Below are 256,778 nucleotides of genomic sequence, written 5' to 3'. Positions count from 1 at the left end.
GAAAGGAGGATTGAATAGGGGTTCCCCTGAATAATTGTAGACGATAAAGGAGTTTATAAATAAAGGGCTTAGAAAGTGGAAGTTATACATGATACATATATGTAGATATATAAATATACATGTGATACATATGTGTGATATATACAAATATGGGAGCCCTGGTGACTTAGCAGTAAAAAATCTGCCTGCAATGCAGGAAATATGGGCTCCATCCCTGGCTTGGAAAGATCCCCTGGAGGAGGGAATTGCAACCCACTCCAGTCTTCTTACCTGGAGAATCCCATGGACAGAGGATCCTGGCGGGTTACAGTCCATGGGATTGCAAAGAGTTGAACACAACTGAAATGACTGGGCACTCATGCACACACATATGCAAATATGATACACAAGAGTGTATATTTACATATGTGTAGATGATAGGTTCTTTTTTGACAAAAAGATAATAACCCATAAAATACAAAAAATTTAACCACCCGTATTCCCACTATCCAGAATTAATAAATGTTAATATTTTACCATATGTACTTTCACATTGATATATGTGGATATTTCTGTGTGCATAAACTACTAAAGGCATAAAGAGAGAAAGATGAAGGAAGGAAGGAAAGGGGAAAACAATCATTGACTGTATCAATCACGGTTTTTGGTTTGAGCAATTAAAAAAATCTATTGATTAAGTAGAAAGCAATTTTATTAAGGGCAACGGGAAGTCCACGGGCGCACTTACAAAGCGAGAGAACCCCGTTGGGACGCAGGTGAGAGTGAGGGAAATGCCAGTCGGACTAGAGCCGGAGTCACAAGCCGTGCCCTGCGCAGGGGGCCCTGATGCCACAGGACCGGAAGTGAAGGCTTGCACCGTCTGTCTCGGGTTCTGTGTCACCGCTGTCCCTGGAAACCAGCCCTCCCGCTGCTGCCAGAGTTGCTTCTCCTCCCTCCCTGCTTCTCTGTGTCACTGGCTCCCAAGACAAAGGTCAGGACAGATGCATCTGATGAAACTAGTGCTGGTCCACTCTCTGTATGAAGCCTGAGGAAGCAGGAATCTGGTGTTTTGAGCTTCTATGTGGAAGGTGGACTCTACCTCCTTCAAGGGGGAATATTTCACAGAATATAGTAACCTACTAGTTGCAAACTTTCAAAGATGTGAACATGCATCTGGTTCCTGCAAAGAACCAGAACCTATGGCATCAACATCAGGTGTGAGTGAAATCACAGCTTGCCCTCCGTCTTCTGTGGCTGATGATTCTTCAGCTCTACCATCGACCACCTCCGCTCCCCCTTCCAGCCAGTAACTCTTCTTGCCTGTTCACTTGATGCCAGACTCTGTATGCCAGCTGTCGCAGTGGACTCCTGTGCTTTTCAAGGTACTGTACTGAAAGATTCATAATGTTTTCTTTACTTCTGTGTTTATTTTTTTATGTATTATTCGTGTGAAAAGTATTATAAACCTATTACAGTACAGTACTATATAGCCAATTATGTTAGTTGGGTACTCAGGCTAACTTGTTGGATTTACAAACATGCCAGACTTACGAATGCACTTTCAGAACAGAACTCATTTGTATGTAGGGGGCTTTAGTGTATTAGAAAGCAGTTTAAATGCTGGGAAGCTCCCCCAAATCAAGCACATTGGCTCTTACAGAAAAAAAAAAAAAAAGAAGTTGACACACCCAAGTTTCTTTCGTAATTACACTTTGAAAAAATACATACATCTACATATCCTGTTCTAAAATGTATACTCAGAATTTGTTTTAATCAGGTATGGTAAGACAGGCAGACATGTGAATGATTTCATGGAGGAAGAAATTCATATGCACAGATCCCCAGAAGCAGGAATCATGGCATGTAAGGTAGGAACACTTGGGGAAGCACTTGGGCCAGACAGGGCCAAAAGGGCAGTGGGGAAAGCATGTCCCGGAGTGTGTACTGGAGCCCCTGTAGGGGACCCACGGCAGGACAGAGTAAGCAGCCTAGGATTGGAGGTTTGGGGTGTGACTGCATCTCCTCCCAGGTTTGTCCTTTGAACCTGCCTGCTGGGGCATGTGGGGACCCGACACCCTTGTTCAAGTCTAGAGGCAGTGAGAGGTGGTTAGGGGAGGGGAGGAAGTTAACTTACCTGGTCTGTGATAAATCTTTCAGATGGAGAGGGAAAGGGAGCTGGGGAAATGAGTGAAATAGGTAAAGGACACTAAGAGGTATAACTCCCAGTTACAAAATAAATGAGTCCGGGAAATGAAATGCACAGTGGGGACTAGAGTCAATAACACTGTGATAATCTGGTAGGGTGACAGAGGATTAACTAGACTATGGTGGTCCCTTTGTAGTGCATAGAAATATCGAATCACTGTGTTGTGCGGATGGAATTAACAGGGTATTGGAGGTCAATTATACTTCAATGAAAAATTTTAAGATTAAAGAATAAAAATCCTTAGGTGAGTCTGTTGCAAGAATTTTTTTTTCCATTTATTTTTATTAGTTGGAGGCTAATTACTTTACATCATTACAGTAGTTTTTGTCATACATTGAAATGAATTAGCCATGGATTTACATGTATTCCCCATCCCGGTCCCCCCTCCCACCTCCCTCTCCACCCCATCCCTCTGGGTCTTCCCAGTGCACCAGGCCCGAGCACTTGTCTCATGCACCCAACCTGGGCTGGTGATCTGTTTCACCCTAGATAATATACATGTTTCAATGCTGTTCTATTGAAACATTCCACCCTCGCCTTCTCCCAGAGTCCACAAGTCTGTTCTATACATCTGAGTCTCTTTTCTGTTTTGCATATAGGGTTATCGTTACCATCTTTCTAAAGTCCATATATATGTGTTAGTATACTGTAATGGTCTTTATCTTTCTGGCTTACTTCGCTCTGTATAATGGGCTCCAGTTTCATCCATCTCATTAGAACTGATTCAAATGAATTCTTTTTAATGGCTGAGTAATATTCCATGGTGTATATGTACCACAGCTTCCTCATCCATTCATCTGCTGATGGGCATCTGGGTTGCTTCCATGTCCTGGCTATGATAAACAGTGCTGCGATGAACATTGGGGTGCACGTGTCTCTTTCAGATCTGGTTTCCTTGGTGTGTATGCCCAGAAGTGGGATTGCTGGGTCATATGGCAGTTCTATTTCCAGCTTTTTAAGGAATCTCCACACTGTTTTCCATAGTGGCTGTACTAATTTGCATTCCCACCAACAGTGTAAGAGGGTTCCCTTTTCTCCACACCCTCTCCAGCATTTATTGCTTGTAGACTTTTGGATAGCAGCCATCCTGACTGGCGTATAATGGTACCTCATTGTGGTTTTGATTTGCATTTCTCTGATAATGAGTGATGTTGAGCATCTTTTCATGTGTTTGTTAGCCATCTGTATGTCTTCCTTGGAGAAATGTCTGTTGAGTTCTTTGGCCCATTTTTTGATTGGGTCATTTATTTTTCTGGAGTTGAGCTGGAGGAGTTGCTTGTATATTTTTGAGATTAATCCTTTGTCTGTTGCTTCGTTTGCTATTATTTTCTCCCAATCTGAGGGCTGTCTTTTCACCTTGCTTATAGTTTCCTTTGTTGTGCAAAAGCTTTTAAGTTTCATTAGGTCCCATTTGTTTATTTTTGCTTTTATTTCTAAAATTCTGGGATGTGGGTCATAGAGGATCCTGCTGTGATTTATGTCGGAGAGTGTTTTGCCTATGTTCTCCTCTAGGAGTTTGATAGTTTCTGGTCTTACATTTAGATCTTTAATCCATTTTGAGTTTATTTTTGTGTATGGTGTTAGAAAGTGTTCTAGTTTCATTCTTTTACAGGTGGTTGACCAGTTTTCCCAGCACCACTTGTTAAAGAGGTTATCTTTTTTCCATTGTATATCCTTGCCTCCTTTGTCGAAGATAAGGTGACCATAGGTTCGTGGATTTATCTCTGGGCTTTCTATTCTGTTCCATTGATCTATATTTCTGTCTTTGTGCCAGTACCATACTGTCTTGATGACTGTGGCTTTGTAGTAGAGTCTGAAGTCAGGCAGATTGATTCCTCCAGTTCCATTCTTCTTTCTCAGGATTACTTTGGCTATTCGAGGTGTTTTGTATTTCCATACAAATTGTGAAATTATTTGTTCTAGTTCTGTGAAAAATACCGTTGGTAGTTTGATAGGGATTGCATTGAATCTATAGATTGCTTTGGGTAGTATAGCCATTTTGACAATATTGATTCTTCCAATCCATGAACACGGTATATTTCTCCATCTGTTTGTGTCCTCTTTGATTTCTTTCATCAGTGTTTTATAGTTTTCTATGTATAGGTCTTTTGTTTCTTTAGGTAGATATACTCCTAAGTATTTTATTCTTTTTGTTGCAATGGTGAATGGTATTGTTTCCTTAATTTCTCTTTCTGTTTTCTCATTGTTAGTGTATAGGAATGCAAGAGATTTCTGTGTGTTAATTTTATATCCTGCAACTTTACTGTATTCATTGATTAGCTCTAGTAATTTTCTGGTAGAGTCTTTAGGGTTTTCTATGTAGAGGATCATGTCATCTGCAAACAGAGAGAGTTTCACTTCTTCTTTTCCTATCTGGATTCCTTTTATTTCTTTTTCTGCCCTGATTGCTGTGGCCAAAACTTCCAAAACTATGTTGAATAGTAGTGGTGAGAGTGGGCACCCTTGTCTTGTTCCTGATTTCAGGGGAAATGCTTTCAATTTTTCACCATTGAGGGTGATGCTTGCTGTGGGTTTGTCATATATAGCTTTTATTATGTTGAGGTATGTTCCTTCTATTCCTGCTTTCTGGAGAGTTTTAATCATAAATGGATGTTGAATTTTGTCAAAGGCTTTTTCTGCATCTATTGAGATAATCATATGGTTTTTATCTTTCAATTTGTTAATGTGGTGTATTACATTGATTGACTTGCTGGATATTAAAGAATCCTTGCATTCCTGGGATAAAGCCCACTTGGTCATGATGTATGATTTTTTTAATATGTTGTTGGATTCTGTTTGCTAGAATTTTGTTAAGGATTTTTGCATCTATGTTCATCAGTGATATTGGCCTGTAGTTTTCTTTTTTTGTGGCATCTTTGTCTGGTTTTGGAATTAGGGTGATGGTGGCCTCATAGAATGAGTTTGGAAGTTTACCTTCTTCTGCAATTTTCTGGAAGAGTTTGAGTAAGATAGGTGTTAGCTCTTCTCTAAATTTTTGGTAGAATTCAGCTGTGAAGCCATCTGGTCCTGGGCTTTTGTTTGCTGGAAGATTTCTGATTACAGTTTCGATTTCCTTGCTTGTGATCGTTTTGTTAAGATCTTCTATTTCTTCCTGGTTCAATTTTGGAAAGTTATACTTCTCTAAGAACTTGTCCATTTCTTCCAAGTTGTCCATTTTATTGGCATAGAGCTGCTGGTAGTAGTCTCTTATGATCCTTTGTATTTCAGTGTTGTCTGTTGTGATCTCTCCATTTTCGTTTCTAATTTTGTTAATTTGGTTCTTCTCCCTTTGTTTCTTAATGAGTCTTGCTAATGGTTTGTCAATTTTGTTTATTTTTTCAAAAAACCAGCTTTTAGCTTTGTTAATTTTTGCTATGATCTCTTTAGTTTCTTTTGCATTTATTTCTGCCCTAATTTTTAAGATTTCTTTCCTTCTACTAACCCTGGGGTTCTTCATTTCTTCCTCCTCTAGTTGCTTTAGGTGTAGAGTTAGGTTATTTATTTGACTTTTTTCTTGTTTCTTGAGGTAGGCCTGTAATGCTATGAATCTTCCCCTTAGCACTGCTTTTACAGCGTCCCATAGGTTTTGGGTTGTTGTGTTTTCATTTTCATTCATTTCTATGCATATTTTGATTTCTTTTTTGATTTCTTCTATGATTTGTTGGTTATTCAGAAGCGTGTTGTTTAGCCTCCATATGTTTGCATTTTTAATAATTTTTTTCCTGTAATTGAGATCTAATCTTACTGCACTGTGGTCAGAAAAGATGACTGGAATGATTTCAATCTTTTTGAATTTACCAAGACTAGATTTATGGCCCAGGATGTGATCTATTCTGGAGAAGGTTCCGTGTGCACTTGAGAAAAAGGTGAAGTTGATTGTTTTGGGGTGAAACGTCCTATAGATGTCAATTAGGTCTAACTGGTCCATTGTGTCCGTTAAAGTTTGTGTTTCCTTGTTCATTTTCTGTTTAGTTGATCTATCCATAGTTATGAGTGGGGTATTAAAGTCTCCTACTATTATTGTGTTAGTATTAATTTCCTCTTTCATACTCGTTAGTGTTTGCCTTACATATTGCGGTGCTCCTATGTTGGGTGCATATATATTTATAATTGTTATATCTTCTTCTTGGATTGATCCTTTGATCATTATGTAGTGTCCATCTTTGTCTCTTTTCACAGACTTAATTTGAAAGTCTATTTTATCTGATATGAGTATTGCGACTCCTGCTTTCTTTTGGTCTCTGTTTGCGTGGAATATTTTTTTCCAGCCCTTCACTTTTAGTCTGTATGTGTCCCTTGCTTTGAGGTGGGTCTCTTGTAGACAGCATATATAGGGGTCTTGCTTTTGTATCCATTCAGCCAGCCTTTGTCTTTTGGTTGGGGCATTCAACCCATTTACATTTAAGGTAATTATTGATAGGTATGGTCCCGTTGCCATTTATTTTGTTGTTTGGGGTTCACGTTTATACCACCTTTCTGTGTTTCCTGTCTAGAGAAGATCCTTTAGTACTTGTTGAAGAGCTGGTTTGGTGGTGCTGAATTCTCTCAGCTTTTGCTTGTCTGTAAAGCTTTTGAGTTCTCCTTCATATCTGAATGAGATCCTTGCTGGGTAGAGTAATCTAGGCTGTAGGTTATTCTCTTTCATTACTTTAAGTATGTCCTGCCATTCCCTTCTGTCCTGAAGGGTTTCTATTGATAGATCAGCTGTTATCCTTATGGGAATCCCTTTGTGTGTTATTTGTTGTTTCTCCCTTGCTGCTTTTAATATTTGTTCTTTGTATTTGATCTTTGTTAATTTGATTAATATATGTCTTGAGGTGTTTTGCCTTGGGTTTATCCTGTTTGGGACTCTCTGGGTTTCTTGGACTTGGGTGGCTATTTCCTTCCCCATTTTAGGGAAGTTTTCAGCTATTATCTCCTCGAGTATCTTCTCATGGCCTTTCTTTTTGTCTTCTTCTTCTGGGACTCCTATGATTCGAATGTTGGGGCGTTTCACATTGTCCCAGAGGTCCCTGAGGTTGTCCTCATTTCTTTTGATTCTTTTTACTTTTTTCCTCTCTGCTTCATTTATTTCCTCCATTTTATCTTCTAACTCACTTATCCTATCTTCTGTCTCTGTTATTCTACTCATGGTTCCCTCCAGAGTGTTTTTGATCTCATTTATTTCATTATTAATTTTTAATTGACTTTTTTTTATTTCTTCTAGGTCCTTGTTAAACATTTCTTGCATCTTGTCAATCTTTGTCTCCAGGCTATTTATTTGTAACTCCATTTTGTTTTCAAGATTTTGGATCATTTTTATTATCATTATTCTAAATTCTTTTTCAGGTAGATTCCCTATTTCCTCCTCTTTTGTTTGACTTGGTGGCTTTTTTCATGTTCCTTTAGCTGTTGGGTATTTCTCTGCCTTTTCATCCTATTTAGATTGCTGTGTCTGGAGTGGGCTTTCTGTATTCTTGTGGTCTGAGGTTCCTTTTTATTGTGGAGGTTTCACCCAGTGGGTGGGGTTGGACGATTGGTTTGTCAAGGTTTCCTGGTTAGGGAAGCTTGTGTCAGCGTTCTGGTGCATGGAATTGGATTTCTTCTCTCTGGAGTGCAATGGAGTGTCTAGTAATGAGTTTTGCGATGAGTCTCTGTGTTAGGTGTGACTTTGGAGAGCCTGTATGTTGACACTCAGGTCTATGTTCCTGCGTTGCTAAAGAATTTGCGTGGTATGTCTTGTACTGGAGCTTATTGGCTCTTGGGTGGTGGTTGGTTTTGGTGTAGGTATGGAAGCTTTTGGATGGTCTCTTATTCCTTAATGTTCCATGTAGTCAGGAGTTTTCTGGTTTTCTCAGGATTTGGGCTTAAGTCTCCTGCCTCTGGATTTCAGTTTTATTCTTCCAATAGTCTCAAGACTTCTCCAACTATACAGCACTAATAATAAAACTTCTAGGTTAACGGTGAAAAGATTCTCCACCGTGAGAGACAACCAGAGAGGTTCACAGAGTTACATGAAGAATAGGAGAGGGAGGAAGGAGATAGAGGTGAGCAGGGGGAGAAAAAGGGGACTCAAGAGGAGAGAGATAGATCTACGCAGTTATCTTTTCCCAAAGTGTTCTCCGTAGCCCAGACACCCACAAAGATTCCCAGAGTTGGACTGGGAAGAGAAGGGGAATGGAGGAAATAGAGGTGTTCTGAGGTAGAAAACAGAGAGTCAAAAGTGGGAGAGTATCACCACACTTCTGAATAGAAATGGGAACTGAATATTGGATTCTTAAATGACAAAAATTTATATCACATACTACTGAAAAACAAAGATTGAAAATCTAGTGTAGAGGTTAGACTCTTTGAAATACAATATTTAAAAACAAAAACACAAAAAATATTTAGAACTGTATATGAAGTTCGGTTTAAAAATAGGGTTTTTCTCTCTCTCTCTCTCTCTTTTTTTTTTTTTGGCAAGGTTATAGTGAAATGAAAGTGAAAATTAAGGAATAATAGAGGAGTATTAGAGGACTTTAAAAGGAAATAGGAGAGAAAAACAAGAAAAAGAAAAAAAAAAGAAAAAAAATTTTTTTTTCCCTAATAAAAAAATCGTAAAAATATATGAAAATGGAAGTTGAGGAGTAATGGGGGAGTAATAGGGAATTTTAAAAGAAAATAAAAGAGAAAAAATAAAAAATAAAAAAAAGGAAAGAAAAAAAATTTTTTTTTTAATTAAAAAAAATATATGTACATATATATCTAGGAATTTCTCTGGAGTTGTTGCGGTCAGCGTAGGTTCAGTTCAATTTCAGATAGCTCCTCTTTCCAGCTTACACTTCTCGATATCTGTAGGCCCCTTCCCGTGTAGTCGGTGTTACCTTCAGGGATTTTAATCTGTTGCACCGGTCCTTTCTGAAGCGGTTCCCTTTGTTTATTTGGCTTCTGTTTGCCGTCTCTTTGGTGTCTAATTTCCGCCCTGACACAGGCGGGCGGAGGTGATCTCTTATTTAGGTTCTCTAGTTCAGTTCAGTCCTGCCACAGGGAGGGCGGGGCGCTGCAAACAGACACCGCTCTGTGTGGATAGCACTCACCGTGCTCCGGTCACACTGGGTTTGCCCCACTCACGGGTGTCAGCGCCCTCGCCGTCCACACTGCTCAGGCTCCCGGCTGCTCCACATGGAGCGGGCCCTGCGCTGAGCGCGGCCCGAGCCCCCGGGTACTCCACAAAAGCGCAGATTCGGTTGCTCCTGCGCTTTGTGCCTTTCCCGGCCTGAGCGGTTCAGGCAGCCAGAGGCTTGGGCGCACTCTCCCGGGTGCAGCGCGCCCTTTCCCTCCGCGGCGAGCGGCCCAGGCAGCCAGAGGCTTGGGCGCAACCTGCCTGTACGGCGCGCCTTTTCCCTCCGCGGCCCCAGCACGCCTGTTGCAAGAATTTTTGCTAAGGCACAAACAAGCTCATCTGTTAGAGGAAGAAAAATACATCTCCCTGACAAGGGAGGCTCCCTGGCGTTTGTCCTGGGAACTTGCCCACTCCCCCGCTATAGATTCTATAAATTAAATTGGTGCAATAATTAGGCAAATCACAGGACCTAAATCTGAGTTTGGACTTTAGCCCTCTGATCAGTTATCTAGGTACGGCCTCTCATTTCTAAATGTAGCTCTGACACGTGTTTCTTCAAGCATTTCTCCTTTGAAGGGTGCACAATGCTAAGCGTTCTCAGGAGAGAATTCTGGGGAGACATTGCAGGTGGAAGAGAGACAGATTTCCTGCAATTCCCAGCACAGACAGGGCTGGGGTGCAGCTTGTAGTCTCAGCATGGCCATCACTTTTCTGCAGCTTTTTGAACATGAAAATCAGAGGCCTATGTGGCCTTCACACAGAGCTGTCTGTGGCCAGGCGGTCACATATGAGGAAGAGCGCAGAAGAGAAAGTTTAGGGAGGAGGAGATCAGTTGAGATAACCAACAGGATGAAAGTACATGAAGAAGAGAAGAGGCCCAGGGACTGACTTTTAATTTAGAAATCAGAAAAGCGATGGGAAGGGGGAAATTTTCTGGTTGTCCAGTGGTTAAGACTTTACCTCCAATGCAGAGTGTGTGGGTTGGATCCCTAGTTCAGGAGCTAAAATCCCACATGCCTCCTGGCCGAAAATATATATATATAAAACAGAATAACAAAGTCAATAAAGAGTTTAAAAATGGCCCACATCAAAAAACAAAAATATTAAAAATAGAAAGGAAAAAATGATAGGAAACCCGCAAAGAACACTGTAACTGATATTGCTTAAGGCGGAGGGCCATGGGACCTGCATCACCTCTGCCAGCTGTGGACCCCAGATGCTGCTGCTGCCCTGGCACTTCCAACCAAAACCCTTTTCCTCTTTCCCTGTTCTCCTCACCAGCCCCTGTTGTAAAGTCTGGGCAGGGTGCCTCTGATTTGCTGGGTTAAGCTCACCTTCACCCTAGCCTCAAGGCAGGGAGCTGGGGAAGTGAGCACTTGGCAATTTTAGATTCTATGGTCAAGGTGGCTCTTCTTCCAAGATTCATAAGGTGGCTACATCTGGAGTGTGTGCTAAGTAGCTTTAGCTGTGTCCGACTCTTTGAGACCTCATGGACTGTAGTCCGCCAGGCTCCTCTGTCCATGGGATTCTCCAGGCAAGAGTACTGGAGTGGGTTGCCATTCCCTCCTCCAGGGGATCTTCCCACCCAGGGATCAAACCCAGATCTTTTATGTCTCTTGCAATAGCACTAGCGTCACCTGGGAAGTCCTACCTACGACTTATGGGGTTCTTATTTGCTACCATAGACATTTCTCTTGGTCTTATAAGAAGAAAGGGGCTTCTTACAGGACACTGAGAGCTCCCAGACTCTCAGGGAGGATGAGAGAAGCAGGTGTGGGAACCACACAGCCAAGAACAATGGAGTGACAGCAAATCATGCCAGTACAGTGTTAACAAGGCCACCACTGTGCAGTAAGCACACCCAGGATTAGACTGGAGAAGCTCTGTCTCAGCTCCCCAGTGAATCTGAAGTGAGAGATAGATGGGCGCCTGGGCTGGACAGCTGGTGTTTATCGAGTGGAGAAAAATTTAAGCTTTGTATTCACCCAGACACTCCAAGGACAAAGCTAGTGGCAGAATCTGAGCTCTGCTGAAGTGAAGGGATAAGATGACCGCTCCTGACATCAGGAAAACTCCCCTGCCCACACATACACCGGAAGGCTCCTTGAGGGTAAAAACGGGAGGGGATGCCACCCCATAAAAAGTGTGGACATGCACCCATAGTCCTCTGTGGTGGGATCCATCTTAGCAAAAAGTGCATATAGATGTTGGGGAGGGTCCTAGGGAAAAAAACGAGATACTTGGCCAAAGGTAAACAAAAACCAGGAAGGACTGTCCTATAGAAAGAAAGTGAAAGTGAAGTCACTCAGTCATGTCCGACTCTTTGCCACCCCGTAAATTGCAGCCAGGCTCCTCTGTCCATGGCAGTAAAGCATCTGCCTGCAGTGCGGGAGACCCAGAATCGATCCCTGGGTCAGGAAGATCCCCTAGAGAAGGAAATGGCAACCCACTCCAGTACTCTTGCCTGGAAAATTCCATGGACCGAGGAGCCTGGTAGGCTACAGTCCATGGAGTCGCAAAGAGTCGGACACAACTGAGCGACTTCACTTTCACTTTCAGTTTCTGATAATAAACTTTGAACTGTTTGTAGAGTTTTTGCCTCCTTGAATTGTTCTTGCATTCCAACCAGGGAAAGAGCCAGGGCCACTTTGCTTCTAGTTTCTAGCCCCTGGTGGTCTAGTGGCTAAGGTTTCTGGTTTTCATCCAGGTTGAGTGAATGAGTTGGACACGACTGAGGGACTGAATTGAACTGAACTGAACTGAACTGAGTAAGTGAAGTAGCTCAGTCGTGTCCGACTCTTTGCAACCCCGTGGACTGTAGCCTACCAAGCTCCTCCGTCCATAGGATTCTCCAGGTCCAGGTTACCCAGGTTCAATCCTTGGGCAGGGAGTTAAAAATCTCTCTTCAGGACCGCTCACAGCCCTCTCTCCAAGATCAAAGCTCGATGCTTCTGCACTGCCAGGGCTGGAAGCGAGTTGCACCTCACACGGCCATCGCTTCAGCTCCCTGCTTCCCTGACCCGAAATCTCCGGGGAGCACAGTGACTGGCACCACCCATGTCACGTGATCAAGTAGGAGGCCCGCCTGACTAATGCGGTGTTTGTGTAAAATTCAAAATGTGAGAGATATCAAAATAGATGTTTGAAGAGCATTGTGCATCTCTGACTGCAGACGTCCACTTTGGGGCAGAATTTTTTTTCTAAAGGTAGCAAGAGTTTATAGGTGTTGGCAGACCAAATACTGACAAATAAGAAAAAATAACTTAAATTTTTAAAAAGTCTCGCAGCTTTCAAAATACAAGCTTTACACTTCTATTAAGCTTATTTTTATTATTTTATTCTTTTTGATGCTATTATAAATGGAATTGTTTTTTACATTTTGTTTTCAGATTTTTCACTGCTAGTGTATAAAAATACAGTTGACTATACTGACCCTATGTCCTGCAACTTGCTCAGCTTACTAGTTCTAGCAGTTTTTAGTGGATTCCTTAGGATTTTCTATTTTTAAGAACACGTCTTCTGAATATAAAGACAGTTATATTTCTTGCTTAAAAAAGCAAACAAAAAAACCAAGTAGCTACCATCACTATTCCCAGTCTCATTTTTCTCACTGCCCCACAAGCAACTGGCAACTCCTTAATTCATCATTACACTAAAACTGGAAACTTTTTGTTCCTATTTTTGGTCTGTTTTATTTCCCAGTGGATCCCAAGTGCTGAGAAAGTACCTGGCACACAACAGGTGCTTGATGCGTGTTTGTTGAATGAATAAAAGAAATTCACTTGCTGCAGTGAAGAAAGACCAACCTTCAGGTGAAATGAGGGCTTAGAAAACACTTGAGACAATTTTGCGCTTGATTCAAACACCTATAGCAGGAGAAACAGCACTGTGAGCCTCTCTCTAAACTAGTAGGAATTAAACGGAGTTTTAAAACAGGGTTGGAGGATTTCCCTAGTGGTCCAGTGGTTGAGAATCATCCTTCCAAGGCAGGGGCCATGAATTCGATCCCTGATCCCTGAAGATCCCACATGTCATTGAGCAACTAAGCCCATGCACCACAACTATCGAGCCTGTGCTCTAAAGCCCTCAAACCACAACTACTGAGCCTGCAGACCACAACTCTGAAGCCTGTGGGCCTAGAGCCTGTGCTCCACAACAAGAGAGGCCACTGTGATGAGAAACCTGCACACCACGATGATGCATGGCCCCTGATGACTGCAGTGAAGACCCACTGCAGCCAAAACTAAATAAAAATAAATAAGTCTTTAAAATAGGTTTGGAAAACCAATGTCTGACAGCAGGTGGGGGAGGGGTTGCAGGGGCAGGAAATCCAATAAGCTCATTACAAATTGAGTGATTGACAGCAGGTGTAATTTCTGAATTTTCACTACTACACTGGCCATGTTTTATGATTCCAGTGCTATCACCTCAAACATATTTATAACTATTAAGATTAGTAGACATAAGGGTTAGGATTTACATCTCAAAAAGGTATACCATTTCCATTATCCAGCTGAGTGAACTTGCATCTTCCTATATCTTGTGTGGCAGAAAACAGAGGGGGACAATGACCTATGAGAAAAAGTGGAACACAGAGAAATGCAATTGAGACCTCTCATCTTTCCCTAAGCAATTCATCCAGGGAGTCCTGTAACTCACAAATATTACAAAATAGTCCAGATCAAATCAGTCTCCTAGTTTACAGCCTTAGAATAAACAAAGGGTCACAATTTCGTCTTCAGCAAAGATGATTCCCATCTAAAGTGGGGTCTCATATTCTAAGTTTCTTTTTTTTTTCTCAAAGTGGCGATTTATAAAATCTAATTCTGTTGATGTGACCTTCCTCTTCACTTCGCTGCATTTCACAAACACATATATGTATTCCTAAACAGTACTGCATCAGTCAGGCAACAGAAATCACTCTAGTTAATTTAAATAGAGAGAGATTGAATACAGGAAATTAGGAACCTGTAGAATCTTTGTGAAAAAATGGCAGAATGAGCTCCAGATGGGGCCTTTAAGAAAGCAATAGCATATGATATTCTTCTTTCTCTGTATGAACTACTTCATTCAATATAACAATCTCTAGGCCCATCCATGTTGCTACAAATGGCATTATTTCATTCTTTCTACGGCTGAGTTATATTACACTGTAATGTGAAACAAAATATTTCCTGCTATATCGGTGGGTAAGAAATGTCACGGCTATCCATGATCCTGGACCTCCAACTGTGAGTTTCTGAGCCATGTTGACAAGTGGCACCACCCTCTACATGAGGAACATAATGACTTCATAATCATCAATGATTACAGCAATCCAGTGTGAGCTGCAAGGTCTTAAGGAAATTCAAGAAAGAGAAAAATATCTCTGTGCAGGATGCTGGCCCCAGATAGCTGAGATGCATATGAAAGGGATGACTTCAATAATCCCATTCTTTTGCAACTTTCCATGCGTAGAGGAACACTAAATTCCTTAACTTGATATCTGGTTTTCCTTACTTCACAATAATCTTTGATGTTCAGACTGCCTGCTCCCTATGTTGCAAACTTGTATGTAGTCTGATTCCCTCTCCTGCCTTTTCAGAGCAGTTTTCTCAGGGCTGCTGAGATGATATCTCAGGCTTGGAGTCCTTAACATCCCCACCAAATAAAATAACTCTACTTTCAGGTTGTGATTAATTTTTTAGTCAACGGTATATATGCACCTCATCTTCTTTATCCACTCCTCTGTCGACGGACATTTAGGTTCCTTCCATGTCTGGGCTATTATAAACAGTGCTGTAATTAACACTAGGGAGCATGTATACTTTCAGATCATGTTTTTCTGCAGATATATGCCCAGGAGTGAGCTTACAGGATCATATAAATGGGAAAAGAATTTGAACAAGGATACATGTATCAATTATACAGTATGTATAACTGAATCACTTCTCTGTACATCTGAAACTATCACAACATTGTTAATCAACTCTACTCCAAGATAAAATAAAAAGTTTTAAAAAATAAAAAGCCAATATTCTAGAGAGATAATTTGTATATGCTGTCACTCAAATGTTCATGGTCAATTAATTTATAAAAGGATGATTAATAAAAAGATTTTATTTCATTTAAAAAAAAGAAAGACTCCCAGAAAAACACCACCACTGAACTGGAAGCTGTCACCTCTACCCCAATCAGCCAGCCTCTACTGGGCCTAAGTTCAAAGACACGCTTGGCTGGGAACCAGGGATATATAAGCTGCTCCAAGTTCTTTAGATTGAGCAACTGACTGAATGGAAATACCCCTTAGTAAGACCAGGAGCAGACTTGGGAGGTATGAATGCAGCAAGAACTCTATCTCAATCATGAGAAATTCAAGATGCCTATGGGATATTCATGAGGAGGTGTTGAATAGGAAATTGCATGTGTGTATGTGGAGACCACAGAGAAGTCTAAATTGTAGATTTCAATTTAAGAGGTTTTAAACTATATAAGTCAGGCAGCTATTTTTTCTTTTTTCCAACTCAATTTTACTTTTGAGATTACCAACTTTTTAAAAAAATTTTCAGATGTGGATCACTTTTAAGTCTTTAAAAGTCACTTTTAAAGTCTTGTAGTGAATTTATGACAATATTGCTTCTATTTTACGTTTTGATTTTATGGCCCCAGGCTTCCTGACCAGGGATGCAACCTGCACCTCCTGCACTGGGAAGTGAAGTCTTAAGCATTGGACCATCAGGGAAGTCCCTAAAATCATCAACTTCTTGAGTGACTACTGTATTTATTCACTTTAACTCTGGCTCAGTCTTCAAACCTAGGGTCTTTGAGCATGCATGCTAAGTCGCTTCATTTGTGTCTAATGCTTTGCGACCCTCCCTGTGGACTGTAGGCCCCCAAGCTCCTCTGTCCATGGGATTCTCCAGGCAAGAATACTGGAGTGAGTTACCATGCCTGCCTCCAGGGGATCTTCCCAACCCAAAGATCGAACCTACATCTCAGCAAGTTGGAACATTAGGCCAGGAATATGCTCTAACTCACAGAACTTACTACAAAGGCACAGAGAATCCAACAACCCGTTAGTAAGCACAGCTCGGACACTCTTAAGGTTTAGATTTTCCAAAAACACAAATGAGCCAAGAGTGTAGTTTAAAATGAAGTTCAAATATTTTAAGGCAGCATTAGCATAAAAATAATGTACAAAGAAGTAATCATAGTTCAAATGTATGTCTTTTAAAGGAAATCAACCCTGAATACTTATTGGAAGGACTGATGCTGAAGCTGAAGTTCCAATACTTTGGCCACCTGATGCAAAGAACTGACTGGTTCGAAAAGACCCTGATGCTCAGAAAGACTGAAGGCAGGAGGAGAAGGGGGAGGCAGAGGATGAGATGGTTAGACAGTAGCACTGACTCAATGGACATGAATTTGAGCAAACTCCAGGAGATAGTGAAGGACCGGGAAGCCTTGCGTGCTGCAGTCCATGGGGTCACAAAGAGTTAGACACGACTGAGCAACTGAATAACAATGTCTTCTAAACCTCATTCCACAACTGGGGTGGATGTATTCTGGGTTGGCATACTATACCTGGGGCATTCTATTTTATTCTAGAATTACATTTTGCCTTGACAAACAAGTGTGACTAGAGGCACATGATCAGGATAGTGAGGAATCTGTAAATGTATGTATCGAATCTAGAAAATAAGGGACACAAATTTATTATTTTCCTAGATATTCCAACTGAGATGAATATAGAAGATCGAAATATTGAATGAAGAAAGATTTGGCAACACACACACACTCTCTCTCTCTCTCAAAGGTTCTGTGGCCTCTGACTTTCCCCCAGGTTCCCATCTTTGCCCAGCCTGGAAAGTCTGCCATGTACACGTAAAGCCTGTCAGCCCGTTCCCTGGCCTGGGTCCATCTCTTCAAGCAACCACTGCTCCGGCCTGAGGCTACTTGTTTAGTCACTCAGTGTTCGATTCTTTTGTAACCCCATGGATTGTAGCCCACCAGGCTCCTTTGTCCATGGGATTCTCCAGGCGAGAATACTGGAGTGGGTTGCCATTTCCTTCTCCAGGGGATCTTCTTAGTACTTTCGTTTTTGGGGACAGAAGATGATGCATTCAGAAGCGAGATTCCAGCCCCAGATCCAGGCGCCAGGAGGCAAGGAGATGGAATCCGGGCCTCGGACGGTGCGGGTACATGAAGGGAGGCCCCATGGGACCTCCTGGCGACCCAGGGCGATCAAGACTGGTACGGTGGGGCGTGGCGGAGGCGGGGCAGGGGACGTGAGGGAGGGGCAGGGGCGGGGCCGGGGTCAGGGGACGGGGCGGAGGTGGGGCGTGGGAGCGCAGGTCAAGGGGCGGAGCGGCGGCGGGTCGCAGTCGAATCTGGCACGGGGGGGCGTGGCAGAGCCCGCGGCAGGGGCGGCGCCGGGGTCAGGGCAAGGGGTGGGGCGGAGGTGTGTCCAGTCTGAAGCAGGGGGTGGGGCCGAGGCTCGGGCTGGGGCGGGGCCGAGCTCGACTTAGCTGTCCCTGTTGGCCAAATGCTCCAGTCTGGCCGCTCGGCTTTCGTGCATTTTTCTTCGCTGGTTTCTGGGTGAAAGACCTCCATGGCGCTGCGTGCGGCCGTGTTCGACCTGGCCGGGGTCCTGACTCTGCCCTCGGTCACCAGTTTCTGGGATCGCGCCGAAGAGGAGCTGGCGCTGCCCAAGTAAGGGACCCCGCGTGGGTTGGTCCGGGAGGCTGGGGCGCCACTTCTTGGAGAAGTTGCTTTTCGAGATTCGCAGAACTGGTTTCAGATTGTTGGAAGGCGAGAGCGCTGGGTGGAAAGTTAGAACAATTATTCGGCCCTCAAATACCAGTGTGTCTAAGTAGATCCACTGTCTTTCTAAATGTTGAGTATTTAAAGCTCTCTAAGGACTCCAAAATTGACTTTTATATTGAAATCTTTTCTTAAAGTCAGAGAAATTACTCCCTGAGGTGTCTGCTGCCCACTTACTTCTCTGTAATGGAATGGGCTGGGGCTTTCTTTGTCGCTCAGCTGGTAAAGAATCCGTCCGCAATGAGGGAGACCCGGATTCGATCCCTGGGTTGGGAAACTCACCCCGGAGAAGGGAACGGCTACCCTCTCAGCATTCTGGCCTAGAGAATTCCTTGGACTGTATAGTCCATGGGGTCGCAAAGACTCGGACACGACTGAGCGACCTTCACTTCACTTAAGAGGGCTGCGCTGAAGGTTTTTAGAGAAAAAAGTCCTGTGCCTTGCACAGTGTCAACAGCAAAGCAGAAACAGCCCCCAAACATAACTACTGGGAAATGGTCAACTAGGAAGCATAACCAGTAACCGAAATGCTCAGGATGAGATTTCAGTGACATCAGAAAATATCTGTTAAAAGTGCAGAAAAACAAACCCACCAGAATGTACAACTGTTTATACAGCAGGGAAACTATGGAAAAAGTATTTAAACTATGGAAAAACAGCTACATGCTGAAGATGCCTGAAAGAAATTTTCCGAAATATCCCTGTGGTTGCACCAGTTTACATTTCCAGTCAATAGTACAGGCAGGCTTCTCATTCTCCACATCCTTGCCAACACATGTTATTGCTTGTCTTTTGATAATAGTCATTCTAACAGATGTGAGGTGATATCTCACTGTAGTTTTGATTGCCTTTCCTTGCAGTCCTTTTAACCATGGTATTGTTTCACGTTTTTTAGCCTGTAAGTTGTATTATTTTTTTTTAAAGACATAAAAAGAGAGTAAGGTATGTCATATATTTACAAACCTGTGACCTCATCAGTGGGGGAGAGAACATGACTTGTCAGTGTACAAGTCACAAGAATACTTGTCAGTATACCAGTGCATATACTTGAGAGTGTTATCTGTGAGTATACAGGTCACAGGTAGTCAAGTTTACAAATGGACAAAATTTCAGAGTCCAGAGTGCTAACCATTACACGATGGAACCCACAAATGTACAGAATTTCAAACAGCACTGGACTTTGAGTCCGACCCAGGTTAAAATCTCAGTTCTAACACTTAGCATTGGGCCACCTTGCTTAACCTGACATTAACTCAACTGAGACCTCAGTCTTAAAATCAGAAAATACCGCCCCTCAATTTTCTGTATGGGTTAGATTAGATGACACTGATAGGTGGGCCACTGTGTTCCTGATCCATTTTTTATTATTCAGGTCTCATGCACAGAAAGACCAATGTACTGGGATATTCTGTTCATCCAGTGTGGCACTGACTCAGACACCGTCTCTGTGACCATGGCGAGGATTTTTTCCAGTAGTCACAAAACAGTACAGCAAAGCTAGCTGACCCCGGAAGTCAGAGTCCATGCTTTTGATCTTATTAGCCTGTGGACAGAAAACAGAAGTGCCTCTTCACTTTTTCTTGTTCCTCTTCGCATCCTGGACAACATCATAGCTGATACGTAAATCATTTAGACAAAACCCGGGGTTTTATTTTTATTTATTTTATAATCTTTTGGCAACAAAATCTGACCTGGCTTCATTTGGTGGCCAGTCTGATCTGAACAAACATGAGATTATTTATCACCATTATCTATCCTATTACTGTAAATAATCACATTTGCACATGCGTGTGTTCTCAGTCGTGTCTGACCCTTTTGTGACCCCGTGGACTGTAGCCCATCAGGCTCCTCTGTCCATGCGATTCTCCGGGCGAGAATACTGCAGTGAGTTGCCATATCCTCCTCCAGGGGATCTTCCCGATCCAGGGATTAAACCAGGTTATCCTGCTTCTTCTTCGTTGGCAGATGGATTCTTTACCACTTGAGCCACCTAGGAAACCTCAAATAGTCAAACCTTTCACTATAAATATATTCATGAGTTTAATTACACAGGCTTCCACAGGTCGTCCTGGAGATGTTACTTAATATATGGTATATCCCCCATTTTACCTTTACAGTCCGAAAAATGCAGACACGTTTATGAATAAATTGGTAGGTAGGTCGGTTGGTAGACAGGTAGGTTTAAAACAAACAGTAGAATTCTAATACATGTATTGTTCTATGTTTTAACTTTTTATTTATTTTAACCATTTTATTTCATTCAACAGTTGGATGTCTTTTTGTTTACATACACCTACTTTTCTCTTTTTAACCACTCCATAGTATTCCACAATATGGAAGTTCCATAATTTATTTAACCATTTTCCCCTGTTGGTGGACATTTCTTTGTTGTGGTCACTGTTATAAATAATGTCACTGTCATATTTCCATAGGGTAGTTTTCTAAAAGTGGAGTTGCCAAATAAAAGCAAGTAGTATTTACATTTAAAATATTGACTGATTCTGCCAAGCTATTCTCCAAAAAATGCTGTGCCTGCCCTGACTATGCTGGAGTAGGCCAGCCCAGATCCTCCCTATGGTGGAGATGACTCTCCTGAACTTTTGCCAGACATAGAGGGAAAAACATTATCTTGTGTCAGTCTGCATTTTTCTCTCTATTATTCATTTTTATTGGTCATCTGTATTTTTTTCCCTTGATATTTACCTTTTTATACCATTTGCCCATTTTTGTATTTGATTGTCACTTTCTTCTTGATTTCTAGGAACTTTTGATTTCTACCATGATGTTTTATGTTTTTTACTTACCATCTCTTCTGCTACTTCTTTTTTTAGAAATATTTATTTATCTGGTTGTGGGGTGGCATGTGGGATCTAGTTCCCTGACCAGGGATTGAACCCGGCCCCTGGCAGTGAAAGCGTAGAGTCCTAACCACTGGACCACCAGGGAGTTCCTGAAATTGATTTTTTTTTTAAACTTTTAAGGCTATCTTTTGTGTAATTTCAGTGGTATTTTAGACGGAGAGAGAAACGGATAAGTTCCCAGAGTGGTGTCTTGGTACAATCCCCTCTTTCAATAGCGTCAAGGTTGCAAAGAACAAAGCGCTTGATTTGAGAGTCTTAAGAACCGCAATTCAGGAGAAGCAAATTTGGGTAAAACCGAGAGTGTTTTGGGGAAGAGAAAGAGTCAAGGGCTTATTAAGGCAAAAGCCACGAGGCTGTGCTCTGATTCAAGAAAGGAAATAGTTGCCCTTTGGGGAGGGAGTCTAGTACGTATCCTGAGTTTCTGGCAGGTATTCTGACGTCTTCTAGGATTGTACGTAGGACAGTACATGGTCTCACCCAGATTGAGACGTATAAAGTCATGTGTCCTCGGCAGCCTCCTGGCTCCATTCTAGACCACTCACTTGTTCATTATTGTTACTGCTCAGTCACTCAGTCGTGTCTGACTCTTTGCGACCCCATGGACTGCAGCATGCCAGGCTTCCCTGTCCTTCACCATCTCCTGGAGTTTGCTCAAATTCATGCTCATTGATTTGGTGATGGTATCCAACCATCTCAATCTTGGTTGCCCCCTTCTCCTACTCTCAGTCTTTCCTAGCATCAGGGTCTCTTTTGGTTTTCCTTTCACACTATTTTAATCAGTGCATAACATCGCGTGCCTTGTAACTCTATTGCACAAAGGTTTGTGCCCTTTGTCAATATAAAAGTGTTCAGCAGGTATACAATTTTTCTAAAGCAGTTGTATCAAATCCTGCTCCTACCAGAAATATAAGAGAGTTTTAGTTTCTCCACATTGTCATTAGTACTTGATGTCATTCTGTTTAAATTTAGCAAATCTGGTGGGTTTATGGTGTTTTCTCATGGTTCGTTTGTGGGGGTTTTTTTTAAGCCCTTGGGGTTTTTTTGTTTTGTTTTGTTTCGTTTTTTAATTTTTACAATGCTGTGTCGGTTTCTGCCATACAACAACTCAACTCAAATCAGACATAATTATACTTGTATGCTCTCCCTCTTGAGCCTCCCTCCCTCCCCACCATCCCACAGAGTGAAATAAGTCAGAAAGATGAAAACAAATGCATATTTATGCCTAAATGTGGAATCTAGAAAAATGGTACTGATGAACCTATTTGCAGGGAAGGAATGGCAACACAGATGTAGCGAATGGACTTGTAGACCTGGAGGAAGGAGAGAGTGGGACAAACAGAAAATAGTATCAACGTCTATACACTATTGTATGTAAAGTGGATAGTTAGTGGGAAGTTGCTATATCACACAGGGAGCCCCGCCTGGCGCTCTGTCACCCTGGCTTTAATTCGTGTTTCTCTGATGAATAATGATGTTGAGCTTCTTACTAGGTGCTTACTGGCCATTTGATAATTCTCTTGAATGAGACAGTTGTTTGTTGCAATTTCTTTTAAAACATTTCTTTCCTCTTCTCAGGATTTTTATTTTGATCTATCTTTAAGTTGACTGGAAGCCTTTCTTATATTTTTTTTCTTCCAGGAAATGCATGATGGCAAACTACTATATTAGTTTCCCCTGCCTGAACCTGATTTGTGTGGGTCTCAGCTTACCAATAACCAATGTTCTGTTTGGGCCAGTCCTTGAGGTTCTTATTGTGATTACAAGACACCTTTCAGCAGTAGCCACTGGGGGACTTCGAAAAAAATAAAGATTTCTTACTTATGAGACCGGGAAATTGCACAGTACACCTGGGGCCACATAGTGAGGATATGAGGAGATTGAGAGCCTGGGCCTGGGTTCTGTTTTTATTGGGGTTCAGGATGTGGGCCATGGTTTCATGGGCTCACTCTTTATTGGTGAATTTAAAACAAGAGCAGAATTTAAAACATGGAAATAGAACAAATAGCCCATTCGATCAGTTATGAAAATCAACCAAGATCTCTAAAACAAAGGCGCCTCCTTGGACATAAAATAAGTTGTCTGGGGATAGACTTGGGGGGGCATTCTTTCTTGGCATCTTTTTAGCTCAATGTCTAGTGTGTATTACTCCACCGTTTTCTCACATTTAAAGCTGCAAGCATAGAAAGCTGATGTCAGTCTGAATTGTTCTAGTCTATTTTTTTTACCCAAAATGTTGTCTGTTAGACTTTCTTATCCCAAGAATTGAAACATTTCCCCACCCTCTATCTGCTGTGGTTATTTTTTCATTAATTTTGACTGGTGAACACTTTTTTTGGTTGAACACCTTTGATTTCAGAACTCAGATTTTTCTTTAGCCTGGAAACATCTTCTCCCATTTTTTCTTTGACTGTTGCTTTCTGATCTTTCCTTCTATGATTCTTCTTGTTTATTGAAGGAATTTGGCCTCCATAGGCCTTATCTTTTTGTCCATTAATTCTTTTTTTAATCTTTTTTTTAATTGAAGTATAATTACAATGTTGTATTAGCTTCTACTGTACAACATAGTGAATCAGCTCCGTGTATAAATATATCCCCTCTCTCCTGGACCTCCTTCCTCACCTCCCACCTCTCTAGATCATCACAGAGCACCAAGTTGACCTCCCTGTTTGCACATTAATTTTAATTGCTTCATCATTTTACTCTTTGTCCTTGGAAATTTTGTTGGGTCTTTTGATTCACTAGTTTCATTTCCGTGATAGCCGTTTCCCTGTTCCCTGCTTTTGTTAAGCAACCTTAAAATTTGAAAGTCATGCTTTCCAGTGCCAACAACTTATCTCCAATTGCTTCTCTGAGATGCCAATAAAAAAAATATTGCCTCCTTTTGTTTGATAGAGTCGTCAACCTCTCCTTCCTGTGCAGCTACATTCTTCCTTCAATTCCTCTTCTTTTACCTACCCCCAATTTCAGGCAGCAAAATCAATCTTCCCTGTGCTTTTCCATCTCACTCATCCAGTGTGTAATAGTTATTTGTTTATATGTTGCCTCACTTGTTCCCCTAGGAGCTCCCTAAGAATATATCCATATTTTTTCATTTTTCTATCACAGCACCAGACGCAATGCCTTGATGCCATAGGTCCTCAATAAAAGATTATTGAGTTGAACTCTGTGTTGCTTCTTAAAAATGGATGGCAGCTGAGAAGGGCATGAGCGATCTTTTCGAGGTGATGTGCCGTGTTGTGCTTAGTCAATCAGTCATGTCCGATCTTTGCAACCCCATGAACTGTAGCCCACCTCAGTCCATGGGGATTCTCCAGGCAAGAATACTGGAGTGGGTTGCCATGCCCTCCTCCAAGGGATCTTCCCAACCCAGGGATCGAACCCAGGTCTTCCCCATTGCAGGCGTATTCTTTACCATCTGTGCCACCAGGGAAGATAGAAATGTTCTAAAACTGCAACACAGTGAGGTTTGTGCACCACTACAAAAATTACTACATGTCATCGACTTGTACACTGAAAACTTGTGAGTTTGATGACATGTAAGTATAATTTCATAAGGTCATATCTGAAAAAAGACAACCAATGGCAAAGATGTGTCAAAGCCATTGTTGATGTTGGAAAATTGAGCAAGGCTATAAATAGTAGGGATTTTTTTCTTATGTTATATCTTAATGTCAATCATTGTTACCTGCAAGAGGATTCGTTGGGTTAAAGGTTGTTGACTTATCAGATGTGAAACTCCCAGATATCTGTCCTCTTAACACAGAATGTTAAATATTAATACTTTGAACTGGGTTGCCAATTCCATTCCATTCTGTTTTTGCCTAGAGCAGTATACTAAGAAGGACTATAAATCAATGTCCGAATGCAGTGGTATAGGATGTGATGGGTTAGAAAAATCGGCCAGGAATTTGAGGGAACAGAGTTGTATGTGCCATCTGCTACCTGTCTGATGTCACCCAGCCAGCCATGGGAGGTGAGAAATTATCAAGAAAGGGGAATGGAAACTTTTGTTTTGTAATGTAAGAAAGTAAGAAGGTAATGACCTGGTCTCTCTCTGTCTGCCTCTCCTCTGGGCCACATACATGAACCAATATAGTAATATATATAGTAATAATATAGCCAGAACATGAACCAATATAGTAATCAGCTAGGGTTACCGTAAAGAAGGACTGCAAACTGGGTGTTTTCAACAGCAGTTCCAGAAGCTAGAAGTCCACCATCGAGGTGTCTGTCCCCTACCTGCTATGTGATGAAGTCATTTAAACGTTCCCGATGTTTCTTTGTGTCTTGCAGAGGCTTTCTGAATAAAGCTTTCCTGAAAGGAGGCCCGGATGGTTCCAGCACCCGTGTGATGAGGGGAGAGATCACATTTTCCCAGGTGCAGTGACATCTCATAGACCCCCTTGAGGAGATGTTCTGTGCCTACCCACCCATCTTCCCCCACTGACCATAACTCCATGAGGGCAGGGCCACGTCGTCTGCCTCATTCATTTACCTCTTATAACACTTAACTCACAGGACTGGTGTGGAGACATTTCAGGCTGGTTTCCTGTCTCTTTGAGCCAAGCAGAGGGGCATGCACCAGTGACTAGGAAATTCCCCAAGCCCTTGAAAATGTGTGCCAGGGAATTACAGCGGCCAGAGTAGCTTTTTTTCCCTCTTAAGCTGTAGTTAAAGACACATCACATGAAATTTACCACCTTGATCATTTTTAAGTATACAATGCAGTAATGTTACATATATTCACCTTAGGTAACCAAATCCACCATCCATCTCCACAACTGTTTAAAAAATTTTTTTAAGTTGATAGGTTGTATTTTCTTTCTTTCTTCCTTTTTCAGTCACATGGAATGTGTGATCTTAGTTCCCCCACCAAGGATTGACCCTACACTCTGTGCTGTAGAAACTCAGAGTCTTATCCATTAGACCACCAAGAAAGTCCCAGAATTCTTTTTATCTTCAAAAACTGAAACTCTATACCCATTAAACAGCAACTTCCCACCCCTCCTTACCCCTAGCCCCTGACAACCACTATTGGATTTTCTATGTATTTGGCTACTCTAGGACACAGCTGAGCAACTTCACTTTCACTTTTCACTTTCACGCATTGGAGAAGAAAATGGCAACCCACTCCAGTGTTCTTGCCTGGAGAATCCCAGGGACCGGGGAGCCTGGTGGGCTGCCGTCTATGGGGTCGCACAGAGTCGGACACGACTGAAGTGACTTAGCAGCAGCAGCAGCAGATACTTTACATGGGCTTCCCTGCTGACTCAGACGGTAAAGGATCTGCCTGCCTATGCAGGAGACCCGGGTTCCATCCCTGGGTCGGGAAGATCCCCTGAAGGAGGAAATGGCAACCCACTCCAGTATTCTTACCTGGAGAATCCCACGCATAGAGAGAGGTGCCTTGTAGGCTACAGTCCCTGGGGTCACAAAGAATAGGGCACAACTGAAGTAACTAACACTCATGCAATATTTATCCTCTTGTGACTGGCTTATTTCACTTTGCATGAGTCTTCAAGTTTCATCCATACTGTAGCATGTGTCACCATTTCCTTCTTTCTAAGGGTGAATGATATTCCACTGTATGGATAGACCAGACTCTGTTTATCCATTCATTTTTCAAAGGATGTTTGGGTTGCTTTCTCCTTTTAGTTATCAGGAACAGTGCTGCTGTGAACATAAGTGTACAAATATCTGTTCGAAACCTTGCTTTCAGTTTTCCTGGGTGTATATCCAAAAGTGGGATGGTACAGCTGTTTCAGGACTTCTAATCTTCTATCCCACAGAAATAGGTGGGAGATCTTTGAAATTTTACACTATAGTAATTTGCATTCCCACATAAATTGAGTGTTATGAAAACATTCCATCAAAGCTACCTATGCTACAAAAAAAATATGCCAGAACCTCATAGACAAAGCCATTGCTAGAAACATCATTCCAATGTCAGATCTGGATAACAGGCTACCATAACCACTTTTCCTTCCTATAGACCCAGCTCATTTATATAATATTCTTGGCATCCTGAAACACCTATTTCTACTCAGGTACTCATTCCTATTAGTGACCCACTTTCCTCATTTTTTAAAACCAGTTTTCCTCCAAGAGGGGAACTTTAACTTTTGGTGTCTGAATACTTTTCAAAGTTTGAATTGTTTCCTCATTTGCTTTTACCTGCACTGTATTCTTTATCATCTCAAATGGCATCTAAATCCAGCTACTTTTCATTCCAGAAGTTTTCATTCCCTCCAATTCCACTTAATTTATCCTCCACTATCCTGGTTCCTGGCCCTTTCCTCTTTATGTCCTGTTTTACTTGTTTTGGGAGCTTAAAGGATTTTGTAAGACCTGGTTTTTGGTTCCTGCATTGGAGCCATAGTTGTCTTGCAAAGAGTAGAAAACGGGTTCAACTCCTGTTTCATCCCGCCAACACCTCCTTGAGCCTCATCGTCAGCTGGTAGATGACGCCTTACAGGCTGCATAGCACTGGAACTTCCTAGAGTAATGGCTCTATTGTCAGGGTTTTCTGGGCTCATTCTTCCACTGACTTATGATCTATGCCTAACAGAGCCCCAGTACAACTATTTTGCAGAATGGCTATTACCCTAGAGTTACTATAGCACACATTGAGACATAGTTGTACTCCCCAGTAGATAGGAACTGACTCTAACAATAAACTTTGATAATAAAGACAAAAAAAAAAAAAAACAAAAGTGGGATGGTAGATCATGGGGCAGTTTCAGTTTTTATTTTTTTGAGGAACCACCATATGATTTTCCATAGTGGCTGCACATTTCTCCGCAGCACACCCAAGGTTACCAGTATTTCCATATCCTTGCCAACTTATTATTTTCGTGTGTTTTTTTAATGGTAGTCATCCTTTTCAGTCCAAGCCACTGGGTCAGAGGCAGTTTTGCTAATTAATAACTATGTGATGGGCGGACTTTGGAGTCTAGGGACGGGATGTGGGTCACGGCTCCCACTTACAGACGTGTGAGCACACCAAGTCACAGAAGCTCTCAAAGTCGGTCTTGCCATCTATAAAATGAGATGAACAACACTGTCCATCTCCTAGGTTGTTATGAAGATTGGAAAGTGCTTAGCACAGTGCTTGTCATGTAATAAATGCTTAAGAAATAGTAGTTATTATTATCACTAATACCTTGACTTTTTAGTTTGTAGTATGTGCATGCTCAGCCGCTCTGGTCATGTCCAACTCTTTTGTGACCCCATGGGCTGTAGCCCACCAGGCTCCTCTGTCCATGAGATTTCCCAGGGAAGAATACTGGAGTGGGTTGCCATTTCCTCCTCCAGGGTAGTCTTCCCATCCCAGGGATCAAACTCGAGTCTCCTGTTTGTGCTGCCATTAAAAAAAATGCCACAGACTAGGTGACTTAAACAGCAAAAATTCATTTTCTCAGAGGTCTAGAGATAGAAGCCCAGGATCGAGGTGGCGGCAGGGCTGGTTTCTCCTGAGGCCTCTCTCATCTGCTTGCAGACGGCCCCCTTTTTCCTGTCCAGACACTTTGATCTCTCTGTGTGTATCTGAGTCCTGATCTCCTGTTCTTTAAAGGACACCCATCAGATTGGATTAGGGCCCTGGTGACCTCATTTTACCTTAGGGAATTGAGTGAGTGAAAGTCACTCAGTTGTGTCTGACTTTTGGTGACCCCATGCACTGTAGCCCACCAGACTCCTCTGTTCGTGGGATTCTCCAGGCAAGAATATTGGAGTGGGTTGCCATTCTCTTCTCCAGAGGGTCTTCCCAACCCTGGGATCAAACCCAGGTCTCCCGCATTGCAAGCCGATTCTTTACCATCTGAGCTACCTTAATGATTCTTTAAAGACTCTCTCTCCAACAACAGTCACATTTCAAGGTCCTGGGGTTTAGGACTTCAACATGAATTTGGAGGAAACAAAAGTAGGCTCATAATAGGGATGTTTGAGTAGTTTCCAATTGGGAGCTCTTGGGAATATCACTGTTAGAACACTTTGGCTCATGTCTTTTGACATGTGTAGACAATTTCCACTGGGCATATGTACAGGACCCTAATGCTGAGAGAAGACCATGATGCTGGGCAAGATTGAGGGCAGAAGGAGAAGGGGGCGGCAGAGGCTGAGATGGTTGGATGGCATCACCAACTCAACGGACATGAGTTTGAGCAAACTCCGGGAGATAGTGAAGGGCAGGGAAGCCCAGTGTGCCGCAGCCTGTGGGGCTGCAAAGAGTCGGACATGACTGAGTGACGAACAACAATGTATCCAGGAACAGATCTGGTGGATCACAGGCAATGTGGGTGTTCAGATTAAGTACGTGCTGCCCAAATCTTTCCCAAATGGTTGTACCGACTGACAGTCCCTCATCAATTCACTTTTGCAGTGGGTGCCACTCATGGAAGAAGACTGCAGGAAATGCTCCGAGGAGTCTGGAATCTGCCTCCCAGAGAATTTCTCTATAAAGCAAATCTTTGAGAAGGTGCTTTCAGCAAGAAAGATCAACTACCCCATGCTTCAGGCAGCTGTCACTCTCAAAAAGAAGGGTAAGGCTCCAATACTGGCCATTCTCCAACCTAATTGCAACAGAACCGTTGGGAAGGTCAGGTCATAGTACGTTGAAATGTGGTTTGAGATCAGGAATCTTCTGGGCCTAGATGGAGAGCTGTTCTTCAAACACAGCTTCAAAGTAAGTTTTAGAAAATGGCCAAAATCAGCACTATCAGAATAGCTGTAAGAAAGAATTTTGTTTAATTGGCAATTTATGCCTCATGAACAAAATTCTCCCCCTACCATGGTACCAGTAATGACCTGAATGACCCAACCTCTTGTCACAGTGATTAGAAAACAAAGCCTTTTTATTTTATTTTGTTTTGGTTATGCCATACAACACAGAGGATCTAAGTTCCCCAACCAGAAATCAAACCCACACTTCCTGCAGTGGAAGCACATGGTCTTAACCACTGGACCACCAAGGAAGTCCTGAAAACAGGACCTTTTAAGCAACCATGATTTTCTCAGCCTCTTCATGTCACAGCGGTTGAGCTATATGAGCTGGCTGACATGGGTTCAAGTGGTGTCAAACAGTCTAGAACATGAGGTCATGTCCATTGTATAGGCATTTACTTATTTATTTATCACAGAAATTTGTTAATTACAAAGATGATTTAAAATATGGCAGAATGCTTTACACAGGAGGTTAAATAATAAAAGCAGAATGGTAAAACTGTCAGAACACTAAGATTACACTTATGTAAAGATGCAGTTGGGTACAAAGAAGGAAAGGGCTTCCCAGGTGGCACTAGTGGTAAAGAACCCACCTGCCAATGCAGGAGACTTGGGTTTTATCACTGGGTCAGGATGATTCCCTGGAGGGAGAGCATGGCAACCCACTCCGGTATTCTTGCCTGGAGAATCCCATGGACAGAGGAGCCTGGAGGGCTACAGTCCATAGGGTGGGAAAGAGTCAGACATGACTGAACACACACACACACACACACACACACACACACACACTAACAAAGTTTGCAATAACATGGACTGGGAGGAGGGTGGAGGGTTGGAGTGGCAGTCAGAAGGTGGGATTCTAGGCCTCGCTTGGCTCTACCTGTGCTGTGTGGCTCTGGGCAGCTTAGAATTTTTCTGAGCTTTCATTTTCCTGTTGGTAAAGGTGGGATGCTAAGGCCTGCCCTGCCTGCCCCAAAGGTGTAAGGATCCAAGGGGCTGATGAAAGTCAAAACACCTTGATCAGATGAGCTGACAAATGTCACAACTTCTTGCTCTGCAATTGCAAGGAATGAAGGGTTGTATCATCTCCATCCAAAAGCCCTTGGTGCACACCATTAGCTGGCTCTCACACCTGCATCAGAGGTTGGGTCATCAGATGGTGCTTTTCCAACTTGTCAGTTGAGAAGCCAGGCATCAGGAGATTGATGTGAGTGAGCAGAACCCTGTTTGGCCCCATCTTTGGGCCCCCTCAGTGGGACACCGGAGCTTCTCAGAGCGAAGTTCTGTAGCTGGCCGATTCACTGGCGCCTTCTTGCTTAGGATTTACAACCTGCATCCTCACCAACAACTGGCTGGATGACAGCGCTGGGAGAGGCAGCCTGGCCCAGATGTTGTGTGAGCTCAAGCCACACTTTGATTTCCTGATTGAGTCATGCCAGATTGGAATGGTCAAGCCTGACCCTCAGATCTACAAGTTTGTGCTGGACACCTTGAAGACCAGCCCCAGTGAGGTACGTGGACACTGCCTTTCAATGGAAAAGAATGTTCTAGAGTGATTGCAATCAGGAAAAATTGAGGGACCTTCCCTGGGGGGGTCCAATGGTTAAGAATCTGCCTTCCAATGCAGGGGACACAGGCTCAGTCCCTGGCTGGGGAACTTATCTCCCACATGCTGTGGGGTAACTAGGCCCGAACACCCCAATGGAGAGATCCAGGGTGCCACAGCTAAGACTCGATGCAGCCAAATAAACAAATAAATTTTAAAAAAAACTTTAAAGAAGTGTGAACGGGTGGGGGACACCTGTGACTTGGCAGAGTGGTCCAATGTCTGATGGCAGGGGCGACTTCTCCCAGGCCAGGACTTCTAAAGGGTTTTCACCTGCCCTTCAGCCTGGGAGGTTCTACCAGAGATGGGCCTCTGGTTGACCTCTGTGCTTCTTGCAGGACCTTGGTTAAAACAGGCATTATTGTCCAGACCATTCAGATTGGCTTCCCAGGTGGCGCTGGTGGTGAAGAACCCACCTGCCAGTGCAGTGAGACTTCAGAGATGCGGGTTCAATCCCCGGGTCGGGAAGATAACCTGGAGAGCTTGGTTAAAACAGTCATTATTGTCCAAAGCTGCCAGACCAGCTGCCTGCATCTTCCTATAAAGAAACATAGACTTTCCCAAGACCACAGGCTAGTCAGTCACCCAACCAAAGGCTGTGCAGGAAGGGGATCCAATACTGCAGGAGTCTTCTTGTAGAACCCCCGCACCCCTGAATCCTGCCTTCGTGCCGCCTCTAGATTATCTGGTCTAAAATGTTGCTTTTGTTGTGTTTCACTACTTTATTCTCCACGAAGGTGGTTGGGCCGAGAGAAAATTCCTCTCTGACGCTGTCTCGTCGGCCCCTTTCACCCATAAGCGGGTCATTGTGACACGCAGACTCTCGCTGTGGCGTGTGAGCTCAGTAGTTGCAGAGTCAGGTTTAGTTGCTCTGCATCATGTAGGATCTTAGTTCCCTGACCAGGGATCTAACCAGTGTCCCCTGCATCACCAGGCAGATTCTTAACCACTGGACCACCAGGGAAGTGCCAAACGATCATTGGTTTTTTTTTTTTTGAAATTTAGACTTGATCTATTCAGAATTTATATAGGGAATAAGTGAAGGAAGGAATAACTTTTCTTCCCCCCAAACAGTTGAAATAATTAATCTTTTAAGTAATCCTTTTCCTTACCAACTTGGCATGACACTTTTATTAGAAACTAAATTCTCATTTGTGTGTAAGTCTATTCCTAGACTCTTCTATTTCGTTAATATGTTTATTTCTTTTCGAGAACAAAACCTTTTCTTCCACCTTTTGTAGCTTCATATTTTATGAAACCTTTTATTATCTGACCTAATTATAGGTCTATTCCAGACATTTTTTGGAGGGGGTCTATTCATACATGTTGATTTTCCTAGAGGAATTTTAAGTTTCATCTGGTAAGTTTATATGCTTCTTTCATCTTACAGTTTCAGATTCAGGGAACATGTGTATCTAACTATGTGTTTATATGTATGCTTACATAATTAAATTAATTACAAAATTAATTTTAAGAGTGAACAATTACATGGGGAGAAAAATAACTCAATATTTTATCAATCTGATCACAAGATTACTAATCCTTTTCTTCTTCTTTTAAGATTTTTTTATATGGACCATTTTTTAAGTCTTTATTGAATTTGTTACAACACTGATTTTGTTTTACATTTTGGTGTTTTGGCCGAGATGCTTGTGGGACCTTAGCTCCCTGACCAGAAATAGAACCCGCACCCCCTTCATTGGAAGACAGAGTCTTAACCACTGGACTGTCAGGGAAGTCCTGAGATTACTAATTCTTAACCTCAGCCACTGTCCACATTGTAGCATATTTCAGGCTAGTGGTCCTCATGGTTGAGTTTTGCTTTGATCAAACTGACACTACCATCCATGCTCTTTGCATTCAGGTGGTTTTCTTAGATAACTTCGAAACTAATCTGAAGCCAGCCCGTGAGATGGGGACGGTCACCATTCTCGTCCGCGACACTGACACGGCCCTGAAGGAGCTGGAGAAAGTAGCCGGGGTGCAGGTAACTTTCTGTCTATGCTGAGTCGGATTTCCTCACTTGCCTGTGTTTAGCCACGCTCAACAAAACACGCGGGGTTCCAGGTGAGGACCTGCTGGGTGGGAGACTGTTACCCTTCCTGTAACCAGCATGATGTCTGTGACGAACTTCCTATTTCCTTCTCTGCAGTCAGCGAACAGGGAAAGGATGCTCGGAGAGCAAGAATCTATACTGGTCAGAGGCAGGGGACCAAGACTAGAGCAAGGCCCTCAGAGTCACGCATTCAGAATAAATACGAGAATGTCACTGCTGGGTCCTCCCTGAAGTGGTCGGGGGCCCTGTTCTTCTCTGATCTGCCTGGTGATACTGCTGGCACTCAGGCATAGTGGTTTAGTTCCACCTGGGTCACACCCTCTTGGCAGTCAGAGGAAAGGCTCCAAAGTAAACCTGTTCCTCTCTCAGGAGGCAGGGAGGCCCACCAAGATGCTGCTGGGGACTGCTAGGGGTTAGCCTGCTCTGCCAGAGAGGAGCCATCTTTTGTTCTTTTAAAAATATATTTATTTATTTGGCTGCATCAAGTCTTAGTTGCCGCACACTTTCTTTCCGACACTTGTTACCACCAAATGTGTGGTTTTCCCCCACACCAAGCAATTCTCTGCCACAGGAGCTGGGTGGCCTACAATGTAACTTAGTTCTGACACCATCTAGCTGGAGAGGGTATCAGAGCTCCCAGGTTAAGGCTCAGTCTGACGAGACTGACCCCTCGACTTCATTCGCCGACCCCACATTCAGGTTGTCACCTGTGCTCCCGACCGATTGGCTGTAAATTGGAGGGTCTCAGGACCCCACCCCCCGAACCTATTTACTTGTTACAGTGGCTCACAGAACTCAGGGAAGCACTTGTGTTTACCAGTTTATAAAGCGTTATTCGGGCTTTCCTGGTGGCTCAGTTGGAGAAGAATCTGCCTGCAATGCAGGAGGCCCAGGTTTGATCCCTGGGTGGGGAAGGTCCCCTGGAGAACCCTAACCCTAACCAGTTTATAAGAGAATTTAATAAAGGACACAGATGAACAGCCAGATGAAGGGAGTCACAGGGCAAGCTCTGGGAGGGTCCCGCGCACAGGAGCCTCTGTCTCCCTGGAGTTGTGGCGTGTTACCCTTTCGGTGTGGCTCTCACCAGCCTAGAAGCTCTCTGAGCTCCATGCTTCTGGAGTTGGGTGGATGTTCATGGAGACTTCCTCATGTAGGCGCGATCAATTATTAACTCCACTTCCAGCCCTTCCTCCCTCCCTCCCCTTCCAGACGTTGTGGGGGAGGGGGAGGTGGCTGAAAATCCCAAGCTTCTAATCCTGGCTTTGTCTTTCTGGTGACCAGCCCCCACCCAGGAACCCACCCAGAGTCACCTCATTAGAACAAAAGATGTTCTGAGCACGCTTCAGTTCAGTTCAGTTCAGTTCAGTTCAGTTCAGTAGCTCAGTTGTGTCCGACTCTTTACAACCCCATGGACCACAGTATGCCAGCCCTCCCTGTCCATCACCAACTCCTGGAGCCTACCCAAACTCCTCTCCATTGAGTCGGTGATACCATCCAAACATCTTATCCTCTGTCGTCCCCTTCTTCTCCTGCCTTCAATCTTTCCCAGCATCCAGGTCTTTTCCAGTGAGTCAGTTCTTTGCATCAGGTTGCCAAGGTATTGGCGTTTCAGCTTCAAGATCAGTCCTTCCAATGAACATTCAGGACTCATCTCCTTTAGGATGGATTGGTTGGATCTCCTTGCTGTCCAAGGGACTCTCAAGAGTCCTGCAACACCACAGTTCAAAAGCATCAATTCTTCAGTGCTCAGCTTTCTTTATAGTCCGACTCTCACATCCATACATGACCACTGGAAAAACCATAGCCTTGACTAGAGGGACCTTTGTTGGCAAAGTAATGTCTCTGCCTTTTAATATGCTGTCTAGGTTGGTCATAACTTTCCTTCCAAGGAGTAAGCGTCTTTTAATTTCATGGCTGCAATTACCATCTGCAGTGATTTTGGAGCCCAAGAAAATAAAGTCTGCCACTATTTCCACTGTTTTCTCATCTATTTGCCAGGAAGTGATGGGACTGGATGCCATGATCTTAGTTTTCTGAATGTGGAGCTTTAAGCCAACTTTTTCACTCTCCTCTTTCACTTTCATCAAGAGGTTCTTTAGTTCTTCTTCATTTTCTGCAGTTAGGGTGGTGTCATCTGCCTATCTGAGGTTATTGATATCTCCCAGCAATCTTGATTCCAGCTTGTGCTTCCTCTAGCCCAGTGTTTCTCATGATGTACTCAGCATATAAGTTAAATAAGCAGGGTGACAATATACACCCTTGATGTACTCCTTTTCCTATTTGGAACCAGTCTGTTATTCCATGTCCAGTTCTAGCTGTTGCTTCCTGACCTGCATACAGATCTCTCAAGAGGCAGGTCAGGTGGTCTGGTATTCCCATCTCTTTCAGAATTTTCCAGTTTATTGTGATCCACACAGTCAAAGGCTTTGGCGTAGTCAATAAAGCAGAAATAGATGTTTTTCTGGAACTCTCTTGCTTTTTCAATGAGCACTCTTACTACTTGAGAATTTACCAGGGCTTCAGGAGCTCTGTGCCAGGCACCAGGGGCAGAGACCGAGATATATTAATACATTCTCTAATCTCTTACACCATCAGTGTAGATCTTCAATAATAGCGGTGCCTCCTTCGCACAAAGCATGTGGTGAAAACAAAGCCAGACCACAGTGGTGCTGTGAGGGGTCTTTGGAGGGGAGTTAAGAGTGGCTCAGTAGTAAAGAACCCGCCTGCCAATGCAGGAGACTCAGGTTCCATCCCTGGGTCAGGAAGATCCCCTGGAGGAGGAAATGGCAACCCCCTCCAGTTTTCTTGCCTGGAGAATCCCATGGACTCAGAGGAGCCTGGTGGGCTACAGTCCATAGGATTGCAGAGCCGGAAGCAACTTAGCATAGCACACGCAGCACAACGACTTCACATCAGAGCATCTCTCCCAAGCTTGATTTGTCCTCACGCAAGCCCAGAAGCCTTGTGCAGCAGAGAAGGAAGCACCAAACCTGGAATTAGAGTGGCCACTTGCTGGTCCCACTTACGAGATTTATCCCCTCATCACATCTGAGCCACACACACCGGCCTTGTATAATAGGAAAAGTAAGCTGTGTCCCACTTGTCCTCCAAAGGGGCATGGGGAAGGTGTAAGGAAAAATGCTAATCACTCCTTTTTAAACAGGGAAGTGCCTCTTATCTGTCAGGAAGGCTATGAGAATCAGTCATGAATGGGCTTTATAAGCTGGACAAAACCACGGGAGAACCATGTGTTTGTAGGAACCTATCCCACCCATGGAATCAGGGAGACACCCCCTAGTGTGTGACCTGGGAAGTTGGGGACACATTAGAAAAAGAACTGCAGGGTACACTGGCCCTGGGGGCTGTCTTGACTCCCTCATCACTGTCAGAGGCACCCAGCTGACCGTCCCTGCCACCACACCCTGGGTCCTTTCTGAACACTGCATAGGTGGAGACCCACCAGTCTCACCCTCTACAGATTCCCAGGCAGACTCTTCCATGTTTAAAAGGAGGTGAATTTCACAGTCTACTCCCTCCATTATTCGCATGTGGATTTTCACAGGTCTGGTGGTCAGACCACGCTCTTCTTCTTTTATTTTCTTGCATTTTTAAAATCTTTTCCATGAGCTTCCTTGGTGGCTCAGCGGTAAAGAATCCTCTTGCAATCCCGGTGATGCAGGTTCGATTCTTGGTCTGGGGAGATCCCCTGGAAAAGGAAATGGCAACCCACTCCAGTATCCTTGCCTGGGAAATCCCATGGACAGAGCAGCCTAGTGGGTTACAGTCCATGGGATCGCAAAAGAGTCAGACACGACTTAGCGACTACACAACAGCACTGAATATAGTTCCCTGTGCTATATAGTAGGGCCTTGTTGTTTAATCTGTTATATATAATAGTTTGCATCTACTAATCCCGAACTCCCAATCCATCCCTCTCTTCCCCCCACCCCCCACCACTGGCAACCACAAGTCTATTCTTTTTGTCTGAGTCTGCTTCTCTTTCACAGACAGGTTCATTTGTGCGCATTTTAGAGTCTGCCTGTGAGTGACAGGATGGTATTTGTCTTTGTCTGAGTTGCTTCTCTCAGTATGATCACCTCTAGTTGCACGGGCCATACTCTTTTGTCTGCTACCCATTGGCCAGAACTCAGTTACCAGACTCTGCTGACCTGAGGGGAAATGGAGGGAGTGAAGCCTGGCTGTGACCCCAGGGGAGAGGAGGCCAGTAGGTTAGTCACCTGGTCGGCTCAGGAGACCATGGCACAACCTGGGGCTGTCTTGCAATACTTTGTGAACTCAGAGGTCTTCTTGTGGACAGAAGCAGAGCCGTCTCCCTTACTGTGCATCTCTAACTTTCAGCTTCTCCAGACTGCAGCCCCCCTGCCCATCTCATGTGATCCAAGCACCATGACCCATGGATACGTGCCCATAAAGGTGAGTCCGCGTGCTCTCGCCGTCAGCCGAGTCCGCTCCAGCCGGCCCATGTAAGACGACTCATGAGACATTTGTGAAATCTCCCAGGGAGCTGCACACCCACCATTTATAGGGTAAAGGCCTTTCCCACAAGCATCCAGCTTCCCTGGCAGCTCAGTGACGAAGACTCCACCTGCCAATACAGGAGATGTGGATTGGATCCCTGGATCAGGAAGATCCCCTGAAGGAGGAAATGGCAATGCACTCCAGCATTCTTGCCTGGGAAATCCCAAGGACAGAGGAGCCTGGTGGGCTATATAGTCCATCAGGTCAAAAAAGACTGGACATGACTTAGCAACTAAACAACAACACAACAAAAGCATCATTCCTTAAAACTCGACAACAGATGTGGGCCAGTGTGCTCAGATTCCCACCAAACAACAGGCCACGTGGGGGCCTTGCTCGGCCTGCACAGTCTGTGTGTCTGGCACTTAGTTTCATTATTTCATCTGGCCGGTGTGATTGGGGCCTTCCTTTGTGTCAGGCATGAGCCAGATATGAAGGGTGCAGGGAGGCACCAGACTGGTCCTGGGGAACCTGCAGGGGAAAGACAAAGAGGGAGACAGCCAGTTTTAAGCCCAGGGATCAGGGCTACAGCAAGACCAAGGCCATGTGCAGAGGGGCCCTGACTTCCGACCCAGTCAGAATACAGGGCAGGGCTTTGAGACATCTACTCAGGTTCATTTTGGGATCTTTCTTCATTTGGCACTGTGACCATTTAACTAAGAAAGCACGTGTAGCTATGGATTAGCTGACACACACAACATTTTTGGAGCCAGAAAGAACCAGTTAGAATCCTGCTTTGGCACTTACTAAGTCTGCAAATGTGGGTACATTTCTTAATGTCCTGAACCTCAGTATACACAGCTATGTGATGTGATGGTGATAACACCTGGTCTCGGGGTTCTTATAAGGATTAACTGAAATATCCTGTGTTGATCATGGGGTGTAGTGCCTCACGCTCCACAAACAAGACAGCTGAGGACAAAGAGAGCAGGTGTCCTAAGCTGTGCAGATCTGGGACCTGGGGGTGGGGGTTGGTGGCTGATGCCCTGGAGGAGAGCCACAGGGATATTCAGGGGACATTCTCTGTTTGCTCGACACCCCAAGAAATAACCTAGATGAATGGAGGTCTTCCATGACCTTGGGGCTTGTGCGGTCTGCAGTCTGCCAGGAAAATATTTCCCATGGTGACATCACGGGATGTGGCCCTACTGACAGTGACTCGGGTACTCAGAATGGGCTCTATGGGGGTGGAGAAAGTGACTATAATGTAATTGCTGGGGATGAGGCTCTGTGGCGAAGCGGGCATCAGAGGATGAGTGGGATTTGAACAGTGAGAAAGGGCGTTTCTGGTGAGCATCAGTGAGTACTGTCCTGGGTACTCCTGGAGTGGTGAAGGTTTCATAAGCTTCCTCCAGACCTCATCTCTAACACTGAAGCAGCATGAGGGGCTCCTTGCCTGGGGCTGGGATCTGGGCTGTGACCCTGCATCTCCAACCCTATGGATAGGGCTTGTTCTCTTAATCCTCCTGATGTTTGCATATCCAGCCAGTTTCAATAGATTCCTATTTGACCTTGAAGGAGTATGATTCAGAGCTGCCTAACCACCTCCTCTGGCCTCACCCCAAACTTAAGGACTGGGGTAGTGGCCTCTGGGGAACCCAGGCTCTGAGGGTACTGTTGCCTTGATGTCAATGAAACTCAAAATGCGCTAATAATAGATCTCCGAATTCTGGCTTAATGACAGTTTGTGTTAACAAGTTGTTCAAAGGATGGGAAAGTGCATGTGTTTGCTGAGCTACTCAGCTGAAAGAACAAACCTTTTAGTTAAGATCCATTAAGAAAGAGGGCGGTTAGGATCATTTGACTGGGCAACAGCACTGTAACATTTTTCAATATAAAGGAGTATAGAATTTAAAGTTCAATTCCCGGAGAAGGAAATGGCAACCCACTCCAGGATTCTTGCTCGGGAAAATCGCGTAGACAGAGGAGCCTGGTGCACTACAGTCCATGGGGTCGCCAAAGAGTCAGACATGACTTAGTGACTAAATAACAACAATTTTACATATAAAATTCAAGTTTTACAAATTAAAGCATATTAACTGTTACCTAAACAAAAAAGTTCAATTCCCTTTCTTTGCCAAATACTAAAGGAAAGACTATAGACCATATTCTGATTAAAAGAAAAAAAAGACTATTGTCCATGAAATAGTTTCTGAAACATCAGCCTGATGTTTTCTTGAGCAAAATAGTTCATTGGGAATTATGAGTGAAACTTCCAGCTTGGAATGCTCACCTTGGAGTTATATGAGATGCAATGAAATAGAGTCGTTCCAAGTAGATTTCCATAAGATGGAGCTTTTTTTTTTTATTATTTGTTTCCATTAGGAATTTAAAGATATGTATTTTGAGGGGAAAATAGGGTGCTTTGACTATATATTGCTTTATCTCTTTTGCCTGGCCCCTGGACCTGCTGTAATGGTCAGAGTAGGCTCGGTGCTGTAATAAACAACCCCACACTTTGAATGGCTTGACTCCAAGTTTGTTTCTGTCTGGCAGCACAATCGGTGTGGTTTGGGGAGTGGGCTGTCTCCTCACAGTCATTCAAGCACCCAGGCTTCTTCTTTTTGCAGGTTCTTCCTTCCTCACGGTCCAGTCCATTCGGGTACAGCTAGGAAAGGCCAGGGGGAAGCAGGTGCGGGAGAGGTTTATGGCCCAGAGGGAGCACAGGGCTCTTGTACTCAGGCGGCGCAGGCCAGCCACACGGCCACGCCCACTGCAAGGAGGTTGGGAGAGGCCTGGAAAATGTCAACGAGAGCCAAGGAGAAGAGAAGAAGGTGGATTTTCAGCCCGAGCAGGCTTGGGCACACCTGTGTAGTTCACAAAAGACCAGAAGCATAGCAAAGCTGGGGGAAAAATTCACATTCAGGAGACAAACAGCTTTTAACAGAACAATCACGGTGTTCTGCACCTTCATGTGAATATTATGCCCTGCACAAGATCAGCCCCAGTTTACTTTATTTTCAGTTAATTAATTGATTTTATTTTTGTCTATGCTGGGTCTTTGTTGCTGTTCGAGGGCTTTCTTTAGTTGCGGCAAGCGGGGGCTACTGTGTAGTTGTGATGCTCAGGCTTCTTGTTGCCATGGCTTCTCTTGTTGCAGAGCATGGGCTCTAGGGTGCAGGCTCATTAGCTGTGGTCCATGGGTTTAGTTGCCCCGTGGCATATGGGATCCTCCCGGACCTCGGATGGAACTGGTGTCCCTTGCATTGCAAGGAGGATTGTTAACCACTAGACCACCTAGTGGTGGTCCACCTAGTGGCTGGAAAGCCCCAGCCCCCAGTTTAAAATATGCAATACATATGGTACCAGAAACCCTGACAGGATGAGGGCCTTTTAGAGAGGAAGGCAAAGTCAGTTTGTTTCCTACATTCAGTTCAGTTCAGTTCAGTTCAGTCGCTCAGTCGTGTCCGACTCTTTGCGACCCCATGAACCATAGCATGCCAGGCCTCCCTGTCCATCACCAACTCCTGGAGCTTACCCAAACTCATGTCCATTGAATCATTGATGCCATCCAACCATCTCATCCTCTGTCGTCCCCTTCTCCTCCTGTCCTCAATCTTTCCCAGCATCAGGGTCTTTTCAAATGAGTCAGCTTTTTGCATCAGGTGGACAAAGTATTGGAGTTTCAGCTTCAGCATCAGTCCTTCCAATGAACACCCAGGACTGACCTCCTTTAGGATGGACTGGTTGGATTTCCTTGCAGTCCAAGGGACTCTCAAGAGTCTTCTCCAACACCACAGTTCAAAAGCATCAATTTCTCGGTGCTCAGCTTTCTTTATAGTCCAACTCTCAAATCCATACATGACTACTGGAAAAACCATAGCCTTGACTAGAAGGACCTTTCTTGGCAAAGTAATGTCTCTGCCTTTTAATATGCTGTCTAGGTTAGTCATAACTTTCCTTCCAAGGAGTAAGTATCTTTTTATTTCATGGCTGCAATCACCATCTGCAGTGATTTTGGATCCCAGAAAAATAAAATCAGCCACTGTTTCCACTGTTTTCCCATCTATTTGCCATGAAGTGATTGGACTAGATGCCATGATCTTAGTTTTCTGAATGTTGAGCTTTAAGCCAACTTTTTCACTCTCCTCTTTCACTTTCATCAAGAGGCTCTTTAGTTCTTCACTTTCTGCCATAAAGGTGGTATTATCTGCATATCTGAGGTTATTGATATTTCTCCTAGCAATCTTGATTCCAGCTTGTGCTTATTCCAGCCCAGCATTTCTCATGATGTACTCTGCATATAAGTTAAATAAGCAGGGTGACAATAAACAACCTTGACGTACTCCTTTTCCTATTTGGAACCAGTCTGTTGTTCCATGTCCAGTTCTAACTGTTGCTTCCTGACCTGCATACAGGTTTCTCAAGAGGCAGATCAGGTGGTCTGGTATTCCCATCTCTTTCAGAATTTTCCAGTTTATTGTGATCCACACAGTCAAAGGCTTTGGCGTAGTCAATAAAGCAGAAATAGATGTTTTTCTTGAACTCTCTTGCTTTTTTGATGATCCAGCGGATGTTGGCAATTTGATCTGTGGTTCCTCTGCCTTTTCTAAAACCAGCTTGAACATCTGGAAATTCAGGTTCACGTATTGCTGAAGCCTTGCTCAGAGAGGTTTGAGCATTACTTTACTAGCGTGTGCGTGAGTGTAATTGTGTGGTATTTGAGCATTCTCTGGCAATTCCTTTCTTTGGGATTGACATTATGATCTTCTTTTCATGCTTTTCTTGTTCTGGTGAAGCTGCCTATTTCTGTTGCACAGTTTGGCCATTTGTCTCTTCTCAGACATTTTCTTCTAACATTGGGAGTTTTCACTGAGAAAGCCAGGCCAGGCACGAGTGGTCTGGCAGCACACCGAAATGGCCGTGAGGTCTGGGGAAGAGGCGTTGGTTCCCTCTGGCCTGCAGGCTGTGATCACTCCCTGCTGCCCTCTCTCTTCAACAGCCTGGGGTGCGTTTGCATTTTGTGGAGCTGGGCTCCGGCCCTGTCGTGTGCCTCTGCCATGGATTTCCTGAGAGTTGGTTCTCTTGGAGGTACCAGGTAAGGGAAACTGGGAGAAGGTATACCCCGGTCAAGTGAGGGGAGAGAAGATGGTGTGACCTAGCTTTGGACATCATTAAGAAGCTGACACCTTGCTGTGGAGCATCATCTCCCAAGGATGACCACGATATCTCTGAAATATTGGGGTCGGAGGTGGCTTCAGAGCTCAGAGCTATGCTGGTTCCTATATTCCCTTTGCAGATTTCATAAAGTTAGATTTCCTCAAGATGCTTTATGCCACCTGCTGAGAAGTCTCTGTAGTGAGTATAAAAATCTGCAAGGTCTTTGCTAGGAAAGCTGCTCTCTCTGGTAGGTGCAGAGGCACATTAGGTGCAGTGTACAAACCCTACCACCATCCGTGGCAGCCCCATCACAGTGAGATTCCAATCCCATGGCAAGGATTCCAGGTAGTGTCATGTGGCATTTAGAACCGAGCCATTTATAAGAAGCAAAGAGGGAGTGTCCAAAAAATACTGATGAGGCCACACCGGAGGGGGTCTGAAATGTTTGTGTTCTAGATCCCTGTTCTGGCCCAGGCGGGCTTCCGGGTCCTCGCTGTGGACATGAAAGGCTACGGAGAGTCCTCTGCTCCTCCTGGTGAGTTAGCTGTCTTACAGCTGTTCCTGCGTTGGTCATGCCCTCTGACTGTCTGAGCTCTCCCACTGCACTGTCTTCACCTGTTCCCATGTCAGAGCAGGCAGCCCTTCCAGGAGGTCTGACTCCCCTCTTCCCCTCCCAGCTCCTGCAGTGTCCATGTCTGCGCACTTTGGGCCCCGGATGACTCTGGTCCTCATACTCTGAATGAATGTAAGAAACCCAGCGATCTGTGCCCCCAAGGGAGTCTCCTGTGAGTCATTGAGGATATAGGGTGTAATTGGTACCATCCAGCTTCTTTTTCCATCTTGCAGAACTGAATCTCTGTACCATTAACCAGTGACTCCCCATTCTCCCTCCCTTGAGTTCCCACACAAGCTCCCTTCTGCTCTCTGATTCTATAAACTTGACCAGGTACCTCATCTAAGTGGATCATACAGTATCCATCCTTTTGTAATTGACTTATTTCACTTAGCATAATGTCATCAGGGTTCATCCATGTTATATCCTGTATCACAATTTCCTTCCTTTTTAGGGGTGAGTAATATTCCATTGTGGGAGGCTCAGTAGATCAGTGATAAAAGAATATGCCTGCCAATGCAGGAGCCTCAGGAGATGCAGGTTCAACCCTTGGGTCAGGGAGATCTCCTAGAGGATCTAGGAGCCCACTCTAGTATTCTTTCCAGAATAATCCCATGGGCAGAGGAGCCTGGCGGGCTACAGTTCATAGGGTTGCAGAGTCGTACACCACTGAGGGACTGAACACACACACACACAATATTTCATTGTGTAAATAGACCACAGTTTGTTTATACATGCATCGATTGATGGACACTGGGATGGCTTCACCTTTTGGCTATTGTAAATAATGCTGCAATTAACACGGGTATTAACACAGGTGTACAAATATCTCTTTGCATCCCTCCTGTCAGTTCTTTGGCATATATACCCAAAAGTGGAATTGCTGAATCATACAGTAATTTGTAGGCCAGATTCTTACTTAACCCAGCATCTATGTGTCCTAGTGGGAGCCCATCTGATGATGTCAGGGCCTGTGAACCCTTGAGACCACGTGTGGGTTTATGAGCACTTTCCCTGGGAAGAGAGGAATCCATTATATTTTTAAGATTTTTTTTTTTTATTAAGACAATTTTTGAATTTCTTGAATTTGTTACAACGTTGCTTCTGTTTTATGTTTTTGGTGTTTTGGCCACAAGGCATGTGGGATCTCGGCTCCCTGACCAGATATCGAACCTGCACCCCCTGCCTTGAAAGACAAAGTCTTAACCACAGGATTGCCTAAGAGTGCATTGTCTTTATCAGTGTCAGAGGGATCCTCAGCCCCCAACCTTTAAGAATGCCGTGTGGAGGAGGGAATGGGAAGCAGTCAGGTGTGGAGCAGAGTCGCTGGTCCCTCTGTCGTCAAGGATGCTCTTAGCAGCCTAGTGAGCCCAGGCAGTGGCTCACCACCCCTTTTCTGAGCTGCTGCAGCCACACTCACATTGCCCTGCTATGCTGAGTTGGAAGCCCGCTGACATGGGCTGGGGCTCTCAGGCACTCAGGGGCCACCTCCAGGCCACTCAGCCTATCATGGCAAGAGTGGGCCTCTGTGATTGTTCCCTAAATGTCATCATGTCAACTCAGCCTCAGCTTACTACCTCTTGAACGACACAGAAGCATTTTAGATAAAAGGAAGGACTCAGTCCAAATATTCAGGAAAGATGTCTAAGGGTTTTTTCTTTAATTATTTAAGTGTTTATTTTTATTCGTCTCTATTGTAATCTTCCCTGAATCCCTTGTACAGACTATATCACTCTAATCATGTAATAAGATGCATTTTTTTTTTTTACAAAGAGGCCTTTTTAGTTTGTTGATAATTTTTAATTACACAAATTAAATTAAATGTTTCTTTTATTTATAATTGCAGAAATAGAAGAATATTCCATGGAAGTGTTAAGCAAGGTAAGAAGTGTCTTTGGGTAACATCTGTAACTTCTTTTCCATTCTGTGTTTTCATTGATAAAAAACAGAAGTGTGATTTAAGTTCTAAGAATGCAGCATTTCACAGCATTTGGGTATAAGTTCTTTCTGAAAGTTGAAATATTTTGAAATAATAGCCAACATTTGTTGTATGTCAAGTAGGTTTTCCCAGGTGGTTCTAGTGGTAAAGAACCTGCCTGCCAAAGCTGGAGATGTAAGAGATGCTGGTTGGACCCCTGGGTTGGGGAGATTCCCTGGAGGAGGGCATAGCAACCCACTCTAGTATTCTTGCCTGGAGAATCCCATGGACAGAGGAGCCTGGCAGGCTACAGTCCATACAGGTGCAAAGAGTCATGACTGAAGCAACTCAGCATGCACGCACACCCTGTATATCAAGTATTTTTCTCAGTGTTTGATGGAAGAGGAAATTGAGTATGAGGGGTCATGTAATTTGCCTGAGGTCAACAGTTTTAGAGCCAGGTTTGAATTCTGTAGTAGCTCCCCTGTTCCTGCTCCTAACTACACCACCATATCACCTTTCCATCCTGAGAGTTTTTAAAAAATCACTTTATTTTGGTAAAGACGTTTTTGGTTGGACCCTGGGAGTGAGTGTGTGGACTGGAGACTGCAGTGGTCTTCCTGTTCTAAGGCATCAGCACCATTAGGAGGGGACCCTCATCTCAGAGCTTGCACCCAAACCTCCATCAGCCCTAGAGCAAAAGCAAAGGCTGGAGGGACCAGGAGGAAGAAACAGCCTTCTCTGTGGCCTGAAAACTGCTGATTCCCCTGGTTATGCTAAAATTACAGATGCTTCTTACTGGCAGGATGAGGGGACCGTGACCTGCCCAGGTATAAGCCAACCTGTCATACAGAAAAAGTACACTTAGTGAGTTTTCCAGTGGAGAGTTACCTGGGTCAACCCCTGAGAATATGTATGGATCCAGGACCTTCCTTCTGGAAACGATTTCCCCAGGACCAGAGATCCTTCAGGGAACTGTGAGAATGATGCTGTTTCTTGTTAGAAATGAAACAGTCCCAGGAACAGCACAGGATTCTGGCTGCCCTGGAATTGGTGACCTTGACTTCTCCTGGCCTGTGAACAGCCTCTGTAAGTTGCCAAAAAAGCAAAACCCATGCTCTGAGTTGCTTCCAGAGCAGAGTTGTGGACTCAGGAAACAGCAGTCCATGCTCAGGCAAGTCTGAGGAACCAGGCTGAGAACCCGGAAATCAAGGGAGTAATAAAGAAAGAAGGAAGTGGAGAGACGCTATGAATAAAACTTTAGTGCCCAGGGAGTGGTATGGACAGTATCAGCTAGGAGGAGAAGGTAAAGGGGTTCCTGCATTTATTTGATTTCCCACATTCCTCCTTAATCATTTTTCTCGCTGATGGAGGACTCAGGTCACCCCAGTCACTGTAGCTGGACCACAGTTCTGCACCCTTCACCCCTTAGAGATGCTCTTACATCAGACAGTCTGTTGGTTCCTCATCAGGAACCTCATGGGTCCTGCCACTTTGCATGTCCTGGAGTTTCTGGGAATCCCTCAGCTAAATTCCCCATTAATGTGTACATTAGTCAGCTCGAGCTTACATGACAAGACACCACAGACCAGAGGGCTTAAACCACAGAAGTGTATTTCTTCCCTTTCTGGAGGCTCAAAGTCTGGGATCTTGTGCCAGTAGGCCCAGGTTGTCGCGAGGGGCCCCCTGGCCTGTGGGTGACTGCCTTCTTGCTGTGTCTTCACACGGCAGGGAGAGAGAACCAGCTGTCCGGGGCTATTCTTATAAGAACACTAATCTTATTGGCTCAGGGCCCCACCCGTATGGGCTCCATATATGCAGCTCTGCAGACTCATTGTACTGAGCAGAGGCCCTTCGCGTTGGCTCAGACAGCAGAGATGGTGTGACAAGGGAGTCTTTTCAGAGAAGCAGGGCTGAGAAACAGGAAGCCATAGTTGTTTTCCCTTTTATATTGGATTAGTCTCACCCTAATGACCCCATTTAACTTCATCACTTTTTAAATGACTCTACCTTCAGATATTTAATACAGCCATATTCTGAACTACCAGGGGTTAGGGCTTCAGCATATGAATTTGGGGGTGGGGAGGACACAATTCAGACTATAACAAAGGCAAACACAGTAATTCTAACCTTGAAGCTGCTGAGTTGGATGGCCACAGTTCTGATTTTGCTGTGTGTTTTCTTTCTTAGGACATGATCACCTTCCTGGATAAGTTGGTAAGTTAATTATCTTGAACTGATCTCTTTGGAGAATTCTGTTTGGGGCTGGGCAGTTAAAGAAAAGATATAACCCTAGAAGCTGTCATCTGTCAGAGCTCTGAAGGGAGTGGCACAAGCCGGGGAAGTGGGGGTGGTGGGTGGGAAGGGACCACAAAGACAGGTTTGGAGAATACACAGATGAATTTGTTTTGGTTCTTGTTTTATGAGAAGCATCTTCCGAGGGATAGGATATCTTTGTTGGCTTTAAGCCAGGTGGAGAGCCTAAGTGCCAGGTTAAGAAGTTTGGAAAATATCCTAATATTCCCACAGTGCTTCCTAGGTGGCTTGGTGGTAAGGAATCCACCTGCCAATGCAGGGAACGTGGGTTTGACCCCTGGGTCAGCAAGATCCCCTGGAGAAGGAAAATGGTAGACCACTCCAGTGTTCTTGCCTGGGAAATCCCATGGACAGAGGAGTCTGGCGGGCTACAGCCCATGGGGTCACAAAAGAGTTGGACATGACTTAGCAACTGAACAACAATATTACACAACTTTTAAAAAGTTACACCCCTTTTGAAATATTTAAAATCTTATGCCTCCACTTAACATGGTTTGGAATGTTTGAGCATATAATGAGGCTCAAGGTCTACTGAAGGTCGAACCTTTTGCCATCTTGGGCCTAGCACGTTCTAACAGATTTTTGTGATATCCTGTTCTCAATGGTTGTATCATTCTTTTAATGATTGTGCCTTGCCCACTTCCTTCTAGTGGGACTGGGAAGGATCTGAAGGCCCTAAATGTGATGAGTAGGTAGGATAGAGGAAGGAGCCCAATCTTAGGTTGGGGGCTGTGTGCATGCTAAGTCACTTCAGTAGTGTCCAACTCTGCAGCACCATGGACTATCCCACCAGGCTCCTCTGTCCATTGGATTTTCCAGGGAAGAATACTGGAGTGGGTTGCCATGCCCTCCTTCAGGGATCTTCCTGACTCAGGGATTGAACCCACATCTCTTATGTCTCCTGCATTGGCCAGGTGGGTTCTTTACCACTAGCACCACCTGGGAAGTCCTTAGGTTGGGGGACCTGGGTCTGACCTCCACCTGGGACCTCCACCACTTATCATCCATGCAGTGTGGGCAAGTCTCTTGACCACTGTGAGCCGTCTTCTCATTTGCAAAATGTGTGTTAGAAGAGCCTGTGACACAGTAGGTCTTCCATGGAAGGGAATGTGGTCATTTCGTGGTTACAGCAGCAGAGAAGAGGAAGATGCAGGGAGAAATCAGGAGATAAAAGATGCTTTGGAGGCTCTCCTGGCTACTTAGAGGGAGAGAAGATCCCAAAAGAATGGGGAACAGAATAATAACCACTCAATGGGAGAAGAGCATGGGAGGGGAGGGGAGTCATTCTAACTTTAAGACAAATAGGAGGAAAAAAGGTGAAAAAAATTTTGATTGGAGAGAAGGTAGATAGGGAATTCATGGCCAGTGGCCTCAGTCTCCCAAGAATATTTAAAAGGCCAGTCATTTGTGTGGCAGGTCTGTGGGGCCCACATTTGGGGACAGAGGTTTCAAGACAGTGGACATTGGAAGTAGTTGCTGTGGTTGGACCTCAGGGGAGAACCAGGCCTCCAGCTCTCAGCACCTATCCCCCACCCCAGGAACCTGCTCACACTCTTCCCCTTCCTTTGTCCTCCTAGGGCATCTCTCAGGCTGTGTTCATTGGCCATGACTGGGGCGGCATGCTGGTGTGGTCCATCTCTCTCTTCCACCCCGAGAGAGTGAGGTAATTAGGCAATGGGCATCAATAGTTTGGGTCAGACTGGACTTGAATTCCCTAAGATGCTTCCTCGGGTCTTGAGTTCCAGAAAACATCTTGAAAATGGTAGGTTGTTATCTGAGAAGGTAAAACTTTATTCCCTTAGCCCACTGGTGTGTGAGTGGCACTGAAAAAATTTTTCACAACTCAAGTGTTGCAAGTTTTATTTGCAGCGAAGTGAGGACTGCAGCCTGGAGACAGTGTTTCAGATAGCTCTGAGAAACTGCTCTGAGGAGGTGAGGGGGAGCCAGGTCGTACAGCAGTTTTGCAACAGATGGCAGATGTATAGCAGAAACCAGCAAAATGTTGTCAAGCAGTTATCTTCCAATAATTTTTTAAGTTGATTGTTAATTAAAGAAAATGAGATATCTCAAGTTAGGGAATTGAGCACTTGTTCCATGTATGGGAAGATGCAAGAGTCTGGGCTCACTGAAATCATTCCTTTGACACGTACTTCAGCTGTCTAAGGCCAGCATGCTGTTTTTACATCCTGAGTTTTCTCAGGGCTCAGCATAGGGAGTGGCTGCAGTCTGGTGGCTCCTAGATGGTAGGTATTCTTTCTTTCCTGAGTTCCCTCAGGCCTCACCTGCTCACTTTGGAGGGTTGCAGTTGCTGATGACTGACATCCTTTGTTTACTGATACGGCAGAAAATATTCCATTTCTTAATAGGGACAGTTTAATGAGCTAATGTCTTAGGCACAAGGCCTGTCTCAGTCACCAGTAATGCAGTGAATAATGCAGCGCCCAAGCAGCCAGAATGCAGGACCATGAGGGTGGACTTTGAGGGGAGTGGGTGAGGTAGCAGGGATGTCAGCTTCATAGAATTGAGGACCAGGAGAGACTTTAGCCCTGGTCGGAGTCAGAAAACACAGCTTTCGATTTTGCCCTGCACTGGCTATGTGACAACTCACTTCACCCATTAGGCCCTGGTTTCTTCGACCACAAAGTGGTGATTGCCACTCCTACCCGACTATTCCAGGGCTTCCCAGGTGGCTCTGTGGTAGAGAATCTGCCTGATAATACAGGAGCCGCAGGAGACACAGGTTCAGTCCCTGGGCTGGGAAGATCCCCTGGAGGAGGAAATGGCAACCCACTCCAGTAGTCTTGTCTGGAGAATCCCATGGACAGAGGCTGGAGGGCTACAATCCAGGGGGTTGCAAAGAGCTGGCATGACTGAACGACTGAACAGACACACACACACACACCCACACATGGCTACTCCACCTGCAGAATGCAGGTTGGAGTGATATTTCATGATCCTGATCACATCACTCATAATCATTGCAGAATGGCATTTCAGGGCACCCATGGGAGCTTTCAGATGATCTGCTTTGAACCTGGAGGGTCAGGCGGTCTTTGTGGCCACACACCACTTGAGTTGGTAACTGCAGTTAAAGCCTGTCTGACCTCCCATTTCAGCCTTCGATCTTAGCAAATTAACTAAAACATCATCCTTAGCGGTCATCTCTGTTTCCCTAACTCACCCAATCACTTTTTATTTGGCAGAGTTTATACAAATGGAAACACTCGAGAAACTTTCAAGATATTTATGCTCAGTTCAACCCCAGTTCAAACAGTTGGGTGCTCTGAAAGACCAGAAAAAAATCAAACATTTCCTAAAATAGTTTTAAAGTTTTTGTGCTCTGTTCTGATCTCTTCAGCTTCTCTCTGTTCTCTCTCTCTCATTCAAAAGCAAGGTAAGAAATCAGCTCTTAAGAATCAGTTTCACCAAAAAGTTACTCTGGAGACTGTGTTAGGTGCTTCTTCTTCTTCCTTTTTTATTTATTTGACTGCATCAGGCCTTAGTTGTGACTTAGTTGCCGTTCAGCACCTGGGGTCCTAGTTCCCCGACCAGAGATTGAACCCGCAGACCCTGCATTGGAAGGCAGACTCTTAACCACTGGGTCACCAGGGAAGTCCCTAGATGCTTCTTGAAGGGAACAAAAAGAAATAGAACAACAACAGATGGTCTCCACATTGTTGTTGTTCTACTAAACTTAGTCTCTCTCTTTGTCTCTTTCTCTCCTGTGAGAATTTTAAGTTAAACATGAGCCAGGTGAAATTTTGTGCATAGTAACATCAGATCTGAGACACGCAGGCATGCTCTGGTTTCCTGTTTCTTTTTCCTTGTGCTGTTTCCACCATGTCTGCTGTTGGCTCTGGAGCAGTAGCTTCTCCTCCATCTGCGCTCATCAAATCAGCCCTGTTACCTTATTCCTGGGAGGTTGTAAGGGAGCTGAGACCCTCTCAGGGTCTCACATCTCTGGGTCTCTTTTATTAAAAAATATTGTTGACAGCACTGATCACTGCCTTTCTATTCAGACAAAGAGTGAAGGAAAAAGAAAAAGCAACATTTTATGTGGAATATTTCTTTGAATCGTGGTTTTGCCTTTCTACTGAAATAAGCTTTGGGGACCTATTTAAAATAAGGATGTACTCACTTATTTGTTTTCTATCCTCTCTTTAACAATCACCTAAAGATGCTGCTGCCAGGAGCTATGGTTCAGCTTTTTCTAATCTTAATGCAGTTTATATGTACTAATTAGTCTTTAAGTATTTACATGCTGTCATCTCATTTAGTGATGTTTTTTAATATGGAATAAATAATGTGTCAAAGTGATTAAAAAGAAAACCCCATTCTATCCAGAATATTTAGTAAAAGTTACAGTTTCTTGACTTGTGACTTAAATAACACTTAAAATGGGTTCACTATGGTATCATTAGAAGCCTATAGGCATAAATATAACTTATTTATACCATAACCTGCACTAATCATGGCTATTGAACCTTTGAAATGTGGCCAGTTTTGAACTGAGATTACTGTAAGTAGAAAATGCCTTCCAGATTCCAAAGACTTAGTATGAAAAAAAGAATGTAAAATAGCTTCTTAATAATTCTTAATATTGATTACATATCAAAATTATTAATATTTTTGATACATTGGGTTAAATATTAAGTTAATGTTTCAGTTAACATTAAATTAAAATTAATATCAAATTAATTAATATTAAATATTGTTTAAAATTAACCTCACATATTCCTTTTTGCTGGTTTTAATTTGGCTACTGTGCTATGCTTAGTTACTCAGTCATGTCCAATTCTTTGCGACCCTGTGGACTGTAGCCTGCCAGGCTCTTATATCCATGGGGATCCTCTAGGCAAGAATATTGGAGTGGGTTGCCATGCCCTCCTCCAGGGGAATCTTCCCAACCCAGGAATTGAACCCAGGTCTCCTGCACTGCAGGAGAAAATTTTTAATCATATATGGTTTGAATTATATTTCTATTGGCTGGTATGGAGTAAAAGTTACCAGTCCTTTCTCTGATTATTTCTTTTGCCCTGATTATCCCATTGCTCCTATTTTATATATAAAATGGGTATATTTTTTATATATCTTATATTTTATATATCTTTTTAAAATATATTTCATATATCTGTTTTTTTTTATTTCATATATCTGGTTTTTTTTTTAATTTAATGGGATTTTTTTAACTGTTTATTTGTTGGAGGGGGCTGTGCCTAGTGGCATGTGGGTTGTTAGTTCCCTGACCAGGGGTCACACCCACACCCCTTGCATTGGAAGCACAGAGCTTTAACCAGTGGACCACCAAGAAAGTACCCTATATATCGGTTTCTTTCGTAGGAAAAAGTTTCCCCAAGGTAAGAGTGGGATATGGAATTCTTGCCAACCAGCCAAGCTAACTGTGTTCCTGGCCAACTTCTGTTAGTTCTACATTCATGGGATCTTTCAAATTCAGCCTCTCTTTTATTCCTATGGGAAGCCTAGTAACTCAGATGGTAAAGAATCTGCCTGAAATGCAGGAGACCCAGCTTTGATCCCTGGGTCAGGAAGATTCCCTGGAGGAGAAAATGGCAACCCGCTCCACTATTCCTCCCTGGGAAATCCCATGGACAGAGGAGCCTGGCTGGCTACAGTCCATGGGGTTGCAAAGAGTCAGACAGGACTGAGCACAGATGCATGTATTTGTCTATGCTTCCTGTTAGACCACAGGAAGCTCCTGGAGTATTGGTTTTATGTTTTCTCTCCCCTGGTATGTGGCATGGAATTACACTCCACACAGAGGAAACAGTGAGTGAAGGAAGGAAGGAAAAATGACTGGTTTTAAAATCTAGAGAAAGATTACGCTATGCTCTAATCGAGATAGATATACTGCATGTAACATACATGAGGGCATGCTTGTGTGGCAAGTAGGTGAGAAATACTGCAGTTATGGTTGCCGGGGAGAAGGGATATTAGGAACTTTGGGAAGGTCGTGTACACACTGCTATGTTTAAAATGTATAACCAGCAAGAACCTGCTGTCCAGCACAGGGAACTCTGCTGAATGTTACATGGCAGCCTGGATGGGAGGGGAATTTGGGGGAGAACAGATGCATGTATATGTAAGGCTGAGTCCCTTTGCTGTCCGCTTGACACTACCACAACATTGTTAATTGGTCATACCCCAGTAAAAAATGTCTTTGGTTTTATATTGGGGTATATAAAATAAATAAAAATTAAATTAAAAAAACAAACATAGGACTGGAGAGTCAAGAAGGGTGGTTTTAGTTTTAGGTCCAGTTCTCCATGCACTGCTGGAGTGAGATCATGTATGTGGCACTCCACCACTCCAAGCTCACGTTTTGACACATAAGATGCTTTCTGGTCCTTGCAGACTGTCTTCTTATGGGGTCTGTGTCTTGACACCTCTTCTTCCCACAGGGCAGTGGCCAGTTTGAATACTCCCTTCATGCCGTCAAATCCCAAAGTGTCCTCCATGGAGATCATCAAGGCCAACCCTGCCTTCAATTACCAGCTCTACTTTCAGGAACCGGTAAGTTCGGGGCCCTGCCAGCCCACCAAGGGTTTTGTTCTTTCTCCTTCCTCCCTCCTCCCTGCCCTGATGGTCTGATCTGTCTCTGCCCTCTTGAGTTTTCTGTGGCTTCAGTGAGAAAGGTGTTCACAAGTAGGCTCAGGTGAAGCTGAGCTCAGCTGGTCCTTCCTGGGTGATGACACATTTCTGCATGTGTGTGTGTGTATTTGGGGTGTTGATGGAACAGCAGTGTGGTGGACAGGGTTCTTCTGCTCCTCTGAAATGGGGAAGTGGGAGCTGAGCGTTCATCTGGAGCCACTTCTTAGTTCTCTGGCTGAGCGGCTGGTGAAACCCACCTCTGGTTGTGAGCACCACCTCCTGGCTTCCTGCCTGGGACCTGATATTTCTGTGTACTGAGGAGGGATGTTTCTAGTTACAGACAGCACCGGAGCCTAAAAGCCCCTCACCAGACCCCTTGCAGATGTCCTTTGAGAGATGTGAGAGGCTTCTAGGTATCACCTGTGTGCCTCAAAGCCGAGGATGCCTTCCAGAGTTGCCTCTGAGGGTTTGGGTGCTGTGTGATGCATGTGGCTACTTTCCACCTGTCCCTGGATTCCCTGAGAGCAACGTCGTGCAGCCTGGCTGCCCCCCTGCAGCTGCCCTCATCTGATCCTCCTCCATTTGTGGGCTCTGCACTCTGATGCCCAGCTGTGTCTGGGTAATTCCAGAAAGGATAAAAGATGCTCCCTAACACCCCAAAGAGAGGAGGATGGATCGAGTTTATTGATAAAGATCATGACAGCATCTCACCACATCTATCATCCAGCCTTTGCCTCTCTGCTGCTCGTGTGTGTGTGTGTGTGTGTGTGTGTGTGTGTGTGTGCGCTCAGTCGCTAAGTTGTATCTGACTGTTTGCTACCCTATGGACTGTAGCCTGTCAGGCTCCTCTGTCCATCAGATTTCCCAGGCAAGGATACTGGAGCAGGTTGCCATTCCCTTCTCCAGGGGATCTTCCTGACCCAGGGATCGAGCCCACGTCTACTGGATCGGGAGGATCCCCTGGAGTTAGAAATGGCAACCCACTCCAGTATCCTTGCCTGGGAACTTCCATGGACAGAGGAGCCTGGCAGACTGCAGTCCATGGGGTTCCAGAGTGGGACACAGCTGAACATGCACACATGCCCGCAGTATCCCATTCTTCCCTTGATGGATGCTTGGGTTGCAACTCCTGCTGTTTGGGTGCCTGTTCAGCCAGGTGGTTCTGCATCATCACGTGGCCTTCTGTCCCATCTTTTCAGCTGAGCTGACTCGGGGAGTCTTACTCAGTGGCCTGAGACCAGATACTCAACTGGATCAGGATGCTGACCTTGCCTTGTCTGTCTTCAAAGCCCTCACACCTCCTCTTCAGCCGCACTCAGAGGGAGTTTGGGCTTTATCTGTGCATCCCGTGCATCCCGTGCATCCGAGCAGGGAGGGGAGGGGCAACCCAGGATAAACTCAAGGTCAGAGTGACCTCAGGGGAGGGGGAACGATGCTTACTAATTGTAGAGCAATGATTTTTGTTTCAAAGGTTGTTACAGTCACTGTGGAAAAAATCAGCACCTTTATTGTTCTGTGGTCACTGTTTGGGGCTGGCTTTGTTCTTAAGGACAAAGCTTCTCGGCAGGGAAGTGTTCTATATTCAAATTAGTGATCTGGCTACTAGAAGACCAGATTGAGTGAATCCAGTATCTGGGGCTGGTAGGATGGGCCCCAAGCTGGGTCTTAAGGAGGAACCATAGTGGCTGATGAGTCCCTCCAGCGTGTACACTCCCTGCTCAGTCAGGAGATGGACAAGCCATGTCCCCTTCTGTCTCCACACTCAGTTCCTCATTTGAAAAAGGGGAGTCTGGTTGGATAGTTTTCATCCAGGTAATAGCTTTAAAGATAAGCTGAATTCAGGCCAATAAATACAACATAAAGCAACTCTTTGATTCAGGGGTGGGCACTGGGAGCCCTGGACTTCCCATGTGGCGCTAGTGGTAAAGAACCCACCTGCCAGTGCAGGAGATGTAAGAGACTCAGGTTCGATCCCTGGGCCGGGAAGATCCCCTGGAGGAGAGCAAGGCAACACACTGCAGTGTTCTTGCCTGGAGGATCCATGGACAGAGGAGCCTGGCGGGCTACGGTCCATAGGGTTGCAAAGAGTCGGACAGGACTGAGCGACTCAGCACGCGGGCAGACACTGGGAGCCCCCCTTTCTCACCCTTCACCTACCCTGCACCACCACTGCCCTCCCATCTCCCCGCCCCAGCCGCCACCCCTCTCCAGCCTGCAGGTGGCGTCCGTGAGCTCTCGGGTCCACACCCCTGTCCGCAGCCTTCTCACCGCAAGTTCTCTGGAGCACCGCGGGGTGTAGCTTAGACAAACGCCACGCTGAGATCCAGCTCTTTGAACTGTTCACCGACGTGTACTGTCCTGTCCTGGCAACTCGCCAAGTCTGGCGGAAACTCAGATCAAAAGCTGTGTTTTTCCTCTCAGGGAAGGGATTATGACCTCCACCGTTTTGTAGGAAGAAAAGGAGGAAGAGGAGGAGGAGAAGTCGGTGGCAGCTCAAGGCAGCAAAGACAGATAGAATCAGCTGTGTGACTTCAGTCTGACCTGTTCCGTTTTTTTTAAATCTTAAGATTCTGACCCTGGGGACATTTCAACACATCCAGTGTGTCCTCTTAACCCTGTCCTCTCCCACCCCCAACACTGCTTCCTCTTTATTTCTCCTTAGCAATCTATTTGTATTCTTATTTCTTTGGAGAAGATTTTATGGTGCCCGTGGGTGTGCACGTGTGTGTGTGTGTGTGTGTGTGTGTGTGAAACCATAGCTATGGGCAGATTTCAAGCAGCAGACACACTTTCAGATGTTTAACCAGCTGAGAAACTAGAGGATAGAGAGAAAATGGGGAGGGGGGGAAATTACAAGTAATTAAGAGAGATGGTTTTGAGATAGAAGGAAGGAACCTCGACATCCACATCCACATTACCATCCACATCCACATTACTCTTGATGTTTTGAATCTTTCTTTTTTTTTTTTTTCCATTTATTTTTATTAGTTGGAGGCTAATTACTTTACAACATTGCAGTGGTTTTTGTCATACATTGAAATGAATTAGCCATGGATTTACATGTATAACCCATCCCGGTCCCCCCTCCCACCTCCCTCTCCACCCCATCCCTCTGGGTCTTCCCAGTGCACCAGGCCCGAGCACTTGTCTCGTGCATCCAACCTGGGCTGGTGATCTGTTTCACCCTAAATATACATGTTTCGATGCTGTTCTCTTGAAACATCCCACCCTCGCCTTCTCCCACAGAGTCCACAAGTCTGTTCTATACATCTGAGTCTCTTTTTCTGTTTTGCATATAGGGTTATCGTTACCATCTTTCTAAATTCCATATATATGTGTTAGTATACTGTAATGGCCTTTATCTTTCTGGCTTACTTCGCTCTGTATAATGAATCTTTCTTAATCCCTAGAACACAGTAACTCCAGCTACAGAGACGGCTGGTGGTTTGTTACATCATTTATTCTTTAGGTATTTCATGCTTGCTATCTAAGAAAAAGTACTGAGTTGTCTAAAATAAAAAGTCAGATCCCCCCTTCACTTCTGTAGAACTAGCTACTCTGAACAGCTTGATGAGTATTTCCCAGATGTTTTAAAACTATACTTTTAAGTGTGCCTGTACTTAAGCATATTGCTGTTCACTCTCTGTCGTGTCCGATTCTTTGTGACCCCACGGACCGCAGCACTCCAGGCTCCCCTGTCCTTTACTATCTCCCCAAGTTTGCTCAAACTCATGTCCATTGAGTCGGTGATGCCATCCAACCATCTTGTTCTCTGTTGCTCCCTTCTCCTCCTGTCCTCAATCTTTCCCAGCATCAGGGTCTTTTCCAGTGAGTCATCTCTTCGCATCAGGTGACCAAAGTATTGGAGCTTCAGCGTCAGCCCTTCCAGTGAATATTCTGGGTTGATTTCCTTTAAGATTGACTGGTTTGATCTTCTGGCTATCTAAGGGATTCTCAAGCGTCTTCTCCATCCCCACAGTTCGAAAACATCAATTCTTTGGCGTTCAGCCTACTTTATGGTCCAACTCTCACATCTGTACTTGACTACTGGAAAAACTATACAGACCTTTGTTGGCAAAGTAATGCCCCTGGTTTTGAGTACACTGTCTAGGTTTGTCCACCAGGGAAGTCCCAGAAATGCAAAATTTTATTCAAGTCGAATTGAGGACTGTAATCCAGGAACAGTCTCTCAGAAAATTCTGAGAACTGTCCTACCGATTAGAGATCTAGACACAGTTACAGTTTTTGAGACAGAGGGCTGTATATTAAATGATGTCTTATGAACAGTTTACACAATCTAGTGAATCATCATGGCCCCTTACAAGGTCAAGGCTGTCTTTTAAGGAGTTGTCTTGTTGATGTGAGAAGAATGTTGTTCTTTATGGTTGAGCAGATATTTCTGCTGATGGGGGTTTGTTCCATGTCTAATGCAGATACACAGTGCACAGTGTGGGGGGACAAGAGGCCAAAAGGCACAGAAAAAAAATTTTATGTCTAAATTTTTCTTGTCCTGCTGTAAAATCTGCATTTTCTTTCACACTTTCTTTGGTGAATAGGAGCTTACAGTAGAGGGCAAAAAATAAAATAAAATAAAAGCCACGCAACACTGTTTATAATAGCCAGGACATGGAAGCAACCTAGATGCCCATCAGCAGACGAATGGATAAGAAAGCTGTGGTACATTTACACCATGGAATATTACTCAGCCATTAAAAAGAATACATTTGAATCAGTTCTAATGAGATGGATGAAACTGGAACCCCTTATACAGAGTGAAATAAGCCAGAAAGATAAACACCAATATAGTATACTAATGCATATATATGGAATTTAAGATGGTAATGATAACCCTATATGCAAGACAGAAAAAGAGACACAGATGTATAGAACAGACTTTTGGACTCTATGGGAGAAGATGAGGATGGGATGATCTGAGAGAACAGCCTCGAAACATGTATATTATCAAGTGTGAAACAGATTGCCAATCCAGGTTGGATGCATGAGACAAGTGCTCGGGGCTGGTGCACTGGGATGACCCAGAGGGATGGTATGGGGAGGGTGGTGGGAGGGGGGATCGGGATGGGGAACACATGTAAATCCATGGCTGATTCATGTCAATGTATGGCAAAAACCACTACAATATTGTAAAGTAATTAGCCTCCAACTAATAAAAATAAATGAAAAAAATAAAATAAGATGAAAAAATTTAAAAAATAAATAAACTAGAAAGCATATGTTAAGAGATGGGGGGAAGTAAAAAAAAAAGAAAAGAAATCTAACAGTTTACAATGCAAATAAAAGATTTTATTCATTTAAAAATAAATAAATAAATAAATAAAAGCCACAATCCATGTGGTCATTTACAAGACAACCCCACCAAAGTCTTTATCTCACATTCTTTCCTTTTTTCTCCTCTCTCCTTCTCATCCATCTGGCCTTTGTTGGGATGTATTTATTACCCAGGCTATCACAGTGGGAATAAAAATATAAATAAGATACAGTATGTGTCCCTAAGAAATCCCCAGGCTTGTGAGGGGAACAGATCCCAAACTATACAATTCTCATGCAATCAAATAACTTTTAACTGCTAGGTAGTTAGAATAGGAAAAAGGAGTCCAAAATGGTGATGGCTAAAAGACAAAGGGAAAAGCCCTTGAAAATGGAGCAAAAGAAAATCCGAGTCACTTTTAACTATGGAGGTAATAATAACAACAATAATCACCATTTATTGTCATCTCTCCTATGTATACTGTACCAGGCATGATCAGAAATGGGCATTATCTCCTGTTATCCTTATAAAACTCCCATTTTGCAGATGAGGAAACTGAGGCTCTGGAAGATTAAGTTGCCCAGTTAATAAGGAGGAGTAGTGGGGCTGCTCTGGTGGCTCAGTTAAGAATCTGCCTGCAATGCAGGAGACCCAAATTCGATCCCTGGATTGGGAAGATCCACTGGAAAAGGGAATGGCAACCCACTCCAGTATTCTTGCCTGGAGAACTCCACAGACAGAGGAGCCTGGCGGGCTATAGTCCATGGGGTTGCAAAGAGTTGGACCCAACTGAGTGATTAACCTTTCAGTGGGGCTTGAAACCTTGTTTGTTGGATTCCAAAGTTCATCCTTTAATTCCTCTGATCAGGAGCACAAAGGGAGGAGCCCCATCCAGTGGACTGACAGGAGGCTTGTCATTGGTCTGTGGGACTTAAAAATAGAGTATCTATCACCTTTTATATATTACAGAGAGCCCGAGAATATCAACAGGGCACACCACCAGCATACAGATGCTCTGATCTCCCCCCTCTGGCCCTCACCTTTGTCCTCATCACCCCTGTTGATCTGATATGCTTTCACGTGGGTGGACAGACTTATTTACCTTTGTGTTCTCTTTGATTTTCTGGTTGACCCTTTTGATATTCATTTGCTCTTTTACGGACTGTTTGAGCTCTGCAGCCTGTCCAGACCTCTGACCCCGTGGCGATTCCTGCACATGCTGAGACTATCCGAAGCTCATGAACACCAATCTGTTTCCCAGATTGGGGCTGCTCACAATAAATAAGAATGATGGGGCTTCCCTGGTGGCTCAGGGGTAAAGAATCCACTTGCCAATGCAGGAGACACAGGTTCGATCCCTGATCCAGGAAGATCCCACATGCTGCAGGGCAGCTAAGCCAGTGGGCCACAACTACTGACCCAGTACTTTAGAGGCTGGGAGCAGCAACTCCTGCACCCACATGCTACAAATACGGACGCTCGGGAGCCCTAGAGCCTGTCCTCCACAAGGAGAAGCCTACGCACTGCTGTGGAGGGTAGCTTCTGGGGGCTTGTCGCAGCTAGAGAAAAGCCTGAGCAGCAGTGAAGACCCAGCACAGTCAAAAATAAAATAAATAAGAAAGCAAAGAAACCAATAAAAAGGAAAAGAAGAAGAAGAAGAAGAGTGATGACCTGTGGTAACATGCAGGGCCTTTATTGAGCACATAAAATGCACTGCCTTCCATGGCTAATTCTGGCCTCGACATTCATCACGTCACTGAAGGCCACGATTGATTCTCCATCGTGATGGAATCTCATGCTTGTCAAGGGAATGTGATTAACATGCCAACATTGCTTTCATCAGAAAACCTCAAACTGCCGATGCAGTGCTGCTGGATGATAAATGTTTCGTTGCCTGCAGTGCCGCTCTCATAAATCCAGAGCTCTCGTGATGTGCAACCTACACAATGAACAAGCACAGGGTAGCAGGGCCTCTTAGAGTGTGCAGGGTCCGAGGGCCACCGGCACACTTTGCCAGCCTGGCTTACAGGACCCTCCTCTTAAATCAGAGCAGGACCCTACTAGGGTCCTTGCCCCAACCCCACCCATATCGTCTGCCAGGCTTTTGTCTGTGGAAAACTGTAGTCAGAGAATAAGTTTAATCAGACAAGTGAGAAACAGTTAAAGCAAAGGAAAAGAATCAAAGGAAACCAAATAACAGTAATGTGATCATTAAACACAGTTGAGGACCTTTAGTTCTTTCTCAAGGGCTGCAGATAATATTCTGAGTCATCTCCGTTGTCTTATAGATACTGAAATCCCAGGTAGAAGATGTTAACTACATGATAACCAAACTATAGCCATGACATAAGTTGCCACAATTCCAAGACCTGAGCTCAGAGAAATGGAAACAAATGGACCCTTGAACTGAAGACTGACTGTACCTAAAATAATCAAGATGATGCTGGTTGGACCACCTGTAACCAATTTGAAAGTTGACTGTCAGAGATGACTGTGCTTTTCTGCATGTAGTTCCCCCGCCTTCTGTCTATAAAAGCTCTTGCCCACTGGTTGCCAGTAGGGGTGGGGGAGTCAGCCTTTGGACAGACATCTGCCACCCTCCCCCTCTAGTTGTCAACATCTGAAAAGAGGCAAACTTTCCTTTCCACCAACCTGGCCTGTTTAATTGGCTTTCGAGCAGCAAGCAGCCAGACCCCACACCCACCTTTCGGTAACACTGTCTGGGAATGTTACTTGCAGGAGAGGAATAAAGCTTTCACTACATCCAGCTTCTGGCCCTTCTAGGACCAGTCACAGATGCCCCCGGAGTGGATGTTTTCCTGCTTTCTCAGGGTGGACCACGGAGAGCACACAAAAGACCCTGTAGGGTCCAGGAAGAGCAGAGCTATTTTATTGTGATGAGGGAGGTGGGGCTTCAAGGAGAAGGCAGGGTTTGGTACAGGGTTTGGTTTGGCCTGGAAATGACCAAAGAACCAGATATCGATGAAAGAGTCCAATGTACCAACTTGAGCTCGCGTGTGGCGGGAAGAACTGGGAGTACAAATAATATGCATCCCAGCTCCTTAACCAAAGACACCTTACTGTCCTGTTCTTGGGAAGACAATCTGGGTCCAAGTCAAAGGAGTTGGTTTTGTGGTTACCATGGCAATTTAAGACCCGTGGATGGCCGCCTTTGGCTTCTAGGCCTCCTCGGAACCCTCCTCTTCCCCTCACCACCCTTCAGCCCCCAACACTTCATTCCTGCCCCAGCCTATAATAATAAAGTGATTACATTATAAGTATTACATTCTCATTGTAAAAATTTAGAAAAAGAGAAAAGAAAGTGATAGGCATAAACCTACCTCCCAGGTGCAGGGTGGGGTGGAGGGGACCACTGTCAGCATCTCGTATTTTATTTGAAGCTTTAAAAAAAAAAAGTGTTTTTCAATATGAAAATTCAAAATCATGCCCTTCTGATGAATTTTGGGCTGGATGGGACAGAGGTCACAGGCTTCTTGCTTTGGGTCAGATAGGTTTCCGAGATCTCTGCCGCATCTTTCATTTTGCTTTCTTGGTTGTTTTAGGGAGTGGCTGAAGCTGAACTGGAAAAGAACCTGAATCGGACTTTCAAAATTTTCTTCAGATCAAACGATGAGGTAAGGAGTGTGGGGTAGGTTTTCAGCAGAAAGTGGGAGCTGCAGGGGTGCAGGTGCCCAGATGCCTCCCGTGGGAGGACGCAGGGATGGGAGGATGGGGGTGTCAGGGTCTGGCAGTTAGCAGCTGGCCTTCTTTTCTTTGACTTCTGTGGTCAGGGTGATTGGGGTCCTCAGTCCCACTGGTCCCTTCATTATAATGGGGAAAGGTCTTGTCCTGACTGAAACACACCAGGAAGGCTTTGAAACATATATAGAGAGAAGAGATGGTTGGATGGCATCACTGACTCCATGGACAGGAGTTTGAGCAAGCTCCAGGAGTTGGTCAGACAGGGAAGCCTAGCGTGCTGCAGTCCACAGCGTTGCAAAGAGTCGGACACGACTGAGTAACTGAACTGAGCTGAACCGATCATAATGGTGACAGTTAAGAAATTATTACCATTATCATTTTCATCTGCATAATTGCTTATGAAGGTACAGAATGAGCTGATGCTTCTAACTCTTTTCTGGAACAACGCAAGAGCCTAGACTGCTTTACCGAGGTAATCCCGCTGTCCTGTCTTATGTGTTAGCAGTCACTGTTGCTTTGTCTGTTCAGTGCCTGCTCAGATGCCCCGATTTCTGCCACTTTCTTTGCTGAGTACTTCTTGCACCTCACTGTTTTATATTCAGTTCAATTTCTTTCTTCCTGAAGTACCTTCTTTTGTAGTTTTTTCAATAAGAGTTTGTTAGGAATAAACTCATCATTTTTTGGCCTAGAAAATATCTTTATTTTGCTTTTAGGCCTGAGGAACAGTTTATCAGAGCATACTAGGTTGACAATTATTTTCTTCTAGAAACTTCTATCACTGTTTGTAAGAAATCAGTCTCAAGTCTACGTTCTGGCGTATTATTTGTCTTTCAGTCATGTCTGATCCACAGTTTAACCCATCTTTGAGGTTTTAATTTTAATTTCAATGAACAGTTTTTTGTTTTTTCTTAATTTTGAAAGTTGTATTTAATTATTTTTCAAAGCATTCAGATCTCTGTCTGTAGAGTCTTGGCTCTAGTCTTGTTGTTCAGTTCTTTCTTCTATCTTAGTCTGACTCCATGTGACCCCATCGTCTGTCCATGGAATTCTCCAGGCAAGAATACTAGAGTGCGTTGCCATTCCCTTCTCCAAGGGATCTTCCCCACCCAGGGATTGAACTTGGGTCTTCTGCACTGCAGGCAAATTCTTTACCATCTGAGCCACCAGGGAAGCCACAGTAATCATTTTAAGCATACTTATTTTTTATTCTCTCTCTGTTCAGGTTCTGTTATTTAGTATTCTTGAAGAGTCTTGTTTGCTGTTTGCTTGGCTTGCTGTCTCTCACAGTGGGGCCTTGGTGTGTATGTCGGGGTAGGGGAGAGAGTTCTGTAATTTTGGTTTGCGAGATCATCTTCAGTAGTACTTAATCTGCTCCAGCTTGCTTCAGATGGAATGGAGGGAGTGCCCTTCCTGGGTGGTTCAGCATTTACTGCTCCTGCCAGGCCTCCTGGTAGAATTTACCATCCCAAGCTCCCTTTCGCTACTGTTGTGTTTTACTTCACTTACTGGGGCTTTCCAGATCTCACAGTGTGGATTCAAACTCAAATACATGCAAAAGCAGACTTGTAGCTGTGAATTCCTAAGGAAGTGTTTTTAGCGTCTTCTTAGTATCAAACTGAATAGGCAGCTCCCTTGATTTCTCTCTATCATGGTGGGTGGGTTTTTCCTGCTGCTGCTGCTAAGTCGCTTCAGTTGTGTCCGACTCTGTGCGACCCCATAGACGGCAGCCCACCAGGCTCCTCTGACCACGGGATTCTCTAGGCAAGAAGACTGGAGTGGGTTGCCATTTCCTTCTCCAGGGTTTTTCCTAGTCCACCCTTTAACTCATGACCTCAGATTGACTCAATTCACTGTGGATGGTGGGGACAATCTCATTTTTAACTTCCCATCTGCCATAGACCTAAGGCCTAATCTCTTGTTCCTATTGGTTGATACACCCAGGTTTTTATGTTGCCAAGACCTGCAAGCACCCAGGAGCAGCTATAACCTGGAGCTTGGTGGGAGCTGTCTCTATTCTGACCACTCAGGACCCGCCTAGTTCTTCTGGGCATTTAGAATATTTGTATGGTCTGCTGGCACTTACAGGGCTTTTAGATGCCCTGTTCATACGCATTTCCTTTGCTTGACCCATGACATCATTTCTAACTTTTCTCCCTCCAGAATGTTGTCACCGTAAGCAGAGTCTGTGAAATGGGTAAGAGACATTCTTAGGAGGGAAGGGAGACAGGAGGGGCCATGGCAGGAACCAGCTGAACGTTAAATGTTTGTTTCTCCATCTGCTGGCTGTGGGCAGAAGCAATCATTTGCCAGTCTGAACTCTTAACATGCTTAACATAGAGCCTCTGCTGGTGAATCAAATTTACCCTGACCCGGGGTGACCATGAGGCCCTGGCTTCCTTTCACCCAGAGTTTTAGAGCCAAGAGCTTAGAGAACTCTCAGAGCTCATCAAGGCATCCTCTACTGATTAGGACAGAGACCCAGGATAGAACCTGACCTCTGCACAGTCACCTGATGCAGCTAGGGAGGAAATCAGGCCAGACCCCAGCCACGTCACTTCTGTCACAATTCCCTGGCCTCCCCTCCATCAGGCTCTGGTCCAACAGCCCCTGTTCTCCCTCCCAGTTTGGAAACAAGCGAGGAGCCAGAGCCGGAAGCAGACCACATGCCCATCCCCTCAGCTCCTGGATCCAGCACTGTGTCCAGAGAACCTTGCTTGGCCCCAAGCCTGTGACTTTGCCATGATTCCCTTGTATTTTGTATTAATAACGATGATCACTACCACTTGTTTGAGCACCTACTCTGTGCATCAGACACTGGGCTAGCCCTTTTTAGATATATTGTTTATAATTCTCATGACATCCCTGAAAACTCTCACTATTATCTCTGTTCTACAGATGAGAAAAATGAGTCTTACAAGAGTGCCAGAGTTTGTCCAAAGTGGCCAGGCTGGGGTTAAACTCTCGTCACTGGTCAGGAACACCTCTCCCTTCCCTCCCTTCACCGCTCTACTCATTCACAGGGTCACTGATTCATTCCTTCATTCCTCAAACGTTTAAAGTGCTCACATGGTGTAAGGCAGGAGCAGCAGGTATCCAAACCCATGGGACCGCGTCATTGCCCTCAGGGAGTCCCAGTCTGTTTTTTTTTTTAATTTATTTATTTTTAATTGGAGGATGATTGCTTTACAATATTGTGTTGACTTCTGCCATATAGTCTCTTGAGGAGGCAAAGAGCAGCCTAATAGGACAAGGAGAAGTGGTGGAGGGTCTCAAGAGACACCAAGGTGTTGTAACTCAGACATTTGACCCTGAGGAGGGGATGGTGGTGAAGAACAATGGGAAGGGGATGGTGGAGAAGAAACAAGTGGCTCTTTGCAGGAGGCATCCTTGTGAACACCCCAGAGGAGCCCACCCTCAGCAGGATGGTCACTGAGGAGGACATCCAGTTCTACGTGCAGGAGTTCAAGAAGTCTGGTTTCAGGTAAAGAGGACACTGCCCCGAACGCAGGAGAGAGAAGGCGGGCAGACAGGGTCTTCTGCTCACACGGTGCAGGCCGAAGCCCAGTGATCCTCCAGCTCAGCCCCCGTGAATGTCTGGCTAGCCTCTGCTTGATTGCTTCCAGTGTCAGGAGGCTCTTTACTGACGATGCTCAGCCTGGTCTAGTTTGGAGAGTTCAGTTTGTTCTCCTTATGCTTAGGAGTCCCTTCAGAGCACATGTTTTCAGCTTTGCTTCAGTCGTGATCTCAGTGAGGATCAGAAGACAGTTCTGAGTTCTTACTTCAGAAGAACACAAAAACCCACGTAAACTCACAACTGCATACATATTCCTGAAGTGGGTAGCAATTTAGGAGCCTCAGACTAGGGCACAGATGTGCTCTAGAAAGGAGCGGAGGAGGCAGTCTGCCCCAGCCCCTCCTCTCACAGGAGGGAAACTTAGAAGCCCCCGAAGTATTAGAAGCCCACTCCAGGACTCTTGCCCGGGAAATCCTATGGACAGAGGAGCCTGGCAGACTATGGTCCATGGGGTCCTAAAGAGCTGGATGCAGCTGAGCCCACCACGCACACACACTTGGGGCTTCCCTAGTGGCCCGGTGGTAAGGACTCTGCCTGCAATGCAGGAGACTCAGGGGACATGGGTTGATCCCTGGGTCAGGAAAATACCCTGGAGGAGGGCATGGCAACCGACTCCAGTCTTCTTGCTGGGAGAATCCCATGGACAGAGGAGCCTGGCTACCGTCCATGGAGACAACTGAAGCATGCATGCTGAAAGGACACATGGCTTGTGCAGGGTCTTTCCAGGCCCTCGTTTACACTGGAGAAGTCTCGAGGGCCCAACAGCACCAACCCCTACTGTGCCTGAGGACTGGGAGGGTGTTCCAGGCACAGCCCTGGGGCCACCCTGCTAGTCCGGTGGAGATGCCTCGGCATCACTCGCTGGTGTCCCGTTAGGAGGAAGCATCTCCTTGTATCCCTTTTCTGTGGGTTTCCTGGGGCCAGGGGAGTGGCTCTGGCTGGCAGGGGTACTAAACCAAGTTCCCCATCCTCTTCTGAGACAGCCCTGGGAGGAAGTGGAGAGACCTGTGGGGCTGGCTTCTCTGCGTCCCCTCGTGCTGGTTTCAGAGAGTGTCAGCTCTCAGTCCGGGGCCATGCCTGCACCAGGCTGTGCTCCATAAAGTCTGGCAGGCGTATAGGGCACCAGGGCGTGACTCCCGGGCTGTGTTCTCGACCCCATGCCAGAATCTTGGCTCTTCCTGGGAAGACTGGCTCTACGCTGAGCTGGTTGCTGGTGGGGTCTGTAGCACAAACATCTCCTAACAGCTTTCCTCTTTTTATTTCCCAACCTGCCCCTCCCAGGGGGCCTCTGAACTGGTACCGAAACATGGACAGGAACTGGGAGTGGGGCTGCAAAGGCTTGGGAAGGAAGGTGAGTCCCATGCGGTCCTCGCCCAAGTCACCCCCCAGGCATCTGTGGACCCCACTTGGCTGGTCAGAGCTAGGGGTGGACAGGCTGTCTGCTGCTCTGGGAAGACCTCCATTGCAGGGTTTCCTCTGAGGACCTCCATGCGCTGCTTCTCTTGGAATGGCAGAGGGTGGGGCGGGGGGACAGGGGTCTGCCAGGCGACTGCACCCAGGTCTCCCGGTGGAGTCCCAGCTCAGGGTGCAGGTGATCCAGGGCAACCCCCAGAGGTCACTAGGTTGAAGCCCCCAGCTCACAGAAGGAGCATCACGTGCTCTCAGAAAGACAGGAGAGATAGGACTTTAACCCCTGGGTGTGTCACCTTGACTAAGTCAGTCTGAGTCTCACTTTCCTCATTTGTCAAGCTGAAGACAGGTTTCCAGTCTCCAGGTCACCAAACGGAGTAATGGGGTCCCAGGTTTACATTCAGAGCATTAAAAATCTAAGGGGAATTGCATTTTCACATTCCCTAGCTCATTCAGTAACCCCAGCCCATCTCCTTGATTCGGTTGAAAATGAACATCCTCTATGTGCCAGGAACTGTACTGGACTTTGGGGCACCAGACAAATAAAACAAGGGAGGTCCCAACCTCTTGGGATCAGGTATTCAGGCAGGAGAATGTGAAACACAGTCGTTAGGAGCAGGTGGGGCAGGGATTTGCCTGGTGTTCCAGTGGCTGAGACTCCATGCTCCCAGTGCAGGCACCCAGCTTTGATCCCTAGTCCGGGATCTAGATCCCACATGCCGCAGCTATGAGTTCGCATGTCACAACTAAATATCTGGGCTTCCGTGGTGGCTCAGATGGTAAAGAATCTGCCTGCAGTGCAGGAGACCTGGGTTCGATCCCTGGGTCTGGAAGATCCCCTGGAGGAGCATGGCAACCCGCCATTCTTGCCTGGAGAATCCCATGAACAGAGGAGCTTAGCAGTTTGCCGTTCATGGGGCTGCAGAAAGACAGACTCGACTGAGCACACATAACTACAGATCCCATGTACTGCAACTAAGACCTGGCAGCCAAATAAATAAACTTCAAAAAAAGAAAAAAGAACAGGACGGGCAGAAACTGCCTTGTAATCCTTGAGTGACCTTGGGCAAGGCACTTAACCACTCTGTTCTCTGTGGCTGCTTAAGATGGAAATGAGAAGAGTGGTGCCTTCCTCAGGAGCTGTGTAAGTATACGGTGGGTTGATGCATATGAAATGCTGAGCTAGAACAATGCTTGATACGTGAAAGTGAAGTCGTGTCCAACTCTGCCTACCAGGCTCCTAAGTCCATGGGATTCTCCAGGCAAGAATACTGGAGTGGGTTGCCATTTCCTTCTCCAGGGGATCTTCCCAACCCAGGGATCAAACCTGGGTCTCCCACATTGCAGGCAGACGCTTTAACCTCTGAGCCACCAGGGAAGCCAGTGGCTTAATTAATGCTCTTGAGCCAATCATCACTGTGCTCTGCGATGGACAAAACCGCAGTGTGATTGGTAGATTCTCTCATAGTGTGAGGGATGAGGATGAAGTCTTTAGGGAGGGGAAACCCAGGGATCTAAGGTTGGGGACCCCTTCTTCTGAGGTTTGCTTCCAGCTCTTCTCTCCCACCTCCTTCTACACCTCTACTACACCTTCACATTTTCACTTGGAACACTGTGGGGGTGTCCCTCCACACACCCCCACAGCAGCCTCAGGATTCATTTTAGCCACAAAACCACCCCTGGGTCTTCAACCCTCAGAGGAGGGGGAGCAGTGAGACGCACACAGCTCTGCATTGTAGGTTAAAAAAAAAAAAAAGTAGTGCAAATTCCTTAACCAGAGACAATAAACACTGTCTGGAAGTTGTAATGGTGGCATGAGAACAAGAATAAAGAGGGGTTCTCGATCTGGCAGTGCCCCGTTTTTCAATGGATAAAAATGAAGTCATTTGCTCCCTCGAATGTCACACAGTCACACTCTGGCTGCCCTTCTGAAGCACCTGTTCAACTCAGAGAAAAGGAATGTCAATCTCCATCCATCCAAGGGCGTCTTCCTCCTTCCTGGTGCCATTTGATTTTATCAGTCCCCGGAGCAGACCACACGCATGTACTAACACACACGTGCACGGAAACTTGAGTGGTCACTACATGTCCGAATCCATCCATGTTGAGAAAAACACAGTCTTTTCCTTCTCTTGGTCTCTTTTACTTTCACACAAAACACTCTTCTTTTTAAAAAAAAAACTTATCATTTGTTTATTTATTTGACTGCACCAGGTCTTAGCTGCGACACGTGGGGTCTAGTTCCCCAACCAGGGGTCAAATCTGAGCCCTCTGTATTGGAAGCAGAGAGTCTTATCCACTGGACTCACCGGGAAGTCCCCAAAACACTTTCTTTCTGACACTTATTACCACCAAATGTGTGGTTTTCCCCCACACCAAGCAGTTCTCTGCCACAGGAGCTGGGTGGCCTACAATGTAACTTAGTTCTGACACCATCTAGCTGGAGAGGGTATCAGAGCTCCCAGGTTAAGGCTCAGTCTGACGAGACTGACCCCTCGACTTCATTTGCCGACCCCACGTTCAGGTTGTCACCTGTGCTCCCGACCGATTGGCTATAAATTGGAGGGTCTCAGGACCCCACCCCCCGAACCTATTAACTTGTTACAGTGGCTCACAGAACTCAGGGAAGCACTTGTGTTTACCAGTTTATAAAGTGTTATTCAGGCTTTCCTGGTGGCTCAGTCGGAGAAGAATCTGCCTGCAATGCAGGAGGCCCAGGTTCGATCCCTGGGTGGGGAAGGTCCCCTGGAGAACCCTAACCCTAACCAGTTTATAAGAGAATTTAATAAAGGACACAGATGAACAGCCAGATGAAGGGAATCACAGGGCAAGCTCTGGGAGGATCCCGCGCACAGGAGCCTCTGTCTCCCTGGAGTCGTGGCGTGTTACCCTTTCGGTGTGGATCTCACCAGCCTAGAAGCTCTCTGAGCTCCATGCTTCTGGAGTTGGGTGGATGTTCATGGAGACTTCCTCATGTAGGCGCGATCAATTATTAACTCCACTTCCAGCCCTTCCTCCCTCCCTCCCCTTCCAGACGTTGTGGGGGAGGGGGAGGTGGCTGAAAATCCCAAGCTTCTAATCCTGGCTTTGTCTTTCTGGTGACCAGCCCCCACCCAGGAACCCACCCAGAGACACCTCATTAGAACAAAAGATGTTCTGAGCACTCTTACTACTTAGGAATTTACCAGGGCTTCAGGAGCTCTGTGCCAGGCACCAGGGGCAGAGACCGAGATATATTAATACATTTTCTAATCTCTTACACCGTCAGTGTAGATCTTCAATAATAGCGGTGCCTCCTTTGCACAAAGCATGTGAAAACAAAGCCAGACCACACTGGTGCTGTGAGGGGTCTTTGGAGGGGAGTTAAGAGTGGCTCAGTAGTAAAGAACCCACCTGCCAATGCAGGAGACTCAGGTTCCATCCCTGGCTCTGGAAGATCCCCTGGAGAAGGAAATGGCAACCTCCTCCAATTTTCTTGTCTGGAGAATCCCATGGACAGAGGAGCCTGTCTGGCTACAGTCCATGGGGTCACAAAATAATCGTACATGACTTAGTGACTAAACAATAGTGGAGGAAGCCACAGGGCATGAAAATAACATTTCCTTTCCCTGATGATGGGGGACCCCAAGCATGGAGATCGCTTCTGCTTCCTGTTAATCTCCCCCCAGATCCTGATTCCGGCCCTGATGGTCACCGCGGAGAAGGACTTTGTGCTCACTCCTGATATGTCCAAGCATATGGAGGACTGGGTAAGGGAACAGTCCTGCTCGGGGTCATCGGGGCTTCCTGGCAGAGGGCTCAGGTGTCCCAGAGGATGCAGACTGGGATGTTCAGGGAAACCACGTGCTTGATAAGGCCTTCCTCCACAGTGAGATAGTCACCTTTTGGGAGTAGTGATTAAGACTTCCTTTCCACCACCCTGCTACAGTCTCTCATCACTCACTTCACTGTTTCATCTCATGGGCTTTTACAGTGCACTGAGATGCATTGGGATAGTGCTAGGTACCAGGCAGTTAAAGATGAAGAAGGTACAGAGTCTCCCCTGCAGGAGCTCATGGTCAGCAGTTAATGTGGTACCCAGGAGGCTTGGGAGGATGGGGACACACCTGGGAGCAGGGGCCTCACAGAAATGCTGACCACCACTTCTGGGCTTGAGGAACTCTTAAGGCTTGCTGGCAGAGAGAGAATGGGAGAGGAGATGGGGTGTTGAGAGGTGAGGGTAGGTAAAAGAGCTCAGAGGATTGCAGGAACCCAGTGGGCATCAGGGTTTCCCTGAGGCCACTGGGAGCTGCTGAGCTGCATGGACCTAAGGGCACGGGGACCAGTGAAGTGGAATGATTGTTGTTGCTGTTCAGTTGCTAAGTGGCGTCCGACTCTTTGTGACCTCATGGACTGCTGTGTCAGTCCATGTCAGGCTTCCCTATCACCAACTCCCAGAGTTTGCTCAAACTCATGTCCATTGAGTCAGTGATGCCATCCAACCATCTCATCCTCTGTCGTCCCCTTCTCCTGCCTTCAATCTTTCCCAGCATCAGGGTCTTTTCCAATCTTCCCCAGCATCTAGTTTTTCACATCAGATGGCCAAGGTATTGGAACTTCAGCTTAAGCACCAGTCCTTTCAATGAATATTCAGGGTTGATTTCCGGGGATTGACTGGTTTGATCTTTTTGCTGTCCTAGAGACTCTCAAGAGTCAAACCTATGATTTGGAAGTGTTCTCTGCCAAAAGCTTGGAGGTTGGTGGGAACTGGGAGGTCTGTGAGTGCGGTCACCATAACTGCTCAGGTATCGGGGCTGGATACTGAGAGCATTCACCTTCACTTGGCCATGGCTTTGTTAGCATCATCTCGTGCAACAGAGAGTGTGTTTCAAGGGCTGCTGCAAGGGATGCCCTTTGTGGACTGCGGAACCAGTCAAGAAAGGGCTGTGACCTACTCTGGGGGTTCAGGTGCCAAAGAGAGGAGGAACAGCCCTGCACCCAGACCACCAGGGGGGAGGGAGAAAGCCTGGGGAGGGAACAAGATCATGGATGCTGGGCAAGAGTCAACCAAGCTTGACTTGGCCTTTTCCAGGCAGCGAAAGGACTAAGTCCTAATGGTTCTGAGGGGAGGCAATCTGTTGTGATGAGTGTGGGTCAGCCTGAATTTGAGTCTTAGCTCAGCCACTTTCTGTATGGCTTTGGGCCAGTCACCTAGCTTCTTTTCTGAGCCTTCAAGTTACCCAGAGGATCATGGTCAAGGTTAAATGATGCAGTGTGTTTACAGCACCTAACACATAGTAGGAGCTTGAGCAGTGGTCATTTCCTTTGTAAATAATGTGGGGTTTTCAGCGGGGTGGCCTGTGGGGAGCAGAAAACTTGCCTTCTGCCATTTACTTTTCTGGGTGGGGTTTTCTTCCAGATTCCCCACCTGAAAAGGGGACACATAAAGGATTGTGGACACTGGACACAGATGGAGAAGTAAGGAGATGGAGGTCCCTGGGTGGGGGACATCAGGGCTCTTTGTTCCCCTCCAATAAGCCGCTCACTTTGTTACCCCTGCCTTCCCGTGAGCCAGCTGAGTGGGTGGAGACAAATGGGAATCGCCTTCTGTTCCCTTTCCAGGCCCGCCGAGTTGAATCAGATCCTCATTGAGTGGCTGGAGACTGACGCCCGGGACCCGCTGGTGGTCTCAAAGCTTTAGAGTGTGATGCGTCAGCTGCCAGCAGGTGTTCTGACCTCTTCATCTGCTGGGGCACTGCTCTGGTACCCACATGAAGCTTAAAATGTGTTTCTTACAACCAGCAGCATCATTCAGAAGGGGTTTGCAGCCAAGAGTGATTTTCTTTCAATGAAATGAGTCAAGTTTGACCTAATTTTAGATATGGGAAAAATCACATGTGATTAATTCTCTGGGTACAAAGGCATCAATTTGTCTCTGAGGATGGCTAGCGTTCTGTGGGGGACACAATGAGATGATCAGAGGGTGATTTCTCTTTAACGGATCAATTCATTGTTTTGTTTTGTTTTGTTTTGTTTTGTTTTTTTCAATTCATTGTTTTGATGATGCAGAATCAGCAATTGAGAAGCTTTTCAGCAGAGATGAGAGCTCCTTTATTCAATAAAGCAAAGGCAATGATGGTACTGCTGTTTTCATTCTTGGGAGGAAGGCAGGGTAACTGTTCTAAGAAAGTATCCTGTTCGGGTGAACCCAGTTCCCTCTGCTCTTGTGTCTGCAAGGCTCTGCATGATCTAGAACAATGCTGTCAGGTAGAACTTTCTGATGTTATAAAAATGATCTGTTCTGTGCTGTCAAATAGAGGGGCCACCAGCCAGCCGCACTTAGCCCTTCACCCTGTCTCCCTGCTCCCCTGGCATGATGTCCTCAGTAACTTATGCTCACCTCCCTCACTGCTCTTCCTGCAGGGAAGTCTTGTGGACAAGGTGGTGTCACCAGGCTGAATTCTGATGAATATAAATTAACTAGGATAAAAAAGGGTATGTGTATCTAGGTATATGCAGAAAGCAAGGGGTAGGTTAGAAATATTAGCAGCTATCATTCATTTTTTAAAAAATATAAATTTTTACTTATTTGGCTATGCCTGATCTTAGTTGTGGCACACAGGATCTTTAGTTGCAACATATGAACTCTTCGTTGAGGCATATGGGATCTAGCTTCCTGACCAGGGATTGAACCCAGGCCCTCTGCATTGGGAGCATGGAGTCTTAGCCACTAGACCACCAGGGAAGTCCCAGAAGCTCATTTTTAAGTACTTCTGTGTGCCTGGAGCCCCATACAGACCATCTCTTATTCTTCCCATTTAACAGATTAGGAAAACTGAGGGTCAGATAACTTGCCCAAGGTCACTTGGCTAGTGTGGGACAGAGCCTAGATTCAGACGCATGGTATCTGGTTCTTCAAGCAAAGCTCCCAGCAAAAGCTCATCTCTTTTCTAAATCTGGAGTCAAACTACCCAGATCAAACTCTGCTGGGCCACCGATCACAGTATGACCTCAAGAAAGGGTTTCCTCTGCCTCAGCTTCCTCTGTTAAAAAAAGGACATTAATAGCACTAAACTCTTCGTGGTTGTGTTTTGGAATCTGGAGTCACAAGACACATCTCGAAGGACACACAGGCCAGCGGAGCGCAGTTTATTACTCCAGTGGGTCCAAGGGGAATCAGTTCCCAACAAGGACCCTGATGTTTCTGAGAGACTTAGTTTTATACCTCTAGCTAAATGACTGGTTACATATTAGCAACCTCTTTGATGTGTATGATTGAGCAGGTGCTAGGAGAACAAACAAGGTTTAAGGGTGAGAACAATGATCATACATCAAGGGGGAGGGGAGGTCTCCATGGTTAATCTAACAGGAGCAACCAGACTTCAACTACAATCTCCATTTGCCATCTATAGGGAGGGAAGGAGACCTTTTCTTTGTTAGCAATGGTTTCCTCATTCTTGGGCAGAGTTCAGGCCCAGTTCACATCCTTTCTCTAAGATGTATGACAGGCTTCGAGATGGAGTCTCTCCTGCTTTCTTCATAGTGACCCCAACAGTTGTATTAAATGAGTGAATACATGCAGGACCCCTAGAGCAGTGCCTGGCACAGAGAAAGTGTTCCAAAGCATTAACTGTAAGATGTCTGGTTTTAATTCTTAAAGAGATGGCAATACCTTACCACCTTACCTATCTCCTGAGAAATCTGTATGCAGGTCAAGAAGCAACAGTTAGAGCCAGACATGGAACAATGGACTGGTTCAAAATTGGGAAAGGAGTACATCAAGGCTGTATATTGTCACCTTGCTTGTTTAGCTTATGTGCAGAGTACATCATACTAAATGCTGGGCTGGATGAAGCACAAGCTGGAATCAAGATTGCCGGGAGAAATATCAATAACCTCAGATATGCAGATGACACCACCCTTATGGCAGAAAGTGAATAGGAACTAAAGAGCCTCTTGATGAAAGTTAAAAAGGAGAGTGGAGAAGCTGGCTTAAAACTCAACATTCAAAAAACTAAGATCATGTGCTCACTTCGGCAGCACATGTACAAAAAACTAAGATCATGGCATCAGGTCCCATCACTTTATGGCAAACAGATGGGAAACAATGGAAACAGTGACAGACTTTATTTTCTTGGGCTCCAAAATCACTACAGATGGTGACTGCAGCCATGAAATCAAAAGACACTTGCTCCTTGGAAGAAAAGCTATGACAAACCTAGACAGCATATTAAAAAAAACAGAGGCAATACTTTGCTGACAAAAGTCCATACAGTCAAAGCTATGGTTTTTCCAGTAGTTATGTATGGATATGAGAACTGGACTGTAAAGAAAGCTGAGCACTCAAGAATTGATGCTTTTGAACTGTGGTGTTGGAGAACACTCTTAAGAGTCCCTTAGACTACAAGGAGATCAAACCAGTCCATCCTAAAGGAAAGCAGTCCTTAATATTCATTGGAAGGACTGATGCTGTAGCTGAAGCTCCAGTACTTTGGCCACCTGATACGAAGAGCTGACTCATTAGAAAAGACCCTGATGCTGAAAAAGATTAAAGGCAGAAGGAGAAGGGGATGACAGAGGATGAAATGGTTGGATGGCATCACCGACTCAACAGACATGAATTTGAGCAAGCTCTGGGAGTTGGTGAAGGACAGGGAAGCCTGGGGTGCTGCAGTCCATGGGGTTGCAGAGTCTGACATGAACAAGCCACTGAACCGAACTTTCCAGTTTATCCCAGGACAAGGTTTCTGAGGACTTTAAACTCCCAACCACTCCACCACCACCTCCTCTCTTTTGGATCTGAGAATTAAAGGACTCATTTCAAATGCAAGCAGGAGGATGACTATAGAATCCAGATAACACCATTTCACTAACTGTGTCCAGGTTTATTTGTCAGGGAGCAGTTGCTGGAAGAAAGTGAAACTGAAGTCACCCAGTCGTGTCCAACGCATTGCACCCCCATGGACTGTAGCCTACCAGGCTCCTCCATCCATGAAATTTTCTAGGCAGGAGTACTGGAGTGGGTTGCCATTTCCTTCCCCAGGGGATCTTCCTGACACAGGGATTGAACCTGGGTCTCCCACATTGCAGGCAGACGCTTTACCGTCTGAGCTACCAGGGAAGCCCAGTTGCTGGAAAAAAGAATCTTAAAACATCTTTCATCAGAAAAAACACAAGTAGGCAAACCTCTTTGACCTGTTTCCGTTTCCAGAATTCTACCCAGAAATCTCCGTAAACTATTCAAAATGTTCAGAAATTCTCGTTTGGCAAATAAGGGCCAGATGAATCAAGCTCATAGCACTGCAACACAAATATCACCAGTCATACAAGACTGCAGGTCATTTAAAAAAAATTTCTTCATCGGGCAAAAGCGTCTAGGTCATTCCCAAAAATACTTTTCAGAGGCCATGTTGAGTGCAATTTGTTTGACGTATGTTCAAACTGCTTTGATTTTAAAATGTCATTTTTATTTCAGGCTAGGAAGGCATAAATAACAAAGTGTCTACCTCGCGGAGGGAGGAGGGAGCGAGTGCTCAGTCGTGTCCAACTCTTTTGCGACCCCATGGACTGTGGCCCGCCAAGCTCCCCTGTCCATGGGATTTCCCAGGCAAGATTACTATAGTATGTTGCCATTTCCTTCTCCAGGGGACTTTCCCGATCAAGGGATCAAACTTGCATTTCCTACATTGGCAGGTGGGTTCTTTACCACTGAGCCAGCTAGTGAGCTTTTTAAAAGAAGCATGGCAGACCCCACGTTCTCTGACACCCACGTCCCAGTGGGGGCAGGAATGCCAAGCTCACAGGCACTGTCCTCACACCCAGGACTGTCAACTAGCAGTGTCCAAGGTTTCCAGGAGAAATGTCTTCTAAAAGTAGATCTATTTAGAACACGCAACAAAAAGCTATTTTTGTCTCTCTTGGAGCCTAACGAAGCCTTGGTTCTAGGCCTGGCAGTAACTCTAAGGCCCACTGTTCACACTGACGCTAACATGAACACAAATTAAAACCAAATGATGGTTAAAATATGTAGGTCAGAGAAGAAAATATGTAGATCAGAAGCTCAAAGATTTTAGAAACAAGAATTGGGGACCTCCCTGGTGATCGAGTGGTTGAGACTTCATCTTCCAACACAGGGGCTGGTGGTTTGATTCCTGATCCAGGAGCTAAGATCCCACATGCCTTGGGCCCAAAAACCAAAACATAAAATGGAAGCAATATTGCAACAAATTCAATAAAGACTTTAAAGATGGTCCACACCAAAAAAAAAGGAAGAAAGAAAAGAAATAAAAATTTCATGGAAAATATCATACCTCGCATTCAAAGGAACCCAGCTGGCCACAAATGATAAAATACTTTCTTAGCAATTGGCTAAATACATTTTGTCTAATTTCCATCCATATTTCCATGTTTCAGATGTTGGGTGAGTAGGTGTTGGCCCTGCTGTCAGAAAAGTAAAAAATCCAACTGCAATGCAGGAGACTCAGGTTCAATCCCTGGGTTGGGAAGGTCCCCTAGAGAAGAAAATGGCTACCCACACCAGTATTCTTCCCCAGAGAATCCCACGGACAGAGGAGCCTGGTGGGCTACAGTCCATGGGATCGCAAAGAGTCAGATACGACTGAGCGACCAACAGTTTCTCTTTTCAGTTTCAGTGCTGTGTAGATGGTGCCATTCAGATAAAATTTATTTTCGGTAATAACTCTTTTCTACAAAAATCCCCAATTTGAATTCTAGGTAGTTGAGGAAGGAGCAATAGTTTCTCTTGAACCCAGAGGGTCTCTACCACCTTTAGCTCGTCAGGCAAAAGGAGCACATTTTGGCTCGTTCTGCGCCCCTGTCATCCTCAGGCTCATCCATATTATAGCACTCGTCAGAAGGTCCTTCCTTCAGGAGGGGTTTCCCTGGTGGCTCAGATGGTGAAGAATCTGCCTGCAATGCAGGAGACCCATGTTTGATCCCTGGGTCAGGAAGATCCCCCAGAAAAGGGAATGGCTACCCACTCCAGTATTCCTGCCTGGAGAATTCCATGGACAGAGGAGTCTGGTGGGTTACAGTTCACGGGGTCTCCGAGAGTTGGACATGCCTGAGCGACTTTCTATTCTATAATATTCAGGAGATGGATTATTTCGTCACTGTCTCCATCAGTTATCCTGGATTGAGGTGGGAAAGGAACCCTAAGAGGCAGAACCCTAAGAGGGAAATTTTAGACCATGCCATCCTGCTTTGTCAGGTGTTGAATGAACTGTATGCCTCCCATCAGCCTTTTTAAAAGCGAATGAGCTGGCTGAGCAGGTCACGGAAGGAATATCTGCCAATCAGAAAGCACTAAACACTCTTCCAGATGTTCACGTGTTTCAAAGAAATGTGTTAAGTTGTGCAGTCACTGAGTCATGTCCAACCCTTTGCAACCCCATGGACTGCAGCACACCAGGCTTCCCTGTCCTTCACTGTCTCTCGGAGTTTGTTCAAACTAGTGTCCATTGAGTCGGTGATGCCATCCAACCATCATCTTCTGTTGCCCCCTTCTCCTCCTGCCCTTAATTTATTGTATATTAAGGACTCATTTTCACTTGTTAATAAGCACAGGAAGGGAAAAGATAAAAAAACGAGCTTCAGTGGCCATCAAGACAGCAACATTAATTTCCCTTGCCAGCAAAAAGTTAAGACTCAGCAAGTATAGAACAGGCTGAGTCCTTCAGACAAGGAGTAAGCGATAAACCATCGACCTCAACCACGAGACGGCAGCGACGCAGATTGAATTAACTGATAGACACCATTTTTGCTGATCTTTTTATTTCTTTTCATGTCATTTTATTTTCTTCAATAAGGGCAATTTATAGGAGTGATGCTCCTGGTTTGAGGGCGGTGAGGGAGGACAAGTTCCATGCAAGGGCAGCAGCAAAGAGTGAACAAAGCAAGCCTGATGGGTGACTCCAGGCTCCAGGGCATCTCAGCGGAGAACAGGAAGCGGCCCCCGACAGCTGGGGGGCACAGTCCAGGTGCACCCACACCCATGGCGCCCAGCTTCTGGAATGTTCTGGAATGCATATGCCCAAAGGAGAAAACCTGGCTTCAGCTGTAGTTTTAAGAGGCATTTGTGGGTGGGGGCGAGACACATTTTGCCTGAAGTGTGGGAAACAAGCTTTTCCATCTCCTGCATTGGCAAGCGGGTTCTTTACCACTAGCAACACCGGGAAGCCTGTGTGTGTGTGTCCTAATCTCCTCGGATCCAGAGTTGTATTGGATCAAGGCCCATTCTAATGACCTCATTTTAACCTCATTATTTCTAAAAAACCTTATCTAAACACAGTCACCTTTTGAGGCCCTGGGGGTTAAGCCTTCAACTTAGAAACTTAAGGGTGGGGGAGGGGACACGATTCAGCCCATAACACAGGCTCCATCTCTTGTCCCCAGTCGGCTCTGTTCTGTGGCCCTGCACTCTGCAGATTCGGCACCCATCCCATTCTTTCCTCTCTGCTGTTGAGCGGCCTCTAAGCAATCATAAAGAGCAGCATCTCCACTAGCTGGGATCTCCCTGTGGGGCGCATGTAGCTGCCACCCCACCCCCGCCCCCAGCACATACATTTGCAGTTGGCGGGTGTGATCATGTTCACACACACGCGAACATGAATACACACCTGTACCTGGTAAGCTGTGTGAGACCCTGGTTTTGAGAACACAGGTGTGACTCGGACCACCCCATCCCAGAACTTCTCCTGTGTGTGTCTGGCCCCATGCTCTGCTCCTCCAGCCCAGCCTCATCTCCCAAACCCCAGCGTTGTCACCCTCACTTCCCACTAGACCCCAGCTCTTGGCCTGGACAGATCTGATGCCAAGGTGCTCAGTGCTGGTTAATCTGTTCTGTTGCACAAACGTGCCTCAGAGGCCAGGGCGGTGCCAGGCGTGGAGCCAAGGGGCAGTGACGTGGACAAGAATGTCCCAAGGAATCTGCCACTGGAAGCTCAGAGCCGGGAGCTTGATACCATTTCAGGCTCTGATCGTGTCCCAGGGCTTCTCAGACGTCTGCTCTAACCTTGATGTCTGCCCAGAGAAGTAGGCAAAAGTGCCCCCACTTTAGGGCTTCCCAGGGGCCACTAGTGGTAAAGAACCAGCCTGCCAATGCAGGAGACCTAAGAAATGTGGATTTGATCCCTGGGTCGGGAAAATCCCCTGGAAGAGGGCATGGCAACCCACTCCCGTATTCTTGCCCGGAGAATCCCAGAGACAGAGGAGCCTGGCGGGCTACAGTCCACGGGGCCACACAGAGTTGGACACGACTGAAGCAACTCGGCACAGATGCATATGCCCCCGCTTTACTGAAGGGAAAACTGAGGTTCACGGAGGTTAACCAGCAACGCACGAAAGAGGAACGCGGGCCTGTCTACCCTACGGCCTGGAGAAGGAAGACTTCAGCTAGGAGACTCTGCCTGGGCTGCGTCACTTGTCCCTCTCCTCCCCCCGCCCCAGCCCCGCTACAGCCGCCAGCATCCTGTCCTGTCTCCCTGTAGCAGTGGGCGGCCTGGGGAAATCCTCCCCCAACTCTGACAAATGAACTAACACACGGGCCCAGGTCACGACCTCCCCTGATTTGTGGCATTAAGGACTCAGTTTCAAGGCCAGGGGTCCTTTAGCTCCAGAAAGCCCCCAAAGACCCTCCTGGGGTCAGAGCTCACCAGCTTTTGAGGGAAAACCGGCCACCCTGTGCAGGCTGCCTCCCCACCTGCTGCCTGAGAGGGGCTGACGGGCAGAGGGCCGGCCCAGCGGCTGTTTGTCTGGGTGGAGCCTGTCGTCACACGGCCTATCTGCCTCCGGTGGGCCCCTCTGTGCCTCGCTGAACCTCTGTGTTCACTGTCACCTCACCGCTGCTTCCAGCACCTCTGCTTTGCCCCAGGGCCCTGCTGCCCTGCACTCTGCTCCCAGAGGAAGCCGGAGTCAGCCGAGGCCACCGACCCACCACTGGAGCCATGGTAGGGCCAAATGGCACCGCTGGTCGGGTCAGTTCGGCCGGTCAGCCCCACCGGCTACATCCAGACTGAGCCCGTGAACCTGGCTTGGGGCAGAGGGGCAAAATTGGGCAAGTGTGGGGCTGAGGGGTGGCCACAGGGAAGCCTTCAAATTGGACTCGAGGCTCTGAGGAGCCGCTGGGGTGCTGGGGAAGGGATAGAAGAGGAAGGCCTGGGCTGTGCTCCTGTATCTTTCCTGGGTGGCTGTGTGAGCTTGGGGAAGTTACTGCACCTCTCTGGGCCTCAGTTTCTGCTCCTGAAAATGAGCGTTGATATCATCCATCCGGTGGTATCGCTGTAAGGCCTAAAAAGGTATGCCATGTGGAGGAACCCAGGCACACAGCAGGGGTCCCTCAAATGGAAATCCATTTCCCAGGGCTCCCTGCTTGGCCTCCAGGCCAGGAAAGGCTGCCATGGAGCCTCCCAGACGCGCCCCTTCCTGCAGGAGAAGACTGGCAGGGAAGCTGAAGGCCAGTTTCCTTCCTTCTTGGGCCACCGGGCCGGCTCTTGCAGCCCCTCCCCCACTGCCCTACTCAGCCCAGTGCGCCTTGTACCACTGGGCCCTTCAGAGGGGTCACCACACCAGAGCAGGAACCAAATACTGCTTTCTCCAGCCGCACCCCTGATCTCACCTCCCTGCTTCTCCTAAGAGTGCTGAGTTTTCTGCATGATCTGCCCAGCCCCAGAACCGCCTCCCTCCACCATGAGCTGATGGAAGAAAATGGTAGCAAGAAGCCCCCACATGGCCACTTGGCTTCAGAACTTCTGACATGTGTTTAGGCTTCCCAGGGGCGCAGAGGGGTGACGAGGGCAAATCTGGAGGCTGGCTCAGCGCCATGGCCTCAGCCTCCCGTCTCTACAATGTCAGGGCAGTGGAAGGATGGGGGTCAGGCAGTCTGAGACCACTCACTGGAGGTGACTCAGCTTTTGTCCTATCACATAGGTCCACGGGTACAAGGGGGTCAAATTCCAAAACTGGGCAAGGACCTATGGCTGTTGCCCGGAGATGTACTTTCAGCCCACATCCGTGGAGGAGATCAGAGAGGTGAGTATCTTAGAACAGTGCCCGATGGCCCAGCCACCAGACCTCCAGTTCCATCCGGATCAGGAATGTGGCTCAGAAATGCCCCCAGAGAGGAGGCTGAGAGGACGACTTCCTGGCTAAGACCCCCATCCCCACCCCAGAATTGCTAGTTGGGCAACAGCACCATGAGGTTTGCCTCCAGCTGAACTCTACTTTCACGTGACCACCTGGGGTGCCCACCAGTGGCTGCCCGATTGTTATTTCTGGCTCAGGTCTCTTCTCTGAGCTGCAGATTGGCATATGACTTCTTTCATCAGAGACATAGCAAACTTTGATGCCCCGAAGGATGTTTTTGATGTTTGTTTGCTTTCAACCTATTCTATTGCGGTCTTCCTAACTCTATACCAACCACCTGGTTGCTCAAACTGGAAGCCAGGAAGTAGGTCACTGTCCCTTTTTTACCCTTATCTGACTTCAGCAAGTCCTGGCTTGGAAGTTTCTAGAATCCACCTCCTTCTCCCCAACACTGGTGTCACAAAGCCCCGGCCACCACCCCTTCCCCACCTGCCACGGCCTGAAATGGTCTCACCACTGATCTCTGTCCGACTCTGTGACCCCGTGAACCGTAGCCCACTAGGCTTCTCTGTCCAGGGGACTTTCCAGACAAGAATACTGGCGTGAGTTGCCATGTCCTTCTCCAGGGGATCTTCCTGACCCAGGGATCAAACCCGCATCTCCTGCTCTGGCAGGCGGATTCTTTACTTTTGATCACAGGACAGACCAAGCATTTTCCTACCTCTGTATCTTAGCCCTTGCTATTCCCACTACCTGGAATGCCTGACCCTTCACTTTTCACGGGACCAACACCTTTGCATCGTTTAGCACTCAGGGTAAATCACCTCCTCAGAGACTTCCAGACCACTTCATCTGAGGATGTCCCCATCTTCTGCATCTCGGATCCTTGCTTATTTCTTTCACTGCATTCAAAACCTGCAGCTACTTCACTGACATGGACTTTTTCATACTTTTTTCTCTCTCCCCCATAAGGATGTAAGGCCACGTTTTTCCTGTTTTCCATTGCATCCTTAGCACACCTAGCCCTTTATCGGGCACACAGAAAGCATTTAATGAATATTTGTTGAATGAATGAGTGAATGAATGAATGAATGGACAAGACCCAACCTCTGCTCTTGAAAGGCTTACCCCAAGACAGTTTGCATAGGACTAACCCAGAGGATGCATGTTTCACTAGAATTAGCAGAGCACAAAGAGGGGAGAGATTCACATGTCTGTGAGCCTGTGCATGCGTGGGAATGACATGGCCACCACTGGTGATCAGCACCACCTGCTTCATATCTGTGGTCTCACCTGTCCCCATCCATATCTGTGAGGTAGTGATTATTAGCCCATTTAACAGAAGGGCAAACAGTCTCAGAGAGGCTTTGGAATTTCCCCTTGTTATTAAATAGTATCAGAGCCAGATTTTAAACCTGGATTCGAAGCCCCCACTTTCTCAAGGAGAAGAATGAAGGAAAATGATCACTGAGTCAGCCTGGAGGATGAATAGGAGCTCAAAAGGGAGCTGGGGTAGAGCAGTGGGAGATGAGGAGAGGACAGGTGAAGAATGATCAGAGTCTTCAGTGGCTGGGGGTGGGAATGTTTGCGGAGCAGAGAGGGCGAAAGAGGACGGCTAAGAGGTGGAGTGGCTTTGAATGGATCCGAGGGCCTTGAATGCCGAGAAAACAGGCTTCATACTGAGCTAAGAGCTGATGTCCTGTGTGCAAAGTTCTTCTGAGCTGTGCTGGCCTGCACCCCACTCACTTCCTGGCCCTTCTCTCTGGCTCTTTCCTGGAGTGGCCTGCACGGCGGCCTCCAGCCAGGCAGTGCCTGGGGGACTGGGGATGCAACGCCTGGGTGGCCAGCTGCCTCGCAGAGAAAGGCCCGGGCTGAGGCTGATGCAGGTGCTGCCTCCACAGGTGCTGGCCCTGGCCAGGCAGCAGAACAAGCGGGTGAAGGTGGTGGGTGGTGGCCACTCGCCCTCAGACATCGCCTGCACTGACGGCTTCATGATCCACATGGGCATGATGAACCGCGTCCTCAAGGTACTCGGAGCTCTGGGCTCTCTGCCTCAGCTGCACCCCATGCCGCTTCCCTGACTCCAGGGTGGAGGTGGAGGCTCCTCTTCCCTCATGCCTCATCCCCTCCTGGCCTTTGAGTCCCAAAGTGACCCCCCCCCATTCCTGGTCCACTTGTGATCACCCTCACCCCCCACAGGGCCTGCCCTGGACTCCTTCAAGCCTCACATCTGGTCTGTGTGCACCCTTGTGGCCACAGAGAGGATGTCCACAAGTCAGGCCTCCAAAGGTGGATTCATGACAAATCCAGGATTTACACTTAACTTGTTCTGCATATTGGGAAACTGAAGATCAGAGAGGGGGGCGTGACTTGCCTAAGGTCACACAGCTGACCAGCGGCAGAGCTGGCGCAGCCTCGGGAGTCTGACACCAGCCCTGTGCTAGGATACATTCATTCAAGCAGCTCACACCCTCCCCTCCCCTGCCCACAACCAGGAGCCTGCCAGGGATGAGGGAGCAGGCCATGCAGGGCTCTTGTTCCCACCCGACAGGGCCAGCTCCTCTGAGCTGTCATTTTCTCCTGGTACCTGCCCCTCCATCTCTGCTAGCAGAGATTCTAGATTTCTCTGTACTATTTATTTCCTGATTTGCTCAGGCCAACCATCTCCACCCCGTAGAAAATGCTCTGGTCAAAACATCAGTCATGGCAGGAATTAACTCTGATTGCTAATTAGTGAGGACCGGGCTCTAGTAATTGATTTTGCCCAGGCTCTGTGCTCAGGTCGGTGAAATGTGTGTTCTGGAGTCCACAGATGTGAATTCTTATCTCGTTTCCACTGCCGATGTTTGTGTGACCTTGGGCGAGTGACTTAGAATCCCTGAACTTTAGTCTCCAGGCTGTGAAATGGAAAGACTGCTCCTCCCCTCCCTTCCCCACCACGGGTAGCCAGGGGTGTCAGGGCATAGAACCACTGTCCCACGTGGCTGAGGAGACCTGGGCGCCAGTCCCAGCCCTATGGTGACCCTGAGTAAACCTCTTCTCTTCCCTGCCCCTTATTTCTTTCCCCTGTGACTAGAAGGGTTGCAAGGACAGTCACTGAGCCCCAGCACTCTAGGGCTCTGCCTGCACCCCCTTTTGGCTGCCTGCAGCAGGAGGCAGCTTGGGCTGACTGTGGGCTGGGACAGACATGCTCGTACTCACAGCCTTGCATGGCTGCAGGACGGGGGCTGGGTGACTGCCTAGCTCATCCTAGCCTGTGCCGGTCTCTTGCAGGTGGACACAGAGAAGAAGCAGGTGACCGTGGAGGCCGGCATCCTCCTGACTGACCTGCACCCGCAGCTGGACAAGCATGGCCTGGCTTTGTCCAAGTAAGAGCCACCTCGCCCATTCCCAGGGCAGGTGCCAGTGATGACCATTGCTCCCCACCCTGACCTCAGCCAGACACTCAAGGATCTGGCAGGGGCCAGAGAGGAGCACGTTTTAGGATGCACCTGTTTCTCTGGATCCCTGTCCCATCCCCACAGGGCATCCATCTCCCCACCCCCGGGTGTCCAGGGGCCATTATATGAGAATAGAAAGAAATTGTTGTTTAGTTGCTAAGTCATGTCTGACTCTGCAAGCTGAACTGGGGACGAGATTCCCAGGCAGGAGATGGACCTGAGCTCTGAGGGGCCTTGCACCACAACCCTGGGAGGTATTGTCCCAGGAAGCCTGACTGTGTCCCTCCTCCTCCCCCCAGCCTGGGAGCTGTGTCAGACGTGACAGCAGGTGGCGTCATCGGGTCTGGAACCCACAACACGGGGATCAAGCACGGCATCCTGGCCACACAAGTGAGTTCACTTGCTTCGATGCTGACCACCAGGGAGAGGGGAGGATGGGCCAGGGCCCCTTCACCCTTGTCATCGGTGCTCCTGACAAGCAGGCATTCCAGGATGGTGTCGGCAGAGCTCTGTGGGGGCCTTGAACACACCTGGGTCTCTCTTCTGATGGAGACTCTGCAGGGCCCTCCAGAAACATTGTCTCTCTGAACCTCATGAGTCCCCAGCAGACACAAGTGACAAAGCCACCCCCGTGTGTGTTGACACAGTTCCCCATCTCTGGGGAGCTTCCTGGCCACCCTGGGGAAAAGGGCAAGCAGAGCAAAGGGTTCCATCCCCAGGGAAAGCTCTGAACTGGAAGCCAGGCAGGGTGTAGGGCCTTTCCAAGTTAGCAAGTTGGGGAGGAGCCAAGAAGGAGCCGAGCACACAGGCCTGGGATCACACCTGACCTTCACCCAAAAGCTTTTAAGATTATTTTGATGTGGACCACTTTGCTTCCGCGGTGGCTCAGACGGTAAAGAGTCTACCTGCGGCGCAGGGGACCAGTGTTCAATCCCTGGGTCAGGAAGATCCCCTGGAGAAGGAAATGGCAACCCACTCCAATACTCTTGCCTGGAAAATCCCATGGGTGGAGGAGCCTGGAAGGCTACAGTCCGTGGGGTGGCAAAGAGTCTGACAAGACTGAATGACTTCACTTTCTTTTCTTTCACTTTTTACAATCTTCATTGAATTTGTTACAATATTGCTTCTTTTTTATGTTTTGGTTTTTGGCATGTGAGATCTTAGCTCCCCAGCCAAGGATCAAACCCCCTGCCCTCTGCACTGGAAGGCAGAGTCTTAACCACTGGACTGCCAGGGAAGTTCCCACCCAAAAGTATTTCTTAAACTTCATGGGAGTCCAGTATGGGGCACAGGTTTGGGACTCAGATGTGGGCCCAAAACCTGCCTCCCACATGCATTAGGTGTGCACATGTGTGCAGGTTGTTTAACTCATCTGGGCATCCCTGTTTTCAGCTGTTACCTCAAGAGAATCCTCCTCAACCTGTGGGGGATTGAGGGTTAATGAGACAGTGTGTATGAGAGCCTGGGGGCCCAATGACAGTTCACGACATGCGTTGGGAGCCACCCCTTCCACCTGCAATGCAGGAGTCCCTGGTTCGATTCCTGGGTCAGGAAGAGCCCCTTAAGGGATAAGCTATCAACTCCCTACCCCTTCCACCTGCAATGCAGGAGTCCCTGGTTCAATTCCTGGGTCAGGAAGATCCCCTGGAAGGGGGCATAGCACCCCACCCCAGTATTCTTACCTGGAGAATTCCATGGACAGAGGAGCCTGGTGGGCTACAGTCCATGGGGTCACAAAGAGTCTTTCACTTTCACAAGGGACTTTCACTTTTACTTTCTTTCCCTTAGGAAGCCCAGGTAAGCAAGACAGGCCCTGGCACGTGGGGATGAGAGCTCCTCTGTTTAATTCTACAAGTACGCTGATGGCAGGGAGCAAGGGGAAGACACTGGCATCTTTAGTATCTACTGTCCCCCAGGCACTTAGCTGAGTGCTTCACCTACTCTCTCTGAGATGGTTATGACCCTCATTTCACAAATAAGGAAACAGAGAGGTTAAGTCACACATCCAAGATCACACAGCTGGTGAGTCAGGGCCCTCCTTTATTATCGCTGGACCCCGCTGCTGTTTCACTGGCCAGTGCTCAGCTCAGCCCCAGATCTCCAACAAAGTCTGTTTGTTTGTTTTTAATAAAGATTATCCTAACGCCCTCACTCCTACAGCAGGCCACTGTGCCCCACTTCTGCCAGCTTCTCTTCTCTGGTTCTGGTCGCTGTTAATCAGAATTAGTTCAGCTTTATCTGTTCTCTCACCCTGGGCACCCCGCCGCCAACTGCACATGTCAAAAGCAATTTCCGTCCCAGTGAGCGGATAGCAGAGTGTGGACAGGGACTTCAGCAGACAATGAAGAAGGGTTCCTCTGGAAACAGGGGCAAGGAGAGTGATGTTCATCACCTGTCTCCAACTGGGCGGCCCACTCTGCAGAGCCCAGAGATTCCACGTTTGGTAGGGCCAAGTAGGGGATTCTAGATCCAAAGGCAAGGGAGAGGTCCCCAAATGAGAAAATGGACTGGACTTGGCCGAGATGGTGCTCAGGAGGGCAGCAAGCAGACAGCCTGCAAGAGACTCTGGTCCCCAGGGCTGCGTGTTGGGACAGCATGGCCAGCTCCCCACCCAGGGCCTCGTGGCTCTTTGGAACTGATCTCATCTTAGCTCTCTTCCAGGCAGAGGACAAGCTTGCTGAATCCTGACTTTGAAATCCACAGGATGAGCAAGGCAGCTGGGGGAGGGCAAGCCACTGGGGTGCCACGGAAATGCCTGTGATGGATGGGCCCCCTCCCTGCTGAGGGCTGATGCCACCCAGACACAGCCCCCTCACTCCATTTCTCCTCCTACCCTCCCCCAAGACTGAGGCTCCCTCGGTCTGGGATTGGAAACCTAGCTGGGAAAGTCCCCAGGGTCAGATACATGGTGGGACTCATGACCAGATACATCTGGGAATCGGAGACACTGGGCCTCACTTGCAAGGACAAACAAGGAAGTGAGGGCTTTACCGGAAGCCTGGGATACTGAAGCGTGGTTCTTCTCCCACTGCCAGGTGGTGGCACTGACCCTGCTGATGGCCGACGGGACCATTCTCGAGTGTTCCGAGTCCAGCAACGCAGAGGTATTCCAGGCTGCGCGCGTGCACCTGGGCTGCCTCGGAGTCGTCCTCACAGTCACACTGCAGTGTGTGCCCCAGTTCCACCTGCAGGAGACCACCTTCCCCTCAACCTTGAAAGAGGTACTGTCTCTCATTCGCCACTGCTCAGCCTCAAAAAAGAAATGGAGGACATTAATAAGTCATGCTCCTCTGAGCTCTGCAGGTCCCCAGAATGGGACAGTGAGCTGACCTCACCAGCCCTTCTTTGACCCCAGAATACTGTGGCAGTATCCCTTTGTGAGCAGGTCAGGGGAGCTCAGAGGAGCTGGGTGATAAGGGGCAGAAAGGATGGCTTCTGAATGATGGCAATGTTTTTTGAATGAATGAAAATCCATGTTGGTTAGCTGGAAAAATGGATGATTGGATGGATGGATGAATGGATACGTGGATGGATGACTAGATGGACAGATGATCAGACGGATGGATGAATGGATGATGGATTGATGTAAGGACGGATGGATAGCATGCCATAGACCAGAAATGCCTGATAAGCATGGATCTATCCCTGGTAATTGCTAAGCTACGGGACTCAAATCTATGGTTCCAAGTTCCTCAGCATCTGAGCTCCTCCATAGTCACCTCACCATTCAATATGAGTAGACCCCCTGCACCGATGGAGTTGGTAGTGATGTGAACACTGCTGGCCCCACACAGTTACGGTGGAATTTGGGGTCAAACTGAATGCTGGCAGTACCACCCCCAAGCTGTGACCTTGAGTCAGCCATTGAACCTTGCTGAGCCCCAGTTTCCTCATCCAAAAACAGTAAATCATGTTTACCTTAAAGTATTGAACCTGAGCATTAAATCAGATAACACTTGAAAAGTACCTAGTTCAGTACTAAAATATGCTCCTCAGGGTACCTAGGCAGTGAAAAATGGAAAATACTGTTATCTAGCATCTGGTCTAAAAAATCCCTACCATTGGAATTTCTAATACATTAAACCTCACGGCAAAGTATTTAAATGCAGAAGGTCCTTTATGCAGAGGCATGGTGTTTGATGGGGCTCTCCTGGTGGCTCAGCGGTAAAGTATCTGCCTGCAACGCAGGAGACGCAGGAGTTTCGGATTCAATCCTTGGGTTGGGAAGGTCCCCTGGAGGAGGGCATGGCAACCCACTCCAGTATTCTTGTCTGGAGGATCCCATGGACAGAGGAGCCTGGTGGGCTAAAGTCGGTAAGGTTGCAAAGAATCGGACCCAGCTGAAGCAACTGAGCACGCATGCACACGTGGTGTTTGGTGGAACTTTAGCCCCAGAACTCTCCACTGGTGGCTGAAAAAGTGATTCCAAGGATGCTCTTGGGCACGGGTCCCCATTCCTTGAGATCTAATGCCTGATGATCTGAGGTGGAGTTGATGTAGTAATGACAGAAATAAAGTGCACAGTAAATGTAATGCACTTGAATCATCCTGAAACCATTACCCCATCCTGGTCCGTGGAAAATTTGTCTTCCATGAGACCAATCCCTGGTGCCAAAAATATTGGGGACTGCTGGTCCAGGGGATGCGGCACTGATTCCTAGAGCATCAATGCTGAGCACGTGTGGGCCAGTCTTGGCAAATGAGTTGCCTGATGCTTTGGCCCAAGAAAGGATTACAAGGACATTTCATGGAATTGTTTGACAGTGATACTGTGTGGCTAAGCCAGCGAGCTCCAAAAGGGTGGAACCAGTCCACTTGGAGTCACCCCAGACTCTGAGCCACCTCAAGAGACTGCTTCAACTAGCCACATCCCCAGACCAGTGTTAAGGGGCTGATCTAAGCTTCTTGTTCACTCCAAGCAGGCCCTAGCTTCAAATATAGTCACATGCCAAGGATGAGGGCTTCTACACGTTGCATTTTAGGTCAATGCAATTCAGTGCAAAGCAGAGGTCAACACTCCCCTCAGCGACTGGCTGGGAGAGTAGACGTGGTCACCCACGGAAAAAGGGCTTGGGTGAGGAGAGAAGGAGCCTTAGTGCTGAGTGTCCAGGACAGAGCAGCCAGACAAGTCCAACACTGTGAGGAGTTGGGGAGCAACACCAGGGTCTGGTCATCAGGAGATCACTGCTGACCTCAGAGAGCATGGTGTCAATGGAGCAGCGGGCAGGTTAAGGGGTCGGCATCTCAGGCAGAGAGAGGAGATGGGCAGAGATCACCTTCAACCAGAAAGGGACCACCTTCCAGCCTCTCACTTAGGTCAGAACTTGTTCATTTTTAAGCTGAATAATTTGACCCAGAGATAAAGAGATTGCTTCTTTTGCCAGTAGGATTGGCCCCGGGGCTCCTACCAGGACCAAGCCCTTCAAACTTTTGGAGCCTTTTTATTTTTTAAATTATTTATTTGTCTGCATCAGGTCTCAGTTGCAGCATGTGGGATCTAGTTCCCTGCCCAGGGATCGAAACCAAGTCCCCTGGATTGGGAGCGTGGAGTCTCAGCCACTGGACCACCAGGGAAGTCCCTTCTTTGCCGTTTTAAAAGTAGGGTCAGACTAGATGAACCCTGAGGTCTTTTCCAGCACTGACGTTACTTGGATACAAAACTGTGCCCCGCCTCATCGCCCCACCCTGGAGACACAGGGTCCTTCTCTCACCTGGAGCATCTGGGGATGTTGGGTCTTCTTATCCCTGGGGAGGGGCGTGAATCCTGGTGTGGAGTCCCCCATCATTCCCCTGTGACCCCAGCCCCTCCCTTGAGGGCTCACAAGGCTGAATGCCGCGCTGCCTCCTCTTCTGTGAGTCAGCAGGTCCTCTGTGGATTCTCTCCCTCCCCTCTGCACAGCTCCGGCTGCCCGTCCGCCCGGAGCTGCATGGGTCTCCACCAGGCCCATCATCAGTGTCCATCGCATCCGTGGACAAGCCTTCCCTGCCCAGTCTCTGGCCACAGACAGGGACTGCGCAGAGGGCAGGTGGCATTTACAACCCTATGATTTCCTCCCAGGGGCGTGTGCTGTCCATGGCCCTGCATTCAATTCTCTTTTACCCTCTCTGCTCAGAGCAGCCTTTAAAGGGCCCCTTCAAGGGGCTGGGAATGCTTGTGAGGAAGAGTAAGATGCAGGTGGGAAGCCGAGTCCCAGGCTGCTCCCCTCAGAGGAGGGCAGTCCAGGGAGGAAGGAAAGAGGACCGATCAGAAAACTGTCCCCGGAGCAGCTTCTCCTCACTCTTGCTCCCCCTGAATGCTTTCCTTCCGAAAAGAAAAATGATGAGACCTCATTTCCAGGAGCAGGCAGGTGCCTGAGAACCAATGTATGCTTAGTCACTTAGTCGTGTCTGACTCTTTGCAGCCCCATGGACTGCAGCCCACCAGGCTCCTCTGTCCAGGGATTTCCCAGGCAAGAATACTGGAGTGGGTTGCCATTCACTTCTCCAGGGAATCTTCCCTACCCAGGGATCGAACCCAGGTCTCCCACATTGAGAGCAGATTTACTGTCTGAGCCACAAGGAAGAATTTATTAAACATCCACCCCTCTCTGAGGTTTTCCCTCTCCTGCCCACCCCCATGCTGCGTGTGGTCCATCTCAGACGCAGCTCCCTGCTTCCCAGATCTGATTCTCTTATCTGCACCTCAACACAGCTTCTGAAGGCTGCTCAACGCCATCTGAAGGGAAGGGAGAGTTGGAATCAGTGCTTCTGGGCAGAGGGGCCAAGAAAGGGGTGGCCTCCCTGGCTTCTTATGACAAGGTCTCAGCATTCCCAACTTTCTGCAGCCTAGCTGGTATGAAATCACAGTTACCGAGAAGACTGGAGGATTTTGGAAATGGCTGTCAACCTCTGCCCTTTATGCCACACAAACCATAATGAGATGTGAGAAGTACAGCCGCTGCCTGGATCACTGCCTCCCCCAACTCCACGGGAAGCAGGGGTGGTCCCTGGGACACACCAACCTCGCCAGCAGCATCCCAGTGCCCACCACTCTCTGGGCAGCCGGCCACTGACGCCTGGGCAACCCCGACCATGGGACAGGGAGCCCTCAGCTTCCGCTCACAGGCCTGGTGATCAGTCCTGTGAGTCAGTTCAGTAGCGGGGCTCATTTTGGACGGGACCGAACCCTCTAGAACCCCTCCTGCCAATGACATGCCAAGGAAGACATTCCTCTGGGGCCCGCCCCCTTTGATGGTGCTCCCGGGAACCACCAGTCAGACTGAGGAAAGATGATCCTGGGGACCCTCCTCCCCCAGATAGGACCGTCTGCAGGCCCTGAAGAGTCACAGTGGGATCGGTCCAGGGCAGGGGCTCCATCTTCCAGTGACCACGCAATGCTCTGGTAGGGACGCAGAGGGCACAGAACTGGAGTGTGCGTGCTGTCCGCCTCGAGGCGCTTAGAGTTTCGCATGGGGGGAGAGATAGGCCTTGTCCCTCTGAAGCAGGGAGGAAAGGAAATGACAGATGCCAGGACACAGGCACAAGGTATGGTGTGAAAGTGGCTCTCGTGACTCCATTCTGGGTCGGAACCTGGGCTCCCAGAAAGGGGTGCCACTGTTACTTTACTGCTAAGATTCTGGGCAACGGAGGATGGCCCTGGAGGCTGGGACAGGAGAGAAGGGGGGATCTTCTGCTCTCTCAGTCCCATCCTCCAGGCAGAGCTCCAGAGCATGTTCCCTAGTCTCCCAGGAGAAAGGGTTCCGCCCAGAGGTGATGGGTCATGGGTCCATCACCCAGTCAGGGTGGAAGTGACAGTGACAGGGACCTGGTGTTTCTTGCTGAACTTTTCACGGGTCTACAGCCCAGCAGAAGAGGGCCTCCTCTTCAAATAAGGAATCATAGAGCCCTTTATTTTCTTGGACTCCAAAATCACTGTGGACAGTGACTGCAGCCATGAAATTAAGACATTTGCTCCTTGGAAGAAAATCTATGACAAACCTAGACAGCATATTAAAAAACAGAGACATCACTTTGTGGACAAAGGTCCATATAGTGTTTTCCCAGTAGTCATGTATAGATGTGAGGGTTGAACCGTAAAGAAGGCTGAGTGCCAAAGACTTGATGCTGTCAAATTGTGATGCTGGAGAAGACTCTTCAGAGTCCCTTGGACTGCAAGGAGATCAAACCAGTCAATCCTACAGGAAATTAACCCTGAATATGCATTGGAAGAACTGATGCTGAAGCTGAAGCTCCGATATTTTGGCAACCTGATGCGAAGTCGACTCATTAGAAAAGACTCTAATGCTGGGAAAGATTGAAGGCAGGAAGAAAAAGGGATGACAGAGGATGAGATGGTTGGATGGTATCACTGACTCAATGGACATGAGTTTGAGCAAACTCCAGGAGATGGTGAAGGACAGGGAACCCTGGTGTGCTGCAGTCCATGGGGTCGCAAAGAGTCGGATATCACTGAGCAACCGAACGACAAGAAAGAACCCTGCAGCATTTACTGTGTCCAAGTCCCTAGGCCAGCAGCTCTGGGGTGAGGGTTTAGGAAACTGGCCCACAGGGAAGATCTGGTTCACTACCTGCTTTTATAAATAAAGTTTTATTGACACACCGCAGTGATCCTCATTCATGTATTGTCTGTGGTGCTTTCACGCTACCACAGCAGACGGGAGGAAACAGCGCAAAGCCTAATATATTTACTATCTGGCCCTTAACAGAAAACTATGTGCTGATGTCTGCCCTCGAGGAGAAACCAAATGTGAATGAGATGCTTGATGAATTTCAGGACAGATGTATGCTTCCGTACCTGTAATATGCTTCTGGGATGGATGTAATATAAATAAAAACCACTTAGAATGGAAGGAGACAGCCCTGGTGGGGGTAGGGGTGGAGTTAAATTGAGCATTTGAATTACAGCACATCTGAATTCAGATCTGACCCTTTCCACGTGGTCACTTGTGGGCAATGGTAACAGTACTGGACAGTGTGTGTGGAAGAAGTCCTCTTAATGCTAGGCTGTTTGGGCCCAATTCCATTGGAAATGGAGAGCTGCTGGGGATTTTTGAACTGTGTCTTGGGATGCTTCCCTGTAGATGTTGTCTGGAAAGATGAAAAATAGGGCAAATTATGAAGCTAGTGCAGAAGAGCCAGTGAGAGCTAAGAAGGGCCCGGGCTAAGCCACGTCAGCAGGAGCAGACCTTAGGGGAAGGCTGGAGAGATATGAGCAGAGATGGAATAGGGTGACCCACAGCCTGGGCTGACGTGTGGCAGGGCAGGTTCGGGATAGCAGCCAGGTCACTGGAAGGCAACAACGGTCCGCCCATTCCTGTATCTCCTGGGTCCCATCAAGCATCAGTTAACAAGTCAGGGGTCCTCTCTGAAGTGATGACCAGGATTCAGAATTCTAAAATTCCACTGCTCCCAGGTGCTCCAAATTGAAGTTTTAGGTGGGCTCATTCCTTGGTGTTTCACCTTGGTTTTTCCTTCCTTTCTGATCAGATATGGAAATCACAGGTTGTTTTTGTTGTTTTCCAGTCGCTAAGTCATGTCCGACTCTTTGTGATCCCATGGACTGCATCGCACCAGGCTTTCCTGTCTTTCACTATCTCCCAGAGTCTGCTCAACTTCATATTCACTGAGTCAGTGATGCCATCCAACCATTTCATCCCCCGCTGCCCCCTTCTCCTTTTGCCTTCAATTTTTCCCAACAACAGAGTCTTTTCCAGTGAGTCAATTATTGGCATCAAGTGGCCAAAGTATTAGAACTTCAGCTTCTGCATCAGTCCTTCCAATGAGTATTCAGGGTTGATTCCCTTTCAGATTGACTGGTTTGATCTTGCTGTGTTTACAGCTTGTAAACTACTTTCACATCCATGACCTCCCTTGGTTCTCACAACAGTCCTGGAAGGAAAGAAGGAAGGAAGGAATGAAGAAAAGAAGGACAGAAAGCTATTTCTTTCTTGGTTCTACAGATGAAGAGATGCTGCTTCCTGAGAGTCACAGCAGGGAACCTGGTGGGGAATAGGGCTGGATCCCCAGATGTGTGCCAGGATTGTTCACATTCAGAACCTAAACTCTCCACTGGGTACATGCCACAAGGCAGGCACTCTACTCAGGAGCTTCAGCATAGATTATCTCATTTCATTTGCACAACTACCCATATGTTGTTGGGGGGCGGGGGATGAGCAGTGGGAAGCCAAGGCTCCAGGGATATGGATCCAGCAAGGTTGTGCCACTGGCAAGCCGCCAGGCCAGAACTTGAATCCAGAACTTACTCCAAAACCAGCACTCTCCCTCTCCTTCCCAACTGCCTGTCAAACCCCAAATCTGCATCTCCTTTGGCTCAGAATTTGTCATGTGTCAGCCTGATGGGTGTCAGGGAGACATGATTTGCTCTGTGACATCTCCACATGTATGGATGAGCTATTCAGAGCCAGACACTCCTGTTCATCTTATTAAAGCCCACTGCGGTGTCAGGGGTTGTGGGAACAAGTGATGATGACAGTGATGCTGACAGTGACAATGTAAGAGTGATAGTAGCAGCAGCAGCTTACACCTGTACGGAGCTTACTGTGCTACTCATTGTTCAGTTCAGTTCAGTCGCTCAGTCATATCCGACTCTTTGCAACCCCATGAACCGCAGCACACCAGGCCTCCCTGTTCATCACCAACTCCCGGAGTCCGCCCAAACCCATGTCCAAGTCAGGATAAACGAGAACTCATTTTTATCCTCTGCATAACTCAATGAAGTCAGCCTGTAAGTGGATCATTTTAATGTCCATGGCATGCATGTGTTCAGTCATATCCAACTCTTTGTGGTTCCATGGATGGTAGCCCACCAGGCTCCTCTGTCCATGGGATTCTCCAGGAGAGAATACTGGAGTGGGTTGCCATTCCCTTCTCTAGGGGATCTTCCCAACCCAGGGATCGAAACTGTTTCTCTTGCATCTCCTGCATTGGTGGTGGATTCATTACCACTTAATGTCCAGCATCTTATAAGACACATCGCATGCTCTTTGGCAATGTTAGGACCACTTGGGATATTTTCTTTTGATGGGGGGCCCTGACTTCCAGCATCCGCACCGTCATCCTGTGGCCAACACAATCTCCTCTCCTTCCTCAGGTTCTTGACAACCTGGACAGTCACCTGAAGAAATCCGAATACTTCCGCTTTCTCTGGTTCCCACACAGCGAGAACGTCAGTGTAATCTACCAGGACCACACCATCAAGGTAGCCGTGGGCATCCTCCCCACCACCCCCCACCCCCCACTGCCCAGCTCCAGGGCACCTAAAGCCCGTTACCATCCTGATGATCGGTGAGAGGTGAGAGGAAAAGCAAAGGGTGAGCATCCCTGAGCATGAAGAGGGGAGCACTAAATGCCAGAGGGTGGAAGGAAGAGGGAAGGTGGTCCCAGTAAGGGTCCGTGAGTCTGTGAGGAGGGATACAGGGGCAGGAGGTCAAGGGACAATGCAGATGTGGGAAGCAAAGATGGAGGTGTGGGCAGGACAGGCTACTGAGTCCTAAGCAGTCAGGACAGACCTCAGGAGCCAGCTAGCACATCCCATCTTCCCTCCAGCACCCTATCCTTCCCACCCCCAGGGGAAGAAACCCATGGTTTTGTCTCCCCACCACCATGTCCTTGGCAAACAGGCTGCTTCTCAGCAGAATAAAATAAAGCCATCACTTAGGAAGATGTTGACCAGACAAGTCAGGCGAAGGCCAGAACACCTACTATGTGTATGGAGCTGGCATGGGGTTCATAAAGGGTGATTGCCAGACACCAGGCTCATCAGCTCTGCAGAGAAGATACACAGGCAATTCTTGGTCTTAAGCAAAACAATCACATAAGCACGAAACAGAGGGGACAGGTCATGGGAATCAGCAGTGCCACCAGGAATGAGGCTTTCGGTCGTCCTGGCCAGTGGGTCCCCCCTCCCCCAGCACACACACACACAGCTTCTCCTGGGACACACAGTTCCAGCTCAGAACTGACCACAGACTCTGCTTCCCAGCCGCCCTCCTCTTCAGCCAACTGGTTCTGGGACTACGCTATTGGATTCTACTTACTGGAGTTCCTACTCTGGATCAGGTAGGAATGCCACTGTATCTTTTCCCAGCACCTGCCATCTACTGCTGGGGATGTGGTCCATCAGAAGAACAACATCCCACCTTCAGAGATGCAAACTGGGTCTGTCTGCACAGTCCAGAGCAGTGAATTCCAATCCTGGGGAGCTTGTTTTTAAAAATACCCATGTCCAGGTTGCACACCCTGGCTCATGGGTGATGTGAACCTTCATATTGTCCAGTTTCTTACCTCCTTCCCAGCCTGAAGTCTGTGCTCAGGCTCAAGCATCCAGACACATAACTATGAGTGATGAGGAAGGCCTTATAGGTCCTTGAGCAGTGACACTATATTCAGCTAAGATGTGGAATGGCATCTGGTAGAAACTTTTGAAATGTTTCATACGCATAAATAATATAGGCAACACATATGTAAAGTATGTTGCTGTTGTTGTTGTTCAGCCACTAAGTTGTGTCAGACTCTTTGAGACCCCCTGGACTGTAGGCCAGCAGGCTCCTCTGTCCATGGGATTTCCCCAGGCAAGAATACAGGAGTGGGTTGCCATTTCCTGCTACAGGAGATCTTCTTGACCCAGGGATTGATTTTTTGTGTCTCCTGCATTGACAGGCAGATTCTTTACCACCTGGGAAGCCCTAATGGTGTATAGACATATTTAAACTTATTGTTAAGTGTATCCATCTATTATTTTATCTTGGAGACTTTGGTGTCTTATTAAAGACAGTGAGTCCAGCCTGGAGGCCATTGCTCCATCAGATGATGGATCGGCAGTGAGAGTGGAAAATGCCCAGCCAGACTTCTCTCCCCTTCCATCACAGCAGCCTGGCAGCTTTATGTGCCTGTGTCTGTGGAGTCCAAGCCAGAAAGCATCCAAATAAATTGAGCTCTAAATCACAGTGGCCACATCCCGGGCAGGGACGCATGCTCTGAGGGAGCTCCATGGCCTCTGAGCCCCACCCATGTGGTTCTCACTTAATGGCCTCTGGAAACCACGTCCACTTGGCCTCACCCTTGCAGCTCTGGGCCGCTAGCTGGGCCATGTGCCCAAGGATGCAGCAGTGAAAGCTAAATAATGGATTGGGTCTTGGTGAGTTGGCTTCCCTGGTGGCTCAGTGGCAAAGAACCCGCCTGCCAATGCAGTAGATGCAGGTTCGATCCCTGGGTCAGAAAGATGCCCTGGAGGAGGAAATGGCAACCCCCTCCAGTATTCTTGCCTGAGAAACCCCATGGACAGAGGAGCCTGACGGGCTACAGTCCACAGGGTCACAGAGACTCGGATGCAACTTAAGATGCATGCACTGTTGGTGAGAATGTAAACTGGAGCATCCACTATGGAAAACAATATGAGGTTCCTCAAAAAGTTAAAAATAGAATTTCTCTTATGACCCAGCAATTCCACCTCTGACTATATGTCACAAAGAACTGAAAGCACAATTTCAAAGAGATATTTGCACATCTGTGTTCACAACCTAAAAGTGAACATAACTATCCAACTGATGACTAAACAAAATGGGACATAAAAAAAAAAATGGGACATATAGCTACGCAATGGAAAACTATACAGCCTTTAAAAAGGAAGGAAATTCTGACACAGACTGCCATGTGAATGAATCTTGAAGACATGATGATAACTGAAATAAGCCAGACACATAAGAGGACAAATATTGAGTGATTCCACTTATATGAGGCAGCCAGAGTAGTCAAATTCATAGAGATGAGAAGTATGGAAGGCTGCCGGAGAATAATGGAAGTTGATGGAGGCTGGAGGGAGAGAGAAATGGGGAGGTAGTTTTTAGTGGAGACAGAGTTTCAGTTTTGCAAGATTCTGGAGATCCACTGCTCAGTCATGTGAATATACTTAACACTACTGAACTGCACACTTAACAATGGTTAAGAGGGTAAATTTTATATTATGTGGTTTTTTCTTTTATATCACAATTAAGATGAAACACTTTAACACTAAAAACAACCTAGTCATTAAAGAGGGAGAGAAGAATAAAATGTAGACTAAAATCCATAATTGGAGCCCCGGTCAGCCACAGGGAGAGTGATGCAGGGGGACCTTCACATTCCCTGGAGGGATTTCCAGGCTGCAGATTAGCACACGTGGCACAGAATGTAGAGAATGAAGCCCCAGTGTGTAAAGGACTCAGTCCACTGCCTGCAACACAGCCAGTACTTACCCACTGCTGGATAATTTGATGATCACGACCCCTATGCCCTGCCCCCCAGCACCTTCTTGCCAGGCCTTGTGGGCTGGATCAATCGCTTTTTCTTCTGGCTCCTGTTCAACGGGAAGAAGGAAAACTGCAACCTCAGCCACAAGATCTTCACCTACGAGTGCCGCTTCAAGCAGCATGTCCAGGACTGGGCCATCCCCAGGTAAGGGCTGAGTGGGCCACCCTGCGGGTGGGTCAGCAACAGATAGCTCCCTTTGGGTCCTGCTCACAGCCATCCTACCTGTTATTTCTGGGGGAAACGGGAAGTTCTGAGTCCCCGTGCAGTGTCCTTGCACCATTGTGGCTCTCGGGAAACCAGCCATGGGGTCCACTCCACTCTCCCCACGGGCCCCTCTCCAGCCGTGAGGCTGGGAGAGCAGGTTTAGACTGAAACGTGGGGCTTTGTGGCCAGCATCTAGTTCTTCTGAAAGACTGTACCTGTGTTCAGGCTCTCCGTTAACACAGCCCACCTGGCAGACTGGGGGCCTCTTCATGGGGAGGGACCCCCTTGAGACGGAGGCTAGGTTTGTACCCTACTCGCTGCAGCTTCCTCTCTGAACTGCCCCTCTCTGTCTTTCTCCAGGGAAAGGGGGATCAGTGCTCAGGGCTTAGGGGATCCCTCCGTCAGTGTTCAGGGGCTGGGGCCACCAGACTCTCAGGGCTGGACTATTAGAAAAATTAGGAATCTTGGCATCAGAGTGGCTTGATCCTGTCTGAAGAAGAGGAGGCCAGGGCCTGGGACAGCTGTGGCCAGAGAAGAGCCCGGAGGAGAGCCCCCAATTGGGCGGGGGTCCTGGGGGCTGGGGCAGGAGCAGGAGGTAGCTCTCTGCTTCCGTGAGGACTTTAAGAGCAGAAGCCATGAGGAAGGGGTTCCTGGAGGCCGTGCTGAGCCTCATGGAACATCTCCGGAGGCCCCTTCCTCAGGTCTGGGTTCCATCCCCTCTCCCACCCCGGGCCGAGGGCAGAGAGAAGACCAAAGAGGCCCTGCTGGAGCTGAAGGCCATGCTGGAGGCGAACCCCAAGGTGGTGGCCCACTACCCCGTGGAGGTCCGCTTCACTCGCGGGGACGACATCCTGCTGAGCCCCTGCTTCCAGCGCGACAGCTGCTACATGAACATCATCATGTACAGGTGAATGGCTGGCTCGGGGCGGGGCTGCGGAAGCCGGTGGTGGAGGGGGCGGGGCTGCGGAAGCAGGTCCTCCGCTTCAAAGGGCCCCTCCCTCCTTCCCCAGCTTTCAAGGCCAGTTCAAATGCCACCTTCTCCAGGGAGACTTCCCTGGTCTTAGCAGCAGAAAATAGTCTTTCTCTCCTTCCAGTTCCAACAACTACCCTTTCTACCTTGTACTGTGTTAATGCGGTCATTAATGTTAATTAATATGTAGTATTACTGTTAATTATTTATATGTGGTAACTATAATTGTTAATGTTATTATTAATATGTACTATTAATTAATATGTAATACATAATGGACTCCCCTGGTGGTAAAGAATCCACCTGCCAATGCAGAAATCACAGGTTCGATTCCCTGGGTCCAGAAGATTCCCCTGGAGGAGGGCATGACAACCCATTCCTGTATTCTTGCCTGGAAAATCCCATGGACAGAGGAGCCTGATGGGCTAGAGCCTGTGGGATCACAAAGAGTCAGACACAACTGAGTGACTAAGCATACAGCCAAATGTTAATGTGAATATGCAAAGCTACCCTTTGCAAAACTGATATTAAGGAATGACAAGTTTATGCTGTCTCATGTGCAGCCCTAGGCAATGATTCTGAGAGCTGGAAACATTGAGGACTGTGAGGCCAGGTTTCAGTTCAGCAGAAAAGAGAGTTATGCCTGGACGAGGTAACCCATCTAACCATCTCTCAGCAGGCCCATCTAACCAGCTTCACCGGGCCATAGGCAGACGCCTTATGCTCATACTGTGTTATTGTTTCCTGAAGTGGTTGGGCAATGACCTACCTTATGAGGCTTATGGACACACACACTTTAAGAAACTTATCTTTTCTAAAACTTCCTGCTTAAGACACATCTTTCTTCCTTCCCATCCACCACTGATAATAGTCCTTCCCTGACTTTGTAAAAGACAAACAGACCACCTCTCACCCAGCCTGAATCTATGCTTTATTACTCCAGTCTGTAAAATACCCCCAAACTCAGAGGATCCCAAGGGACAGTTTAAGAGGGCGCAGTCCTGGAGTGGGGTGGTCCGGAAGCCAGAAAAGAGAATTTCAGAAACCCACATCACACAGGAGGCAGCTTATTTCACGCAGGGATAAACTTAGGGCCCAGCTCAGTCCTCAAGCTGTCTGTCCGTTTTGTCCCTGCCTGTGAATGCAAATTCAGAAGCAAGAAAATTCCCCTGGGGCTGCATCATAACATTTGAGTTTTTGTGACTTCTGACTCTTCTCTGTCAGTAAGTCTGACTTTGCAGCAAGGACTGACCAGCTAGGTTACATTGGCCGTGATTTCCATACATCAAATGAGGTGATTCTGATAGAAATATTTATATATCTATCTATTTCTTTATTATAAAGCTTTTTTGTATGTATCTTTTAAATAATCTTTACATTAAATTTTTTAAATTTACATTTTAAACTATTCAGATTTAAAATTCAAATCTTTAAATAAGTGTATGTGCTGTGCTTAGTCACTCAGTCATGTCCAACTCTTGCAACCCTGTGGGCTGTAGCCCACCAGGCTCCTCTGTTCATGGGATTTTCCCTCTGTTCATGGGACTTTCCAGGCAAAAATACTGGAGTGGGTTGCCATTTCCTCCTCCAGGGAATCTTCCCAACCCATGTCTCCTGAGTCTCCTGCATTGGCAGGTGGATTCTTTACCACTAAACCACCAGGGAAGCCCAAATAAGTGGAAAAAAAGTATTAATTTTTTAATAATAATATATTTTTAAATATAATATTTAATATAAAATAATATAAAATAAATATAAAATAATATAAAAATAATATAATTTTTAATAATAATATTAATAATTTTAATAATAAGAGGAAAAATGTATTAATTTAAAATTATTCACACTCATACACATGGAGTTGCAAAGAGTCGGACATGAGTGACTGAACAACAAAACTATGGCAACGTTCAGCTGACAGTTAAAATATATGTAAGAGGTTGTGAGCTTTTTCAAAATCCTTCTGAGCAAAAGCTGCAGGGTGCTGAGTCACTGCTCTCCCGCCCCGTGGACAAGTGCTGGGCGAGATGCCTGATAACCACGGGTGAGCCCACACAAGACAAGCGCGTGGCCTCACCTCCTCCTGCCCCCTCCTCAGGCCCTATGGTAAGGACGTGCCGCGGCTGGACTACTGGCTGGCCTACGAGACCATCATGAAGAAGGTGGGAGGCAGGCCCCACTGGGCCAAGGTAGGACGCGTCTGTCGGAGCCTCCCCGTGGGTGGGAGCCGGGCAGCGACTGTGAGCCAGGGCTTCCACCAGAGGGCGCCCCTCTTCCCTATGGCCCTGCCTGCCCAGGGCTCCAACCTCGTGGGGAACCCGCGAGCTCAGCAAGTCATAGGAAGGAGGACCTCCACTACCTTAGCCAGACCAGCTTCTCTGCATTCATGTTCCCTTCGAGCTTTTAGTGCTCACCTTTCATTTTATTTAATTCTCATAGAAACCCTATAAGCAGGATAAGGCAATGAGTCCATTCAGCAGACAGGAAACTAGGGGTCTCTCAGAGATGATGGGACTTACTAATTAGCAGTAGAACTGGGCCAGAGCCCCCTCCACTGCCCGATGGCAAATGAAACGGGAACTTTAACACTGCATTTTAACCGCTTCCTTCTCTACTTTCCAAGAACTTCCTCCCTCCTGTTTGGGTTCTTTACATTACATGTGTATGTGCATGCATGCATGTTTGTGTGTGTGCATATGTGCACACACACCACACGTGGGTTGTGCATGAGCCCCCACATGGGTGTGGGTACGCGCGTGTGTGCATGCATGTGTGTGTGTGCATGCATATACCTGCACGCGTGTGCTCTCTGTGTGCCTAGGGATGGGGGATCACACATGCACACACACAGACACAGGTTTGCAGCCCTGCTGAAATGCCAGCTCCAGGAAACAAAGCCTGTTGTCTCCGGTTGCTTCCTCAGGCCCACAACTGCACCCGGAAGGACTTTGAGAAAATGTACCCAGCCTTCCAGAGGTTCTGTGCCATCCGAGAAAAGCTGGACCCCACGGGGATGTTCCTGAATGCCTATCTGGAGAAGGTGTTCTACTGAAGCACAAACAGAAAACAAGCCTAGCCCACCTCATCCCACCTCCAGGCCCACCTCCCACAGGGTTGAAGGTTCAGCGTCCCGCTGTCCTGATGGGGAACAGACATCTCCCCTGGGGCGCTCTGCCAGGACACCCACAGCTGCTCTGACCCACAGCAAGGAACCTGGGTCTGGGCATCCCCTACCTCCTTCATCCTCGCAGCACCCCGTGTAAGGAAGAGCACTAAATTCCTTTACTTCTCCAGCAGCATCCTCTTAGCCCAAGCCTGCGGTCACCACATCCTGTTCCCAGGAGACAGAGAAGCTCCCAAATGTTCTGTGTGTCTAGGAGGATTCGGCCAGTCTCAGGTTCCACCCACCCTGCCCACCCTCCTAGGGAGGAGTCCCACCCGCATACGTTTAGACACAGAGGTCGTGTGTGCTGTGCCCTGTTTTATTTCACCCTCAAGGGTCTTTAAGATGCTCAGAGGCATGTGCCCTGTCCTGGGACTGTCCTCTTCCAGGGGGTCCACTAGTCCGCCTGACCTCCCATAGCCCAACCTGCAGCATGTCTATTCCAGGGATGTTTGGAAAGGGGGACTTTCCTTGCCTTCTTTTTAATAAAGGCCAAGAGTTCATTTAGTCTCCGCTCCTTCCTCTCCATCTGCAAGGTAATCCTTTGGGAGCAGAAGGCTCCCTGATTCCCTAGCTTCCCTCCAGGGTCTTGGACTTGCCTGGAAAATGCTCTTCATATTCCTTTTGCAGTTTCAAGTGGCCTCTGACCTCCCACATGTTGTGGCTAGTCTTTCACAAAGCTTTTGTTGAATATCTACAAGGTGCCAAGTGCCTTAAGGGAATTAAAAGAACCTTAAGACAGGCTCCTGGATCAAGAAATGTATATTCTAGTCATATATCTCATAAGAGGCTAATATGCAGAAGATACAAAGAACACCTACAATTTATCAACACAAAAACAAACTAATCAAAAATGGGCAAAGGACTTGAATACACATTTCTCCAAAGAAAATATACAAATTGTCAATAAGCACATGAAAATATGCTCCACATCACTAATCATTAAGGAAATGAAAATAAAATCACAGTGAGATGTCACTTTACTTGCATTAGGATTACTCTTTTCAAAACAACAACAGAAAATAACAAGTGTTGTCAAGGTCATGGAGAAATTGGAATCTGTGTGCATTGCTGGTGAAACTGTAATAAAATGGTGCAGCTGCCAAGGAAAATAGTACAGAGGTTCCTCAAAAAACATAAAACATGATCCAGCAATTCCACTTCTGAGCATACACCTAGAACAACTGAAAGCAGGGGCTCAAACTTGTTATTTTCTGTTATTTTCCTATATTCATGTTCACCATTGCCAAGAAGTAGAAGCAACCCACATGTCCACTGATGGACGGTTGGATAAGTAAAATGTGGACCCATATTCCACATACAGTGGAATAATAGACTTAAGAAGGAAGGAAATTTTGATATATCCTACAATTAATGAGCCTTGAAAGCTTTCTGCTAACTGAAATAAGCCAGTCACAAAAAGACAAATGCTGCATGATTCCACTTTTATGAGGTACCTAGAATATTCAGACTCACAGAAACAGAAAATAGAATAGTGGGTGCTGGGGGCTGGGAGGAAGGGAGGCTAGGGGATAGTTTTTAACTGGAACAGAGTTTCCAGTTGGGGAAGATGAAGAATTCTGGAGACTGGTGATGGCTTCACGATAAAGTGAATGTCCCTGGGACTTCCCTGGTGTCCAGTGGCTAAGACTTTGCACTCAGCGCAGGGTGCCCAGGTTCAATCCACACCACACGCTGGAGTGAAGACCCAGTACAGCCATATAAATAAATAAATATTAAAAAATAAAATAAAGTGAATGTACTTAATGCCACTGAACTGCACACTGAAAAATGGTTAAAATGGTACATTCTATGTTATATATATTTCTACACCAATAAAAGTAAAGCAATGTATATTCTAATTCAGGGAAACAAGACTAACATTCATAGGACATTAAATAGCCATGCCAGGGAGTGTGTGATGAAGTGTCAGGGAAATGGCACAACCATGGAGACCTGGTCAGTCCCCATGGACTCAACTTCCCCAGAGAGACTGGCTCACGATCCGAGTCCATGGTTTCAAGAGTAAAAACTACATCTTAGGTAGGACAGGCTATGTCAATCACAGGGCCCAGCGCAAGACGGTGAAGAATTTCAAGAAGACGACTATACTTCAATTAAAAAACAGATTTCAAGAGGATGGCAACAGAGCATTCAACCAGGCACAAGGGCCTTCTGGGACATTCCTGCTGGTCCAGTGGTTAAGACACCACACGCCAATGCAGGGGCCATGGGTTGGATCCCTGGTTAGGGGACTAAGATCCCTACACGGTGCAACCAAAACTAAAATACACAATTAAAAAGCACAGCACTGGCTGAGCTAACCCAGGAAGCCAGCCCTGCTACCCACCACCAGGCATGGCCGGTAGGCACATGTCACCTTACTGGACAACAGTCTGAATCGTTTCATCAAACACTAACCTAGAGGTTGTTCTGAAGGTATTTTGTGGAAGCACTAAGCATCTACAGTGAGTTAATTTAAAGGAAATGACCCTCAGTAATGTACTGATGCTGAAGCTCCAATACTTTGGCTACCTGATGCAAAGAGCCAACTCATTGGAAAAGACTCTGATGCTAAAGATTGAAGGCAAAAGGAGAAGGGGGTGGCAGAGGATAAGATGGTTAGATAGCATCACCAACTCAATGGACACGAATCTGAGCAAGCTCCAGTGAGATAGTGGAGGACAGAGGAGCCTGGCGTGCTGCAGTCCATGGGGTCAGAAAGAGTCGGACACAAAATAACAACTGAACAATAACAATGTACATGGGTGCTGGGGTTCAGCCCCGGCGGAGTCCAGGGGTTCCCTTTGGATGAGCGGTGACGGCGAAGAAAAAGGAAGCGAGTCGAGTCTTGGTTGAGTGCAGAATCAAGACTACTTTATTCTTTTACATCAGTGCTTATATACCCTAAAACCAATAATCCTTTAAAGAGGTTTAAGGAGGGGGGAATGATAAGATTGTACCAGGTGCATAATCATGGGTTACATCATAAATAACTTTCCAGAACAGTCAATACCTACACATAACTTTTAAACAATTCAATGGCAGCAGCTAGTCAACTGTGAAAAGCCATCTACAAACCTTATCTTGGGAAGCTCAGCCCCTGGCGGACTGAGCTCTGGTATGTAATCCTAAGGGTCAGAGGTCTCATGAATTCCCTCCTGATCACACCCTAAAGAATCTTCTCAATCTCGTAATGGACTCTATCTACTTTTGCTTATGGGATAGATAGGCCTGTTTACTGGGACCCATGTGCCCCCAGGGACTGTCTTGCTGCTATGCAAAGGTTTCAAGGAGGGATTTTAGGTAAGAGTCAGACTAGTTTTTAGGGAACATAGAAGAACACAAAGCATCAGAAGATGAAAGGACAAAGGCCTGGGAGTGGATGCTGGGGCGGTCTCGAGAAACCCCCAGAGGTCCGGACGCCTTTGCGTGTGGAGTGGTCTTGGAGGTCTGGATGCCTTTGCGTGCCAGCTCCTTGAACCCAGACCTTGTCACGGGCGAGGTTTCTCTCACCGGCTCCCGACACATGGGCTTCATGCAACAGTAGAAAGGCCTTCAAAACAAAAGTTGACATTTCTAAGAGAAGAATAAATTCTATTTCAAGAGCTGCTGGCTGAGTTTCCAGCCTGTGGGGCTGCCCTACAACTGTCAGACTTGAGCCAGCTCCTTGACATCAGTCTAACATAAACATATACACTGGTTCTATTTCTCTGGAGGACCTGACAGATACATAAGGAAAGAGATGGACTGGTGATGTTAATACAAAGAAAAGCGTGATGGGCTAAACCCTGAGGCTCGGGAAAAGATGGAGGTCAAGTCACTCCCTGTTGTACTAAGAAAACCAAGTCTCAGAGAGTTGAGGAAACTTGTTCAATGTGACACAGCAATTTAGGAAAGACAGTGCCCCTAAATATTTCAATCAAGGTACATCTCAAAACCCATATTTTCAATAGCTCGAATTCAATTTTTAAAATCTGTGGATTTTGTATTCTATTCCATTATGTAATTGTGTTTTAAAGTTTTGAGCAATGTTTTATTTTTCAAAATTTTAGATGGCATTTCTGCCCCAGGCAGGAGTGCCATGCTTGCTGTGTGTTTTATGGCACCTTACATGAAACCCAGGACAAGTGCAGGCTTTAAGGAAGACCCAGTGCAACGGCTTAAGTCCAAAACCTGAGATTCAGTTAAACATCAACTCCTGGAATGCTGAGGTCAAAGAATATTCTGGAAATAGACTTTCTAACTACCAGAGAACCCGAGGCCCCTTCCTAGATCAGGCTTTTGATGAATTATAATTTAGTCTTCCTTTGATTTGAGACCTTTTAAAGCCTGAAGGTCATCTTTTCCCCCAAATTCTCATTGCAGGGTCCTTTTGAGACTGAGTGTATACTGAGGCCATAAATTGTGCTCCTGAATCCACCACTGCTGCAGATCGACTTTTTCTCTCCTCCTTCGCCTCCTGCTGGCCATTGCTGGTCCAGATTCCCACTGGCTGTCTTCCCCTCTCTCCCAGTGCTGTCTTCAGGCCCAAGCCTCGGGTCATATTGTGCTTCAGTGGCAAACACTCTCCTCACCTCAGGGGACTCGGAAAATCATGGGCACTGAGATTCAGAACCTGTGCTTCGAACAGTAAACAGTGATCGTCTGCAGCATCTTTAAAGTAGGCTGGAAGGATGAGGAAAAGGTCCTCCTGGGCCAGTGTGAAGCTCAGTCGCAGTACAGCATCAGGGCTGTTGGGCTGCGGGTGGCCCTCAAAGTCAAATTTGGGGTGAGCAGTCACCAGCCGAAAAGTAACATGCAGATTTCACCAAGTGGAGTGAGTGGACTGTGGGCAGCTTCTCCCCTCAGGTGGCCGCCTGGCCCCTGCACCCTACAGGTGCACAGCAGAGAAAAGGAGGGTTCCAGGTGACCTCTGAGGGTCCCAAAAGGATGCACCACCGATCAGAAAGCCTCCCCAAATGCAAAGATGTGGGACATTTAAAAACCAAGACGGATGCCCCCTCACTTCACTTGCAGGTGTCTCTGCATGGGGATAACCCCAAACCGGCCACGCCAACCTGACCACCTGCAGGGGCTCGGACGGGAAGACAGACAAAGGAACGTGTGGGTCAGCTGGCGGGAGCCAGCAGTGCAGCAAAGCCCAGCATCTGCGGAGCCACAGAACAGCTCTGGTCCTTCTCAAGGTCAGCATCCACCCTCAGCCCTGGAACAGGGACTCGTGGCGCCCCCTGGTGGCAGCTGTCGGGATCCTGCGCGGTGCAGGCTCAAGAGGAACAAAAGGCTTTCCTCAAGAGGAACCTCAAAGGTTTTCCAAGTTGCTCAGTGGTAAAGAATCTGCCTGCCAATGCAGGAGACTCAGGTTCGACCCCTGGGTTGGGGAGATCCCCTGGTGAAGGAAATGACAACGCATTCCAGTATTCTTGCCTGGAGAATCCCAAGGACAGAGAAGCCTGGTTGGCTACAATCCATGGGGGGGTCGCAAAGAGTCAGACACAACTGGGCACACACGAAGGCAAGCAAGGCTGACCCTAAAGGCGTGAAACTGGCTAGTCTCAAACTCCGAAGCCACCAGAAGGGCCTCAGAAAAGGGAGAAAACCCTGGAGGATGGGGGCGGGGCAAGAGGGAACAGATTTCTTCCTGCAAAAGTAGGTTTCAAATTGAGAAGGGGTGGAGGATATCCCTGCTGGTCCAGCGTAAGGCTCCCTGCTCCTAATGCAGCGACCCCAGGTTCTATTCCTGATCAAGGAAATAGATCCTGCCTGCCGCAGTGGAATCCAGTCCAGTCAAATAAATAAAATAATTTAAAAAATGAAAACAGAAGGCGGAGGGCTGGCGGGCAGCAAGGAGCGGCCTTGGGTACCTCCCGCTCTGGCGGCGGAAGCCACGGACTAAGGCGAGGCCGGGCCGCGAACCATCCCCGGGCTCTCTCTACAACGCGGTCTCAGTCGCGAGGAGAGAGACCACGTGTGCAGAGCGCATGCGCCTGGCCCCAGGTAGGGGAGAAATCAGTGGCAGAAGTTAGTCCAAAGAAAGTTGAAAACGACTTCAAGTGCCCAACACCCTCTTGACTCAATATAGATGTGATCAGCACTGGAAAAAGATGCCAGCCTCAGATGCCACATAGAAAAGAACTGTTTACAAAAATCCCTCTGAGTACCACGACATGAAAGTCCGCCTAGAATTTCAAGATTGTGGGATTGGACTGAATGGTGCAAAATTCAAACAGCTGCTATTTTAGCCCTGAAGGTCCTCTTTGGTGAGGTTGATGCTGCGTTACCCTTGGACGTTCTGACCTATGAAGAGAAGACCCTGTCAGCCATCCTGAGGATTTGCAGCAGTGGTCTTGTCAAATTGTGGAGCTCTCTGACCTTGTTAGGATCCTATAAAGGCAAGAACTGTGATTTCAGAGTGATTCAGGTTTATCCACTTCTTGCGTTATCCGGCAATAGTAGGGAACTAGTATTGAATTGAGTAGTCTTCAATTTGAGAAAATATTCCTCTCTCAAAAGTATTCTTTGGTGCCAGTATGTTTGGAGACTGAAGCAGCCCAAAAGCTCCTGTCGATGGAATTTGAGAGTGCTGAAGATGCTCCCAGTAATGTCCAGCCGTCACCTGTGGTGGGGTTGACTTCACAGGAGAATCTGCCTGAGCCAATCAGTACCGAACAGGCAGCCCTTAGAGCACATGCAATTCGGAGTCGGAGACTGGGCTGAAGTCGGAGATGGGGCCTTCACACAGAGGGACGTGGCCACCTTCTCAGAATTAACAGGGGACGTCAATCCTTTGCACTTAAATGAAGATTTGCAAAACACACCAGATTTAGAAAAACAATTGTCCATGGAGTTTTGATCAACGGACATATTTCAGCTTTCCTCGGTACTAAAATGCCGGGGCCAGGCTGTGTATTTCTTTCCCAGAAAATTAACTTTCCAGCCCCTTTATATGTTGGGGAAGTTGTTTTAGCTTCTGCAAAAGTGAAAAAGCTGAAGCAGTTCATTGCCATCGTTACAGTGTCATGTTCTGTACTAGAAAGTAAAAAGACTGTTATGGAAGGCTGGGTTAAAGTTACGGTTCCAGAAACACCCAAATCCTGAAATACGTCTTTAAAGATGCAAGTTCAGGCGTCAGTGTTTTTAGTATTGAAAGCCTCTGGGGAAAACAGGGATTGCTGTTCTTCAGCAAGGACGGGCTCATAGACCTGTACTGGGGGAGAGGAGCAGGTAAAGAGTTGTTCCAGTGTCCACTTATGCTTCACTCAGGCTTAAGTATATTCATCATCTATCTAGGTTTTCAAAACTGAAAAAAACAGGCAATTCCCTGGCAGTCAAGTGGTTAGGACTCCAGGCTTTCACTGCCAGGGCCATGGAGCCAATCCCTAGTCAGGGAACTACGATCCCACAAGCTGGGTCCCACAAGCCATGTGGCCCAGCGCACACACACACACAAACAGAGAAAATCAGTGGTGATTCTAAGGTTGCACATTGTTAACCAGGATCCCACAAGGAGTCATTAAAAAAGGAAAAAAAAAAAAAAAAAAACTCTGAAAAAAGTGTTAGGAAAGTTATCATTTAGATTAATGTTCTACTTTTAGGATTTCAAACCAAATTAGATTTGCATTTAGATAACACAAACCTGCCTATATCTGTGTAAAATAAAAATTTGTTAAAGTCGCTGCATTTATAAGTAGCAAGCGTTTAATTATTAAAGGCAATGATGGAAGCTAGGTCACCTTTGAACACCTATCTTTTACCAGTAAATATTCTTAGATCCTGTTCTTCAGCAATTTCTGAGTCAGAATTTATTATAATTCATTACGTTTATACCAAGATGGTGATTTTTTGACCCTTCAGTGTCACTTGCCCTTCAGATGGTTTTCCTGTCACTGGGGGAGGGTTTATGTACATCTTTGGACTCATTTCTATAAGCTGAGTGTTCTATAAGCAGGAGTTCTATAAGCAAGAGTGCTGGAGATGACAGATACAAACAGGTAAGCACAAATCCCAGCCTCTACACGGTACTGCTGTTGTCCATTCTCATCTGGGAGCAAGGTTACAGGCTTCCTGATTTTGGAGCTACCTGGCCAAAAATGAAAGAACAGAGAGTTCTTTATTAAACAAAGAGTTCATTATTAACCTGGTAAATTTGTTCCATGTGTTCCAGCATTTACTTGCTTTCTTACTGACTGATTTGGCAGGCGTCAGTTCTATTAATAAATTCTGCAGACCTGAGTCCTCGAGTTGTCTTTAGATCTATATTCAACACTGATACTTCCTGGGTTTGCCAAGCCTTTCTGTCACAGTGAGAAAACCCCAGGCAAATGCTCGGTCATGAGAGGACACTGGGGCAGAGGCCTCGGACCCCAGAGTCAGACTTGGATTTGATCTCAATTCTGCATTTCTGCAAATAAATGGTTCATATTGTGTCTATGCTTCCCAGGTGGCAAGTGGTAAAGAACTCAGGCTGCCGACGCAGGAGACATAGAGACACACGTTTAATCCCTGAGTTGGGAAGATCCCCTGGGGGAGGGCACAGTAACCCACTCCAGTACTCTTGCCCGAAGAATCCCATGAACAGGAGTCTGGCAGGCTCCAGTCCCTGGGGCTGCAAAGGGTAGGACAGGACACGACCGAGCAACTGAGCACACATTATGTCTACACCCACACTTGCAATGACCTCTCCTCGGTCCACTTCCTGCCTGAAGCTCTTGCTCAACTGCGGTTGCGACTCTGGGAATCTGTTTCTTGTGGAGTTTCCATTCCTTCGGAGGCACACAAAAGAAGCAGTTTTATTCATTCTGACCACTGTTCTCGTCACTTGATAACAGCGAGAGCAGATTGTTTTACCTCCTGAGCATCTCACAGGTAATAAAAGGATGCGTGTACTTTGGAACGTCACTCTCCCGTGCAAAGCCAGGCGCTTTCTCTCCCCATCAGAGAAGGGGCGCACCGGCTGCACCCCTGGCGCTCTGAGACCCTGAGCAGAGTGGGGAGGGGCGTGGCCACACGCTGGCCCCGCCCCCCGTCCTCCTCGCTCCGGCCAAGCTCCTCTGAGGCGGGGGAGGGTCGTGCCTGGTCTGCTGGCGCGGGCTGCTTCTGCCATTGATCTCTTCTCATCACGGACAAGTGAACAGTGTCCCTGGGTGGGCCTTAAACTTGGCCCCTGTGTCCTCCATAGGCCCTGCCAGCAGCCCAAGTCTCCAGCCCCCTCAGGGGGACCAAGGCTCTGTGACCTGTTGACCACTTTCTTCCAATCCTGTCACTGTGACTCCGTGACCATGTAGCCCCGGGAGAGATGACGCCAGGAGCCTGGGGAGTCCTGAGCTGCGTGACTGTCATCCCCAGCCCCACCACTTGGTGGCGCGCTCTCGCCTTCTGCATACTTTCTGGGGGCTTCTTGGCTCCCACCGCTCCCCTATTCCCTGCTACTTCACAGGGTAGGGCTGCAACCCGCGGTCTCCTTCTATGGCCTCTGTGGGCCGCAAGGAACTCCGGCGGGGTCTTCTCCCCTCTAGGCACTTCTCACATGAAAGCTGCCGCCACCACCCCAGGCAGCTGCTATGCTGTGGAGGAAATAACCACTGACCTGAGGGTAATTGTGGGGAACTGATGGGATTATACACAATAATTGGCCCAGGGATTAGAGAGCTGTGGTTGGCCCAGGGTTCCTGTTAACAGTTGCCCAGGCTGCACACTGCACAACTCTGGTGTCATTTCACTTCATGGTCATCAGAGACGATATCTAATCATAGGTTTCTGGCAGAAGACAGCCAAGTGGCGATACAGAGGCTGACAGCAGGGTTCATGATTCCACCTGCCCCCGCGCCACCCTCCGCACCAGGCAGAGGTCAAGCCCTCTCTTCTCAGAACATCAAGCCCTGCTCCCTCTCTGCCACAAGGATCCTAGAAGCTAGAAACCAAGGGCCCATTAGGCACAGATCCCCAGCTGGAAGATCCCCACCCTGTCTCATCCAATACCTTGGTGACTTCATCTCCTGCTTCAGGGCTCTCTGGGGCCTCAGGCTGGGATTTCTATCAGAGATGGAGGGACATCCAAGGACCCTCAAACCAGGTCACTGTGCAAAGAGGGAAACAGGAAGGGGAAAGGGGCATCCAATGAAACTCAGAGTCAGCTTCAGGCTCTGTCTCTCTCTCTCTTTTTTTTTTTTTTTTTTGGCTTTTATTGTTGTTCAGTTTCTCAGTCATGTCTACTTTCAAACCCCATGGACTGCAGCACACCAGTCTTCCCCATCCTTCACTATCTCCCAGAGTTTGCCCAAACTCATGTCCATTGAATCGATGATGCCATCCAACCATCTCATCCTCTGTCGCCCCCCTTCTCCTCCTGCCCTCAGTCTTTCCCAGCATCAGGGACTCTTCCAGTGAGTCGGTTCTCATTGGTATGGTATTTTTGGCTACGCATGGTCTTCATTGCTGCATGTGGGCTTTCTCTAGTTAGGGCAGGCAGTTGTGGTGCATGGGTTTTTAATTGTGGTGGCTTCTCTTGTTGCAGAGCACAGGTTCTAGGCACATGGGCTCAGTAGTTGTGATGCATAGGCTCAGCTGCCCCATGGCATGTGGGATCTTCCCGGACCAGGGATCAAACCCATGTTCCCCACATTGGCAGGCAAATTCTTAACCAGTGGACCACCAGGGAAGTCCTAGACTCTGTTTTTAAGGGGCAAGTCTAGAATTTAAAGGGAGTTGCATAAAAAAGAAGCAACAACTGGGTATAGTGACTTCCAACATCCAGCAGCATAGTGGAAAACAGAAAATAACTTGTGAAATGTAATAAGTGACATTAATGTAATACATACTTTACAATTATGGTCATTTTAGCAAATCCTTTCTGAACCATACCCTAATTAATGTATATCTTTAAGTGAATCACATAAACCTACCTTCCTCTGAATTTCCTTGATAGCAATACTAAAGTACTAGCTTCTGTGAACATAAACTAATAGACATTATCATCTGTTGGCAAGGGTGCTTATAACTTAAGAGAGAAAAAGAATAGTAAACTAAGAATATTTTAAGCTTTAATTTACATGTGGATTTTGTTACAGACCTGGGGTGCAGGCAGATGGTTTTTATTTCCCTTTGATGTATATTTGATGAACAGGATTCTTTAGAGAAGATTCATAAATGGAAAGGCTTCTTAATGTGGAGAGAAGTATTGCAGTTAGTCAGTGCCACCTGCTGGCAATTTGGGGGTACTGCAGAACAGCTATATTTCAGAGTGAGGGGAGAAATTTTTTTAATTTATTTTTTAATGGAAGGATAATTGCTTTACAAATTTTTGTTGTTTTATGTCAAACCTCAACATGAATTAGCCATAGGTATACATATATCCCCTCCCTTTTGAAACTCCCTCCCATCTCCCTCCACATCCCACCCCTCTAAGGTTGATACAGAGCCCATTTGAGTTTCCTGAGCCACACAGCAAATTCCCATTGGCTATGTATTTTATATATGGCAATGTAAGTCTCCATGTTACTTTTTCCATACATCTCACCCTCTCCTGTTTAGTAGCTAAGTCGTGTTGGACTCTTTTGAGAACCCATGGGCTGTTACCGCCAGGCTCCTCTGTCCCTGGCATTCTCCAGGCAAGAATACTGGAGTGGGTTACCATTTCCTCCTCCAGCGGATCTTCCCAACCCAGGAATTGAATTTGCGTCTCCTGCATTGCAGGTGGATTCTCTACCACTGAGTCACCTGAGAAGCCCCGAGGGGTGAATAGTTATCAGGAAAAACCCAGGCAGAGGAGAAATTCTTAGGGTTGAGGGAAAGATACAAAGGTTGTATAGAACAGACAGTAAACAAGCAATGCCACAGTCAAGAAGGTTTCACAGGGATTCTAAGCTCTCACAACTAAAAGAAAATTTCCTCATTTTGTTTTCTGGGGAGGAGTACATTTTCCAGAAGAGAAATATCAATTATGTATCAAAATAACCAGTATGCCTTATGCACCATAATTTTCAATATATTCCTTCGGGAGATCACCCTCACCCCTATCATAGTATGTATCCACTTTAGAAGAAAATGGGAAAAGTTCATTTTTCAGAAACATGCTTTAGCTGGCTGCTGGGCATGTCTCTTCCTAAAAGCAAGAAATCCTTGAACTGGACCAACTTCATCATCCCACTCCTTTTATTCTCAACTATCTGAGACTATACCATCTCAGCCATTGGTTTCTCTTTTCTCTTTTTTCCCACATCCAAATGAAGATATTCAGGGGTTCAAACAAACAAACAGAACAGCCAGCCTAAGGAGGGCACAGCAGGCCTTCCTGGTGGTCCAGTGGTTAAGATGCCACACTTCCAATGCCGGGAGTGTGGGCTGGATCCCTGGTCAGCGAACTAAAGGGGGCTTCCCTGGTGGCTCAGCGGTAAAGAACCCGCCTGCCAATGCAGGAGGTGTGGGTTTGATCCCTGGGTCAGGAAGATCCCCAGGAGAAGGGAATGGTTACTCACTTCAATATTCTTGCCTGGAGAATTCTGTGGACAGAGGAGCCTGGTGGGTCGTAATAGAAATCAATAGAGACTGAGCGACTGATCAACAGCAACAGTGAACTAAGATCCCACATGCCTCAGGGCGAAACCAAAAAATTAAAAAAAAGAGGACACAGCAGAGCATTCAGATTACAAGGCGGTTTATTGAGCTAGTGGCATGTGAGCAAGTTCTTCCAGTGATCAGCAAATGCAGGCATCAGTGCGCTTCAGAGGAGTTCGGAGGAAAGAGAGGCTGGTGGGGTCAGAAGGGCCTCGAGCCCAGGACCTGGTCACCTGGTGACGTGCAGAACTCTCTAGAGGGGCCTGAAGCTCATCTCAGGGGCAAGTGGGCGCAGATGCCCCCACACTTAGAAAAGCAACTTTCACGCCTCACTCCTCCCTGAAAAAGAAACAGGGGAGGGGAAGGTGAGGGCTGATAATCACAGAGAAGCAGCAACCAACACTTTGATTCTCATCAACCCAGAAAGAACTTCCTCCAAAGAAAGAAGAAAATTCCTGGTAGCTTCCCAACTCCCTGCATGCGCTCTGGCTATAGCTCCAGTGATGCCTCTGCCCTGTTTTGTGGACCCCCAGGGAGCTGTTTGCCCCAGAGGGACTGAGATGGGGCAGGGGGGCATACACTCACAAGCTCTTCTGGTGGTATTGCTGCAGCACTTTTTCTACCACGTTCTCCATAAAGTCAGGCCTGGAGACTTCCTGCGGGACCGTCACAGTGATGGGGAAGGAGTTGAAGAGCTTCACAACACCTTGGTGAGGCCGGACGAAGTGCTGGGGTCGGAGCTGTGGGAATTCACCTGGAAGGAGAAAAGGTAACAAGGGTTGGGGAAGACGGTCAACCCAGACTCAGCTGGCAACTCAAGTAAGGCTTCATTCGGATCTGTGGACCGAATGAACTTTGCTTTTCCCTAACCTGCACAACTATACAACTTGGTGAACAGAAATGCCCTGACTCAGAGACACTACTTTGTGCGGGTAAATGCCTTCCACGAAGGACCAGCCCTGGGGGAGCCCCACCAAGTAAAACTTGGTTTCCTAGATGCCATGTTTCCTTTGGGCAGCAACCAGCCAGGCAGTGAGAGAAAAGGAATCAGGGAGAGAAAAAGAAACGTTTCCCGGTACTAGAGAGATGCTACTTATCACTGGAGGAGAACAATGGGCCAATTCACGAGGCATCCTATGTGGGACAGGGCAGCTCTCCAGAAAGAGAGCTCTGCAAGCCAGGCAAACAGGGTGATCACCCCTCAGGTAGGAGATGCTGGGTAAGCTGGTGAACCTCACCATTTCCTCAATGGTAAAATAGGATCGTGACACTCCACCTCATCAGGCGATGAGGTCTCCGTGCACCGCTGTGCCTGAGTGTTTGCTTCCTGCAGTGGGACAAGTGCTCCATCGAAAGCAGACATGCCCCCATGAACATCTTGATCCCGTTTCACCCCCGGGGAGGACCACGCGACCTCCAGACTGCACTGTGAGTGTAGCTGCCGTGTGTGGCCAGCACGGGCTAACCGTGGAGACCTGATAGTCCTGGTCGTCGTTCTGCGTGAGGCTGGCCAGCTGGGACACCCAGGTGGACTACTCGTTCAGCTGCCTGAGCGGGGCTGACGTGTTGAGCATCTTTCTGCTGGTAGGACTGGAGCAGCTGGCCGTACAGCCTGCTGAACTTCTCCGCCAGCTGCAGGGACGCGTTCAGCTGCTGGCATAGCAGTGTCTGAGTCGGGTTGTTGGCAGAACAGTCTGCCCAGAGATGGAAAGAACACAAACAAATGGCAGAAATGTGAAGGGAGAGCTCAACAGGGATGAAGACAAATGGCAATCGGTTCACACAGTCAGGACCTGAGGCAGAGCTACTCTGAGGGCCGTCTTTCCTCCGTGTGTTCGCTGTCAGCCCAAGATAAAGCAGAGAGCCCGCCCTGAGTGTTTATCAGCACATACTATCTTCATCAAAAAAGTCTTGCTCTGGGAGACTGTCAGCTGAACTAAATTGTTTCAGTAACATCACTGATTTCTCTTTGGATGCAAGACCCTGCCTCCCTGCAGATTGGCAAGGAGGGGCTTTATCCACACCTCAATAAGCAAGGACTTCAGGGCTCTGTGTGCAAACACCAGGAGCTTCTCACTGCCCCCGTCCCCCCAGGAGTCATTTCCAGAAATGGTGGACATTACCTGTAGCTGCCATTTGTGTGGTACTGCTATGCCCCAGGCATCACTGAACGCTGTGGATAGCAGTGATCTCTAATAGTCTGATGTACTCTGATGTCCAACAATGAAACTGAGGAGCACAGAGCTAAATCATTTGCCTAAAGTCATAGGATGAATGATTTGGGAGGTCAGGATGGTGAACTCAAGGCTTTAACTCCTAAACTTGGGCTCTTCCTATTGAGTCTGTGGCTCTGCAAAGTTCTCCAAGTTTGCCTGTATCTACAGAGTTGGAAATTGTGGCTCACAGAAGAGCCAGCCAGGATCCTCGGACCACGAGCACACAGGAAGTGAGGGGGTCCAGGTCTGCCCATCTGCCTGGTGTGGCTGGCTGCCAAGCTCACCAGAGAGTAGGGAAGTTCATTGCTTTTGGTCCCCCCACACCCCCACCACCCCGCCCACTATAGGAGGTCAGGTAGACAAGGGTTGGAAACAATGCCCACTCTCCTTAAAAACTACTGTTTTTCTCTCCCTTAATTGTTGAAAAATATCCCCAAAACAGCACATGAAACTCAAGCAAGTCAGGGAAAAGGAGTTCTTTGCACACTTCATCATGCTGGTTGTAATCATTTCTATTGGTTTAGGTTTAGTCACTAAGTTGTGTGAAACTTTTCGACCTCATGGACTGTAGCCCACCAGGTTCCTCTGTCCATGGGATTCTCCAGGCAAGAATAGTGGAGTGAATTGCCATGCCCTTCTCCAGGGGATCTTCCTGACCCAGGAATAGATCCGGGGTCTCCCGCATTGCAGGCAGATTCTTTACCAACTGAGCTAGGAGGGAAGCCTTTTGATCATTTCTATTATATTAAAATAAAATATCAGGTGGGGCAAGACATAGGATTATGAACAATAAGTTGGGTTGAAAAATACGTACAATGACTAACAGCTCTTCATGCCAGGGAGTCACTGAAAATAAGGACAGTCATTGAGAACCAGGACGGAGGCTAGAGCCGCGGCTCTCTCCTGGGGCAGTGCTGTCCCCGTGGGTATTTGACAAGGTCTGAAAACACTTTGGGTTGTCACAACTGGCAGAGTAGGTGGTGGGAGGTTACTGGAGGCCAGAGATGCTGTGAAATGCCTTACAGTGCCCAGGGCAGCCCCCATCACAACGAATGATCTGGTCTAAGCACTTCCCTGGTGACCCAGTGGTTGAGACTCTGCCTTGCAGTGCAGGATCACGGGTCTGACCTCTGGTTGGGGAACTAAGATCCCACATTGCGTGCTGCAACAACTGAACCCATCCACTGCAATACAGGACACAATGAGGACCCCGCATACCACAGCTAAGACCCTAAGCAGCCAGATAAATAAATAAATAGTTTTTAAAATAAATATTAAAAAAACAATGAAACCTATCATAAAAAAAAAAGAACAATCTGGTCCAAAATGCCAGGAGAATGGAAATTGCAACAGTTCAGTCTGGAGGTCCCAGGCAGCACATGCTCCAAAGGTTGCAAGCACCTTGGATAAGAAGTCATAAATAAAAAATAAAAAAAAAAAAAGAAGTCATAAATCTTCCTCGGTGTATAAAAGAAAACCAGTGTTTCAGGAAGGTGTGATCAGTGACCGTTAAGATCAGTACTAAGGAAAAAAAATTAAAAAAAAAAAAAATCAGTACCAGGGGCACCAATCTGAGCTTGGGCATCTGTAGGTCTCTTCTTCTGGCCCTAAGGTGACTTTCTCACTGCGAGGTACTGTGTGATTTACGGTTTTCAAGCTATGATATTTTATGGGCTATACCCAAGAGCCGCACTTGTGGACTCAGCTCACTTCTTCATAGATCAGCCTCATATAGCACTTGTACTTTTGCAGTGACTTCTAAAATTATAGCACTGAGATTAGGAACATTTAACTAGACTCTGAAGGCCCGGCCCAGGCACCCAAAAGAATTAAGTAAGAGCAAAGTCACAGGATCGATCCACTCGGGGTGGGGGGGGTGGGGGTGGGGGGGTAATTAACTCCTTCCTTCCGAGCATAAACTTTTGCGAGCCAGGAAGTGTGTCTCTGCTTTTATAGCTGTTACCTCCAAGTAGGAAGAATTCAGTTCCCCTGATAAAACAGCAACAGCGGAAGAGAGCTATTTCCTTTGCCTCAGGGACCAACCAACCACAGGGAAGGTGGCCAGGAAGTGAAGGTACCACAAGGAGAGAACTGTATGTTCAGGGCAGAGAACACGGCAGCACTGCTGGGGAATGCACGCCAAACACCCCGCAGGAGGGGTGTCCTGAATCCTGAGCAGGTCACTGAACCTTCTCTAACTCAGCCTCCTCCTCTGTAAGACAAGTGGCTACCCCACTTATCCTAGGGAGAAGCGTAAATGTGAAGTGTTTACAAGAGTGTTCAGTAACAAACACACGGCAAGAGTTTAACAGAGTCCACACATCGAGGGTTTCCTCGATGGCTCAGTGGCAAAGAATCTGCCTGCCGACGCAGGAGACTCAAATTCGATCCCTGGGTCGGGAAGATCCCTTGGAGTAGGAAATGGCAACCCACTGCAGTATTCTGGTCTTGGAAATCCCATGGACAGAGGAGCCTGGCGGGCTATATAGTCCACAGGGTTGCAAAGAGTTGGACACGACTTAGCAACAAAACAACAGTAACAACAACATACTGTCTAAATTTTCATCGTCTGCAGTCAAAAATGAGGATGTCTACTAGGTTTGGCCCTTGGGGACAGACTAACTAGAGGAAGTCACAGGATGACAGCTTTTTAGAAAGCATGGCTGCCCCTCCTATAGTCAGCCTGTTAACCGTGAACTGATGCGATAAGTATTGGGTTGGCCATAAAGTTCTTCGGGTTTTTCCACAAGATGTTATGGAAAAGCCTGAATAAACTTTTTGGCCAACCCAATACTTTGTATTCTGTCTCCCAACTTTGGGGACAACTCTGCATCTTAACCCTCGACCCCGGATGGGGATCCAGGCAGAACCGAGCAAAGACCCCTCTCCCACCAACAGCCACAACTGGAAGGTAGCAGAGTTGGCATTTGAACTCCCACCCGCTTGACACCCTAAAGGCAGCCCCAGTGAGGTGCTGGGAACCTGAGGACACAGGCGACCAGGGGGTCTCCGACTCATTCACTCACTCACTCAGGGAGTTCCAAGATCTCCTGGCACTTCTCGCACTGGTCGTCATCCACAGGCATCCCGTGGATTGTGGCGGATCTCCTTGCACACGGTGCGGTCACTGTTTTCTAGGGACGCACAAGGGAAGTCACACAGAGCAACATGGGCCGCCCCATCTCTCTGAGCCCTTCCATACCGCTGTCTGGCCCTTTGAAATGGTTCTGCAGGCAGAGCAGGTTGGCATCTGGCTGTCTGCCTGCAGAAAGACACAGGCTTGGGTCAGCAGTGGGACTCCCTGCAGCAGGACCAGAGGTGGTTCCCGGGGCCCCCTGAGCCGGGTATGGTCTCCCTCTCACCTCTTCCACCTGTTGACACCTCTCCCACCTCCACGTTTTCTGAGCTGCCCATACTTCTCTTTGGCATCATAACCTGTTTTGGTCTGCATTGTGTCTGGCTCACTTCTCTCCCCCTGGCCAAGCAGCAAGCCCCTTGAAGGCAGGAGTAAGATTCATATGGAACCTCCTTATAACACAGGGCACCCCCCACCTCACCTTACGATATGCCGTAAATGCTTATTCAAGTCAATTTGTTGTTTAGCGCTAAGTCATGTCTGACTCTTTTGTGACCCCATGGACTGTAGCCCGCCAGGCTTCTCTGTCCACGGGATTCTCCAGGCAAGAATACTGGAGTGGGTTGCCATTTCCTTATCCAGGGGATCTTCCTGACCCAGGGACTGAACCCATGTCTCCTGCATTGGGAAGTGGGCTCTTCACCACTGAGCCGCCAGGGAGGCCCATTCACGCCCACACCCTCCTGTATTTCCAATCCTTTACAAGCCAGACCCCAGTGCCAATCAAACTGGAACATTTAGGAGGTGGGGTTGGCCAACCAGTGTCTATTGATTCACTGAAAGAAGACACTTCTAAAAGTTTTGGCTTTTCGTATTCATTCAAAAGATACTCACTGTGTGCCCATTCTCTACCAGACCCTAAGGTTATAGCCATGAACAGCTTTCTTAACTGTACAGTTATACAATTATACAATTCACTGCCAAGATAAGCATGGTGTCCACATAAAGCCACCTGAATTCCCAAGACAAAGGGATCTAGTTTTCAAGAGCAGTGGTCCGCAACGTTTTTGGTGCAAGGGATCAGTTTTGTGGAAGACAATTTTTTCCAAGGACCAAGGGGTGGGGGAGGGGGTTTCAGGATGATTCAAGAACATTACATTTATTGTGCACTTTATGTCTGTTAATATTACACCAGCTGCATCTCAGATCAACAGGCATTAGATCCGAGAGGTTGGGGATGCCTGCTCTAGAGGAAATAGTGTCATGTCCACCAGTTTTTGGAAGGAGCCTGGAAAACTCAAAAGAACACTGGTTCCAAGTCCTGTAGGGCTAGATTTGACCAGCCTAAATCCTGGTTTGGATCTTCCCAAACCAGGGATCAAACCCGCATCTCCTACATTGCAGGTGGATTCTTTACCGCTGAGCCACCAAGAAAGCCGGTGAACCTCTGGGCATGCTCCTACACTCTCCATCAAAAGGGGATGGTAGCCCCCTCCCCAGGTTGCTGGGGGGGTTCGGATGGCATAGACCAAGTCCTGGGCACAGATGTGAGGATATAATGCTCCCTACCTCCACAATCCCTTAGCTATTTGTACTTTTCTTTAGCATCACAGCCCATCTGACTGGGTAAAGCATCCCACTGAACTGTGAGTTCTCACCCCCTCCTTCTCACCTCCTGGGAATTCCGTCATGGGGAAGTGGTAGGGAGTCCTGTGCAGGTGGGCGTCCATGGCCTGCTGGGCCTGGTGGATCACGTCGTAGAAGGGCGGAAACACATCATGAAAGTTTGGGGTTCCAACACAGGGAAAGGCAATTTCTGGGCAAAGCGGGATTTGGGATTAAAGACCCACCTTGGGAATGAGCTGAAGGGGAAGTAGTACTGAGTGTCCTGGGGCCTCTGGGGAAAGAACCAGTCCTGGAAGAGTTCATTCATGATGTTGGAGGCCTGGTTGATGCTGTCCTCCATGATGTCCATCGCATGGCTCTGCTGCCGGTCATTCTCCATCAGAGAGTCAATGCGATCACCATTGATCCAGAAGTAGAAGGGGCTCTGGTTCAGGAACTCCTCAAGCTGTGAGATGGAGGATAATCAGAGGAGACTCCCCCTTGTCAAGATGAGCCAGGCCCGTCCCGGCTGCACCTGGGACATCTAGGAGTCACAGCAGGGGTTGGAAAGCCAGGCTGGGAATGGCCCCCCATCTTTGAAATGTCCAAGCCAGCCCCCTCCAATCTACTGACTCCAATGGGGAGAAGCAGGAAGACCTGAAAGACCAAGAAAGTCACAAGGCCCACCAGGTGAGACTAGTCTGTTGCCCTCTTTGACTCCCTCCCCAGGCAACGAAGTGCCAGCTGATGGGACTCTGGGGAAGGGCAAAATTCATGAGCCCTAATTGAGCAAGGCCTGTAGGGGAGGGTAGATGGATATTGGAAACTGAAGTCGCTCAGTCGTGTCCGACTCTTTGCGACCCCATGAACTGTAGCCTACCAGGTTCCTCTGTCCATGGGATTTTCCAGGCAAGAATACTGGAGTGGGTTGCCATTTCCTTCTCCAGGAGATCTTCCCGACCCAGGGATTGAACCCAGGTCTCCCGCACTGTAGGCAGACGCTTTACCGTCTGAGCCACCAGGGAAGTCCAGATGGATATTAACACGCTAAAAATTCTTAATTCCTTTTGCTGAAGTGGACACAGGGCTCTGCCCTACCATGGAGCCATTTGTTACCTTATGCAGCTAAGAATTGCTGGATAAGAATCTTCTAAGATGGCAAATACCTGACACAGGTGCTTTTCACTATCCCACATTACTGCACTCATAGCAGACATTACCAATCAATCACGACACTCTGGGCTCCAATGCAGCCAGAACTAATCAGTAGCAAATAGCATGTGAAATGAAGCTGTGAGACTGTGATTTATCATAAGAAATATATATATGGTCTGGTTCCTGACAAGGAGGTGCTAAATCTCTTGGAATTTCCTGTGATAAGAGCAATCAAAGTGTCTTTGTTTTGTTAAAGAAGTAACATTTTGAAAGTAACTAAGGATGGGGGCTGATTGCTGGGAGAGCCAACTACAGGATTAAAGGGTTAGAACTTTCGGCCCTAGCCCCTGATTTCCAGGGAGGGGAGTGGGCCTGGAGATTAAATCAATGACGAATGGCCAGTGATTTAATCAATCGTGGCTGTGTAACAAAGCCTCTATGAAATCCAAAAGGATGGGCTTGGGAAGCTTCTGGGTTGATGAAAACATGCACCAATGAGACACAAGAGACTGCTGACTCAGAGAGGACCTGAAGGTTCCCCATCCCTCCCCGTTCCTATCTGTGGCATCTCTTCCATCTGGCTCTTCCTGACTTATATCCTTTTGTTACTTTTTTTAATGGATGACCAATGGGTCACCCATTGGTGGCTTTTTTAAAAATGATTTTTACTTATTTTTGATTTTTAAAATTTATCTTTGGTTGTGTCAGGCCTCTGTTGTGTCACGCAGGATCTCTCATTGCGGTACACAGCCTTAACTGCCCTGTGGCATGTGGGACCTAGTTCCCCAACCAGGGTTTGCACTCATGTTCCCTGCACTGCAAGGCAGATACTTAACCACTGGACCACTGGGGAAGTCACCCAAGTTATACCCTTTAATAATAAACTGATTATCTAGTATGTAAAATGTTTTTCCGGGTTCTGTGGGCTTCTTGAACAAATTAATTTAACCCAAGGGGGCAATCCACCTGCAATGTAGGAGATATGGGTTTGATGCCTGGGTCAGGAAGATCCCTGGGAGAAAGAAATGGCAACTCACTCCAGTATTCTTGCCTGGGAAATCCCATGGACAGAGGAGCCTGTCAGGCGACAGTCCATGGGGTTGGAAAGAGCTGCACACGACTTAGTGACTCAACAACAACAAAAGGAAGTGGTCATGGGGCCCTCTAACCTACAGCCAGCCAGTCAGAAGCACAGGTGGCCACTCGTGATTGGCGGGTGAAGTCGGGGGTGGGCGTGGCGGGGCAGACTTGTGGGACTAAGCCCTGAAGCTGTGGGGTCTGATGCTGTCTCCAGGTAGATGGGGTACGACTTGAGTTGAACTGCAGGGCACCCAGCTGGTGTGGGAGAACCCCTTGGTAGGGAAATCCCCACACTTGGAACTCGGCGCAGAATCAAAGAAGCACATTCAAGTTCTCATCCCCTTGCCCGAGCCATGCTGTGCTGAAGGGGCGGGGCCGCTGGTCACCTGGTGGCCAAGCAGTCCTGACCGCTTCTGCACACACGCGCACAGAACTGCACACAGGTCTGTTTCAGGCAGGGCTTACACTCAACCCAGAGAGCCGTCATGGTCTCATTGCACACCCCCTGGGACGCCTCCAGCTTGGTTTCGGAATCCCTAGTGTCATTCAGGGCATCCTGGGGGATGACACAGGCTGGCTTAGCCCCAGAAACCACGGGCTTCCCCTTCCTGAAGCAGGCATGGGTGCCCACCCCCAACTCTGCCCAACCTGGGCACGTGGGGTGCTTATTTCCATCCCGCTCTGGCTCACAAGTTCCCACATTTGCCACCAGGCTGTCCCTTCTCATCTGGTTTTAAGCATCCTCCCGTCTTCATCCTGCTCCTTAGTCCTTTCTGGCCACTAGAGTCCATCTAGACATTTTTCTCTGATGCTGCACCTACTGTCTTTACCCCAAGACTTCCCTCTTCTCACTAACTACCCCACTTTCCACTCTCAACTTCAGGAATTTTCATCTTTTAAAGCTTCCCTGAATCTTATTTTTCTACGGCAACCACAGTCCACAGCATGCCATGGGAATAGGTAAGTTTCTGAAATCAAAATCACACCTGCTACCAAAAGTCTCTAAAATGACCATGACATTTGATCCAGTAATTCTGCAAGAATCTAGCCCAAGTAATTCCTGCAATCAAGGAAAAATCTGTATGCCTGAAGATATTTGTTACAATATTCATGAATGGCAAAAAAAACAAAACAAAACTGGAGTTAACTCAGATGTTCAAAACTAGGGGACAAGTTAAGGAAATAGTAGTACTACAAATGGAAGCTAGGACAGCATTACCAAGGGTGTTTGTAACAAATGTTAAATATTATAATAAGCATTTCTCATGTTAAAAAATTCACGAGTTTGAGTACAGCCACTGTCCAAAAACTATAGAGGAGAAAAAGTAGTAAGAAATAGACTAAACGTAGGTATCCTTAGATACCTAAGGAATTGTCCTAAAGTAAAAAGATAATGGAAAAACTTTTCTTCTGCTGCTTTTCTATATTAAAATCTTGAAAAATAGCTGTTTTACTCTTTAAAGAATTAAGTAGACCATCCATACCCCCAGATGAAGCTGCTCTAGGAATGTCTGACCAGGAGGAGCCAGGTGGAATCTTCTCCTGCTTCATGTCCCCTGTCCCCCTGGTCTGTGTCCACTGCCTCTTGCTCCCAAATGGGGAAGGCCACCACATCTCCTATGAGGCCAATTCACAGGCAATTCCTTTCTTTCCAGTTCCCATACTCCTCAACTGAAGTCTCTTTCCAAACATGATGTGCTTTATAGAACCTGGGTTGTCAAATATCAAATTCCAGTGAGAAGCACAAATATTCCAGAACAGGACTTGCCACTTCTCCGTGGACTCTAGGAGGTTTCTCACAGCATGGCGGGAATTTCTACTCACGCCAAGAAAGGGCATTAAGTTTCAGAGAATGTTAGGGCTGCACCCAGGCCAACATTGCTGCAAGTGGCTACCATGAAACTGTGCTACAAGCTTTCAGGAAAAACACAAATGGATTCCCTGGTCAATTGGATTTGGAAAGCACTTGGGTTAAATGAAGTTACATGTGTTTCTTTACTGCAGAACTTCTCTAAGTCTTTATAATGATTTCACCCCACACATTAGGGACCATAGGCCCCATCTCAGCATCTCTGTCATTAGGGGTATGGTAGCAATAGGAGTAGAATTTGAGGATACCCTGACAAAGACTATTGATTTTTTAAATAAGCTGGGGTGCCCAGGTGGTGCTAGTGGTAAGAACACGCCTGCCAGTGCAAGAGACATTTAAGAGACGTGGGTTTGATTCCTGGGTCAGAAAGATCCCCTGGAAGAGGAAATGGCCACTTGCTCCAGTGTTCTTGCCTGGAGAAGCCCATGGACAGAGGAGCTTGGCAGGCTACAGTCCATGAGGTCTCAAAGAGTCAGACACAACTGAAGCAACTTAGCACAGCACAAATAAGCAGTTTCCTGAATGACAGTGGTTTAGTTGTGTATGTTCACTGTTGGACTTAGGTGTCTCTTTACAAAGTAGACCAGACTCAGACCTGAGCAATAGAGTGTGTGCCTGCTGTACCCACAAAGGTATTACCCACACTAGATAAGCTTCCTGAAGGTAGGGTGCCATCCCCCTTCTAACCTGTGACAGTGACAGACCCTACCCAAAGCCAACATCAGAGCTTGTACACAATCCGGGTTTAGAAAAAGTCTATTGAAATGAATCTGGCAGCAGGCTTGTAATGAAACCAGATCCAAAATCTCACCTCCTGAAGCTTTCAAAAGCAAATAAACCTTCCCTATTTGTTAACCACAGCCCCTGGCATCAGATGACACAGCAGGGAAGGAAGGTTGGCAGGTCACCATGGCAACCTGGCAGGGCACCTGGAGGAGCCAGGGCCACCCCCTCCCTCCAGCAGAGAGGATCAAGGCGGGGCCACGGAGTCTTCCTTACCTCTTCTTCATCTTGGCTTCCTCCAGGGAGCTGTGCAGTAACTTGTGCTCTTCATTGGTTTGTTCTATTTGGGTCTTTATCTGTTTCACCTCCTTGAGGGCATTTTTAATTTCTTTATTCACATACTCCCCTTGGTGGACATTTCTGCAGGAAACGGGCAGAGAGGTGGATAATGTGAATGGGTGGTGCTGGGAATACAATCCTGGAACCAGTTGAAAGGGTCAAAAAAGCCAGTGGATCTAGGGGCTGCCGTGGCTGGGGTCCCCCTGGCAGGCAGCCTTCAGGGTCCCAGCTTCACTCTGACACAGGTTCCATTCCAGGTTCCATCTCCAGGGCGCACTGAAGGCCCAGGGCCTGAGAATCAATTACCCAGCTGCTCAGAAATGCAAACACTGGAGCAGACACACCCAGAGAAATAACCCAGTCTGGCTTACTTCACTCTGTATAATGGGCTCCAGTTTTATCCATCTCATTAGAACTGATTCAAATGCATTCTTTTTAATGGCTGAGTAATATTCCATTGTGTATATGTACCACAGCTTTCTTATCCATTTGTCTGCTGAAAGATAAACAGCAATACAGTATACTAACGCATATATGTGGAATTTAGAAAGATGGTAATGATAACCCAATATGCAAGACAGAAAAAGAAACACAGATGTACAGAACAGACTTTTGGACTCTATGGGAGAAGGTGAGGGTGGGATGATCTGAGAGAACAGCATCGAAACATGTATATTATCAAGTGTGAAACAGATCGCCAGTTGGATGCATGAGACAAGTGCTCAGGGCTGGTGCACTGGGATGACCCAGAGGGATGGGATGGGGAGGGAGGTGGGAAGAGGGTTCAGGATGGGGAACACATGTAAATCCATGGCTGATTCGTGTCAATGTATGGCAAAAACCACTACAATATTGTAAAGTAATTAGCCTCCAACTAATAAAAATAAATGGGAAAAAAAAAAAAGATAACCCAGTCTGCCCCTGGGGCTCTGGAGGAGCAGACTAACCAACTGCAGAAAATGTTCAAGGAAAAAAAAATTCTGGAAGCACAATTTGATGTTTAAGCATCAAAATATAAAATAGTATCCTTTTGGGTACAGTTCTTTCTGGAATGCAGTTTAAGCAAACATCTGAACTTCGTCTTTGTTCCAATGCATGGTGTCAGGGACAGGAAGTTGACTTAATTACACCATCCCACAAGGAGACTGTGATCAGACACACCACAATGTTTGACAAATACGATGAGACAACATTACCAAATTCTCTGGTGCTTATCCTGGGCCAAGTACTGCGCTGCAGGCTCCATGTACATTTTATTTAAGACTCTCAACACTGCCTTCACCTCATTGCAAAAATGAGGATGAAGAATCATAGTGAGATCAAGATACTCACCCTCGGTTATACAGCTGGGAGGGCGGAGATAAGACTCCCACCCACCTCTGATCTCAACATCTGGGTTTCTAACTACTACCCCAGAGAGTTAGTCAGCTCGCAGGACAAGAGTGGAGCAGAGGGAAGACAGGTGTCAGGAAGGACCTAGCAGAAGAGGGGAACCAAAAGCTGGGCTCTGAGGGATGACAAACCCTCCTAATGAATGATATTTTCTCTTTCCTGAACCCAGAGCATTGGTTTTGTAGGTGGAAAGGCGGCAGACACAGGTAGTAAGCATTATGGAAACTCAAGGGGGACGTCCACAGAGGCCCCAATGGTCCAGGATTCACGGAGCTTCATGGGGAAGGGGGGGGCATGCTGGGCCAAGCTGACTGGGAAGAGAACAGCCAGATGAGATAAAAGATCCAGAAAGGGCTTGGGGTCCACTTGAAAGTGCCTGTAAGCCAACCTGACCACAAAGAGCCTGGACCAGCAACAGAGAGCTCAGACAGGGCCCCGGGCAGAGCAAACCAACCTGATGCACAGGTCAGAGATGGGCTCTGACCCTTGGGGTCCTGACAGAAGGGCACGCCTGGTCACTTACCGGGAGGCTCTTTGCCCAAGACTGCCCGGCCACTCTCTCAGCTGAGCAGCAGCCCCATCAACAGCAGTAGAGTCTTCATCTTGCCTCCTTCTCCAATTCTGGAATCCCAACACGCCTCTGTTTGGAGAGAACAGGGGACTGTCATGGTAACAGCGAGACAGCCCGCTGGTGTCCATCCCAGCCTGCTGCCTGCTTTCCTGGAGCCCTGCTGAGGCCTGGCCCTCCCCTATGCCCTCAGCTCACATCACTGCCTTTTCATCCCAGGGACTTGACAAGAAAGGACCACTCTTGACACTGGGCACCTTCAAAAGAAAGTGGAGGCAGAAGGGTACCAGGAAGAACCCTAGGAAAGCAGCCTAATACAGAAGAAATAAGGATCTGGGGTTGGAACCACTGGACTCGGGTACAATCCACCCTCCCCCTGCTCCTCCTCCTCCCTTCTTCCTCCTCTTCCTCTCCTCCCCTCCCCATCTTCCCTCTCTTCCCATCATAGCTGACTATGCCTGAAAAAGACACATAAGATTTCTGCATCCAGAGAAGGCATCTATCTCAACAAACTCAACTCTGAAAACACCTCTCTTGGGTCACTCATCCAGCCTCTCCCATCCCCTTAAAGTGGGGACTGCAGCCCTGAGCACATCCAGCCCCTGCTGTTGGCATCACCAATCAATCACAGCACCGTTCCCCAACCAAGCCTCAACACCTCCCAAAAGAGCTTTTCAAGGGTCTGAAGCAGTGATAGCCTCAGACCCTCTGGGTCAATACAGGGAAATAAATCCATTTATCATCCCCAGCGTGAGACTTGAGGCAGGAGGCATGAATGGGAGAAGAATGAGGCGAGGGGGACAGTGGTCTTCAGGGATGGGCAAGGCCTAAGGGATTGGTGGGTTGGGAGTGTGGAGCGGGGGGCAAGGAGCCTCCCCAGAAGAAGTCCTGCTGGGAGGAGCGATTCTGTGCTCCACCGGTCCCTTTCACTTGGCTGGTCCCTCTATGCCCAAAGCAGGGCCTCTCCCAGGGTCCTCCCACATCACTAGGCAGGTCCCTCTATGCCCATAGCAGGGCATCTCCCAGGGTCCTCCCACCATCACTTGGCTGGCTGTCCTGAGCCCTGGACCAGCTGGTCTTACACAATGGATCCTTTCCCCAAAGCTGAAGTTGTTGCAAAACAAAAATCCCTCTCTTTGCCTTCTTCCACCCCGCACCCCTCCTCCCCACAACTGCTCATCTGAACTCACCCGCTTCCCCTAACAAGAACGGGAAGGGGCTTTCCCCTTCCTGAAACGATGCACACCCTGAAGCCGTTCTCAGCTCCTCCACAGGTCCACTGGGAGCCTTGGGAGAAAATGAATAAGGCAAGTCTCTCCTGAGACACAATTAGTAAGGCAGCTGGGCTGCGGTCCCTGAGCAGTGTGGGAGAAGAAGAGCGGGTCACTGCCCTCCCCAGAGGTGGTGGGTGGGCAGCCAAGCCAAGGTGCTATTTCAGGTCTGCCAGGCACAGCCCCTGCTGCTCACTGAGGCCTGAAACACCTGGAACAGGGACAGAGGCTTTGTCATTCATGGCAGAGAGAGAAAGCCAGAGAGAAACCCCTCCGGCAGAGCACTCCTCCCACATTAGTGAAGGCTTCGTAGAAATCCATACCCCAGCCTTTGAAATAGGCTGTGACTGGAAGACAGGGCATTGGGTCCTGAAGAAAAGAGACGCAGGGAAGCCAAAGGCAGGAGCACTGGATGAGGAGTCCGGAAACCCAGAGGTCAGTACAGGATCTCCCATCAGGAGCCTGGGGGCCGTGGGAGTCATGGAGCTGAGAGCTGGGACAGAGACCTGTCTCCCACCCAATCAGCTCAGAGGTAAGGTAGAACCCAGAAACAGGCTGGGGCTCCCCAAGGCCTGCAACAAGCAGGTGGCAACCCCTGGAGGAGAACCCAGCCCTCCCAATCCCCCAGCCCAGTGTTCTTTCCTTGACACCAAGTCACTGAAATCTGAGCCTCAGTTTCTCCATCTATAAAATGGACATAATACAGATCTCAGAGATGTGAATGTGGTCTGTAAACACAAGGGTCTTATGTCATCATTGGAAATTCTGACTCCTTCAAAAATAGACGTAGGACCAATTGTGGGCACTGGCACAGTACCTTTCGGGGAAGTGGGAGAAGGTGGCACGTAGAGAGAGGGACAGAGGAAAGGAAGCAGGCACACAGAGGCTGCCTGTGGTCCCTCCCTGCTGCTAAAGTACCTGGGAATTAGCCGGGAGTCCTGTTATCACACCAGATTCTGATTCAGAGACTGCTGTGCTAACAAGCTTGCAGATGATATTGATACTAGCCCAGGGGCAGTATAAGAACAGCGGCTGTGCCGCCAGATTGCCCTCCCTTTGCACTGACTCCCCGCCCCTCCCATTTCCAGACTAGGGCACCAGGTTGCCAACTGCTCTGATTAAACAAGCCTCTCAAAGGCCCTCCTTTCCCCAGAGGAAGCCATGGGGAAGACACTGTCATGCAGCGTAAGCTGCAGGGTTCAAAGCCCAAAGCCCAAGCTCCTCTCCTACGCCCTCCCCAGATAGAGCAAACTCAACCAAAAAGAAAAACAAAACAATTCACCTGTAATCACACCTTCCAGAGGCAACCATTAGCATTGCGGTATCTTTCCTCTTTTCTGTGCATTTGCATACAACTGGATCCATTACATCCACTATCTTCAAATACACTCTAAAAGCACACTTTTGGGGCTGTGTGTCTGTTAACTGGTGTACCTTATTTTGCCATCCCACATGGCTGATCATTTAAATTGTCTGTAATTTCTGACTACTTTTATAATGAACTCTCAAAAGCATCCTGTTATAATATCTGTACTTACTCTTAAATTCCTAACCCCATTCTTAAATAGTAATAATCAGCTTCTTTTTTCAATAAGTCCAGAAATTCTGAAAGGTCAAGACTTGGATTCTAATCGCAATTCTAATACCTGTTTTCTGTTTATCTTTGGAGATTTTTTTCTTTCTGTTTATCCTTCCAGATTTTCATCTATAAGATGTGACCGTTTGAACCAGATGTCTGAAATCTGAAGGAGGCTGTGTGACGTTTCTCTGATGTACTCTGGTGCATTAGGAAGCAGCTCTGCCACTCCAGCAGCAGCGTCAGTTCTCCAAATGTCAATTTCCCCATCTCCACGAAAGGAGGTTCACTAACACCCATCCTGTTTACCCCACAGAACTGTGATTGGATTTTCGGGCCCCAACTCTGTTCCCTGGCGATGGGGCTCCAGCCACCTCCCTTCCCTGGATCTTCCGACTCCACCCAAAGCGCCCCTCTGACAGCCCTGGGACTACCAGCGACCACCCTCTCCTCGCCCGGCGGCCCCCCACGCCCACTCCTACGCTCATCTTCTGGGTGGCGGGGCTCTGCGCAGGGGACTGGGAGAGAGGGGACGTCTCACCCGTCAGCGCCGCCCGCAGGCTCCTCCTGGCGACCGCGTGCAGTGCACGATGAGGCTCGCGTGTTTATAGCGCTCCGCTGCGCATACGCCCACTTTGGAACTGGCTCTAAACCTGCAGGACTTACGCCCAAAGAATGCCGTAGACAGCACGGAGAGCTTTCCAGAAGCCGGCGCGGGAAGGGTGTGCGGAGATGCGGGGGGCGGGGGGCGTCATTTGGGGAGGAAGGTCTTGTGCAGTACCCGGCGGGGGGCGGAGGGGGGCGCTTCGGCACCTCGAAAGGCTCGGGCGGAGACAGACGCTGGATGCGGGGTCGCACCCAGAGGACTCAGAGCTGGGGCACGGCGCCTCAAGACGGGAGAGCCTGAATTAACGTGCACCGCGAGCGCCCAGCTCCGCAGGAGTGGAGGGATGCTACGCGCCCGTCTGGTGCCTACTCCCAAATGAAACCTCACAGTTCCGCTGCCCGATTGAACGTTAATTTTTCATATGTGCCACTCCTCTGGCTCCATTTAACAGCATCAGAAATATCGGGGGTGTGATGGAGAGGGATGTTGTGATGCAACACAGAAAGTATGAAATGACGGCTTCCCAGACCACTACAGTGACCTGGCGGTCCCTTGGCAGACCTGCTAGGCTGCAGGAAACAGAAACAGGTTTTTAGGGATGAACAGAACATTCATTTGGAAAATTAGAAGGCCCCCCTGACTCTTTGATTCCCAGAGTTGAAGTATTGTCCCCATGCACTTGAGACCCAGCCAAACCAGGTGGGCGTCATGAACATGGAACCCTGCTGCCCCATGCGTTGTCTGATGAGCTACTGTCCAAGTCTTGAAATTCTCAATAGTTTTTGAACAAGGGGCCTGCGTTTTCAGCGTGCATGGAGCCTCACAAATTATGCTGCTGGTCCCATTTGCGAAGAGACTCACTGATCAGCCCCAAGCTCCCTCTGCTGACAGGAGGAAGCTTGCCAACAGACTGCCTGTGGCAGGGGGCTTTGATGGGGCAGAGGGGTGACAGCAGTCTTGCCACCCCCTAGCAAGGAGAGAACCAGCCCAGAAGCTGCACGGTCATAGCCATGAATACGTCCTGGGGAAAAAATGATCGGGCGCTCTGATCCAGGATGTCTGAACCCTAAGAGAAAGGTCTAGGGGCTCGAGAGGATTTCTCGTGCTGGCTGGGGGGAGATGGGGGTGCAGGGCAGGTGTGGGCAGTATGGTCCACTCGCCAGCTGAAAACCAGCAAGTTGAGGGGCTCAGAGGAGAGTTGTATGGCCAGGGGCTGAGTTTTCCTGCTCATAATTTTCAACATACAGCTTCAGATCCAGTCCCTGGTTGCTCAAGGTCCAGGGGCGACTAGAAACCTGCCTCCCACCTTTTCAGGAAGGAGCACAGAGAGAGCTTCTAGGGATGTGAAAAACAGGGGGAAAGTGGAGGTGGGACTTTGCATGGAATTCTGAGGCAGTCTCAGCTCTGTCCGGAGGCTCTGGGTGACCCTGGTCAGACCAAAGATTTAACCCTCACGTTCCACCCCTGCTCCTCAGTTCTGTTTCTTCCTCCCTGACAGTAAGGAATCTGGAATGCATCATCTCTGAGGTCCTCTTCAACCTCACCAGGAGCAATGCCAAGTGTGAGAAGATCATTGGCCCAGAAGGAAAAGAAAAAAAAAAAATCCAGCCAGAATTTGCAATAGTATTTCTCCCTTAGGGCTTCACTTTATCTTCTTGAAAAAGTCTAATTATCAGTAACAGCTACATTTTCTATGCAAATTGCCTCCTCTTTAGCATCCTATCAATGCCCAAGGCCAAAAGGATTCTCTTTGAGCATACTCCTGGTAACTTTTCTGTTCTGTGACTCCCCCAGCATCTGATACAGGAGGCACAAATCTATACTAATTATATTTTTGAAAAACCAGACTTTGGAGGACAAGGCAAGGAGATCTGCCTTAGTCAACTGAAGTAAGGGAAGGGAGGAGAAGACGGGATTGGGAGAAAAGAATATGATTCACAGCTTCAACTGTCCTCCTCTGGGAGGAATTACTTGATGACTCCAGCTATTAAGCAGACAAGGCTCAGAAGATAAAACTTGAAGGAAAAGAGTGCACCGTCAATGCATCACTGGATTTTAAATGGTCTAAGTAAATCACGGAGTCCAATTGGTGCAGCCCTCACCCCATAGTTGATTCTTTCTTTTTAACTTTCATTGACCTGTAGTTGATTTCCAATTTTGTGTTAGTTTCAGGTGTATAGCAAAGTAAACCAGTTACACATATTCTTACATCCACTCGTAGGTGAGAGTATTGAACAGAGTTCCCTGTGCTATGCAGTAGGTACTTGTTACCTAGTTTACATATAGTAGTGTGTATATGTAAATCCCAATCTCCGAATTGATCCCTCCCCTCCCCTTAACCCCTGGCAACCATAAATTTGTTTTCTAGATCTATAATTCAATTTCTGTTTTGTGGATGCGTTCATTTGTACCCTTTTAAAATTTGTTTTTAAGTCTTTATTGAACTTGTTACCACGTTGCTTCTGTTTTATGTTTTCGATTTTGGCCACAGGTCATATAGGATCTTAGTTCTCCGACCAGGGATCGAACTTCTACTCCCTGTTTTGGGAGGCAAAGTCTTAACCATTGGACCGCCAGGGAAGTCCTCTTGTACCTTTTTCTTTTTTTTTTAGATTCCACTACTTGATTCTCAACTCCCCACCAACCACCACCACCACTGCCACATTCCCATCAGGTAGTCATCCTGCCTTTGTTTGGATGCTCCCAATAACTGGGAGCTCATTACCCACATGCACAAAATCATCTAGAAAACTGTCTATAGAACTTGGTGACGTCTGAGGCTGGCTCCTGCAAGGGACAGTCTCAAACCCAGGTCTGACCTCTGAAACCACACAGAGAAAACCCAATCCATCTCCCCACTGCTAGCCCTTCAGCTATTCAAAGGCATCTGGTCATTTCTCCCAGCATTTCCCCAGGTTTGTCGCTGCCTGCTCTGTCATTGTTTGCAAATTCTTCCCCAACCCTTTGGCCTTCTGCACGTTACCTCTCTTGAGCCCTGGGCCTGCCAATACCGGTGAGGACTGACCACAGGCCAGAGTAGGACCACTTGCTCCCTTGCCAGAACACTCGAGATAAGCTTTTATTTAGCTGCTGAGTCATTTGGTTGATTCATATAGAATTCATCATCTTTTTGGCAGACACTGCTGTTTAGTCATTTTTCTTCTATCACAGATTTAGGCGGTCAGGTTTGGGGTTTGGGGTTTGATGTTTTTTCTTGGAGTTGGGGAACCATCAAGGAGGGGGCAAGGAGAAAGTAAAGAACTTTACTTTTATCTGTTCGTCTCTTTCTGCTTTGCCCACCGTCTCTCCCTGGCTAGGTGGTGTCTTTTTTCTGCACCCCACCACCACCACAACCACGGTCCAGCTCTGTGCCAGCAGCGTGGCAGTTTAGCTACCGCTAATGGAAATGGAACTAGCTAGAAATGGATGAGAGCAGTAAATACTCCATGGCCTATAATTAAGAATCACTCTGCAGGCTCTAATTATAATTTGGGTGTATTTAGTCATAAAAAAAATAATGGATAATAAAATCAGTAGTGATAAAATTAGCCTAGAGCTGATGCAGAGGCATCCAGACTGCTGTTTCAGGGCTTCCCTAAGTCCAGAAACATTCACTCCATCCGCTGTGCTTCCCTTATTTTCCCAAATAGGATCTCTTTGGGAAAAGATCTGATGCTAGTCTCTCTTGGGTTGCTTTTCATGGACCTACAACTAGCGAAATATTACTTAAACTGCCTTCACTGTTATTCTTTTATTGGTGTAAGAGATTCTGAAATTGGGATTGTAAGGTAAAAGAATATGTCATGTTAATGTTAATATAAACAGGCTGATGGTAGCAGGAACTCTCACTGTCTCTGAGAAAACCCAGTTCCCACTAGACCATCAGTCTGGATGTAGTTGTCCTTTTGAGTGTTTGCCACTCTGGTGGGTAAAACTGACATTTTACTCTCTTACTATCTTTGTTTATAGTTTTCAGATATTCATTTTAAAGTAAAGTTTCCTTTTCTGTGACTTGCTTATTCATATTATTTCCTTGTTCTGTTGGGTTAGTCATCCTTTTTTATTTATTTATTTATTTAGTCATCCTTTTTTAAATTGAAGTGTAGTTGGTTTACAGTGCACCCATTTTTCTACAAATGTAGATCCAAATCTTACTGGAGAAACAATGAAAACCCTTCTGCAAGGTGAATGGGGTTGAGGGGAGGTAGGATAAATTTGGGATTAAAGCCCAAGTCTTTCTCATTAGCACTGCTTGAGAACTGCCTGGAAGAGGGGATCCTAGAGATGGTCTTGTGGGCCCTAGACGGCAGTCAGGGAGACAAGACAGGCAACAGCGAGAGGGAGGTGTGGGTTCTGATGGGAACCTGGCAGGGCGTCCCCGTCCTGATGAGCGGATCTTGGTATGGTGGACTCAGCAACGCTCCCCACTGGCCTCTTTCTAGTTCTTGGACACTCCACGTCTTCACAAAACTCTTTGGGAGCAGCAGCAGTGCTAGACAAGTACAAGGTCTTAAGTTTCCAGGTATTTCTCTGTAGGTATCCCCGCCCCCAACCACCTGACATGTCTCCAGAATCTACAATTTGCATTCCTCCACCAAGAGAAGGCCCAAGACCCACTAAATTGGATGGAAAAAGCAAAAATGAAAAGCAGATGCCCCACATCCACACCCTCTGTTTCTGCACCCAGAACCTTCTACTGGATATACTGCTCAGACTTTAATGTCTACAGAGGGGTCCTGAAATAGCAGGGACAAGATGTGAAGTTTCATCTGAAAATTGTGCCAAATAACTGCATATTAGCCAGAGTAACTTATGTAACATGCCAGAGTTTTGGGGGGTTTTAATGCTTTCAAAGTACTGTTCACCAGTGCTGAGACACTTACCTATTTCAGAGCAGGAGACAGATGGTAGACTAGCTGCAACATGTGAGGGAGAGCACTTTTGCTTGGAGGACTTGTTGCCCTCACATTGGACCAGACCTGGAACCACTGGTATCTTCAAAAATCCCTTCTAAGCATTCATCACCCCACCAACAAATCAGATGCAAGAGCTGAGAGGTCACTCATAAATCTTGATATATAGTTGGTATATACAGGCCAAATGGAATAAATTCACCATAAATCTTGGAAGAAATGATCCACTAGCAGCTTCTACTTCTCCTATACCTATAGAGGCATGGCCAGATCCATGCAAGACCCACTTTGTCGCCAAAGTTTGTGTTCACTGAATGTTTAGTATCTCCCAAGCACTATGCTTACATCATTATCTCAAGAAAGCTTTCCTACAACCCTGCAAGGTAAGTAACCACTGTTACCCATCTCACAGATGAGGAAACTTGTCAAGATTAAGCCCTCACCCAGTTGGTGGAGCCAGCATTTGGACCCATGCATTCTTACTCAAGAGCTTTCATGCTTAGCCTCTAAGCTACACTGTCCCCCAGGAGATGGCACAGGGTCAGTGAAGACAGATGCCAAAATAAGCACCTCGTCCCCCACAACTGCCTCTGGAGAGAAAGAAATGGTTGCAACAGACAGAGGAAATGGAGTTCATCTCAGAAGCAGAGGAGATGGGACCTCTGGAAGCTCTGAGCATAATCACTCTGAATGCAAGTGCCTTTGATTGCTAAATTAAACTACAGGGTCTGCTGAGACTAAAGTACTTCAGCAATCATTTTTACTTAAAGCAGTCTATAACATTTGAAGTTTCTTCCTGAAAAACAAACATTTGTTCTCAAGAAAACAAATTCCAAATGATATCTGGGGAAATGAAACATTGGAAAACACTTTACCAATTGATCTCAATGCAGAGATACTTTTAACATAAAAACTCTAAGCTCAGCGTCTCAGCTCCCTGCAGACCACCACACACACACACACACACACACACACACACACACACACACACACACACACAATATTCATCACATACACATACTACACAAACCATGCACTTACACCAAATGATACACACTCATCATCAAAAAATACAACATAAATACACACACATGTACAATCCACATATACATAACACATATATACCCAACATGCAAATCACACACACACCACATAAATACACATGTACTACCCTTGCCACACAAATCACACACACACATGCATACACATCCCACATACTCCACACACAAGTAGTAAAGTAGCACCTGTGTTTGCAATTTCCTTTTTGCAGTCATTTATGGTACTCTTGCCTGGAGAATCCCATGGACGGAGGAGCCTGGTAGGCTGCAGGCCATGGGGTCACAGAGGGTCGGACACGACTAGCGACTTCACTATCACTTTTCACTTTCATGCACTGGAGAAGGAAATGGCAACTCACTCCAATGTTCTTGCCTGGAGAATCCCAAGGATGGCGGAGCCTGGTGGGCTGCCGTCTATGGGGTCACACAGAGTCGGACACGACTGAAGCAACGCGGCAGCAGCAGCATGGTACCTTTCATTTCAGTTTGAAGAGTACAACTCTGTAGGGACAATTGTTTTAAATTTGAGAATGCTTGAATTAAATAACAATTTTAATTAATTTTATAGTAAAAACTCCAGTTTACATTAGCAAAAAACAGGTACGGGGCTTCAAAAACCATGCTCTGAAGCTTATTGAGTCACTACAATTTTAAATTTTTTAATCTGCCATTAGAGGGGGAAAATACTTTGGCACATTCTTATAATGAGCCTCTTACTGTGACTCATGCCATAGATGCCTTGTGAACATGCAAAAGAAAATAACCAGACTAATATGTGAGGAGAATTTCAATGATGGGAGAGAGGCTGTTGGTGTGAAACAAGCCTTTCCCACCCTTCACTGACTTGGGGCTCCTTCGAGTGCCCACATCAGGCTAAAAAAAAAGTATTCTCACAGAGTCAAGAACTTCAGAACACACCAGTGGGAAAGATTTTTCAACTTGCCCTGAGATACACTCCCTTTATCCACTGAACACTCTCTTAAACCTAACAGACTATCCTCTATTTCTTTTATTCTCCTAATTAAAAACCTAAGGCTAAACACAAGTGACCTCACTTGCCTTCAAGCTTAGCCCTGGGGAGGGGAAATGATGGAGAGGGAAAAGAAAGTCAAGGAAGTTAATCAAGACGAGATGAGGCTGAGTGGGTTTCTCTGCAAGTGAGTTTCTCAGAAAGGAGGGGTGGAGTGAAGGGGGCGGGCAGAGCACAGGGCTGAGGAAAGTGGGTAATGCCCATAACTGAGAAGTGTGCATCTAGTTCTCAATGTACCCTGTGCCAAATAAGCTTATACTACATCCATTTTGTGCACTGACTTAACGAGTTCAGTTTACATCGCAATTTGGGGTTGTCTATGAGCATGTAATTATTCACTCTATTATTTATTACATTATTTTTAAGTTTCAGGGGGCAAAGATTATTTTTTACTGTTGAAGAAGATATCAGGAATGTGTTTTTATATAAATGTTGGTTACAATTCACCTTTAAGGAAGCTCTTGGAAATTTATTGTGAATCATTACAACACTGAACAGTGTTTGAGCCATTCATTATCTCTCTTCATAAAAACCACTAATATCTAATAAAATTTTCTGGGACTTCCTTGCCAGTCCAGTGGTTAAGACTTTGCCTTACAATGCTGGGGGTGTGGGTTTGATCCCTGGTTGGGAAGCTAAGATCCCACAGGCCTCCCCGACATGTCTCATGGCCAAAAAACCAAAAACCACTAGTTAGAACTAATCAAACTACTCACTAAGGGGCTAGTTATGAAACAGAAGCAATACTGTAACAAATTCAACAAAGACTGTTTCTTTTTTTTTAATAAAAAAGTCCACCTCAGAAAAAAAATCTTTAAAAAAAGAAACATGAGTTTAAAATAATAACAATATAATTTTCTAAGTAGTGGTTCATAGGTGCCACAGATAATGATGAAACAAAGGCTTTATTGTGAGCTGCAGGAAAAGAACTAACAGGATTTTTTAGGACTAGAAAAGTTCTTATCTTCTCCTTGGAGCAGAAGCTGGAGAATACTTCAATCAAAGCAAATGCACTTGTCTTGGAGACTTTTCTTGAACCTTGATTTACTGTTAAGCTGACTTCCGTTCTTAAAGGGGAAAATCCTATTTCTGTTCTTACAATTTTCCTTTTTCCTAAAAAAGATCTATGTGATTTTCTAACACCCCAGTAGACGTACTTTGAAAATAACACATTTTCAAGGTACAAATAATTTCCATCTTTTGTAATCCATTATAGAGCATTAAACTTAGAGAACAACTTCTCTTCATTTAACAAGACTCATATACCCCTGAATAGAAAAACAGAAAATGAGAAATCAAACCTCTTACAAATATAGGTATGTTTTAGGGTGAAGACAGGGATATCCAATATTACAACTATCATTTAACACTGCCTTGAATATTTTGACAAATGGGAGTGAGAAGAAGGCAATGAAAAACAAAAGTATTACTCTCAGAGAGAGGAGAGAATTAACACGTGACAGTCTGTCTAAAAACTTTGGAAAATCAATCAGAACTAATTAGAATTAATCAGACTGTTCACCAAGGAGCTAGTTATGAAACAAGTTACTAACTTTATATTAGCAACAGATGAAAAATATAAATCACACTCCTATTGCCAACAGAATATCTTTACATGTGAAGAATAACCACTAGGAATAAAGTTAAGAAGAAATGTGGAGGATATAGATTGAAAGTTACAAAACTATATTGGAAGTCATCAAGGAAGATGTGAATCAGACTATTTCCAGGAATTGCAAGAGTTGTAAGACTGAAGTTTGCCAGGACATCTGAGACCCCATTCGAGACCAAAACCAGTGACTTAGTGATGCCCAGACCTAGAAAACTGGGCTCCCTGCAGGATTCTAGTCATCAGTCATTGGATTGGACAGTGGGGAAGAGTGTGTCAAAGGTATAACCAGGGCCATCTGTCACCACGTTTTCGTAGTAATCAGATTTCACACACACACAAACATAATCAAGTGGAGCTGGACTATCTCCACAGATTTCCAGATTCCCTGGAGTAGGACTATGTTCTTCTATACTAGTGGAAGTAATGCATTTATAAAGAAAGAGAAACCTATTTTCTCAATAGCTGAACAAAATGAAAACTACTTTCTTGCTTATTTAGAAGTCCAACCAGCCTGGGATAAGGAGAAAGAAGAGAAGCCAGGTTGATGGAGGCCCTTGCCATCTACACCACTTGGCTTTTCAGGTTGCCCTGAACATCAGAGTCCCACCAGCAGACAAGAGAAAATGAAGAAGGATGTTGTTTGTGAGCCAGATTGGATCGAGGTGCCCTTTACTTCTGCTCACATCCCCTTGATACAACTCAGTCTCAAGGACAACCTAACTGCAAGGAAGCCCGAGAAGGGGGCTCAAGTTGCTCCCCCACCCCAACAAAAAGAACAAGCGATTGGGTTTATTCAAAAAAAGGCAAAGAAAGAACTTCCCTATTAACTTCTTCCTATAACGGGAGCTTGCCCTTCAAACACTTAAGTTTTTAATTTTACACATATTTATGCATAATAATTTTCCGGTTTCAACAGAAAGATCAATAATGAAACATTTCCTATGGCTCAGGAGTTTGATGAATATAAGCTCTCTTCCTAGGACTGCCATCAGGAACTCTGAAAAACAACTGATACTTTCTCTCTATACTATCAGTAAAATACTCTAGATGACTCTTTTTTTTCAAGCGGTTGGATCTTTTGAAATGTCTTTTTCTGAATTCTTCCTCCAAACAGAATGGCACCTGGCATTTCTTGCTGCCCTCATCACACAGGCTTCTAGCAATTCATCTCCCCTCTAACTTCAACTAAGGGTTTATAATCAGGTAAAAAATTTGAGTGTGAAGTAAAAGCAAAAAATTGGCTCAGACTAAGGTCCACTCCTGAGGAAAGACTATGAATTTCTATTGCTTGGACCTGCTAGCACTGACTTTGGTCATCCAATGTTTTTTTTTTTTTTTTTTTTCTTCCAAGTTTTTACTGCTTTCAGCAGTTGCAAAAAACCAATTATGTTGCTTTAGGATGCAATCCTTGAAAAGAAAACAAAATTATGCCTCAAATAGAATCACTTTACAAATAGTTCTGTGAAGAAAATTAAATAAACATTTTAAAAATTTAAATAAAATTTAAAAATAACAAAGCTAGAATAATAGCTAACAAGAAAGAGATCTGAAATATATTGTTAGGTAGAAAAAACCAGCTGCAAAATGGGGTTTATAGTGTAACCCCATATTTGTAAAAAAAAAAAAGAAAGAAAAAAAAAGCATATTTTTGCATATGCGTAAAAAAAAATCTTAAGGAATCAGGAGTCATCTTCCTAAGGTGTAGGGCTGCTGAGACTTTTACTTTCAATGTTATCTACTTATGCGTTTGACTATTTTATAAGAATCAGATTTTTCATAAGCATAAAAAACAAAAACGGCATTAAAATAAAATTCATGCTGTCTTTTCAGAGAATGAGCTCCTGGCAGACATGCATGATGGATAAGCACTCCTCTATATACTGTCTGCTGCCACAGTACGGGGATTCTTAATGAATGCTAATTTTTTCTATAGACAGGAAACAGAAACAAACTAGAGTTTTGAACTCAAGAGTTGACCTCATAGACAGGACAATTCCAGGAAAGTGCCGTTGACTTTCCCCTTGAAATACTTCTGCCTGGAAATCTGCTGGAAAGCATATTAAGCAGAGTTTCAAGAGCCCATCAAAGGAGCTTATACTAACCAGAGCCACAGTTCAACCCATACTAGAATCATGATGACAATGTACTCAGCAGGGAAAAACTCTGGATAACTACATGGTGTATAAAGGCTTTCCAGAATCTGCTTCACTTCTCTAACAAAAATACTGATTATTTAGTGTGTGAAACCAGCATGCACATAGTAGGTTTTTGTCCCTTGGTATATACTGAGAGGACCCCAGAAAATACCTTCTGCTCAGCATTTTTTGCCTACTCTGCAAAGTGAAAGTGAAAGTTGCTCAGGCATGTCCGACTCTTTGCAACCCCATGGACTATATAGTCCATTGAATTCTCCAGGCCAGAATACTGGAGTGGGAAGTTATTCCTGTCTTCAGAGGATGTTCCCAACCCAGGGATAGAACCCAGGTCTCCCACACTGCAGGTAGATTCTTTACCGTCTGAGACACCAGGGAAGCCCCTACCCTGCAAGAGACTATAAAAGATACACAAAGATTAAGGCATGAAGTCCAGTTTGTTTTTTTTTTTTTTTGAAGTCCAGTTTAAATGAAAATACATTTGCTAAAAAAGTAATGTAACAGTTAACTATTGCCCCTAAAATGCTGCTTAACAGATTGACCCAAAACAGAGAGGCATGCAACAAGAAGCATTTATTCTCACATTCATAAGTCTGCAGGTGGGATGGGACAGCTCAGCCTCATGCCGTGGGTGTGTGCTATGGGGGAGCAACTACGCTCCACCTGCCATCATTCTTCTGGGAAAAGTTTTCATATGTAGCCAGACTTAAAAAAAGAATACACTAAGGAAACAGGGCAGAAGGAAAGGGGGAAAGTGGGGTCCAGAAATATATAGCATTCTGGACATTGTCCATGAGAGAGGAAGGGCTGGGGGAGGTGCCCCAGTGGAGGTCTCCGGAAGAAAACAGAACAGAACACCCTCATGAATGAAATTCACTAGTGAAAATTCAGGAGTGAAGAAAAACAAGACAAGACAGCAAGAAAACACAGCTCTATGAGTGTGAACGAAAGTCCCACAGAAAGACAAGTTTTAAGAAACCTGCACGTAGAAGTAAAACTGTTCAAGCACACGGTGTTTCTCCATCTGAAACTGGCATTTTTATATGACCATCTTTGGTCTCTTACCTGTGGCTCATGATTCATAATCTGAAAGAGGTTTAAACCACTATGAGAATCTCTCCATAAGAATATTTTCTACACAAAAAACAAATGTCAGCAGGGCGGTGGGGGGTGGAGGGGGAGGGGGATATACACATTTTTTTTGTAAACCAGGCAGATCAGAAACTTGCTAGAATTTGAGCCTTGAACAAAGGGATAGAAAACCAAAAACGATACAAGTTCACTCCTCCTCCTGGTTGCCCTGATGAGGCTATGTCATGATTACTGCTTCCCAGGTTCTTAAGAGTTGCTCCATAATCCTGACCCCACTGAAGACCCCCTCTTTCACATTCCTTCAACTCTGTGAACCATCCTTTGATCCGATCAATATATATGTTTTTTCTGCTTAAATGAATTTAAACTGATTTCAAATTTTTAATCAAATAATTGAAATCAAAGAATAGTACCAGGTACAGGTCCCTGTCCTGTGTTCCAACCTCTGAGGAGACAAGGGAGAGAAGGAGAGAACACTAAAGATGCCTTGACGTAAATAAAGAGGCATGACATTATTCCAGAATCTAGGATCTAAAATCGCTTCATGAACATCACCGTTACCATGGCAACTCTTCAATGTGCATTCACTGGTTTTATAATATATTCACACTTTAATGTAAATCAAACTATATCGGCTCATTTGGCCTTGACTCCTTTTTAAATATAGATTGTTTTGTCTCATAAAATTCATCAGAGCCGACTCACCAAGTAAATTTGCTTTTTCCTCTAAAATACCTATTGAAATGACACTATAAAGGAAAGCCTTCCATGTTTTATCTCCCACCACCACCATCATTCTCTACATACACACACACACACACACACACACACCCATAATATCCACTAGAGACCTAGCTCCTGTCATCAGAATCCATTCTGACAATCCAATATAGTTAATATGCCTCCCTTTAAATGATAAATTAAAAACCATCTAAGACAAAAGCCTAATGATATTTTTTAAATAAAATCTGACAAGGTGGAGGGAAGGTTCATCTGGAAGAGTAACTGTATAAGAGCCAGTAACATATATACTGGCTGGCTGCGGCATTGCAGGCAGATTATTTATCATCTGAGCTGGTCTTCCCCAAATGTTCACCTTCTCATTAAGTAGACTGATTGAGCTTCTCTAACTTCTTTTTGTGACCTCTCCACTTCTCTCACTACTTGAACTCTTTGCCACAAAGGATATCTAAAACCAAAATCTTGACCATTCTCCTCCTGATGTTCAGGTCTAATTTGCTCCTCCACTTCTCATGATACTTTATGTCTGAAGTCTGGTTTCCAGCCCACAAAGCACTCACACACGAGCTAATCTATAAACCTTATCACCCATTCGCACACCATCAAAAATGTCTCCTCGAGTCCAAGTCAACACTAGAAGTAGCTGTTAGGAACCAAGAGGATTCATTCCCAAAACTCAAAGATGGTTCAGTATTTGGAAACTTAATATGTTAATAATGTGCCACATCGACATAACACACAAGAGAGATGGTGGGACTTCAACGGCTGCCGAAAGACATTTTAAATACAAAAAGGAAGTTGCTGTGTACAATTCTGAACAAAATGTAGTTGATATCTCTGCAAGAAGCGATTGTGGTTGTGGGCAAACAGAGAAGATCTACTTTTCTAAACCTAGTGATAGAGAAATCAAACCCAGAACATGAATTACCTTCATTTGTGTCATCCTAAGGCCCAAGTGAGCCTTTGAAATGCTTGGAATGCGGCCTTGCCGGATGTTTTTCAGTCTGTACAGGCCTGAAGAACTGATATGACTTGTTAAAATGATTGGCCATTTTTGGCTTTACCAGTTATTAATATAAATAACTAAATATTGATTGCATTCCCTTGTGACCTATGACTCTTAATAAAAGCTCGTTTTTCTCATATCCTCAAATACACATTCACAGTAGCTAATTAGAAATATGCACAACATCATGAAATTTAAGTTACTCACATCCTCATCATCCAGAGATTACCAATTAATATTTTAGTATATACTGTCTCAATGTGAGTTTAGGAATATAAGCATTCTTGGTGTTCAGAGAATTCCCTGGAGGTCCAGTGGTTGGGACTCTGTGCTCTCACTGCTGAGGGCCCAGGTTCAATCCCTTGTTGGGGAACTAAAATCCCACAAGCTGAGTGGCCTCAAAAAAAAACAAAAAAAGCATTCTTGGTATTTATAAAGACTTAAGTTTGTCACTGGTGTTAAAACAAAACTTCTGTGTCCCAAACAACTCAATGGGATATCAGAGGATACTAGATTAAAGAATTATAATAACTTCTTAAGGTAAGAGATTAAACATTTGTCTGCCTCCAAAATACGGAGCATTACATGTTTTCCCATTAGTAACAGAATGAATTTCTGTATGTGGTTTGGAAAAAGGCCCTACTAGATGGTTCAAAACAATCTAAGGGACATATACACAAACACACACACAGAAGTTGAGGGTCTAAGGGATACACACACACACACACACACCCCAGCTGAGAACCTCTACCCTAGGAAATCCAAATATTATTGATTTGTATTAAAAGTACATATGTGGAGAGGATCCATAGCTTTCACCAAATTCTCAGAATTTGTGACTCCATCAAAGTTGCAGGAGCCTTGGTTTGTCAACTTTCCAGCTCTAATATTTTGGTATTATTTGAGGTTGGGGCACTTATTTTGCCTGCTTAAAAGACAGAAGTAATGGAAGAGCTGAAGGACAGAGAGGAAGCTAGGTTAATTTATCAGAAAGAGACTTTGAGGGAAACTAGCCTGTGAAAAATGCACACATCACTCTTCTCTGGATCATTCATCTCGCTTTGACAATGCTTCCTCTAATACTGAACCATCAGAGAATTAACGTCACTGTAAACATAATGCCACTTTATGGAGAGTCCTTAAAAAACTAGGAATAAAACTACTGTGTGTGTGAGCTCAGTCGCTCAGTTGTGTCTGATTCTTTGCTACACCATGGACTGGAGCTCTCCAGGCTCTGCTGTCTGTGGGAGTCTCCAGGCTAGAACACTAGAGCTGTTGCCATGCCGTCCTCCAGGGGATCTTTCCAAGTCAGGGATTGAACCGAGGTCTCCTGCATTGCAGGTGGATTCTTTATTGTCTGAGCTACCAGGGAAACCCAAAACTACCATATGACCCAACAATCCCACTACTGGGCATATACCCTAAGAAAACCGTAATTGAAAAAGACATCCGTACTCCAATGCTCACTGCAACACTATTTACAATAGCTAGGACATGGAAGCAATCTCGAAGCCCGTCAACAAACGAATTGGTACATATATACAATAGAACATTGTTGCTGCCAGTTACTAAGTCATGTCCGACTCTTTGCGACCCCATGAACTGCAGAACACCAGGCTTCCCTGTTCTTCATCAGGTCCCTGAGTTTGTGCAAACTCATGCCCATTGAGTCAGTGATGTCATCCAACCATCTTATCCCCTGTCATCCCCTTCTCCCCTTGGCCTCAATCTTTCCCAGCATTAGGGTCTTTTCCAATGGAATGTTACTCAGCCATAAAAAGGAACGCATTTGAGTACATGCTAATGAGGTAGATGAAACTAGAACCTGTTATACGGAATGAAGTAAGTCACAAAGAGAAACACAAATATATGAATGCATACATATGGAATCTAGAAAGATGGTACTGACAAACCTACCTGCAGGAGGGGGAAGATGGTGGCCACCTTAGTAGCGCTCTCTGACATAAAGCACAGCAGGATCCTCTGTGACCCACCTCCCAGAATATTGGAAATAAAAGCAAAAATAAACAAATGGGACCTAATGAAACTTAAAAGCTTTTGCACAACGAAGGAAACTATAAGCAAGGTGAAAAGACAGCCTTCAGAATGGGAGAAAATAATAGCAAATGAAGCAACAGACAAAGCATTAATCTCAAAAATATATAAGCAACTCCTGCAGCTCAATTCCAGAAAAATAAATGACCCAATCAAAAAATGGGCCAAAGGTCTAAACAGACATTTCTCCAAAGAAGCCATACAGATGGCTAACAAACACATGAAAAGATGCTCAGCATCACTCATTATCAGAGAAATGCAAATCAAAACCACAATGAGGTACCATTACACACCAGTCAGGATGGCTGCTATCCAAAAGTCTACAAGCAATAAATGCTGGAGAGGGTGTGGAAAAAAGGGAACCCTCTTACACTATTGGTGGGAATGCAAACTAGTACAGCCACTATGGAGAACAGTGTGGAGATTCCTTAAAAAACTGGAAATAGAACTGCCATATGACCCAGCAATCCCACTCCTGGGCATACACACCAAGGAAACTAGATCTGAAAGATACACGTGTACCCCAACGTTTATCACAGCACTGTTTATAATAGCCAGGACATGGAAGCAATCTAGATGCCCATCAGCAGACAAATGGATAAGAAAACTGTGGTACATATACACAATGGAATATTACTCAGCCATTAAAAAGAATTCATTTGAATCAGTTCTAATGAGATGGATGAAACTGGAGCCCATTATACAGAGTGAAGTAAGCCAGAAAGATAAAGACCAATACAGTATACTAACGCATATATATGGAATTTTAAAAGATGGTAACAATAACCCTATATGCAAAACAGAAAAAGAGACACAGATGTACAGAACAGACTTTTGGACTCTGTGGGAGAAGGTGAGGGTGGGATGTTCTGAGAGAACAGCATTGAAAAAAATATATTATCAAGGGTGAAACAGATCACCAGCTCAGGTTGGGTGCATGAGACAAGTGCTCGGGCCTGGTGCACTGGGAAGACCCAGAGGGATGGGGTGGAGAGGGAGGTGGGAGGGGGGATCGGAATGGGGAATACATGTAAATCCATGGCTGATTCATGCCAATGTATGGCAAAAACCACTATAATATTGTAAATTAATTAGCCTCCAACTAATAAAAATAAATTAACAAACAAACAAACAAACAAACAAACCTACCTGCAGGGCAGCACAGGAGATGCAGATGTAAAGAACAGACTTATGGACATGGGGAGGCGGGGGGGAGAGCATGGGATGAGTAGAGAGAGTAGCATGGAAACCTATACTCTACCATATGTAAAATAGATAGCCAGTAGGAATTTGCTCTATGATTTAAGGAACTCAAACCAGGGCTCTGTGACAATCCAGAGGGGTGGGATAGGGTAGGAGATGGGAGGGAGGTTCAAGAGTGGGGAAATATATGTATACCTATGGCTGATTCATGTTGATGTATGGTAGAAACTTACACAATAGTGTAAAGCAATTATCCTTCAATTAGAAATAAATAAATAAATAAAAATAAAAACACTTTTCAAAGATATGCCCAGGAGAAGTGTGTGTTTCCAGTGCTGCTGCCAGGTATATATGTGATAGGAACAAGAAGTTACTAACCTTGGGATCAACTTAAGAAATGGGAGGAAATGAACTAGCATATTTTTCAGTGTCTACCATGCACTTGACATGTCCAAGATCCCCATCTGATAAGTGACAGAATCAGACCTCAACCCTGACTCTAGCCAATTTTAGTCTAGTTAACCCCAAACCAAATGGCCTCCCCTATCAATCATGTGTGTTTTATATTCTTACCTGTACCGTGGTTTTCTGTCAAACTCTATCTTAAATAGAAGATCAGTTAAACACACATAAGCCTATTTTAAAAATCCCTCTATATTTTATTTTAAAACACTGATTCTAAAATATAGAAGAATTACAGAAAAAAACAATAAAAATAAAAAATTTTTAAATAAAATAAAAACAAAGAAGAGCAAACATAAAGTATAAAAGAATTACATAAAACTTCTTTCCCAAAAAGATTTGGAATAAAGGACAAATTAAAAATTTACTGTTCAAGGTGCCTCGTTAGCACAGTAGGCAGCGCGTCAGTCTCATAAAAATTTACTGTTCAAAGACTGCCCCCTGGTGGCCAAAGATAATAAACCCTCTAAAAAAACAACCCTTCATAGAAAAGATAACGGAAGACCCCAAGAGCCTCAGTTCCCTTTTGGTTAGCAAAGAATGATAATCTGTAACATTACATGAGAAAACAGTAACATGTTTATGTTCTGCTAATTATGATCCATGTGATATACTATGCTCACAGACTGGCAGCAGGATATCTATCAGAACATTTCCAAAAGCCAGATGCAGTCTCAACAGACCACACGCTTGACCATTAAACCCAGCTGCAGCAGCAGCTGTTTCCTGTTTTTCAGAGTATGACACGTGGTTTCATTCCTTCATCCCAGTTTTACTGGGATCCTATTAATTGCAGGTACACTGAATTTTATTGTGTACATAGCAGAGAACTAAAGAAATAGTATCTGTTCTAGAGAACCTTGTGTTCTGGTGAGAAACAAGGTCCCCACCCTCTTAGGCTGCACATCTTTGACCTACATGAGCCCCAGAGTCGGGTGGCTGTGAGCAAAAAACTTTTATTTGCAGAGGGCACCTTTTTTCATTCATGTGAGACATACACTAATAGCTTCTCAGGTGGGGTATTCAGATAGTGGTGCCTATTGGGACCTCTGTTCAAAATCTTGGGTCTCTTCCCTTATGCCTGACAAGCTGGAGGGATCACACTTGAGTATGTGACCTATTTCCTCCCCTTGTTTTGTCACGAATATTTTCCCCTTCATGGTTTCTTAAAAGCAAAAGTAAAGGTTTTTCCAGTCCCTAGTCACTAAGCAATCCTCTGAGTATTTGCTAACCCAGAGAATTTGTTAATAAGAATGGAAATGCTCTCAGTAGCAGATACAAATCCAGCTGCTCTACTGACTTTTTAGGCAACTCCCAAAGCCCCTTCCTCTGCCCTGGCCCTGGCCTCCTACCCCAGAATACAACCAATGAAAAGAGCAGCAGAAGCCAGTGGTCTACTGGGGAGCCAGCACATGGAAGTGACTCAGGACCCTGGCAACTCTAGCCAGTGTTGAGTACATCTTACAGCTTCTAGAAAAGTTTCTGCAAAAGGTCCTTGGCTAGTAACTATTTAACTTGAAGTTTTCCCTCCAATCAAGGCAAACAGTACAGGCCAGGGGTAGGAGCAGGGGGTTGTGTCAACTTTCGATTTGTGGCTGCCAGAAGCCCCGGACTGTGCCTCCTTTTTAGTCTCAGATCCCAAGACTATGGCATGGGGTGAAGGGAGCGATGAGTGTGTTGGGATGATGTGTGCAGCCCATGTGAGTGGTAAATATACACTGTTTAGTAAACTGATCTCCTCTGTTCCATGTAAGTCTAGTGGGGCCATCAGTCCTACAGCCCTCCACCTCTCACGCCTCAAGATGGCCCTGTTCCTCAAGATGGCCAGAGTGCGTCATCCTCCTCAGAGATACAGTGGTTAGTCCAGAGCCAAGTGTGTGACCTAAGAAGAGTCAGGGTCCTTTCTCCACTTTGGCAGAAATGTCAGGGACAAGCACTGTCCTCTCTCTCTGAGGCCCAAGGCTACTTTTGTTGCCCTCTGGAGAGAGTTAACACAGGAAACCAGAACCAAGTAACGCAAAGTTCTAATGACATCATTTAAACCCCTAGATTCGGCTATGCCGAACGCTATGCCGGTGCTTCCCCATCAAGGGTCCAGAATCAGCATAAACTGAGGCAGATGTAGACTTGTTTTAAAACTTCCTTTACGGTCAAGGCAGGGATGTGCTGTAGAAAATTCATCTGCCAATTTTGGTCTTGGAAAAAAAGGAGACCTTGGGGACACAGCAACAGGAGCTAAGTAGCCAGGGCCTGAAGCAAGCTGTAAGGCCCTCACTCAGCAAATGCTAAATTGCTTGTGATTATGGATGACTTTTTTTGCTTCCTGTATTTTTTTGTTTTCTTATTATGCACATGTCAGCTTCTAGAAATAAATGTTATTTTTAAAACCTTAAAAAATGAAAATTAAATTTAAAAGTTGTAGGTCCCTCTTATAACTAAGAGGGACTTTAGGTATTATCCAGGCCAAGGCTCCGGTTTTAAATATGAGAAACCAAAACCAGAAGGGAAAAAGAAGTTACTCGAGAGAATACTCGTTAAGGCCTCACAGGTCAGATGGGGGTCAGAGTTTAGTAGAGAAAACTAGGATTGATGAGTGCTAGACCATCGGAGTACCTGAGACTTTCACACTGATAATTGTTTAATCCTCAGTCAACCTGGGATTACACTTTCTAGCTCAGTTTTCACAGATGATAAAATTCTGACCAGAGAAGTTAAATAACTACCCCAGCATCACACAGCTTATGTGGAACAGAGCTGAGCTTCCAATACAAGCCTAAATCCCTTTATTCCTGCTCTACCTTTAGATAAAGAAAATATTATGAGGTAAGACAAGAAGCAAGTGGGATTTAGCACTGATGCCATTCCTTAATCTTAAATAAGATGTCAGTAACTTGAGAGCATCTGGGAAGAGCCAGGAAGACTTCCAATACAGGCCAAGATCTGGTTTAAACTTCTAAATGAGCCCTTTAAACCTCCAGGTCCCAGCAGCTTTCTAAAAAATGACAAAGTTGAAATAGATGGTCTCAAAATAAATCTGCAAAATGGAACAGTGAAAAGGAATTGAGTAGTGAGTGGCCCAGAATCCTAGAACTCCTTTGCCACTGCCTAGGGCCCAAGCTCTTTCCTTCCCTGAGGTCTGGGTGGAAGGCAGCTGCCAACAGAGGAACTGGCAGCATTTGAGGATGTCACTGATTTGATGAGTCATTTGATAATTGCTTACACAGTGCTCACTTATCAGCCCCTCCCTGAATTGAAAGCATCAGAACCCTAATCATTAGGAGACTCTAAGACCCAAAGCTCATTCCTTGGTGATAGCTTGTTTGCCTTAAAAAAAAATCAAAACCAGATATAAGATATGAATAATAGATTACTCCATTTCAGAGAGGCTAAATGACTTTGAGAGCCCTTTCCTCAGGTTGCGACTTAAATTGGCTTAAGGCCTATTCTTCACACTCTCAGGTAAGACATTCACTTGCTCAGTTTCAGGTTCCAGTTCGGCTCTATCATATCTTACCCACCTTCTCATACAGCAACAGAACTCTTTATAAACGTGACTTCTTGACTAGTAAGGATCCATCCATATGCAATTGCTTTATTTTTAACAAAACTTCTGCCTTGCCTGGCTATGATAGAATCAAGATAAAAGAGAACATTCCTAAGGGAGAAAATACTACGATCTGGCATCACAAATGTGACTTACATGCTTTTGGTCTATTTTTTTCATGCCAGTATGCCCTGTACCTTGAGAAGACTCCACCCAATTACAACACAATGATAAATCTGGGTTCAATAGGCAAAGAAAGGTAATTTTTTTCTAGTGATAATATCAACAATATAAAAATTGAAGGAGAAAAGAAAAAAAGAAAGATAAAAAATATATATATCAACAATAGCCCACTTGGGGGAGGGAGTGACATGGGACTTATACACCTCAATATTTTGCATACTTTTTCTGGCCCTTACAAGTCATTATTTATATTTGTTCTTCTAAAAGAGTTATTACTCAAACTCACCGAGTAGCCTTACTGAAAAGAGAATTTAGAGGTGATCACCTCACTTCCAATTTTCCTTCATTATATCTCACATGTTATACTGTCTGAGACGCAATCTCTGTGATTGCAGCTTACCAGATGTTCTCATCTTGATTTTAATACTGATATGCTAACATTATTGATTATGTAGAAAATCAAATTGTATGCTTCTGCAATATCTTTAAAGTTCACTGGGCACTTTGTCTGAAGCTTAGTTAAATGTTCCCTTAATTCTAAGTGCACTGGCTGGGGCCCCAGCAGAATCTCGGCCTTGGTTTTAACAGTACAAGCTGCTACAAGCTGCACTGGGTCTTCAGTACAGTTTGTACTGTTAACAGACTGTACATAAGAAATACTGCCACTCCCACTGTCTTCAGATACAATCACGATGCAGCGGCTCTATTTGTGCAGATGGTCAGTACAGTTTTCCCTTGGACATTGATTAGGGTAAAGTACATTCAATGCCTTTTAGACAGTTTATGATGAGCCTGGCAGCCAAGGTTTCCAAACCCCTCAGACCCACTGAGAATTTCCCTGTTTCTCAGGACTCCTTCAGGAGTGTGGTGGCTAAACTGAGCCAGCAGCTCCTGGGCCCCAATTCCATCTCTGGCCAGAGGCCCCCGGGATGTGCATGTACCAAAGGGCTGAGGGAGGAGCATTGACACCCAAGGGAGTATCCCAGAAACCTCCTAGAAATGGAGTCTGGCCCCTGGTCCTCCACAGCGATCCAGATACCTCCTGAAATCCCAGATACAAGGTGATGACCCTTTTCACCACTCCTAGGGAGTCTATGGAAGCACTTTAGGAATTTCATAAACTCTCTATTAATTTATATAAAATGTGTATATATACATTATCCTGGGGAGGGCCGCCACAGTGAAAGTGCAGAGTCCTAACCACTGGACCACCAAGGAACTCCCTATCATTTTTTTTTTTTTTAAATCTCATCACAGGAGAGCTCTGTGGAAGTCTCCAAGTAGGTATTACTGGAACAGAGAGACACAGTTAGGCCAGTTCTGTCACAGATGAGCCCTGAATCTCGGAAACCTGGCCATACCCAATGTATGTGATGGGCATCCAGATGCCAAGCTCCAAGAGATGTCCCTGAACTTGTAGAGACTCTTACTGATCATCCCAAGTATGGTCTGGTCCTTGAAGGGACTATTTGCCCCTGGATATCAAACAGACAAACTCAGAAGAGGAAAAACATAAATGCTCTGAGTCTCCAGCTAGCTACATTCATCAAGGTTCCAAGCCAAGCCTCCAGGACTGACCTCCGGGCAGAAAGAGGGGAGTGAGAGCCACTGAAGAGGAGCAGTCATCGTCTCAACCTGGCCCCTAAGACCCCGGGCCAGAGGGGCTCCCTCCAACCCCTCCAGAGAGGGAGGGCTGGTCGCTACCGCCAGTCTCTCCCTCATGTAATGCCCACGGATTTCCTGGATCCTGAAACAATACTGATCTTGCAGAAGGAAGCAAGGCCCACAACTGGCCCAGAAAGCCCACTGGAAAATGAAGTTTGTGTCCTGGCAGGGCACAGCCTAATCTGGAAGCTTCAGACATAGAAGATACTTTGAAGCCAAGGGCTCTTTACACTCTGATTCTCAAACTTTATTGTGAGTTTAAATGTTTGTTAAGTAGTGCAGATCCCTAGGCCCAGGGGACTGTGATCCAATACTTCTGGGGTAAAACTCAGATATTTACATTTAAAAAAAAAAAAAGAAACTAGTAATTGTGATCTCAGGAGTCCATAGAAGGTATACTATATACCTTTACAAACAGTTTCTCTGGGCTTAGAGGCTTCAGATGTAGAGATGGGGCTAGATCAAGTGAACCCCTTCCCCATCCCCACTACTCCCCTCAACAAAATAAAAGCAGAGGCTTCTAGTTACCTTCTCTATGCCAGATATTATGCTAAGTCTTCTACATGGATTATTTTATTTAATCCTTATCACCCTGAAGTTCGGGGAAAGTAAGTCACTTGCCTAAGATCCCTCAGCTCTGAGTACCTGAGTCAGGTTTGGGACCCAGATCTGAATCCAGAGTCTGTTCTTAACCAACAAGCATTACAGTGCCTAATAATCCGATGACTCTGAAGGAAAAGCTATGAAGCCACATCCCTTCCACAGCTGAGTCAGGGCAGAAGGCCATGGGCCACAAGGTGAGGCAGCATCAGCATAGGAGAGGACAACTGCACAGGCTCAAAGGTCCAGAGTAGAGCCAGACAGAAGGAACTAAGGATAAGTTGGGCTGACAAGGTAAGGACTACACTCCTGGAGTGCAGGAGGAGCAGCGGACATAGATGAAGAATGCTGGACAAACAGGGCTTCAAAGGAACTGACCGGCCTCAGAGAAATCAACAGAAGTCACGGAAAGTTTCGATCAGCACAGGCCCAAGGCCCCAGCAGGCCTATGATACCTGCTGGTTAGTACTACATTTTACTGCTCAGTTGAGGGGGAATGTAATGAGTTCTGTGCACTAGAATCAAGACCCACCGTGGAGCCCAGGATCTTTTATAGATACTTAGATCTTCATCCTTTAAAAGGGTATAACAATAGGGCCTACCCCAGAATTACACACCATGAGAAGATTTGGATAAAGGTACTTAGCATAATACCAGAAACAAAGAAATTGGACAAGTGTTAGCTGCTGTAATCATTAATTACTACTAATTATAATTGTACTCATACTCAACCAAAAAACCACCATGGCATCTTGTTTTTTTGTGAAAGAAACCAAGGTCAAATGTGGTCTCCATGGATTAAGGTTTTCCTTTCTTCAGAGAGAAGTTATTGTTAAGAAGATTTGGTGCAGGGCAGCGGGGGGCGGGGTTGTGTGTTTGTTTTTTTTTTTTACAAACAAGAGCAAAAAAGTCACATCACCAAATAGATCAATAATTGATCAAAAATAATGTTTTAGATTTCCCTTCACCTTTAGTTCTGATGTTACCCAAAAATAAACTTAATCCAACTGTTCTATCCAAATTTGTTCTGAGGGAAAAGTGAAACCATGCAACTTTTTCACTCAACAACTACTTTTTTGTGCATCAGAACTGACTCTGTGACTATTAGCTGAACTCCTGATAGTTTTCAATTACCTAATCAGACAACAGACCCAAGCAGGCCAACCAAGAAGACTTGATCACTGAAATGGAACAAATATATTGCTGAGTATCTCCTTACCATCCAAGTGCTCCTGATATTAGAAGAAAATTCCATCCCTATACCTTGTCACCAGCCTGTTTGCTCAGAGTGAAGGAGAAATGATGAGACAGGCTTCCTGAGAAAGCAGCATTTGAATGATGGAAAGGAATGAAGGGGACAGAAGAAACAAAATGTCCCCTATGGAAGAGGGAAAGAGAGAGAGATTACAGACCAGATTCGGATCTGAGAACAATCAGTGCCTTTGGGGCAAATAAGAAATCATTATGTCTGCTCTAATAAAACGGCACCGCCTACCTCTGAGGAGAGAATAAATGTAAAGAACAGGACTTTATAAGCAGCTCTCTGCTTCCGTATTCTGTGTTTGGTCAGTTTGAACAAGGCTTTGTTCCCCATTAGTCAGACCTGATGTGACTCCTGGAGATGGTGGGCCAGGCCTATCCCTGCCACCCTCACCAGAGAACACACCCACGACAAACCCAAATTCCTAATTCCTGAACTATTTCAGGTCACGCCATATTGTGCACTCAGAAATACAAGCTTTGTAAAAAAAGAAAAAAGGCATGTTTTAATTCAAGAAATGAAAGTTCACATGCAATCCAGAACAGGTGCCAGGAATTTGCTCTCAACAATCAGGCACATGTGCTACAGAAGGTCAGGCTCTGCAGAATTACTTGGACCAGTGCTTCCTGAGGTGCTCCTTCAGCTGAGGGATGGAAGGCAGCAGCTGCCGGCACTCGTGACAACGGAGGGGCAGCTTCAGGAGCTCGGGCATCCCATCTCGGACGGTCACTCTGCCAGCCTCTTGCACCATCTCAACCACAGCTGCAAGGGAAAAATGTTCAGAGTCCAGCTACTCTGGAAAGCCAAGATACAAAAAAAAAAAAAAAATGGAAAACCTGATTCCAAATATGCCAAGTATCCTTAAATCAAGTAAACCTGAGGGTTACACTCACTGTTGGGAAAATATGCTTGGACAGATTCTAAATCTGAGCAATGGGTTTTGTTTGTCTGATTTTTTGGCAGCACCACACAGCTTGTGAGATCTTAGTTCCCCAACCAGGGACTGAACCTGGGCCCTCAGCAGTGAAAGCATGGGGTCCTACTCACTAGACCATCAAGGGTTCCCTGAGCAACCTATTTCTGAGATAATTCACATTCCTGTAGAATACATTCTAAGCAATCCATGTTACTACGTCAAAGGCTTATTATCACAGGGCTTTACCCCTAGTTAGCCCATGGTCATAATTAACATTCCAGCATACTTAAATTCCACAGTATACACAATGGAAAATTCTTCCTTTCTACATATAGACAGGCTTCCCCTGTTAAATAGTCACTCTTGACAGAAGGCAGCCGCCAAGCTCCTCCCAGCTGCTGGCAAAAGAAAGAAAAACTGTTCAGAGCTTTCAGATCCATGAACTTCAATAATTCTCTGGACGACCTTTTTAAGTCCCCCATTGAATTTTTTCTGACTCCGACATAACAGCATTCTACATCCCCCAAGAAGGCTGCTCACAGCAAAGTGGCAATCCTACTAAAATCCAAATGATCAAGTTTCTGTTAATGGGGTTCTCTGTATAGGCAACACAAAGTTGTATGTGAGCTTTCGAAGCCAAGTTATTATTTAGGGAAACAACTGAATCAATTATAAGAACAGCTGAGAAACTAAAACAAATGTAAAAATTAAACAACACTGTTAAAAAATAAATAAACAACACTGTTTACCTTGTGATTCGAGGAAGTATTCGGTATTGAAAGAATTCCAGTGTTTTTTGTTTTTAAGGCAAGGAGAATCAAAATCCTGGCTGATCACATGGAGGTGTACATGGCTATTTGAGAGGAAACAAAGATTTACCATTAAAGCTAGCTTAATCAGAATGCCAAAAAGTCAAAGTATGAGTATGCAAAATATTGACAGTGTTTCCACTTAACTCCATTCATTCATCTATTCACTTAAGAATATTTACTGTGCATGAAGTACCTATTAGGGTCAAAAATTGTTCTAGCACTGGGAATTTAGCAGTGAACAAAATGGGAAAGGCTTATGTCCTTATAGAAATTATGCTGTAATGAAGGGAAATAAATAATTAATAAGTCAACAAATAAACAAGGAAAATTCAAAATGTTACTTCAACAATGCTTAAAAAAAAAAAAAAATAGGGAGATGGGATGGAGAGTGCCTAGAGGGTAGAAGCTGTCTCTTCAGGTAGCTAGGATGTTCATGGAAAACCTCTCCCAGGCAGAGATTTGAACTGAGAAAGCAAAGATCTAAAAGTTTCAGGAAGTGGATAGACCACGTGTGAAGGCCCTGGTATGAAAAGAAGCTTGGTGCAACTGAGTGGCAGAAAGAAAATAACGGCTGGAATGGCTGGAAACAAGGAGCAGGCACTAGGGAGGAACTGGATCATAAAGGGTCCTATAGGTTAGCAGAGGGTTTGAATTTTATTCTGATTACACTGGCAAACCACTGAAGGCTTTAAGCAGGGGAATGCTATTATTTGGGCTTCCTAGGTGGTGCCACCCAAAGGCAGATGGGTGGGATACATCCCCTCTCCCACCCCAGGCCCCACTTCTCCCAGCCTTATTGCCCTTTCCCAGCCTCAGTTTTAGGGTCTGCAAAATGGTGAGAGTAAAGTATGCTTCTAGTGGTTCCTGGCTGCTGAGGCGCCCATGAGATATTTGCAAACTGTGAAGTGCTGTACCAGGGCCCCAAACTCAGAGCCCCAGTGGGTAATGAACCGGGTGAGGCTGACCACGTGGGGGACGGTATTGAACCAGAGCTCACATTCCCATGTCTAAAGAGGGCAGCTGATTGCCACCACGCAGGACTGTGGTCCAGGGGCTGTCAGTTCTCATTTGGAGAAAAATCAAGAAATCTAGCCATTTAGTGAACCCGCCTGCCAATGGCAGGAGACATAAGAGATGTGGGTTGGACCCCTGGGTCAGAAAGATCCCCTGGAGGAGGGCATGGCAACCCACTCCAGTATTCTTGCCTGGAGAATTCCACGGACAGAGGAGCCTGGTAGGCTACAGTCCATGAGGTTGCATAGAGTAGACACAACGGAAGTGACTTGGCCCACACACATGTGCTATTATCTGCTTAATACTTTAAAAGATTACTCTGGTTACTGTGTAGAGAAAGGACTATATATAGGAAGGGTAAGGATGGATATAGAGAGAAGTTAGGAGGCTGCCACAGCAGTCCAAACCAAAAATAATCATGTTTCAGACAGGAGCTATAAAGGTGGAGATGACAAGAAGCAATCCACTTTTAAATATATTCTCGAACAGAACCAACAGGAACAATTAATGGATTAGATGTGGGTTTGGGGAGGTGCCACTTGCTGGGATGAAGAAGCTTAAGGGAAAAACAGGTTTGAGGTAGAAAACCAACAGTTCTCTTTAGGACTTGTTAAACCAAAAAGGATGACTTTTTGTAAAGCTTTGACTCAGAATCAATAATATTTCACATTCTCCCAATAAATCATCAAAACAAACCAGTACCTTGTGGGAATTTAAAATGGTACAAGCAGTAACAAATAAACCTAACTATTACAAATAAAAAGGGAACCACACTGAAGGAGGTCAGAAAGAAAATAACTAACCTAATTAAGTTTGGAAAACAGTATTTTGACTTGATTCTGTAAAGATAAAAAGAACGCTATACAAATAGCGTACTGTACTGTACTCTAGTGATTAAATGTCTTTCTCACGTGAGTGTGGATAAGCAATTCTGCAACTATTTTATGTTTATACTGGGAATGAATACATAAGTGAATTAACTGTAGCTAATGAGAGCCAAACTTCTCACTACTGGAGAAAGAAATCACAAAAAAGGAAAGGGGAAGACAACAATGAACCTGTGGAACAGGACTGGATCAGAGGTATCAGCATGAATTCACATTTTTCATACACATGCACAGGTGGGTAAACAGAGAAATAAATAGAGAGGTGTATATATCCATGTGGGTTGAATTCATGCGTGTATTTCCTAGTTTCATCTGCTCAGAGAACCTAGAAGCAAAGACACTCTGGAACCAACAATTTCTCTCTATAGAAACTTCATGATCTAGTTTTGCTTTACGTCATTCTTCAAAAAAAGGAACTATGGCTCTTTGGAGAAGTGGTTCATTCCAGAGCGAGAACAGGAAAAATATAAGATAAGCCTAGAATACCTTGTTACAAAAAGTAAGGGGACAGAAAAAAAGGATGTGCTCAAAAAACGTTTGGGGCAAGTCAAAGTGATACAGGAGCCAACCTAAAGGAATTTCCAATGACCAAGGCTGAAACAACATGAGCAAGAAACTAGAGACAGATTAAATTAAAACCTATGTAATAAAATAAATATCCATGAGTCCATACATGTATTGAATAAATACATAATGGGGGAGAAAGGACAACTCTCCCACACAGAAAAATTCCGATTAATAAATTAGAAGGAATGAGGGAAACATAAAATTACCATGGAGTAAACACTACAACAATAACTGATGCAGGCAAGATCCACCAGTAGATGCTAAAATCACTGGGAAAAAGTCTGAGGAGAAAAAAATTTAGTAGAATAATCTTAGAACATCTCCCCCCAAGATACTGATCAATTATAAGGGAAAAATAGCAACTTTGAGTAGAAAAGCCTGGCAGACACCACCTTAATAAAGTGATCAAGGTGAACATCAGGAGCAACAAACTGTCTCAATCGACATCATGCACTCCTTGATATGATGCACTAAGACACAGTATCATTTCTGGGGTATTTTGGCAAAAAAAAAAACAAACCCTCAATCTAATCATGGAAAAACATCAAACGAACTCCAATTGAGAACCATCCCATAAAACAACTAGCCAGTCCTCATCAAAAGTGCCAAGGTCGTGACAACAAGATGAGGAGGAGGCACTGTCACAGATCAGGGAGACAACAAATAAATACAATGTGGGATCCTGGAGCAGAAAAAAAAAATGGAAAGAATAATGGCTGAAATTTGAAAAAGGTCTAGAGTTTAATTAGCGGTGATATTATGGAAGATCTTTGTTCTGCTTCATATTTTATTTTTATTTTCTAAATTGAAAATATATTACTTTTACAATAGAAAAAATATTTACTTTGTTACTTTTTCCTTCCTAGGTTTAATTTATTAAAACTTCTGAAGAGTGATCATAAAAGGATATGTGTCTGACAACTTACTGCTCATTTTGCTTCCCACTCACACCAGTCGCAGCTCTTGCCTTTAGCAATCTCCTTAGCATCCATTATACGAAAAAGGTGTGGACACCACGACTGCTATGTGAAAAGGGTTCTGTGGTCAAGGGCTGTCATCATGAGGTACGCAGCATTAGGGGAATAGGATCATGCGTGACTTTCTGCCCTACAGTTGTGAATAAGGTTTTAACAATATTTAAAAATATTTTTTAAATGAGATACAATATATTTCCACCCTGGGACCTAGCAATTCCACTTCTAGGTATTTACACTAGAACAAAAAAATGAAGTATATCCATGATACATGCAACATGCATGAATCTCAAAATCTATTACACTGACCCAAAAAAGCCAGACAAAGAGTAGACATTGTATGATTTCATTTATACGATGTTCTGGAACCGACAAAACTAATATATGCTGAAAAAAATGAGAACAGCACTTGGAGGTTAAGGGGAGGATTAAAGAAAAAGGAGCACAAAAGAACTTCCTGGGAGATGATAGAAAAGTTCTGTTCTTTATCTTGATCACAGTCATAGTTACATGGCATATACATTTGTCAAGACTGATTAAACGACAGATCTTACTGTGCATTTTATTGGATGTATTTAAAACAAAGAGTGTGGATGGGGAAAAAACGTAGCACAAAAATTTCATGTGTTAAAGTGGCCAGTAACCTAAGTCACAATTATCCACCTAATAAAATGTAAAGAATGTTGGGTGATTAAATAAAACAAAAGAAATTGACACATGTTACAGTATGGATGAACTCTGATGACGCTACCCTAAAGTGAAAAAAGCCAGCCACAAAACAACAGATACTATATAATTCCATTTACATGAGGTACCCGAAGTGAAAGTGAAGGGTAGTCAAGTTCACGGAAACAGAAAGTAGGAAGGTGGTTGCCAGGGGCCGGGGGTAGATGAGGAAGATGAAAAAAAGTTCTAGAAATAGATGGTGGGGATGGTTGCACAACAATGTGAATGTACTTAATGCAACTGAATTGTTAAAATAAAATTTATATTATGTATATTTTACACCCCCCCAAGAAAAACACCCCAAAATAAAAACTCAGAAATTCCATTAGTCCACTTATCTTGTTGCTTAACTCAAAAGAATTGGAGATCTGCCCTGCTTGCATTCTTTGAAAAGTATCAATCATTCCTTTCTGAATCCTTCCAGGTATGAGCCAAAAGGTAACAGTCTCTACACTTTTTTCTCATTTTATCTTAAATCTGAGATCTAAGCTGTCATAAAAGAAGTCAATGACACTTGTCTCCTTCAAAGCAATGGTCCCTAATCATTTAGAGGTTATTGATACGTCTGAAAAATCTGGTAAAAGTCACTTTATTACCTTCAGGTGACAGTTCTTCACCTGAAGGTAATAAAGCTGCTTCTTGTGGTTTGTAAGTTAGGTTCTCAGAGTTTACATTTGAGAAGAACAAAGAACTGTATGTTATCAAATTATAAGCAGAAGTAGGAACTCAAGGCTTGCAAGCAAGTCAGGCAAAAGCATGCAAGTTTCAGCCCACCTGCCTTGGAAACACCCCACCCAATCCCCTGAACCTCGGGGTGACCAGCAGACTCAGCAGACCCAGGCTGAATTCATCTGTCCACCGAGATGGAACCAGAACATACCGGCACTCCCCACCAGGCTTACCTCATGCTGGGAATGGCGTGGTAGCCCAAACGGAAGCGGAGTTTGCTGGACCCAGCGAAGTCAGCAATCACTTTTTCCCCGACAGTGTGCATGTGTCTGAGGAGCTCAAGATGTTCTCTGGTCACAGCCTTCAGACTGGGAATGGAGGCCCAAGGTAAGACCAGCCAGTGGTAACGAGCCTTGGGGTATTTATCCTTTATCACCACCACCTGCTCATCTTTGTAAACCTAGCAGACGGGCACAAGAGGAGGAAACAGACGTCACCAGAACATCTTGTGTGTGCCAGGTACTGTCAAGTTCACTAATGTACTTAATTCCTGCCACAGTCCTGTGAAGAGGGTCTTAGGACCCCCATTTTGACAGATGAGAGCACAGAGACTCCGATGAGCTGCGTCATGCACCAGGTCACACAGTCACCACGCGGGACGTCTAGAACGCCAACGCGGGCCTGGTTGACTCCTGTCCGTGTTTTCAGTCACTATAACGCACAGAGCCCAGAAAAGAGGCACACTGCCAAACAGTTCCTGCGGAACTGATGCAAAGCCCCTGCAGGTCTCAATTCAAATCACTCTCCTCCACTCTAGCCCAGCAGACCACATGACTCACACACACGCGTTCCAAGAAGCCCTATCAGATCTTGCCCCGTCATCCCAGGCTGTAACTTAAGAACTCAGACCCCTCCTAGGATGATGTCTATTAATCCCAGGGCAGCCATAACTATAGTCACCATACAGTAACTGACACTCTGTTGAAAGGGACCACACTAAGTTTAACATAACGTCCCATAATAGTACCAGAAGTTTAGGAGGAACAATGCAGAGAAGACACTCATTTGAAAAACTTAGCTTTCTCTCTAAAGAATTCCAGTTGTAACTTACTGACAATGAGAAAAGCCACTTGATCTCACAAAATAGCCTAGAGTAAAACAAATCTCATTCAGAAGGACTGATCTCCTTTGATTTCATTTGTAGCTATGACCTCTGTGGAGTGATTATTTACAATGTGAAAAGTATTTTGATGCTGAAATTTTATTCTGACCTGCATTTTGGGGTCCTCCATAGAAATCTTCAAGCCTTGACTCCAGTGGCCCAAGGATTCCTAAAACAAACAAAAAAAAGAGTGTAAATTGCAAACAAGATGGTTAAATTTGGCATTAGTTAACACTGGATGTCAGCAAAGTCCAACCAAACTTGAAAGTAAGGTCAGTCTTTAAGAATTAAATTAATCCCTTTACCTCAATCTTTTCCTTTATAAACCATAAGCTATATCCATTCTCTTCCCATATTCAGAGTTGCATGTCTAGACAAAAGGCTGGACACACCAGAGTGTGAATTGCATCTTCTTCCCCCCTCCCACTTCATCTACAGCCTAAGTTTCCATTTTGACATCAGGATGTGAATCACGGGATCTATGAAGAGTGTTGCAATGTTAAGCTTGTACAGAGAAACAGATGACTGACCTATTTTAGTAGCTCAATGTGAAGCACACTGCCATCATCACCCTACCTTCAAGTGGCTTACCTCAGGAATTCAAGAGAAAAGTACACAAAGGGATATTCATCCCAGTGACTGGTGACATGAACAAGTGACTCTCTCATCATAATAATCCCTCATGCATGTCTGGGCTTGACTGCGTACAAAACAATTAAGCAATATTACATTTTATTTGCTCTCCCTGCCACCTGCCCAGCACTCTTCCCTCACCTTTCTGGTGGAGGCATCCTTCTCCTTCTTTGGAGGCATACAGCACTGGCGAGGGCTGCTCCCAGGTTCCAGTCCTGGGCGGGGCTCAGCTTCCGGGGCAGCACGCCTTTCGGCAGGATCGCTACTGCCTGACCTCCTTCTCTTCCTGTGTGTCTCCAGGCCAGGGCTCTTTGTCTCTTCCTCAAACTCTATAATATACGGATAAAGTTCATTCACCAGGTAGAGGACCTGGCCAGGCTGCAGCTTCACCTCCTGGTCCTTCCCAATTATGACTGAGTCAATGCTGGTGGGATTGACCCCTACCTATGGAGTAATCAGAAAATGATTATAGTAGCAGTAGTAATATAACATCATTAGTAATACAGCTACTCCTATGTTCACCACTTACTACATGCCCAGTACTATGCTTAATATTCACTTCTGTTATTCTGTCACTTCCACACATGACCAAGGAGCCTTTACTGGCTGCCACAGACACTCTAAAGTCAACAGTATAAGACAATCACCAAGTAGAACATGGAAATCCAAGATACAAACAGACATACCTGCTTTACCTTGACATAGCCTTTGTTACACTCTGCTTTCAACTGTACTGAAAGAGATTGAAAAAAGGTAAACCCAAATGCCATGAAGAACCAGCAACTTGTTCCTATTATCCCTACAAGACAATGAAGCCTCCCTCTAGGAAGCAATGTGACAAGGGTTTCCTCAAAGACCCGTGAGCAAAATCATTCATTATTCAGGGGACTAGGGCTCCAGGTTCTTCCATACAGTACCCAACAGTGTGCATGCTCCCTCAAGCACTGCTAGTATCTCTATAAGGCAGAGTCACTGAATCCTCACAAGTCTCCCTAATTCAGAGCCCCTGACCCACTTGGGATTATAGGCTCTGAAATCAGGGAATGGAACCCAATTCCCTCGCAAGCTCTTATAGCTCAGGATCAAATCAGACTTCTATTACATGACACGATCGGAACCCTTTAACAGAGAAAGAGGTAAAAGATACATTCCTGGGAAACTGAAGTTCAGCTGGCCTTGGGTAGGAGGAGTGCAGAGACTATTCTAGAAAGAGGACTGCTGGGTCAGAACAGTCTGAGCATGTGTGGGAAGAAGTTAACACCAAACATCTGGGTTCAGATATGTGAACAAAAAAATTCTGGCAAGAGACAGGGAGCAAAGGAGAGACATCCTAGCTTCTCTCCAGGGAGGACAGGCAGGGGATGGGCTGACATACACACCCCTACAGCTGCTGTCATGACAACGGGGACAGAGAGCAAGAAGTGATATCTTTTGCCCATTTATATTAACATGTGGGGAAAACTAGAATCACTGTTGCAGACTCCAAGTCTCAAGAATCCCTGCCACGGGGAACACACTGCAGGGGAGGCCTGGGAGCAGTGAGCACGTCTGGAGTTTACAGGTTAAAAAAAAAAAAAAAGAGGCACACGGTAAAAATTCTTCCTAAGGACTTTCATTTCATTAAATTCCAGAAAAGACAGACCAAGGGTCAGGTGCCATCATCTTTTAAAGACAGCTCCCTCTGTGTACAGCAAAGTGTAAAGGATGAAACCATCACTTCTCAGACATGGTTTCAGCCTGGAAATCCCAGAATTCAGCTGTCTCCCTGCCCAATGAGGAACCTCCTTGGGCAAGGCGGAGCAAGGACTCAGCTCCACCACCCCATAGTACAGGATGGAACCTGCCTGCTCCCAACACTGAATATGAACCCACTTTCAGAGGGTGGAATCAGGAGTGCACAGAGCCCTGTTATCAGCCAAAAGAGCTCAGTTGCTGAGTTTTGATTTGGCACAGAAAAGGTTTTCATCAGTAGCATTCAGGGAAAGTGCATCTTTGATGATCACTATCTGCAGGAACCAAACACAGTAATCTCCACAATCCTGGGACCAATTACCTTGCTGTCGAGAACACTTCTTGTCGGTGATCTTGGTCTCTGGACTGCGCCCAACCATGACTGCTTCCAAATGTGGGAGTTTGATTCGCTGGTGCCGGTTGTCCTGTCTCACCAGCCAGCACACCCGCGTCATTACTCTGAGTGACAAAACACAAGAGAAGCCCTGGAAAAACTAGAGCTTGTCCTCCCGGGCCACACCCAGCACCAGCACACACGCCATTTCCCGGCTGCTCATTCTCGAGGCAAGCGGCTTCACCTCCCTGGTCTGAATTTCCTCACCTATAAAATGGGATAATAACAGGACTCATGCAGGAGTCGTGAGGATTAAAGAAGATAAAGTGGGTAACATATTTACTTCTGTGCCTGAATCATGTTATGCAATCAAATATTTGTTATGTTTTTTGATACACTGTGCATGCTGGACATTAAGCTACTTGCTGAGGATCAAAGAATGATGAAACACTGTCCCTACCCTTCAGGGGCCTAGAGTACAACAGGGCAGACTCATATACCAATTATTACAACATAATGCAATGCCTACTATAAGGGAGTAGCCATATGGCCTTAGCCCTGGGAAAGGAATGACTGACTCCTGTAGGGAGTATCAAAAAAAAGCTTCATGAGGAAGGTATATTTACACTTGGGTTTTAAAAGACAAGCTTGCCTGACAGAGAACTGAGGACACAAGAACAGAGGATGTTCTCCACAGGCATCAAGGTTTCTAGTCCTTAACTGTCATAACATACAGATGTTGGAACAATACATTGTACTGCCATCTGCCAGAAGACTGTCATAATAAATAAACAAACCTACTATTTCTAAAGTGTGATTACAGCACCTTTATTCGATACACAACCTGCACTGACACTACTACAGGTGCTGATACTTTTGTAAAACAACTTTCATGATGACTTAGAGTTATCAGTAGATGAGAAAGAGAAGAAATGCGGGAGAGGGGAGAGGCCTGAACAAAGAGGATGAAGAGGAAAAAGCCAGGAAAAACTGTGAGGGTGACTTACTCCTGACTGCACTTGGGGAATAACAAGGGAGACAGCAACCAAGATGTTTAATTTGGAAATACTCATTAACCAAAATGAGGAATACACAGAAAACATAATTTGGGGATAAAAGATAAGTGAAGAAAGGATGATTTCAGATTGAAACACAGTTAGATTAAGTTGTCTATGGAAGATGCTAGAGTCACACTGGGATATACAGTATAAAGCTCAAAGAGGGGACGGGATGGGGGGATAATTTTTTTTTTTGAGACTAAAAAGTGTTTTATTTGGAGTCTTAGGAATTGCAATTTGGGAGACACAGTTTCAAGTAAACCTGAAAGTGTTTCAAGGAAGAGAGAGAATCAGAGGCATATAAAGGCAAAGGTTGTTAAAGCTGTAAGAATTATGACCAGCTCTGACACAAAACAGAAATATTTGTCTTTAATTCAATGTATATATTTGAGAGGCATCAATATGTCACAGAATTTAGGATAAGAGGATGAGATCACCCAGGGAGGCAGAGCAGGGAACTGAGAGGGATAGGACTAGATCTTTGGGACGCTTCCCTCAGTTCCAGAAGCTTATCAATGCTCAAGCCTCTAATGTCCTCTCTCTGAGAAATGCCTTTTGCAGGCAAGGCAGCACTTAATCAGCCCCCTCTGCACAAGCTTTGTATCCAAAGGGAATGGAAAAGAAACCATATTTTTAAACATCGGAGTTTCATTACCATTTACAAAGATAGGATAATGCGAGTCAGAGTGAAAAATGAGTGCTGAGGACATGCAGTCACATAAACTGAATCAATCAGGGCAGACTTCGGAAACTGTGCAGGAGAAAAGGCCAAGAGCCAAGAGGACTGATAAGGAAGAAAAGGAGTGGGAGTGGACATTCCATTTCAAAAAGCACTTACACATTGAAAAGGACATTTTCCATTTCAAAATCTGTGACCATACAGATTTCAATAGTGACAAGCCATGGGTGAGGGGTGAGCAGCTGACCTTAGTTGGCTGACCCAGAGGAACTGCCCCAGAGAGTCACCAAAACAAGGCAAAGGTGTTGAAAGAACAGTAATAGGCCATAAAATTTAACAATCCATAGGAGACCACTGCCAGGGTCTGGGTTGCACAGCGAGGTGAAATGACGCTGTGTGTAGGCAGGCTGGAGTGCAGAAATCTAGAGTCAGCTATCAGTCAGGAGGCTGTTAATGTAATGTGGGCCAGTGTTAGGTCTAAGAGGCAGCTCCTCTGTGAAGAAGCTCATGCAAGAGCATGAAGAGTCAGCTGTAAATCTAAAATCCTTGACCCAGGGCGTCAAGTGATGATGGTGCTACAGGCAAGCCCCACTTTTAAATGCTTTGTGCTCAAAGGGATCTCTGTTTGCACTTGATGGAAACTGATGAATGAGCAGTGAAGCACGTCTTCATTAAGCATTGAGAAACAAGTCATGTGGTGACTGACAACTCACAGGAATAATAAAAGGAGCCTGGAGAGAGAAGAGCTGAAGAGCAAGGACAGGAAGGAATCCAATGGGCAGCTGAGAACATGGCTGACTTTTGCAGGATAAGAGGAACTCCCCCTCCTGCCCTACACACACACACACTCAGGTGCTTCAGTCTCCCTAAGGTTCTGACGTTATAATGCTCCCATTTACTACTCCTTGAGAGACTGAAGCAGTGATGACACAATGCTTATGTAACTAACCTTAAGCAGTATCTTGGTCCGTTTCAGCCTACAGTTCCAACTTCTAGGAATGAAGTATTTTAGAATATGGGGAGCACAGAAAGATGGCTGTTTATGAATTGTCAATATAACCCATCCAGTAAAACCCCATAAACTGCCAGCTCTATGACAGCATAAGTCTCACTGTACTGTATGATGCAGGTATACTATAATACATCATACCTGCCTTCGAGAGGCTGAGTCTTGTGGAGGACAGAGATTTGTTGCAGGACAACTGCAACAAAGGTGAAAGGTATAATGACTGGTCTATGAAAAGGGTTTTTGTGGGAGCACAAAGCTGGAATATTCAACCTAGCCTTGGAAAAAGGAGGTGTCAAGGAAGGTTTCCTGTAAGGGATGGGTCTAAAATGAGACTTATATATGAACTGGGTTAATTAGATCAAAGTGGGCAGCCTAATTAGCTGAGGAACAGGAAGTGGAGGAAGGAATCAAAGAGAAGATTCCAGTCAAAAGGAATAGGACAGTGCACACACATGAAGAAGCAGTTCAGGGCTGCTGCAACCTTTTAAAGTATGAGGTCCATATGAGGCTGGAGATGCAGGCAGGTCCAGATGAACCAGAGCCCTGGGTGATGGGTTGAGAAGCTCAAACTTTAGAAGGTCGAATGGGTTTTGCAATTTAGTAAACAAGAAATATTAGCTTAATGAGAGAAAAGATAGGATGAATGAAAGGACAGATCTTTAAATATTATTAAGCAGGACTCTGACTCAGGTTTGTTTTCAAGGATCATTGGGAGGATGGTAGGTAGTGTAAAGAATAGTTATGCAGGGAATTGATCTAGAGGCAGGGAAACGAGTTAAAAGGCCATATTTCAGGTGAAAGAAGGTTCAAAGTAAGACATTAATACAGACAAAAAAAGAAGTGATTTGAGAAATACTTAGAGGGTAAAATCAACAAGACAGTGATGGATGTGCTAAGAGTAAGTGCAGAGAAGACAATATTTGAACAGTCCGTGGGACTAGCAGAGGTGTCCAGCAGGGTAGCCAGAGGTGAGAATGAAACTCAGCAGAGGTCTAAGCTGACACTTTAATTGGGGAGCATACAGGAAGGAGTTAAAGCCATGCTAGTTTATGTGCTCATTCAAGCAGTGTGTACAGCATAAAAAGAACAGTGGGCCAAAGTCACAAGCCTTGGAAACACCCAACATTTTAGACGAGGGAAGATTATCCACAGGAGAAATTACTGGTGAGAGAAGCTCTCAGGGGAAAAAAAGCTAAAATGTAAGCTCTTCAAGGGAAGGAGGCACTTTGATGTGTTCATCTGTATATCACAATAAATGTTTGTTGAATAAATCAGCTTAGTGTACTGTCTTGAAAAGCAAAGGAGTAAAAAGTATCACCATGTTTGAAAAGCAACAAAAGGATCCAGTAATGATCGAAAGTGTGAGTCACTCAGTCGTGTCCAACTCTTTGTGACCCTACTGTGACCCACCAGCCTCCTCTGTCCATGGAATTCTCCAAGCAAGAATACTGAAATGGGTTGCCAATCCCTTCTCCGGGGGATCTTCTGGACCCACGGATCGAATCCTGGTCTCCTGCACTGCAGGCAGATTGCTGTAGCCCACAAGGCTCCTCTGCCCACGGAATCTCCAAACAAGAATACTGCACTGCAGGCAGATTCTTTACCATCTGAACCACCAGGGAAGTGTAATGATCAAAGAACGTATATTTGGTTTGATAATAAGTCACTAGTGACTACTGTATAAAATTTTAGGGGAATAATAGAACTGAAAGCCAGACCACAGAAGGGAATGAGAGGTGGAGTTGGATACAGAATTTAGAATGCTCTTTAAAACGTCTGGATAAGAAGAGAGTTACTGTATGCGAGCTAAAGGAAGATGGATCACCAGGAACTTTTTCTTTCTGGCTTGGGGGATAAGGAGCAGGGATCTGAGTAACCTGACCTTGTTTATACATGACTGGGACATAGACAAGGGAAGAAAAGACAAATGAAAGCACGGTTTCATGGGGAAAATATAAAAGAAAGGTCAGAAGTAAAGGTAAAGGAATTTGTTTTGATCAGGAGACAGCTCATCCTCTGATACTGAAGGAAAGGTATAGATAGGTGGTATCAACCTTGATGAGTGTATGAAGAGAAAGCAAGGGTAGAAACTTGAGGAGAAGCACATCAGATAAGCTCAATTTTCTCCCTAAAATAGCAGATAACAACTGGGCACTTGAGAAACAGCTGAAGACAATCAATGTAAATTAGTGAACATCCAGACCTCTGAAATCCAACTGCTCGCGTTCAAAATCTTCCCTCCACCACTACTCACTGTGTAATTTGAGGCCAGTTATTTAAGCTAAGTCTTTATTTCTTCAGCTGGAAAACGATATTAATTATGGCTCTACACCACACTGTTGTCACAAGGGCTAAATTAAGATGTAAAAAGTCCAGCATCTGGCAAAACACCAGCATTCAACACCATTACCACTCTCGTTAATAGTAAAGGTAGGATGAAAACATGCGCTATAAAGAAATGTTAAAAGATCATCCGACAACACTGCTTGCAACGAAGGTGACAGGACACAAATATTGTCTCCCTGAAGACAGGAGTCCTGTCCCCAGTGTTCTAATGGCTCCCGATATATATCAAATTCTCAAAAGGCTCCAAACCTGGACCACATTAATTCCACATGGAAATTATAGCCTTGCTTTGTTGAACCGCTAACACTGGTCTGTACAAGAAAAGGCTTGATTCTTCTGGTCTTCCTACAAGGCCAGCTGTGGATGCTGTGAAGGGCCCCCAAGTTCCTCTCAAGGAGCGTTTCTGGAGAAAACAAAGTCCCTGCTGACAGGCTACGAAGCCTCCTCGGGTCAGACAGTGCCCACTCTAATCTTTCTTCTGCTTGTGTTCCGACTAAGCTAGGTTCAGGTATCAGGCGCACAGGTGAACCAACGCGAAGTGCAGTGAAGACCAACAAAAGCGCCGCCAGCAGCCGAAACACGGCAGGAGGGAAATGGGAAGCCCAGGGCTGCCCGAGGGTGGAGCAACGCCTGCTGGGCTGCCGAGAAAGAGCCGAGAGAGCGTTATTTAGGGGACATTACTCTGGGGTTGTAGCGGACTCGACTGAGGCCCACACTCACGGCTCTCAACACGGCAGGCAGACGAGGTAGGCCGACAGTCGCCTTACCTCCAGACAGCTAAGGCCGACAAGCTCAAGTTACTCCTCCACTTCCGGCGCTGCAGGATGACGTTGCAAGACAAACTGGACCGCAACCTGTGACGTTTCCAGTTCCTGTCGGAAGACTGACTGAGGATCTCGCCAGATGCCCGGATAGGGAAGTGCCCGCCCCATTTGGTCCCGAACTGGGCCGCAGTCCAAGTTTGGTTCCTGGCAGTTAACCAAAAAACGACGAGTTTTCCCAGGTCCCCTCTATCCGAGAGCCGCTCCCCAATCACCTCTTAATCTCTGAATCGGGAGACACTTCAGGCAGCTATCCTCTCGGTGGCCGCTTCTAGGCAGCTATGCAGCATCTTGATTTTCCCTTCATAAGGAAAAGCTCACTACCTTTAAAGCCACCGTTTCCGCTGTAGACAGTACCTGCTTGTGGCATTGTTTTCCCGCACCCTTTCGAAGCTACAATCGGCTTTCTCCTTTTCCGAGAAAGGTCTGAAGGGGCCAGAGGTGGAGAAACCTTTTATGATTTTTTAATGCTGTCTTCACTGAATGAACTAGCTGAGGGGCTGTCAGGGAGGAGAAAAGCAGGATGTTGGAATGAGATGTTTACTGATTTTTATGACAGTTCCAGGATGTTCCCTAAGAGTCATGAACTGCAAGAATTTGAAGGCATTCTGGCAGATAGGAAAATTGTATCTCTTTTTGAATATCGTTTCCTTACATAGAGATTTAGTGGTAGGAGGAGAAGGGGACGACAGAGGATGAGATGGCTGGATGGCATCACCAACTCAATGGACGTGAGTTTGACTCTGGGAGTTGGTGATGAACAGGGAGGCCTGGCATGCTGTGATTCATGGGGTCGCAAAGAGTCGGACACGACTGAGCGACTGAACTGAATTGGAGATGTCAGCTATCAAAAAGAATAGGAGGATCTTCAGGAAACAAGGGAGAGCTGCCCCTGTTAACAGAAAAGATGCAGGTTTATAGTAAGCTCACACCAGGAAGTGCGGGGGCACAGGGAGCAGCTAGCGGCTGCACAGGCCTCATGGCAGTGGAATGTGGTTCACACCGTCCCAGGTAAACAGAGGCTGTTTTGGTGACCTGACCAGTTTTGTTGTTCCCTCAGAATTAAGCACTTTCCAAGAGTCACAGTGGTAAAGAGTCTGCCCGCCAGTGCAAAAGACAGAAGTCTGATCCCTCGTTGGGAAGATCCCCTGGAGAAGGAAATTGCAACCCACTCCAGTATTCTTTTTTTGTTGTTGTTATTTGCCATTTGATTTTATTTTGGTAATTTTTCCCAAGTTTCCATTTGCATGTATTCAATTTTTATTGAGCATTTTTTCCCCTTCTTAAAATGGGCTTACTTGCGGCAAAATTATAAATAGAAATCTAGAATACAATGGCACCTCAGTAATTACATGTTCATTTGGTATCCCTTATCTTTCTCTGACCTTGGCACTTGCTGCCTGCCCCTCCCTGAGTCTTCTCTTCAGGAGCTCATAGAAATGTTCCTTCTCAGGGACTTCGCCGGTGGTCCGGTGAAGACTCTGCCTTCCGATGCAGGGGGTGGGGTTCAGTCGCTGGTGGGGGAACTAAGATCCCACATGACCCATAGTGAGGCTTTTACTTTTTTCAACTGTTCAGAATATTTCCATTCCTTTTCTTTTTTTTTTTTTCAGTAGAAACATAGACCCCACTCTATTCTTTCAACAATTAGTTGAATATTGATAAGTAAGTGTCAATCGTTCAGTCGTGCCCGACTCTTCGTGACCCCATGGACTGCAGCCCACCAGGCTCCTCTGTCCATGAGATTTTCCAGGCAAGGATACTGGAGTGGGTTGCCATTTCCTTCTCCACCACTCCAGTATTCTTGCCTGGAAAATCCCATGGACAGAGGAGCCTGGCGGGTTATAGAGTTGGGTGTGACTGAGCACCATGCTCACACACAGAATTAAGCTTCTTTTAGCCTCTGCTTCTATAAATACCTGACCTGCCTATGTGTGTCTTGCATTCAAAATTGGACTGAATTATTCTAATTGGTCATTCAACATATATTGTGCAAGAATGTCCAGCCTATTAGGTCTAGCCCTTTCTCTATAGCATATTACTGGCCCAGGAAATGCACGGCTTAAGGGTATGGGGAGGGGGGCATTTAAAATTTTCAAGGACTCCAGAACCAAAGATTTATCACAAACACATATATAGAAAATTAATAGCGAATAGGCCTGCGGTATTATCTAATGCTGCGTGTGTGCTGGGCTTCCCAGGTGGCACTAGTGATAAAGAACCGGCCTGCCAATGCAGGAGACGGTTGGATCCATGGGTAGGGAAGAACCCTGGAGAAGGGCATGGCAACCCACTCCAGATTATCTAATGCAGTAGCCCTGAAAGTGTAATCATTGGATCAACAGCAGTAGCCTCAAAACACTTAGGAAATTATTAGAAATGCAAATTCTTAGTTCTCACACTAGGCTTACTGACTTAGAAACTGCTGGCAGGGCCCAGCAATATGTTCAACAAGTCCAGCAGGTTTTCCTAATAGGTGCTTAAATTTGAAATTCACTGATGGAAGGCGAAAGCGTCAAAGCATCAGTTCAGTCGCTCAGTTGTGTCTGACTCTTTGCGACCTGCTACCCCATGAACTACAGCATGCCATAACCCATGATAAATGCTCGGGGCTTTGGGGTTTTTTCTTTTTTTATAAAATTTTTTTGATTTTAACTTGTGGCAAAATACAAATAACATAAAACTCACCCTTAACCACTTTTAAGTAGTGTACAGTTCAGTAGTGTTAAGAATATTCTTAGTCTGACCCTCGTGGTCCAGGGAAGAAGACTCTTTGAGCTTGCAATGCGGGGAACGCAAGTTGGGAAATTAAGATTCCACGAGTTGCATGCTGCAGCCAAAAAAAAATTTTTTAAAGAACATTCACATTGTAATGAAATCTATTTCTAGAACTTTTTAATCTTGCAAAACTGGAATTCAAGCAACTCCCTAGTTCCTCCTACCCCCGCCCCTGGAAGCCACCATTCTGCTTTCAGTTTCCATGAGTCTGACTACTCCACATACCTCATATAAGTGAAATCATACAGTATTTGTCTTTTTGTGACTGGCTTACTTCTTAGCATAATGTTCTCAAAGTTAATTCACTTGTGTCAAAACTTCGTTTCAAGGCTAAAAACCATTGCATTGCATGCACACACTACACTATTCCTCTGCTTCCACCTTTTGGCTATTAGGAATAATGCTGCTATGAACATGGTTATACAAATATCTCTTTGAGATCCTGCCTTTAGTTCTTTTGGCTATATACCTAAAAGTGGTATTTCTGACTCATAATTCTATTTTTAATATTTTAAGGAACCACCTGTTTTCCATAGTGGCTGCACCATTTTACATTCCCATGAACAGAGCACAAGCTTTCCAATTTCTCCACATTCTTGCCAATGCTTTTATTTTCTGATTTGGATTTTTTGGATGTGAGGGGAGGCAATAACTCACTGTGGCTTTGATTTTGCATTTCTCTAGTGATTAGTGATGCTGAGCAACTTTCCATATGTTTGTTGGCCATTTGTATTTCTTCTTTGGAGAAATGTCCATTGAAGTCTTTTGCCTAATTTTTAATCATGTTATTTTGTGGTTGTTGCATTGTAGAAGTTCTTTTAATCTTCTGGATGTTAACCCCTTTTCAGATATATGACCTGGAAATATATTTTCCCATTTCATAGGTTGCCTTTTCACTCTTGTCAACTGTGCCCTGCACAGAAGTTTTTAAATTTGATGTAGTCCAATGTATCTATTTTTACTCTTGCCATCTGTGTTTTTAGAATTATAGCAAAGAAATTATTGGAAACTTTTCTCCTGTGTATTACAGTTTTAGGTCTTACATTTAGGTCTTTGATCCATTTTGAGTTCATTTTTTATTTTTAATTGGGGGATAATTGCTTTACAATGTTGGGTTGGTTTCTGCCATATATCAACATGCATGAGCAGGTTTACATATGTCCCCTCCCTTTTGAACCTCTCTCCCACCCTTCTAGGTTGTCACAGAGCACAAGGTTGAGCTCCCTGTGTCATACAAATTCCCACTGGCAATCCATTTGATCCATGGTCCTGTAGACATGTTTCAATGCTACTCTCTCAATTTGTCCCACCCTCTCCGTCCACAAGTCTTTCAGACTTGTGTCCGCAAGTCTGTTCTCTACGTTTGCATCTCTGTTCCTGCCCTGCAAATAGGTTCATCAGTACCATCTTTATAGATTCCATATATATTCAGTAATATATAAGATTTGTCTTTCTGACTTACTTCACCGTATAACAGGCTCTATGTTCATCCACCTCACTAGAACGGACTCAACTGTGTTCCTTTTATGACTGAGTGGTACTCCATCACATAAGTGCCCCACAGCTTCTCCAGCCACTCATCTGTGGTTCAGCATCCAGGTTGTTTCCATGTCCTGGCTATTGTAAACAGTGCTGCAGTGAACATTGGGGCACATGTATCTTTTAGAATGATTTTCTCAGGGTATACGCCCAGTAGTGGGATTGCATTCATTTTTTATGTGGTGTAAAGTAAGCATCCGATGTCACCCTTTTGCATTTGGATATCCAGTTTTCCCAGCACCATTTGTTGAAAACACTGTCTTTTCTCCATTAATTGGTCTTGGAATACTTGTTAAAAATTATTTGACCTCACATGTGATGGTTTATTTCTGGGTTTTCTATTGTATTCCATTGATCCAGTACCACCCTGTCTTGATTACTGTAGCTTTGTAATAACTTTTTAAATCAGGGGATGTGAGACTTTCAACTTTCTTTCCCTCCATCCCAAGATTGTTTTAGCTAGTTCACTTGGCGGAGGGTAACTTTTTTTTAACTCCAACAGTTAGACATTAGGAAATCTTGCATGAAAATCAGGATTCTTGGTCTCTTAGGAAAAAAAATCAAATCAAGAAATGCAGCAAATTTGGGCAACAAATAGCTGGAATTGTGAGTGGCTGTAAAGTGCTCTCAAGTTACCACTGTCTCCACCCACTCATTTCTGTAACCTGTCTGGCCCCTTGAAGGCCCCTCTTTCTTTGAGACTTTTGAGACTCCTGGCCTATAGGAAAGGCAGTTGGAGCCAGAGGACTTATCTGGGGAGGCTGCAGCAATCTAATTCAAAGATTTTCTCAAAAGGAAAAATACAGAGTTCTGAGAGGAAACATAGCTAGGAAAGTTTGTTTGTTCGATGCAGGAGAGAGGGTGTGGTGGGAGGGACTTTAGAAGAGTGTCAGGAATGTATTCTTGCCTGAAAAATCCCATGGACAGAAGAGCCTGGCAGGCTACAGTCCAAAGGGTCACAAAGAGTTGGACACAACTGAGTGACTGAACTCACACACAGGAAAGACCTATCTAAGGAAAGAACAATTAAATTGAGTCCAGAAAGATGAAAATGAAACAGACAAGTGAAGACTTGGTAGAAGAATACAATGAGCCAGCCTGAGGAAAGAGGATGTACAAAAGCCCTTCCAGAAGGGCCTTTAGCATTCTTTCAGGCATGACAGAAGTCCGGTGGAGCTGAAGCGTAGACAGTAAAAGGAAAATGGTGAGATCTAAGCAGGGGTCGGATAGTAAACCATTTAGGAACTATATGTGGGCTCATCCTATAGTCAATGAAAACACCCTAGTAGTGACATCATTTGGTTTTCATTTTATGAAGATCACTGTGGCTGCTGTGAGGAAGAATGGATTTGAGAGGGGGATGAGGAGAGAATGAGAGCAGCTAGTTTACTGATGTAGCACAAAGGAGGGTGGCAGCCTGGACAAGAATATAGGAGTGGGGTGATTTCAGAGTTAGTTTGCAAGCAGCATCAACTGCACAAGACAAGACACATTCTTCTCTTAAGCATCAAACCTAGTGAGCCATAGTGTAGTTGCATCTTTCACGTATCTAAAAATTTGTCACTGTGCGTACCTGTGACTACCTGATGGCTTCCTCTGGCCCAAAAGCCTTCTCTGAACTGCATACAGGCCAGAAGGGAGGGTATTTACACCCCTGGGAGTAGTAGTGAGAATGATGTAAAGAAGTGGAAGGGTAACTTGTTTCCACACCCGTGGGGTGAAACAACTTTGAAGCATGTACTACTTTACTCCAAGAGGCTCGCCCGCCCTAGTTGTCTAGAGGGGAAAAGTGCACCTTAGCCCGCCTGTCCTGCTGCCCTCCCAGCCCTGTCTCAGTTCTCCACTCCCTACTGGTGCTTCCTGGGATCCTCTCCAAAACAAACTGCACTCAAATCCTTGCCTCAGTGTCTGCCTCTGAGGGAATCCAACCTAAACACTTCCTGAATATTTTCTAATGATATTTTATTAGAAATAAGTAATGAATACTTCTAATGATATTTTGTATTCTCTTTTTAGGTAAGTTAACAATTCCTACTGCTTTCCAACTTATTGGTGTCATGGCATAAAGATAAAATTATGTATGCAGAGCATATTGGGGTCATCTTAAGTTCTATGAGGAACTTGGTGGAAAAAAATATTTTCTTTGTAATTACATGGAATAGTAATTTTAAATAGACTTGAGAAAATAGTATTGATTTTGGCTAAATATCCAAATAAAATTTTTTTTTACTTTTATGAGGAACTTGACTGTGTTTCTGTGAATACTACCTTTCTGACATTCATGGTGAAATAGCTATGTAATTTCTGATTAAGTTTATAATGATAATATTTTTAAATTCTTAGAGTCACACCTATAATTGGCACACCAGTAGAGAAGTTCTGTTCTATTCATCACAGTATAAACATGCTAATGTATCTGTAAACTATACCCTGCAATTTACTTAAAAACCTTCCACCTATAATTTATACTTCATTGTTTTAAACTCCTACTTTCTGTACTGGTTAACCTCTCCCACCCTGTGTTGATTTCATAGCTTAACTCTCTCAAGAATCTAACTTTCCAAGACTTTATGGCATCATCACTGTAATCCCAAGTACTAGCATTCATATGGTTCCTGTTAGAACTTTTATATCAATTCAGAAATTCTTTTGTGTAAACTGCAGATGTCCTGGTGGTCTCTTACTATTAGTATGAATGTCTCATACTAAGAAGAAAGTCACAGGAAGCCCTTCTAACTTACCCTGCTTACCTTCTACTATCTCTTCATTGCCAGCCTTGTACCAACAATCCTGAACTTCCTACCCTTCCACCACTCCTCCCCAGCATTCTAGAGAGATGGATGAGATAGCCCCATGAAGCCCGGGCCTAACTGCTATACTCCACTGTGTTCCCAGATGCTCATGCTATTTTCTCTGGAATGTTCATTTTCTCCCTAATTCACTTCAGCCTCCTCCAATCCGTCTGCATTTTCTCTAGTTAGAGAAAATATTTCAAAACACAGACCTAAACTCAGTATGTGTCTACTTTTAAATGAGATATTATCTCTCTCTCATAATCCTATCTACCACTTTTTCCTTACCTAGCCACATACCCAACACAAGGGCTTTCCTTCCATTTTTTTAACCCACTCAGTCAAGGTTCTCTGATTGGAAGCTGAAAAACTGACTTAAAGATTGATAGGCCTGCCCTTGGTACCATTCCCAAACCATATGAATCCTGCACCATCTAGGCCCTCAACCTCACAATTACAGACAGTTAACAGTAACTCCAAACAGGAAGGCCTGGGCTCCTGACACAGTCAAGATGAGTTCTTCCCACCGGTCAAGTAGGAGGGACATGGCTGCAGAAACCCACATAGACACCTGCATTCCACAGTCTCCAGGGTCTTGGCTGGAGGAAATCTGTGAAGCTTAGCCTGCCATAGCTTGGTACATTATTCATTCATTCAACAAGTATTTTTTAGCACTTTTGACATGCCAGGCATTGTTTTAGGTGTTGGGGCATATACCACAGTGAACAAAACAAAGCTTCTGTTTTCAAGGAGCTTACAATCTAGTGGGGAGAGGCAGACCATAAAAAAGAAATACAGGTCACGAAGGGATAAACATTATAAAGAAAAGGCAGGATAGGGACTTCCCTGGTGGTTCACTGGTTAAGATCTACCTTCCACTGCAGGGAACAAAGATACCAGATGCCACAGAGAAACTAATCCTGTGTGATGAAACTAGAGTCCTTGCGTGCCGCAGTGGAAGACCCCGCAGGCCACAACTAACCCCCTCATGCTCCTGCTCAATTGCTTCAGTCATGTCCGCTCTTAGCGACACTATGGGCTGTAGCCCGCCAGGCTCCTGTCCATGGGATTCTCAAGGCAAGAATGCTAGAGTGGGTTGCCATGCCCTCTTCCAGGGGATCTTCCCAACCCAGGGACTGAACGAGCATCTCCTGTGTCTCCTGCACTGTAGGTGCATTCTCTATGGCTGAGACACCAGGCAAGCCCAAATAATTTTTTTTAAAAAAGAAAAAGCAGGATAGAAAGTGGTGAGGATATTTTGTATATTGTGGAAGGCGCCCCCCCCCTTTTTTTAGCACAGATTTAAAAGAAGGAAGCCATGTGGATATCTAGGTGAGATAGGAAGACATCAAGGGATTTTAACCAGAAGAGTGCTTTTTAAGCCCTGGTACCACCAATGACTTCCAGAGTGACAAATTTTTCTTTTAATGGTATGTATTTTTTAAAGTTCATTCTAATTATTTTGTGACACCAGGATATTAAAGAGAGGGAATGGTTTACAACCTGCAATTTCTTCATACCTCAATGTCTACATCCATTCAACAACCACTTGGAGTACCACCTCTGTATTAGGCAGTGAGTTAGGTGTTAAAGACAGGCAAGGCAACAAGCCAGACCCAGCCCCTCCGTTTAAGGGATTATCAGCGTGGAGAGCTCAGCTCCAGCCCACATTCACCTTTCACTGACTTACCTTTGAGCTCTGCTACTCTTAAAGGTAAGTCAGTGAAATTGACCTAGCTGCAGTTCCTCCCATTTTGTCTTTCTCACTATATTCAGACCGGATGCCCAGTGGCATTTTCCTGACCATGTTTTTTTTCGCTCCTCTTGACAACAAATTTGGGATTCCCAGATGGTACTAGTAGTAAAGACCCCATCTGCCAATGCAGGAGACATAAGAGATGCGGGTTTGATCCCTGGGTCAGAAAGATCACATGGATGAGAGCACAGCAACCCACTCCAGTATTCTTCCCTAGAGAATCCCATAGACAGAGAAGCCTGGCAGGCTACAGTCCATGGAGTCACAAAGAGTCAGACACCACTGAAGCAACTTAGCATGCATGCATACACAACAAATTTGTATATCTACACGTTTACACTATTCAGACAACCCTGGGACCCTCCTACCTTATCACTCTTCACTAATAAAGATCCAGCTCTGCATATCAAAATAACACAGTTTAGATAAATTTACTCTTTCTTCTCTCACCGTATTTTCAATGAGAGTAAAACATCTACTTATCACAGAGTAACATTGGCCTAAATTATATGGCCTGTAACAGAATTTTTAACCACTCTCCAAATAGGGGAGATCTCACAGATAGGGGGTATAGCATATGTGATCGAGGAGGGAAAAAAGGACAAATAATTCAGAAAATAGAGATTTAGCCTTTGTCTCTATGGCAGTCTATTACTCTTCTAGGCCCTATTGATTCTTACGTCTCAGAATTCTTGCCCTTGTATAGTTCCCTCCCACACTAACTTTGGACTTGGACGTGGCACTAGCTTTAGCTGATGGGACATTAAGAAGCAGAATGTGAGCAGAGCCTTAATAAGTGTTTGCACATTGTGGCTTATCCTTTCGGGGTGCTCCTCTTCAGAACCCAGCTGCCATGCTGTGAGCTCTCCCCCCAACTTAGCCACGGGGAGAGATCACATGAAGGAGCACAGGGGTCTTGATGAACAGCCCCAGCTAATCTCCCAGCCAGCAGGCAGCACATGAGTGATCTAGCCTCGATGAACCCTCCAGCCCTGGTTGAGCAATCTCAGGAGTCACCACACAGAACAAACACGGGCTATCTCTGATAAACCTTGCTTTAAATGCAGAGTTTTGGGCAAATAAGTGACTGTTTCTATTTTAAGCCACCAGTTTGGTGGTGGGGGGGGGAGGGCATTTTGTCATATAGCATTAGAAAACTAGAACATCTACTTTTAAAAAATAAAAACAAAAGAGGCATTGTTCCTACTGTATATTGTTATTCTTAAGACACTAAATGCCTGAACCTTGGGTCAAGGTTTGAACCTTGGGTCAGGGGTCGACTTCCCTAATAAGAGAAATGCCGGTGCACAGTTACACTGCTGTAATTGTTAGTTTAATGTCTGTACTCCCATTCATCTATTAGTTCTATGAGGAAAGGGATTATGTCTATCGTGGTCAACATTGTTTCAAGGACCTAGAAAAGACCCTAGCACATAATAGGCACTCAATCAAAATTTTAATAAATCAATATTATGCTGATGTACTAGTTATGTTAGTTCTTCTGTTCAAATAGGACAGTATTACTTATTTTATTATTATTAGCAAACATTATTATATAATATTTACATACAGACAATGTTCTAAGCATTTAACAGGTGTTAACTAATTGAGTCCTCACAATAACCCTATGAGCTAGGTACTATTACTATCCCTTTTTACAGATTAGGAAACTGAGGAACAAGAATAAGTAACTTGCTTGTTGCAGGGCCAGGATTCAAACCCAGGGAGTCAGTTTCCAGAATCCATATTCTTCGCAACTTCATTCTCCCAGTTTCCTGTTCTAGGTCTGGCATTGCCATTGCTACTGAAGCAAGAATAACGTAAGGTTACACACCAGAAGATGAAGAATATCTTCACCATGATGAAGACACCATTGTGATTACACAGGTGGAAAGCTGCACACAGGGACCACATTCCTGCCCTAAAACACCTTTACAACATGAATGACAAGATGATGATGACATTCAGGAATGACAGATGGTGACATACACCAGGAAGAAAGACCCTTATACGAGGCCCTACCCTAAGCCTCTAACTCTGCCAGCTAAAATGACTGAACCCCAACCTGGGAGCTCAATTCAATCCCAGTCACCCTACAGGACTATAGGAAACCCTGATTCAGGAGCTGCGAGCTCTCCACTGAGTCCCTTTTAACGCCAGTGCTCCTGTGACTTGTTACTGGGTCTTCCTCATGCTCAGCACAGAGACCAACGGCAAAGGCCCACTGCAGTGCTGTCGCCAGCCCTGCCCCTGCTCTGAACAGCCTGGGTGTGGGAGTCTGGATCTAAGCCAATAACGACGTGAAGGTCGCCAGCAATCTGACCTCCCAGTGTGCTGAGTACAGTACTTTCTTAACCCAAAATGATCACTATCACCACCAGCAAGTGTGTACACCCACACACAAATGCTCCAGCCAAACTGAAATGGCAATTTACCCCAACAGTAGAAGACATATTTCATGACTACATTGCCTGATAGCTACAAAAGGAGTGCAGAGTTAGGGAGCAAGATGTTAAGTCTTGGTGATGAGGGGGGCCTTTTAGAGTCTCTGAGCTTCATCTTCTGTACTTGACATTCACTCAACAGATAACTTTTTGACACCTGCTATATGCCAGTAACTGTACTAGGTAGATGGTCACTGAGAACGCTCCACCTCAGAAATAGCGCTTTAACTCACTGAATCACTTTTTGGTGTGCTGCCATCAGGCTGTAAGAGGCACCCTCGTGAACCAGACACCCTCTCAGGGATGCTGTCAAGGACACTGCTCATCATCCGACACGACGTTCTCTTCATGAGCATCCCTGGGAGACAGCCCAATCTGCCTTGATTCTGGGAAGTTTTACTTCTCCAGAGTAACGGGTTTGCTTTTTACCTATGGACACCATGAATTGTGGGACCAAGGAGGCTGTCAGCTTAGAGACAAATTCATGGCCCAGTTGTAGCAACTGTGGTCATTCCTATCTGTGTTTTTAACTTTGTCCCTGGCTCTATTTTGTCATTTTTATTTCTTCACTCTTCCTGAAAACCATGTTTTTACTTATTCATTCTCTGTACTTTTTTTTTGCACTTTTAATTTATGGCATCATGTATTGTGTGTATGTGTGCAATTTTTTATTCTGGAGGCTTTTCTTGTATCCTTGGAATTGGCTATGAACCCTTTCTAAAAGAAGATATTGGCATCAATATTTATAATACATTATATACATCTATGTAAATGCTATGATAGAACTGTGTCTACAGGGTGATGCTGACGAACAGGAGGGCTTATAAATCAAGAGCATTAAAGAAGACTTTGCATAGGGGTCATTTCTGGAGTTTCTCTTTTGTATAGCTCTTTGGTTTGGTGAGGATATTGTAGAATTTATTCACCATGCAACAACTGTTAAACAAAATTAAGTTGTTACCTAGTACAAGAGAACACTAAAAATCTTGCACAGTAAAGTTCTACATCATATCATATCATCGGTTTATGGGGCACCACTGAAACTGTTCACAAGAGATCAAGGCTACTTCCACAAGTTTCTTCTCATCAATTTTTTTCTGACAAAAGGATCGTGGGAAAAATAATTCATGCTTATAATGCTTCTATCAAAATTCACTTGCAGACAAAGAAATTAAGATGGAATATCAAACTCAAGTTAGAAGATATTTTATAGCAAAGTAAGGTGAAGAATTAAAATAGTTACCTAGAAGACATATATACACAAAATGTTATCAAATGAATTATTCAAATAAATGAGGACAAACAGGATTTAAGAATTTAAATTATCAAAGTCAATAGTCTCCATTTGGAAGGGATATTAAAAATAATTTATTTCAGTTGCATACCTCTGCAGCAGTGTTCTTCCTTAATTCTTTATTCCATCTTGCAGGCAGACACCCAGAAAAAAGAGTTCTAGCAATATAAAAACTCATATTGACCAACTGCATAGAAGGGACCCTAGGAAATAGGTCAGGATCTCACAGATGAAGCATTTCATAATTTAAAAGAAAACAGCAAAAAACATGTTTGTGCACACCTGCTCAGTCTTGTTTGATTCTTTGCAATCCCATAGACTGTAGCCCACCAGCCTCCTCTGTTCATGAGATTTCCCAGGCAAGAATACTGGAGTGGGTTGCCATTTCCTCCTCCATGGAATCCTCCCAACCCAGGAAACAAACCTGGGTCTCCTGCAGCTCCTGCATTAGCAGGCAGAGTCTTTACCACTTAGCCATTTGGGGAGCCCCAATAAACATGTTTACTGCATATCTTTTCATTCTTCAATAGCATGAAAAATTACAACCACCTTTTTCATTCAAGTTGGAAAAAAAAAGAACAAAAAAGTAAACCAGCTCTACTCCATGACTTCTTTCAACCATCTATAAGGCCTGGTGCTTTAAAGAGGATACTATTCTGCCTTGCATTGGGGGAAATTGTTGACTTTTAATTTAGAATGACTAACGGTAAAAAAATCTGCCTGCAATGCAGGAGACTAGGGTTCGATCCCTGGGATAGGAATATCCCCTGGAGAAGGAAATGGCTACTCACTCCAGGATTCTTGCCTGGGAAATCCCAAGGACAGCGAAGCCTGGTGGGCTATAGTCCATGGGATCACAGAGTTGGACATGACTGAGCAACTAACACAAACAGAAGACATTTCTATTTTCCCCTCTTCCTATTAGAATTAAAAAAAGAAAGAAACAACTTAAAAGCAAAATTATCTGAAAAATGCTTACTGCTGAGAGGAAAGCCTGCAATTAGTCACTCTGACATTTCCTGCAGGAGGGCAGCCCAGACAGGCAGAAAAACCACTATAGTGCTAGGCTGGATATTCCATGAGGGCAGGAACCATCTTTGCTTTTTCACATCTACCTGATGCCTGGCTTAAAGTCTGGCACAATGCATATTCACGCATTCATTCATTCAATAAATATGTATTAAGTACCTAATCTGTACCAGGCAGTGTTCTATATGCCTGAAAAAAGTAAAGTGATAGTCAATTGCTGCTGGGCTGTGCTTAGTTGCTCAGCTACATCACAACTCTTTGTGACCCCATGGGCTATAGACTGCCAGGATTCTCTGTTCATGGAATTCTCCGGCAAGAATACTGGAGTGGGTAGCCATTCTTTTCTCCAAGGGATCTTCCCAACCCAGGAATCAAACCTGGGTCTCCCACACTAGAGGCAAATTCTTTACCATCTGAACCACCAGGGAAGCCTGGGATACATCATAGAACAAACAAAGATCTCTACCCAAATGAAATCTCATTTCTATTGGGAAGCGGGTAGAGGAGGAAGGGACAATAGGTAAGGAATCTGTTCTGAGTGTGAAGGTGAGTAAAAGTTAAGTGGGACTGGGGACAAAGAGCTAAAGAGGAAGAGCAGACTGCGGTTTTGAATAGGGTACCCACTGTAGACCTCACTGAGAAGGTGATATTTAAATGACGCCTTAAGGGGGATGAGGTGCCAAGGCATGTTCAGGAAGTGGTAAGAAAACCAGTTTGAGAAGGAAGGCTGTGGGAGATGAAACTGGGAAGGAGATAGGAGGCTCACTAAGAAGGGTGCAGAGCTACATGATATGAATTTACAAAACTGAGAGTTTACAAAGAACTTTTTCTTATAGTCCTATTTAATTCTCACATTCCCAGTAAAGTTAGTTTCATCTCCATTTTATCAATAAGGAAACTATACTCAGAGAAACTTGGTAATTTTCCCAAGATCACACAGAGATACAACATAAGAGTAAAATTTAATTTAAACTTTTAAAATTATACATCCTGTACAGCAACCCATTGACTGTAGGTGCTCAGTAAATAAATTACAGAACAGGACACTAAGAGCCTATTTTGAATTTTGTGTATTACTGGAAACAGAAAATATGTGGTTACAAATCTATTTCTATCATAAATGCCTTTCTTTTACTACAAACTTTTATAAACTTTTGCTTTCAGATTCAACCCATTTCTCTTAGAAACACAATAATACTTTGTGACTTGATTTTCACGAATAAAAATATTATTTCTTAATTATACAAGAAACGCATGGATTCTTTCTTTAAAAGGCTAACATCCCCAACAAACGACCACTTCCTACCTGGTCCTCAACATCAGAGATACATAAGTACTATCAGTTCTAATTGTATTCTCCTATTCTTTTTCTGTAGATACTTGTATATTAAATGCTACTATGTTTAAAACTGAACTCATGATTTTCCCCTCGAAGCTAACCTGGTTTCTCTGATTTCCTTGTCAGTGAATAGCATTATCCCATCTGAAACTTAACATTCCATATTTTATCCACCCACTCACCTGCCACATCTAATCATCAATCACTTCCTTAGGCTTAGTTCTTCAGTATCTTGCATTACAGCTCTCCAGTCTCCAATCCCACGTCCGCTGCTTTAATATTGGCCCTCTTCACTGACCACTGCTCAGGGCCAGTTACACGCTGCGTGATGGGCCGTCACACAGGGCCTCATGCCTGGTTTAATGCTCTGCTCTCACTATCCTGAAATCCTCAATCATTTTTTACCAACCATGCATTGCGGCTTGCAGTATTTTAGTTCCCCAAACAGGAAGTGAACCTGGGCACCCAGGTTTTATCCCCGGTCAGGGAACTAGAGGGCTTCCCAGTTGACTTTAGTGGTAAAGAACCCAACTGCCAACATAGGAGGTGTAAGAGATTTGAGTTCCATCCCTGGGTCGGGAAGATCCTCTGTAGGAGGGAATGGCAACCCACTCCAGTATTCCTGCCTGGAGAATCTCATGGACAGAGGAGCCTGGCTGGTTACCGCACTTAGGATCACAGCGTTGGCCATAACTGAGGCGACTTAGCACAGCACACATACAGGGAACTAGATCCCACACACCAAAATGAAAGGTCTTGAGTGCCGTAACTAAGACCAGATGCAGACAAATAAGTAAATGCTGTTTTTTTTTCATTTAAGAAAAATTACAGCTTTGTATGGTGATGCTATGGTGATCATTTTTCAGTGTATACAATTATCAAAACATTCTGTTATACCCCTGAAACTAATATAATATCATATGTCAACTATGTCTCAATTTAAAAAAAAGAATGGGCTCTGGCTAATAATAATGTATCAGTAACAATTTTAGATCATTAGTTGTGACAACTGTACCATTTTAATTTAACAATAGGGAAAACTGGGCATTAGGTATACAGGAAGTCTCTGTACTATCCTTGCAATGTTTCTGTAAAACTGCTTCAAAATTAAAAGTTTATTTAAAAACTAACAACTGGGGGACCTGGGCATTGTAAGGGAGAACAGTTCATAAAGAAGACAGAGACCATGTGTAGTCCTAGAGATAAAGAGGAAAACCAGAACAAATCAGAGACACTCAAAAAGAAAATTTCCAACCCCACTAGGCCTCACAGTCAGTTGAAACCTAAGCGTTGTAAGAAATTTAATTCATACAACCATTTAAAATTGCATTTTAGCTAGAATCTACTTTCCATTTTGTGCTTTCTAATAAAATTTTTCTTTCCTTTTTAAAGAAAAAAAGTATAGCAGTAATTCTACACACCCAAAACTCCCTTCATCTTTCCTCCCCTCCAACTCTAACCCCATCACAGTTTCCTCTTTCTCTTCTTTTAGGTCTCCCCATCTCAGAAAGGGTGTCCCCAACCATCCTCTTGCTAAGGACAGAAAGCTTGAAGTCAGCCATGACTCCTTCTCCATCAACTTAGCATCCTGTCACCATTACCTGGAAGATTCTACCTTTATATTTATACTTCCCTCCCTCTCCATTTCTACTATATAACCCTTCAGTTCAGTTCAGTTCTATAGAGGCCTTAGGCCTTAGTTATTATTATTTTTTTTTGCCGGGGGGCCCATACTGCGCAGCTTGTAGGATCCTAGTTTCCCAACCAGGGATCGAACCTGTGCTCCCAGCATTAGAAGCACGGAGTCCTAACTACTGGACACCAGGGAAGTTCCAGCCTTACCAATTTTAATCTTGTCTCTCATCATAAAAGCTTCCGATGAATCCATCCTCCAAATTAACATCCAAATGGTTGTTCTAAAATGTAAATATGATCAAATTATCTGTAAAACAAAGTTGCTGTGACTAAAATATGACATTTATAAAGAGTTTAGCACAGTGCCTCACAGGCACTCTCCCTGAAAAATCAGCTGTTATCATGTCTGACTATTTGCAACACCATGTACTGTGTCCACCAGACTCCTCTGTCCATGGAATTCTCCAGAAAAAAAATACTGGAGTATTTTTGTTAAAAATCATCTTAACAAAATTTTTAACCCTGTCATTGCAAGACAAACAACTGACAGTATTTGTTGCTATTTATAAAACGTAAGCTTTTAAACAAAAAATTAGGATTTTGATAAGCTTGTATATGTCGCTGTTGGCTTAATAAACTTCCTAATGAAAATTTTTCTCATGAGATTAGTGATGATATTAGCAAGTTAAACTACTTGATATCCTATCATAACCTATGTTAGCATTTGACAGATAAGCATAGACCAACTAACCAAATTTATTTAGATGATCAATACATGATATTAAAAAAGCATTCATAGGTTAAAAACTCTTTCAAAGTACTGGGCCAATGAATTATAATGTAACCTATTATTAGAAGTTCATTGATAGGGTTTCAGATTTCATTTTGCAACCACCTTTAAGGAACTACCAGTTGTAAATTTTGGGTATAACATCAAAGAAGAGTATATGCCGTATTTTTTAAAGTTATTCAACCAAAATAGTGTATCACAACAAACTGAATGCAGAAGTCTATGAGATAGTAGAGCTCTCTGGTAGTAAGATAGACATTAAAGAGATTTGTAAAAATATAAAATAATGCTACTCATTACACTATCTTTGTATGTTTTGGAAGACATAGTATTTCTTTTTAATAAAAAGTATTATTTATGTTAAAAAAAAATCAGCTGTTAGAGGTTATATCACCCTATCCCTCAACTCTTCCACTATCTCTCAAGAGCTTTCAAGAAAAATTCTAACGTAATTCTCAAGCCCTTATGAAACTGGCTCCTACCATGCCTCCAGTTATTTCCAGCTATCTCCATGGATACCTGTGATCTGGTGAGAGTTACAGAGCACACTACTGAAATACATTATAATGGTAAGAAAGGAGACCAAAAGCTCATACAACTCATTTGTGATAGCAACAAAAAGCACCTTTAAGAAGAAATGATCAGAACCTGTTTTTTTTTTTTTAAAGTACACAGCAATCAAAACAGTGTGGTATTGGTACAAAAGCAGACATATGGACCACTGGAACAGAATAAAGAGCCCAGAAATAAGTCCACACACCTACGGTCAATTAATCTTCAACAAAGGAGGCAAAAATATAAAAGGGGAAAAAGAGACTCTCCTAAGCAAGTGGTGCTGGGAAAGCTGGACAGCTGCATGCATATCAATGACGTTACCACACACTTTCACACCAGGCACAAAAATAAACTCAAAAATGACTTAAAGACTTAAACATAAGACGTGATACCATAAAACTCCTAGAAGAGAGCATAACATTCTCTGACATAAATCACACAAATATTTTCTTAGGGCAGTCTCCCAAAGCTATAGAAATAAAAACAAACAAATGGGACCTAATCAAACTTACAAACTTTTATACAGAAAACCATGGGGGAAAAAAAGCCTACAGAATGGGAAAAAATATTTGTGAATGATGTGACTGACAAGGGCTTAATCTCAAAATAAATAAACAGCTCAAACAACTCAACAACAACAACAAAATGAACAACCCAACTGAAAAATGGGCATAAGGCGTTACTAGACATTTCTCCAAAGAAGACATATAAATGCCCAGTAGGCACATGAAAAGATGTTCAACATCACTAATTATTAATAAATGCAAATCAAACTAGAACAAGGGCTTCCCTGGTGGCTCAGCGGTAAAGAATCCACCTACCAATGCAGAAGACACAGCAAGATAACTTGTTTACAGAGAGGAAGATTCAACACTATGAACAAGTTAATTCTTCCCAAGCTGACTGGTATATAAAGCACTGTAATCACAATCAAAATCACACTGGGACGTTAGGGGAATCTGCCAAAAATACTCCTAAGCTCATGTAGCAGAAGAAAAATACTAAAAAATACCAGGAAAATTGTAAAAAGAAGGAGAATGAGGGGAAAGAGGCCTACCAGACACTAAAATGTATTTTAAGGAAATTTAGTACATGATAAAAATGGCATTTCACAAGAATTAAGAGAAATGGAATATTAAAATAGGCAACCAGTTCACCATTTGGAGAATAACAAAGTTCAGCTAATTACAAATAATCCTCAGTCCTTACATCAAAAGAATTTCCAGATGGAATAAAGATTTAAATATGAAAAATGAAACCAGAAAAGTACCAGAAGAAAACCTGGGAGAACATATTTACAAGGTTGGATTGGTGAAGGCTTTTAAACATGGCAAATGAAGGAGAAGTATGAGGGGGACAAGCAGAGAGAATAAAGGAAATGAGAAGGCAAAAAGAAAGAATTAAAACTTACCTACATAAAAATTAAAAACTTCGAGAAATTTCATGGCAGTCTAGTGGTGAGGACTTCACTCTTTCACTGCATAGGGCCTAGGTTCAATCCCTGGTTGGGGAACTATGATCCTGCAAGCTGCATGGCATGGCAAAAAAATTAAAAACTTTACATGGTCAAAGTATATAGAGGTAGTAAATTGAAAGCTACAAAACACTAGAGGAAATAACTGCCACATATGACACATTAACACTACTATCCTTAGCATAAAAGTGCTATCATATATCATTAAAACAGTGGAGGGACACCACAGAAAAACAGTCAAATGATAAGAATAGACACATGACAGAAGAGTCAGTAAACATTTGAAAGATGTTAATCACACTATTCAAGAAACTCAGATTAAAACAACAGATATCACTTTTTAACCTTTAAACTTAGGTGAGACAAAAAAAGACAGAACTCCCCACACTGGCCATTACTGACAGGCACAAACTGATGTGGAAAGTTATTTATTCAGTTTAAATCTGCATTCACATTCACATAGCAATTTCAGTTCCAGATGTCTTACAGAAATACTTGCAGAAGTGCTCAAAGCTGTATTTGAGAATTTCTCTGCAACGCTGTTCACAGAACCGTGTAAACTGTCAACATGCTCATCAATAGCAGAATGGTTAAAGTGCTTGCATACTAAACATTATATACTCGTCAAAAATAACAAACTAGACTTATTTGTCTTGCCACGATAAGATGACAATAAATTAAATGAAAGGGGAAAATTGCAAGCAGCATGTATGATCCTATTTCTAGGAAATTCTTTGTAATGATTTTTTTTAATGCAAATTAAGAATCACCTAACTGCTTCTGGAGTGACAAGATACTAGTTCAAAGCTTGAATTGGGAGGAAATTTTATACTTTTCTAAGCTTAATTTTTTAATTAAGTACTACAGTCAAATGGGTTTAATACTCCGAAGGTATAAACAGGTATATTGTGAAATGTCTTCCTCTCCATTCACCTCTCTCCAGGACCTAGCTCTCTCCAGAGGAAAGCATATTATTAGTTTGGGGGTATCTTTATGAAATAATCTATACACATACAAGCAAATAAATGAATAGTTTTCTTTTTTAACCAAAAAGTTCTATTTTATTCTTAATAAAGAATTAACTTATAATATTCTATGGGCTTTCTCTGGTAGCTCAGCTGTGAAGGATCTGCCTGCAATGCAGGAGACCCTGGTTCGATTCCTGAGTTGGGAAGATCCCCTAGAGAAAGGATAAGTTACTCATGCCAGTACTTTTGGACTTCCCTGGTGGTTCAGATGGTAAACAATCTGCCTGCAAGGCAGGAGACCTGGATTCCATCCCTGGATTGGAAAGATCCCCTGGAGGAGGTCATGGCAACCCATGCCAATTCTTGCCTGGAGAATCCCCATGGACAGAGGAATCTAGCGGTCTATAGTCCATGGGATCCCAAAGAGTTGGACATGACTGACTAAGCACAGCACAGCAACCAGAAAGAAAAGGAATTAAGCATACCAGATTTAAAAAATATTTTCAGTGTCATATTTCAGTCTTACTGTTTCAGTCCCAAGAAGGTATCTTCAAGTTTGTATTTATCAAATTTTCATCTTTCTAAAGGGGCTTCCCAGGTGGTGCTAGTGGTAAAGAACCCACCTGCCAATGCAGGAGACATAAGAGACGCAGGTTCCAACCCTGAGTCAGGAAGATCCCGTGAAGTAAGGCATGGCAACCCACACCAGTATTCTTGCCTGGAGAATCCCTTGGACAGACGAGCCGGGTCAGCTACAGTTCAGAGGGTCACAAAGAGGTAGAGATGAACGGACTGAGCACACAGGCATCTTTCTAAAACTTGTGGGAATTTCAGTTGGTTTCCTCAGGCAAAAAGAAACACTAAATATGGTAACATTTAAGAAACACTCGCCATGGCAACACTGATCATAGAAACTTGGTTGAAGTGATTTGATATATACTATCTGATGGTATTTCATGTGGTTAACCAGTGTTGGATTCACGAACACACAGATTACACTAAATTAGGAACTGGAGAACTTCAAGGCCCACATAACACATGAATGATATTTATTGTTTACTGTTCTCTAGTAATTGTTCATGTTTTCACAATTGTTGGCGTCTCTGCCTGGGATACTTATCTGGACAAGGCAAGATTCCCCCTACTGAGCACCTCAATACTCCTCTTTTATTGGCATTTATCTTTGAGGGGTGGATAAATGACTTAAGTGATTTTTATATTATCAAGTTGTAGCTCACTTCTTGGCAATACTAGACTTTTAGTAATGGATGCTTAAAGAAACAAAACCTTTTATACACAGGTGATAGACAAAAACCTAACATCTAAGAATAGAAATGTTAGGTGTTTGTCAGCCTTAGCACAAGCACAGACACATGAAAAAGTGCATTTCAGAAAATGCAGAAAGCTACAATTTAAAGTGTTAAGCAAAAATAAATAAATAAATGAAGTGTTAAGTATGGGGGAATGCCTCCAGGATAGTTTAAAATCTTTAGTTCAATACCTCAACATAATAAAAGCTATATATGACAAACCCACAGCAAGCATCACCCTCAATGGTGAAAAATTGAAAGCATTTCCCCTGAAATCAGGATCAAGACAAGGGTGCCCACTCTCACCACTACTATTCAACATAGTTTTGGAAGTGTTGGCCACAGCAATCAGGGCAGAAAAAGAAGTAAAAGGAATCCAGATAGGAAAAGAAGAAGTGAAACTCTCTCTGTTTGCAGATGACATGATCCTCTACATAGAAAACCCTAAAGACTCTACCAGAAAATTACTAGAGCTAATCAACGAATACAGTAAAGTTGCAGGATATAAAATTAACACACAGAAATCTCTTGCATTCCTATACACTAACAATGAGAAAACAGAAAGAGAAATTAAGGAAACAATACCATTCACCATTGCAACAAAAAGAATAAAATACTTAGGAGTATATCTACCTAAAGAAACAAAAGACCTATACATAGAAAACTATAAAACACTGATGAAAGAAATCAAAGAGGACACAAACAGATGGAGAAATATACCGTGTTCATGGATTGGAAGAATCAATATTGTCAAAATGGCTATACTACCCAAAGCAATCTATAGATTCAATGCAATCCCTATCAAACTACCAACGGTATTTTTCACAGAACTAGAACAAATAATTTCACAATTTGTATGGAAATACAAAACACCTCGAATAGCCAAAGTAATCCTGAGAAAGAAGAATGGAACTGGAGGGATCAACCTGCCTGACTTCAGACTATACTACAAAGCCACAGTCATCAAGACAGTATGGTACTGGCACAAAGACAGAAATATAGATCAATGGAACAGAATAGAAAGCCCAGAGATAAATCCACGAACCTATGGTCACCTTATCTTCGACAAAGGAGGCAAGGATATACAATGGAAAAAAGATAACCTCTTTAACAAGTGGTGCTGGGAAAACTGGTCAACCACCTGTAAAAGAATGAAACTAGAACACTTTCTAACACCATACACAAAAATAAACTCAAAATGGATTAAAGATCTAAATGTAAGACCAGAAACTATCAAACTCCTAGAGGAGAACATAGGCAAAACACTCTCCGACATAAATCACAGCAGGATCTCTATGACCCACATCCCAGAATTTTAGAAACAAAAGCAAAAATAAACAAATGGGACCTAATGAAACTTAAAAGCTTTTGCACAACGAAGGAAACTATAAGCAAGGTGAAAAGACAGCCCTCAGATTGGGAGAAAATAATAGCAAACGAAGCCACAGACAAAGGATTAATCTCAAAAATATACAAGCAACTCCTCCAGCTCAACTCCAGAAAAATAAATGACCCAATCAAAAAATGGGCCAAAGAACTAAACAGACATTTCTCCAAGGAAGACATACAGATGGCTAACAAACACATGAAAAGATGCTCAACATCACTCATTATCAGAGAAATGCAAATCAAAACCACAATGAGGTACCATTATACGCCAGTCAGGATGGCTGCTATCCAAAAGTCTACAAGCAATAAATGCTGGAGAGGGTGTGGAGAAAAGGGAACCCTCTTCGCATTTGGGAATGCAAATTAGTACAGCCACTATGGAAAACAGTGTGGAGATTTCTTAAAAAGCTGGAAATAGAACTGCCATATGACCCAGCAATCCCACTTCCGGGCATACACACCAAGGAAACCAGATCTGAAAGAGACACGTGCACCCCAATGTTCATCGCAGCACTGTTTATAATAGCCAGGACATGGAAGCAACCTAGATGCCCATCAGCAGACGAATGGATGAGGAAGCTGTGGTACATATACACCATGGAATATTACTCAGCCATTAAAAAGAATTCATTTGAATCAGTTCTAATGAGATGGATGAAACTGGAGCCCATTATACAGAGCGAAGTAAGCCAGAAAGATAAAGACCATTACAGTATACTAACACATATATATGGAATTTAGAAAGATGGTAACGATAACCCTATATGCAAAACAGAAAAAGAGACTCAGATGTATAGAACAGACTTGTGGACTCTGGGAGAAGGCGAGGATGGGATGTTTCAAGAGAACAGCATCGAAACATGTATATTATCTAGGGTGAAACAGATCACCAGCCCAGGTTGGGTGCATGAGACAAGTGCTCGGGCCTGGTGCACTGGGAAGACCCAGAGGGATGGGGTGGAGAGGGAGGTGGGAGGGGGGACCGGGATGGGGAATACATGTAAATCCATGGCTAATTCATTTCAATGTATGACAAAACTACTGTAATGATGTAAAGTAATTAGCCTCCAACTAATAAAAATAAATGGAAAAAAAAAAAAAAAATAAATAAAATCTTTAGTTCAGGAACATACACCAGTGGGTGTTTGTCAACTTCCTCTGAAGCCTCACCTCCCGTCACTCCAGCTCTCAGCTCTGTCTATATTCAAGTGTCTGCAATTTCCTAAAAATATCATATTCTTTCATATCTTAACCTCAGCCTTCCCTTGCACTGCGTCCTTGCTGGGAACACTCCTTTCTTCACAACTCAACTGCGACTTCCCCACAGCTTCCTCTGTTCCATCAAACCTCTCCCATGCTGACCTCTATCTTGGGGTTCCCCCACAGTTCGTTGACTTGTGTGTCTCCCTACTAACATCTAAAACGACGTGAAGCGGGCTTTTTCAACTTTGCATCTCCGTCTTCCTCGGTGCCAGGTCATCCCGTGTTTGCTGCTGAAGCATACAGAGCCCAATTTCCACTGTGTCCCGCGCTCAAGACTAGAAAAGCCCCAAGGACCCATTTCAGGCTATAGTTTCATATTCACAGACTGGTAGCACTTAACACGTTAGGTCAAACAATTAATGCTATTTGCTAGTCATTCTTTTGTGTTATTGTGTCCAGGGCTAACCAAACTGGAGGAACGACGGGCCAGAAACTCCCAAGGCCCAAGGTTTGCACCATAGTATTGCAAACGTTTCCTCATTTAGTGCTGCCTGAGCCCAACGTATGTTGAAAATATACCCCTATATATGAAAATAAAGTGTATATAGGGGTCTAGACTCGCACAAAGAGCTCTTCCAACTTAGCAGTTTCGCAAATTACGAGGCCATGGACGGAGCGTCTGATTGCTCGGGGTCCCAAGCCCGTCCTGCTTAGCATTTCGTGCCGGCGGTTTCCCAGAACCTCAAGGCTAAGAAACTAAGCCGGTTTGAGGCGAGGAAAGAGACGAATGAGGCGCCGGCGGGGAGGCGGAGCAGCAGGGCTTTGTTCTGAGAGGTTCCATTGCAGCACACGGCCCCTGCCCGGGGCCCTGTTCGCAAGTGTTGCGCGCTCTAGCCAGCGGCGGTGGCCCCCCTGATCTGGGAATACCGAGCTGACCCAGAATTGCAGCGCTCCCAGGCAATCCCGGCTCCCGCTGGCCCACTAGCTGGAAGAAGGGAATCCAGAAAGTTCCACGAGCGTTGCGAACCCAGGCTTGCGCCCACCCCCACAAGGCCCTTCCGCACAACTCCTCCCCGCCCGAGCTCCCCCCGCGCCGTTGCCTAGGTAACCGCGGGGCGGTGGCAGCGGTGGGAGGGGCGGGACTTCCGGCGGGTGACGCGCCTGGGCTCGGCTACAAAAGGCGACCGCTGCGGCGAGCCGGCCGGAACTTTCCAGAACGCTCGGTGAAAGGCAGAGGAGCGGCGGCTGCCCGAGCTGCTCCCAGCAACGCGCTCCTTCCCGCTCCCCCACACCGGCATCGGCCCGCTCACCGGTGAGTTTCAGCCCTAGCGCGTCCCCTTGTCCCAAGTCTGGCGCCACGGGCGGCGCCGGGAAGCTGGATAGAGCCGCGGTCGGGAGGCGGTTGGCTCCGCGTGGGCGGGAGGGTTGTCGGTTCCCGTATCCTCGAGTCCCCTTCTGGAGGGTTGGTGGGGGTGCCCCGGCAACCCTTACCGGCGCGCAGCGAGTGGGCCCCAGACCTTTCCTGAAGCTTTTTCCACTCCTCCTTGAGGTCTCCCAAGAATCTGCCGCCTCCGGCTTTTCCTCAGCCGGCGCTCGGTGGGGCGGGGGGCGGGGGGGGGGCGGCGGGCGGCGGGGGGGGTGGGGGCGACCTGGCGCGCACGCGCGAAAGGACCCAGGGGCCTAGGGGATGCGGGAGGAGCCGGGCGGAGGCTGCGGCTTTCGTTTCTCTGATCTCTCCTCCTTCTCTTTGTTGAGTGCTGGGTTTCTCCCACCCTTTCCATCCTGGGAGGGGAAAGGAAGGAAACCGTAATGGTCGGCCCTGAATGCAAGGGAAAACCTAACAACGTGTAAAACTACGTTGGCTTGTGGGGGCGAGAGGGGTTCGGTCAAAACAGAGGAGCTACACATTTCTGTGATTGAGAAAGAGACTGAGGGGGGAGGGGAGCTGGTGTTCTTTATCAGTTTTGTAAAACACAACCCCCCCCTCCCCCGCCTTGTGCCCAAGTGTTTTTTCTTAGAAGTGTATGATTTATCAGGTTTACCAAAGAGAATAATAGGACTGAACTTGTTAATACTACCCTTTTCTGTACTGCCTTCTGTCCCTACTTGGGAAGGGAAACATAAAGGATCCAGATAGTAGTCGCGTTAGTATGGACCCTTCGAGGTGGGAACCAGCGCTACAGGAGTTTTTTTAATTACTCCCTGATAATTGTTAGGTTATAGTTAGTCTCTTAGGACTTACGGGTGAGTTATCAGAGGAATTGTTACTTTTTCTGTGAAACTTAAGGAAGGTGGTGGTCTTATCAGACTTGTCAAAGAACTGCCTGAACTCTTGATTTTATTAAAATTATCAGTTGAAAGTCGGTTAAAATAGAGCTTTCTTGTTTTAGGCTGTAGAAAATGGTGAAAGAAACCACTTACTATGATGTTTTGGGGGTCAAACCCAATGCCACCCAAGAAGAATTGAAAAAGGCTTACAGGAAACTGGCCTTGAAGTACCACCCTGATAAGAATCCAAATGAAGGCGAGAAGGCAAGTAGTACACCCATAACATAGTTGAGTCCCTCTTGTCAGGTGTATAGTATTTCAATTCAACATGAAATTATGTTTAATATAGTAGCTGTCCTTTTTGAGTGAAATTTATCCCCTTTTTCTCGAACAGTTTAAACAGATTTCTCAAGCTTATGAAGTGCTTTCTGATGCAAAGAAAAGGGAATTATATGACAAAGGAGGAGAACAGGCAATTAAAGAAGGTGGAGCAGGTGGTGGTTTTGGCTCCCCAATGGACATCTTTGATATGTTTTTCGGAGGAGGAGGCAGGATGCAGAGAGAGAGGAGAGGTAAGAATAACGTAGTCTACATGTATGTAGCAAACTAAAGTTAGCCCTTTTAGTCAAAGCAGGTTCTTGAGAATTTACTTAATAAACGCTTGTTTACTTGTTAGTATAATGTACACTAACCTATGGTAATAGTTTTTTTATTTTTATTTTTTTATTTATTCATTTATTTGGCTGCACCAGGTGTTAGTTGTAGCATGTGGGATCTAGTTCCCTGATCAGGGATCGAACCTGGGCCCCCTGCATTGGGAGCTCAGAGTCTTAACCACTGGGCCAGCAGGGAAGTCCTGGTAATAGTTTTTTAAATGAGATTTGATGAAACTAAAAATAGCTAAGCCAGTTAAGTACTGAAAAGTGTATCTAAAGTTGTTGGGAGTATATACGGCTTCATAGGAACATAATTTTCAAAACCTTTTTCACAGATTTCATTTGATCCTCAACGCCAGTGGGAAGTGCAGTGGATTTATTCTGTCAAAAGTAAATTATGTATCAGAATTTTAAATTTTTCGAGGTCCTATATAACCATGCATCAATTTTCACTGAAACACAGGTTCATTACCTCCAATTGGCCTGCTGTCTGTCTAAGCTTTCTTAAGTTTTATTATATCAGAATACGTGCCTTTAACATGTGATTTCTGGACTGTAGAAATACACTTATAGGAGTACAGTATTCTGGTCAGAGTTTATCTTACTATTGCCACTGTGGTTTATACAAACAAACTTAATGGGTAGAGCCCATTCTAGAAGGAATGGGCAGGCTATTAAATTTCTTGAGTGTTTTTGGATTCAGAAAGACTGGGAATTGTGTGTGTGTGTGTACACAGTGTTTAATGCTGCACAGGGTGTCAGTTGCAGCATGCAGAATCTTTTTAGTTGTGGCTTGTAGGATCTAGTTTTGCTTATCAGTGATCAAACCGAGGCCCCCTGCATTGGGAGCACGGAATCTTGGCTTCTGGACTACCAGAGAAGTCTCACGACTGGATATTTTTATTCAGATTTTCTTGAAATGGGTATGTTTTACTTTTTTGTTTGTTTGTTTGTTTTGTTTTTTGTTTTACTATTTTTTAAAGAAATTTAAACAATTTCCAATCAAAGTCGATTGGCGAACTACTACATGTCTTAAATTGATGAAAGGTTATTTTCTGTATTATGATATTGAAAAAGATTTGCTTAAATTTCAGAAGTTTCATTCCTTCCCTGTACTCTATAAAGTCTATAAAGCTCTGAAGTAAGAAGGGCAGCTTTTAGCATGGCAGAACCAATTATGTGGAATTTGTGATACAGAACCAAAAGGTGGGTCCAGGAGCAGAAGGTTATAGTTAATGGTACTTCACTTTTGATTGGAAACTAAAAATGTTCATTATACATATTATGGGCATAGTTCAAGATCTTCTTTAAGCGAAAGATAGTATTTTCTGGTGGATAAAGTCATTGCGAAAGAATCACTAGCTAGGAACTTATTAACTATTGACAGGTCACTACATTTCTGTTCTTACATAATCTCCACCTTTCACTTCCCATCTCTAGATGAGCTATGCCACTCCTTTGTAGCTCCTGGCAGTATAAAATTTAGGTTTCTTCAAAGAAAAATAAAAATTCAGCTACTTAGTTTGTAATAGCCATATTTACAAGCTCAGTAACAATATGTGACTACTGGCTATGTATTGGCTAGCACAGGGTATAAAACTTCTCCCTTACTACAGAAAGTTCTATTGGAAAGCACTGTGGTAAAGAATGAGAAATCTAGCCTTTGAAAAGTCAGCTCAGCAGTAAATGTGCAGTTCCTACTTCAGGAAGAAGTAGGAATTGATATTCTTTGGAGACTGAATAAATATATCAGCTTCCCTGGCCAAACTTGATTAGTTTTTGCAACCTTAGTGTGCTGAAGAGTTTTTGGATGATGTAATTGGTCATGTCGCTCAATATAATACATGAGTCAAGGAACATACTAGGACAGAAAAACAGTTTGGGTTAAACTATTGTGAAATGTGTGTATTCAAATAACGTTTTTTCAAGTGACTTTGGAGTTAATGTTTTTGCTTGCCATAAATGTAGGAGGGCCACAACTATATCCATATGTATGTTACTTAATCTCACCTGGTTTTCCTTATTTGAAGTTACACCACAGTTAGATTATATGTGAACTCTGTAAGGCTCATCTTTGATTTTCCTTTCCTGTTTTACAGTGCATTGAACACAGGATGCAGCTTTCTAAAATTTTACTTATTTTTGGCTGTACTGGGTCTTCGTTGCTGCAAGGGCTATTTGCAAGCAGTATTTTAAATGAGGAATTTTTTTTCTAGGTAAAAACGTTGTGCATCAACTTACAGTAACTTTAGAAGATTTATATAATGGTGCAACAAGAAAACTAGCTCTGCAAAAGAATGTGATTTGTGACAAATGTGAAGGTATGTCTTAGCATTCGTTGTTAAAAATGGAACTGAAACCTTTCTAGATATATAAAACTGGCAGATACTGCACTGTGCAAATATGAAAACCACCTGAACCTCTTTCAGAAATAACAGCAAATTTTTTTTTTTTAATAACAGCAAATTATCAGCACTTTTATGTGTGGGTTTTGAATGCAGGGTGGAATTGATGTAATTTGGTGTCTTTCTACTCACCATTGTTCAGAGATGAGTACTTCCTATCCCCTCTAGAACGTGAGGCACTCCAGTGGCTTCATAATCTTAATACTTAGCAATGTTCTCTTTTGGGTTAGTCAACTGTGAAATTACTGACTGTGATGTGAATCTTTAGGGTTTTTTTTTTTTTTAAATACAAGTTATTTGTTGAAAATGCAATGTTTTATAATGAGAGGAAACTAAAATGTTCTCATTTCACAGTTGAAGTACTCTTTAAGAATTGTGCTTTGGGAGCATATGTTTAAAATTCAAAATACTGAAATAGTTCATTGAGAAAAATAGCAGTCAAGATGTTTATAATGATAACTGAAGCTGATGTGGGAATATTTTATCAAAAAGCCTGAATTGTAGTTTTCTTAAAGCAGCATTCCATCAGACCTTGAAAATATTAATGAAGTGGTGTGTTCAGGGACTGTCTCACTAGAACATTAGTCACTATGTCCAGCACTAAATTCAAACATGCTTTTTAAACTGTTTAGGCCGAGGTGGTAAGAAAGGAGCGGTAGAATGCTGTCCCAATTGCCGGGGTACTGGAATGCAAATAAGAATTCATCAGATAGGACCTGGAATGGTTCAGCAAATTCAGTCTGTCTGCATGGAGTGCCAGGGCCATGGGGAGCGGATCAGTCCTAAAGATAGATGCAAAAGCTGCAATGGAAGGAAGATAGTTCGAGAAAAGAAAATTCTAGAAGTTCATATTGACAAAGGTGAGTTCTGAGCCACTTCTCTATTTTGATTAATTATATTCTACATTTTGTAACTGCTTAAAATTATCATAATTGGGGATAGTTTGTTATGAACTGTTGGGGTAAAGAATAGGTGTGTTTTTGATTTACTGATTTGTAAGAACTTAGACTATGATATTTGTAATGATTTCTACAGATTAGGTAAACATAACCTGTTTCTGCCTCTTGGATAACCTAAAACTTTCTTTAAATGCTCCTAGGATTTACTTTTATTTTGCCTATTGCTTAATTTTGTCAGTTTATTTAAAAACCCTTTAAAATGTATTATAGCAGTACATATTCATTGTAGAAATTTAGAAACGTATATACAACCCGAGTAAATTTTGTTGTATTTAGTGTGAAATAACATAGATGGATCCTTCAGACTTGGCTATTTCTAAATGAAATGAAACTATTATTACATCTAATATATACATTAATTTAGGCCACTGCAATAGTAGTCCTCCATGTGACTCAGTACTCCTCTGCCTCGATTTTTTTTCTCCTTAACTGGTTCATGTTTGGTAGGGTTTGAATGTCTGTCTGGTAAAATTCCCTCTTTGATAACCAACGATATGTACTCAGGAGGGCATTTAGTATTAAGTGAAACCATTTATGAATGCTACACCTGCCTAACCCCCACCCCCCACCCCCAGCCACCACCTCATGCCACACTGTATGTGGGATCTGAGTTCTTCCTTTGCACCCCCTGCAGTGAAAGAGGAGTGTCTTAACCACTGAACTGCCAGGAAAGCCCCTGCACCTTGTTGGAACAACCGGTAGAACTTAGATCTGAGTTTAATTGCTTCAATAGTGTAGCAAGACAGTTATTTTGCCTCATGAATGACATGTTTATTTTTGTCAGTGTATAATACTAGTATTTTAGTGTAAGTCCATCTCTTTATAGAGGTACATACTAAAGTATTCGGGTTAATTGGTGTGCCTGGATTTTACTTGAAGTATATGTAGGAAATGTGGGTGGAAAAGTGTGTAATACATGAAACAGTCATGAACTGGTAATTACGGATCTAGATTGATGTTATATAGGGATTTGTCCTACTGTTGGCTACTTTGTATACATTTAATACTTACCAGGATAGAAACTAAAAGTTGCTCCTGTTGGGTGACCTCAGTGATCTTTGGTTCAGGAAATGCAGAGCTATTACTGCAGTCTTTGTAAAGGTGTTTGTTAGCTCTTACTGAACTTAACTGAGCCAGAGGGAAGAAATCTCAGTAAAGATGTTTACCTTTAAGAAATGTTTGCTTATTGGGAAAACTTTTCTATTCTTGACTCTATTATAGACATTGACCACATGGTCTGAAATTTGTAGAAATGATTTGACTAAGTTTAAAGTAATGAAATTGAAATAGTAAAGCATTTATGGTTACGTTTGCCAGTCACTGATTGGCGCCTGCATAGACCTTTTTCTTTAGTCTTCACAAGAGCTGTGATGGAGAGGTAGGTCTCTGTGGGAAAGCTGATGCTTAGGAAGGTTATGCAACTTGCTTCCCCAGGGTAATCCTGCCTAGTAATAAATAGCAGCTCTGAGATTTGAGGCTTGATTTATTTGCCTCTGGAATTTGTGTTCTCCATTATGATCACTTTCTTTAGTAAGAAATTGGATTGATCTAAGCATGTGTGCATTTTTTGTAAATTATTTACAATTTGAGCATCTACAGAGACTTACACATAAACATGCATTTGTGTTTCTTAGTAGAGACTCTGACCTTAGTTAGATGTTGAGTGTAAAATTAGCCTTTTGTTTTTAGGCATGAAAGATGGCCAGAAGATAACATTCCATGGTGAAGGAGACCAAGAACCAGGACTGGAGCCAGGAGATATTATCATTGTTTTAGATCAGAAGGACCATGCTGTTTTTACTCGGTAAAAATTTATAAAATACTCAAACTGACATCTTCTTGCCTTTTAGGGATTTTTTTTTCCCCCTCTAACTTGAATGAGCTTCTCAGTTTTAGAACACTTTTTTGAAGTAACCTAGAAAAGTATAGCAGAAGAATGAGGCTATGTAAGTCTTTTATAAATGATCGTTAAATCATTAATGTTTCAAAGAATCAGATTCTGTTTTTGTGTCTAAATTTATATAAATTGTTGCCCGATCTGGTTTTTGAAGGATATGCTTCAATTAGAAGATGTGTTGTATAAGTAGGTGGATTAGGGAATGCATCCTAGGACAAAATTTAGCTCCCAATTTTTTTTAATAAATTTTTTTCAGAACTAATTTTGAAATACGTGCCGTAAAGCTTTCACCGGTTTGTTTATTTCCTGAGTTCGTGATAAGCTTGGTTGCAACATTTGACTGGAATAGGACTACAGTAACTGTTGGGAGTGACATCTTAAAAAAACAGGTTTTGAATTAATGGTGTCTCAACAGTAATGGGAAATGCCATCAAGTTCAGAATTTTGATACTGTCATTTGAGATGAATCCTCAGTGTTTCTGGAGAGTGGTCTGTGTGATGAAAAGATGTTGCTAATATGAACTGGAAAAGAAAGCAAGCACAAGGAGGAGGAAGTGTATTGTTATAAAAGGTTGAGTTCACAATGTGCCAAGCACTATATTAATTCATGTACATCAATAAAGAGATCTTACTGTTCCCTTGAAATTGGCCGTGTCCCCTTTTCATAGACCCTGACTTATCCAGGACCCAGTCAGAGATGTGTTCCACTGCCTAGAATGTGTGGAGGGATTCTGAAGCTTGTCCAGGAAACTCGGCTGGCAGGTTCCATGTATTTGCTGTTCCCTATTCTCAGGTCATTTTAAAAATGAGGAAGAAAGGGCATCTTTTGAAATATACCACTTGTTTCTAAGAACAGAATTGCCTATTTTGGTACTTGGAATCATTGGTGGTTTGAAAGCCCTAAGCAAATGCCGTGTTTCCATTGTACAGACGAGGAGAAGATCTTTTCATGTGTATGGACATACAGCTGGTTGAGGCATTGTGTGGCTTCCAGAAGCCAATATCTACTCTTGACAACCGAACCATAGTCATCACTTCTCATCCAGGTATGGTAACTAGATAAGTGTTTCTTTCTATTCTGGTGTTCATTGCTAGTAGCTAGTACAGGCATAGAGGAAAGTGGCGTTTCAGTATTGCTCAGAACATAACCATCCTTGAGCTGAGCTGAAATTGTGCATTCTTGACTCTTTTGTGAGCCCCTAGAAAATCTATAAATGAAATTATAGAAACCAGGATTGTTTCACATAAATGTATTCCTGTCAGTGAGCTAGGATGTTTCTCTGTTCTTTATTTTCCCTGTCTCATAAAAATATGATTGTATTCAAGGAGTTTGGCTTTAATGTTTCTAGGTCAGATCGTCAAGCATGGAGATATCAAGTGTGTGCTAAATGAAGGCATGCCAATTTATCGTAGGCCATATGAAAAGGGTCGCCTAATCATTGAATTTAAGGTAAGCTTAGTACTTCAGAAATGTTTGAGGATGATTAGCTTATTAAAATTGGTAAGTTTCTGGATTGCCGGACATGTCAGATTTATATTCTCCCTTGTCTAAATCTAATATTTTTCCTGTCATGTTGAACATTCTTTGTATCAAGCTGGTTTATCTGCATTACTGTGGCAGGGAAGGGGATGCATGGCAAGTGGGTATTTTACTAATGAAAGGCTATCACTAGTATCTTTAAAGTACAACAGAAGCATGTTAGCTAGTGTGGATTTCTGTGTAATGCTCTGGTTCTTAAAGCAATCCAACCATTTCCCTTAACCTTAAATTGAGTCACCTCAGACCCACAAATTTAACATTTTAAAAATTGCTTTCTGGTTAAGAATAGTTTTCTTTAAATATCCATTAAGAAGGGTTAGAATGTGTTTTAGGCTGGGTTCTGTTAAAATATATTTGCTGAATAGAAATGATCATTACAGTGCAGTTACTATTTAGTAGGGTTTTAAGACTTTACTTTGAACTTAGGTTCAGAATAGTAGATGATTTGACCATTTGTTCTAACTAACCTGGGATTGGCCAATTTACCAAATAATTGTGTGGTTACAAGTGTGTGTTCTGGGAAAATGGGTCAATGATAATGTGTCTAAGGAGGAATGAAATAAATCATTTAAACTTCATTTAATAGGTAAACTTTCCTGAGAATGGCTTTCTCTCTCCTGATAAACTCTCTTTGCTGGAAAAACTTCTGCCTGAGAGGAAGGAAGTAGAAGAGACTGATGAAATGGACCAGGTAGAATTAGTGGACTTTGATCCAAATCAGGAAAGACGGCGTCATTACAATGGAGAAGCATATGAGGATGATGAACATCATCCTCGGGGTGGTGTTCAGTGTCAGACCTCTTAGTAGGCCTGTGAATAACACTCACTGCTGGGGTTTTATTGCAGTAGTGATTGAGTGAAGGACTATAATCATAATATGCTCACTACTTGCTTTTGTTTTAATATTCAACTATAGTAGTGTTTAAAAGTTAAATGAAGAATAAACTCGAATATAAAAGCTCTGACTTTGCCCTGTATGTATGATGACTTCAGTGTGCAAGATAAGTTTAATACTTGTAAAAACGACTTTAAAAAATTACCCCTAGCATTTGTTAGGCCATACTTTGTAATTGATTTCAGCTATGTACATGGAATAGCTTAGACTGAAATGCCAGGTATATGTATTGACTTCAGTGTATGACTCTTAATTGTTAAGCTATGAAATTAAAACTGTGTTTAACTGGCAGTCAGACAAAGAAGTTAATGTAGAGAAGTGTTGGTTTGTATAGTTGTAGTAAGTGGGATTCATTGTGATGCTTCTGCATTTATTCTATTGCCTCAACTGTTATTTGAAGATGGCATGCTGTATAATTTAATTTAGCCTTTGGTATCAGTGATAGGAATGATACCTTTGTCAAGAAGGGGTTTATCATAACATGCTGCTTCTTGAGGGCTTGCACTTGTAGAATTGCATTCCCTTCTTCTGCTGTGCCATCTTTTATTAATATATATAGCTATTGGTCCTGGTTACTTTTTTTGCCACTTCTCCCCCCACCCCCCACCCCACCCCACCCCCTCTTTGGACCACAGTAAGCCTTAGAATAGTGACTTCTGGAGCAGGGAAACTTAGAGGTTAGAGTGATGAGACCTTTACATGGAGAAGTAATTTGCATGTATGAGCTAGGAAGGTGTTTTTGTAGGTATGTTACAGGCTTACTTTAAACCATTTAACTTATGCTCCAGAGTAACTGTAATTTAATGTTGGTAGTATAGCAAATTATGATGAATAGCTTTAATTGTATGTTTAAAGTCATATGTTCACAAGCTTAAATCTGGTATCAGAATTTAAGCAATTCTTGAAATGTATGAATGTCTCTTTAATATACTGATTACAAAGCATGTCCAGTGTGTCACCACAGGCTTTTTTTTCCCAGGTTACAGCATTGGCTTTTCACTAGTTAAGATTAACTAGTTTCATTTAACTAAAGTTAATAACACCAAAAATACACTGCTAAACAAGGGTGGGAAGTGAAAGTGGAGGGATGAGTAATGAGCAACAAATGGGATTGGGGGGGATGGGCCTTAAAAATTTTTGCAAACACTGAAATGGAATGCGAGTTTTTGCTTGTTCTACTCTGATTCTGTATCTCTTATAATCAGGAACCTTAAACAGTTCTAACATGGACGTGTATGTCACAACCTAACTTCCCCTTACAGCACTTGAGGTAGAACAGACTGAAACTCGTGTGAAGTGCCTATTTCCCACACATTCAGGATTCCTCTCATACTGACAGTCTTAATTGATAGCCTCTCCCCATTCTAATATTCTTGTGTTATCCCTCTTTAATCTGTGGTTTAGAAAGGTAAACAAAGTATTGGTCTAAAAAACTCCACGATAAACCGTCTTATAAGACATTTTAAAAATTATAAAAATTGTTACATGAGGCTTCAATTTTTATTAGTCATGAGGGAAATAAAATGAAAATTCAGTGAAATATACCACTTTGTACCTAGTAACCAAAATGGAAACAAGTGAGAATAGGAAGAAATATGAGAACCGTGTACCTTATTGGTGCTTCAGCATCAGTCCTGAACATTCTATTAGAGGGACAGATGCTGAAGCTCTCAATACTTGGGCCATCTGATGCAAAGAACCGACTCATTGGAAAAGACCCTGATGCCGGTGTTTTAACAGGTGAATGAACAAAATGTGTTATGTATGTCTTTGTGACAGAAAGGCCTTACATTTGTATGAACTATCTAGGCAGATTCATCGCGCACAGATTACCAAGGGCTGGGAGGGATGGAGACTTAGTTTGAAAACAATGATGGTTGCACAACAGTTAATAAGGTTAGTGCTGCTGAATTATACATACTCAAAAACGGTTGAGTAAGCTTTTACTTTTGTTTGACCACAGTAAAAAAACTTTAGACATCACTAGAAGAAAATAGTAATAACCTGGAGAGGCAGAAACTGACAGGTTTGTAGTCTGTAAAAACAAACACCAAAAGTTAGTTTTTTTTAACTCCAGCCAAGGTCATCAAAGAAATAGTGCATTCACAGAAGTGTAGCTCCCTGGCCCCAGCCCTAATGCCTCCTTAATGATGCTCCCCTGTCCATTCATACTTGCAGGGAATAAAAAGCTAATTTTATGTCCCATGAGGGTCTTAGTAGATGGAACATGGTGACAAATCTTGTGAAGTTAGCGTTAGATTTCGTCAGGTGTATAATGCTGGCTCTCAACCTTGGCCACAAGTTACCTTGGAATCTTTAAAACATGATGTGTCTCAGGTATTTTGGTACAGTTGAGCTATGAGTAGCCTAAGCAACCAGGATGGTTATATACAGCCAAGGCCATACACCACCACCATGGGGATATAGTTACATTAAATCACCAGAACAGTAATACCATTGTTAGAATTGCTGTGTGGAGAGTCAAAGAATGGCAGCCCCTGCTATAGCAAGTCTGTTCCAAACTGAGGGAGCTTCATACCTTAAGACATACTGGTAGTTTCCTGTTTTGAAATAATGTGGGGAAAGGAAGCATAGGTTCTAAAGGCACAGTGAGTAAAACATGTTTGAGCAAAGTACAGCAGTAATGTTGCTTTTCCAACAGTATCACTTCACTTGATTATCTCGGCCACCTTCAAAGACCAACAGAACAAGCATTGAAACACCTGCCTTAAAGATGTTGAAAAGGACCCCTGGTCTACTTACTGGTTCTCAAGTTTGCACATGCTTGCTGAACCCCACTGCTGTATTTGGATGCTCTTTCTACTCCTCTCACCGCCTGTGTTCAGATAAGTCAACCAAATGTGGAGAAACACCCATGGATTCTCTGCCTCTATCCAAACCTTAAGATGGAAGAAAATGTGTGTGAGCTCTAGGAGTAGGTGTAAAACCTTTGGCAACCTGTTTCTTCACTTGTATCATGGGACTCAGAATAGGCTGGTGCTCATAAAGCAGTTCTGAGAAACAACACTGCTCACATAGGAAGGACTCAGGAAATAGTGGTAGAAATACAAGTTGAAAAATTAACAGAACACTGAATTATACCTAAGACTCAAACAACTGCTGTGAAATACTAGGTCATTAAATGTTTTACAGAGTCATTACTGCAACAATTGAGTGGGAGATGGAACAACTCATAAAGTTAACTTTTTGGGGGGCAGGGGTTGACTTGAATGCCATATATTTTGAGTTTCTGGCTTCCCAGCTAGTGCAGTGATAACCAGCCAATGCAGGACACCCAAGAGATGCAGGTTCAATCCCTGGGACAGGAAGATCCCCAGAACAAGAGATGGTAACGTGCGCCAATATTCCTGACTGGAAAATCCCATGACGGAGCCTTGAGGGACCCAGTTCATGGGGTCCCAGAGAGTTGGGCATGACTGAGCAGGCACATGTGCATTTTGAGTTCCCAGTGCTAGAGAGGAGTGTGAAATACATGGGCTGTAGTAGCTCTCTAGGAACCCAGGTTGGGGGTGGTGGGTTGGGGGGTTGGTGCAAGCAAGGGCCCAGAAGCCCTTGTTCCCACACTGCTCAGCCAGGCCCAACCCAAGTCCTCCACCACCTCTGCCTCTCCCCAGGGCTCCCCCTGCCTTCCGTACTGGAGGAGATGACCAGGAAGAAGGGACTGGAAGAAAAAACAGGGAAGGCAGATTTTTCCTCCCCAGTTTTGTGCATTAACTTCCTTAAGAAAATATACTTACTGGCCTGTTTCTAGTCCTCCCCGCCTGGTCTCCCTGGACCTTAGATCTGTGCAGCATGTGCCTTGCACCGGTGGCACACTGCAGGGCCTGGAAAGGCCCCCCCTAAGATCACCAAAGCCCTTGACCTTGAGCTCTTGATGGTCCTTTGCACAGTCAACTGCAGAAAACTTTTCCTAAGCCATTAGATCTGGATAATGCTTCCCCAATCATCAAAACAACTCCGGATTTCCTCTTATCAACCACTAATCCTGTTAACTTGCTGCTTTTCCCCTATCCTGTGACAGAAATTGGTCTTTTTAAGCATCCTGAGCATTAGATGCAAGAGCAGAAGAGATGTTTGCTAAAAATTCCTAGAAGAAATAAGTGTACTGGTGCTGACTAGATTCTTGCTATGAGCCTTGGCACAAAGAATGCCTCTCAACTGCCAGTTCATGAGGTCATGAGCTAAATCAAACTGGTTTCTTGGTTTTTGTAAGGAATGGTTGCAGGAGCTCTTTTCTCTCCACCTTAAACTTCTTTTGAGGGAAAGCTGCTCTTCACTGAGAGGAATGGCAGGCTACAGTCATGTAGACGCATGGCTATGGTTCAACTCGCAAAATGACACCAAATGACATTCTGGGGAAAAGTTCACGTTTTGTGGTAAAAAGACCAAATTTGGGGAGTGTAACTGGGAAAGATGGATTTCAGCCATCTTTTCAGCCAAAGAATTATTCAGCCAACATTTTTACATGCTGCTAGGCATTGCTCATGTTTAATACAGATAAGGCTGTATTTCAAGTGACAAAGGTTTTCAAGACTGCAAAATTCTCCTCACCTGTACCTACTAATTGGCGAAATTAAGGGGCATAAAAGGCCTCCATAAATAAGCTCACTTTCTTGAAAATGGTACCCAGCACAGTATCTTCACACATCAACATAGGCATTCCACATACATCGGCTGAAACAGAAAAGACCGACATGCAAAATATTGCTGAGTTTCTGTTTTGTAAATCTCTTTTCTAATTTTTTTTTCATTAACAGCAGCACATTTTCAATGCAAAAACCCTCCTCTGCATACAAAGGCGATATGACAACTGAATTCTCATAGTGGATCCTGCAATTAGTTAAGAAAAAATGAATGCCCTGGGGAGGGCAGTGAAATGACATCCTGTGGGAAACCGACTTCAGGAATAATAGTGTAGTGTCCCACCCTTTTCATGTAACGGGCATTTATTTACATTTAAAAACAAAGCCTCCAGAAAGGTGTAAAGTTTATTAACATCTTAAAAAAAAAAGGTGGGACAATAAGACAGCTAGTGAATTTGGGATAGTTCCTTATTTACAAGTTTTACTGCGAGAAGCCCATTTCAATCAAAGCGTTTTGAATAATCAAAGGATATGCTCTCCGCATAAAAGATTGACAGCATTAAGTGACTGCCCCAGTTAGAGTGAATACCTTGAAAATATATTAAAAAAGGTAACTGCTACTTAAACATGAATTTTCACAAAATTATTCTTGTGCCTAATTCAGACAATCTGTTTAGAAAAGCTGGCCTTAAAAAAAAAAAAGCAACACGTGAGTATGTCTTCATTTTAAGTACATGCTCTCAAACTAGTTTAAAAAGAAAAGCTGAATTAGGGTTTCCAAAGCTTTAGCAATCCGTCTTCACTGTAAGTAGCAATCAGGTTCTGATGAGGGTGATGTGCAATACCAATCACATCCTTCTCGTGAACCTGGAAGAGGGAAGCACAGAATCAGGGTACAGAGGTCGCTAACAAATCACTGAAGAAGCTTCCAAAGAGCTGAACGGTGGGTAAGAAGAGTGAAGCTTCTACTTCTCACCAAAGGAATCAAACCTAAGGGAGCCTCAGAGAGGGTTAAACACACAAACCAAAAACTCAAAACGAGGCTATCAGATGGCTGATCACATTTTCTGTACTGTTCTTCAAAATGTGTGTATGCCAAACCACTTTTGGTACTACAGCTGGTCCCAGTCATCATCCATTTTGCAAATATTAGGCCAAGACAGTGGCTGAGACTGAACAATTCCTTCAACCGAGTGAATTCACTATTTTCCTCAGCTAGAGGACACTGGCCACCTCATTCTGTTTTGTTCACATCTTTGCTCTCTACTGGAGGAGGCTTCACAAGGCTGGTGTACCAAAAGTTCACTCAACAACAGTTTGAGATGAGATGATTTTTCTTAACAGGTATGTTTACAATTTTTTTTATACATTCACCAGACCATTTCTTCTTCCCAGCTATAGACGACTGCATTTTCCCTGTCCACTTCTCCTTTGCATTTGGGCTGTTGGCAGCACTAATTCTAATCAAAAAAGAATGATGGACAGAATAATATAAACCACTTCCAGATGTGAGTCTTTAAAACATCCAGTATGACCCCTTCAATTATCTTTTCTCCTAAGACTTAAAGGCCACATTTCCCAAATGGCACAGCTAAAAGATGGAGGAGGAGGATGCAATTTACATCACATTGTGACATAATATTGTGTTAGGTCACTGAAATTTGAAGAGTGTTACAGCAACTGCGTTAATTATTCCTTGTTACTAACTCAATGCTGCTGAAAAAATCATTAATCAATTTGACAAGTAACTAGCCTTTGAAAGCACATGCAGAGAACTAGCTTATATCTGTCACTCCAACCACCCTGAGGAGGTTTAACTATAGCTGGCTAGACAGGCACATTCCTTTTCCTCCTCCTCTATGTGTACACATCCTACCCACTAGAAGCTGAGGGCTCACTGAAGGATGACTTTTCCAGATACAGGAGGTAATTCCATACAATTACTTATGGGCCCTTTATTTTACTTAATGACACTTTTACATATTTTTACATCAAGATTCACAAGAACAGCAGTCCGAAAAAGGTTTACTTCTGAGTTCAGAAAGATAAGCATTAGCGATTTCTGTAGATGGCCTTAAGTCAGTAATACTTACTGTCAGCGTTCTCTCCAGCTTGCCAGTGACGGTGCTGAAGCAGTAGAGCACAAAGTCCTCCCCTACACAGTAGATCCATTCGCCACGGGGGGAGAGGGCACAGCACACAAAGTCACCACCTTCTCTCTTACCGGAGCTGAAGCTTCTGACAATCTAAGCACAACACAGCCCCAAGTAAAGACACTGGATTAGCAGTAGTTCCGCTGCAGCAGGGGAAACGTCTGACAACTTTATGTTATTTTGTACTCTGGTTTACTGTCATTTATAATTAGATTACCAATTCCATTCACCATGTGCTAAATCCTCTTGACTGGAAAATATACAAAAGATAAGCTATTGTAAGTCAGTGGCAGACAGAAATTTACACTTTCCATATCCCAAATCACCAATACTACTCTTTAATCTATTGAGCCATTTTATCCTGAAGCAAATTTGTTACCATACACAACTGCCTAAATCAACATGCTACTGGTTCTCAATGCTCTGTGACCCATCCCCCCAGTTTCCTCTTTCTAACAGAATGAGATGCCCTCCCCATTCATAATGGAACTCTATCTCTTGAAGACCTTGCTTGATCTATTTTACATACCACTTAAATCATCATAAATCAAGTGGAGAGAAATCAATCTCAAAAGGTTTAAAGGTTACATATTGTGTGACTTATTTACTATACTCAAAATGAAAAATTAGAGTAGCGTCAAATAGCTCAGTGGCTGCCAGGGGCTAGGGTTGTGAGGAGAAGGATTTAACTACAAAAGTACAGCACAAGGGAGTTTCTTTGAGGGTGATGAAACAGTTCTATACCTTAACTGTGGTGGTTACATAAATCAAAACGAGAAACGAGATGAAATTTCACAGAGCTGTTCACGTCCCACCTCAAGATGAATGGATGTAAAGACAATCTAGATAAGGCTCATATTTGAGTTAATAGTCTTGTACCTGGTTTTGATGTCAATTTCCTGGTTTTGATAATGATACAATGGCTATGTAAGATGTTATCATTGAGGGATGCAGGGGAAGGGTGTGTAGAAACTCTGCCCTGTTTTTGTAACTTCATTAATCCAAAAAATTTTAACTTTTTTTTAAATTTAACTTTTTAATTAAAAAGTCAAGCAGAGGCACCCTCCACCCCTCTTCTGATGTCTATGTCAGAAGCTTTCTCTCTCCTTTTTTTACTTTAATAAAACTCTGCTACACAAAAGCTCTTGAGTGATCAAGCCTGGTCGCTGGTCCCGAAGCTAAGTCTTCTTTGGAGATCATTAATTCGAATCATTCACCGTAAGCTATCGGGGGCTCGTCTGGGATCTTCAAAACAAGGTAAGGAACTCAGAGCTCTAGCCTGCCTGTTCTTTTAGTGTCCTTTTCCTTTACTAACCACGGCGTGCCTGTGTGTGTGACTGATTGAGAGCCTGAGATTCAGAAAGAAGTACGAAGCAAGCATACTAAGCAGAGCCCTGCTCTGTGGTTTCAGGGTGCCTCGTAATGACTGAAGGCTGCTCCAAAATGGGGAGCTTTGTCGGGTTTATATCGACTTGCCAATGCCAAAAGGCACCCAATATCCCTGTGAGAGGAGCAGCCAGAAATGAGCAAAGCATGTGGACCAAACTCCCCTTTCTCAGTCACCTTTTCCTGGTCTCTTTGACCATTCCATAACTGCCTGGGGAATTAGAATCACTAACCTAATCAGCTGGATCATAGACTTTCAAAGGACTTGTGATCCATGTTGTTACTGTGTACTTTTACTTAGACCCCAAGCTTGGAATAATCATGAGAACCCAGACTTGCTAGGAGCACATTCGGGAATGAGGTGGAACGAACTCTAGCTTCAGCAGCATCTCTCTCGGCTGCTTCCATATGGGGCCAGAGTCCTAAAAGCGAGTCCTTGTCATAGCTGTGCCTTCAAACGCTATATGGATGGAAGTGCTGCTGGCAAGCATGAGGTTTCTAAGAACCTAGAACCTAAGTCAGGAATCCCAGAAAGTACAGTGGGCTACTTCCTTTGTAAAGGAAGAAAAGGCTAATGACATTAAGAGGCATTGTATAAGCTAACTCAGGAAACACAGGGTAATTGGTTTAAAGTTTTACCCATAGCTTTAATGAGGGCTCAAATGCCCCTAGGAAGTGACTGGCTCTATGGCAGACCATTTTTGTGCACCAATATTGTTATAGATACTGAAGCCTTAGAATTTACTATGTGACTCAGCTTTCAATCTTACAACAGACATTACGAGAACTCTGGCAGGTGACCCCTGATCCAGTCTCCAAAACTGGTCTAATTGCTAGATCTGCAAAATGCTCTCTTCATCATCACTGGAAGGCTTCACGTGGTGGGTTTCTCTGATTCAAGGAAAGGACTTTCTTCAGTTGTTAACCAACAAAAATCATGTGACGCTTCTTAATCTGAAGACATCTAACAACCCTAAAATGGACTGGTATAACTCACTGTACCTTAACTATGGACATAATGTGACTTTTAATTCTGATTATGTTTTAACTTGGTTTAATGACTATTTTGCCTTACATCTGTGACTGTATAATGGGATTTGTTTCTAGCCGTCTAAAAGCTTTTAGGTTACAAATGGTTGTTCATGCCGATACAACTTCTACAACCTCCTTCAACTTGGGGTTCCTGGATTAGAAACCCTAAATATGCAGATTAGGAGAATATGTTGCCTCAACAACTTAGGGACAATGCCCCCATCCCAACAGGAAGTAGTTATGGAATGCAAATGCCCCCTTTTTCCCTTGGCAACATAATTCTCCTAAAAGAAAAAGGGGTGAATGACAAAACTAATTCTTAGGTAGATTGATAGGGAGTCCAGGGTCCTCAAAGGAGGGAAGGGGTCCAGGGCTCTCAAGGAGGAGAAAAGGACAAACTTTTTTTTCCCCCTACATTCCTTCATCTTAGTCACATAAAACGTTTTTTCTTTAAGCCCAGAGCTAATGGCTCAAGGGTTATGTTTTTCCTTAAGCTCTGTACTAATGATTATATAAGAACAATGTATCTCCTTCTTAACAAGAACCTGCTGACTAATCTTGTAATGTTAAGATGTATGTTGTGGGGAGTGGGTCTGGTAAGATCTATTGTTAGTTCTAATCTTGTTAATTTAAGATTTATGATGTGGGAGTGGGTCTGGTAAAAGTATATAAGGTCTTGATAAGACTACACTCGCCATCCCCTTTCTGATGTCTGTGTCAGAAGCTTTCTCTGTCCTCTTTATACTTTAATAAAACTCTGCTACACAAAAAAAAAAAAGTCAAGCAGAAAACTAGGAAGTGGGCAGCTGTGGCTATTATGCAGTGTCCCAGCAGTACTGAGGACCAGCCATCTCAACCATGGGTTCGTCACCACCAATTTATCTTTTATAGAGACTCAAGCAATGGAAAGACAGTTCCATACACCAGCCCCTGGGTCTTCTCCATGCTCAGCAAGATCCCCAAGTACCCAGGTCAACATTTCAGTAGCATCACAACACATCCAAGGGCTTGAGAGCTCAACTTTGATACTCCTCATGTCCCTGGTGCTACAAAGTGTGGTTCTTTGGGAACCAGCAGGTGTGCTGATTACGAACACACATCATGAAGACACTGTTGCTCTTCTCCTACTGGAGTTCCACCTTAGATCATATGGTAGCTAACAGATATCCCAAACTCTTAATCCACACACTGTGTCTCCTTCCCTCACAGAGAAATTGTTATACCTTAAAATCTTCAGTGAGATTCTGAAGAAGATTTAAAGATAGACCAGGGGACTTCCCTGGTGATCCAGTGGTTAAGAATCCCCTGCCACCTGCAGGGGACACGGATTCAAACCCTGGTCCGGGAAGATCCCACATGCTGAAGGGCAACTAAGCCTGTGTGCCACAACTACTGAAACCTTGCTCCATAGCCTGTGAGCGGCAACAACTAAAGCTCAGCTGCTCGAGCCTGCGCTCCACAACAAGAAGCCATCGCAGTGAGAATCCTATGCACTTCAACTGGAGACTAGCCCCTGCTCGCCACAACTAGAAAAAGCCCATATGCAGCAATGAAGACCCAGAGCAGCCAAAAAACAAACTAAAAAAAAAAAAAGAGAATTTAATTTATCCAAAGGATGCAAAAGAAAGACCATAGTATACAAACATCCCAGGAAAAGGAGCTAACTTTTGAGATGCCAGAAAGATGCTTTGTAGACAGTAGAATTTAAAATTTAAATAAGTGTCTAAAAAACAGTGTATCTGGTTTTCTGAATCGTGAACTGATACCTGATACTTCACTGAAAGTGTAGGACCAAGTCTCTCTGACTAGGGACCTGCCCACAGGGCCCGAGGAAAGGCACATTCTGAGCACTCACCTGTCCCTGCATGTTCATGATGACCACTGTGTTGGATCTATTGCAAACCACAAAGTGCTCTGGGTTCTTAGGAAGCAGGATCACACTGTTGACAGTGATGTCTGTCCCAGCAGTGCTGCCCAAGGATTTAAAGGTGTTTGAACATTCTGTGGTCTTCATGTTCCAGATCTACAACACCAAAATATAAGGCATAAACATTTAGGGGTGGAGATGCAACAATTTCTAAAGTCTGGGGGTTGAGAATAAAGTTACTTTATCAAGCAAACACTTTATATTTTAAAAGCCTTCACCCTGATTTTGTTTTTGTTTTTCCCATTTATTTTTATTAGTTGGAGGCTAATTACTTTACATCATTACAGTAGTTTTTGTCATACATTGAAATGAATTAGCCATGGATTTACATGTATTCCCCATCCCGGTCCCCCCTCCCACCTCCCTCTCCACCCGTTACTTTAAAAGAGAAAAAAAAAAAAAAAGGATTAAAAAAAAAAAAAACTTCTTATAGTCCAAATACCTAGCATTGCCATATACAAAAAAACTCCCCTATTTGCAGATTAACTGATAAAAACAACAAAAACTCAGAAAGCTAAATAATAAAACTCTTTTAAAATTTATGATCTTTTCCTATAAAATTTCCCTTGGCTAACAAGCTCCTAACTTTGAAATTAGCTATGTGTCAACACTGCTACTGTCATAAACAACCAGAAAGCTACTCGGTCCCAGAGGTTTTTAAAATTTATATACTCAGGATGCTGAGATTCAAATTTGGTGGGTCTAGTGTGGGATGTATGTAGCTTTGTGTATTTTTTAAAAGCTCCACAAATGATTCAGTTTGTACTGAGAACCACTCCACAGAAGTCACAATGTCAACAGCCACAAGCAAGGACCCGTGAGGCGAAGGCTACTCTTGGCCACTTGGATGCCCTCTCCCAGTCCGACACCTCTTCTAATAGCTCTCCACCCTAGTCCTTTTCACCTTGTCCTTCTGCACTATTATGAACTGACGCAGATAAATCAGACATCGTAGTTACTGAAGTCTGAGACATGCTTAGAGAAGGGATGAACCAACTGTAGCCTGTGTCTGGACACCACGACATCGTGAGCAGTGATGATGTAAAAACCTCAAAGGCATGACTACGCTGTGTTTCTTCTGTGCCTTCAATGGAGCCTAGCATAAAATGGATGTTGAATAAATACCTAGAGAAAGGAGGAAATAGTTGCCTCACTAGTTGTCTCAATATTTATTTCCTTAATAAATAGTGTATCATCTCCCCCAATCGCCTCTCTAAAGCCCAGCAGCCTAGGAGAGAAATGAACATTTCAGTGATCAAGGGACTTCTAGAGTTTTCTGTCCAAAAAGTCAGTCAGATATTTTACCCCACCTATTGCAAAAAACTAAAGGAAAAGACTACAAAACAAAGAGACCTGTACAAGCTACCTCCCAGTGGCATTCCTATAGGCTGTAAGGCCCATATTCACAGCAGAGAGGGCAAACCCTGTGAATAAAGCACCAAGAACTCTGTGTATTTCCGTTCCATCCTAAGGAAGGGTACATCTCCTACCTTCAGACTTCTGGTTCAATTCCCAAGCCATCACAGAAAGGGGTCTGACTGTTAGGGATCTGTGTTAGGATGTTTAGGTCTTCTGCCAGAGAACATTCATTTACAAAAGGCAATTTAAAAGCAGATGTACAAAAAAAAAAAAGAAGCAGATGTACAATGTAAATGGAGTGTCTCAAAGATCTCTAGCAATTCTCAATTTGGACTGCCCATCTTTTCTAGGAAATGACGCACTCTCTTGAAATAACTAAATCTCTTAAGGCACTGAAGATCTATTACTTTCAGCTGAGAGCTGAAGGTAGCAAGTAACTAAGAGGACTTAGTTCTACTCTGCACCCATCTTGTTCCTCATTAATGCTATCAGAAAGGTCCTAATGTGGGGGGCCGGGTGTGAGGTGAAGCTGTGCAATAAAAGAAACCTATTTATTCTGCTACTGAGCCCTTTGTGAATTTGACTTTGTGGCAAAGTCAAATGTAACCACTGTAAACAGGAGTTAAGTTTAGAACTCTACACCTTTTCCTACATATCATATAGCCTGTAGGTTTGAGATTTGAGGTCCTAGGCCAACAGGAATTACCCACAGATTATGATTATTGTCACAGATCTCAATTATGGCTAAAATACAAGAATAAAGAGGTTTCAGTTCAGTCGCTCAGTCATGTCCGACTCTGCGACCCCATGAATCGCAGCACGCCAGGCTTCCCTGTCCATCACCAGCTCCTGGAGTTTACTTTAGCCACCATAATTATCACCATTATCACCAGTGAAAACTCCTCAAAGGGCAAAATAGAAAAAATGTAATAGACAACCCAAAATACATCAGTAGCAAATACTTAACCTTTACAGTGCCATCAGAGGATGCACTGATAATATAATGTCCGTCCTGTGTGAAGGTCGCTTCATTGACAAAGGAGGAGTGGCCACGGAATTCCTTCAGGGTTTTTCCAGATTTTAAACCATGAATTCTATCGCAAATGAAAAGATCAATTAATATCCTGTACACTGTGGTTGGAACCAAGTGTTGAAAGCATTTTAGATGAATTACAGAAGCTCATGTCAAAATATTAAGAACAGGGACTATGCAATTATGTATGCAGTAGTATTTTCATTATATCTAACAATCAAACAAAACCAAAACAAAAACTTTGCAGAGAGGCTTGAAGAAAATATGCCACTGATACCACAGCTTCTGTTCAGCGACAGACTTCTAGGTCTCTGCTGGGTCCTAAGAATCTGTATTTGTCACATGCTCTCTAAGGTGACTCTGATGCAGGTGGGTCCACAGACCACACTTTGAGAAACATGAAAGTGAAGTCGCTCAGTCGTGTCTGACTCTTTGCGACCCTGTGGACTGTAGCCCACCAGGCTCCTCTGTCCATGGGATTCTCCAGGAAAGAATCCTGGAGTGGGTTGCTATTTCCTTCTCCAGGGGATCTTCCCGACTCAGGGACTGAACCCAGGTCTCCCACATTGCAGACGCTTTAACCTCTGAGCCACCAGAGAAGCCCATGAAGTGCTGCTAAAATCCCCTTCTGATCTCTCTTCTGGGTAAAGACCCAAATGGATAACACAATAGCACTGTGTCAGCTGTACTTTGGGGGAATAAGGTCTCACATTTATTTATTACTCATTTATTCCCTAACTGTCCATATAAAGGAATCCTAGTGAAAACACAGAAATCACTAACTAGTACCTCCCTCTGAAGTTTCATCATATCAAACAAAAGTGAGGGCAGTTTGGAAATTTTTACTTACCTAATTGTCTGGTCAAAAGAGGCACTAAGGATCTGACTGCTGTCCTTCGAGAAGCTTAGACAGGTGACACCTTTGCTGTGAGCCCTTTCAAATCTCCTTAAACACTGCCCACTCTGAATCTTCCATACCTTTATTTTTTAAAAATAAAAAGAATAGTAAAAACTTGTAAATACAGTGTCCCATGTCCCCCTCCTACTCTGCAGAGCCAGGCAAAATACAGGGCTCACTAAGGCACTAAAAACAGCATTAAAAATGCATGCCAATAGCTGAATATATGTCTGGTTCTCAAAGTACAATGACAACTTGAATCCTATGGAACTTAAACCTCTTTCCTTTTAAATTATTAAAACAAAAATTTAGACTCTTAATTTCCCTTAGCAGAGACCGTTTCTGTATTTTATCTAGCCCAGGGTATTTGACCAGCAATTAAATACAAGCCATAGCTGATCAACTGCTAAGCATCTGCAGACCACCACCCCAAAGCAAAACACACCATATAAGGTAAGCTATGGTGGCACAGCAGAAAGGGCACGAGCAGATCTGAAGTCCCAAATCTATCACCAACTGTGTGACTTTAAATTATTGGACCTCCCTAAGCAGAGTTATTATCAGGATTAAATAAGAAAAACTAAAATGACTGGCATAAAGTTGATGCTCAATAAAGAGTAGTTTAAAAAAAAAAACCCTATGTAGGGACTAGCTCTTCACAGAATTCTCAAAATGTCTACATATAAGAGTTCATGTCTCTAATTTATACCTTGATTTTTCCATCTTGGGCACCAGTTGCTAACATTTCTGTATCTCTGCTGAAGCACATACAGAGAACAGCATCATCCATCATCATAAAGTTATCCTGCGCCTGGTACTTAAGATCCTAAAGGAAACAATGATAAGCAATTATCAAAATTACACAAAAACACCCGTTACCCCAGGTCTCTGCAAACTTACTGGAAGCAGGATAGTAGATTGTGCTGATTAAATCTCCAAAGCAAATAGTAGTGTCATGAACATTATCCTGATGAACAACTGATAACACTCGGAGTACCTTTTTTACACAATTCAAATAAATATTATAAAAAATACAAACATAACAGCCTACATCTTTTGCTTACTAATCCTTTCTCAGCAAAATTTCCCTACAGTTTCATATTGTACATCTTTAATAAATTTGAATTTATTTAACGGTATGACATGAGAAACGTTTTCCCATAGTCAGCTACCTTTCCTAAAATCATGTATTGATTATTGTATTTGTTATTTTTCTTTTATCATCCATTACTGTTCATAATGAAATATCTTTATTTTTTCTAATTATAAAGTGAGACTGTTTAATGGTTAAAAGAAAAAAAGGCAAACTGTAAAGAAATATACGATGTAGAAAATTGAAAACCACTCATAAATCCACTACACATGGAGTGGAATTTAGTACTCTATCATAAAGATTACATTTTAAATCAGTGGTTAGTCACTAAGTAGCTATTTGGGAAAATTAAGCTGGATCTATGCCAATTTTATCACCCTGATAAATGCCAGATGGATCAAAAATTAAACACAAAAAGAAACATAGAATTATTAGAATAAACTATGGGATAAAAGATGGATAAAATATGATGATACAAAAAACTATGACCTGTACAAAGCAAAACCATACAAAGCTGAAAAATATTTGCAATGCACATTACCAAGGCTGATTTCCTCAAACTATAAAGACCTCCTACAAATCAGTAAGTAGTAGTCCAAAAGAGAAATGGGCAAAGGATATGAACAGAATTCACAGACTAGGAAATACTGGTGGCTTTTCACATATAAAGATATAAGATAGTCCACTTCATTCATGATAACAGAAAGGCAATTAGTACTACTAAAAGGTTAGACTATAAACAATAAGCAACTGCTTACATATACACATAGAATATTCCGTAAAGATTACATAAGAAACTGGTAACTCTGGGTGTACCAAAGAAGGGAACTGACTGGCTGAGGGACAAAAGTGGGGAACAAGAGCCTTTACTGAATAACTGTTCGGTTTTATAAAATGTTTTATCAGATGTACATCTTACCCATTCAAAAAGTAAATTTAAATTGCAACTATAACAGATAACTTAATAACAGATAATTCTCCTACTAGAAAAATTAATATATTTAAAATACTTTACCTTTCTGATTTTTCCAGTTGTAAAGTTCCATACTTCAATGAATCCATCAACAGACCCAGTAACCAGATACTGACCATCTGGAGAAAATCGAGCACACTCCACATGTGATTTCTGACCAAACTGTTTCAAATGAAACAATGAAACAGATGCATTTTTATCTACTGGCTTTAAAACAATTCCCATGTTTATCTTTTGAGAGCTCGGTCCTAGCACAGAGTCATAGCCAGCCTATATTATGGAGTTTGGAAGGGCGTTTCTGTACCCAGACACAAAGAAATGATTGATATATTCTCTCCAACCAGTTTAACATTGAGGTTCACCATTGAAAATAATTTGATTTTTTTTTTTTAATGACATTGGTATTTCCAAAGAAAAACCAAAAAAAAACTATTTTAGCAAAGGACTTAGAACAAATAATCCTGTTAACTCAAACAGTAAGTTTTTACCAGAATCAGCCACTGTTAACATGATTTTCACACTAACTTAATATGGCATATGTTCCTATTTTTTTTAATTTGGGGGAAAAATTCACTTTTTCAAAATAAATAGCTGTTTTCCTACACTGTTTTTTAAACAAATTTTTAATCACTGTTTCTTTTCATGACCTTAATCTGAACAAGTGATAATGTGTGACTGACTAACTCGAAGAGAACTAATTAGAGCTGACAGAAATGCTTGGGAAATGTATCCAGAGCATTTATCAGCATTGATGTTTCCATTAACAGATGGAAACTACAGTACATTAGACAGATGAGAACAGAGAAAAGGTCTATTATGAGTCTCATTTTAAATGCCCCAAAAGGAAGTGTTTAAAATAGAAAATCTTAGTCCAGCAGCATAATTTAATAGATTTCTATTTGTCACAAGGCTTTTGTCAAGGTAAATAAAAGTGCTGCTCAAAAATATCTTTACATGCAAGTCAGAACATATAATCCAGAAAAGATAAATTCAAAATATTAAGCCAAAGATGTTATGAAATATTTCTAAGTCTATAAACTCAATCAGAGCACAAATCCAAAAAGAAATTGGAATAAAAAGGAGATGGTGAAGTAGCAAATACAGTTATAATTCTCGGAACTGCAATAATTACTTCATTATGCTTTTTACTAGAAAAGTCTCAGAAAGAAAAAAAAGGCCAAAAAACTCCAAGAACCAGCCATTAAGATGATAAAATTATTTTCATCAAACAGCACTGAAGCCCACTTTCCAGTCCATGCCTAGTCCTTTGCCAAACATATAGCAGGCAAAAACACAAATGTTGAACAGGAAAATTACATAAGAGAGTTCATGGTTCTTAGTCCCAGGTTTAACCTAAGAGCTAAAGCATTTTTCCAAATGCAGGATTCCTGGGACAAAGTCCAAGGGCGGATGATGGGTCAATGTCCAATGAATATCCACTTGGTGATGCAGCTGAAGTGTGCCATTGCCAGGCCACAGGGGACCTCAGTGGTCACCAGCAGCAACCATGAATGTTGTCAGAGCTGAAGAATGACTTCTACTCCCCAGTCCAAGCTATTGGCACAGGGCCAGGCTGAGCAAGCATTTGCTGAGTCCCCAACAAGTGATTACCAACTGGGCAGTCCAAGGATCCTACCTTAATATGCCTGCTCAGCTGTGTAGGAAACTTTTCTTCTTCAACATCTTTGACAGCTGCTTTGCCTCTGAACAGATCTATGGTCATGCCAGGAGGAAGCAATCCTTGGTGCTGCTGCCACTTCAATGCCTATGAGAAGAGAAATCCACTTGGGTGCTTTTAAAATCTAGTCCTGATTGCTCAAAGCCTGAAAGGGTGAGGTTCACAGAAGTGTGAGTCATCCAGACCCACCATCTCTGGCCATCCAAACACAACACAGCCTGGGCTATTCTGTGTGTTCTAGGATCAGAGGTTGATCTCAAGGTAGAAGGGGATTCTCAGAGCCAATGGGTGCAAGTTTCTACAGCCATTTTCTTAACAGGTGTGACTCCTATTATAAATAAAATTTGAAAAACAAAAACTTCCCATAGTTCCCAACATCCAAACACAGCTACAATTAGCATTTCATATGTTACCTTTCAGTATTTTCCCCCAACATGTTTAATTTATATAGCTGTAATTATACCTTATGTAAAATTTTATACCCTGTTTTAACCTATAATTATATCATGCTATGACATAACCAACATTTTCTATTCTAACATTATATTCTCTACTAGTGGATATTTCATAGCTTATTTAATGTATTAATGGACATTTATATTGCTTCTAATTTTTGCACGCATCTAAATAAATAGCCTTGGATGTAAGGCTTTTTCTAGTATCAGGATATTCTCCCCCAGAATTAGATTCCTAGAACAGAAATTACTGAATTGAAAAAAGAACACAAACAGCTAAGGCTCTTTAGACACACTACCAAAATGTTTTCCCAAAAAGATACAACTACAATAGCAATCACAACTGCATTACAGGGAATGGAAAAACCATGGACGTTGAAGACAAACATTTTGTCAACTGAGCTATTCTGAATCCCTAATTTGCCAACCAAAAGTCCAGAGAAAAGCCTAATTCCTAGAGTTGATGAAGGGATGAAACAATATATGTTACATTACACAGGGACATGATCAGTGTTTATTCTCTTTTCCCTTTGTTATATCAACATATCAACAAAACTCAATAATTCTGGATGTCATTTAAAAACTCTAATGAGTGGAAAACTATGCCCTACTTTAGTAAATTCTCTGATTAGTCTGACCTTTTCTATTAATACATGTTTGTTAACGACATATACATCTTCTGTTAACTGTTTACGCATGTTCTTTGTTCACTTATCTACTGTTGGCTCACATTTTTCTTATCAATGTGTAAGCTTTGTAATGTGATCAAGATATTGTATCTGTTCATGTTTCCCAAAAAGAATTTTTTCCCCCAATCTACCTATTTATTTATTATAGATTTAAAGGTTTCATCTAAGTTAAACTCTCAAGTAATGAAATTTGTTGACCTTAACCTTGATGTCTACTCCCTAAATCACAGGAAGTCCTGTAATAGGAAGTCTGATATATTACTACCTAAGTTGATCTATATTCTTAAAATATATATCTGAAATTATGATTATAAAATATGAGGGAAGACTCTGATCTGACATTTCTCCCCTATTCTAAAGTAGGTGCCCCAACACCATACGCTAAGTAATTCTTCCTGTCCGTAGGCTCTGTGACAGTCTCATTACCATCTACTGAGTTCTGATAAATAATAGGGTCAATTTATTGCACTGCTGTTGCACTGGATGCTGACTACCAAAATGATCTGAACTACGAACCTCTGTTAAACGCTTCACTATTTCTAGGGCTAATATGTTGAACATTCTTCTTCCCAAAATTTCTTCGATGAATATACTTCTCTAAGTTTATATTTCCAGATGAATACTAGAATTATTTTGTGATACAGTTCTAAACCCATTGTGAACTGGTATCAAGTGTCAAGTCTTATCCAGGAAAATCAATATTTTATCATCTTCTCAAATTTATTTCTCCTGGAAGCTTTGAAAGGATTCTGCCGTTTTAAAAAATGAAAATCATTTTTTTCTCACAAAAGTTAGGGCTAGAATTTTTATATTGTAGAAACAAGAACTCTGTTCTCATTGAATATTTGAACTGGCTAGTGCTGATATACAGAAATGCAATCAACTTCTGTATATCTTATATCTCACAAATTTACTAAATTTTCAAATTAATTCTATGATCACTATATTATTTCTAAATACTGTTCTACTTTCTTTTCAAAATCCATATTTTGCTTATGTTTCATATTTTACTGTAATGACCAGAGGACTTATCTCCAATCAACGGGTACTCTCTGCACTCTTTACCTTGCAGTTTCAAAGCACTCCCATCTTTTAAAGGAAAAAACAAAAACCCCTCTCTTGCCCTCTGCTCTTCAGCTACTATGGCCCTCTTCCTTCTACATCACCTTCATCTCCTTCTTTTTAACTACCAAGCTTTGTAAGTCACCTACACGTGCTGTCTTCACACCTCAGTTAATTTGCTATAACATAGCTTCTGTCCCTATCTTTCCACTGGAAGTGCATCTCAGATATCCCTATGACCAAAACCAGACTCCTTTGTGACCCTAATCTTCTCCATGATCTTGGCTGCTCTCAACTACAATAACCACTCATCTGCTTCAAACTCCTATTGCTTTTTCTAACACTATTCTTCTTGGTTTCCCTTTTCATCTTTCTGGTTGTTCCCTTCTCTGTTCAGCCTATGGACTTTAAGTGTTCCCTATGGCTTTCTTCTCAAATTTTTACTTTTCTTAGTCTACCTGCTTTTCCTAGGTAGTCATATTTTCATATATGACTTCAATTACTACTGCAATTTCCAAATCTATAGCCATAGCCAAAACCTCAAAGTTGAAGTTCAGAGCCACAAATCCCAGTACATACACTGGACATCTCCACCTGTATGTCCCATAGGAACTTCAAAATTAGTACATCCCAAACTGATGGTCTACTTCATCCTAACAAACTTGCCCTTCTTTTTACATTCGCCACCAAGTCAGCGAAGCCAGAATCCTAAAAGGGCAACCCAGAATGAAAGCCTCACTCACTCCTCAAATCTAACCATTAAATGTGGAGGACAACATGAGTTTATTTCCACTCTTTCTAGAAACCCCACTGAAGTGACAATAATAAAGGAATTAAAAAGGTACATAACCCAAAAAGGCAGAGAGAATGAAAAAAGTAACAGCAGAAGAAAAACGTTAAATTTAAGAAGCTGCAAAGAGAATGGACCAGCTTGGAAACCAAGAAGAACAGATAAAAAATGAAACCTAATTACACAAGATGGGGATGAAGGAGCCATAAGCAGTAAGCCAAACTACCCTGCAAATTCCAAAAAAGCTTAGGAATTGAAGGAGCCACACATCCCCTCAAGGACAAGGCAGGGCATATGGCAATGATAAAATTTGAATGAATCTCCCACCCTCTCTTATGGCCAGTTTCAGAACATCAGTTAAGACTTTATTTTCCCTTGGTATGACTTTTCTCTGGAGTTGAATTAGATGTTTTTCTCAATATTTCTGTCAAAGCTTCCTTAAAAATCCTCACTTGGTTTTTTGATCATGGTTCATCTGTCCTTTTCCAGACTATAAATTATCCCAAGGGTGATGGGGCTTGGTCTCTTGTCTTCTGTACACAGTTGAATGGGAGCCATTTGGTTTGAGACATCTAAGAGTTGACTGGTGGAAATGGCATACAGAATGGTGAGGAAATTGGTGGAGGCCATGAGTGGTACCTAGAACAACTTACCCTGGTGCTCCACTTAAACCAGAATGTTAATGGGAACATTAACAAGTTCTCTAACATGCAAGAATCTGCCTTCCACTTTCATTGTATACTGTCATGAATAAGTTGAAAAAGGAATGTTTTAACATCTGATATAATCCCATCACTCCTTATTTGTGGGATCGTGTGAAGGAATAGACCAATATCCTGATCTGACTTTATAAACCATTTAATGAATAATTAAAAAATAAACCATATGATTCATTAAAAAAAAAAAATTTGAATGAAGAGCAGTTAGCATCCAGGACCTATCTCAACCCTATGCATCAGGTGACTGCCTTGTCCAAGCCTCAAGAGAAGCTGCACGGTCGATTTTCTGGGGAAGTCGAGATCCCAGGTTATGGAAAAAGGTGGAGCTGAGGGGCAGAGTGTAAGAAAGAAGCTTCATGAAAACAGGGGGATTAAGTGCAAGCTTGTATGCTGAACAGGGAGATTTCTCTAACCTCCACCCCCAGGCAGGAAACTAGAAGACTACTCTTTGGAAAAGTTGATCAGTCCAAGACAATATATCTACAGACACATGCACAGACACATGAGGACCTTCACTCAATCAATTTTATCAATTCTCAAACTCCACCTTCCATCCCTCCCCACACAGTTTTCAGCTTTTCAGTACTTCACTCTTAAATCTGAGGGAAGCTTTTTTTTTTAACACTGGCACCAAAACAAACAGGTAGAAAAAAAGGAACTCAAAGAAAGTAGGGACACAATAGGGAGGAAAATAGTTTAAAAACTTGAATAGAGACCCATTGTATACCACAGAGAACTGTATTTAATATCTTCACCTTATAATGACCTATAATAGAAAAAAAATCTAAAAATTATATATATTCAGTTATATATATGTATATACACATATATATATAAATATATAGAGAATGAGAGAGGAGGGGAAACAGGGAGGACGGGAGAGAAGGAGAGAAAAAGAAAACAGCATCACTTTGCCATAACCTGAAAATAACACATTAACGTAAATCAACTATGCTTTATCACAAGCAAGGAAATCGAAACTAATCAGAAATCTTCCAGCAAACAAAAGCCCAGGACCAGATGGCTTCACAGCTGAATTCTACCAAAAATTTAGAGAAGAGCTAACACCTATCTTACTCAAACTCTTCCAGAAAATTGCAGAAGAAGGTAAACTTCCAAACTCATTCTATGAGGCCACCATCACCCTAATTCCAAAACCAGACAAAGATGCCACAAAAAAAGAGAACTACAGGCCAATATCACTGGTGAACATAGATGCAAAAATCCTTAACAAAATTCTAGCAAACAGAATCCAACAACATATTAAAAAAATCATACACCATGACCAAGTGGGCTTTATCCCAGGAATGCAGGGATTCTTCAATATCCGCAAATCAATCAATGTAATACACCACATTAACAAATTGAAAGATAAAAACCATATGATTATCTCAATAGATGCAGAAAAAGCCTTTGACAAAATTCAACATCCATTTATGATTAAAACTCTCCAGAAAGCAGGAATAGAAGGAACATACCTCAACATAATAAAAGCTATATATGACAAACCCACAGCAAGCATCACCCTCAATGGTGAAAAACTGAAAGCATTTCCCCTGAAATCAGGAACAAGACAAGGGTGCCCACTCTCACCTCTACTATTCAACATAGTTTTGGAAGTGTTGGCCACAGCAATCAGGACAGAAAAAGGAGTAAAAGGAATCCAGATAGGAAAAGAAGAAGTGAAACTCTGTTTGCAGATGACATGATCCTCTACATAGAAAACCCTAAAGACTCTACCAGAAAATTACTAGAGCTAATCAAGGAATACAGTAAAGTTGCAGCATATAAAATTAACACATAGAAATCTCTTGCATTCCTATACACTAACAATGAGAAAACAGAAAGAGAAATTAAAGAAACAATACCATTCACCATTGCAACAAAAAGAATAAAATACTTAGGAGTATATCTACCTAAAGAAACAAAAGACCTATACATAGAAGACTATAAAACACTGATGAAAGAAATCAAAGAGGACACAAACAGATGGAGAAATATACCGTGTTCATGGATTGGAAGAATCAATATTGTCAAAATGGCTATACTACCCAAAGCAATCTATAGATTCAATGCAATCCCTATCAAACTACCAACGGTATTTTTCACAGAACTAGAACAAATAATTTCACAATTTGTATGGAAATACAAAACACCTCGAATAGCCAAAGTAACCTTGAGAAAGAAGAATGGAACTGGAGGAATCAACCTGCCTGACTTCAGACTATACTACAAAGCCACAGTCATCAAGACAGTATGGTACTGGCACAAAGACAGAAATATAGATCAATGGAACAGAATAGAAAGCCCAGAGATAAATCCACGAACCTATGGTCACCTTATCTTCAACAAAGGAGGCAAGGATATACAATGGAAAAAAAGACAACCTCTTTAACAAGTGGTGCTGGGAAAACTGGTCAACCACCTGTAAAAGAATGAAACTAGAACACTTTCTAACACCATACACAAAAATAAACTCAAAATGGATTAAAGATCTAAATGTAAGACCAGAAACTATCAAACTCCTAGAGGAGAACATAGGCAAAACACTCTCTGACATAAATCACAGCAGGATCCTCTATGACCTAAATCCCAGAATTTTAGAAACAAAAGCAAAAATAAACAAATGGGACCTAATGAAACTTAAAAGCTTTTGCACAACAAAGGAAACTATAAGCAAGGTGAAAAGACAGCCCTCAGATTGGGAGAAAATAATAGCAAATGAAGCAACAGACAAAGGATTAATCTCAAAAATATACAAGCAACTCCTGCAGCTCAATTCAAGAAAAATAAATGACCCAATCAAAAAATGGGCCAAAGAACTCAACAGACATTTCTCCAAGGAAGACATACAGATGACAAAAAAACACATGAAAAGATGCTCAACATCACTCAATATCAGAGAAATGCAAATCAAAACCACAATGAGGTACCATTACACGCCAGTCAAGATGGCTGCTATCCAAAAGTCTACAAGCAATAAATGCTGGAGAGGGTGTGGAGAAAAGGGAACCCTCTTACACTGTTGGTGGGAATGCAAATTAGTACAGCCACTATGGAAAACAGTGTGGAGATTCCTTAAAAAGCTGGAAATAGATCTGCTATATGACCCAGCAATACCACTTCTAGGCATACACACTGAGGAAACCAGATCCGAAAGAGACACGTGCACCCCAATGTTCATCGCAGCACTGTTTATAATAGCCAGGACATGGAAGCAACCTAGATGCCCATCAGCAGACGAATGGATGAGGAAGCTGTAGTACATATACACCATGGAATATTACTCAGCCATTAAAAAGAATTCATTTGAATCAGTTCTAATGAGATGGGTGAAACTGGAGCCCATTATACAGAGTGAAGTAAGCCAGAAAGATAAAGACCATTACAGTATACTAACACATATATATGGAATTTAGAAAGATGGTAACGATAACCCTATATGCAAAAAAAGAAAAAGAGACTCAGGTGTATAGAACAGACTTGTGGACTCTGTGGGAGAAGGCGAGGGTGGGATGTTTCAAGAGAACAGCATCGAAACATGTATATCTAGGGTGAAACAGATCACCAGCCCAGGTTGGATGCATGAGACAAGTGCTCAGGCCTGGTGCACTGGGAAGACCCAGAGGGATGGGGTGGAGAGGGAGGTGGGAGGGGGGACCGGGATGGGGAATACATGTAAATCCATGGCTAATTCATTTCAATGTATGACAAAAACCACTGCAATGTTGTAAAGTAATTAGCCTCCAACTAATAAAAATAAATGGAGAAAAAAAAAAAAAAAACTATGCTTTCACACACCAGCAACAACAAAAACAATTCAGGAACAAAGTAACTGGCACTCTCCTCCCAGTTTCCCTATTGTAGGGACTCGATTTCTATGTGTAAGAACTAGAGACGGACTGAATACTGAACCAACCACCTTACCCATTATCCCATCCCCACCCCTTTCTTTAGTTTATGCATGATTTCTCAACAAAAAGTTGAGCATACCCTTGCTCCATACCCAGTTTGGGAGCTAGGCATAAAATTTAGCCTATCATATTAACGGTGTGTCAGACTCTTTGTGACCCCGTGGACGGAAGCCTACCAGGCTCCGCGGTCCGTGGGGTTTTCCAGGCAAGAATATTGGAGTGGGCTGCCATTTCCTTCTCCAGGGGATCTTCCCAACACAGGGATTGAACCTGAGTCTCCTGCACTGCAGACAGACGCTTTACCGTCTGAGCCACGAGGGAAGCCCTATTAATGGTGCAAGAGTATGGGGCACCAGATCAAATTATGCGATTCCCACCAGTGATAACTTTCTTTAAAATATCACCCTAAGGCTCTGTTCCTGGCCTTCTTAACACATTCTCACCCATCAATAGAAAATTGCATTAAAGATTTACTGAGCATGGCCCTGCCCATCAGAACAAGACCCAGTTTCCCCCTCAGTCAGTCTCTCCCACCAGGAAGCTTCCATAAGGCTCTTATCCTTCTCCATCAGAAGGCAGACAGACTGAAAACCACAATCACAGAAAACTAACCAATCTGATCACATGGACCACAGGTTTATCTAACTCAATGAAAGTATGGGCCATGCCATGTAGGGCCACCCAAGATGGACAAGTATGGTGGAGAGTTCTGACAAGAACTGAAAAGGGAATGGCAAACCACTTCAGTATTCTTGCCTTGAGAACCCCATGAACAGTATGAAAAGGCAAAAAGATAGGACAGATGAACTCCCCAGGTCGGTAGGTGCCCAATATGCTACTGGAGATCAGTGGAGAAATAACTCCAGAAAGAATGAAGAGACGGAACTAAAGAAAAAACAGCACCAAGTTGTGGATGGCACTGATAATGGAAGTAAAGTTCAATGCTGTAAAGAGCAATACTGCATAGGAACCTGGAATGCTAGGTCCATGAATCAAGGCAAATTGGAAGTGGTCAAACAGGAGATGGAAAGAGTGAACGTCAACATTTTAGGAATCAGCGAGCTAAAATGGACTGGAATGGGTGAATTTAACTCAGATGACTTTTTTTTTTGGACATGTAAAAGGTCTTAGTTTATTCTTTCATGAAAAATCTGCACAATCACCACAGATACAGTCACTGCAGAATCTTTACTCCTTCTGTTGTCCAATCTTCAGGTCACTTTTTGCCAGCACCAACACTGGCCTTTGCAGTCCCCCTGACTTTCTTCATTCTGTTCTTGCATTCCTTTTGCTGTTTTCTTAAGGTCTTTTTCTTCTCATACAGGCCATGTCTTGCAAGCCTATGTTTGGGCTCATTCTTCTTTGTGTAATCCAAGGAATCGTAAATCATGCCGAAGCCAGTTGTCTTGCCACCAAAATGGGTTCTGAATCCAAATACAAAGATGACATCTGGTGTGGTCTTGTACATTTTGGCCAGTTTTTCCCGAATTTCTGTTTTAGGTACTGTTGCCTTTTCCAGGGTGAAGAACATCAATGACCATTTGTTTCTGCTGAAGCAGTCGGTTGGTTGGTCATAAACTTCCTAGTCCGGATAGTTACTGTGTTCATGATGACGGCTGATCTTCAAGCAGCCAGGGAGGAAAAGAGTTCAGATGACTTTTATATCTACTACTGTGGGCAAGAATCCCTTAGAAGAAATGGAGCAGCCATCACAGTCAACAAAAGAGTCCGAAATGCAGTACTTGGATGCAATCTTAAAAACGACAGATGACCTCAGTTCATTTCCAAGGCAAACCATTCAATATCACAGTAATCCAAGTCTATGCTCCAACCAGTAATGCTGAAGAAGCTGAAGTTGAATGGTTCTATGAAGACCTATTAAGACCTTGTAGAACTAACACCCAAAAAAAGATGTCCTTTTCATTATAGGGGACTGGAATGCAAAAGTAGGAAGTCAAGAAATACCTGGAGTAACAGGCAAATTTGGCCTTGGAGTACATAATGAAGCAGGGCAAAGGCTAATAGAGTTTTGCCAAGAGAACGTACTGGTCATAGCAAACACCCTCTTCCAACAACACAAGAGAAGAGTCTAAACATGGACATCACCAGATGGTCAATATCGAAATCAGACTGACTATATTCTTTGCAGCCAAAGACAAGAAAAGCTCTATACAGTCAGCAAAAACAAGACTGGGAGCTGACTGTGGCTCAGTTCATGAACCCCTTATTGCCAAATTCAGACTTAAATTGAAGAAAATAAGGAAAACCACCAGACCATTCAGGTATGACCTAAATCAAATACCTTGCGATCATACAGTGGAAGTGACAAGTAGATTCAAGGGATTAGATCTGATAGACAGTGCCTGAAGAACTATGTACAGAGGTTTGTGACATTATACAGGAGGCAGGGATCAAGACCATCCCCAAGAAAAAGAAATGCAAAAAGGCAAAATGGTTGTTTGAGGAGACCTTACAAATAGCTGTGAAAAGAAGAGAAACAAAAGGCAAAGGAGAAAAGGAAAGATATACCGATTTGAATGCAGAGTTCCAAAGAATAGCAAGGAGAGATAAGAAAGCCTTCCTCAGTGATCAATGCAAAGAAATAGAGGAAAACAACAGAATGGGAAAGACTAGAGATCTCTTCAAGAAAATTAGAGATACCAAGGGAACACTTCATGCAAAGATGGGCACAATTAAGGACAGAAATGGTATGCACCTAACAGAAGCAGAAGATATTAAGAAGAGGTGGTAAGAATACACAGAAGAACTATACAAAAAATATCTTCACGACCCAGATAATCACGATGGTGTGTTCACTCACCTAGAGCCAGACATCCTGGAATGGGAAGTCAAGTGGGCCTTAGGAAACATCATTACTAACAAAGCTAATGGAGGTGATGGAATTCCAGTTGAGCTATTTCAAATCCTAAAAGATGATGCTGTGAAAGTGCTGCACTCAATAGGCCAGCAAATTTGGAAAACTCAGCAGTGGCCACAGGACTGGAAAAGGTCAGTTTTCATTTCAATCCCTAAGAAAGGCAATGCCAAAAATTGATCCAACTACCACATAATTGCACTCATCTCACATGCAAGTAAAGCAATGCTCAAAATTCTCCAAGCCAGGCTTCAGCAATATGTGAACTGTGAACTTCCAGATGTTTAAGCTGGATTTAGAAAAGGCAGAGGCACCAGAGACCAAATTGCCAACATCCACTGGATCATCGAAAAGCAAGAGAGTTCCAGAAAAATATCTACTTCTGCTTTATTGACCATGCCAAAGTCTTTGACTGTGTGGATCACAACAAACTATGAAAAATTCTGAAAGAAATGGAAATACCAGACCACCTGACCTGTCTCTTGAGAAATCTGTATGCAGGTCAGGAAGCAACAGTAAGAACTGGATTTGGAACAACAGGCTGGTTCCAAATAGGAAAAGGAGTATGTCAAGGCTGTATACTGTCACCACGCTTATTTAACTTATATGCAGAGTACATCATGAGAAACACTGGGCTGGATGAAGCACAAGCTGGAATCAAGATTGCCAGAAGAAATATCAGTAACCTCACATATGCAGATGACACTACCCTTATGGCAGAAAATCCAGAAGAACTAAAGAGCCTCTTGATGAAAGTCAAAGAGGAGCACAAAAAAATTAGCTTAAAATTCAACATTCAAAAAACTAAGATCATGGCATTGGTCCCATCACTTCACAGGAAATATATGGGGAAACAATGGAAACAGTGACAAATTTTATTTTGGGGGGCTCCAAAAATCACTGCAGATGGTGACTGCAGCCATGAAATTAAAAGACTCTTGCTCCTTGGAAAAGAAGTTATGACCAACCTAGACAGCATATTAAAAAGCAGAGTCATTACTCTGCCAACAAAGGTCTGTCTAGTCAAAGCTACGGTTTTTCCAGTGGTCATGTATGGATGTGAGGATTGGACTATAAAGAAAGCTGAGCGCTGAAGAATTGACGCTTTTGAACTGTGCTGCTGGAGAAGACACCTGAGAGTCCCTTGGACTGCAAGGAGATCCAACCAGTCCATCCTAAAGGAAATCAGTCCTGAATATTCATTTAAGAACTGATGCTGAAGCTGAAACTCCAATACTTTGGCTACCTGATGTGAAGAACTGACATTTGAAAAGACCCTTGATGCTGGGAAAGACTGAGGGCGGGAGAAGGGGATGACAGATGATGAGATGGTTGAATGGCATCACCGACCAACTCAATGGACATGAGTTTGAGTAAACTCCAGGAGTTGGTGATGGACAGGAAGGCCTCATGTGCTGCAGACCATCGGGTTGCAAAGAGTTGGACACGACTGAGCAAGGGGACTGAGCTGAACTGAACACTCTCCCTTAACAAACGTCTGCAACCCGCCTATGTACTTACCATGCCTCTCCTCTCCTCTAAGTTTCTCAGTTTATCCCAATAGCTGTTGGGCTTCCCTGGTGACTCAGACAGGAAAGGACCTGCCTGCAATGCAGGAGACCTGGGTTCGATCCCTGGGTTGGGAAGATACCTTGGAGGAGGGCATGGCAACCCAGTATTCTTGCCTGGAGAATCTCATGGACAGAGGAGCCTGGTGGGCTAGTCCATAGGGCCACAAAGAGTTGGATGCAACTGAGCGACTAAGCACAATAGTCATTCCTATCATACCATAATTTGCTAAATGCTGTTTACTATTTACTGTCCATCTTTGCTACAAGAATATAAACTCCTCCAAGAAAGACATCTTTATTTCATGGATACAATGCCTGGCACATATCAGGTGCTTAATACTTGTAGAATGAATATACACATGGCCTCTCCTGATATTATCTTCTGTGGAGATTCTGAATGTGACTACCTCTTAACTATAATATAAAAAAGTTTTTTTTCTAAGACATTAACATTAAAAATATTTCATGTATACATTTAAAAAGATGCACAAATTCTATGAAACAAAACAATTTGTTAACATGCATATGTAAACTCTGGGTGGCAGGACTCCTATGACTTTTCTTGTATTTCAGAATAAACAAAACCTTCAAAAAAAAAAAAAAGAGGTAAGAGACATTGCTTACACAAGCAAACTCTCAAAAACTTACCTCTGTGTACCCTTCCTTAGGAAGTTACCAGAAGTATTCCATTAAAACAAGGTTCTAAACTACGAGAAGGAAAACATGTTCCTGAAAAATATGACCCAGAACTCTCAGTATGAAGATGAAAGAACTCCCAGTACAATCACTGTGCAGGAAATCATGAGAACAACAGAGAGAAAGGCCTCAGGGAAAATATCAGCAAGCAGAGGGAAAGGGAGAATTTTTACACTTATTTAATGATACAGGATGAAGAAGCAAAAGTTACACAGAAAACTAGGCAAAAGAAAGAAATTAAGCAATTAGTGCAAAGAATCATCAAAATTACATAAGAAATTAAATAGTTATTTTTTGTCTACAAGCAATATTGATGTAAAGATAATGTAAACACTGAAATGATTTAACCAAAAGCTGTGATATAACTATACTGAAAATATAGAGAAAGAAGAATGTGTGCATGTTATGGGGAACAGGTAAGAGAGAAATCGTCTTCCACTAGTCAACAGTTAGTGTTTAAAACTTTTTCTAAAAAATATCAAAATATGACATTATAAGCATGATATTCAGCTACAAAGGTAAATGCCAAGAGTTAAAAATGGTTGTGGGAAGTAAGAAGGTGGAAAAGGGCAGATGGAATTATTTTCTCACTAAAAGCCCTGAGAAGTCAAAGTGTGAGTCACGCAATTGTATCTGACTCTTTGCGAGCCCATGAACTGTGGCCCGCCATATTCTTTACCATCTGAGCCAACAAGGAAGCTCTAAAAGCCTCGAGGTACTACTTAAATTATGCACATCTATCACTTAGATAAAGAGTAAATTAAGAAATAAAGCAGCTTATTTTTGAATTTCAGAAACACTGTAAGCCTCTAACAGTAGCTTTTTGGCCCCTTTCAAAATGCAGATTTAGTGTAAACAGGCTATTTACATCTCTATTAATGACTTGTAACTCTGCTATTTATGTAACATCTAACACTCTAGACAGCTTTATAAATAATAATGACAATGCTACTACTACTACTACTGCTTAAAAAAATAAAAAAGAACACCACTGGCAGCTACCATTTACTGAGTATTAACAAGGTGCCAGTCAACATACAATTGCTTTAAGTACATTTTATCTCCTTTAATCCTTAGTACAACACCATGATGAGTAAATGGGATCAAAAAAGTTAGGCAATGTGTCCAATACCACAGAGCCGGTAAGTGAGAGAGCTCAGATTCTAACTATGGCAAATATTTCTTCTGGTGTTCTGACTCGATGATCAACAATGTCAAGATGGGACAATAAATTTTATTGTTACTCTAAATCTGTCTCCAGAGTGTATGCCCGTAACCACTAACCTGCACTACCACTCCCAGGAAGGACGAATGTGGCGCGGCACAGCTGTCGGTACAAGCAGTTCTATAGGTAGTTCCCAGTTCTCAGGTTAATTTCTTTAGCTCATACATAAGAGTTTATACACAAGAAACATTACCAGGAGTTCACAGGAATTTCAGTTCCAAAGACTTTAATTACCTGACCCAGCAAAGCCATGAGACGAGATGGAGGCACCACGCTGACTTCCCCAGCTAAGGCCTGGGCAATGGCTGCTCTTCTCTTCTCTTTGCTACTGCCATCGGGGTATGCCTGAAAAAGGGGAGGGGCACAGCATCATTTCCAAGAAATGGAAAAAGATATAAATGTGCTTATTTTTTTAAAAAGTACCAACAGTAACGAAGCAGAAACATTCAAAACGCAAAAGATAAAAAGAAACTACCCAGTTAAACAGAGGATTAATCAAATTAATTAGTTTTTTAAAATGATGTCTCAATTCTACCCACTTGCATTTCAAAAGCATGAGCTGAGACAGAACTGAGGTCAGCCAATCCACAGTTATTTCTGAAAAGAGCCTCAAAATAGTAAATAATAAATATATGTCAAGCAAGCAAAGTCAATCAGTCGTGTCTGACTCTTTGCAACCCCATGGGCTGTGGCCTACCAGGCTCCTCCGTCCATGGGATTTTCCAGGCAAGAATACTGGAGTAGGTTGCCATTTCCTTCTCCAGGGGATCTTCCCAACCCAGGGATCGAACCCAGATCTCCCGCATTGCAGGCAGATGCTTTACCCTCTGAGCCACCAGGGAAGCCCAAATACATGTCAAAGAGTCTCATAATAATAAGTATACGTCAATAATAATAAACTATGTAAAAGTCAGAGTTGTTTTTCCAGTTTTTAAAACATCTGCAAAGCCAAGGATCCTTTTATAATCTTTAATAATTTCTTTCAGTCAAATGACTCCCAGCCCCGAAGTTCTTTAATAACTCTAACTTAAATTCTGTCCTGGCAATCTAAACTCCCTCTTTTATCCTCATAGTTTCCTTGAGTTTACTCTAACTTTTCCGTTACTCAGGGCCTATTAAATTCTTCTTCCTCCTATTTAGAAAAGCTTCTGGTAAAAGGCTGGCTGAGAAAGAATGAAACTATATCTAAGAGTTTTGAAGAATAAAAGAGTATCAATCATAATGCTCTACCAGGAGCATAAGCAGCTGAGAAGCAGAAACATAAGCTTTTAAGAAATAAAAGAACTGAAAGGAAACTGCAGTTGTTAAGAGCTAAGGACACAAATGCACAGTGAACACACCAACAGTAGAGCAGTGCCTCTGGGCAGGTACTTAGGCTAATAATAGAAATAACACCAGAATAAACCTTCTGCTTTTTCACTAATGAACACATAATCCTATATGATGGGGTGTGCGCAGAAGGCCCTCAAGTACTCAGAAAATGAACAAGACTACCCTCTTTAATATATGCAAATTCCAACCAATGTAAATAAACAAAAAAGTATCACTGTAAAAACTCAATCAAAATTATAAAAAGTATCCAATAACATGGTTTAAAAAAATCACATTATTAAAAAATATATATATATCACATTATTGCACATTTTCAAAGTCAACAGCAGTTTCTTTCCATTATCAGTCTTACCTCCCGAGGATCGAAATAAGACCTGGCTAAGAGGTTTTCCAGATGAATATACCGCTCTGGCTGTGTTTGTTTTAACATGATCATGGGGTCAGTCTGTCTCAGAAGAGATCTGGCGGCACCCAATTCTCGGAGCTCTATCAATTCCAAAACAACCTGTAAAATTGAAAGAAAGTGGTGGCTTCAATGCATTCTCTTAGCTCGTTTTCTTTTTCAGTACAATTTCCGACACAGAAATGGTCTGCCAAAGTGATTTCCAAATCACAAATCACAAAAGGAAATGCCCTTTTCCCTCTCCATAGGCAATTTCACACAGACAACTAAAGTAGTTATACAATAATAACTTCCATCCTTCCTTTTTATCTACCAATCTCCCCTCCTGTCAGGTCTCTTATTCCAAATGTAAGATGTAAAAAAAACTAAAAAGATGGAAATATATCCATGGGCTCCAGAGAAACTGTCCTTCAGTCACCAAAATTTTCTTCAGGGTATTACTAAACCCACATGGATTGTAAAGAAACAAACCCATTTCCCTATTTTCACTTCAAATCACACAACATTCTTATTTCCAGAAAGTCTACTCAGCTCTGTTGTACAGTTAAACAATTTTATGATCTATGTACTGGTTTCCTGGCATAGAACTTCTAAAAACCTTGGAATCTCCCCGCTGATAAATACCCTTGTTACTCATGAGCGCTCTGCATCACACCTAGTTAGCGCTACGGAGATGGCTCAGGATAGGGACTGGTTACCACTAGGACCAACCACATGATTTGAGGGTTGCTGATGCTTTGAACCAGCCCAACCCCAAAGAGAGTCAAAGAACTGGAGGTTGAAAAAAAAAAAAAGAACTGGAGGTTGAATGAAAAATTATGAAGCTTCCTGGTTGATGAATACTTCAATGCCAGGCGACAGACCGACCCTAACTCCATGGGGAGAAGGCACTGGAGACTGTGGTTCAGTACCCTCCCAAACCTTATCCTACGTGTCTCTCTATTTGGCTGGTACTGATCTCTTCCCTTGATAATAAAACTGCCATCATCACTATGTCACTTTTCTGAGTTCTGCGTCATTCTACTGAAATATCCATTCTGAGTGGGTCATGAGGACCCTTAAATTTGTGGCCAGTTGGTCAGAAGTGTGGGTGGCCCAAGACATCAAAATATTACTGGTGTGTGAAATAAAGACAGTCCTATAGAGGACTGAGCCCTTAACTTGTGGGGTCTACACCAATAAGTTAGTGGTTGGTTAGTGGTAGTTAGTGTCAGAACTAAACTTCAGTACACTATTTGGTGTATGAATGGTTGATGTTAGATCATTTAATGGTTACTTGAGAAATAATACCAATTTGGGGAAATCTTGGCTTTTCCAAGAAGAGAGATAAAAATACGGAGTAGTGGGGACGTCTCTGTTGGTCCAGTGGCTGAGATTCCATGCTCCCAATGCAGGGGGCCCTGGTTCGATCCCTGATCAGGGAACTAGATCCCACATGCTGCAACTAAGACTCGGTGCAGCCAAATAAATAAATAATAAATAAAATAAAGATTTAAAAAAAATACAGAGTAACACTCAAACTTCGAGAGTAAATTTTAAGGGCTGTCACAGCCCAAAACACTTGCAGAAATGCTTATGGATGCTCTCTGGTCAGGGAGGCCCACAATAAACCCAGTCCAGGAAATCAGCATTATCCCCACTCTTACCTGTTCATAGAGGTCAATGAGGGTTTTGTCTGGCAATTTCAGAGACTGTATAGCCTGTAAAACAGTATCCCAATGGCCACTATTAATGTCAGCCACAAAACTCTCAATGCTGTCCACTGTATTCAGAGACACAGTCGTCTCTTCCTGCAAGGTGGCTAGCGCCCGATGTAGACTGTTCTCCTTGAGGTACTGCATAATGAGCCGGATCACACTGAAAGAAGCAAGCGTGTCATTCAGCTCAGGGATCCTCACTCACCAAAGATGCCACAAAACTAGGCCCAGTTTATTTTTTTCTGCACCCATCCTCCTTTCACTACCTGCTTTCCATTTATCATGTGAGTAAAACCTTCCCTCCCCCACCCCCCACATCATAGAGTCCGAGTTACAGAAGACCCTGGGGATCACCCAGTTCCCACTTCGAACCCATACATAGAACTGGGGTTCAGTGAGGGGAAATAACTTGTCCCGTGTCTCTCAGTCAGAAAGCAAGATAGTACCAAGAAGACTCTCATACTTGCAAGGTCAGAGATCTTTTTATTATGCCAAGTTTCTTGTTAACTCATATGATTCCACTGTTGCACACTTTAGGAAAATATTTTAAACCTGGTCTACTCGCTGACACAGAAATGACTGGATGGTTTGGTCCACTTTTAAATGACAGCAAAAAAAAATATGAACTGAGACCTTTTTAACAGGGATTTGTTGAACACAAGTAAGTAGAGCTATATTAGATGTAAATTCAAAACAAAGCTTTGCGTCCTCACAAAAATAACACCTACCCACTGCCATTATTACTATAATTTCAGGACAAGTGAAATAAAAACATGTTGATACAGTTTCCCAAGGGAAAGAGGATCCAGACAATCTCCAAATATTGAGAGAACAAGCAACAATTTTCAGCATGTGACAGAAAATTTACAAGTCATTTATAGTTAAATATATATATATATATAAATATATATAGTTAATATATCTTGGTCTTTGGCTTAGTATTAAGGAGTCTGGTGAATAATTTTTTATATAGAAAGTAAAAGTTCATGTACATTGCTGTACTACACTGTTCTTCTCTTGCCTTAGAAGTACACATACGGCTCATGCATATTTCTACTGGACAGCATGAGCATCAGGGGTCACACTGTCCAGATTGGAAGAGATTTCATAACGGAATTTAGTCTGTTCTCTTTCCCGGGAAAGAAATAATAATCAAAACACAATGACCGATGTTTACTTGACCAGTGTTCACAATATATCAGGTACTGTTCTAAGCATTTTGGACTCAGTTACTCCTCAAAACAACCCTATGAGGATGGCATTTACTCTTATGTCCATTTTACAGATGAGGATTTGGCCAGGAAACAGAGCTAAGTGGAAAAAGGAAGATTCAAACTGGCAGGGTAGCATGTGAGCATATATTGTTATTGTTCAGTCACTCAGTTGTGTCTGATTCTTTGCGAACCCATGGACTGCAGCAGGCCAGGCTTCCCTGTCTTTCATAATTCTCCTGGAGCTTGCTCAAACTCACGCCCATTGAGCCAGTGATGCCATCCAACCACTTCATCCTCTCTCATCCCTTTCACCTCCTGCCTTCAATCCTTCTCAGCACCAGGGTCTTTTCTAATGAGTCGACTCTTTGCAACAGGTGGCCAAAGTTGTGGAGCTTTAGCATCAGTCCTTCCAATAGCCCAGATAAGAAAGCAAACCCCCTCTTCTTAAAAATAGTTCTTGCAGAAGGAAAGTGAATACTGCTACTCACAGTGGTCTTTTCTCCCATGGGCCTGTTAAGAGACCCCAGCTTGGATCCCTGCTGTTCCAGCGCCACACTGTTTCCCACAGCACACTTCCATTTACACACCCACAATGAGACACTATGCTTGCAAAGAACTCATATTTGCTAGAGCCAAAATCAAATTCACTTTCTTCTTTGTGTAATACATAAGAGTTAAAAGCTTTGGAGATAGATTGGGATTTGAATCAGAGCTCTGCACTTACTGTGACTTTGGACAAGTCAGTTAATGTGTCTTTGCCTATTTCCTCATCTGTTAAGAAAAATACCTACTCTGAAGGGTATACAGATCAGTCTGTTGGGCTGATCAAAGAGAAGATGACACTGCTTACAGTGTGACTAGCAGAGAAAATACTTAACACAGCAATTATTGATAATAAAAAAACATGCAGCAGCTCAGGGCTGGGAGAATGATCTGTTCTCACTTTTAATTCAGGGTCTGAAGCAAGGAATCCTTTCCAATTCCTGCCAACTCCTAGTTGCCTTCATCCCCAGCACTCTCCATCACCCTTGTTTTACTTTTCTCCACAACACTTACCACCATCTGTAAGCCTGTTTTACTTACTGCTTTTGTCTGCTGTTTCCTTCCTCTTTCTATAAGGGCAAGGACTTTGGTCTGCTTCATTCACTACCATATTCCCAGGGTCTAGAGCAGGTACACAGCAGACTTCAATATTTCCTGAATGAATAAACCTCCCTTCCTCCTACGGCAGATCTTGAGGACAAGTCCTCTCCCTTAACTCATGTTAAGTCTGCCGATTTAATTATCAAGCGTTGGCAAGAGAAAGTAGAGGATGGATTCCTGGAGAAGTTCACCGAAGACTTTCTTCAGTCACTCATTAGTACCCCTCTCCCCCAAATCCATCATTCTCCTGGCCCAATTTCCACATTCTGTCCCTCCCTTGGGGCTACACAAAGCTCACAGGCCAACCTGATGAAAAGCAGCCCCCAGGCGCCGACACAGGCTAGAAGGGTGAGCAAACGGTGACAACACCCGATTAAGAGCTAGGCAGAAGAAACCAGAGGGCCGTGTAAGCACACCAAACCACCGTGCTCAAGGGGGCAGGCAGACAGGGCCGGCTAAGAGTGCGGCCCCCTGTGCAGATGAGACCGGAGTCCTGACTGGATGGCTAATCTGCTCAGTCTCAGGGCGCATCAGAAGTCGGCGAGGAGAAGAACTCAGGTTTGCGGGCACGTCCTACCCCTAGCCCCGCGCCGCCTTCCACCGGGCTTTGGGCTTTCCGTTCGCTACTTTCTTGTGGGCCCGCCCCTGAAGCAGTCAGATCCCAGAAGCTTCTTTGTGGGGAAGTAAATACTCCTCCACTGCCCAACCTCTCGGACGCCTCCCTCGAGCAGCTTCCACCCCTCAACTCATCGACTCCCGGCCCGGCCACTTCGCGAACATCCGACACCACGAGACTCACTCTGAGGACTCGATTTCGATCGACATAGCGTTGTCTTTCCGGGCGCAGGCCCCACTCCACGCTCAGGCCCAGTCGCGCAACGCACCAACGACACCTCCGGCGGCCCATGTACGTCACTTCCGGCGACGTCGACGCCCGCTCTAGAGGCGGTGTGTACGGAAGAGGAGCGAGGACTACGTGTGGGGCGGGACAGTGCGGGGCTGGGCCTGCAGGCGGGGCTGTGCGGGGCGGAGCTTCGAGGGCCTTTCAGAAGTCTGAACCTAACTAAGCTCCTGGTCCAGAGCATTCTTCATTCTCCCTAAAGAAAGAGTTGTTCTTAAACGACTGGTTTTCAAATGTTGCCTTTAAATTTTTAGTTAGTTTAGATTTAAAGATAGGGCTGGCAGACATAGAGAACAGACTTGTGGACACAGTGGAGGAAGGAGAGGGTGGGATGAATTGAGAGTACAGTAGAATCATATATATTACTATAACCATAATAGATAGCTAGTGGGAATTTGCTGTCTGACTCAGGGAGCTCAACCCAGTGCTCTGTGACAACCTAGATGGGTGGGATGGGGTGGAAAGTCGGAGGGAGATTCAAGAGAGAGGGGACATATGTATCAGTTCAGTTCAGTTCAGTTGTTCAGTAGTATCTGATTCTTTGCAACCCCATGGATTGCTGCACACCAGGCTTCCTTGTCCATCACCAATTCCCGGAGCTTGCTCAAACTCATGTCCATCGAGTCGGTGATACCATCCAACCAACTCCTCTGTCATCCCCTTCTCTGCCTTCAATCTTTCCCAGCATCAAGGTCTTCTCCAGTGAGTCAGTTCTTCGAAACAGGTGGCCAAAGTATTGGAGCTTCAGCTTCAGCATCAGTCCTTCCAATGAATATTAAGGACTGAGTTCCTCTAGGATTGACTGGTTGGATCTCCTTGCAGTCCAAGGGACGGACCCTCAAGAGTCTTCTCCAAGACCACAGTTCAAAAGCGTCAATTCTTCAGCGCTCAGCTCTCTTTATGGTACAGCTCTCACATCTGTACATGACTACTGGAAAAACCATAGCCTTGACTAGATGGACCTTTCTCAGTAAAGTAATGTCTCTGCTTTTTAATATGCTGTCTAGATTGGTCATAACTTCTTTTCCAAGGAGCAAGAGTCTTTTAATTTCATGGCTGCAGTCAACATCTGCAGTGATTTTGGAGCCTAAGAAAATAAAGTCTGTCACTGTTTCCATTGTTTCCCCTTATATTTGCCTTGAAGTGATGGGACCAGATGCCATGATCTTAGTTTTCTGAATGTTGAGTTTTAAGCCAAATTTTTCACTCTCCTCTTTCACGTTCATCAAGAGGCTCTTTAGTTCTTCTTCACTTTCTGCCATAAGGGTGGTGTCATCTACATATCTGAGGTTATTGATATTTCTCCTGGCAATCTTGAGTCCAGCTTGTGCTTCATCCAGCCCAGCGTTTCTCATGATGTACTCTGCATATAAGTTAAAATAAGCAGGGTAACAATATATAGCCTTGACATACTCCTTTTCATATTTGGAACCAGCCTGTTGTTCCACGTCCAGTTCTAACTGTTGTTTCCTGACCTGCACACAGATTTCTCAAGAGGCAGGTCAGGTGGTCTGGTATTCCCATCTCTTTCAGAGTTTTTCAGTTTGTTGTGATCCACACAGTCAAAGGCTTTGGCATGGTCAATAAAGCAGAAGTAGATGATTTTCTGGAACTCTCTTGCTTTTTGATGATCCAGTGGATGTTGGCAATTTGATCTCTGGTTCCTCTGCCTTTTCTAAATCCAACTTGAACATCTGGAAGTTCTTAATTCATGTACTATTGAAGCCTAGCTTGGAGGATTTTGAGCATTATTTTGCTAGCGTGTGAGATGAGTGCTATTGTGCGGTAGTTTGAACACTCTTTGGCATTGCCTTTCTTAGGGATTGGAATGAAAACTGACTTTTTCCAGTCCTGTGGCCACTGCTGAGTTTTCCAAATTTGCTGGCCTATTGAGTGCAGCATTTTCACAGCATCATCTTTTAGGATTTGAAATAGCTCAACTGGAATTCCTATGTATACCTATGGAATTCATATGTGTACCTATGGCTGATTCATGTTCATGTATGACAGAAACCAACACAATGTTGTAAAGTAATTATCCTCCAATTAAAACTAAATAAATTAATAAAAGATAGGGCTGATTAATACATTGCAAACCAGGCAATATTTGCAGGAAAAGTTTATTGAGTTTAAATAAATGAAAGATTTTGAAGCCAAAACACAGTTTAATTAATCTAATTAGGAAAAGTTTGAGACTCCAAATTTGCATACTCACTTCTTGGAAAGACCTAAATTATTTGTAGCCTTTTTTTCCAACTAAGTATTTAGTTGAAAATGGTTTCACAGCAGTGGTACAATTCCTGGAAATAGAATGAAACCAGATGCAAATGTGTAAAGGGAGATTTGAGACTTCTTTTAATAGACTTGAAACCATACATCATTAAATTAGTAGAGTCAAATGAAATGTAGATATATCAATGAATTTCATAAAGATTACTTTTAAAAATATTTTATTGCTATCCTGTACAATTTTTTAAAATTTGCAGCACAGTGATAAGAAATCTATGTTGTCAAATTACATATTGAAATGATTTATTTGGAGATTTTCTACTGGTTTTCAGTCTTATCTGATACTTTCCCCAAAGGTCTGCCACACAACTTCTCTGTAAACTCTTAAATACTTCTCCTTCTTTCAGATCTTCTCAGTTTCCCGTCAACTTGTGAAAGACATGGTCTCCAAGATCTCCAAGATCAAAAGTCTTAAGAGTCAAAATATTTGCTCCAACGTGTAGTCAGGCATCAAGATAGGCGTATGATTTCTGACATGTTTTTTCACTATCCCATCTCATGATGCAACATAGAAAATTATTATAACAGCTTCCTTGAAAAGAAGACAGTACTCATTTTCAACAATTAGCGTATGCCTTCATTTTCTCTACCTAGTACTTCACAGGTTATTCTTACTTGCATTAAGTTTACTTCCCTATTTTGTGTATACAAGTAAGTCTTCTCTATAATTACTTTAAACATTTTTTATTGATTTACAATGTTTAGTTTCGGGTGTATGGCAAATATAACTACTTAATATCAAGTTTTAGTCTAGTGTACATCACACCTCTGCTATCATTTTGAATGGAATGGCTTCTCTTCTTATAATTTATATTAAATCTAAACTTGTTAATTATACATACAGCAAGCATCTCGCTTCTTCATTGTGTCTTTAGTAGTAATGCCCAAGGATTTAAATATTGAAATCCATATCACTATATTTTATAACAAATTAATTTATTTTTATTTTCCTACATATTGGGCTTTATATTAATATTTTCAATATCTATATGAGTAGATTATGTTATTTGAATTTCACGATACTAAAGAAAAAGTTACAGAATATTTGGATGGCCATAAGCCTAATAGTACTCAAACATGTTGAGAAGGTTGCTGCCAGAAATTATTCCAACAAAGAGAATGACTCCAATCTCTTATTATTTTCCTTACTCTCATCTTTTAACCTTGGAAAGATATTTTAGAAAATAATATCTTTTGTAATAAAGAAACATTTATGTGAAGTACAGCAATTCCTTTGGTTTCACTTCAGTTTCTATTTATTCTGTCAATTATAGGTACAATTAAATTGATTACTTTTTCTCTAAAAAATAGCATATGTCGTGTCATCCCATTTATGAAAACACAGGTCCACAATTCCTTATCTGTAATTCTGAAATTTAAAAAAACTGTGAAAATTGAATATGTTTTATATACTTTATAAGTCATTTAGCAGCAAAATCTGTCCTGAATTTAAGTGAGGCTATTTGCAGTCTTTTAAAAATCTTTTAGTGTGAACATTCTTATGCAAAAGTGTTAATATACTAAATTATGTATCACTTAGAGATGCTGGGCTGGGAGATATAAGATATACAGTATATATACCATATTATCTTACCCAAATATAAAAATTCCAAACTCCAAAACATATCTAGACTCAAGATTTTCAAAAAGAGTTTCATGAGCCTATTCTACCTATCTACCCAGTCTGCTATTATATGCATACATAAAGGTTCTTTGGATGTTATTCACCTAACATCATCTGGGTAACCAGATCTGGACAAATAGTATTTTCTTTTCATTATTCTACATCATTAAAATTCCTTTTTCATAAACATGTAAAAATTAGATCTTTTTTTTTTTTAGTTTTCAAGAGGAAAAGTTACAGTACTCAAAGACACAAATGTCACTTATCTGAAAAATTAACGTGTGGAAAAATTCAATCTCTGATCATTCTAATTTCAGAAAAAAAAACTTCCTCTAAACTAAAGGAAAAAAGGTGTGTGGGAAGGTGTTTGGTGTTTGGGAGGTTGTAAACTACAAACAGAGGAACCTCGCAGGCTACAGTCCATAGGGTCGCACAGAGTCGGACACAACTGAGTGACTGAGCATGCACACACAATCTATATTCTAGCTGCACTGCTTTTGCTGCTTGAGAAAAATTCCTGGTACAATGGAGCCTATTTCAAGTCAGAGCTTATTATTTGTTACAGGGTCTGTGGTTTATGCACCCATGGCAATCAGATCCTCAGAAGCCATTCTTGAGAAATGAAACTTCATGATTATAGGTAGCCGCAGATGTATCCTCATTCTTCACTTCTTTGATATATTGGATTTTTAATCTCTGACTGACAGCCAATGTCCCTGGCAACACAAATCCTCCTCCTCCACATTTCCTCTCTAACAAGGGAGTTGACTATGACATTTGTTACTATTTGTAACTAAACTTCAAGCTTTATCTAGTTAGGGAGTTCCCCTCCCCCCCAAACTGGCTGCTTATGTAAGTCTTCTGTATCCAAGCTACATAATCCATCAGTTTCCACAGCCTTTCTATACCCAAAGCATAAGCTTTATTATTTTGCTAATCCCTTATTAGCAAGTTGACAAGCTTTGACAATTGCTAACCGTCAATTTGTCTAGAAAGTTTGTTTTCAACACTAGACAAATGAGGTCTGTTACATCTCCTCATCTGTACATGAATAAAGAAACTCAAACAGGCATACAACAGACACATTTTCTAACCTCTAAACCAGGCGGTTGTGTTCATTAGGAAGATTACTACCCCACACTCAGAGTTGGGTCACAGCCCCCCAGACCTAACTTCTGGTGAACCAATAGCCTAGAATGAACCCAAAGGAAATCCAGTCTCCTGATTAGGTCCTTTCTGGAGAGCTGGCCCATCCCAGAAGTCCACGTTTCTGCAACCCATTTTCTCAATCCAGCAGAGGGCAGGCCAACCACAGAAAAGATGACATTGTTTGGTATCAAGGAGTAGAGAGAGGTTTATAGGAGAGAGATCCTTGGTCCAGTGAAAGTAGAAGGTAGGGCAAATATTTGATTGCTAAAATGGGGCAACAGTTTGGCCCTTTCTATTAAACTACACCAATTTCATCAAGATAACATGGCAAAGACTAGAGAAAGATTATTACACCATTCTACCTGTTCCTGGCCTGGTTTAAAGATCTTCTAACTCAACTTCCTCTTTTTAAATTCCCAACTCCTACAAGAATTCTTGCATCATCCATGATGAAGGACCTTTTCTGTATACCTACTTGAATAAAGGCCACATGTTCCAACTTGAAACAAAACATGCTTTCCTGTAAATCCCAAAGAGCAAGCCTGTTCTCTTCAAAGACTGCAATGTGGCTCTCACTCTAGAGTCAAAATAAGAGTACCTTCACATGGATAGCTCATTTTCTTTTTCTTTTCTTTTCTTTTTTTGGCCACGCTGCATGGCTTGCAGGATTTTATTTTATTTATTTATTTTTTTTTTTGCTTGCAGGATTTTAGTTCCCCAACCAGGTATTGAACCCAGGCCATGGCAGTGAAAGCAGCAAGTCCTAACCACTTAGCCACCAAGGAACTCCCCACATGGATACTTTTTTTTACCAGGGACAAACGCCTTTCCCAGAAACGCCAGCTTCAGCTGGTCTCTTGACCAAGGCATCATCATATGTCCATTGTCAAGTTGAAAGCCATCACTGGCAAGGGTTGGAATTACCATGCATGGCCTAAGCATGTACATGTGCCCCCTGGAGCCATGAAGGGACCACTTTCCTGAGCATCCAAACACAATCGCATATCATCCAGCAAGGAAAAGTAGGTGGTGCTAGTGGAATGATCCTTGGGTGGACAGCCAACCCTGTCTGGATGAGGCTGGTAGGAGGCACTGAAGCGTCCCATCACACAGACAAGAAAGTAGGAAAAAGGGACTGAAGAGCCCCACCCAGATCTCACAGTGAGGGAGTCCCAAGCTTGTGAAAACTCACCGATGCTGGCTCTGGTCCCTTCCCTTCTTTCTTTGACCAATGACTGAGGATGCTGTCCTCAGTGGACTAGCCAAGACCAGGCGTATAGGACTGAAGGGAAAAGAAAAGGAAAGATGCCTTCCAAGGAGAGCAATGACATAGGACTGACGGGGCACAAAGAATTGTTCTGGCTTGAGGACACAAGGCTTGGCCCGGACCTCAGCTACACAAGCCTATCCTGGAGACACTTGTTGAGAAGACAGCCTCACCAACAGTGCCACCTAAAAGGCAACCATAGGCACTCGTGTTTTATACCGTGTAACTTCTATCCG

The 256,778-nt window shown here is 44.1% G+C and overlaps 5 protein-coding genes and 4 pseudogenes across 16 annotated transcripts; 5 read left to right on the top strand and 4 right to left on the bottom strand.

Annotated features, from left to right (window-relative positions):
• Positions 1-17,786: 17,786 nt before the first annotated feature.
• On the top strand, positions 17,787-74,485 carry EPHX2 (epoxide hydrolase 2). The gene is made up of 19 exons (XM_020898640.2): positions 17,787-17,960; positions 25,226-25,310; positions 29,313-29,472; positions 30,974-31,164; positions 33,124-33,246; positions 37,675-37,749; positions 42,797-42,892; positions 43,411-43,489; positions 45,414-45,448; positions 47,676-47,702; positions 49,379-49,464; positions 54,221-54,332; positions 63,243-63,314; positions 65,542-65,575; positions 66,760-66,862; positions 68,237-68,306; positions 72,034-72,114; positions 73,764-73,822; positions 73,967-74,485. The coding sequence occupies exons 1-19, from the start codon at positions 17,860-17,862 to the stop codon at positions 74,043-74,045; spliced, it is 1,668 nt and encodes a 555-aa protein (XP_020754299.2). The 5' UTR covers positions 17,787-17,859; the 3' UTR covers positions 74,046-74,485.
• Positions 74,486-82,131: 7,646 nt separating this feature from the next.
• On the top strand, positions 82,132-106,033 carry LOC110140276 (L-gulonolactone oxidase). Of its 4 annotated transcripts, none has more exons than XM_070459617.1 (12): positions 82,133-82,311; positions 83,291-83,392; positions 85,348-85,473; positions 86,720-86,814; positions 87,186-87,276; positions 89,922-90,107; positions 97,997-98,104; positions 98,888-98,964; positions 101,188-101,337; positions 102,086-102,304; positions 104,466-104,556; positions 105,291-106,033. In XM_070459617.1, the coding sequence occupies exons 1-12, from the start codon at positions 82,309-82,311 to the stop codon at positions 105,417-105,419; spliced, it is 1,377 nt and encodes a 458-aa protein (XP_070315718.1). In that variant the 5' UTR covers positions 82,133-82,308; the 3' UTR covers positions 105,420-106,033. The 4 variants fall into 4 exon arrangements, with proteins under 4 accessions (XP_070315720.1, XP_070315718.1, XP_070315721.1 ...); XM_070459618.1 differs by having other exon boundaries at positions 82,137-82,311; positions 102,140-102,304; XM_070459619.1 differs by lacking the exon at positions 85,348-85,473 and having other exon boundaries at positions 82,132-82,311.
• A 5,519-nt stretch (positions 106,034-111,552) lies between these two features.
• Positions 111,553-112,005, top strand: LOC110140270 (ribonuclease P protein subunit p14 pseudogene; annotated as a pseudogene).
• Positions 112,006-112,119: 114 nt separating this feature from the next.
• On the top strand, positions 112,120-112,628 carry LOC110140269 (hydroxyacyl-thioester dehydratase type 2, mitochondrial-like; annotated as a pseudogene).
• A 5,537-nt stretch (positions 112,629-118,165) lies between these two features.
• On the bottom strand, positions 118,166-135,708 carry LOC139032376 (clusterin-like; annotated as a pseudogene).
• A 24,908-nt stretch (positions 135,709-160,616) lies between these two features.
• APTX (aprataxin) lies at positions 160,617-176,504 on the bottom strand. Of its 9 annotated transcripts, none has more exons than XM_020898657.2 (8): positions 176,423-176,504; positions 170,552-170,688; positions 169,185-169,231; positions 168,640-168,942; positions 167,975-168,034; positions 166,937-167,163; positions 161,804-161,907; positions 160,617-160,900 (listed from the first exon to the last, which is right to left on the bottom strand). In XM_020898657.2, the coding sequence occupies exons 2-8, from the start codon at positions 170,682-170,684 to the stop codon at positions 160,746-160,748; spliced, it is 1,029 nt and encodes a 342-aa protein (XP_020754316.2). In that variant the 5' UTR covers positions 170,685-170,688; positions 176,423-176,504; the 3' UTR covers positions 160,617-160,745. The 9 variants fall into 9 exon arrangements, with proteins under 9 accessions (XP_020754316.2, XP_020754308.2, XP_020754309.2 ...); XM_020898649.2 differs by having other exon boundaries at positions 176,376-176,463; XM_020898650.2 differs by having other exon boundaries at positions 176,337-176,427.
• A 25,438-nt stretch (positions 176,505-201,942) lies between these two features.
• On the top strand, positions 201,943-219,289 carry DNAJA1 (DnaJ heat shock protein family (Hsp40) member A1). Its single transcript, XM_070459616.1, has 9 exons — positions 201,943-202,083; positions 203,162-203,303; positions 203,434-203,611; positions 205,912-206,016; positions 206,733-206,960; positions 208,749-208,863; positions 209,887-210,002; positions 210,306-210,406; positions 211,083-219,289. Exons 2-9 carry the CDS (start codon positions 203,172-203,174, stop codon positions 211,299-211,301), a joined length of 1,194 nt encoding a protein of 397 aa, XP_070315717.1. The 5' UTR covers positions 201,943-202,083; positions 203,162-203,171; the 3' UTR covers positions 211,302-219,289.
• On the bottom strand, positions 216,383-250,225 carry SMU1 (SMU1 DNA replication regulator and spliceosomal factor). The gene is made up of 12 exons (XM_070459612.1): positions 250,112-250,225; positions 246,905-247,115; positions 245,208-245,360; positions 243,758-243,868; positions 229,486-229,614; positions 227,892-228,011; positions 226,493-226,609; positions 225,736-225,863; positions 224,820-224,946; positions 222,422-222,589; positions 218,089-218,241; positions 216,383-216,862 (listed from the first exon to the last, which is right to left on the bottom strand). The coding sequence occupies exons 1-12, from the start codon at positions 250,135-250,137 to the stop codon at positions 216,764-216,766; spliced, it is 1,542 nt and encodes a 513-aa protein (XP_070315713.1). The 5' UTR covers positions 250,138-250,225; the 3' UTR covers positions 216,383-216,763.
• On the bottom strand, positions 238,258-239,033 carry LOC110140279 (small ribosomal subunit protein eS24 pseudogene; annotated as a pseudogene).
• Positions 250,226-256,778: the final 6,553 nt, after the last annotated feature.

This window comes from Odocoileus virginianus, chromosome 31 (genome assembly GCF_023699985.2).
Source record: "Odocoileus virginianus isolate 20LAN1187 ecotype Illinois chromosome 31, Ovbor_1.2, whole genome shotgun sequence".
NCBI lineage: Eukaryota > Metazoa > Chordata > Mammalia > Artiodactyla > Cervidae > Odocoileus > Odocoileus virginianus.
Note: the sequence above shows the minus strand (reverse complement) of the source record. Positions and strands in the feature narration are given on the sequence as shown.

Coding starts and splice junctions, on each gene's coding strand:
- EPHX2 (XM_020898640.2), top strand. CDS start 17,860: ATGGCGCTGCGTGCGGCCGTGTTCGACCTGGCCGGGGTCCTGACTCTG. Junction 29,473..30,973: donor TGTCACTCTCAAAAAGAAGG/GTAAGGCTCCAA, acceptor CTTCTTGCTTAG/GATTTACAACCTGCATCCTC. Junction 66,863..68,236: donor TTCAAGAAGTCTGGTTTCAG/GTAAAGAGGACA, acceptor TGCCCCTCCCAG/GGGGCCTCTGAACTGGTACC.
- DNAJA1 (XM_070459616.1), top strand. CDS start 203,172: ATGGTGAAAGAAACCACTTACTATGATGTTTTGGGGGTCAAACCCAAT. Junction 203,304..203,433: donor ATCCAAATGAAGGCGAGAAG/GCAAGTAGTACA, acceptor TTTCTCGAACAG/TTTAAACAGATTTCTCAAGC. Junction 210,407..211,082: donor GCCTAATCATTGAATTTAAG/GTAAGCTTAGTA, acceptor TTCATTTAATAG/GTAAACTTTCCTGAGAATGG.
- LOC110140276 (XM_070459617.1), top strand. Junction 98,105..98,887: donor ACCAGGACCACACCATCAAG/GTAGCCGTGGGC, acceptor TCTGCTTCCCAG/CCGCCCTCCTCTTCAGCCAA. Junction 102,305..104,465: donor ATGAACATCATCATGTACAG/GTGAATGGCTGG, acceptor CCCCCTCCTCAG/GCCCTATGGTAAGGACGTGC.
- APTX (XM_020898646.2), bottom strand. CDS start 170,859: ATGAGTCCTGTTATTATCCCATTTTATAG. Junction 167,164..167,974: donor TGGAGGACCCCAAAATGCAG/GTCAGAATAAAA, acceptor CCCGTCTGCTAG/GTTTACAAAGATGAGCAGGT. Junction 161,908..166,936: donor CACGCCATTCCCAGCATGAG/GTAAGCCTGGTG, acceptor CCTCTCAAATAG/CCATGTACACCTCCATGTGA.
- SMU1 (XM_070459612.1), bottom strand. CDS start 250,137: ATGTCGATCGAAATCGAGTCCTCAGA. Junction 245,361..246,904: donor TCATTGACCTCTATGAACAG/GTAAGAGTGGGG, acceptor TCAATTTTACAG/GTTGTTTTGGAATTGATAGA. Junction 224,947..225,735: donor TCTTTTGACCAGACAATTAG/GTAAGTAAAAAT, acceptor CATTTGCGATAG/AATTCATGGTTTAAAATCTG.